This window comes from Pinus tabuliformis, chromosome 6 (assembly GCF_031772625.1).
Source record: "Pinus tabuliformis cultivar Carrire ecotype Pingquan chromosome 6, CPIR1, whole genome shotgun sequence".
NCBI classification, from domain to species: Eukaryota; Viridiplantae; Streptophyta; class Pinopsida; order Pinales; family Pinaceae; genus Pinus; species Pinus tabuliformis.
This window is the reverse complement of record NC_142292.1, coordinates 591039812-591328169: the sequence shown is the minus strand read 5'-3', so window position 1 is coordinate 591328169 and position 288358 is coordinate 591039812. Positions and strand designations below refer to the sequence as shown.

The window sequence follows — 288358 nt, the reverse complement described above, 5'->3', positions numbered from 1 at the left end:
GAAATTGAGGGTCTAAGAAAGGATTTTGAGAAAACGAAATCTTTCAATCTTAGATTTGCTAAAGGATCAAAAATCTTAAATGAAATTATCAAAGTTCAACATTATCCTCTGATAAAGACAAGTCTTGGATATACTGAAGAAGCATCTCAATCACAAAAGTCGTCAACCTCCACCAAAAGCTATCTTAATGTAACAAAGACTAGTGAGCAGTATGACAATCATCAGCGAAGGCATAAAGAAGATCACCACATAAAGCAAACTCAATTTACTCCAAGGATGAATAGAAGCCACAGCTAACCTCAAGCAAATCATACTTAATTTTCTCCAAAGATGAATATCAATAGAAACTACAATCACCAAGTCAATAGATTCGATAATCGAAGGAACTTCTTTAATGGGCAATGTTTCTCATGTCATAATTTTGGACACAATGCTGCTCAATCTGTTGCTTACAAAACCATCATGACTAGAGAAGCACGAAATCAAGGAATGTAACAGGGATCAAGAAAAATTCCTATAATAACTTTTCTCTTCTTGAAAATGAAATAGAATGCTCAATCTGTAACAACTTTGGTCATGAAGAATCTGAATGCAGGAGAAAATTTCGGCAAACATCTCAAAAGGAGCAAACTCCATTAAATCCCAAGATATGGTGAAGGAAAGAATCTCAAACAGAAATATGTGGTATAGCCTTGTATGCAGAAGGACAAGAAAATCAACATACATCGACAGTGGATGCTCAAAACACATGACAGGTGACAAAGAAAAATTTCATTCTTATAATGCCTTAGAAAAGGAAAAGAATGTCTCATTTGGAAATGACACTCCTGCTATCATAAAAGGTAAAAGCTCTGTTTTCTTGAAAGAAAAGGTTAAAGCTGGAAATGTTATGTATGTAGATGGTTTAAAGCATAACCTGTTGAGTGTTAGTCAAATGTGTGATCAAGGAAATGAAGTGGTGTTTTGATCAAACGGATGTGTTGTTCGTGAGCTTGATACAAGAGAGACCATGATCAAAGGTACAAGAACTCCAAACAACTTATACATACTCAAGGGAGGAAAACAACAGTGCTATCTAAGCAAAAATGATGAAAACTGGATGTGGCATAGAAGATTGGGACATCTAAGCTTTTATCAAATAAGAAAAGCATATAGATTCAAGGTTGTTTGTGATCTTCCAGATATCAACATCCCTGAAAATACAATATGCAAACCATGTCAAATCGGTAAGCAAACCAGAGCTCACTTCATTGAAAAAGAAGGGTCAGCTAGTAAGCCTCTTGAACTTGTCCATACTAATTTATGTGGACCATCAAGGAAAATTTCACCTCGTGGAGAAGAATACTTTATTTTGTTCATTGATGACTTTTCAGAATGTGTTGGATAGGTATTCCAAAGCATAAATATGAAGCATTTGAAAAGTTCCAAGCCTTCAAAGCTTTGGTTGAAAATGAATCAGATCGAAAAATCAAATGCCTCAAATCTGATAGAGGAGGGGAATTTACCTCAGATGAATTCTTTGACTTTTGTGAACAACATAGAATAAAAAGGAAATTCTCCACCGCAAGGACTCCTCAGCAAAATGGTGTGGCTGAAAGAATGAACAGAATAGTTCAACAAATGGCTCAAGCTATGCTAGATGAATCTGGAACTCCTACAACCTTATGGGGTGAAGCTACATTCGCTATCGTAACTATTCTCAACCAAGCAAATGTTCGAGTAAACAACACTCAAACTCCACATGAACTTTGGTATGGTAAGACTCCTGCTGTAAAATACTTTAATGTTTTTGGAAGCAAATGTTTTATCAAAAGGACTAATGAAAAACTTGGTAAGTTTGAACCCAAAGTAGATGAAATTATTCTTCTTGGTTATTCTTCCAGAAGTAAAGGATATAAATGTTATAATAAAGGACTTGGAAAAAATGTTGAAAGAATTGATGTTGTAGTTGATGAAGCATGCAAAAATCCAAAACAGATAAAAAAAGAAGATTATGACAATGAAGAAGACTATTTTCCCACGTCAAATCAAAATGATATTGAAGAAGAAACCAATGAAGCATTATAAGAAGAGATAATGGTAGAAGAAAAGACTATGTCCAGGTATGTTCAAAAAACTCATCCAGAAACTCAAATTTTAGGGGAAAAAGAGGTAGGTGTACAAACACAAAGAACTATTACAGGGACCTCAAGCTATCTAGCATTACTATCCTCCACTGAACCTCAAAATGTAAATGAAGCATGCAAAGATGAATGTTGGGTCAAGGTCGTGGATGAAGAACTTGAGCAAATTGAAAAGGATGATACTTGGGAAATAGTTCCTAGACCTCATGATAAAAACATTATAGGAACAAAATGGATATTCAAAAACAAGCTCAATGAAAATGGAGAAGTCATTAGAAGCAAGGCCAGACTTGTTTGTAAAGGGTATGCTCAACAAGAAGGTATAGATTCTGAAGAAACTTCTTCACCTGTTGCCATACTTGAAGCCATAAGGATGTTTCTTTCTCTTTCTAGCTTTTAGAAATTCAAAGTATATCAAATGGATGTAAAATCAGCCTTCCTGAATGGAGATTTAGAAGAAGAAGTTTATATTGAACAGCCAGAAGGATTCATTCTTGGAAATGATGCAAAACTTGTATGCAGACTCAAAAAGGCCCTCTATGGTCTAAAACAGGCTCCAAGGGCCTGGTATTTTCGTCTTGACAAATATCTACAACAACAAGTTTTTACAAAAGGTTCAACGGATAGCAATCTATATACAAAGATTGAAACTGATAAATTGCTAATTATTATTGCTTATGTTGATGATATCATTTTTTGTAGCAATTAAGAATCGATGAGTCAGAATTTTGCTTCAGTAATGCAGCAAGAATTTGAAATGTCCTTGCTTGGTGAACTTACCTATTTTCTTGGTGTACAAGTTCAACAAAATAAAGATGGTACTTTTCTTTCACAAACCAAATATCTCAAATAGATCTTGAAAATGTATGGAATGGAAGATTCTAAACCTATATGTACCCTGATGGTAATAGGATGTCGTCTCAACAGTAGTCCATCAACCAACTTACAAATCCATTATTGGCAGTTTACTTTATCTAACAGGTACCTAACCTGACATCATGCATGCAGTAGGAATAGTTGGAAGATTCCAAGCAAATCCAAAGGAATCACACCTTCAGACAGTCAAAAGAATTTTCAAATATCTTCAAGGAACTCAGAACTTTGGTTTATGGTATCCTAGAGATACAAATCTTACTCTTCATGCATATACAGATGCAAATTGGGCAGGAAGTGTTGATGACAAAAAAATCACTAGTGGTGGTGCATTCTATATGGGTTCTAAGTTAGTGTCTTGGTTCAGCAAGAAACAAAGTTCAAATTCTTTATCTACGGCTGAAGTAGAATATGTGGCGGCTGCATCTTGTTGCACAAAACTACTTTGGATGATGCAAACCTTGCAAGACATTCAGATCACATGTACTCCACCCATCTCCATTCTATGTCATAATACAAGTGCCATTAGTATTTCAAAGAATCCAATCATGCACTCCAAGACCAAGAACATACCCATCAAATACCATTTTCTACGTGAACAAGTGCTTGAACAAAAGGTCAAATTAGATTATGTTCCCTCCAAAGAACAGGTTGCTGATATATTCACTAAACCACTGCCCAAAGACACATTTGAATATCTCAGACAAAAGCTGGGAATACTTGCTGCATCATCCTGCTGTTAAATCCAATTCTTCAGAGAAAGGTTATTATACGCATGTTTCATCGAGTATAGTCACGTACACATGTGAGTTTCTGTGGGTCGAGAAGCATATATAGATTTTTCGGACAAGAAAAATAGTGGGGCAGGCTCTAATATGGGTGCTCTATCTGATGTTGATGATTACAGTCTATTTATATGCCCTGTTCATTAATTTTTATCTAACTGACAAAGATGCCTTGATCATTGACTTATTAACAATGCACAGGTAGCATAGGTTCAGGGGGAGCATTAGCCTTCACTCGCATTCTGCATTGTTGGCATTATGGTTGCTGAATCCAGCTATGGCTGCAGATACTTATACCTTTTTGTTCCTTATGTCATGAAAAAGTCTAGGGTGTAATATGTCTTCTCATATATTTGAATGAGTCATATTGGACAAATGATGTAATTTGTATCCCAACGTTGCATGGGAATGATGATGTAATTATATTTCTGTTATGTATAAATAATTAGTATATCCCCACTTAGTTGGGTGGATGAGTCAAATTTGGTATACCCCCACGTGGTTGGGAGATTGATGTATGCATGAGTCATTGGTGATAGGAAGGTCATACTCACTTAGTTGAGTTATAGAGTCATGTTATTCTTTTGAAAAATATTTTTGAAGACTCTATATATGCTCACAGGGAGCATGGACGATTTAGTGCATCTCAGCATGTATAAAGGGGGAGCTCAATCAGAGAATTCAGCATGTACTCAGGGGGAGCATGGACAACATAATGTATATCAAAAGAGGAGAATATCTTGGTCCACCCTTTGCCCTTGATGTCAAAGGGGGAGAGTGACTTGGTGTTGTTGTTGCATCAAGTCCAAAGGGGGTGATTGTTGGCATTATGATACAGGTGTTGTCCTTGATGGAAACTCACTCAGATGAAAGATCACAATGCAGGTCAAACAAAAAAGAATTACAAATCAGACTCCAAAGGATGAAGAAAGAGAGGTATACGCTGGTTCACCTTGTCCAAGCTGCGTATACACACAGGTTTACTGAACAAAAGGAGTGTATACATACACACGCACTTTCACAGAAGGAAAAGCGTGTATATCTTGGAAAACCAAAGTTTTTGGTCCAAGGTATTTGACCCAAGGTAATTGGTCCGAGGTATTTGGTCCAAGGTATTGGTCCTAAGTAGTTTTGGTCCATGGTATTGAGAGATTCCTAAAACTATATAAGGAGGAGAAGATCATTAGGCCGTGGGGTGCAAGGGATTTGAATATCTTATGAGGTGTTGGATCATATATGTAGGTTAATGAGCTTCTGATGGTTTGCTTGATCTTATCCAAGGATGAACCTATATGCCTAATGAAGGTTGATGGATCGATATCATAAAGGCTTAAAAGTATTACCATTATGTGGTTTGATCTTGAACAATCTATATCTCAATATGGCGCATGTTTTATTTTGTAAATGTGATGATCTGGGTATGACTGAAATCTGGAATAGTTATGATGTTTTAAGTTAGCATTTACAGATCTGTACACAGGTTTGCTTTAGTAAAAGAGTGTATACGCATTGGTTCAACATATCAAAGTGGCATATACATCATAAATTGGAATTTTCAGATCTATACGCTGGTTCCCTTTGATAAAAGTGCATATACACGTTGGTTCGACACATGGAAGTAGCGTATACCTTATGAAGTATGATGTTTAAAATTTCAGTTGTACCTGTTTGTTGTTGGAGAGTCCTAGTTTCCACTTTGTGTTCTAGTGACTGTACTCTGGTGACAGTGTTCTAAATGATAAGATTGATTGATTGTGATTTTCTTCAGTGATGATGGGTTGTCAGTGATTGATTGATTCAGTTGTGTTTGATTCAGAAAGTGATGATTGAGTTTCAGTGATTGGTTGATGCAGATGTATGTGATGGTTGTATTGCAGTTATGGTTTTCTGAGTTTCAATGTTGTTGATGGGTCTAGTATGAAAATGGGATGAAACGTGGCCTTCAGGTTGTGGCGTTGTGTTCCAGGAGTATCTAGTCTAAAAATTCATGAAACGTGGTCCTTGGTGGAAGAATGAAGTTTTTATGTAGGCTGGCACCTTCGTACTAGTAAACATATTGGTTGGTACAAGAGCTAGGGGGTTGTAGCTCCCTTCCAGAAGTAGCTGGAGAACAAGAGAAAGTTGTAGCCTTCTACAGGTGGGAGCCTACGTACTGGTATGAGTCTGCACCAGTACAAGATTGTAAATAGATTGTCTTATTATTAAAGGAAGAGAGAGATGATAGCAGCAGGTGGTTTTTACCCACAGTGTGTCTCCACCTTAAATCTTGGTGTTCATGTGTGTTGCTTATGTGTGATGCTTTATTTTTCTTTTACTACACTGTTTAATAAATCTCTAATATACTGGTTTAAGCTCAACACATGATAAACTATCTAAATTACAAGTTCTCTGCATATACGCTGGTTTCTTTAAGCACGGTCGTGTATACACGCTAGTTCACTTCATTGAAGTAGCGTATATAAATATGTTTGGGAAATAAAATTATTGATCTGATAACACTGATTCACCCCCCTCTCATTATTATTTCCAACAAATTCCAGCTAAAGCCTCAGTGCATATTATAGAAAAAGGTGCTCATGCTTTAGAACTAAGAAATCAAGCAACTTAAAGTGTAGTGGAAGTACTTTTGGCCCGATAAAGCTACATTGGAGATGGCATATTATATGCATGCTATGTATCCTTCATTGTTTGCCGATTGAGGCAAAGCAGTTTTGGTGTGGTGCTTTCGTATGTGTCTTTGGTATATGTTTTGGTACATGTTTGATCATGTTTTGGTATATTCACATATGTATATGGATTAAAATACCACCATGAGCTATGTTATAAAGTTCCAATAAGTGGTATGGGTGTCATGTTAGTATGGTTATCATGTAGTGATCATGTCATGTTGTTATGTTATCATGTTGGTTTGATTTCAATAAGGTGATGATTGTAAATATTGGATTGAGCTATTTTATAAAGCTCCATGAGTAGTGTGTTTAATTTCTAGTGGTTTTGTTGTGGTATATGAGTGATTGAACACCAAGGATGGTGTCTCCCAAGGGGGAGGGTTCTGTAACAACGTTGGTGAAAATTCCTTGTAATTAAAGTTAAAAATAATAATCATGGTTGATGGGAGACTTATCCCAAGCTAAATGTTGGTCAATATATCCTAGGGGTGTTCATTTGGTTTTTATGGCCAAGGAAATTGGCAAAGGAAATGACTAAGGCTTTGGAAAGACAAAATTACATTTTTGGTAGATTTATTTATGAAATTAATGGAAATTAGGAGAAAAGGAAGGGGAAAGGTCACATGCTGCATGTGAGGAGGAAATTGAAGATAAATAATAGAAAATGAAGAAAAGAGGGTCCTAATTAATAAAAAGGCTTCTGAGGATCGATTGGTACCTTTTTCTAGTTCAGTTTTGGAGCTCTCTCAATATTCTCTCTCTCTCTCACTATTGGCCACTTGGAGTTTTCTTGGAGCACTTTGGAATTCGATCAAGAAAGGCAGAGAAGGCAAGAGGAAGTAAAAAGCAAGCAAGGAACAACATGATCAAGAAGCTCTAGTAGGATTCTTTGTAGGTATTGATTTGCATGTGTGATTTCCTTGCTATATTGGGCATGAATGGTATCGCAGGTGGTTATTTTCTATCATGGAATGGGTTTTTCCAATTGTGACAGTGTTATCAGCCTAGTCTTGCCATTTCCACATAGCCTTGATGAGATGGGTTCTCATACTTCAATTGAGGTGGATTGTCGGATGGATTCAAAGCTGAGTGGGGTTGATCTATGAAATGATAAATACATGTCCTAGTGGTCCGTATACTACACTGTGGATCATGGTAAAGCCACTGACCTAGTAACCCCTAAGCCAGACCATGGGTTGCAATAAAACCAGGATTGTGTGCCTCGATGGGCCTAGGAATCCTTGTCTGTTAATGGTGGGACATATGCTAAATCCAAGAGGTGGATTTCTCTCTGTTAGGCCTAGTAGTCATGGGATGGTGATCTAGGTCCGGGTGTGACGAAGGACCCTTCCAAGACCTTTTACTTTCGTGATGTGTTAAATTGCATTTTTAAAAGAACATAAATGAATACATTTGCATGCTATAAAGAAGAGGAACATGACAATCTTCAACACATGCAAACATAAGCCGTTGATAACGGAGTTCGTCTAGGAGGGACTACGTCTCTGGGCCCTGGTGTCAAGATGGTGTAGGCTGCTGCATGAAGTGCTGTTAATAGTGATGACGTACACAACAGATGATGCCGTGATCATACAAGGAAAATGCCCTCATGTAGGAGTGGCACCACGAGATGTTCCACTACAGGAACTCTCAGTCAAAAGACTCCTATCAGTATGACACAAAGACTCATGCAAGATGAACATCCCGTCAACATGACATAAAAGGGATCTCAAAACAAACATGCATGGCGACACATGAGTATCCCATCAACATACAACAAAAGGATATCAAAACACAACATGATGAGTCATGACCACAAGTACATCACATAGGCAATTCCACGTCACATCAAGCAGGGATCATAAAACATGTAAGAAACAAGATCCTGCATCAACATCAATCAAGGATCTGTGTAGCATATTGCATAAAGAAGAAGTACATGAACACATCATATACCTCACAACCAGGGGTCATCTGAAGAAGCGACTGTCAAACTGTTGAAGCTGTTCGGACCATCGATCTCATGGCATCGATCGCATGAAAATCACTGCTCGCACATGAATGTGGACATCTACACTGGCACTTAGAAAAGTGGCTTGAAAATGAAATGAGAGAATGACAAATCTAAATGCACCATCAGATTTTCAGTGTTGAGTAGTGCAAAATCGACTATCCAAAATCTGAATTCTGAGAAATTGAGAATCTGGGGCTCAAGGAATCTTTTAGATTCTTCTAGGATTCCTCAAAGGACCTGCTCCATTGATGGACTAGGAATCTGCAACTCAAATGGCAAATCTGACCTCGTCATTTCGATCCCTGTGGAAAACCATGAAAAACAAGTATAAACTTGACTATATTCCGACATAGAGAAAAATTACCTCCTCGGGAAAATTTCATAGATCATGGTTCCACCTTCATCCTGAAAATGGCCAAAAAATGTAGAACTCTAATGGTGAAACGGACAACGCCATTGCGTTCGTGGTGACGAGAGGTGTTGAATCCATATAAAAATTTTCAAAATCTGACAAAGTGGAAATTTAACCTTCTTGCAAAATTCATGGTTCCTGCATTAAAAATTAATTAATTCACCTCGATTTGTGTGCCCGCTCCTGGTTCCTCCCTCTGCGCTGGTGCACTGAAATAAACTGGGTTTATGTAAATTCCTCTGGGCGGATATTCCAAGAAAATTAATTTGGCATGTTGGTAAAGTTTAGTAAATGGTTGAGGAGGGGTTGGGGAATCAAATCCCACCCCTTCCTTTTTGCATGTTATTGTTTTGAAATGAAATTTTGAGTGGGCTCGGGTCCGCATTGGGCGGCCCGCCCCTTAACCCCCACACTAATATATGTTTTGTTGATTGTTATAATGGTTGGCGCAACAAAGTTTTTGTCGTATTATATGGGGTCGCCCATTCAGGGGCCGGCCAATGGCCAGGTGGGTTCGACCCCCGCCGACTCCCTTATCTGATTTTTGGCGCCGTTGTTTGTTAGGGCGATTGGTAGAGAGTATTGGGGCTTTATGTATGGTGGAGGGTTGGAGGGTTCAGCGGGGTGATGACCGCTGACCCAAAAATTTACGGTTTAATTATGGTGTGGTTTGGGGTTAGGCCGGCGAGGTTCATGGCCTGTTGGCCTTTTAATAAAAAAAATTGTTATGATTTTTGTGGGGTGCGATTGTGGTGGCGGGGGTCATGGCCCGCCACCGATTTTTATATATATTTTTATTTTTATAAAGAGGGGGTCATTTTTTTTAACTTTTAGAAAATAAGGGTCATTGGGCGAATTAACGAGGCCACAATTTCAACCAATTCTAGGAGCTAGGTTTATGCCTCTGGGTCGGTCAAATTGTAGGACACTTAAACCTGGCCCACACCCCAACTTTAACCAAAACTTTGACTGGCTCGTTTTCCCTCATATGAGCTCGGATTGACGAACCGTTTGCACCTCCATGATCAGGACGATGAGATCTACACTCTGGTCCTGGGTCAACATCATTCTAATCACTTTGATTTTTGAGCATTCACAAGCCCTCTTTGTCCTATGTGTCTCTCTGGATCCACCTAGATCAATCATCCCCATTGAGGAGCTTTTGGTCCTCCAAAAGCATGGAAAATAATCTGCAATTTCTCTATACCTTGTCTGCATCACAATCGTCCTAAAAAGGTCTTGCTTCCATCTCCTTCACCTTTGTTCTTCGGAGTTTTAAGTGACGAGTTGACACCTGCTACCTCTGCAACCTGTAGTGCATTGTTTTGCGAATTACATGCTTGATTGTCATGACCAACTAATGACCCAAACTTCCCACACTTGCCATGAGTTTATAACACATACTCTGTGGTCAAGTTTACATCAATACGGATGCCAGACCTTAGCTATGACAGAATGCCAACCTATCGTGCTTGCTTCAACAAGTGATGGAAAACACATGATCACTAAAACACATGATTTACATACATAAGACCAAACACTATTTTTTTGACAAGTGATGGAAACATAACATCACTTTTAGATTTTAACATGCGACACCAAATAAGACCAGACATCATTGTTGCTAAACAAGTGATGGAAAACACATCATCACTTTTACATTTTAAAATGCAACAAATGATTTACAAAAGCATGACCATGAAATGTTAACATGTCTAGAAACCATTTTTCACTTATCAATGTGAATGGGTCACCTCCTTGTGGTGGTTTTTCCTATCGAACAACTGCTTCACCTGGTTCATGCACCGACGCTTTGTCTTTAAAGTGCTGCTCTGGATGGAGCCTCCAACAAGTGGCTTTTTGATGGCCACTTCTATCGCAATGACTGTAATACATCTTATTCCTCCAGATTTACTTAACCTGTTTCTTTACATGCTGTTGAGAGGGTCTTTCACGCCTCATCCTTTTGTGTGCTACCATTCTTTTCCAGCACTTACAAAATGCATGGTTATGTAATCCAAAAAAGGTGCATGTTTTTCGATGCCATGGTTTACATTCATTATTAACAACATGATCATAATCGAAATGAACATTCGAAGATCGAAAGTGGTTATACCTTCCTTTGCTGTCTCTGGTGTAAGTATGGCATTAAGAGCTTTCCTCAGCTCTTTCCCTACAATGGAAACTTCCATGGGATGATGGGGATATGTTCCCATAATTTTCTTTCCTCGATGATTTTGATGATGTCTCGAAAGCATACGACACCTTCGAGCATTCTCCTTTAGTGTATCTTGATCCTACAAATTGATGTTCGTGCACAACCTCCAAAGGTTGAGTTATGCCTTGGTTATTAACACCAATTTTTTCTTCCTCCTTGTGCCTCATCCTTGTAAGGAGCCTCATGTTTGTTCCTATAATTGGGATCTCCAAATCTCCAACAGAACTCATACTATGTGAAGACGAAACCGAAAGGAAATCAACATCTTTTACCTCCTATTTTGATTTGGAAAGAACTGATGAGGGATGCTCATCATCCGTTGTTGGTTGTTCGCTAACTATCTCGACGCATTCCCCAACTTCCTTTCTGACATACCCAAGTCCTATTCGAGACGGTAATTCCTTTACTTTGATGGGGTTGGCAATGCCTTGGCCATTGACGCCCAAGACTTTTCCTTCATACCCCATTCTCTTCAACATTTTGGAGCCAATTCCTATGGTATGATTTTCAAAAACAACGAAATCATCATCAGGAAACATACATGAATTTAGAGAACTACTTTTTACCTCGCATGGGTCACGTTGAAGCTTTTCCAAGGCCTCGTCCTTTGCTTGCAGCTGTCATAGCAAACTTTGTTTTTCCTATTTCTATTCATGTAGAAGCATCTTCAATTCATCGTTCTCTATTTGAAGATTATGTTTGTTTTGCTTCAGTTCTTTTATGGCCTCTTTTGTGGCTTGCAACTGAAGTTGCAATCGCTCATTTTCCTCTATCTCTTTCTGTAGGGTTTCATACATTATCTCTACCCTTTTGGAAATGTTGAGCATGGTCTCGTACATCACTTTTTCATCATCTATCGCTGCATGTTCCATTGTTCACGCTACAATTCACATACATGCAAAGACCGCTCTAATACCACTTGATCTAGGTCCGGGTGTGATGAAGGACCCTTCCAAGACCTTTTACTTTCGCGATGTGTTAAATTTCATTTTTAAAAGAACATAAATGAATACATCTACATGTTGTAAAGAGGAGGAACATGACAATCATCAATACATGAAAACATAAGTTGTTGATAACAAAGTTCGTCCATGAGAGACTATGTCTTCGGGCCCTGCTGTCAAGATGGTGTAGGTCGCTGCATTAAGTGTTGTCAATAGTGATGATGTACACGAGATGATCTCACGATCATACAAGGAAAATGCCCTCACGCAGGAGTGGTGCCACGAGATGTTCCACTAAAGGAACTCTCAGTCAAAAGACTCCTATCAGTATGACACAAAGACTCATGCATGATGAACATCCCGCCAACATGGCATAAAAGGAATCTCAAAAAAAACATGCATGGCGACACATGAGTATCCCATCAACATATAACAAAGTAATCTCAAAACACAACATGATGAGTCATTACCACAAGTACATCACATAGGCGATTCTGCGTCACATCAAGCAGGAATCATAATACATGTAAGAAACAAGATCCTGTATCAACATCAATCAAGGATCTATGCAGCATAATGCATAAAGAAGAAGTACATGAACACACTATATACCTCACAACCAGGGACCATCTAAAGAAGCGACTATCAAACCGCTAAAGATGTTCGGACTATCGATCTCACGGCATCGATCACATGAAAATGACTGCTCGCACATGAAAGTGGACATCTACACTGGCACTTAGAAAAGTGGCTCGAAAATGAAATGATATAATGAAACATCTGAATGCACCATCAAATTTGTGGTGTTGAGTAGTGCAAAATCGACTATCCAAACTCTGAATTCTGAGAAATTGAAATTCTAGGGCTCAAGGAATCTTTTAGATTCCCTCGAGATTCCTCAAAGATCCTGCTCCATGGGTGAACTGGGAATCTACAACTCAAATGGCGAATCTGACCTTGCCATTGTGATCCCTGTGGAAAACCGTGAAAAACAAATATAAACTTGACTATATTCTGACATGGAGAAAAATTACCTCCTCAGGAAAATTTCATGAATCATGGTTCTGCTCCCTGTTTTTGCAGCAAACATAGTTCCACCTTCATCCTGAAAATGGCCGAAAAATGCAGAACTCTGATGGAGAAACAGAAAATTCCATTTTTTTTGTGGTGACGAGAGGTGTTGAATCCATATAAAATTTGTCAAAATCTGACAAAGTAGAAATTTGACCCTCCTGCAAAATTCAAGATTCCTGCATTAAAAATTAATTAACTCACCTCGATTTGTGTGCCTACTCCTGGTTCCTCCCTCTGCCCTAGTGCACTGAAAGAAACTGGGTTTATGTAAATTCCTCTGGGTGGATATTCCAAGAAAATTAATTTGGCGTAAAGTTTAGTAAATGGTTGAAGAGGGGTTGGGGAATCAAATCCCACCCCTCCCTTTTTGCATGTTATTCTTTTGAAATGCAATTTTAAATGGGGTCGGGTCCATAATGGGCGGCTGGCCCCTTAACCATCGCACTAACATACGTTCTATTGACTGTTATAATGGTTGGCGCAACAAATTTTTTGCCGTATTATATGGGGCCGCCTATTCGGGGGCCGACCACATGGCCGGGTGGGTTCGACCCCCTCCGACTCCCTTATCCGATTTCCAGCACTGTTGTTTGTTAGCGCGATTGGTGGAGGGTATTGGGGTGTGGGCCGGGTCCACCAGAGGTGGCCCAACCACCCCCTTAATACATATCAACGGCTTTATGTATGGGGGAGGGTTGGAGGGTTCGACGGGGTGATGACCGCCAACCCAAAAATTTATGCTTTAATTATTGTTGCGGTTTGGGTTTAGTCTGGCGGGCCTGATGGAACATCAGCGTTTTAATAAAAAAAAATGTTATGATTTTTGTGGGGTGCGACAGCGGTGGCGGGGGTCATGATGGCCCGCCACCAATTTATATATATATATATATATATTTATTTATTTATTTTTATAAAGAGGGGTTCATTTTTTTTAACTTTTAGAAAATAAGGGTCATTGGGTGAATTAACGAGGCCACAATTTTGACCGATCTGAGAGCTAGTTTTATGCCTCAGGGTCGGTCAAACTGTAGGACACTTAAACCTGGCCCACAGCCCAACTTTGACGAAAACTTTGATTGGCTCGTTCTCCCTCATACGAGCTCGGATTGATGAACCATTCTCACCTCCACGATCAAGACAACGAGCTCTACGCTCTGGTCCTAGGTCGACATCATTTTGATCACTTTGATTTTCGAGCATTCACAAGCCCTCTTTGTCTTGTGTGTCTCTCTGGAGCCCCCTGGATCAAATGGGATTTACAATAAATCATAGAGAGTGGGTCTTGGTGTAGGGCCTATTGACCAATATATCAGACAATGGATTATAGTAAAGTCTGAGAGACTAGGAGGCACTCAAATTCCTCACAGTGTAGGTGGAGAATTCCAGTAGCATCCATGCTTGTTCAGTTATTTTCAGTTGGTTATGAGTCCCACATTCAGGCTTGGAATATGGTACAGGTGTGATTGGCTGAAGAAATACTTGGCTCAATCAATCTATGATCAGGTCAAACGTGGTAGTCCCATCCCTAGTTGGTTTGTACATTAATTAACGAGAAATTTATTCCCTTGGTTTTTTCATGGTTAAATGTACATGATTATATGCGGATTCTATGGCTAATGTATTCGTGGTATTTTTGTTGTTGTTATGCTAGTCATGTATATGTTTTATGATAGCAGCTACGTATAGCTCTCATCATGTTTTTACTTGTAAATGACTGAGCAATGTATCTAAGGCATAATAAATGATTATCCAACAAATGATAAAGGGAAAAATGTTTCATAGTGATTCTAAGATAAGTATGAGACCCCAATTGCTTAAATATGTTGTTTACACTTGTAGATTACATGTTCATGACATGTTTGACAAAATCCATGTCATGGCTAGCAAGGGTCTGGTTAAGTGCTTATTCAAGTATTTACATTTGCACCATTGTTTCCTTGTTATCCTTTGTTCTAAAGGTGTCATTCAATTATGGGCAGTGACCTGAGCTCTAGGCATGAAAAATTGGCTCAAATTTCGAGCACATTGGCGCAACACTAGGCTAAATAGTCCCTAGACATTGGCATGCGTTGCCATGAAAGTGTCTAGAGCCTACTAGACGCTGTTAGGTCCATATCATGGGAGCTTCTGGGGGTCAAGTGTTCTAAAACCTCAGTGGGACACAAGGGCTAGTTACCTAAGTGGTTGGGATGGTTCCTAGGAGTCTTGTAGCTGATGTGGAAGGTATGTATATTGTGTTTTCATTGATTCCACTTCCTTAAGGTCACCTAGGAAGTTGAATCTAATCATAGTAGCCTCTCGTCACATGTTTACCGCAGTTGGTCGGCTACTTAGGTAGATGTGGGAGGATGATATTACGTCTATTTAATATTTATATCCATATGCTCATACTTTCTAAATTTTGAAAGCCTAGTCCAAAACTCTTTATTTATATTAATATTGTATTTTTATGAATTTCGAGACTTGATTCTTTATAAAACTTCTTTCTTTATTCCTATGTAAGACTTCTTTCTTTACCTATTTTTTTTTAAATTCATTTTTTCATTTTTATACATTAAGGAGGTGCATGACTTCTTAGGGAAAAATTGTAAAATTATTCCTTCACCTTGATATTTAGCCAAATCCAACAACAAAGAACAATATAAAAAATCATTCTTAGCCATGCATGAAAGTAGAAATATTCAAACTCTTAATATGGAAATAAATACTCACCGTTTATTCTTAAAATAGAATTTAATTGTATTAAAAAGTTAAATGTTTTATAATAATTTAGAAAAAGTTATCATTTTTTTCTAGAGTAATATATGTCAATATCCCCTTATTAATAAAACACTATGGATATTCATTTTAATTTTTTTTTAAAACACTATGGATATTCATTTTAATTTTTTTTTAAACAAGTATCTGTTTTTTGAAAACATATCATTTATATTCAATGCCAAAACAATTTAAAATCAGCATAGTTTTAAGGAAAAAGTTTTTACTTTATTCTATAACTCAGTGTGAAGTAAGTATGTAAGTATGTTCGTCCTAAATCTAGAGTTGACACATGTCCATATTAAAATAAAAATACATATGGTTTAAATAGATCCACTTATGTGAATATCAACATTATTTATATTTCTATAGAAAAAAATGTTAAAAAAAAATATTTTAATGTTCTCTATAATAAAATATCCAATGTAGATTATCAACAAAACATTTTAATAATAATTAATATTGACCTATACTTAAAATATATGACATTCAATGATACAATTTAAACAATGAAAAATTAGGAATTGTTTTTTTGCATTTTAAAATAAATTTGTGCCTGAATAAGTTTGATCCCTCTCAACTCATTTTAGATCCATACTTAAGATAAATCTATGTTAATATTTTTTTATCAACATTTTTATAAATAATTTTTTCTTACTATAAATATTTATTAATATCAATTATTTTGAAAATTTTAAATTAAAACATTTCAATCTGGAATATTAATGAAAGATTCATGTCTTTTTATGTAATATTTAACTTAATTATTATAATCAAAATGGGATTAATAAAAAAATTTATATTTAAGTTTGTATTGAAATTAATAAATAGATAATTAATTAATAAATATTTATTAATATCAATTATTTTGAAAATTTTAAATTAAAACATTTCAATCTGAAATATTAATGAAAGATTCATGTCTTTTTATGTAATATTTAGCTTAATTATTATAATCAAAATGGGATTAATAAAAAAAATTATATTTAAGTTTGTATTGAAATTAATAAATAGATAATTAATTATTTGTTTGTGAAATGATGATTAATTAAGAAACTATTTTTCTTCTTAAATATATTAATTATACATTCATAATTTGAAATTTATAAGACAACTCATCCTTGGTTTATTTTGAAAACTTACATTATATATAAATAAATAAAATCTAAATGTTAAATCAAAATAAAGAAATTATATAAATGTAATTTTCTTTATACCTAGAGGTGCTTTAAAATCGTGCATAGGAGAGATATTGCCAAATAATGTTACATTAAAAAAATTAAAAAATATATATCGCCTAATTAATAAACATAAAAAATAATATTGAATATGTTATTCAATTAAGTTTTTTAATAAAGATATATATATATATAATCAATCACAAAGGAAATATAACATGTATAAAATTAAAAATATATATATAAAATTTGGATAGCAAATGAGGATAAAAAAGATTCAATTACTGTACACATTTTTTCAAAAAAAATTAAACTATGTTATGAAATAGAATCATTTGTCTATAAATTGTGTTTTCTTTCACATGGGCACAAAAAATGTGCCCAATTATAAAACTTACCAACACTTCATTCCACTTAGTTTTGAAAGCATTATACTAAAAAATATTGGATTAGATTTTATATGGAACATGAAAAAACATATAAGGTTATTTTCCAAAACTGAAATTGAAGAAACACAGGTCACTCTTTATGACATGTTAAATGTTGCATGAAGTCAAGATACTCACAAAACTAAAACACCCTAAATTGACATTGTAGTTAAAAGGTGTGTATGTGATGTAAATTTTATCAAAGTAAAAAGCATTTTAGCTATATAAATGAAGTAAATTACTTTGATATTTTTTTTTGGTTTGTCAAGTTGTTTGTGATCCTCCAGGCTTGAGTTTGACAGCCCAAGGGTATCTAATTAGTCAAATCCTTTACCTATGGCTTGAGGAGTTGCGAACCAGGAACATCTAAGCCATCAAAGTCACCCCAGGATCGCACTCGGCCTAGGCCACACAAACCCTTAGCTGACTAGGTTTCTTTTAGCACCCCTAGTCAGTCGTTTCTAGCACCCTTAGTGAGGTTTTGATGATCTTGAGTGGCCTTGTTGACCAGAAACATCCTCAACCAATTGTATAAATTTCCACATGAAGAAAATTGATCCCTATAGACTCATGTTAGATCAGTTTTTAAGATGAATCTATGCTGATATTTTTTTATCTTGAGGCCACCTAATTTTTGAGCCTAAAGACTTGAACCAGGTGAGCCAGGTGAGTGAGATGGCAAGCCACAATTCCAAACACTCAATCTAAAAACTAATAATTATTCACAAATAATATTAGAATCAATAAATTTTTGTATGTGATATCCTCACTCCCACACCACAATCAATGATGACTTTCGATTACTTTCTATTTGTGGATATCCTTTTTCACACCACACAAATCATCCACTCGACATCTTAATTGTTCTTAGCATAAGATTATAAGTGTATGAATATGAATTTTTTTTAAGATTAACATGCTGTAAAAGTGTGTAACGTTTACTCAAATTTAATCGAAGTTTAATTTTTAAAACACACGATTGAGTATGTGTAACACCCCGTTGTTCTTGGGACACTTTTTAAAATTACCTAATTTTACCTGGCCTTAATCCAGAACTAATATAAAGAATTGATTTAATTTAATAATGTATTACTAATATGAAATTAAAAATATATAGTTTTTATTTTTTATTTTTTTCTTATAAAGAAAAGACAGCTACAAGTTAGGGGATAAAATGAAGATAAAATATTTCATCCTCGGAGAAAGTTAGGAACAAAGAAATAGTTGTAGTAGTTACCTGCCAGGCTTCCCTCCTGGGAAAGAAATAATATGGGAAAAAGGGAGGGGCATGATAGGGTAAGGGTACCTGAGGAAAGAGAATGGAAATAGAAAATCAAGGGAAAAAAAAGTTTGGAAATTTCTCGTTGGTGCCAGAATTCAGAAAATCCTTGAGCTGGTGAGCCAGTGGGATTCAACAAAAGCAAAAGAGGCTAGACTGAAACTGGTTGGGACTAAGTAGTCTAAGGAACCAGAGAAACATACTAAACTGCTCGTGTATGAAATCATCTCAGGGAGAATACCAGGAACATTCTGGTCCTCGTAGGTTGGGAGGATTTGATTCCCCTGTGGACTTGTGGTGGAAAATTCAGTCGGGAACATATAAGTATACATTTTAAGGGAAAATGTTATTATACATATTTACTGTAATTACGAAAGGGAATGTTTTACAGTATATTTACTGTATTCAGGAAATTACTTTTTTCATAATGAAGTGTAATAAGGATGAACTACATAGGAACATATCTTGCAAATATCTTCCCTGTAGAATGCGTTAAATCCCATTTCAACTCGATTAAAATAACATATCAACTTGGGAAAATTTATATTAATACTTAAAGGGAAAGTCAAGTTAGTTCCCAGGGCCAGCTAGCCAGGTAGCACCCTCAGAATAGTATCGATATCCTTTGTGTATCTTATGAAAAGAAAGAACGAAAAACAAGTTATAAAGGACTCGGAAATATCTGAGATTAAAGTGCTGCATTAAAAACATGATAGAGAAAACTAGCCAAAACACTAGATACAAAACCAGATACAAAATCTAAAGGAGAAATTTTACATATCTATCAACCAGAATGTCAACAAATATAAACATAATGCTTAAATGAAATTATTGAGCGAACCAGTTAAGTGAAATGCATGGGATAACATTCTCATATTACTAAAGAAAAAACATGTTTAAAATAATTACACTTCTATCGACTGGGTCGATACATCTCTTAGCACATTAACAAAAAAAAGGAAAGAGACAAAAAGGAAAACCCTCTCAACTTTAAATTAACAAAACAAAATATTGAAAGGTAACAAGCCTCAAGCCATAAGTTCCATGAAACCCTCGCCATAGTAAGACGGGCAATACTTTGGTTACAAATGTATAAAACCTCCAGTAATATTGACCAGAAGAAAACCCTTAACTCCCTGTAAATTCTAGGAAGAAACTCTTGATACTTTATTGGGAATAATAGCAACAGAACTCACACTTGTACGTTGGAAAAGATATTGCAGACGGGGCCTCAAGGGAAAAACTCTTGCAAAGAGTCAAATAGGTGGGATTTCATACAACCAAGTGTAAATAAATACTCTTAATCACATAAAGTGGTAACAGACTCAAAATGACAACCAATGCTATGCCAATTACCTGAGAACGAAGCAAGGAGGCGCATAAGCCACTCTGTGAAACAGTGTTCGAGAGATGGTTTTGAAACCCCAGAAGCTCAATGAGTGGCCCTAAACATATCTTCCCTCCCCGCTGCAACTCTGCATGCATCAATTCGAATTCAACATAGACAACAAAGAATGTAAAAGCATATTACATGAAATGAAAAAAAAATGACCGAGTACTAAGAATGAGGGTAGTACCCAACAGTGTTGGATAAACGTTGTAAAATCAGATGTGGTTCTTCATGTTGTAGGCACTGAGACGAATCAACGGTGAACATTACCCCCTTCTCAAGCATAGAAGACCTAAAATTCGTCAGAGTTGCACAGCGCGCTACAGTAGTCGGCAAAATGATAGAATGAGGGTTTGGGCCGCTCTGGCGCCTAGGGTGGTTTCCCTCAACCAAATCACGACCATCCTTAGTTGTCGATGAAAGGAGGGACCATCCCTACTATCGAATGAATGAGAATCTCGAGATCACTCGATGTCTTCCATTTACCTTTGATCTGACAAATGAAGACAAGTCAAATGACCAGTGCATAAAACATTTTGGATTGTTCGACGAACCTAGGTTATAGAAACCCGCGAGTGGGTTGGGTAAAGCATATCCTTTAGTTAACTTAGTTGCTAAAAATGGAGCTACGACAATGAACATGGAATAAATATTAAAACACAACTTTGATAAAGGGCCTATGTGGTTAACACCCAAATTATATATTACATTAATCGTACACAGGGACTCGAAGTAACCCAAAAACCATATGATTATGTATGTGTGTGTTCAATATATGTCCATATTAAAATTGAAATTTTTTTATCGTAGTAAAAATTTAGCTTATCGATTAATGGGGTATGGTAAATAGATTTTTTTTATGTGGGTATGTTACAGGTGGTATCAGAGCTCAAGGTTCTACATTTAGGTCCTGATTGGATGAAAATCAAACTGTGTAGTGTGTGTACAGAGAGAGAGATAATTATGAGGAGAAGAGGTGGAACTGCTTCCATGCCAACAACAAGACCCAACACTGACCTGAATCAATACCAATAGCATGAACTAATCCTAAGTTATGGATTCATTTGGATAATGAATCTCGTAATAGGACTACCTCGATGATGGAAACCATTCAACAACTCGAATCGGAAATGGTAGCCCTTTGGATTGAAAACGAATGTTTGGTACATGAGTAAGAATGCATTATGAAGAGCTTAAGAGATAGGCAGAACCATCAGAATTCAAAATCGAGTTTTGATAATGGTAATTCAGTAGAATCTCACTGAAGGAGAGAGGACTCTATGCTAGAAGAAATCCAATCACAAGAGTAAAAAAGTAATAGGAAAATGCAAGAAAAAGAGTCTCAGGACACATCAGACAGTGATGGGCACAATAAAGAAAAGAAATGGAAAGTTGTATTACAAAGTGAATTTAAGAAGATTCAATGTCCAAGCTATGATGGTGAAACTGAGGAAGTAGTGGAATCTTGGTTAATAAATATAACCAAATATTTCCAAATCTAAGATTATGATGAAAACTTAAAAGGCTGATTAGTTGTTTACCAGTTACAAGGAAAGGCTACCTTATGGTGCAAGGAAGTAAAAGCAGTGCATGTCGTTGATGAGCAATCAATCACTTGGGAAGCATTATAGAAATATTTTAGGAACAAATATCTAATAGAACAGTTTTATGACGATAAAGCTAAAGAATTTAATGAATTAATATTGGGACGTCTAACTATGGATGAATATGTGGCCAAATTTACCTCTTTATTATGATATGTACCGTATTTATGAGAGGAGAAAGCTAAGGTGCAAATATTTGTTAGCATCTTATCGATACATATGAAAGAACGACTTGAGTTTGACTATCCTAAAACTATGGATGACATTGTGAGGAAGGTGCAAATCCATTAACAGCAGATGCAGAAAAAGGATAATGGTAAAGGTTAGATCGGTAATAAGGGACAAAGGACTGCACAGAGTAGCAGAAATAATAGGATGGGTAACTCCATAAATACTTCGAAGGGACAACAAGGAAAAAATATGGAGAAAGGTCAACAAAAGTTTCAATCTACAAATGAGACTAAACCAGTGGAATCGTCTATTAAATCTGAAGGTAATTAAGGACAGAAGCCCCCGTTACAATGTTGGGGCTGTGGAGGACCACATTATGTTAAAAATTGTCCTTACCATGGGAAAACTGAACCAGTTAACAATATACAAGAATCTTTTATAGTGGGAGAGGTGGCCAAGACCATACCAAAAATCAATGCAGCACTAGAAGATCGTCAAGCAAAATACCAACCCAACATGATTCAAGTTGGAGGTAAGTAGTTCAACCATACTGTTTCTTTTTTAGTAGATCCTGGCGCTAGTTTATGTTATGTGAGCCCTAAGATACTAGATTTATGTCAGTTACAGACTTGGAAATTCAAAAGTCCATGGCAAATACAACTAGACACAAGGGAGAAAAGGCATGTGACGATTAAAGTAGAGAATTATTAGTTGAGTTAGCTGACCAACCCAAAAGAACATATTTCAATGTTTTACCCCTAGGGTCCTATGATGTTTTAATTGGAACGAACTAGTTAGCATCCCATTGGTGTTTGGTTGGTTGCAAAGAAAAGACTCTTAGTTGCCTTAATGAAGCAAGTGTCTGATGTAAGATTCAGGGGGTGAAACAACTCGTATAGTTAAGACCAATCACTACCTCCCAGCTAGGAAAATGCTTACAAAAGGGCTACCAGATATATGCAATCCAAGTAAATTATGGTACGTCCAAGGAGAGGATGCCTAAATTAGGGGATCACCGTGTAATTCAAGAATTTGTAGATGTGTTTCCAAAATGAAATACAAGGGTTTCCACCCAAAAGAGATATAGATTTCACTATTAATTAGTTTCGAGGGCTGCCTCGGTCTCAAAAACCCCCTACCGAATGAGTGTACTCGAGCTCACTGAATTAAAAATTCAGTTACAGGAATTGTTGGATAGAAATTATATTTGTCCTAGTGCATCACCCTAGGGAGCCCCAGTGTTGTTTGCTAAAAAGAAGGATGGCACCTTGAGATTGTGCATCGACTATCGACAACTAAACAAATTAACAGTAAAAAACAAGTATCTTCTACCCAGAATTGATGATCTATTTGATCAAGTCAAGGGTGCAAAGATATTCTCGAAAATTGATTTACAATCAAGATACCATCAAATTAAAATAAAAGAAGAAGATATATGTAAGAATGCATTCAACACTCATTATGGACATTGCGAGTTTGTAGTCCTACCCTTTGGATTAACGAATTCCCCGATGACATTCATGAGCCTTATGAACAAGATCTTTCACCCATACCTTGACAAATTTGTATTAATCTTTATCGATAACATTCTGATTTATTCTAAAATCCTGAAGGAGCATCATAAGCTTTTACAAATTGTGTAACAAATCTTAAGGGAACACCAATTGCATGCAAAATACAACAATTTTGACTTCTACAAGGAACAAATCCAATACCTCGGCCATATTATAACATAGGAAGGTGTTGCGGTAGATCCAAAGTAAATGAAATCAATCATGGAGTGGCCTATCCCTAAGAATGTGTTTGACATTTGTTCATTTTTGGGTTTGGTTGGATACTATTGTCGCTTTATTGAGGGATTTTCTAAAGTGGCTCATCCCTTGACTTCCTTTCAAAAAATGGGGAAGGCATTCAAGTGGACTACAAAGTGTCAACAAAGTTTTGATCAGCTGAAACATTTGTTGACTACTGCACCCATTTTAAGGATAACAAACCTGAATAAAGAATTTTTGGTTTGTACTGATGCGTGCCAAACATGACTTGGGGGTGTATTAATGCAAGAAGGTCGAGTGGTGGCGTATGAATCGTGGAAGTTGAAGGAGCATGAACAATGTTATTCGGCCTATGACTTAGAGATCACAACAATAATTCATGCTTTAATGATTTGCCGGCACTATCTTTTGGGGGAGAAATTTTTCCTCATGACAGATCATAGTAGCCTAACTAATTTCTTCCATCAACTAAGTTTGAATGCTCGGAAGGCAAGATGGACTGCATTTTTAAGTCAATTTAACTTTGACATCAAGCATCTGAAGGGAAAGGAAAATCGGGTGGCCAGTGCTTTAAGTCGAAGATTGGATTATGTTTATGAAATTTATGTTAGTAAAATAAATTTTGATTCTACAAATCAAATTAAAGATGCTTCTCTAAAAGATCTTGAATATCATTTCCTATGGCAGCAGGCGAAAGAGGAAGACAACTCCGAAAGAAATTTGAGCTATGATGTTGAAAATCAAGTTGTTCTGAGGTATAGAAATCACATTTATGTACCCAACCAGCAAGATGTTGGAAGATTTATTCTAGATGAATACCACCGAAATCCATATACTGCACACCTAGGATATCAAAAATTGATTACAACATTAAGAAAAAATTACTTTTGGTCCGACATGAAGGCGGAAACCACCCGATATTTGGCTCAATGTTTGGAGTGCCGGCAGGTGAAGATTGAACATCAGCAGCATGGCGACCTACTTGACCCTCTTCCCATTCCTGAATGGAAGTGCGAGATTATCACCTTTTATTTTATCGCTAGGCTTCCAAGGTCAAAAAGGCAAAATGATTCTATAATGGTGGTGGTAGATAAACTGAGCAAAGTTTCTCATTTTATACCTATCCAGACTAACTATAAGGCTATACAAATTCTTGATATCTTTATGAAAGAAATTTTTAGATTACACGGGATACCCAAAATGGTAATCTCAGACAAAATGTCATATTTACTTCCACTTTCTAGAAGGCCTTATTTACTGGTCTGGCCACTCAAATACAATTCAACACTGCCTATCATCCACAAACGGATGGGTAGACAAAGTGAGTGAATCAATTATTGGAGAATATGCTTTGAATGTAGGTAATGTAGCAATGCACAAGGTGGGAAGAATCCCTACACCTGGTGGAATTTTCATATAACAACAGTTATCATGCATCATTAAAAATGAGCCTGTTCGAGGTATTATAAGGAAGGAGATGGAGAATACCAGGCAATTGGAATAGCCCAGAGGATAAATTAATGTTAGGAGCTAAGATGCTCAAAGAAATGGAATCTATGGTAAAAAGGGTTCGACACAGCCTAAAGGCATCTTGAACCAGACACAGAATTCTTGGTCAAGCCCATGCATATTCTCGATAGGATAGAAACAACATTTCAGAAATGAGTTATCCGTCAAGTTAAAGTGCAATAGCACCACTTTTGTCCGAAAGAGGTTACTTTGGAGGATGAAAAATTCATCCAAGAAGCATACCCGAGACTGTTCCGAAGGCAATAAAGCACCGGAGATGGTGTTTCTCTTGGGGGGGAGATGTAACACCCAGTTGGTCATGAGATACTATTTAAAATTACTTTATTTTACCTTGCTTTACTATAGTTAACTAATATAAATACTTGATTTAATTTAATAATGTATTCCTTATATGAATCTAAAAATATAAAGTTTTGTGAAGAAAAGTCAGCCACAAGTCACGGGGATAAAATGAAGAGAAAATATTTCATAACTAGAGAGAGTTAGGAGCAAAGAAACAGTTGGAATGACAGTTACCTGCCCAACTACCCTACCAAGAAAGAAAGACTCTTGGAAAAAAGGGAGGGGGCCAATAGGGTAAGGGTACCTGAAGCAAGAGAAAGAAAAGGAAACAGAAGACTAGGGAAAAAGAAAAAGTTTGGGAATTGCAAGTTGGTGCTAGAATTTAGAAAATACTTGAGTTGGTGAACCAGTGGGATTCAACAAAAGTAAAAGAGCCTAGACTGAAATTGGTTGGGACCAAGTAGTACAATGAACCAGAGAAGCATACTAAACTCCTCCAGTGTATGAAATTGGCTCCTGAAGAGTACCAATAACGTTCTGGTTCTTGTAGGTTGGTAGGATTTGATTCCGTTGTGGACTTGTGGTGGACAATTGAGTTGGGAAAAAATAAGTATATATTGTGAATTGTTTCCTGTTAAGAAGGAAGGTATCATTCTTTTCATTAAAATGCAAAACGCATTCCAATAGATACTGGGTTCCTTGTCTATATGTGGAAAGGAAAAAGGTTATTGTACAAATTTGTCTCTGTGAACTTAATATGCATACACAAGTTAAAACACAAGTTAAAATGAACATGTATAATTACAGGAAATATCATTTGCAAATTATTTACTGTAATTATGAAAGGAAATGTTATTTATAGTCTATTTACCGTATTCAAGAAATTACTATGTTTATAGTGAAGTGTAATAAGAATGAATTACATAGGAATAGATATTTTAAATATCTTCCCTCTAGAATGAGTTAAACAACCTTTCAAGTCGATTAAAATAACATACATACTTTGGAAAATTTATATTAATACTTAAAGGGAAAGTTGAGTTAGTTCCGTATGCCAGCTAGTTAGGTAGCACCCTGGGAATAGTCTCGAGTTCCTTTATGAAGCTTATAAAAAGAAAGAACGAAAATCAAGATATAAAGGACTCGCAAATCTTTGTGATTAAAGTATTGAATTAAAAACATGATACAAACAACTAGCCAAAACACTCGATACAAAACTACATGCAAAAACTAAAGGATAAATTTTACATATCTATAAATGAGAATGTCAACAAATATAAATAAAATGCTTAAATGAAATTATTGAGTGAACTAGTTAAGTAAAATGCATGGGATAACATTCTCGTATTACCAAAGAAAAAACTTGTTTAAAATAATTAGACTACTATCGACTGGGTCGATACATCTGTGAGCACATTAACAAAAACAAAAAAATCGAGGTAAAAAGGAAAAACCTCTGGGATTTAAAACAGCAAGACACAGTACTGAAAAGTAACAAGCCTCAAGCCATAAGTTCCATCAAACCCTCGCCGTAGCAAGACAGGGAATACTTTGGTTACAAATGTATAAAACCTCCAGGAATATTGAGCACAAGAAAACCCTTAACTCTCAGTAAATGCTAGGAAGAAACTCTTCATACTTTCCTGGGAATAATGACAACAAAACCCACACCTATACGTTGGAACAGATACCGCAAACAAGGCTGCAAGGGAACAAGTCTTGTGAAGAGTCGAGCAGCCGAGATTCCCTGCAGCTGAGTGTAAATAAATACTTGGAATCACATGAAGTGTTAACAAACTCAAAATAATAACCAGCGCTATGTCAATTACCTGAGAACGAAGCAAGAAGGCGCTTAAGCCACTCTGTGAAACGGTGTTCGAGAGATGGTTGTGAAACCCCTGAAGCCCGACAAGTTGCCTTGAACAGAGCTTCCCTCCCGAGTGTGACCTTCCATGCATACATTCGAAGTCAACATAGACAACAAAGAATGTAAAAGCAGACTACAAGAAACGAAAAAAAAAAAAAAAACAATGATCAGGTACTGAGAATGAGGGTAATACCCAGCAGTGTTGGAGAAACCTTGTAAAACCCGACGTGGTTCTTCATGTTGCAGGCACTAAGACGAATCAATGGCGACATCACCCACTTCTCAAGCACAAAAGACCTGAAATTCGTCGGAGCTGCAAAGTGGGCTACAACAACAGGCAAAATGACAGAATGAGGGTTTGGGCTACTCTAGCACCAAGAGTGGTTACCCTCAACCAAATCACAACCATCCCAGTTGTCGATGAAGGGCGGGGCCATCGCTGCCGTCAAGTGAACGAGAATCCCGAGATCACCTGATGTCGTCCATTTACCTATGATCTGATGGATGAAGATGAGTCAAATAGCGAGTGCATAGAACACTCTGGATTGTTTGACGAACTTGGGTTATAGAAACCCGTGAGTGGGTCAGATAAAACATATCCTTCAGTTAGCCTAGCCACTAACAATAGAGCTACGACAATGAACATGGAATAAATATTAAAACACAACTTTCATAAAAACCCTGTGTGGTTAACACCCAAACAATATAATACATCGTGTCCGAATATATATTGAATATATGTCCATGTTACTATTGAAATTTGTCTAGAAATTTAGCTTATGGATTAATGAGTTACAGTAAATATTTTTTTTATGTGGGTATGTTAAAGCATGCTTCTATGAAACTGCAAAATTTGATCCCTGATTACCTTTTCATTGAGGATGTTGACCCCCCTAGTCCATACGAGACCGTAGGTCAAATCCCTCGCAATTGCCTAGAAGCATAGCCCTGGTGAAAAAATATTGAAAACACTAACTATAAAAAGCATTTCGAATCGACTGCAAACCTCCATGCCTACTGTATGGTTTCAGGCCTCCATTAAACTATGACCAGTTACCTTGAAAATTGTATTTCATTAAAGGAATTAAGATTAACATAATAATATTCCGTGAACATTTTGTCGCAAAAGACAATTAGATCATTTTACGGTGCAGTAAGGGATATGCCATATAAATTATATTAATAAATAAGTTAATGAAATACTATATAAATGATTTTTAATCATGATAATGAAATAATGAAAAAGCACAAAATCACTTTGTTTAAAGTATATATGTATACGCTTAACAAATTTAGAAGTAGCTTTTCGAAATCTCAAGGATAGTTTACCAAAGCAATAAAATTAAGATTCTTTAACAAATATAAATTATATAATTAACATATTCAATTATAATAAATTCAAACTCTGTTAAACAAAAAGTAATTTAAGAAACCAAAACATATACTAGAAAAGTGTAAAACATTTAAAAAGTAGACTCAGCTATAAATCATTTTTTTTTTAAATAAACCAGTTAGACACAGCTATAACCTAAATTTTTAAAATTAAAATAAATATTTAAAAAAGAAATTAACGGAAAAGAAACCGAGGCATTTGGCTAGTCCCCCATGGATGAGGAATTGCTTTAAAACTCTTCCGAAAATTCTGGAGAAAAACAGATCGAAGTGAAGGAAAAAACCTCTTCTCAGAAAATTCTGGGCACATGTTTCATACCGAAAGGGCAAAAAAATACAGATGCATTCCTTCCTTCGATACTGATGAATCTCGAGAAGGAATATAGTAGATTAAGCTTAGGGTTTAATTGGGATATTGCATTCCTGCAATGGGTTTTGACTATTCTGGAATCTATGGAAGGAATATAGTAGATTCGGCTTATGGTTTAGTTGGGATTTTCCTTTTCTGCAATGGGTCTAGAGTTTAGTTGAGATCCTCCATTTCTGCAATGGGATTTCAAGGAATATGGTAGATTAGGTTTAGGGTTTCGTGGGGATCTTGTTTTTCGGCGATGGGCTATAAAAAGGGTTTATGTTAACAGTAAAGAAAATTTCGTAGCCTGAGAATGTTTGCTGTCTCCCTAGATTAATCGAAATGCTGATCAGTCACTTTTACTAAAATAAATAAATAAATAAAGGGTGTTATTAAATGCAACAGCAATAGAGCAAACCAGATCCTGCATTCAAGAAAAGTTGTGAATCTTATCAAGTTTCTGGTATGTTTAGATGGAATATTTCTATTCGATGCAGACACTCAACAAACCAGTGAAGAGTAGATCAGATTTGGCTCTTCTTTGGAGCAAATAGACAACAGCTAATCAATACAGATATAAATCTGCTGCTGCGAATAGCTAATAGGACATATAAATCTACGGCCGCCAATTAGCGGCTAACTCTCGAACAAACCTGCCAGTAACTGGTTTTTTCCTCCTGGGGGCATTTCTTGAAATATTTGCATTAAATCGCCAATTGGATTGTAAGAGCTCGGAGAACCAGAGCTTCTCTAGGAATCAAATGTGCCTTCCTCTTGAACGCCTTTCACGCACAGGAAGGCCCATTGGATTCCAGGGAGAATCTCTCCTTCTCCTTCCGTCAGTGTCTGAGTAGGTCAGGGCTGCCTTGCCTTCACTGATCTGAATGAAATTTGCGGTACTTTGCTAACGATATATATAGAAACTTCTGCCAAAGGGCGCTGCTCTCAGTCGTTCTGAGAGAGAAAATACCTAGAAGTGAGGTAGACCTACGACCGCAACACTTTTGAGGAAAAGATAAACGCGCCTGTCATTTATGAGAATATATGGAAAAAAAAAATTAAGGATATGTGATTTCTGAGAGCCTACGGCAGCATGGGCGGTGACTTTTGACAACAACATAAAGTGAAACGATAGAGACGTCATGAATGGGACCATTAACTTAAATGTCACCTTTAATGTTAATTCAAAATAAACCTAAGTTCTGCCACTGTTCTTCGAGGAATGGTTTTTTTTGGTCATTTAGCGATTAATAGAAGTAACTCACGAATGTTTTGTTTTGTTAAAACAATGTCATTCAGCCACTACTAACAATAACGCATGACTTATTGATGACAATACAAAATATTGTTGAATGCAAAGTAGAGTGATGCCTTCCTTGATTGGTATTACATGATGGATGATTCACCTGTGATATGTCTTGAGTTCATCGTATGTCTACACAAAGACATCACAATAGTGCTTGAATAAGTGGATGAAGGATTTTCTCTCTTGTGATGTGCAAGTATTGAGATTAACATATTTTTGGATCTTTTGGTTTACGGTGTGGTATATCGGGGCGGTGGAACACCGTTGCAGCAGCAGCGGGTGTGACAAGCTGGGTGGGTGAGGTTGAATGGTGCTGCGGTCGGGTCGTGCAGCAGGACGACTGACCAAGCAGCAAAAACAACACTTGTGTATTTTTAATAAATTTATTGAGTATTTACTCTCCACAAAATTGTAAAATTATCATGTATACTTGATAGTACATTATAAATGTGTCTCGTGCAATGTTTATGTCGTGGTTGAATGTTTACGTAATTCCACACTTAAATAAAATAAAATGATGAAAGATGAATGTGTTAGGCGTAGCCCGGGAAATGATAAAGAAACCAAGATGTTTAGGCATTTGGTCGATACTGAACGTAGCCCAATTTGGGGGAAAGAATTAGGGGCGTGATAGATGGTATCAAAGGCAAAACGACAGTAAGATGCAGAGACTTGGTATATATGCAATGTGAAGTTTTGGAAAAGAAATTTTGGATTCATAGTTTGGGGTTTCTTGACTTGGAAGTTCATGGAAGAACTATCCAAGCATTGGTGGACAAGGGTGCCACACATAACTTCATGACGACAAGATTGGTAAAAGAAGTTGGACTGCAGATTACTCCATCTAATGTGGAAGTCAAGGCGATGAATTCGAAGGCTAAGGTGTCGGGGTTGGCAGAGGAAGTGCCAATTCCAATTGGAGACTGGATGAGTCGATTAGACTTCACTGTGATGGAAATGAATGACCTTGACATGATATTGGGGCAGGATTTTCTGAAAGGCAATAAGGCAATTATTGTCCCATTTTGTGATGAGATTATGTTGATTGGAGGCTCAGAAACTTGGACTTTGCCTACTCATAAGCAAAGGAAGGAAGTTCACATGCAGCGTGTTTCTGCACTAATATGGAGAAATCTATGCGGGAGTCAGATGTGGAGACATATGCGATAGTCGTTAGGGAGGTTGATGGTGATGATGGAGTGCGAACACTTGTTCCAGCTAAGATTTCCGATGTACTGGACAAATATGAAAATATGATGCCCAATGAGCTAGCGAAAGCACTTCCACCAAGGCATGCAGTGGAGCATAACATTGAGCTAGAGCTAGGGAAGAAACCTCTGACAAAAGCTCCTTATCGATTATCAGGACTAGAGTTGGAGGAATTGAAATGAGGTTTCATAATACTTTCAAGGTCCCCATATAGAGCTCCAGTATTGTACCAGCGAAAGAAGGATACAAATGAGCTACAAACGTGTTGTGATTATTGTGCTCTTAACAAGCAAATGATAAAAAATAGGTATTCTTTTCCATTAGCTGCAAATTGCTTCAACAAGCTTGCAAAGGCCTGAGTGTTTTCCAAGCTAGACTTGAGGCATAGGTATTATCAGGTGTAGATAGCGGAAGGAGACGAGAGGAAAACTGCAATTGTGACAAGGTATGAGAGTTTTGAGTTCCTTGTTATGCCTTTCAGGTTGTGCAACACTCCTACCACATTTTTCACTTTCATGAAGAATGTACTACGTCCATATTTGGATTTGTTCATAGTAGTACACTTGGAAGATATCGTGATATACAGTGATAAAATGGAGGATCATAAGCAACACTTGGCTTCGGTGTTTGAGGCACTGAAGAAGAATCAGTTGTACTTGAAGAAGTCGAAGTATATGTTTTCCTAGACCAAAATTTCGTTCCTTGGACACACTGTAGGCCAAGGGCACATACTGATGGAGCCAAGCAGAGTGAAGGTGATAGAGGATTGGGCTGAACCAAAGAATGTCCATGATATGAGGGTGTTTTTGGGGATGACCAACTACTAGCGGAAGTTTGTAGAGGTGTACTCTAAAGTGACATCATCACTGATAGACCTTTTGAAGAAGGACAAGCGATGGAATTGGACGGAGAAGTGTCGCACAACATTTGAAGACTTGAAGAAGAGGATGGTTACAACACTGATGTTGAAGTTAACTGACTTCAAGAGACCATTTAAGGTACACACAAATGATTCACATTTTGCGATAGGAGGAGTTCTTATAGAGGATGGGCAGTCAGAAGTTGCAGGACAGGGAATGGAGGTACCCGGTTCATGAGAAGGGCATGACTGCGATCATCCACTGCTTACAGGTATGGAGTCATTATTTTATTGGGAAGCTTTCTTTTGTCAACACTGACAACATTGCAGTAAGTTATTTTGCATCACAACCAAAGTTGTCAGTGAAGCAAGCTCATTGGCAAGACTTCTTGTTAGAGTTCGACATGACTATTAACTATAGACCAAGTAGACTTAATGCAGTTGTAGTGCCCTCAACAAGAAGGGACAGTTAGCTGAACTTGAGGAGGAAGAAATCCGGGCAACACGAAGTAGGAGTCAGGTACAGATGACTGATGAGATGCATAGTAAGCTTCGGGAAAGCATTGAGACTGATAGTCAAGCACAGAGCATTGTGAAGTAGGTGAAGGAGGGAAAGCCACAGAGGTTTTTTCTATGAGATAGACTCTTCTTCTTTTAGAAATGAATTTACATTCTGAAGTCATCAGGGCTTAGGAGGCACCTTTTGAAGGAGTGCCACAACTCTCCATGGTTTGGCCACCTAGGGTAGCGTCGTTCTTTGGCATTGTTGGAGAGAGACTTCTTTTGGGAGAATATGTGGGAGGATGTAGAGGAGTATGTGCATACATGCATTATTTTTCAACATGACAAATAGGATAACCAACGGCACAGAGGATTGTTGCAGTCTTTACTGATTCCAGAGAGACCATGGATGAGTGATTCGATGGACTTCATTACTCAGTTACCACAGGTATGGGGATATAATGGAATTATGGTTGTGGTTGTCAGACCAGGCATTAACTCCTCAACCAAAAATTGATTCGTGTGTATTCCTTTAGGTAGGTCTTCATTATATATATGAGGGAGAGATTGTTCACTTCATCTCCTGATGACTGTTCATATTACTTATTTATCTATATACATTATATTCACCCAATCATGAGGATTAGGTGTCAACATTTCCCCCCTTAATCTGAAGGGATGTTGGTGAGTCCAAGCATCATTCTGAATCGTTCAAGCTTTTCTCTTCCAAACGCTTCGGTGAAGATGTTTGTAATTTGCTCATTAGTGGAACAATGACAGAGATGGATTGTTTTGGCCTCAACATGATGTCAAATCAGATGATATTTAGTATTGATGTGCTTCGTTCGATCATCGAACTTTGGGTTCTTGGCCAACTTTATTGCAGATGTATTGTCAATCATGAGTGGAGTTTATTATACTTGTTTTACCTGCAAATCTTCAAGAATTTTCCTGAGCCACACAATTTCTTTTGTTGCTTCAGTTGCTGCCACGTACTCTGCTTCTATTGTGGAATCTGCTAGAACTGATTGTTTGTGTGATCTCCAGGAGACAGTTCCTGATCCAAGACTCATAGCATTTCCTAAAGTAGATACCCCAGTTTTTTTGTCTCCATCAAAGTCTGAATCAAAGTATCCAATCAAGCTGAAGTCGTCCACCTATGTATACTTGATTCCAAAGTCTTGAGTTCCCTTCAAGTACCTTAGAACTCTTTTTGCAGCAGACCAATGTCCCTCACAAGGCTTTTGCATAAACCTGCAGAGGATTCCAACAGCAAACGAAATGTCTGGTCTGGTAGTAGTTAGGTAGTTGAGACTTCCTACAAGCTGTTTATACTTTGTTGCATCCTCAAATTCTTTTCCTTCAATAGATGTGAGCTTTAAGTTTTGTTCCATTGGAGTAGTAAGAAGATTGCATTCTGTCATGCCAAACCTGTTCAAGAGATCTCCAATGTATTTCTTTTGAGAAAGAAATATGGACTTCGGATGTTGGGTTACTTCAATGCCAAGATAGTAATGAACATAGCCCAAATCAGTCATTTCAAAACTTTTCCCCAATTCCTTCTTTATGGATGCAATGTAGCTTTCATTGTTCCCTGTCATCAAAAGATCATCTACATATACCACAAGATATAAAACTGTTTTGCCAACTTTCTTGACAAATAAAGTTGCATCATCAAGATCATAATGTTTGAAATTGAGTTTCAAAAGATGCTTAGTTAGTTTTTCATACCAGGCTCGTGGTGCTTGTTTGAGGCCATACAAGGACTTCACCAATTTGCATACTTTATGTTCATATCCTTTAACAACAAATCCTTCAAGCTAGGACATAAACACATTCTCTTTTAGATCTCCATTCAATAAAGCAGTTTTTACATCCATTTGATGGACTTTCCAACTACTCTGAGCTGCTAGGGCAAAGAGTGTCTGGATGGTAGCCCATTTTGTTGTGGGGGCAAAAGTCTCCTCATAATCGACCCCTTCCTTCTGTGCAAAACCTTTTGCCACAAGCATCGCTTTGTGCTTGTCAAGTGAGCCATCAAATTTATACTTGTTCTTGTAGACCCACTTGCAGCCAATTGGTTTGATTCCTAATGGAGGATCAACTAGCTTCCAAGTTCCGTTCTTTATGAGGGCATCATACTCCTTTTGCATCACTTCTTTCCATTAATCATGAGAAGCAGCTTCTTTGAAGGAAGTTGGTTCAAAATCTGTGGGCAATTTCAATTCACAATCATAAGAAACATCCATATCAATAGGTGAATTAGAGTCATCCACATCACCTCCATTTTCAAGCCAGTTTGAATTTCTAGTTCCTATCTTTCCAAACTCATCAGGATGAACACTTTCAAGTGTCTTTGTCAGCCACTTTGGGGGACCTTTCTCAGATGGTCCAAGCTACTCTGTTGATTGAGTTGGGACTGAATCAAGATAGAGTCTTCCAATTGTATCAATCACATCACTTAAAGCATCATCTATTGTTGGAGTTTCATGCGGGGGAGAGTGTTTCTCAGAAGAAGATTCCACATGTTGATCTAATATAGGAATCCCCCCTTCAATATGTGGAATCTGATTATCAAATTCTTGAAATGATTTTGCTTTTGGGAATCTATCCAAGCGATCAAGTTGCCAGTCAACAACATTGTCAGTTTTGCATGATTCAAGAAAAATTACATCTCTAGATACAACAAACTTTTTATTTACTTCATCATATAAACGATATGCTTTGGAGGTGTTTGATTACCCCAGGAAGATACATTTATGACTTCTAGCACCAAGTTTGTTTCTATGTACCTTTGGTATCAAGGCATAACAGGTGGAACCAAATACCTTGAGATGCTTTACTGAAGGAACATGTCCATACCACATTTCATAAGGAGTCTTGTTTCTAATAGCATTAGATGGACATCTCTTCTTTATATATGCAGCACATAGAACAACATCAACCCAAAACATTATCTTTACATTTTTGAAGAAGAGCATGGATCGTACCATATTTAAGATTGTCCTATTCATTCTTTCAGCTACACCATTCTGTTGGGGATTATAAGGCACAATTGTTTGATGTTTGATCCCATGTTGGCAAAGATAGTTTTCAAATTCATTTGATGTGTATTCTTTTCCATTATCAGTGAGAATAGACCCGATATGAGATTGTGCATCATTTTCAATCCATTTATGAAAATTCTTGAATGTTTGAAAAGCATCGGGTTTGTTCTTCAATAAATAAACCCAACACATTCTGGTGTAGTCATCAATAAATGTCATCATATATTTATTTCCATTTGCAAAAGGAAGAGGCATTGGACCACATAAATCTGAATGAATGAGTTCAAGTTTTCTAAGTGCTCTTGAATGTGAATCATGAAAAGATTGTGTGCTATGCTTTCCTAGGATGCAAGCATCACATTGCTTAAGTTTCCTAGGGATTGTAGGCGGACCAACGACACCATTTTTCTTCAACGAGTGGAGACTATCATAGTTCAAATGTCCAAATCTAGCATGCCATAATAAACTTGATGGAAGTGTACCTTCTTCATGATGAGAATTGTATGATAAATGTTGTGCATGAGCAGAGGTTCCTTGCAGCTTGAGAAGCCTTTCTTCTTCTCTTCCCCTCATGACAAGTGAATGGTCATATGCTTTTCTCACCTCAAGCTTGCCATCAAACATATGAATGGAGTGACCTTGCTAGCGGATGTGAACCAAGGACAACAAGTTTCTCTTGAGCTATGGGAGATATAGAACATGATGCAGAAGAAAGTCTGGAAGACCAGGCAGTTTAAGCCTGATTGTACCAAGCCCTGATGGCTTGTTTTTTTATTGGTCTCCAAAGTATACTGCTCCATCAACATTGTCAGTAAATTCTTCAAAAAAATATTTTCTATGAGTCATGTGGCAGGTTTCTCCTGAATCAAGCAACCAATCATTTTTCCAAGAAGCAAGTGAAGCATTAAATAAATCTTCATTTACTCCAATACTACTGTGCCACAACATAGTGAGCAGATTCAGGTGCTTTACCTTTGTCTGCATCATTAGTTTTACCTTTTTGTTGATTTCTTTTCTGCTCAATTTTGTCCCATGGTAGCTTGCATGTAGAGGCATCATGTGATCCATTTGTTTTGCAATGAATGCAGTGAAAATCTGCCTTTTCTCCTTGAGAATGTCTGCCCCCCTACCTTTGAAATATCTTCCTCTGCCTCTTTGACCACCTCTTCCTATTGAAGAATCTTGAGTAGGATGATTTTCTTTATGAGCAAGGCACATAGCCTCTTCAGAAGAATCAGCAGCTATCTTCTTTCCAAAAGCTTTCTCTCTTTCAGCAAACTTTTTCACAAGAGAGTCAAAGGTGATATCTTTGAGATTTCCATTTGCTTGCAATGAATCAAGATAATTGGAGTAAGTAGGATAAAGTGCTTTGAGAAAAGCGATAAGAGGAATATCCAATTCAACCTTAGTGGATTTGATATCATGCATAATAGACTTGACTTTAGATGCAAGAGCAAGAGGATCATTATTTTGCAGTTCAAGAGTGAAGAGTTTAATCATGAGTTGAACAACTTCAAGTGCAGAATGTGAGTCATAGCGTTCTTTCAGCTTTTGTAAGGCTTCAAAGGTAGTTGAAAATGATGAAATATGGCGAATCACCTCTTCATTTACAAATGTTTCAATTAATGCATAAGCTTTTCTATTCTTGTTTTCCCAAATGACAAGCTCTTTGTCTGAGGTAGGCTGTACTGGTTCATTGTCTTTGTCTCCGACACACACTCCTTTCCACAACTCATTGAAAATGAAGGTGTGTTTTATCATCTGGGACCATTCAAGATATTTCTCCTTGCCAGTGAGAACTATTCCCACCATGGATATGTTTGAATGAATTCTGTAAAAAATTACTTCTGCTGATAGAAAAATATTTCTGCCAATATACAATAAAATAGTACTTCTGGTGATAATTTTTTTTTTTTAATTACAATTCAAAAAGGCATTCTCTCCATATAGGGCTTTGTACTGTCTTTATCTTTAATTAAAATATAAAACATAGATCAGCTATGCATTGTCAAAATATTTTAAATGTCTTCCTCATCATTTCTTTTGCAGTGTTCTTGAATTTTTTTACATGAAAAGGCAACAAAGCTATCTGAATTTTGTCTTCACCAATCTAATATCAACGCATATACCATAAAAATTCAATACAATTCCATGTTTTAAACAGTGTTAAGAGTACACCCGGATGCGGGTGCTTCCTCCAGGTTACAATGACTTGCCGCATTGAACCGACAGCTGGCTTCATCGCTGGCAGCAGCGCATACTGCTTAGTACAGGAGGCAGTTATGTTTTATAGGCTCAAGGCAGTAGCATTTAGTATGGAGCTCTCTCGAAATTTGTTAGAGTTAAACCCAAGCATGGCAACCAGGATGGCGCATGGGCTCTGGGTACTGCAACCGAGTCATAGCATTTATGTTCCAGCGACCTTTAATACCATGACGGGTCTGCCTTGGAGCATAGTCATTTGTGTTTGGAGCGGGAGACGTCGGAAGGTTCACAGAGCTCCCTCTGTTCTGGTTCATTGGCACCTCATTTGCCTACAGTCGATTTCTGCGCCCGCTTGCAAAATGTGAAGGTGTGGCGTTCCTCGGCGAGGTAGCAACTATGGTAACAGGGGGGTCGCGCTCATCCTGCACCCCTGGTAGTCAATTCTATTTCTTCAATTCCGCCACCTCCTCTGTCACCTGAATCTGAGAGGGCTCGTCCGAATAGCTCGTTTCAGGCTTCTAGTTTTTCTTTTCAGAGTGAGGTCAACAAGACTATTATTACTGTCAATTTCACTATTTCGGTTGCTGAAGTAGAAGGTAGTCCCTCCAGCTCTGCTCCCTCTGAGAATGAACCTTCTCATGATGAAGGCATACTGCTTGGGGATTTATCCGGGCGGGTTTACCGCACGGACCGTCAGCACGATGTTCCTGACCGTCAGCATGATGCTCCTGAACAAACTCGGCATATGAATCCAGTTCAGGAAGGCGCTCAGCATCAGAGTCCGAACTCAACTCCAGCTCAGGTTATTGCTCCTCCTTGTGGTCCCTCTCACAGACACTCTGGATTCTTGCACCTGGTCACCCATCCCAACGGTGAGCCAGTCCTGGATGAAGAAGGCTATGTCACCTGGGTAGCATCCCCCAGCCCGGAAAGGGACAAAGCGCCACCGTCCCCGAATCATGCTGGTTCAGCTTAGTAATTTCTGGCCGGGTGGCCATCCTGCTCTTATTTTTTGTCTTTTTGCTCTTACAACCCTGGATAGGAAGTCAAAAGTTGATAACTGGTTCACTCTGTCTTTTAATTTTGTCAATATCAGAGATTTTTTGCTTCGGGTTGTTAATGTAGGTCTAGAAAGCCATAAGCATGCTACATCCTGTCTGCAGGACCTCTATGTATTTTTGACTGAAAGGATCTATTGCAAAATCCATGCTTTTATAGTTGAGGATTGGCTGAGGCCTCCTCTCGAATTGTAACTTCTATGTACATATTTTTACGTTTTTAATAGAATTAGCTTTTACCGAGAAAAAAAAAAAACAGTGTTAAGAGTACATTCAACAGCATTCAAAGTACATTCAACACATGGCTATTAACACATTTTACATGCCAAAAGGTCTTTAGCATATATACCAAAAACTTTCAAAGTATATGCCAACGTTATGTGAAAAAACTTCAATGTGTATGCCAAAAAAACTTCAACATATATACCATCATTCACGCAGTAGACTCAGGTGCCTTTTCCATGTCAGGCCAACGTTAAAAAAATACCAGGCCAACATTAATATAATACCAAGCCAGCGTTAAAAGCTTTCTGATACCTTGGTTTCTTGCAATAATCGGTGTGGAGTCTCACTTGAGTGTGAGCGGCTTCATTTACGAGCTCTTGAGAAATAATCGCGACTGCATAGCTAGAGGAACAACATAATTTGTTTGGAGGGAGACCATTCTGTTCCCATATCATACAATATGGAGTACATTAGTCCAAAGGGGCTACGTCTGGATGGGTGTTGACCACTGGAAATGTGACAGTTACATGCACAACTGGGAGTTGTTGATAAAGCTGATGGCTCTGCTATCTTTGAGATGGGGAACACAAAAGTTATTGCAGCTGTATACAGACCTCATGAGGTTCAGAGCAAGAATGAAATTAAGCTCTTCAAAACACTAAGCACGTTAAATTCTTGAATTCTGTTAGGCCCCTATACTACTAGTGTAACCCCTTATTGTTATTAGTATAACCCACTTATTATATTGATGTACCCATGTAGTGCCCATATTGTTACTATTGTGCCCCATAAAAGCCCACTATTGTTATTATTGTGCCCTTACATTATTATTGTTATGTCGGATCTGATTATGTTATGACCCCTTAGACTCCTATATATAGAAAGGAGGTCTTTTCATTTGTATCATCCAAGAATTGTTCATTTATGTAATGTAAAGGAGGTTGCCCCCTCGAAGAGGCTGAATTCTAAGGCGTTGATCTATCTTTTCTTGAGCTGGTTTCATAACAAATTCTTTTCCATGATTAACAGAATAGATCTAAAGAGTTCCTCAAACAAACAACCCTGTTCATTGAAAATACGAAAAAGGTTTTTTTTTTATTTGAGCAGCATAAACGCATAGTAACGAGCAGTGTTGTAATGAGCAGCATCAATGCATACCAATGTCAGACCAGTGTACAACACACAGCAGCGATAGTGGAGGGGACAGAGAGAAGTAGGTAGTGGACAGAGAGTAGTAGGTAGAGGACAGAGAGCAATAGGCAGAGGACAGAGAGCAGTAGGCAGATGGGAGTTACAACTATTTTGGGAGCTGGCTCTGATACCATGTCAAACCAGGCAGTAACTCCTCAACCAAAAATTGATTTGTGTGTATTCCTTTAGGTAGGTCTTCATTATATACATGAGGGAGAGACTGTTCACTTCATCTCTCAATGATTGTTCATATTACTTATTTATCTATTTACATTATATTCACCCAATCATGAGGATTAGGTGTCAACAGTGCTCGATCATTTTTCTAAGTATGTCGTCTTCATTCTGACAAAGATACCATGTGGAGCCAAGATGACTGTTGAGCTATTCTTCAAACATGTTGTGAAGTATTGGGGGATGCCATTGAGTATCATATTAGATCGAGTTCTATGATTTACAGGTAGATTTTGGACCACTTTGTTCAAGTTGGTTGGGACAGAGTTGCTGCAGAGTTCAAGTTACCATCCATAGATAGATCAGCAGACTGAATGAATTAATGCATTGCTAGAGGACTACTTGAGACATTATGTGATGGTTTATCAGAAGAATTGACATGAACTCTTGGATGTGGCTCAGTTTAGCTACAATATGTAGAAGAGTTCTACAACCGGGTATAGTCCATTTGAGTTGGTGAATGGACAGATGCCAATTGCTCCACACATCGTATTATCAAGAGGTTTCTTGAGGAATCCACATGTGAAGAGATTCATGATAGCATGGGAGGAGACCTTGGAGTTAGCATGTGTGCACTTGCATGATGCTGTCAGGAGAATGAAGAAATGGGCAGATAAAGATAAACGGGACACACTTTAGTGTTAGAGATATGATTTTTCTCAGGATTACTAGGGATCAGTTTTAGCCACCGAAAAGGACTGCGAGATCATTGACAAGGATGTATGAGGGGCCATTCTAGGTAAATAAGTGAGTGGGAGAAGTTGCATATGAGTTGGAGCTTCCAAACCACATGCATTTGAAACATCCTGTTTTCCATATGAGTTAGCTCAAGAGGTGTCAACTTGATGCACACCATCCAGACATGATGAAACCACCGAGGGGACCAGCCATGATTGTAGATAGACCAAACCTTGTTTTATAGAAGATTATGGATCTTCAGACTACAGGTCTTGGGAGTGACATGCGAGGGGAGTTCTTTATTAAATGGAAGAATGCATTGGAGGAGAGGAGTTAGGAGACAGAGGATTCACAATGGAGATGGAGGAAGGAGATTGAAAAGTACGAAGAGAATTTGAGAGGAGTAGCTAGATTCTTGAGGACGACAATGAGTTCTGGTGGGGGAGGATGTCATGATCGTGAATCATCATCACAATTGGGCGAGTTGGGCACGTTCAACTGATGATTTTTCGAATGAGTCGTCAGGGCGAGTTTAACCGATGAGTTGGGCAGGTGCACATATGTGACGAGTTAGGAGGGTGGCACAATACCAACAAGTCATGAGGGGCATGTTTAACCGACGAACTGGGGCTAACACCTTTAACCAATGAGTTGAAGGGCGTGCCAAGACGAAATTTGACTAAGGTTTGGAAGGCACAAGTCAACTTGGAGATGTCGGTCCTAGAAATAATGGGCTCTCGGAAGTGGCTCTGTAGATCATATAGCTTCTCTAATGATACCACAGCCTTAGGCATGAGGTTTCCCTTACTTGCATTGGTTGTATCATGTAGTGTCTTTTCGTGCTTGTCCTCATCAATCACTACATCCTTGAATACGTGAGTGTTTTCCATAAAATACAGTATCTGTTGGTCATCATAAAAAATGTGTAAGTTAGTCATATTATCCGGGATGAAAGGTTTATATAAAATTTCAATAGAAAATTTGTCCCTTAAAGGTGACATCGTAGCAGCAGTGTTTTCCAAGGCATCCGTAGTTGCATTACGCATTCTTGAAATTGAAATAATAGTAAAATCTTGGACGTGAGGGATTAGTTATCATACCTCTTTTTGATAACTCTTAAGATGAGGTGACACATAATGTATAGTGTTACATAAGTGACGCACTACGATTTCAGAGTCACCTATGACTTTTAGAATGACAACGTTGACATTGATGGCCATCTGTAAGTGCAAGACGAGTGCTTCAAGTTGTACAGTGTTGATAACTCTTAAGATGAGGTGACACACAATGTATAGTGTTACATATGTGACACACTATGATTTCAGAGTCACCTACCACTTTTAGAATGGAAACGTTGATGTTGATGGCCATCTATAAGCCCAAGATGAGTGCTTCATATTGTGTACTGTTATTCATGCACTCGAATTCCAAGTGGCTAGAGATCAATTGTTTTCTCTGCAGTGGGTCTACTAAAACGTAACTATATCTAGAGCCTTCCTGTGGCTTTGATCCATCAAAGTACATAGTCCACATATCATATGTACAAGGACTGCGAACTGCACTAGTACTACTACTACTGCTGCTACTAAATGTACAAAGTTCATTATCACCAGTTGGACATGGATAGAGATCCAACTATGTGTCGGGTAGATCTGGGGATGGCTTTGCAAGATAGCACCCCAACTGTGTCTCTAGAAAATAATTTCCAAATAATAGTTTTCCGAAAGCCATTGGCTTGTTTTGTCCATTCAAGGGACTCACCATGTGCTTCATGTATCTCTCTGATTCTACTCGGATCTAATTGTTCCTACTTGTGTATGGAATCCGTAAGTGTGACCAGTCTGTGTGAAAGTATCCTTGATGCTTGCTTGACTAGTGTCTGCTCAGTAACAATATGTATGCTTCCGGGATGTCCACAATCACAATGTTGATACATTGGTGAACTCATCTGTCAGATGATAAAAGGATGATGACATTTTTGAGTTCACTAATTCCCTAGACATGAGTTCTGTCTAGTTGAATAATCTGTGCATCTGTATTTTCCCATTTAGCAATGATCTTCTTGGCCATAGATAGTTGCACGACATTCACTGATATACCTGAATCAACAAAGTAATTGTTTACATTAAAATTGAATATTTTGAATGTTAACAAGAATGACAGGCAAAGAGTATTTGCATCCAGAGTGAGTGAAATAAGTACATATGCAAGAGCATCAGGAGACTTAGTAGATCCCTTGTCTGAAGAGGTGGCATTGCATGAAGAGGTTTTCCCAAGTGCCCATAAAAGGATGTCCCTTTGGCTCGTGATCTTTGTGAGTTCGAACATGGAAATTTTTGCACGAACTTTCTTCATATCGTTGATTAGATGCTCAGTATTTAGCGCAAAATCTAAAGTTCTCATAATGGCTCAAAACCTGAACAATCGCGTCTGTGTCGGAAAAATGTTCCTAATGCAACTCATTTCAATGAAAACCGAGTTCGTATGAGGAAGTTATTGAGTTTTGTTCGCTTTGCTAAACATGCGAAATTTGCAAAAAAAATCTCAATCACTGCACAGTCAATAGTCCGTACTTCTGACGTGGCCAGTGACTATGCAAGGTCAATGGAAGGTCAACATCTAATCACATTGCGACAAGTGTCGTGTTCTTATTGGTTCTTAAGAGGTGGCGATGTGGCACATTTATATCATTTAGAATAGGAGAAATGAGGAGGGGACAAGTGGAATGCCTAGAGGCCCCCACGTGTCCCTCCCCAAAGGTTGAGCTCGGCACCATTAAACAAAAATATTATGGAGGCATCGGGGTTCGACCCCACGACCTCCCGCCGGAGACCAAGTTGTCTACCACCCCCACTACCACATTTTTCTTACCACAATAGTTGTTCATACATATTTGAAGTGTAACAATTTTGGAATGGGTGGTTAGGAGGGCCAGCCTGCAGGCCATCCCTCCACATGTGAACACCTAATAGCTAAGGGTTATAGTTGCTAAAACCTCTAGCGGCTCTAATGCAAACACACCGCGACGGTTAAATGGTTGCATGTGAATGTGTGTAATTAGTTAAGGTTATGGTTAATTAACCCGGTGGATAATGCGATGGTAAACCATCACATGTGACGCCCAACAAAACCACTAGTGGTTTCAGAAAATAGTCAGTCTTATCAGCGATAACTATGCACTAATCCTCTACTTAATCACATTTGAAATTAATCAAACTCCAATTTTAGTTTGGTTGTTCCTATAATTTTGGCATTTTATTTAGAATTAGTGGCCCTAACTAGAGTCCTTCTAGATTTAGAGGAGGAATTTTAGGGAAAATCTAAGGCATAACTAGAGCATTTTTTGACCAAATTGAGCTCCGGAAAAGGTGTTCCTAGCTAATTTTGAAATTCTGAACAGAATCGTGCAGGTATCAAGAGCATTAGAGCTTTGTAAATAACATTGTTCCATATTGAGCTAATACAGAGGCCCAAGCCATGGAAGCTGGACCAAGGAGATGTAGCCTAGGAGGGGTCAACTCCTTCATCAAAACATTGTGTTAAATTCTCTTGTTGATGGTTTTCTATAGTTTGAATGTCTATTGTTCAATACTTGTTTTTGAATCTATTTTTTTCATGTATTTCACTTAAAACATGATAAATTTACATGTTTACAATCACAATCACCATAATAGAACCATGCACAGGAAGCAATGAACAAGCACATGTTTATAAATCTGTAATTAAAATTAGCACAACAAAGCTAACATTCAATAACAAATCAAGTTGGTATCAGAGCAAAGGTTGATTTTCTTGATTGCTTGAATTTTGTGCAATTAGGGTTTTAATGGTTGCAAAATTGTCATGCTTACAAGGTTAAGGTTACAGAGAGGAGAAGGAAAGCTATTGGTTGCAACTCCTGAGGTTACTCCCAAAAGAAGGAGAGCCACCAAGCCACAATCTCCACCACCCAAAGTTCCAATTCTAGCTGCACTTGAACTTCCTCAAGTTTTTCCTTCAACCGAGATTGAATACGTACAAGGAGTACGAGTTTCTGAGCCTGAATCCACAACGATTATGTCTAGAGGAAGAGAGACTGAAGGTCCTTCTTCAAAGAGGAAGAATACAAGAAATCTTTCTACACTTTAACTGAGATGGTTAAAGTCCTCTATGAAGAGAGGAACACTAGAATGGTTTGAGAGAGTTATAACCCTCCACATGGAGAAGGAAGCTCAGGAGACAAAAAGGATGATAAGAAGGATTCCAAGGGTAATGGAGGAAATCCACCTCCATATCCACCACATTCATCATCTTCCTCATCATCTTCATCATCCTCAACATCTTAAACATCTTCCACCTCCACCACCAAAACTTTCCATACTCATTCCCAAACCCAAAAAGGAAAAACTCCCTTACTCAAATTGGACATTAGTTTGAACTTCCCATGTACAATGGTGAACTAAATACAGAAAAGTTAGACAAATGTATTCGACAATTGGAGGTATAATGTAGAATTTAGAACCTTCAAGAAGATGACATAAAGATCGAGTTGGCTTCATTGAGGCTAGAAGGAGCAGCATTAGCCTGTTGGGAAGAAAAGACTCAAGAGGAAATGTGAATTAATGGTAAGATATCCATTTCATGGGTTGAATTTGTTTCTGCAATTAAAAGACTTTTTTACCCTTTAGCCTATATGCAAAAATCCATTATGAGTTGGAAAAATTTTAGTCAGACCGAAGGCCAAATAGTCCAAGACTATACACAGGAGTTTAGAAAGAGGCTTTGTTGTTAGGAGTAAATTTGAATTCCCAGGATACAATATTGAAATATATTTGGGTTTTACATTTCTATTTGAAACATACTATCCTTATATTCAATCCAAGAAATTTTGATGAGGTATGTGTGCAAGCCACACACCTTGAAGCAAGGGGAAAGAACATTTAGGAAGAGGGTAGTAAGAAGCCATTCAATGGTAAGGAGAAAGAGAAGGGGGGGAAATTGAATGGAAAGAATAATGAAAGCGTGAAGAAAGAAGGGAGAGAAAACCATATTCCAACATTGTTCCAAAGCTAAGCATGATGAAACCCATTGTTGGAAATTACATCCCGAACTAAGGCCTAAGAAACCAAACAATAAGGGAAAACAAAAGATGACCGCTACCACACAACATGACCTTAGTTCAAATTTTGGTGATGAGACCAAGGTTTTAGCGATGGTCACAAAAGGGAAAGAAGTTGTTGCAAGCACTAGTTCCTCAAACAGTCAAAACAACACTCGAAATGAAGAATCAATAGTAGAGTTGTTTCATGTAAGGGTGATTTCAAATCATACAAATATTGATGCATTATTTGATAGTGGGTCACAATCAAACTTAATTTCAGAAGACTTGGTTAAAAAACTAAACCTTGAAACTGTACCTCATCATAAGCCATATCGATTAGGTTGGCTAGTCAACAATGCAAACTTATAAGTTACAAGGAAGTGTTTGTTCAAGTTTGCCATTACTGAAAAGTTCATTGATGAAGTTGAGTTAGATGTAGTTCCACTTGACATCTCAGAAATCATTTTGGGTAGTCCTTATTCCTATGATAAGAAAGATGTATTTTATCACCATGAAAATAAATACTTATTGCTCAAGAATGGGGTGGAGTACATTGTGAGAGCCCATCACAAAAATATGAACATTTCTTTGGTTAATGTAGAGCAGATGAAGAGACTGGTAAATGCAAGTAAACATTTTGTGCTTATCACGATCAAGAAAAAGAATGATATTGATTATGATTATTTTGAAGGTTCTGTCAAAAAATTGAAATCTGATTTGCTTGATGTGGTAAGCAAGCATGGCGAGATGTTTTAGGAACCAAAGGGGTTACCTCCCAAGAGGGGAATTCAGAATTAGATTTAGTTGCAATAGGATGTTCCACTTCCAAACACTGGTATGTATCGCATGTCGATTATGGAGAGCATGAAAATCAAAAATCACATTCAAGAATTTCTGAACAAAGGTATCATATGCCCATCAACTTCACCATGTGGTTCACCCATTGTCTCGATGCTAAAGAAGGATGGAACTTGACACATGTGTGGATTTCCATTCACTGAACAAAATCATGGTAAATAATCATTATCCACTCTTGAAAATTGATGATTTTCTTGATCAGTTGAGGTATGAAAACTATTTAACTAAGTTAGATTTACGAAGTGGTTATCATCAAGTTAGAATAGCCGAAGAGGACATTTTGAAAACCACATTTAAAACTAAACAAGGATTCTTTGAGTGGCTTGTTATGCCTTTGGGTCTTACAAATGCTCCAACTACTTTCATGAGAGTTATGAACGATGTATTGAGAACATTTCTATCTGACTTTGTCATTGTGAACTTAGATGATATACTCATATTCAACAAATTTAGAGATGAACATGTCGGGCATGTAAAAAAAGTACTTGGTGTCTTGAGAAAAGAACAATTGTTTTTAAAGATGTCAAAGTGTGAATTTGGCAAGACTTCTTTAATGTATTTGGGACACATTGTTGGAGGAGGAGAGCTGAAGATAGACCCTTCTAAGGTTGACGTAATTCTGAATTGGCCCAAGCCCAATAAAGTTACAAAGGTAAGAAGCTTTTTCGGGGTAAAACAATATTGGAGAAGGTTTATTGCTAATTTTTCTTCCATTGCAGCTCCATTACATGAATTGACAAGTGTCAAGAAAGTCTTCCATTGGGGAGATGTACAACAAAAAGAACTTGATTCTTTGAAGAAAAAGACAATTTCAAAACTGATATTGGCACTTCTAGATCTTAGACAGCCATTTGAAATTCAAACGAATGCATGTGATTATGCCATGGGAGAAGTTCTATTGCAGCATGGTAAGCCCATTTCATCTCATTGTGAAATTTTTAATGGAGATATAACTAACTATCCCACTTATGACAGAGAAATTTGGGCATTGGTACAAAGTGTCAAAAAATGGAAACACTACTTGATGGGAAAGAAAACCATTATCCATACCGACCGTCAACCATTACATACTTACAATCACAGTCAAAGTTGTAGCAGTCATGACATTTCAGATGGATGGATTTTTTACGACAATTTCATTTGGTTATTAGGTACAAAAAGGGAATCTACAATAAGGTAGCTGATATGATCTCAAGAGCTATTTTAAATTCATCTGTTATAATCAATCATAACTCTATTTTAGATGAAAGTTACATTGAACAATATGCAAATGATAGTGACTTTCAAGATGTGTATGCAACATTGAGTGAAGGAAACCAAATTGAAGAGTTGGATTATCATGTACATAATAGTTTGTTGTATTATCTAGGCAAGTTGTGTATTCCATAGGGAGAAAGAAATAGTATCATAAGGGAGGCTCACACCTCATTGATTTTTGGACACTTTGGTGTAGTCAAGAAAATAGTGAATCTCCAAAGGTATTGGTATTGGCCACACATGTTTTATAATGTATCTCGTTTCATAAGAGGATGTTCTTTGTGTGAAACTAGTAAGCCTAGTAATAGGAAACTTGGTTTATACACTCCACTTCTGGTACCTTCACGTCCATGGGAGAGTATCTCAATGGATTTTGAAGGAGGTCTTCCATTGTCAAGGAAAGGTCATGATTACTTGCATGTACTTGTACACAGGTTCAAAAAAATGTGCATATTAACACCATGTAAAAATAAAATTACAACTCAACAAACAACTCATATTTTCTTCCAAAATAGTTGGGTTCATTTTGGTCTTCCTAATTCTATTGTAAGTGGTTGAGATTCTCGATTTGTTGGCAATTTTTGGTCAAATTTGTGGGACATGATGGACAAAAAGTTGAAGAAGAGTACAACCTTTCATCCACAAACAAAAGGATAAACTAAGGTTGTCAAAAAAACATGCATTCATCTTCTTAGAGAACATTGCAGCAAACATCTCAAGTTTTGGGATGAACAGTTGCATTACATACAACATGCATACAATAGGGCAAAGCATTCTTCCACAAACACATTGCCATTTGAGGCATGTTTTGGGTACTTTCCAAGATCACCATTGGAGTTGATCTATGAGAAAGATGTTGACATTGATGGTCATAGTGACATCGATAAGGCAAGAAAGTTCATAGAGAAAATTCAGTTGATACATCATATAGTGCAGGAACAGCTTGAGAAAATTCAAAGCAGCTACAAGGCAAGGCATGACAAAACACCAGGTTGATCGCAAATTTCAAGTTGGCGATGAAGTTTGGTTATATATTAGCAAAGAGAGACTTCAAGGGGAAGGTAAAAAGCTTAAACCAATTTGTTATGGTCATTTTAAAATTCTGGAAAAGATTGGTAACAATGCACTTAACCTTGATTTGCCTCCTTATATGCAAATATAATTTGTTGTTAATGTTGAGAATTTGAGATTATTTCAATCTCCTTTGATCGATGATTAAGCAGAGAATTTCAACTGCCATCAATAGATTATTTCTCTCCATAATATCTATATGAGCTTCAGCAAGATCTCATACTTGAGAGAAGAATCAGAACTTCGAAGAGAGGGAATGTCGAAAACCTTAGGGTGGAACTCAAGGGACAAAATCCTTCTAAAGCCAAATGGTTGCAGATCGAGAAGGTGAGGGAGTTGTACCCTCACCTGCTGAAGAATTGATAGTATCTTTTGGGGTTCAAAAGGCTTCTACTAGGGAGGAATGGTTGGGCACTTAGTATTTAGCTCAAAAATCAAAGTTCTCAGACTCACTTGCCACCTAAATGAACGCGTTTGTCTCGAAATAAAGATCCTAAAGAAACTTGTTTCACTGAAAACCGATTTCGTATGAGCAATTTATTGAGTTATGTTTTCTTTGTTAAATAGGTGAAATTTGCCAAAAAGATGGATAGTCACTGGATAGTCAATAGTCCATACTGCTGACGTGGCCAGTGACTAGGCAGGGTCAACAGACGGTCAACATCTAATCATAGTGTGACAAGTTTCATGTTCTTGGTTGTTAAAAGCTTGTGATGTGGCACATTGATATTGGTTAGAACAAGACCAATGAGGAGGGGACAAGTGGCAAGCCAAAAGGCCGCCACGTGTCCCTCCCTAAAGGTCAATCTCAGCACACTTAAACAAAAATATTATGGACGCGCCGAGGTTCAACCCCGCGACCTCCCCTCCATAGACAAAGCTCTCTACCACCTCCACTACCGCATGTTTCTTACCACCATAGTTATTCTTACATATTTGAAGTGTAACGTTTTTGGAATGGGCGATTAGGAGACCTAGCCCGTAGGCCAACCATCCACATGTGAAAACCTAACAACTAAGGGTTACGATTATCACAAAATATGAAGGCACCAGCACAAACACACCACAATGGTTAAATGGGTGCCATGTGAATGTGTGTAATTAGTTAAGGTTATGGTTAATAACCCGATGGATAATGCGACAGTAAACCACGTCATGTGACCCCCCACAAAACTGTCAGCAATTTCAAAAAACAGCAGTATTATCCGTGGTACTTATGCGCTATTGCTCCAGTTAATTGCACTTAAAGTTAATCAAACTCCAATTTTAGTTTGGCAGTTCCAAAATTTTTGGCGTTTTCTCCAAAATTAGTGGCCCTAACTGGAGTCCTTCCAGATTTAGAGGAGGAAATTTAGGGAAAAACTGTCTGCAGCATAACTGGAGCATTTTTCGACCAAATTGAGATGAAGAAAAGGTGTTCCTAGATAATTTGGACATTCTAAACACATTGGTGTAGGTATGAGGAGAAATAGAGCTTTGTAAACAAAAGTTTTTCCATATTGAGCTAATACAGAGGCCCAACCCATGGAAAATGGACCAAGGAGATGTAGCCCAGGAGGGGCGAACTCCTTCATCAAAACACTGTGTTAAATGCTCTTGTTGATGGTTTATTGTACTTTGAATGTCTGTTGTTTAGTACTTGTTTTTGAAGTTATTTTGTTCATGTCTTTCACTTAGAATGTGATAAACATTTACTTGTTTACAATCACAATCACCATAAGAGAATCATGCACAGGAATCAATGAGCAAGCACATGTTTATAAATATTTAATTGATAATTAGCACAAAAAAACTAACATTTAATAACAGATCAATCGTCTATAATGTTATAATCCATGCCAGGTAGATTGACCAAGGTGTATGGGGATAGAACTTGGTTTATTGTTTCTGGAGGGATATTTTTGTCCTTGCTACTATCGAAAACACTTTTTGTTGAGACTTATTTCCCAGACTTTCTCTAAGCATTTTTTTGGGTTGTGTTATATTCTTTCCACGTAGTTAACAGGTGGTTTGAAGGGCACCCATAACCCCACTTTATGGGGTTCGGGGCAATGCCCTGGAAAATTTCGGTTTTGGACCCTATGTTAGGTTGGGTGGACCCACCTATGGTTTTGTGCATGATTTTCGCACATGTTTTTTGGACGCGATGGTTTTTCGGTCCACGGTATTGGGCGCGATGGTTTTCGGTCCATGGTATTGGATGCTTCGGCATGTATAAATATGTATTATAACATTGAAAGGAACATAACGAAAAATCATGCTGGTAGTCCCGATTTTGGGATCCAGGGGAAAATCTTTGTGCATATGTGTTTTATGTGTTCTACTCTCGCATTATTTATTTTCTATGCCTTAGAATTCCTATGCAGGTAATTTCTATATGGGGTTGAAACCTAGATTTGTTATCGGAGCAGATTTGGCTTCAAGGGGACGCCTTTGTTGCTGAGGGGTTTCGCTCGGGCCTATGGTAGACCCTGTTCAGTGGGAGATCTGCAAGATAGATTCTGGTGGTGAAAGAAGATGGTGAGCAGTGGAAATATAGAGATCGAGAAATTTAATGGTCATAGTTTTGAGTTGTGGAAACTCAAGATGGAGGATCTGTTGGTGGATAAAGATCAGTGGATCGCAGTAGATCCGGGTACTAAACCAACAGGAGTGTCCAATGAAGAATGGAAGAAGTTGGATCGGAAGGCAAAGAGAACAATACAATTTTGTGTCTCAGATTTAGTATTGTTGAATGTATCAGGGGAAGCTACAACAAAGGGTTTGTGGGACAAGTTAGGGACTTTGTACCAATCTAAGTCTCTGGTGAATACATTGTTCTTGCAGAAAAAGATGTATAACCTAAGGATGAAAGATGGAGACTCGGTGATAGAGCATTTGAACGCATTTAATATTGTGGTAAGTTAGTTAGCATCTATTGATATTAGAATTTCAGATGAAGATAAGTGCATCAGTTTTTTTTGTTCTCTACCAGATTCATGGGATAGTCTGGTTATTGCAATAGGTAGCAATGTAACTGCCTTGCAGTTTGATGAAATAGTCTCAGCATTACTGACAGAGGAGATAAGATGGAAAAATATAGAAAGCCAAAATGATGATGCCTTGTCTATACGAGGACGGTCCTAGAACAGAAACAAAAATAAGTCATTGAGTGGGAGATCTAAATCTAGAGGGAGATCTAAATCTCAAGGAAAACCTGTAAAGGTCGTGTGATGGAAATGCGGAAAGGAAGGCCACTTTAAAAGGGACTTTAAATCTAAAGCTCCTGACAAAGGAAAGGGATTTGATGAGGCTCCTTCTGCAGAGGTGAAAACCACCTCAGATGAAGGTGGGGATGTGTACTTGGCTTCTTCAAGTACACATGTAGATCATGAGGCATGGTTGATTGACTCAGGTGCATCCTTTCACTTCACTCCCCATAGAGAGTGATTCTGTGAGTATGAGAAATATGATGGTGGTGATGTCTTCTTGGGAGATGACAGGAAGGCTAGAATCATTGTTCGTGGAAAAGTAAAGTTGAAGTTGCAAGGTGGAAGGGTTAGAACACTTTCGAGTGTTCTATATATTTTTGCATTGGCAAGAAATCTGATTTCTGTAAGCAAGCTGGATGATGCAGGTGTAAAAACATTGTTCGAGAAGGATACCTGCAAGATGGTTTGGGGAGAACTGGTATTGATGCGGGGAGTTCGGATTGGAACTCTGTACAACCTGCAAGGTAGTACTGTTATTGATGGGTGCAATAGTTTTGTGGTTCCTGAAAGTCGAGCAGAAAATCTAGTGGTCTCTCGAGAGAAGACCATGATGTGGCATCAAAGGCTTGGACATATTGGAGAAAAGGGCCTTTGGATACTTCATGGTAAAGGTATGGTAGAACGTATGAGTAATAGGTCATTGGATTTTGATTTCTGTGAAAATTGTGTATATGGGAAGTAGAATCGGGTGAGTTTCCCCTCTAGTAGTAAGAGGGCGAAACATATATTAGAACTTGTGCACGGTTATGTGTTTGGACTTGTGAAGGTTCCATCACTGGGTAAGTCTATGTACTATATCACTGGGTAAGTCTGTGTACTATGTAACATTTATAGATGACTTCTCAAGGAATACATTCATATATTTCCTTAGGAAGAAATCTGAAGCCTTTGACATGTTTAAAGAATTTAAGGCTCTCATGCAAAATCAGACAGAGAAGAAGATAAAGGTGTTGAGGATAGATAATGTTGGAGAGTTTCGTAGCAAGAAATTTGAAGAATTCTGTAAGAAGTGTGGTATAGCACGACAGAAGACTACTCCATATATGCCTCAACAAAATGGAGTTGCAGAAAGAATGAATAAGACATTGATGGAAAGGGCAAGAAGCATGCCTAGTTGTGCTGGGTTAGGACAAGAATTCTGGGTAGAGGCGGTGGATATTGCATGTTACCTAGTCAACAGGTCACCTTCATCAGTGTTGGAGGATAAGACTCCGTAAGAGGTATGGACTGGTAAGAAACCCTCTCTTTCACATCTGAGGGTATTTGGATGTGATGCATATGTACATGTTCTAAAGGAGAAAAGAACAAAGTTGGATAGTAAATATGAAAAGTGCATCTTTATTGGGTATAAGGATGGTTTAAAGGGTTATAAGCTTTGGAACCTAGTAACAAGGAAGGTTGTGTATAGTCGAGATGTGGTGTTCAGAGAGGTGAAAGATGTTATCAAACATGAAGTCCAACCAAAGGAACCTGAGAAGATAGAATTTGAGCTAAAGGAGGAAGAATCATACTCTACAGTAGAGGAGGAATCAGAAGATGAGCCACAAACTCCGGCTGTGAGAAGATCAGTTCGAGAAAGAAGGTAGCCAGAAAGGTATAGTCCATCTACTTTTTGTTCAAATTTTTCTTTGTCTATTACTGATGATGATCCCAGAAATGTGAAGGAAGCAGTGGATTTAGAGGATGGAAAACTTTGGAAAGAGGCCATGGTTTATGAAATGACATCTTTGCACAAAAATGAGGCTTGGGATCTAGTGGAGTTGCCAGCTGGAAGGAAACCCATTGGCAGCAAATGGGTGTTAAAAAAAAAAACAATTGTAGAAGGAAAAGTGGAGAAATACAAAGCTCGGTTGGTAGCAGAAGGTTATTCCCAGGTGCCAGGAAATGATTTTGGTGCTATTTTTTCTCCTGTTGCCAAGGTAACTTCTATTAGATTACTTTTATCTGTTGTTGTTGCTTTTGATTTTGAGGTATAACAGATGGATGTGAAGACAACATTTCTTCATGGGGATATGGAAGATGAGATCTACATGAAGCAACCTGAAGGCTTTGCGGTGAAGGGTAAGAAAGAACTGGTATGTAAGTTAAAGAAGTCTCTATATGGGTTAAAACAGTCACCAAGGATGTGGTATAAGAAATTTGATACATTTATACGGGGACTTTGCTTCACCAGAAGCAAAGCAGATCACTGTGTGTATTTTAAATTAATTGGTGACTGTGTTATTTATCTAGTCTTGTATGTGGATGATATGTTGTTGGTTGGAAATTACAAAGAATTTATCTAGGATTTGAAGACCCAATTGTCCTCCAAATTTGACATGAAAGATCTTGGTGCTGCAAACTATATTTTGGGCATGGAAATTAAAAGAGATCGAGCAAAGAGGAAGCTTTGGTTAAACCAGAGGAAGTATGTCGAGACAATATTGCAGAGGTTTAATATGCATGATAGTAAACCAGTGAAGGTTCCTATTCTTGTAGGTGTGAGGTTATCTGCTGAACAGTGTCCCAAGACACAAGAAGTGGAAGAGGACATGTCCCATGTTCCATATGCAAGTGCAGTCGGTAGCCTGATGTATGCAATGGTCTGTACTAGACTAGGCATTGCACATGCAGTGGGAGTATTGAGCAGGTTTATGTCAAAACCAGGGAAGGAGCACTGGACAACAATGAAGCAGGTTTTCAGGTATTTGCGTGGCACTAGTGATTATAGTTTGTGCTACCAAGGAAGACCAGGATTGGACAGAGTGTTGGATATTCATGGCTTTGTTAATGCAGACTGGGCTGGAGATCTGGAACAGAGAAGATCTACAAGTGGGTATGTGTTTAAACTATTTTGAGGTGCAGTCAGTTGGATGAATAAGAACAATCTGCAGTGGCACTATCAACTACGGAGGTAGAATACATGGCAGCCACTCATGCAAGCAAGGAAGCAATTTGGTTGTAGAGATTGTGTTCAAGTATGGGGTTAGTACAGGAAGCTGTAAGGATAGGCTGTGATAGCCAAAGTGCAGGTTTCTTGGCAAAGAACCCCGCATATAATTCAAAGACAAAGCACATTGATGTTCAGTATAGTATCACTTTGTGAGGGATATGATAGAAGACAAAAAGGTGTTGCTGGTAAAGGTGAAAATTTTGAAGAAGATTGCAGATGCATTGAAAAAATCTGTGAGCTCTGAGAAGTTCTCTTGGTGTAGAGAGACAATGGGCATTTCAGGGCTAGGAAAATGACTAAGCTCTCTTGTGGCCCCCTATGGAAAGAAAACAACAAGTGGGAGAATGTTGGGTTGTGTTATATTCTTTCCACGTAGTTAACAGGGGGTTTGGAGGGCACCCGTAACCCCACTTTATGGGGTTTGCGGCAGCGCCCCAGAAAATTTTGGTTTTGGACCCTATGTTAGGTTGGGCGGACCCACCTATGGTTTTGTGGATGATTTTTGCACATGTTTTTTGGACGCGATGGTTTTTCGGTCCATGGTATTGGACGCGATGGTTTTTGGTCCATGGTATTGGATGCTTTGGCATGTATAAATATGTATTATAACATTGAAAGGAGCATAATGAAAAATCAAGCTGGTAGTCTCGGTTTTGTGATCCAGGGGGAAATCTCTGTGTATATGTGTTTTATGTGTTCTGCTCTCACATTATTTATTTTCTGTGTTTTAGAATTTGTATGCATGTCATTTCTATATGGGGTTAAAACCTACACGTTTTGCATTAGGTTGGCCAGAGGATTGGGCTTCTTTAACATATTTTCTTTGAATTTTTGTTTCGGCACCTCAATCAGAGTGGTCAAACCATTGCTTCTTAAGTTGTATCGGTTGCTCTAGTTTTGGGTCAGACTATCACTCGAAGGCTGCTTATTGGCAGTACTCTTTTGGGATGTGAGAACACAATTATACATGTTCATTGCATGCCCAATTTTTGGAGCTTCATATTTTGCAACAACTTCTTCCTTCTCTTCCTCCTACTCCTGAGCTGGTTCCACTATCAGCACATACTTTCTGAATGATGCTCATTATTAAACTCACAATATGAATCCATGCTAATTTTTTCAATAATCAGTACAACATTGGAACTCTGTTCAGACTTTGTCAATTGATTGTTGCTGTTGTTGGAAGCTGAATTCCTTCTGAGCAGGAACTGAGGGGCCTTTCTTCTCACAATAGTTTCACTTGTCTCTTGTTTGATTTCTACCATTTCCATGGTCAGGTTCTTAATGAGACGAGTCATGCTCTCAAGATCATTCGATTCTTTCTCCTTAGCCTTGCTCATGAAGGCGTGAGACCTATTATCCATGTCATTGGAGCTTTTTGTTTATTCATCATCGATGATTACTCCAATAACACAGAAGTCCTTCTCAACAACGATAACCTATTTGTAGTTTTTTTATCAATCTTTGTCTCTTAGTTCACCTTACAAACAGCACAATATTTGCTCGCAAGACAGAAGCGTAGTAGTCTATGCTGATGGAGTCATGAGGTTTTGTGTTGTCAGAATTTTTTTTCAAGATGTGATTGAACCTCTTATTTAAATGTTTAACGTTTTCCTTCTGCTCCATATTTACATTACCCAACTCCTTTAATAACATGGCACTGATCTTGCCCTCAGCAATTTTTTCAATAAATATTTTTTTGAATCCCTTCCAATTCTGGATGGAGTTTGTAGGAAGGTTGTGATACCATACAAATTCTCTACCATCTAAGGTACATGAAAAAAGTCTTCATGCAACATCATTGTAATGTACCTCAACTATTTGTAGATGTAGATAAAATTTCTCTAAGTGATCTTCGACCCTCACTGTCTCATCAGGGTCATATTTTGTAAAGAGCTTCTCCACAATCCTCGAGATCTTGTGCGGGACACCCAGAAGTACTAGTGGGCCCTGAGTCATCCAGTCTATATTTTTCTCTGCCATGTCTTCCTCTTTGTTGTCCTCCTCTTTCTTTTTCGAATATAATGGTTCCTCTTCTTCTCCACCTATTTCGCCAAAAGTTTATCCTAAAAGTAAGTTGTTGCCTTTGTTACCTCTGTGAAATAGTGGAGACACTTCTTCCCTTTCCACAACGTCCGTTAATTCTTCAAGAGAGGTGAGGACCACTTATTCAACGAACGAGACTACTAAAGTTGTGACAATGGTCTTGTTCTTCTTTTGATAATATGGAAGCCTAATTACTCCCAGAATTAATCCAACATCTTTTCCAAACCGATAGGGGATGAGGCAGATGGCCTGAAGCTGATCGTATGAGATTTCATGTTCAAGCCTGCGCTGGGAAGAGTCACCAAATTCAGAAGTACGTGTAGGGGAGATGGAGTGGACATTACTGCCTTGACCAGAAGATGCATCAGTGGGGTCGGTGGATCTATCTGCCATAAAATACCAGTAGCCCTCCTTCTAGTGACATAAATATTGATGGTGCTCGACTCACCAACATTCAAGGGATCTATCCAATATGAAGTCCCAATAATACCTCACACCTTTTGGTGTAGGAGTCCCATATGATATAAAGTACTAGTTTCCAAATCCTTAAATAATTTCCTTGGATCTGACCATTAGCACATGAGAGTGATGTAATGGTATCTTCAAAAATCAAGGGGAGTGTTCCTGGTAAGTGTGCAGTGAAAATGTGTCGAGGTTCTTATACTACAAAGGGGGGAAAATGGGAGCCTCAAAGTGAGAGGTAATAGTACCACCAATGAAGAGACACACATGAACCGAAAGGGCATGTCCAACATCCAGCAGAATAGTCCACAACGGATGTGATACTCATTACAGCCAACAAACAAGGGAAGATCCATCTAACATCCAACAGAATAGTCCATAACGGATGCGACGATCATTATAACCAATAAAAAAGGAAATATATATCTAGTATCCTACGGAATAGTCGACAAGGATGGGACAATTATAACAACAATTACAACACATTCTCACCAAGATTAGCACTAAAATAACCAAAATAATTCATCTATCTTAGTACATGTGAAAGCAAACATGAAATACAAATTCCCACGGAATAGTTTTACAAAAATTCATAGTTCATGCAGGAAGAACGAGTTGGCATTAGAAGGCTTTGGTTATTAGGAAAAAATTCCAAGACACATATTTACGTTGTACACCACTAGCCTCGGTAGTGGGACATTTGAGCCACTCCTCACTCCTCAAAGAACTAGCTAATCTCTCTAATTATTTGTGGGAGGAGCCAAGGTGAAACTTCCTTTGCTCATATAATGATGGGGTGGATATAACCAAAGGGTGATGCTTCCCTCTTGTGACTCTTTGACTACCCTTGTGATTTTTCAAGTTCCTATTACTTTTCAACTTACATGACTCTTCATATTCATGTGTGTCCTTTGGACTTCCACTTTACAATGCATTTGATTACAATATACATGGTCCACACTAGTGATGTAGCATATGACAACTCATGACATGACTTGACATGACTCTGTTGACATGGACTGGCTTGATGATGTTGCAATGTCAAGTCACTGTTGCTACTAAGTGCTATATATGTTATTGGATATGCTTTCTCTTCTCCTCCACATAGCTTGGTGATGTGGGGTCTTCAATGATATTTGGGCTTCGAAGATGGTTGCAAACATGTCCCTTTTCTTGCTCTTGATAGGACCACTAGTGAGGTAAGCTATATGTGAGTCTTTTCGCATGCTTTCCTCCTTCTTCTCCTTCTTCATCATCTCGCCATGACTCGATAGTGTACATGTTCCTATAATTCACTTCAAAAAAAACAATAAATTACATAATTCATAGGCCCATTACTAAATTTTTTTCTTTTCAATTTTACTTTCTATTGTCAGGTTAATCAAACTTATGACCTTGGGTATGAACATGTATAACTTGTCTATAATAATATGACATTCCCTTTTTTATATATTTGACATATGTTATAGCTTTTTACACTATGCGAAGGAATTCTCGGTGTTGATGTCTCTTAGAGGCAGGCATTAGTTTCATCCCCCATTTGCTAGAAACTATAGGATCAAATCTGTCGTGGTGTAGAGATTTGAGATTTGATGCTTGGGGCCGCCTAATCCTTGAGCCTAGAGATTTGAACTTGGGTGTTTGAGATGGAAAGCCACATTTCTAGCCTGTCACAGACTCCACAGTGTAAAAAAAAAAAACCAAAAATAATAAATTACATAATTCATAGTCCCATTACCAAAAGAAATTCATTTCAATTTTACCTTATACTGTGAGGTTAATCAAACTTATGACCTTGGGTGTGAACATGTATAACTTTTTTATAATAATATGATCTTCCCTTGTTTATTTATTTGACATATCTTATAGGTTTGTAAACTATTCCAAGGCATTATCGGTGTTGATGTCTCTTAGAGGTAGGCATAAGTTGTCTCGCCCATGTGCTAGAAACTAAAGAACTTAATTAGGTTGTTGAGGGCTATTATAACTCTCTTGATATGTCATTGTACTTGCTTCATTAATTACTCACTGGTTACTTTGGAAACTTGGATTTGGAGCTACCCTTCTTTCTTCCACAAATTAATCGTATGGTCCAAAATTGAACTAAGCGGTTAAGGTAACTAACCCTCTCTCTGTCGAGTTTCTCGACTAGCCATTTTATTGTTTCACTGAGGTTTTCAGGATTCTGCAACTAGATTAATGTTTCCATCTTTTGGAGTTATCCTTCGCCAACCATCATTTACAAGTATTCATACCAAATCCCTTTATTTTTCTTCAGACTTCTCACAACATGTAATTTTATGCTGTCTCATACAAGTTTAATGGTTCTACAGGTAGTCACAGTGTTTCTCTTTCCTTCCTACTTGTTGAGATAGCGATGTGCAACCATGTGCAAAGGTAAAAGAGTTATTCCCTTAAATTGAGTGCCTCTCTTTTAACCAATAGGTCCATATAATTCCTAACAGAAGAAATTTTTTCCTTCCAGTGTATTAGCAGTGGGTACCCTCTGATTTTAGTAGGTATTAACCCTCTATGCCATTTCTCCTTTCAGATTTTTCTCTCTCCTTTGTGTAGGGCGTGACTAACTTTCAGTTCTTTTTTCTTATTGGAGGTTAAGATAATCTACCAAGAACTCTCCATTAAGTTCAACCTATTCCACATCATAAAATGTCTTTAGTTTATAATATTCTTCATCATATTATTAAATAACAAGAGAATTAATCATTAATTCTTACCTGCACATCTTCCTAGTTAATGATATGCCTATAATGATATACATATTTCTTTATTAAAGAGATGTGAAACACATTATGGACACAGGTACAATTCTTTCTAGGATTTAGAAAGGGCCACAATACCAAGGAGCTAATTTTACACACCGGCCCCATTGTAGAGCACTTTTCTTAAGTTTCACTCAGACATACACATGGTCTCCTATCTTGAACTCTTTATGGGTTCTCTTCATATCTACATATGATTTATGTCTATCTTGAGAATCTTTTGAGTTATGCCAAACCTTTTTCATGGTCTGTGCCATTTCTGCTAGCATGTCAGGTCCTAGCAATAACTTATCATCGGGCCTATTCCATTTAATTGGTGTTCAACATCTCCTTCTGTATAATACTTTGAAGGAACTCATTTTTAATCGTTCGTGATAATTAATTTTATATGTGAATTCAACAAGATGAGTGTATTGCTACCACTTAGTTGGTTTTTTCATTACATACATTCTTAACATATCTTCTAGTACATGTGTTCTTGCTCAGTCTGCCCATCTGTTTGTGGGTGATAAGCAGTTTTAAATTGAACCTATGTACGTAATATAGAGGAAAGAGTTTTACAAAATGTTGATGTGAACTTCACATCTCTATCGGAAATCATCACCTTTGACATACCACGTAATCTAAAATTTTCTCACATAAATATATCTGTAATTTGCACATATTTATATGTGGATTGAACATTGATGAAATGGGCTTCCTTACTCAGTTTATCCACCACCACCATGATTGAGTCATTTTGTTTCTTGGTTTTAGGCAAACTTGTTATAAAATATAATGTAATAACTTCCCATTTCCATTCTAGGATGGGAAGCGTATGAAGCAAACTAAATGGATGTTGGTGTTCAACTTTAACTTGCTAACATTCCAAACATTTAGCTAAATATTAAATTATTACCTTCCTCATTCTGGGCCAAAAATAGTCTTTCTTTGTGGCAGAAAATAATTTCTGATATCTAGGATGAGCAGCATAAGGTTGTTTATGGAATTCATCCTATATAATTTTCCTAATAGTCCTTTTCATATGAACATACATCCTTCCCATAAAAGTCAATAAATTATCTTTATTTAAGCTATATTTAGATTGAATTCCATATTTGTTTTCTTGTTTAGATTGCTACCATAAAAACACATACTCTAGATCTTTAACTACAACTTCCTTCATTTCATTTGAAAAATTAAAGCGTATTTGGGACACATTGTTGGAGGAGGAGAACTGAAGATAGAATCCTCTAAGGTTGAGGTCATTCCGAATTGGACCAAGCCCAATACAGATACAAAGATAAGAAGCTTTTAAGGGGCAGCACAATATTGGAGAAATTTTATTGCTAATTTTTCTTCCATTGCAGCTCCATTACATGAATTCACAAGTGTCAACAAAGTCTTCCATTGGGGAGATGTACATCAGAAGTAATTTGATGCTTTGAAGAAAAAGATTAGTTCAACATCAGTATTGTCACTTCTAGATCTTAGACAACCATTCGAAATTCAAACTTATGCAAGTTATTACACCATGGGAGCAGTTTTATTGCAACATGGTAAGCCCATTTCATTTCATTCGGAAATTTTTAATGGAGATATAACTAACTATCCCACTTATGACAAAGAAATTTATGCATTGGTACAAAGTGTCAACAAATGGAAACACTACTTGATGGGAAAGGAAACCATTATACATACTGACCATCAACCATTGCAGTACTTACAATCAAAATCAAAGTTGCAACAGTCATGACATTTCAGATGGATGGGTTTTCTACAACAATTTCATTTTGTTATCAGGTATAAAGAGGGAATCTACAATAAGGTAGCTGATATGATCTCAAGACCTATTGTAAATTCATCTATTATACTCAAGCTTAATTTTATTTTACATGAAAGTTACATTGAACAATATGCAAATGATAGTGACTTTCAAGATGTGTATGCAAGCTAGAGTCAAAGAAACCAAATTGAAGAGTTGGATTACCATGTACATAATAGTTTGTTGTATTATTTGGGCAAGTTGTGTATTCCATGGGGAGAAAGAAATAGTATCATAAGGGAAGCGCATATCTCGTTGATTGTTGGACACTTTGGTGTAGGCAAGATAATAGCGAATCTCCAAAGGTATTGGTATTGGCCACGCATGTTTGATAATGTATCACGTTTCATAAGAGGATGTTATTTGTGTGCAACTAGTAAACCTAGTAATAGGAACTTGGTTTATGCACTCCACTTTTGGTACCTTCACATCCATGAAAGAGTATCTCAATGGATTTTGTAGGAGGTCTTCCATTGTCAAGGAATGGTCATGATTACTTGCATGTAGTTGTAGACAGGTTCAACAAAATGTGCATATTAACACCATGTAAAAATAAAATTACAAATCAACAAACAACTCATCTTTTCTTCCAAAACTATTGGGTTCATTTTGGTATTCCTAATTCTATTGTAAGTGATCAAGATTCTCAATTTGTTGGGAATTTTGGTCAAATTTGTGGGACATGATGGACATAAAGTTGAAGAAGAGTACAACCTTTCATCCGCAAAGAAATGGACAAACTGAGGTTGTAAATAGAACAACCATTCATCTTCTTAGAGGATATTGGAACAACCATCCGAAGTTGTGCGATGAACAATTATAATACATACAACATGCATATAACAGGGCAAAGCATTCTTCCACAAACACATCACCATTGGAGGCATGTTTTGGGTACTTGCCAAGATCGAAATTGCATTTCGTCTTTGAGAAAGATGTCGCTATCGATGGTCATATTGACATCAATAAGGCAAGGATGTTCATAGAGAAAATTCAATTGATGCATCATATAGTGCAGGAAAAGCTTGAGAAAAGTCAAAGCAGCTACAAGGCAAGTCATGACAAACACCGAGTTGATCACAAATTTCAAGTTGGCGATGAAATTTGGTTAAATATTAACAAAGAGAGACTTCAAGGGGAAGGTAAAAAGCTTAAACCAATCTCTTGTGGTCATTTTAAAATTCTGGAAAAGATTGGTAACAATGCATTTAAGCTTGATTTGCCTCCTTATATGCAAATATACTTTGTTGTTAATGTTGAGAATATGAGATTGTTTGAGCCTCCTTTGTTCGATGATCAAGGAAAGTATTTCAACTGCCATCAATAGATGATTTCTTGCCAGAATATCTAGATGAGCTTCAGCAAGATATCATACTTGGCAAAAGAATCAGAAGTTCGAAGAGAGGGAATGTCGAATACCTTAGAGTGGGACTGAAGGGACAAAAGCCTTCTAAAGCCAACTGGTTGTAGATCGAGAAGATGAAGGAGTTGTACCCTCACCTGCTGAACAATTGATAGTATATTTTGGGGTCCAAAACTCTTCTAGTGGGGAGGAATGATCAGGCACTTAGTATTTAGCTCAAAAATCAAAGTTCTCAGAATGGCTCGAAAACTAAATGAATGCGTCTGTCTCGAAGAAAAGATCCTAAAGCAACTCATTTCACTGAAAATTGAGTTCATATGATGAAGTTATTGACTCTTGTTCACTTTGTTAAACAGGAAAAATTTGCAACAAAAATGCCCAGTCACTCCACAGTCAGCAGTCCGTATTGTTGACATGGCCAGTGACTAGGCACGGTCAACGTACAGTCAACATCTAATCACAGTGTGACATGTTTCATGTTCTTATTGGTTTTTAAGAGGTGGTGACATGGAGAATTTATATTGGTTAGAATAGGACAATTGAGGAGGGAAAAAGTGGCAAGCCCAAAGGTTGCCACATGTCCTTCCCCAAAGGTTGGGCTCAGCACAGTTCAACAAAAATATTATGGATTCATCGAGGTTCAACCCCGCAACGTCCCCTCCGCAGACCAAGCTCTCTACCACCTCCGCTACCACATGTTGCTTACCACCATAGTTCTTCATACATATTTGAAGTGTAACATTTTTGGAACGAGCAGTTAAAAGGCCCAACCCACAGGCCAGCCCTCCACATGTGAACACCTAACAACTAAGGGTTACGGTTATCACAAAATATGGAGGCACCAATGCAAACACACCATGACGGTTAAATGGGTGCCATGTGAACGTGTGTAATCGGTTAAGGTTATGGTTAATTAACTCGGTGGATAATGCAATAGTAAACCACGACATGTGACCCCTGGCAAAACCACCAGCAGTTTCAGAAAACAACCAGTCTTATTCGCGGTAATTATGTGCTAACCTCGAGTTAATTGTGCATAAATTTAATCAAACTCTAGTTTTAGTTTGGCGGTTCCGACAATTTTGGCATTTTCTCTAGAATTAGTGGCCCTAACTGGAGTCCTTCCATATATAGAGGAAGAATTTTAGGGAATAACTGTCTGAGGCATAACTGGAGCATTTTTCGACCAAATTGAGCTCAATAAAAGGTGTTCCTAGCTAAGTTGGACATTCTTAACACATTGTTGTAGGTATGAAGAGAAATAGAGCTTTGTAAACAACATTTTTTTCCATATTGAGTTAATACAGAGGCCCAAGCCATGGAAGTTGGACCAAGGAGATGTAGCCCAGTAGGGGTGAACTCCTTCATCAAAATGTTGTGTTGAATGCTCTTGTTGATGGTTTTCTGTACTTTGAATGTTTGTTGTTCAGTACTTGTTTTTGAAGATATTTTGTTCATCACTTTCACTTAAAATGTGATAAAACTTTACTTGTTTACAATCATAATCACCATAAGAGAACCATGCATAGGAAGAAATGAACAAGCACATATTTATAAATCTGTAATTGAAATTAGCACAACAAACTAACATTCAATAACATATCAATCGTCTACAATGTTATAATCCATGCCTGGTAGATTAACTGAGGTGTCTGGGGATAGAACTTGGTTTGTGGTTTCTGGAGGGATATTTTTGTCCTTGCTACTATCAAAAACACTTTTCATTGAGACTCCTTTCCTGGACTTTCTCTAACTGTTATTTGTTGAGTTAGATAGAGGATTGAGTTTCTTTAACACATTTTCTTTGAATTTTTGTTTCGGCACCTTAATCACAGTGGTCGACCCATCACTTCTTAATTTTTATTGGTTGCTCTACTTTTGGGTCGGACTATCACTTAGAGGCTTCTTATTGGCAGTACTCTTTTGGTATGTGAGAACGCAATGATACATGTTCATTGCATGCCCAATGCTTGGAGCTTCATATTATGCAACAAATTCTTCCTTCTCTTCATCGGGCTTAGCCTGCTCCTCAAGCATGAGTGACTAAACAAACTGTGCAACAATTCGTCTCCTGAGCTAGTTCCACTATCGGCACATATTTTCTGAATGATGCTAATTATGAAATGGGCAATACGAATCCGTGCCAATTTTGTCAATATTCAGGACAACATTGGAACTCTGCGCAGATTTTGTCTGTTGATTGTTGTTGCTACTAGACGCTGAATTCCTTTTGAGCAGGAACATGGGGTCCTGGCTTCTCATAGTAGTTTCGCATATCCTTTGTTTGATTTTATCCATTTCAGTGGTTAGGTTCTTAATGAGACGAGTCATGCTCTCAAGATCATTCGATTCTTTCTCCTTAGCCTTTCTCATTGAGACCTGAAACCTCTTACCCGTGTCATTGGAGTCTTTTGTTGATTCATCATAGATGATTACTCCAATAACACGCAAGTCCTTCTCAACCTAGATAACCTATTTGTAGTTTTTTTATCAATATTCTCTTTACAAACTGTACAATATTTGTTTGCAAGGGAGAAGTGTAGTAGTCTATGGTGATGAAGTCATGAGGTTTTCTATTGTCGAAAAATTTATTCAAGATATTATTGAACCTCTGATTGAAATTTTTAACCTTTTCCTTCCATTCCATCTTTAGATTACCTAAATCCTTTAATAACATGGCACAGATGTTGCCTTCAGCAAATTTTTCAAGAAATATCTTTTTGAATCCCTTCCAATTCTAGATGGAGTTTGGAGGAAGGTTGTGATACCATACAAATTCTCTACCATCCAATGTACATGGAAAATGTCTTCATGCAACATCATCGTAATGTACCTCAAGTGTTTGCAGATGTGGGTAAAAGTTGTCTAAGTGATCTTCAACATTCACTATCTTGTCAGGGTCATATTTCATAAAGAGCTTCTCTGCATGCCTCGGCATCTTGTGCAGGACACCCAAAAGTACCAATTTGCTCTGAGTCATCCAGTCCAGATTTTTCTCTGCCATGTCTTCCTCTTCATTGTCCTCCTCTTCCTTTTTTGAATATGTTGGTTCCTCTTCCTCTTCCTCTTCTTCTTCTTCTCTACTTATCTCTCCAAAAGTTGATCCTGAGAGTAAAGTGTTACCTTTGTTACCTCCTTGAAAGAGTGGAGGCACTTGTTCCTTTTCCACAACGTCTGTTAATTCTTCAAGAGATGAGAGGACCACTTCTTCAATGAGTGAGACTACTACTCCTGTGACAGTGGTCTTGTTCTTCTTTTGAGAATATGGAAGACTAGTTACTCCCGAGTTAATCCAACATCTTTTCCAAACTGAGGGGTGATGAGGCAAATGGTGAAGTTGATTGTACGATATTTCATGTTCAGGCATGGGTTGGGAAGAGTCACCAAATTCATAAGTACACGTAGGGGAGATGGAGTGGACATTACTTCCTTGCCCAGAAGATGGAATAGTGGGGTCGGTGGATCTATCTACCATAAAATACCAGTGACCCTCCTTGTAGCACCAGAAATATTGATAGTGCTCGACTCACCAACATTCAGGGGATCTACCTGATATGAAGTCCCAATAATACCTCACACCTTTTGGTGTTGGAGTACCATCTAATATAAAGGACCAGATTCCAAATCCTTAAAGAATTTCCTTGGCTCTGACTATGAACACATGAGAGTGATGTAATGGTATCTTTGAAAATCAAGGGGAGTGTGCCTCATAAGTGTGCAGTGCAAATGTGTCGAGGTTCTTCTACTACAGGGGGGGGGGGGGGGGGAAGGGAGCATCTAAGTGAGAGGTAATAGTACCACCTAGGAAGAGACAAATATGAACCAGAAGGGCCAGTCCAACATCTAGCGGAATAGTCCACAACGGATGTGACAATCATTACAACCAACAAACAAGGGAAGATCCATCTCACATCTAGTGGAATAGACCACAACGGATGCGATGATCATTATAACCAATAAAAAAGGAAATATCTATCTAGTATCCTATGGAATAGTCCACAAGGATGGGACAATGATAACAACAATTACACCACATTCTCACCAAGATTAGCACTAAAATAACTAAAATAATTCAACTATCTTAGTACACGTGAAAGAAGACATGAAATACAAATCCCCATGGAATAATGTTACAAAAATTCATAGTTCATGCATGAATAACGTGTTTGAATTAGAAGGATTTTGTTATTAAGAAAAATTTCCAAGACACATATTTACATTGTACACCACTAGCCCTAGTAGTGGGACATTTGGGCCACTCCTCACTCCTCAAAGAAATAGCTAATCTCTCTAATGCTTCGCGGGAGGAGCCAAGGTGAAACTTCCTTTGCTCATACAATGATGGGGTGGATATAACCAAAGGGTGATGCTTCCTTCTTATGACTCTTCAACTACCCTCATGACTATTCAACTTCATATGACTTTTAAACTTACATGACTCTGCGTATTCATGTGTGTCCTTTGGACTTCCACTTTCCAATACATTTGATTACAATATACATTATCCACACTAGTAATGTGGCATATGACCACTCATGACATGACTTGACATGACTCCATTGACATGGACTGGCTTGATGATGTTCCAATGTAAAGTCACTATTTCTACTGAGTGCTATATATGTTCTTGGATATGCTTTCTATTCTCCTCCACATAGCTTGGTGATGCAGGGTATTCAATGATCTTTGAGCTTCGAAGATGGTTGCAAACATGTCCCTTTGCTTACTTTTGATGGTCCACTCATGAGGTAAGCTACAAGTTAGTCTTTACGCGTGCTTCCCTCCTTCTTCTCCTTCTTCATTATCTCGCCATGACTTGATAGTGTACCTATTCTTGTAATTCACTCATGACAGGACGATATCAATATGAAAACTCCCTAGTCTAAGATGATGCATTATTATCCATGAAATGAGCCTATTCTAGCTTAGAGGGAGAGAGCTTGATCACTAAGAGTGTGGAGAGTGTAGCTCAACTTTGACTAAGGAACTTTTCTACACAATTTTCACTAAGGAAAAAAATTGTGCAGCGTCGATTGACCGTCAAAATTTCATAGTTCAATCAATTAGTGGTTTTTGTGCGATGCGACCCTCGGTGGACAAATTGCACAATTTCAAGATTCAAGGGGGAACTGGGCAGCAAAGAGGCCTAAATGGAAGAACTGCATAGTTTCAAGGGGTAGTAAGATTTGGCTGAGGGAAGAGCACTAGAGGAAGCATCTGTGTATTTTTGTAGGCCAAGGGAGGTTGGGCTCTTTGCGTAGTTTTGTACGCCAGGCAAGGTTTGGCTCTCTGCGTAGTTTTGTAGCCCAAGGGAGGTTGTGCTCTCTGTACTGTTGGCTTGTTGGGGCCTGACCTAGGTTTAGCGTTATTTAGCCAAACAAATCCCTACATTACTAGCCCTTTTCACATCAGCACATGGAGTGCGGATCAAAGTCTCACCCGAAGCAATATGGGGGGATGCTGGAACCAAGTTTCCACACCCTGAGATGGTCATGATGTCGATTTATTCCTTCTATTATTTCCTTCACACAAGTCACTTAGTTCTAGGGCTTGCCAAATTAGCCCCCTATTTTGTCCTTCACTACCTTCTTGATAGGGTATGGTTAACCTTCATGCATCCCTAACCTGTAGCTCAAGTACTTTCACACTGTTATGGTAGCGTACCATGTAGATTCCCAAACTAGCTTAAGTACATAACTTATATTATTAGACAATCATAGTTAGCACCACATAAACAGATGTTCTTACTTGCGCTCACTTAACCATTGTAGTTACATAAATTCGTGCATCATATAAGCATTATAAATGAAAAACGTACATAACATGTCAAGATGCATTAACAAGAACAAAGACACAAAATTTGTAGAATACGTCTCTTTATTAATATCTTTCAAGTGATTGCAAACTCTATCCACCCTGCGCACATAGCTGCAGGGGTTTGCGCACTTAGCTACGGACTTCCACCCTAGTCCTCTGCACACTTAGTTGCAAAGCCTCTACCTATGCTATGACCTAAAACTTAGAGTTCTTACTTCAGAGCTATTACTATCTGATTTTATTCCATTTTTCTAAAACTACTTAGAGCTTAGCTCTTTTTATACAATCCCATGGTCCACGGACCATGGGTAGATCCTTTATGGTTGAATTTTCTTTACAAAAATAAGGGTGAACAACCCTATATGACTCATGATACCTTCGCGCTCTGTGACCACAAAATGTGGAGACTTTACTATTATATTACAAAATTCAACTCAAAACATGGGCTTTTAGCCCCAAAATTGTCCTTGGGGGATCTCGTTACCAATAGGCCCCCAACACAAACATCATGACTCACCCTCAAGTCACTCGACAGGAATGAAGATCTTTGCGTGAAGAGCTTCCAGTCTGACACGTATGACTGCAACCTCAGCTGTGCACTATGTGGCCGCCTACTTCACATTTTCAACCATCTACTCGGTCACTGCACCTGAATTGTCGGCTTGAAGCTTTTGCTGCATTGCTTGCAGAGTCGCAAGCTTGCCTTCAATAGAACTTGTCACTGTGTAAGCTTCATCCAACTAGGGCTTCAGTCTTGCTATCAACACTGCTTCCTTGTGCAGCTCTGCATCCACCTATTCCTTTAGCTTCTTGGCCTCCTGTAGCTTTTGTAGTCTTTGTGTCAACGCGACAATTCACACTGTGCCCTTAACCTCATCATAGCGCTTTTGTAGCTCGTGCACTTCCGTATCTAGGCACTGGACATTGGGGGTCCTCATGCAAGCTTGTCAGGACCTCAAACGACTACTCAAAAAGTTGCATGCAGTCTGCTACTATACTATCCACTGCTGCTACTGCTTCTGTGACAACGATCACCCACTACTCCTTCACTTCCGACGAAGTTGAAGGCTGGGCCTTCAACTGTAATTCCGTGATTTGCAAGTTCAACTCCAACTGAACCCTCACCATCTCAGTACAAGTGTCGTCCACCCCTGTGGCTAGCCTGTTGATGCGCACCTCGACTGGCTCCTCCTCTAGAATGGCCAAATCTGGAACCATTCAGCATGCCTCCTCGATGACCTGCATAAAGAACTTGCTCTGATTGGTCGCCTCGATCTCAGTGGAAATAGAAGAATCTCACTGTATTTCCATCTTCTCGTTGTTGATCCATTGTTCACTGATCACCAGGTGGGTGTTATGCTCATGGACTCTCAGCTTTGCAATAACTCCATCCTAAAAGAGGTGGAGCACTTCATGCTGGAGTGCTACCAAGTTCAACCCTACTCCCTTTAGGGTGTTGATAGTGGGCCTGCCAGCCTCAATCTCTGTGGTCAATGCTCCATCAGGTAGCACTATCGCACTAGAAGCCTTCACGCGTAGCAACTCGGTAGCTTCTAAAGTGTCAATAGCAAGGCTAGTAAACACTGTGCCAGCCTAAGATGCGCGGGTCTGCAACTCCTGCAAACCTATCTAGATAGCCCCCAAGTCTCTTCTACTACTGCATAAATTGTTGCAGGGCCTCCACGTTGACATCCCACACTATGTCATCGATATCATGCAAGTTTCCCTCTATTACCATGATCGAGTCCAGTGATGTATTGGTTGCTTTTGATTTCTTCTTGGGCCCTCCATTCTCCTGTTCCCTTGGGCGCTTGATGTAGGCAGACGTCCCCTATTCGTCCGCACCGTTTTGTTTGGTCTGCTTGTCTGCCTCCTCCTCTATCTGAGGTGAAAGTGACCTCGCGGCTTTGTCAAAGCCTCACTCTGTCCCACCTATTTTCTTTGTTGTCTGCTGCAAAGACTCATGCTCTGTGTGGGCCTTATAAGCGACCTCCTTCTTCCTCTTTTCAGCCAGCTGAATCATTTTTAGCTTGGCCTCCTCCTTCTTCCTCTGCGTGGCGGACTTGATTCCTCCCACAGCCAAGTCTATTGTAGCATGCCACTCTACTGGCCATTGATCAAGTACTGCGTCAATGGTGTCATCCGTTGCTAGGTAAGGCAAGTTGTACCATTTATGCACAGGGTCCTTCCGCACCCTGATGGATACATGATTAAAATATGCTTCAAATTCTGCGTAGCCCTAGAGGTTGGTGTACACCATAGGCGACAACAATGGTTTGCAATTGATGGCCATGCAGATGTTTATCTCCATTAAGATCTAGAAGATCTTGATGTCCCTCACTCATTTTTCATCCTTGGTCGCCCATAACAAAGCGTACTTCGCTACTTCTGGGAGGTTTGGCACGACCAAAGGGAATTGACTGTCCTCTGGCAGCTCCCACGCTACTAGCACAATTGACAACAAGAGCCATGCATAGTGGAACATCTTGCTGAGTTCCTGCACTTCATGGAAGTTTGCTAGGAACTCTCCATGAAGGTAGTCTGACTAGTTGAACTGGACTCCTTCGGCACACTGGGCTACTAGCGTGACGATAGGCACCAACACCTCATCGGTGTGACACTTCCTCATCACTTTCCCTACTAAGATCTGTGTGGCTACCTTCACAACAGGGTTGCAAATGGTGGATATGGCATATCCACGTGACTTCTTCACTAATTTAAAAAAAAAAATTCAGACTCCACGAGGGCATGGTCACCACCTTTCCGCCAAGTATCATGGCCAGATTCTCTCCTGTGTAAGGCAATCACATTATCCTATTAATCAATCTATCCGTGATGGGTATTGGCTCCTCCATTCATAGACACCCATCATGACCAGCTGCTTCATGACCAATACTATCGCCAAGGTGTGGTTGTAGTGTGACACGTAAAGCAGGTTGAGCAACACTGCCTTGTCTACTCCTTTGAGGCACCTCTGCGGCTCCAATGTGGTCATTCTGGTATTTGTATCAATGAAGCGGTGCATCAACTGCTTGGTCGTCAGGTGTAGGAACTTCTTGTGGTCGGCCAAGTCCTAGTCTTCAAGTTTCAGTATTGGAATCCATGCCAAGCGTGGTCCTTTGAAAACGATCTCATTAGGTAGTAGAGGGGCTTGTAGGAGGGTCTTTCTCTCATCGATGTCTTTCGACACCTTGGTCTTGGGCTTGCACAGAGGGAGATACTCAGGAAACCGAGTAATAGGGTCTGCACCTTGCACTTCAACCTCTTCCACTTCGCCTCTCACATCATCATCATCCATTGGGATGTCTTCAATGTCTTCCACCTCTAGCTCCAAATTTATAGCATTGCCTTTCTCTTGTGCTGTGGGTTTTGGTGGGTTTCTTCTTAGCGATGCACACACCAATATGACAAGCTACTTGCCCTTTTTATCCTTGGCAGTCTCTTTGGTTGGGGTCATCTTTGGTCTCGGTGTTCTCGATTATTTAGGGACTTCGACTAGTACTTCGGTGACCTCTGGAGCAGCTACTTCTGCCTCCATCTCCATTTTCGGCACCGACTACTCTGCTTCGGTATCTATAGCTTCCATGGGGGCTGACATGATTTTCTGTAAGAACTCCTATGTCTCCTTTGGCAATGTCTCAAATACTTTACTGGCTATCAGAAGCTTGTAGTGCTCGCAATTCATGTGTGCCTGAGGGCTCAACAACTCAATTATCAAAATACCAAGTGTTTTTTTCTAGATTTCCACTTGTAATTGATAGGGCATTTTGAATTCAAATCCGACAGTTCCCCCAAAATTCAGTTCATTAATGCTGGATTGGCGGCATATTTTCAAGGATCTGAGGCATAAATTTCCTCTTAAATGTTGGCTGCCCGCTCCATTTGGCCTCATTTCTACTGTCAAATCATGAACAGTGACTTTAATTGTCACTTTCTGGCCAACCTGCATGATTTTTCCCCAGGTAGCACATCCCCCTTCGCATTGTTACAAACCTTGTGACACTTCCTTGCTTCATGCAATCCTCCAATCATGCAGCTCCCCCACCCACGTAGTGTATTTTATAGTCCCGCGCTTCCTTTCAGCTACCTAGAGTGCTAATACTATGCTACCTTCATCTAGTCACATGGTTGGTCCACCAGTGTATGGATTCAAGCGACTACCATTCACCTTTTCTAGGAAGGGTTCTCCATTCAATTTAACCAGTTCTACCTCTCCTCCATCAGTAATATCCTTAATTACATAGGGCCCTAACTAGTGCATTTTGAACTTCCCTAGAAATTTATCAAACTTGCTGTCATATAACAAAACCATGTCATTTACCTTAAATGTGCGCAGCTTAATGTGTCAATCATGCAATGATTTTTCACGCTGCTTTTGGACCTATTGGTGAAATCCAGCTAGAAATCTCTCCTTGTCAGGCTCATCTTGCTATGCAAGCCTTTCCTCCAAGGCTCCGTAATCCATCATACCTGTGCGCACCACTATGCACAGACTATGCATAATATATTCCATAGGCATTACTGCTTCAACACCATAGACAAGTCTAAAGGGAGTTTGTCCAATCAACTTCTTGCATGTCGTCTGATAAGCCCATAATACTGCAGGTATGCATAGGTCCCAATCACTTCGTTGAGTGTTGCAAACGTTGGCCAGTGCATTCTCCAGTACTTTATTGAATGCTACGACCATCCTGTTAGCGTATGAGTGATAAGGCATGCTCCTCTGATGATATACTTGAAATTCCTCCATTAGCACACTGATCGTCTCATTCAGAAAGTGTGTACCGCAATCACTCATCAAGATCTTTGGAAAGCCAAATCACATTAGTACATACTCAAAGAGGAACTTTGCAGCAGTCATGCTTGTGTAATCCTTCACAAGTAGTGCCTTCGCCCAACGAGTCAAATACTCTGTCACAATGATAATGTACCTTGCTCCCATCTTTCCTTGGGGTTTAATGGGTCCCAAAAATCTATCGCCCATTTCTCAAAGGTTTGTAAGGTCATCTATGGATTCGGAGGCATCTCATCCCTCCGTGATGGCCTGTCAGTCCTTTGACATACGTCACACATCTTGCAATATGCTTTTGAGTCCTGATGGAGGGTCCACAACCACAACCATGCATGTTGAATCTTCTACGCAGTTGCTTTTCCTGCATAATGCCCTTCCACGGAGCCACCATGAGCGTCTGCGAGGATGCTGCTTCTTTCAAACTCTGGTACATATCATCACAATATCTCATCAGACCCCATTTTGTGTAGATGCCCAGCAATGACAGAAAAATCTGTCGCACACACCCCTAATTCCTTCTTTTGCTGGACGGTGTATCCTTCCAAGGTAGTTCCTATCATTATGAAGTGTATTATATCCTCAAAATGACCATCCATGACGTGCATTGCAAATAGTTGCGTGTCAAACAATCCTTCTTCCAAATTAGTGGGTTCTTCCCCTATTTCGATGCGTGAAAGATGGTATGGTCCCATATTCAGTCGTCTAGGCTTCACAATAACTTCAAAATCATATTCCTGGAACAATAACAGCTACCTACAGATTCCCCCCCCCAACATAGGCTTATTGACCAATTATTTCAACACGGAGTGATTTGTATACATCTTAAAATGGCTTCCCAACAGGTAGTGTCTAAACTTCTGGAGCGCATACACCATTGCTAACCCTTCACGCTTAGTGATGGAATAGTTCTTCTCTGGCTTGGATAACCTTCGGCTTGCAAATGCGATAGGATGAACAAATTTTCCTCTGCCAACCTATGTCAGTACTTCTCCCAGCGCTATACATGATGCATCGACATGTACATGAAACTCCTTCTTCTAGTCTGGGAAGATTAGGATCAGTGCAATGACCATCTTCTCTTTCAATACATCCAAGATCTTCTTACAGTCCTCCTTCCAACATAAGGTGACATTCTTTTTCAACAACTTTTCTATAGGTACAGTGATCTGGGCATAGCCTTTGATAAACTTTTGTAATATCCCGTGTGTCCTAGGGTAGCGCGCAGCTGTTTCAAAATCCTCGGCGCTTCCAAGTTCAGTATCATTGTTATCTTCATGGGATCTACCATCAGTCCGTGTCTACAAACTGCATGACCCAGCAAGGTCCCAAAAGGAACACAAAACAGACACTTCTTTAGATTGAGTGTGATCTGGTATCTTCGACAAGTATCTGGCATTAAGTGTAAACTGGCGACATGGCATTTTACCAGCCCAAACATAGTCCAATCATCAAGGTATACTTCGAGGAACTTATGAATAAATTCCTTGAATACCGTAATGACTATGCACGAGAAAATCGTCGGTGCATTATTCAATCCAAATGGCATTACAATGTACTGAAAACACCCCCACTCAGTCACAAAGGTTGTCTTGCTCCTATCCTCCGGCGTGATTTTGATCTGGTGGTACCCAGAGAACGCATTAGTGAAGGAATATACTTCCTGGCCACCTACATTTTCCAACTCTTCATCAGTGAATGGAGTCGGGAAAGGATCATGTACACAAGAATCATTCAACTTTCTGAGATCCACGCATATCCTTATTTCATCCTTATGCTTCTTCGCCTATACCACCATTGGTCTTACCCACTCAGATTCTTCCACAGGCTCAATGATACCTACCATGGACATCTTGTCTATCTATAAGTAGACCTTCTCCTTATACTTCAGATTGAGACGGTAAGGTCTTTGCTTGACTAGCTTCACGTCGGGTTTCAACGTAATCTTCATAACACCTAGGTCTCTGATTATACCTTTTAGATCCGTAAACTTAGTAGGGAATAAATCTTGGTATTCATGGAGTAATTTAGTGACCTTATCCAATGGCACGTCGTCCCAGCAGTCTGCAATCTTCACGAATTTAGGTTCTGCCTTCATCCCAACGTTTACTTGTTCAGTTTTTAGCAACGCAGTTATATTAGGATTCTCAATCTATGATCCTTCAACCTCGCGGTGGCCTTCTGTTTCAGGGATACTAATCTTTCACGGATCCTTATCTTCTTCTTCAGTAGTCACTTTATAGCATTCCAATGCATGACTCAGCTAAGTAGCCCACTCAGGCTGAATCAGGTCTAAAGGATCCCGCGATATCCTAAAGATTGTTGCTTTCACCTCTTGTAGCACCTCATCAATACTGTCAAACCCGTCTTCAAAACTAAATGTCATTATGAATCATTTGTGCAGAATATCCCATTCACCTGTACCATATCAGAGCTCTGTTTCTACATACCAATTCATTGGGACGACATCCAAGGTGTGAAAGAACAAGTGCACCCATTCAGGTTGGGGCTTCTCTCCATAAGCCTGAGTCCATTTGGTCAAGTGTAGACATGGATCATCCTGCCCATCATACCTGTCTGTTATTCATACCTTCAGCTTCCCAAAGTGTGTTCTCATCATCCTCCTACATTTGCGCCAGTCATCAAAGCTTCCCTTCTGCGTACCCCACCACCTTAGGGGCATAGCGCGCAGTGCCCAGTCCAATGCCTGGAAGCCCTGCTTTTCTGGTACCTCCCTCTCAAATGCATCCAAAAATATATTTACATCATTTAGGCCATCATAAGTGGGCTGATTTCTTATCTCTGACGACACACAGCCCAGCAACTGGGTCATCATGTTACAGCTCATTGTAGTTACCTCATGTAACCGATTCTGCCAACGCTCTAATTCTTCATCACTATCCGAGGTGCAAGAACTCTCGCGATCCCATGTAATTTGTCCATCTGCTATTGGATTCACCCAATATTGGTCTTGCATTGTTATCTTATAGATACAGTCCAGATCGTCATCACTCTCATAATCACGGACTGGTTCAGTATAGTGCAATCCTTCAGCAGGATCTAGGGGTACTATTACGCAGAGCGATTTCTTCTCAAGTATCATCTTTCGCTTCTTTAGATTGATTACCCCATTCATATTAGTAACCCAATCAATGCCAAGGAGCACAGGGTAGGGGTTGCTATTATCCACAATTTCTATTACTTCAAAGTCAGCTAGCGCACTCGTACCTTCAATATCTATAGTCATCCCTTGCAGTTGCCACATGGGGATGATCTTCTACTAGTTCGCCATCCTTAGCTAAATTAGAGACCACTGTAGCATGGGTCTCCCCATTTGTTCCCAAGTCTACCTCAGTAGGACGTTCGCATCCGACCCTAGGTCCAAAATAACCTTATCCATTTCAAATTCTCCTATTTGCGTGGTCAGTCTCATCTCCCATCCTGTCTTCGTTTGATGCTTACCAATATTTCATACTATGCACGGCTCACCCGGAATGTTCCCGCCACATCTATTTATGAGCTCCTATAAGCTCTTCATAGCCTTGCTATCATGCAGTAACTTCATGCAAGTCTCCAAGAAGGTTGTAAGCATAGAAGGCTCCATCTCCTGATCAAGCTTATCCTTGCTTCCTGAGGTGGAAGCCTCAGCGAAGCTCTTCTTCGCTTCCATGAATGTTTCACGTGCGCACTCCAAATCAAGTTTAGCCCCTTTGTCAGAGCTTTGCGAACCCATGTACTCCCTTTGGGTTGTTTCCCCTTGTCATCTCTTGTTGTGATTCCACTTCGGAGCACTATATTCATGTTCGAATCCTCTTCACGGGGATCAGACCTTACCATTTGCAGGTTCTGAGTAGGCTTTGGTGGTAGCATCCCTTTGTCACGTATCCTTGCTATTAGCGTAGCATAGTCTTTCATCTCATGATCAAACAGAGTGTAATACTTGCATGATGGACGTGTTGGGTTAGTGCAATCATGGGCATAATGTCATGGTCCTCCGCAATTGTAGCAAATCAGTTGTCCTCGACTTCTACCAGATCTTCCTCTGCCTCGTCCTCATCCGCACCCCTGAAATTGTGTTCGCGCCATCCCCACACTCTAGTCAAGGGGTCGCGTTTCTACCTGAACCCTATAGGCAGGAGTTCTATCCATCATCAATTCATAACTCCTACAATTACGCTCATCATGTCCTACTGACCTACAAAATTTGTAGAACAGTTGTTGTGGTGTCTGTAAAAACTTCTGCAGCAAATGACAGTTATCTGTGGCATGTTTTCCTACTACCTCACATATAGCGCACCACAATGCAGGCCCTGCGCTTGGTCCTGCTTGAGATTTTAGCCTTAAAGGCGTCGGTCCCCTCCTGCAATGTAGTTCACAAAGACTGGGCAATGGTCTTTGTCATTCCCCTCAGTCTTGCATTTCAGGCACCATACCTCTTCGCGCACCTTTGGTCGAACTGTTCTGTCCTGCTTCAAGCTTTGCATCTGGATCTGCTGAACCCCCATATTTGGATCTTGCATGAGTGTTTCATGCAGTCTCATTGCAATCTCCAAGGCATCTTCCTGAGTTGTTATCTTCTGTTGTGACAGCACAACCCTTAAGTGTGTCAGGAGCGAAGCCACAAACCACTCGCGATGATTTCTGTCTGTTAAGTTCATGTTAGCTTCACGGATTTTACACTTCAACCTCTGATCTAGTTCCAAGGCATCTCACATGGTTGCACCACGATCTCCTTGAACCCCATAATTGATTGTGCCTTAGGTTTAGGCCTACTGAATTCTCTATTCAGTGTTGTTTGGATGTCTTCCACTCCAGCATTCGGGTTATCATTCAAGTACTTGATGTACTAGGTTAGCGTGCAATCCTGCAGAGCACTAACTAGGATTTCCTTCTTCATATGATCATCTATAATGCCTTGAGCTTTCCATAATGCTTTCACAATGAACCAGAACTGGTTCGGGTCCTCATTTCCCAAGCCTTTGAACAAAGGCAGCTTCATTAAATTTTCCATACTAAACTGCGGTGGAGGTGGAGGTGGTATGGGTGAAGTCACAAGCGATGGTGGCAAAGTCAGAGGTGGTGTGGGTGGGGGTGGCAGTCGCGGGAATCCTTGTCTTATTAACTGAATAGAACTTCATGGAGAAGCCTGCACTACTCCTTCTTCGTCACCTCATGGAGCTGAAATCAACGGACTATATTTAGGACCTTTTTTTCCTTCATTCCTATAAGTTTTTCCACTTCGTGTAGCTCAAAACATCAAGGTAGCTACATAACCCACTTTTCATACAATAACATTTTAATCCAATTATTCAAATATTTCATGTACTTACCTCGTGGTCCTTTGAAAAAGTGTTGCTCCGCCTCGTTGTAGCTGACTGAGGTATCAATCGCGAACTTAGTCACAAACCCTCCTATGACGCGATCGATCCAATGATCGAAAATGCGGGCGATCTGATCCTCAGATGCTTCCAATATCTGTACTAGCTCCGAGGTCCAAACAATAGAACTGTCAAGTTTCCACCTTCCTTGGTTATCTGCTAGCTTCACGATCCACACATATAGGTTAACCACCAAAAGAACAGAAAAATATCTCATGGATCTCTGTATATGGGTCCAATCATTGCTCTTTTGTTAGTCGCGAGTTTCTATTCTCCTGTACCGTGAATTCGTGGATCTTCCTATCCAACCAGTCCATAATCTCTTTCTTAGTTGGATTCCAATGATACGACATCACCCATCCCTTATGTAGATTCTAGTCCCGTAAACAAAACCATTTATTGGCTTGTTGGATCTTGACCCAAGTTCAGTGTTGTTTATCCAAACAAATCCCTACACTACTGACCCTTTCGGCATCAGCCCGTGAAGCACGGACCGAAGTCTCACCCGAATTAGTATAGGGGGGATGCTGGAACCAAGTTCTGCACCCTGAGATTGTCGTGATGTCGATTTATTCCTTCTATTCCTACCTTTGCGAAGGTCACTTAGTTCTAGGGCTTGCCAAACTAGCCCCCTATTTCGTCCTTTAGTACCTATGCAAAAGGGTATATTAACCTTCATGCAACCCTAACCTGCGGCTCAAGTACTTTCACGCTGCTATGGTAGCTTACCGTGCAGATTCCCAAACTAGCTTAAGTATCTAACTTATCTTAATAGACAATGATAGTTAGCACCACATAAACAGATCTTCTTACTTGCGTTCACTTAACCAACGTAGTTACATACATTCACGCATCATATAAGCATTATAAATGAAATTCATACATAACATGTCAAGATGCATTAACAGGAACAAAGACACATAATTTGAAGAATACTTGTCTTTATTGATATCTTTCAAGTGATTACAGACTCTATCCATCCTGCACACACAGCTGTAGGGGTCTGTCCACTCAGTTGCGGAGTTCCACCCTAGGCCTCTACACACACAGCTGGAGGGGTCCACGCACTCAGCTGCGGATTTACACCATAGGCCTCTGCACACTCAGCTACAGAGCCTCTACTTATGCTACAGCCTGAAACTTAGAATTCTTACTTCAGAGCTATCATTATCTCACTTTCTTCCAATTTTCTAAAACTACTTAGAGCTTAGCTCTTTCTATACAATCCCATGGTCTGCAGACCATGGGTAGATCTTTTACAACCGAATTTTTTTTACAAAAATAAGGGCGGACAACCCTTTATCACTCATGACACCTTCACGCTCCACGACCACAAAATGTGGAGACTTTACTATTTTGTTACAAAATATGACCCAAAACATGGGTTTTTAGCCCCAAAACTGTCCTTGGGGAATCTCGTTTCCAACATGCACATTGCACAGTTCCAACAAGGGAAAATATTGAGGGTTTATGGTGTGAAGTGTGTAGCTTAAGGAAGATTGGGAGGCACAACTGTAAAATTCTAAAGGTCAAGGGAGGCTGTTGGATTCTGGAATTGGGTAGAACTAAAACCCTGGAGGAAAGTGACTACACACTACGCAGTTTTAGGAAACAAGGTCATATCAATGAGGGTTGAAACTGTGCATTGTGCAACTCAGTCAAGGCCTAGTGAAACTAAGTTGCCTGGTCGGGAAGGTTTTCAGAAAATGGCTAAGTGCAGGAAGAAGATGGAGTCCTAATGGACTTGAACTATGATCACACACTTAGCATACTTTGATGAAACGACAACATAGATCATTAGAACAAAAAAACAAAGCATTTCACTCTGTGTGACTTCCTCATGAAAAGATGTGACAAGTTCAACACTTAAGATAGACTTTGGGATGATCGTGATGAAAGTTGTGCGACAGCACTCAAGACTTTATGTACGAGTGTGACAAATGTTTACATTGTTAGGATAACTACTATACACAAAGAATGACCTTTGAAACCACCATAAAAGGCTCACAAACATGCCAAAAGAGGACAGTTAGTCTTACAATCAAAAACGGCCAAAGAACTTCAACAAAGAGAATCGAAAGAGTTGAGTGTTTGCAACAATCAAAGAAAATACCAAGGAAGGCTCCAAAATTTGACTGCAAGCTAAAATTTTGGAGAGTGTTTCAGTAGCTACAACAAGTTCGCAAGAGCCCAATCATTGACCTTAAATGGATAAATGCATTTAATCTGGATATCAAAAATTTAAGAAAACAATTATACATTTTTTGAAGTTACTCAAAGAACTATTAAAAATGCATCTGTATTATGTGATCTCTGAAATTTGATTTTTAAGTTTAAGATTGTAAATGTGTATTTATTTTCATCTCCATGATTTTTAATGGAAATATATTTTAAAATTATGTAAAAGTGTGTGCCACAATTTGTCATTCTATTGCACACGTTTGACACTCTTAGTTACACTTTAGCTTGAACACATGTGGAGGCACAATAAATATGAAATGGTGATGTCTATTTAATATTCATATCCATATGTTTCATACTTTCCAAATTTTCAAAACCTTGTCCAATCTGTGCACTCTTTATTTCTACGAATTCCTGAGAACTAATCCTATCTTAGACTTCTTTCTTTATTTTTTTAAGATTCAATTTCTTTATTTTTTTGAGATTCACTTTTATAGCTTAAAGAGGAGCATGACTTCTTTGAAAATTTAATTGTATAAAAGAGTTAAATGTTTTATAGGAATTTGGGAAATATGTTTATTCAATTTTTTTAATTTAGCCAAGAGGTTTATTCTACAACCCAGGGTGAACGCAATGTGTAAATATGTCTGTCCTCAACTTAGAGTTGACATGTATCCTATTAAAATAAAAATAAACTATTCTCTAAATAATTACATTTATGTCAATATCCACTTCATTTATATTTCTACAAAAAATAAATATTAAAAATAAATATTTTAATATTGTATATAATAAAATATGCAATGTAAATTATGGATAAGATATTTAGATTAATATTGAAATATACTTAAAAATATATAGCATTCAATAATATAATTTAAAGAATGAAAAATTAAATATTAATTTTTTTTCCACTTCAAAACAAAATTGATCTCTCCCGTTTCATGTGAGCTCTGTGCTTAAAATAAATCTATACTGATATTTTTTTATGAACATTTTTATAAACAATTGTTTCACACTTTAAATTCACTTTTAAACTAAAACATTTTAATTTAAAGTATTAATGAAACATTAATTTATTTTTATGCAATGCAGGGAAGGTATTATAATTTATAATCATCGGATTAATAATTAGAGTGAAAACGAGATTAATAATTTTTTGTATTTAAATTTTTATTTAAAAAATTTAATAGATAACTAATTATCTGTTCTTGAAATGTTGATTAATTAACAAATTATTTTTTCCTTAAATATATTAATTATATACTCATACTTTGAAATTTAAAAGACAATTCATCCCTAGTTCATTTTCAAAATTTATATTATATATAAATAAATAAAATTTATATGTCAAATTAAAATTATCTATCTATAAAGAAATTGGATAAATATAATTGGTTAAACTAAAAAGATAAAAAAATAAAATATAAAGTTTGTTTAGCTATATAAATCTTCAAATAATGTATACATTTTCTTAAAAAATTCTTAAACTATATAATGAAATAAAATTATTGGTATATAAATTCGTTTGAATTCATATTGGGACAAAAAAATCAGCCAACAATAAAACTTATGAACACCTCATTCTCATTGAGCATTATATAAAAAAATACTATATTAGATTTTATTTATAATATAAAAAGACATATAAGGTTATTAATATCCAAATAATATATATATATATATATATATATAAAGTTGATATCATGGTTAAATGTTTTTGTGTGAGGTAAATTTTATTTTTTTGTTTGTTTGTCAACTTGTCATGAAAGATTACATCAATCCTGTCGAGGGGCATTTAAACCATCAAAGTCACTCTAGGATTTAAGGGAACACCAAAACTTCTAATGCAGTTTTGAACCAATGACCTTCACATTAAGGAGGGTGATTAATACTACAACCCATCACCGTCTATTCTACAACCCATCGGCAAAGTAAATTTTATTTAAATAAAATTTAATAAATATTTTGAATATATATATATATATAATTTCTAATTGATTATTTCATTACAATTTATATCTAAATCATTATTAGAAATATCAATGCATAATATGAGTGTATAATTTAATTGAGTTTAAGTTATTTAAATTTGCAGGTGTAAGAAAAGATGAAAAAAAGTGGAAAATAATTTAAATGTAAAACAAAGTTACAATATTTTTAGAAAATTACACATTTCTTTTTTGTAATTTAAAATGAGTTTGCACTTAAAGAAATTTGATCCCTTTTGGCTCATGTTAAATCTGTGCTTAAGATGAATTTATGATGATATTTTTTTTATGAACATTTTTATAAATAAATTTTGCATACTGCAAACATTTATTAATATCAATTAGTTTTAAAATTTTAAATTAAACCATTTGAATCTAGAGTATTAATGAAATATTAATGTATTTTTATGCAGTTCATTGAAGGTATTATAATTTCTAGATCTATCTTAAACTTAGATGTATCAAGCTTTGATAGGATCAAATATGTCATGGTGTAGAGAGTCAACATTTAATCCTTGGGGCTGCCTACTCCTTGAGCATGGATATTTGAGCTTAGGTGGGTGAGATGGAAAGCCATAATCCGACCCTGTAACATTCTCGATAACTTAAAAAAAACAATAAATACATAATTCATAGGCACATTACTAATTTTTTTCTTTTCAATTTTACGTTATATTGTCAGGTTAATTAAACATATGACCTTGGGTGTGAACATATATAACTTGTTTATAATAATATGACCTTCCCTTGTTTATATATTTGACATATGTTATAGGTTTGTACACTATGCCAAGACATTCTCAGTGTTGATGTCTCTTAGAGGTAGGCATTAGTTGCATCCCCCATCTGCTAGAAACTATAGGATCAAATCTGTCGTGGTGTAGAGATCTGAGATTTGATCCTTCAACCTAGCAATTTGAACTTGGGTGGGTGAGATGGAAAGCCATAATTCCACCCTGTCAGAGGCTCCACAACTTAAAAAGAGAACTAAAAACAATAAATTACATAATTCATTGTCCCATTACGAAAAAAATTCATTTCAATTTTACCTTATACTATCAGGTTAATCAAACTACTCACCTTGGGTGTGAACATGTATAACTTTTTTATAATAATATGATCTTCCCTTGTTTATATCTTTTACATATGTTATAGGTTTGTAAACTATTCCAAGGCATTATTGGTGTTGATTTCTCTTAGATGTAGGCATTAGTTGTCTCCCCCATGTGCTAGAAACTAAAGAACTTAATTAGGCTGTCGAGGGCCATTATACCTCTCTCGATCTGTCATTGTAATCGCTTCTTTAATTACTCACCAGTTACTTTGGAAACTTGTATTTGGATCTACCATTCTTCCATCCACAAATTAATCCTATGGTCCAAAATTCAACTAAGTGGTTAAGGTAACTAACCCTCTCGCTGTCGAGTTTCTCGACCAACCATTTTATTGTTTCACTGAGGGTTTCCAAGTTCTCCAACTATATTAATGCTTCTAGTTTTTGGAGTTATCCTTATCCAACTAGCATTTACAGGTATGCATACCAAATCCCTTTATTTCACTTCAGACTTCTCACATCATGTAATTTTATACCATCTCATACATATTTAATGGTTCTATAGGTAGTCACAATGTTTCTCTTTTCTTCCTACTAGTTGAGATAGGGAAGTGCAGCCATGTGAAAAGGTAAAAGATTTATTCCTTAAATCGAGTGCCTCTCTTTTAACCAATAGGTCCATATAATTTCTAATGGAAATAATATTTTGCTTCCAGTGTATTGATAGTGGGTACCCTTTGATTTTTGTAGGTATTAACCCTCTATGCCAATTCTCCTTTCATATTGTTGGGTCCCTATAATACTAGTGATTACCACATTACTATTGTAGTTATACCCCTTATTAATATTGTTGTGCCCTTATTGCCCCCATATTGTTATTACTGTGCCCCATAGAATCCCTCTATTGTTATTTTTGTGGCTTTATATTATTATTGTTAGGTCGGCTGGGTTATATTGTGAGTCCTTGGACTCCTATATATAGAAAGGAGGTTTTGTCATTTGAATCATTCAAGAATTTTTCATTTATGTAATGTAAAGGAGGTTTCCCCCTCGAAGAGGCTGAATTCTAAAGCATTGATCTATCTTTTCTATCTTTTCTTGAGCTGGTTTCATAACATTTGGTATCAGAGCTTTGGATTCTAGGGTTTCGCTGCTCGAAATAGGTCATCGTGGCATTTTCGCTACAACTTTTTTTCTGCGACGTTTCAGAAGAAAAAAAAAAAAACCCATTTGAGAAGACATCGCGCTAAATCTCAGGTCCAAATTTCAGAGCTTTTTGTGCTATATTTGTGGAGATATGATCTAAGGAAGTTGGTCTTTTTGCAGACTCCCGAATTACATTCCAAACAGGTGACCTGGGGAAAATAATCATAACCTTTTCCCTGAGCATTGGATTGAAATTTCAAAAGAAGGTGCAGAAAGAGGACGGACTGTAGTTTCTTTTATATATTTTTCAGAGCCAAAGGAAGAAACAGTCACTCGTGGCACGTCGTACAAGTTCGCTCTACTAAACTAGTCTATAATCAGGTCACTGTGGGAGATTTCGCATAACTCTTCCTTGGAGAATCCAAATTGGATCAGACTGGTGGCATTGGAAAGAGGACACAGAGGGCTACCTCAGGTTGCAATTTCAGAACTGGATGATCTGAAAGTACAGAGATACATCAAAGGCAATATCGAGCTCCTACAGAGTGCAAAAAAGGTGTGTAGATTCTTTTACATTTTTGCTTAAGAGTGGTTTGAAAATTTATTTTGAAGGAATTCAAAGGGCTAGTAGAGCATTATTATCGTAACTGATGCCCCGAGGAAAGAAAATTCAAACACCTAGTAAGGAACCTGAAAGCTCTAGCATGACTTGTGAAGAAGAACAAGAAATGTTATATGATATATCAAAATTACAAGAATAAGTGTAACAAGTGTCACTTGCACAAAAAGCAACAGAATCTAGGATGGTTTAAGGAAAGATGTAGAAGCTAAGATGGATGGTTTAAAGAAAGGTGTAGAAGCTAAGATGGATGGTTTAAATAAAGGTGTAGAAGCTAAGATGGATTGTTTAAAGAAAGGCATAGAAGCTAAGATGGATGGCATGGAAGCTAAGGTGAATGGAATGGATGCTAAAATTGATGGCATGGATGATAAGATGGAAGAATTGAAGATAAATATGAATAAGTTTCTACAAGAAATGGTCACTGGTGGTGAAAGGGTAGTAAAGGAAACTCATGATGAGAACAAAAGAAATGTTAATCATGATTCCATAGACTCTAAGTTTGGATCGAAGACTCACCATATTCCAAAAATTGATATGAGGAAGTTTGATGGCAAGGATCCTGCCACATGGATATTACAGATGGAGCAATTCTCCGATCTCAATAATGTGCAAAACAGATAAAAGGTACGTATGGAAACTTTATATTTGGAACCAAATTAGTTTGTATGGTATCAATGGCTTTGCTCTCGTAAACAATTTATCACTTGGGCAATTTTTACGGAAGAATTGATAGCACATTATGAGGATACAAAACGCAACACTTTTTTTAGCCAATTGATAAGTCTCAAACAAAAGGGTTCAATAGTGGAGCACATTGAGGAGTTCCAAAAATTGAACATAAGGGTAAAAGATATTCTAGAGGAGCATAGGATTGATGTGTTCATAGGGTCTTCAAAGGATAATATCCAACATGATTTTCGCCTCTGGGGACCTGATTCATTAGAGAAGGCATTCAGGTTAGCAAGAAAAATGGAAAGCAAAATTATGGCAACCAAGAAACATACCACTCACAACTATAAAGACGGAAGTGTTGTTGCCCCTAGTCTTCCACAACCTATAAGGTTGAAACCACAACAATTGGAAGAAAAAAGAGCAAAAGGGCTTTGTTACAGTTGTGATAGAAAATACACTAAAGGTCATGAGTGTGCTGAGAAGAAATTATTCTACATAGATTGTGAAGAGGAATAAGAAAAGGAGCAAGAAAGGTCAAAAGAAGAGGATATACTCCAGGAACAAAGCCTAGATGAAGAACAAATAAATCTGACCATATCTTGTAATGCATTGGCGAGAATTACCACTCCTCAAACCATCAAGATAGAAGGACAAATCAAGAAGAAAAAGTTAATAGTGTTGATTGATTCATGAAGCACCACAATTTTATTCATTGTAAGGTAGCAAAAGAATTGAATTGCTTCCTATATCCAGCACCAGAGTGTCAAGTGATGATTGCAAATGGAGGAGCAATAAATTGCTCTGGAAAGTGCCATAATATCAAGCTATCCATGGGAGAATATGTATTGACTAGCCCAATGCTTTCCATTCCAATGGGAGGTGCTGATGTTGTACTAGGAGTCCAATGGCTACAATCCTTGGGTACAATAGATTTTGATTTTCAAGAACTTTTCATCAAATTTTCTACAGAAGGAAAGGAAGTTGAATTAAGGGGTATTGCAGGGAAACTGGGAAAGATATTCAACTCTAATGGTATGAAAAAGCTTCTAAAAAAGGAACAAAGAGGTGTAATTGCACAATTATGCTCACTAGATGTTTCCACATCGGAATCATCTATTTCTCCATATCTCCAAAAATTCCCGGACAATCATTCCAAGGTATTTAAGATTCCCAAAGGTCTCCCACCTATGCGTGATCATGATCATGCTATTCATCTGATTCCAGGAAGTGTTCCTCCAAACATCAGGCCATACAGATATCCCTATGTCCAAAAGAGTGAAATTGAACGTATGGTTGCAGAAATGCTAGAGGCTGGTATAATTCAACCGAGTCAAAGTTCTTTCTCTACTCCAGTAGTATTGGTGCACAAGAAGAATGGATCATGGCGCATGTGTCCGAATTATAGGGAGCTCAACAAGCTCACTATTAAAGATAAGTTCCCCATTCCTATCATTGATGAATTAATGGATGAATTGCATGGATCAATTTACTTCACCAAGTTGGATCTTCGTTCAGGATATCATCAAATCAAAATGAAGACTGAAGACATTCCGAAAACAGCATTTAGAACTCATGAGGGTCATTATGAATTTTTGGTCATGCCTTTTGGCCTTACCAATGCACCTTCAACATTTCAAGGTTTGATGAATTCAATTTTCAAACCATTCCTTAGAAAATTTGTGTTAGTATTTTTTGATGATATACTAATCTACAACAAGTATTGGAAGGATCATGTTGAACATGTTGACAGGGTGCTACAACTATTGGAGGAGAAACAATTATATGCAAAAAGATCCAAATGTTTCTTTGGAGTCCAGGAGGTGGAATATCTGGGTCATACTGTATCTCATGAAGGAGTTAAGGTAGACCCTAGCAAAATTAAAGCCATTAAGGAATGGAAAATCCCCACATCCATAAAGCATCTGCGAGGATTTCTCGGGTTGACAGGGTATTATCGCAAGTTTGTAAGAATTATGGGAGAATAGCAGCACCTCTAACAACATTATTGAAGAAAGATGCATTTTCATGGACTCCAGAAGCAACAAAGGCCTTTGAACATCTTAAAGAGGCAATGTGCCAAGCACCAGTCTTAGCTACACTGAACTTCACAAAAACCTTTATTGTGGAATGTGATGCTTCAGGAAATGGAATTGGTGCTGTTCTAATGCAAGATGAAAGACCCATTACTTTTGAAAGTCATCCAATCAAGGGAAAGTTTTTAAGCAAAGCTATTTATGAGAAGGAAATGTTGGCAATACTCCATGCACTTAAGAAATGGCGACCCTACCTAATGGGAAGACACTTCAAGGTAAAAATGGATCATGATAGCCTTAAATACTTTTTAGAACAAAGATTATCCTCTGAAGAGCAACAAAAGTGGGTCACAAAGATGTTGGGTTATGACTTTGAAATCATCTACAAAAAAGGGAAGCAAAATGTGGTGGCAGATGCACTCTCAAGAAAGGATGAGGATGTGGAATCATTGTTGTGTGCCATTTCTATTATCCAACCAGATTGGATAAACGAAGCAAGGGAGGAATGGAAGAATGACGAAGAAGTGTGGGCACTTATTCAAAAGTTACAACAAGATTCCAGTACGTCTGATACATTTAGCTGGCAAAATGATTCGTTATGGTACAAAGATCGCTTATACCTCTATAAGAATTCCCAGCTAAAACAAAAGATTCTTATGGAATTGCACACTTCTCCCTTAGGAGGGCACTCAGTATTTTTAAAAACTTACCACAAGGTTAAGAAGGAATTTTTTTGGGATGGCCTTAAATCAGATATTCAAAAGTTTGTGGCGGAATGTTTGGTTTGTCAACAAAATAAAGTTGAAACAATTAAGACACCGGGTCTATTACAACCTTTATCCATTCCAGACCAACGTTGGGAGGAGGTTTCAATGGATTTTATCACAGGTTTACCCAAGTCTGAGGGAAAGAGTGTCATCATGGTGGTAGTTGAGAGACTTAGCAAGTATGCACACTTTTGTGCATTATCACATCCATTTAAAGCTAGTACAGTTTCTACTGCATTTATGGAAACAATTCAAAAGCCACATGGAAACCCAAAGATTATTGTAAGTGACAGAGATCCCATTTTCACTGGAAATTTTTGGACAGAATTATTTTCTTGTCTTGGTACTGAGTTAGCTCATAGCTCATCTTATCATCCTCAATCTGATGGGAAAACTGAGATAGTAAACAAATGTTTGGAAGGATATCTTCGTTGCTTTGTATCTGATAAACAGACACAATGGGTCAAATGGTTGCCTCTGGCTGAATGGTGGTATAACACTTCCTTCCATACAGCAACAAAAATGACCCCATTTATGGCACTTTATGGGTATCAACCACCATCCATCACATCATATTTAAGAGAAAATTCTAAGGTTCAAGCAGTGGAACATCACATCGAACATCAACAACAAGTCCTCCAACTCTTAAAGGATAACCTCGTGTTGGCACAGAATAGAATGAAACAACAGGCAGATCAACATCGCAGTGAAAGAAGTTTTGATGTAGGTGATTGGGTATTCCTACGGCTACAACCATATAAGAAAATGTCCCTCAAGCAATCTAAGAAGGATAATAAATTATCACCAAAGTATTATGGTCCGTACAAGGTGTTGCAAAAGATTGGTACTATGGCATACAAATTGGAGCTTCCTGCAGCTTCTCGATTGCACCCAGTTTTCCATGTTTCATGTTTAAAGAAGGTTATAGGCAACAAGCTCCCAGTTCAAACAATATTGCCAGAACTTGACGAGGAAGGAAAAATTATATTGAAACCGGAAGCAGTCATAGAAACAAGAACTTGACAGCTACGAATTCAATCAATTTCGAAGTATCTTATCAAGTGGAAGAACTTATCCGCTGAAGATTCCACATGGAAGGATGAGAATTTTAAACAGAAGTATCCAGAACTACTCAAGTGTTGAGGACAACACTTTTTTGAAGGACAGGGGCATGTTGGTTCCCTATAATACTAGTGATTACCCCATTACTATTGTAGTTATACCCCTTATTAATATTGTTGTGCCCCTATTGCCCCCATATTGTTATTACTGTGCCCCATAGAATCCCTCTATTGTTAATTATTGTGGCTTTATATTATTATTGTAGGTCGGCTGGGTTATATTGTGACTCCTTAGACTCTTATATATAGAAAGGAGGTTTTGTCATTTGAATCATCCAAGAATTGTTCATTTATGTAATGTAAAGGAGGTTGCCCCCTCGAAGACGCTGAATTCTAAGGCATCGATCTATCTTTTCTATCTTTTCTTGAGCTGGTTTCATAACACATATTTTTCTCTTTCCTTTGTGTAGGGTGTGACTAAGTCGCAGTTCTTTTTGCTTATTGAAGGTTAAGATATTCTACCAAGAACTCTCCATTCAGTTCAACCTGTTCCACATCATAAAATGTCTTTAGTTTATACTATTCTTCATCAAACATTATTAAATAAAAAGAGAATTAATCATTAAGTCTTTGATCCAAAATGGATCCAAAACACCCTCTAAGTCTTCAAAACCAAAAAAATATCACAAAAGGAAAACTTCACAAAAGGCGGAAAACACTATCGAGAGCGAAAAACATGAAGAAATAGTGGAAAACAGAGTTATCAGAAGTCAAAGGAATAATGCATAGGAGCCGTCGGATCTGGCCGGTCAACGGTCCAGATTTGATCGGCATATCGTAGTCGGCGGTGGGAAGTGGAGGTCATTGGAGGCGGCCATATGATAGTTGTGATAGCAATCAACACATGTCAAGGAGGACCGTCGATCAAGCATACAGATCGACGACCCAGTTTAACTCACGATATCGCATTGGCAATATACAAAGGAGCGCTTACCAATGGTCCGGGGACTTTACAATATGCGATTGTGATATAATCGCATCGCAATATCGCATCAGAGTAACACAAAGGAGCAGGGACGATAACACATATGACTGGGATAGCCGGACCCAATAATATTATAGATGAACTTAATATATTTTGAGATCCGACAAACGACATTTTTCTGTGTATTTCGCATTTTCTCCAAATAAATGAAAAACAAAGGAAATCTGAATAAAGCGATGAATCCAAACTCGAAAGGGTTTATACATGCAAATATATATATTTTGAGTTCCATAATGAGCGGGATTTCGGGTGGGCCTTAGGTGGTAAGCGGTATTGGATAGGCTTCGCCTGATCCCATCCACTAGTCAACATGTGGCTTGAAAAAACCACCTTTTCAAGCAGGTAATCTCCGTATGGCTTAGCCATCCGAAATGAATCTCAGTCGTTGGTTCAAGATCACTCAGATCAATGGTGGATATGTGATCGTGATATAAAGGTGGACCTGATGGAGTTCTAGGGTGGAATTAATGATTTTTGAAGTCCGATGAATGACAGAATGGCGGATATTTCCCATGTTTTTGTGTATTTCTTTGTGTAAATAGAGAACAACCATTTTTGGGATTTCAAAGGCACGATGGTCCCTTCCATTACAGAACAGGTGGCCACCATCCCTGAAGGCATTTAACAATAATTTCTAACACTCAGAGGGGGATTTGAGCAGACAAAGGGCAGGAGCCAAAAAGCTCAGAAGAGAAAACAAATAGACAATGCCGATTGGCTTAAAAGCCACAAAAGACAGAGACAAGCAGTGCTAAGACAAAGAAAGACAGAGACATAGAGTGAGATAAAGAGTCTGTGTACTCAGAGAGGATTGAGGGATTCAAGCAAAGCTCTTGATGTTTTGTATCTGTTGTGTTTAGATTCAATTTGAGGTCACATTTTGTAAAACTCTGCTCTTGGAGACATAATATAGAGGTCACCACTGAAGGCTGGACTAGGAGACATGGCCCAAGATTTTTGGGTCAACTCCATATTAAACTTGCTATCTTTATGTGCGTTTGTCTATTATATTTCTCTAACTACTCAATTGTCTATATTATTTGCAATCTTATCGATCTATTGCACTAAGTAATATAGGCAAATCCATGCACATGAGTCTATAATACCTTAAAATTAATCTAAGATCTTCATTTACAGATTAAGTGGTATCAGAGCATTAGGTTTGCTAAGGTTAGACAAGCTTGTGCTGGATTGTTCAATGCTAACTAGGTCAAATCTCAAACTAGGAGAAGGAGAGCTTGTTGAGACTAATCCAGAGATTGGAAGAGACTACTCTCAGAGGAAAATGGCCAGAGAAGTCCCATTGGAATCAGAATCTCAGTTCATGGACAATTTCATGACCATCAGAGCCATGGTGGAAGAAATGTATCAGGAATTTAAGAAGGATCGAGGTGAAAGCACATCAACACCTGAACAGGGAAAAGGAGTAGAGGAACCTCTTCTAGTTGCCGATTCACAAGGCAAAGGGAAATGAGAAGAGCCTCCTCCATCAACTCCTCCTTCTAGCCCTGAAAAGAAAAAGAGGAAAACATCTTTGATTAAATTAGATGTAAAGTTTGATTTACCAATCTATGATGGATAATTAAATTTAGAAAATCTATATAACTGGATTAGACAGATTTATGTGTATTTTTGGGTGTAGAACATTGATTTAGAAAGGAGAAAAATTTAGCTGGCTAGCCTTCGACTTGGAGGAACTGCACTAGTGTGGTGGGAAGGCAGGACACAAGCTGATTTGAAGAAGCATGGTAAAATTATTTCTACCTGGAATGAATTTGTTTCTGCCATTAAAAAATAGTTCTATCCTCTAGCTTATATGTAGCAAGCAATGATGAGTTGGCAAACTCTTCACCAATTAAAGGGCCAAAGTGTACAAAGCTATACCCAGGAATTTAGAAAAAGAGCTTTAACTCTAGGCATTTCTCTACACTCACTTGAAACTTTACTGAAGTGTATAGGTGGTCTACATAGCTATTTGAGGCACAACATTCTCATGTTTAACCCCACTAGCCTAGATGATGTGTTAGTTCAGGCTACACATCTAGAGGCTAGAGACAAGAATGTGAACCCAGAGATTGGGGGATCATCAAAACCCCCCGCAAGAAAAAACAAGGAAAAGAAGAAGCTGAGATGGAAAGAGAAGAAGGTGAATGTTGTGTAGAAAGACAAACCTTTATGCACTCACTACAAGAAGGATGGACATGATGATGAACACTGTTGGTCTTTGCATCTGGAGCTGAAACCCAAAAGGTTTGGTGGTAAGAAGAAGAAGACTTTTGCTACTATTTAGAAAGACATGGGGTCAGACTCAGGTGATGAAACAACAGTCACAACCACAGGTATAAAAGGTAAAAATTCTGAAGCATCTACAAGTAATTCTACACAATCTATTGATAATGAAGATAATGAGAGGAAAATACATGAGCTTTTTCATATTAGAGTTATTTCCAAGCATTAAAAGATTGATACTTTATTCGATATTGGATCACAAGTAAACTTGATTTCTAAAGCAGTTGTAAAGAAGTTGGGATTACTAACCACACCTCACAAGAAGCCATATTCATTAGGTTGGGTATGTGATAAAGCAAAGCTACAAGTGACTAGACAATGTAAACTTATGTTTGCATTTGGGTCAACATTTGTAGATGAGGTTGAGTTAGATATAGTTCCCTTGGATATATGTTGTATTGTTTTAGGAAGTCCTTACTTGTATGATAGAAAAGCCATTTTCTATAGAGCTGAAAATAAGTATCAACTCACTAAATATGGAATAGAATATATTGTAAGAGCTCATAAACTCAAAAATAACTATTCTCTCATAAACTCATGAAAATAATTGTAAATTCATGCAAGCAATTTTTACTGATGGTTGTAAATGAAAGGAACCCTGATAAAACCAATGTATTTGAAGGTTGTGATGCTAAACAGAAAGATGATTTAGTTAAAGTTGTTTCATAATATGATATCCTATTTCAAGAACCTAAAGGTCTGCCACCCAAAATGGAAATAGTACATGATATTTATTTGCAGCAAGATGCTCCATTGCCTAACATTGGAATGTAGAGGTTATCTTCTTTAGAGAATGCAGAGATCAAGAAGCTGGTAGAAGAGCTGCTCAATAAAAGGTTCATAAGACCAAGAACATTACCATGCAGATCTCCAATCATGTTGGTGAGAAAGAAAGATGATTCATGGAGGATGTGCATTGATTACTGAGCATTGAATAAAATAACAATGAAGAATCGTTATCCTCTTCCTCGCATTGATGATCTATTAGATTAGTTGAAAGAGATAGTTTACTTTTCCATGTTGGACTTGTGTACTAGCTATCATTAGGTTAGAGTAGCAAAACAAGATGCATGGAAGACTACTTTCAAAACAAAGCAAGGGCTGTATGAATGCTAGTTATGCCTTTTGGCTTAACTAATGCTCCTGCCACTTTCATGAGAGTTATGAATGATGTACTTAGGCATTTTATTGATGATTTTGTAATTGTATATTTAGATGAAATTCTGGTTTCAGTAAAACATGGGAAGAACATTTGAAGCATGTAAAGTAGACTTTAGATGTTTTGAAAAGAGAAAATCTCTATGTGAAATTGTCAAAATGTGAATTCGGCAAAACATCTTTAAATTATTTGGGTCATATTGTAGGGGTGGTGAATTGAGGATAAATCCCTCTAAGGTTGAAGTCATTGTGAACTGGCCTAAACCCAAATCTACTACAGAAGTTAGGAGCTTCCTAGGAGCAGCACAATATTGGAGAAAGTTTATTGCTAACATTTCCTTGATTGCAGCTCCCTTACATGCTTTAACAGGATTGAATAAGGTGTTTTAGTGGGGAGGAAAACAATAGAAAGCCTTCGACACCTTAAAAGAAAAAATTAGTACAACACCAGTATTAGGACTCCTAGATCTTCAACGTCCATTTGAGATTGAAAGAGATGCCAATGACTATGCCATGGGATCAGTGTTGATCCAACACAGTAAACATGTATGCTATCATTTTGAGACATTTAATTCTGCAGTAGTTAATTATCCCACATATGATAAAGAATTGTATGCATTAGTACAGAGTGTGAAAAAATGGAAACATTACCTAATGGGAAAGGAAACAATTATACATACAGATCATCAACCACTTCAATATTTGCACTCACAAACTAAATTATAGCAATCAAGACACTATAGAAGGATGGGTTTTCTACAACAATTTCATCTTGTCATCATATATAAGAAGGGTATACACAATAAGGTTGCAAATATGTTATCCAGACCAATTATAAATACATCTACTATGCTTAAGCATAACTCAGTAATGCATGAAAGCTACATCGAACAATATGCTCAAGATATAGATTTTAAAGATGTATATGCAACTTTAAGTCATGGAAAACAGATAGAAGAATTGGATTATTATGTTAAGGACCAACTCTTGTATCATTTGGAAATGTTATGAATTCCACAAACTGAAAGAGTTAACATAGTCCGAGAAGCACATACTTCTCTTATATCAAGTCATTTTGGTGTAAGTAAAATAGTTGCACAGCTACAAAGGTTCTGTTATTGGCCAAGAATGCATGAAACAATTTCTAGATATATTAAAGGGTGTACCATGTGTGTTAAAATCAAGCCCATCAATAGAAAATTAGGCTTGTACACTCCACTACCAGTTCCTTCTCGTCCCTAGGAAAGTGTTTCCATGGACTTTGTTGGGGGATTGCCAAAATCTAGAAAAGGTCATGACGATTTATATGTTATTGTGGACAGGTTTAGCAAAATGTGTATTTTAATACCTTGTAACAAGTAGATTACAGCTGAACAAATAGTGAAGTTATTCTTTCAGCATGTCTGGTTTCATTTTGGGTTACCCACTTCCATTGTATCTGATCGAGATTTCCGATTTGTTGGGAATTTTTGGTCAAGTCTATGGGAATTGATGGACACCAGACTGAAGAAGAGCACATCCTTTCATCCAAAAATAGATGGCCAAACAGAGGTGGTCAACAGGACAGTGATCTAGTTGCTCAGGGGCTATTACGGCAACCATCCCAAGCTTTGGGATGAACATTTGTGTTATGTGAAACATGCTTACAACTGTGCCAAGCACTCTTCTACACAGAGATCTCATTTTGAGACTTGTTTTGGTTTTACACCAAGGTATTCCTTGGATTTTGTCTTTGGAAAAGACATAGAAATTGATGGACACAGTGATGTGGACAAAGAAACCAAGTTCATTGAACAGATCCAAGAAATTCACTAGGATGTGCATGAATAGCTGGAAAGAAGCCAGGCCAAGGACAAGGCAAGGCATGACAAGCATCAAATTGAGCATAGCTTCCCAGTTGGTGATCAAGTTTGGCTATACGTCAGCAAAGACAAAATGCAAGGTCAAGGTAAGAAGTTGAAGCCAATAAGGTATGGGCCTTTCAAGATACTTGAGAAAATTGGTGAAAACACTTTTCGCCTTGATTTGATAGCTTACATGCACATCTATTCAGTAGTTAATACAAAAAACTTGAGAATGTTTGAACCTTCATTGATTGAAGATCCTGAAGAGAAAAGTCAGTCGCCTTCTATTGATTATTTGTTCCCTGAATATCTCAATGAGTTGTAGAAAGATATAGTTCTGGACAAGAAGGTGAGAACTACGTGCAGAAGGGATGTTGAGTACCTCAGAATTGGACTCAAAGGTTCAAAACCAAGCAATGCACAATGGATAGAAATTGGACAAGTGACGAAGATGTATCCTCACTTGATCGATGCTTAAAAACCAACTTTTGATGGTCTAAAAGCTTTTTCAATGGGAAGGAATGATCCAAAATGGATCCGAAACACCCTCTAAGTCTTCAAAACCAAAAAACTATCGTAAAAGGAAAACCTTCACCAAAGAAGGAAAACACTGCCAGGAGCAAAAAGCATGAAGAAACAGTGGAAAACAGAGTTATCGGAAGTCAAAGGAATGATGCACAGGAGCTGTCGGATTTGGCCGCTCAACAGTCCAGATCTGATCGGCATATCGCAATTGGTGGTGGGAAGCGGAGGTCATTGGAGATACCCATATGATAGTTGCGATAATGATCAGCACAAGTCAATGAGGACCGTTGATCAACCACGCAGATCGATGACCCAGGTTAACTCACGATATTGCATCGGAAATATACAAAGGAGCACTTACCAATGGCCTGGGGACTTTGCGATATGTGATTGCAATGTAATCGCATCGCAATATCGCATCAGAGTAACACAAAGGAGTGGGGCTGATAACACATATGACTGTGATAGCCAGACCATATAAGATTATAGATGAAACTTAATATATTTTGAGATCCGGAAAACGACATTTTTGTGTGTATTTCGCATTTTCTCCAAATAAATGAAAAACAAAGGAAATGCAAATAAAGCGATGAATCCAGACCCGAAAGGGTTTATACATGTAGATATATATATTTTGAGTTCCATAAAGAGTGGGATCACGGGCGGGCCTTAGGCGGTCAGTGGTATTGGATGGGCTCAGCTCGATCCCATCCACTGGCTGACATGTGGCTTGAGAAAACCGCCTTTTTTGGCGGGTAATCTCTGTACACCTTACCATCGGAAATGAGTCTCAGTTGTTGGATCAACATCGCTCAGATCAATGGTGGATATGCGATCATGATATAAAGGCAGACTTGATGGAGTTGTAGGGTGGAATTAATGATTTTTGAAGTCCGATGAACAACAGAATGGCATATTTTTCCTGTGTTTTTGTGTATTTCTTTGTGTAAATAGAGAACGAACATTTTTGGGATTTCAAAGGTTCGATGGTCCCTTTCATTCCAAAACAGGTGGCCACCATCCCTGAAGGTGTTTAGCAATGATTGCTAATTCTCAGAGGGGGATTTGAGTGGACAGAGGCTGGGAGCCAGAGAGCCGAGAAGAGGAAATGAACAGACAGCGTCAATTGGCTTAAAATCACAGAAGACAAAAGACAGAGACAAGTAGTGCTAATAGAGAGAGAAGACAGAGACAGAGAGTGAGAGAAAGAGTCTGTGTACTCAGAGAGGATTGGGAGATTCAAGAAAAACTCCTGTTGTTTTGTATCTATCGTGTTGAGACTTAATTTGAGCTCACATTTTGTAAAATTTTTCTCTTAAAGACATAATAGAGAGGTCACCACTGAAGGTTGGACCAGGAGACATAGCCCAAGAGTTTTGGGTGAACTCCATATTAAACTTGCTATCTTTATGTGTGTTTGTCTATTATGTTTCTCTAACTGCTCAATAGTCTATATTACTCGCAATCTTATTGATCCGTTGCACTAAATAATATAGGAAAATCCATGCACATGAGTCTGTAATACCTTAAAAGTAATCTAAGATCTTCATTTACAGATCAGTCTTACCTACAGATCTTGCTAGTTAATGACATGCATGGAATCATATACATATTTATTTATTAAAGAGATGTGAAACACATTATGGAAACACATATAAATAGGTAATGCATGTTCATATGTAACATGTACAACTCTTTCCAGGATTTAGAAAGGGCTGCAATATCGAGGAGCTAGTTTTGCACACCGCCCCATTGTGGAGTGCTTTTCTTAGGTTTCACTCGGACATACACATGGTATCCTCTTGAACTCTTTATGGGTTCCCCTCGTATCTACATATGTTTTTTGTCTATCTTGGGCATCTTTTAAGTTCTGCTAAACCCTTTTCACGGTTTGCTCCATTTCTACTAGCATGTCAGGTCCTAGCAGTAACTTATCATCAGGGCTATTCCATTTACTTAGTGTTCAACATCTCCTTCCGTATAATACTTCGAAGGAACTCATTTTTAATGGTTCGTGATAATTAATTTTATATGTGAATTCGACAAGATGAGTGTATTCTTACAACTTGGTTGTTGCATTACATACATTCTGAACATATCTTCTAGTACTTGTTATTGTAACAACCTCTGGGGTAAATGTGCATATAAAAAAACGTAATAGGAACAAAAATACAATAAACATATCAACCATCAAAATACATATATACATCAATACATTTTCACATGAAAATCAAGGGATTTTTGTTTCATTAATAAATGCAATGAACCAACTGAGAGATGGGACTACCACATTCCACCTGACCATAGATTGGCTGACCCAAGTCTCTCTTTAGCGAGTCACTCCCGTGCCATATTTCAAGAATGAATGTGGGATCTGATAGAACACATCAATCAAAACTCATCTAGGGCTTCCAAAGGCCACCCACCTCAACCCATCAAAAAGTGATTCCATCTCATGGTCAGACATCACCAAAAACCATCAACAGATTGGTCTCCATCCAAGCCTTCCAGGGCTTCCACAACGTTTTTCCAACCAAGGATTCCAGAACTAGTAACTCAACCCAACTTATGCAGGGCTTCCAGAGCGTTTGTCCAACTAAGGATTCCAGGACTAGTAACTCAACCTGCCAAGGGATTCCAGAGTGCTTGTCCAACTAGGGCTTCTAGGACTAGTAACTCAACCCAAACTATTATAGGGCTTCTAGAGCGTTTGTTCAACCAGGGCTTCTAAGGATAGTAACTCAACCCAAGCTATGGAAAAATGAGAACCAACCAAAAAAAAGCAATGAAAGTAAACCCACAATCACCATGGCTATCCAAGAAATGGCAAGGCTAGGCAATCCACTATCAATCCCGACCATCCTCCATGTTAATGACAAATCATAACCAAGAAACCACATGTATATGCCATGCATGCCAAAACTATTGAAGAAATCATACATGCAACTTGGTACCTGCAAGAAAATATGATGTAGCTATTGATGATGATGCCTTCTTACTCTTTCCTACTCTTCCTTTACCTTCTTGCTCCAAGAATCCAAGTATGCCACACCCTCCAAGAGTCCTCCAAGAAAAATATAACTAACCAAGAGTACAAGAGAGAGAGAGAGAGAATAATGAGAGAGCTCCAAAACTAAACTGAGCAAGTATTTCCCACTGATCCACATAAGCCTTTTTATTAATGAGGCCTCTATTTTCTTCATTTTCCATTATTTTCCTTCAATTTCCTCCTCACATGCAAAATGTGACCTTTCACCCTCCTTTTCTCCTAATTTCCATTATTTTCATAAATAAATGTGCCAAAATACATTTTTACCTCTTTAATGCCTTAGCCATTTCCTTTGCCAATTTCCTTAGCCATAAACAACCAAATGAACACCCCCTAGGATGTCTTGCCCAACATTCAGCTTGTATTATGTGTCCCAATCATCCGTGGTTATTGTTTTTAACATTTATTACATGGAATTTTCACCAGGGATGTTACAGAACCCTCCCCCTTAGGGGAACACTGCCCTCAGTGTTCAATCACACATATATCTTAGTAGCCTGCTGAAAGAAGACATAATGCTCATGGAGCTTTATAACCCATCGCAATTCGATATTTACAATGAAATATCTACTCAAGACATAACATCAAAACGACATGACAACATACCACATAGTGGAGCTTTATAACACAGCTCATCATTGTATTTACAATGATCATTATGCTTAATAAAACTCATATGACATCATAACATCATGATAACATAACCACATGATAGCATAATAGCATTACGCCCATACCGCATAGTGGAGATTTATAACATAGGTCTATACAGTATTTACATCCATACACGGGTATACATATAACAACATCATCAAAATAAATATGCCAAATCATATACCAAACAGATATCAATCATACACTAATCATCATATAGCATATATCAAAACATCATAAGGCATATACCAAAACATCATATAGGATGTATCAACCAACATAAAGCACATATCAAATCATCATAAAGCATATACTAAACCAACATAAATCAAATAGTAAACCATCGTAAAGAAACTACCAAACCACCATAAGCAACCACCAAACCACCATATCAAGCTGCTAATTCTTGTAGTTGATTTCAACTACCCAACCAGGCATGTTCATGATTCCTGTACCACACACATAGCTTCCATCAATTTTTGAAATAAATTAAAATAAATTCACATCATACCGCATTGGTAGCTCGTCAATAAGGTACACTTGGAATCCTGTTTGCTTCCTGTCACAAGAAGTCAAACTAGCATCTTTGACCAAATCAACATGTATAAAAATATCACATCAGGTTAGCTCAAAATACAACCATCATAAATCAAAATCATAAATCACATGTAACCATCATAAACTAGAATCATAGATCACATATAATCATCATTACCCATAGTCATAAATCACATGCATAATAAAATTGAAATAAAATGATGATACTTATCCTTTCCTCAATCCTTAGCTTCTACCTTTGTCTTTGTTCCACACGCACTCTAGATCGGTTGCTACACTCAACAAACACCCAGTGCCTTCTCATCAACTATGTGCATAGACGCATAGTGTACATCACACACATGCAACCACACGACATACAACACCATGCAATACATGCATCTACACTTGAGATACAACACGTATACCTACACCTAGTGTACAACAAAGTGCATCATCTATACCCAATGTACAATACCACCCAATACATGTACCTACACAAAGTACAACACAACGAGTACACACATGGCAATACCATGACTGCATGATGCAAATACATAATACAGCATGTCCATAAATCAACATCAACAACATGCACAGAATACCACACGTACACCAGTAACATATGTACAACATGTACATAGTACCAACTGCACAACATGTTCACAACATCACATGTACACGACGCCACTTGTACAATGTGTACACAACGCCACATGTACACTACACCACTATACAACATGTACACAATACCACATGTACACAGTACCACATGCACGATGTGTACACAACACCATATGTACATAGCGTCACATGCACGACATGTGCACAACACCGAATGCTCATAGTACCCATGTACAACATTTCCACAGCACCACATGATCACAACACCACTTGTACAATCATGCACACGACACCATATGTACACTATGCACACAATGCCAAGTGTACATAGCACTGCATATCCAACATGTAGATAACATCATCCGTACAAAACACTAAATATCAAACATGCACAAAGCACCATATGCACACACACCACATATACATCATGAAGACAATACAATATGTATACAACAACCCATATACAATATTCACACAACCCTATTTGTACCATCCTATACGTAACGTTGCATAAATAACATGCGGACATGCTATGTATACACAACACCATAAGTGCTCACATCATAGATGCAACATGTACAACATATACAATGTATGCTCAACAATAGTACCACACATCCAAAACCACACTGTCCTTACCAAGAAACCTTGCTTCCCATGTCTCATCCCTACTTATCCTAGCATGCCATAGACAACACTTCTTTCACTTTGTTGATGTATTCTTCAACATTACCTGTCATAACATAAACATAGGCATTATAAAATCATATAAATTCATATTCACATGACACTGACCTCCTATATTTTTCATGACTACTCTTCCCAATTGATTCCTTGTAAGACCAAGAACCTCCTCATGTCATTCTCCTATATAAGCAATCATTCCTCCACAAGAATGATCCTTGACAACCCTGTCAGACAATAGCATAGATACATGGATACATACATAAGTATATAAATGTTAGCATAAAGCAATCATGATCTTGTCAAACAACGACATACATATATACATATATGTATACACATATAAACTTCAACATAATCATGATCATAAAATAATTACTAGATAACATAAGGTCTACGTTAAGAGAACTTTCCTTATTCATGCACTACATGCACGATATTGAGAACAATAATTCCCAACATAGCCAAGATCTATGACACCATAAATCCATTTACTCTACCTTTTCTAGTTACCTTTCTCATGAATGTACTACCACTGTCCATTTACGATAATGGACCCAACTAGTCCAAATGACTGTCATAGCCTTACCTTTCGCTGCGCTTACTCATGCACTAAGCTTCATCTGAATCTTACATTACCTTTCGGGTACCAGACAACTCTCATCGAGCTCTATCAACTTTCCTCTTTCCCAACCAATTTCCCTGACTCAAAATGTAAAAGGAAAGAATGAAAACCACAACAAGAAGAAAACCATGAAAATAAATAACAACACGACTCCGCAAACAAAGTGGCATAGCTGTTACAGACATTTTTGGGCACTGCAACCCCAAGCATAAATGTCCATTAACCAAGGGCTCCTAAGTCCCTAAAGGTGTTGTTCCAACCCCTAAAAGAACAAGGTCAACTAATTACAACATCTCCCAGAAGTTATCCATGAAAAACTACTCAGAACTGGTCAAAACTGGACCATTTCACCTGCTCCATAAGAAAAGTGCATTGCATCCCACCAAAATACACATAGTAGGTGTGTTTCATGTAAAAAGGCCCTTCTATGGGGTGCGATGGGCAAGAAAGGACAAATGGCAGGGTCAATCCGCAAGGTGGAGAAGCATGGAATCTTCCAGCAACTTCTCTTGTGACACTTGCCTCTCTGAATTCGACCAGGGATGAGTAGGAGATCATCAATCTCCAAGTGGAATCAAGAACTATCAGAGGGAAGAAACTAATCAAATCTCAAGCTGACTCACCTCCATTGCAAACATCAATATATGGATCCCTCATCCCAGAGATCCAGAGGCTTGAATTTTGTATCTTGAAAGGAAGTGTTGTTGGTTTCTTGGTGCAATATCATAGTGTTGGGTGATCTAAGCTTTTCATAAGGTGAAGAAGGGCTTACTTGCTGAGAGGATGATGTTGGGTCAGAACAATTGGTTGTAATTCTCTTGGCTCTTTCTTGATTATCAATAAAGCTATTCAAGTTTTCCTCCATACATTTGTGTGATTGATGTTTTATGCATTTGTGTGGTTAATATACATCTGATCCTATATTGCTTATGATAATAGATCTATGTTCTCGTATAGTTTTATGCTGCTTTGATTCTACAGGTACTCTGTGAAGCTAGGTACACAAGAAAGCAAGTAGCAAAGGACTATCAGAAGGGAGAGGAATCGAGCAAGTAACGAAGTGCAAGACAGAGGTTGGTCTCCTTTATTCTTCTCTCATCTATCTCTCATAAAGGAAAACGAAAGTAGTTTTAGTTTGTTTGTTTCTAAGGTAGCTACTAGCCTTAGTGGGATTAGCAGCTTTGCATAGACACTATTCTCGGTAACAAAATGGTGACTCCGCTGGGGAACGAGTAGATTGTTTGTTCGTCTACATTTGTTTACTTTATAAACTTACAGACAGAGCCTGAAGTCAAGCCAGCTAGCCTTCGAACTGCATTTTCTATGCAAGTGCAAAGTAGATCAACGCTGCTTCAGTCAATCTCCAGGTTTTGTTTATGAATTAAACAATTGATTTACAAGCTTTCTAATTGCCCTCGTGGTGGCTCTAGTAACCTCCTTAGATTCACCCCTGTGATTGATTTACTGATTACCACTTTCTTGGCCTAAATCCCTGAACTGAACTACAAACTGTGACCCGGAATCCAATCAAAGTCTCATCCCTGGTCCAACGCACTGTTTGTTCTGTGAACATCAAATGCAGCACACTTCCCAAGTGTAGTAGGTGCGTTGCATTTCAGTTTCATTGTGTTACAGGTGCGCTGATCAGACAAGGCCTTGTTCCTAAATTTTGGTTTCTGTGTTCACTCTTTTCAGCTCTATTCAGGAGTTTTGCTGCCTGTAGTCAATACACCTCTGTTTGAAACCCCTTTCCTTGTTGTTATTCCACCTCCATTGTGCAAAGAACTGTAAATGTTTTTATGTGTTTTTGAGTCATTTTCAGTTCTCCTTTACAAAGAAGTAGCGTAATTGTACTGTCGTTTCTTGATTTGAAAGTGTTTCAACTGTCGTTTTCAGTCATAGAAGAGAATCTGATTGCTCTTGATAGTCGATTACACTGTTACTCTTGTATTTGATCTGAATTAGTAGCTTTTCCTAGTGTCGAAAACAAGTTTTCAATTCCAAATTGCAAAGTGTTGTCATTGTCCTCATTTTGTTTTGAAAAGAAACTTGTTAGTAATTGTCGCTTTGGAAAATAATTCAGATTTTTGCTTAGCTTTCTTTTTATCATTCACACATTAAGAAGGCTGAGACAAATACATGCATGTGCATTTGCATTTATACTATTTTTTGGTTTGATTTAGGACAGTGCACATAGTGTGTGCTTCATGCTCTTTGTTGAAAGAACGCCATCTCTCTTTCCTTAGTAGCTAGGATTTTCATTGCAGAAAGAAGATTAAACGACTGTTTATCATCTTAGATTGCATTTTAGGAATTGTATATCTACATCACGCAGTGAACCTGAAAGGCAAATTTCTTAAGCAAGATCAACTATAAAATAAATTTAATGAATCTAAAAACGCTTTGGAACCTAACGCACAACATCTAGAAGTCTAGGCTAGAGATGTATTCCGGCGTTGTAAAGCCTGGTAACTGTTGTTTTCACTGTTGGTTGGGTGATTCCTCCACTTGGAGACGATAAGTGCCAGTACGGACTTGTGCTCCCACGTACCGTCGAGTATATTTTGGGAGACCACAATAGGATTTATCCTTTATCCATAGGAAGCCGTGTCTGCCACCCTATCGATCGCAATGCACTGAACACAACATTCGGGAAGATTGACTGTCGTACCGTAAAAGATATTCTGCAGTTTTGCGATTGATTTGGTAATCCCTCTGTCTAGATTTCTAGAGCAGTCCCTTTCATTCCTTTTTAGACTCCTTAACGGAAAAGGTCCATCTGAGCACTTGTCACTTCAGGCTCATTAAAAATTGAAGGCGACTAGAGTCATCTTTTGTTTTTTCTTGACTCTTGAAAATTGAAAAAACAAGTTGTGTCAAAGCGTCTAAAATTGATTTTAAACGGAATAATCGTCACCTTTCCTACGTTGATCTTAAGTTGAGAAAAATGGAGTCCACCAACCAAGGAGTTCCCCTTGGAGGAAATCCTAGTCACTTCTCCTCTTGGGGAGATGTTGGTGCACCCCATATGGCCACATTGTCTCTTCCAGGATTGACAATTGGCTTGCCCATATGGCTCTTCTTGACTTTTGTCGTTCAGAACACCGTAATTCCCGAGCAATCAAGTCAGCAACTAAACGATATTAGAGTTACCCCCCAACCCTCTACTTTGTCCAATTCTTCCTCTCCTCCTTCCTCTTCGCTTGATGAAGCTGGTAAAGCCCAAAATCAAGTAACTGAGAAGAAGAAGGAGAAGAAGAAGAAAGAGAAGAAGAAGAAGGAGCCAAAGGTGAAAAGGGGCAACCAAGCATCGTCTAGCGAAAATACACACACTGCACCGACCAGGCCTAAACCGCCATGTGTCATTTGCAAAGGAGACCACTATCATTGAGATTGTACCCACATCCCTTGGATCTTAAGGGACTGGTCTACTCATTTGTACAATCCGGTGTCATCAACCTCTGACGATCATGTTGAGCATACACCATCAACTAGTGAAAGTGAAGCCCCTAGACAAAAAGGAAAGTATAAATTTCCTTGTAAATTGTGTGAAGGCGATCATGCCGTCCACCATTTTCCTTTCTTAGATGAGGCTAAAAGAGTTTTGGACGACCATCCGGTTTCAACGTTACGGCTCCCTCCTGGATATAAGAAACTCTTGCCGAGTCTGTCACTAGTTGAAAATGTGGCTGACACACCCTTGTGGTCTGCCGAAGCATCTATCATTGAAGAAAAACCATCTGAATCCATACCAGATGGAAGTCAAAAGGTCGAGGCGGCAGTTGACCTGGTCTTGCCTTCAGAGGATCCATCTTCAGATGATACAATCTTCGAAGAGAACAAGAATGACACCATTCAGATTCTCTTCGTAAACACAGACTCTGATGAACATGGGGGCTGTCTACCTGTTCCTTTACCAAAGGAAGGAAGTTCATAAGAGTCATACCCGACGGTCTATTCGGTCCCACCTCCAAGCAACCTGGTTGTTTCCTTTGACTGGAATCTACTAGGCAGACCCCATTTACTGGCTAGTTTACCATTCCAAATCATTGCTCAAATATATAGAATGGTTATGGCCGGCACCATCATACATGAGGGGGCTTCTGTGAGTATCCTTTCATCAACTCCTTGGAAAGCACTTGGTTCGCCATCGCTTTTGCCTGAGATGAGAAATCTAATAGGCTTTGACAAAGGAACCAGTCGACCGTTAGGGATCCTTCCCGATGTGCCGTTAACGTTGAGAAGGAAAATTGTTCACATGAATGTAATGGTAGTCCAAGGACCCCTGGATTATAATCTACTCCTTGGACGAGACTATATTTATTGCATGTGAGCGATTGTCTCCTCACTCTTTAGAGTAATGTGTTTTCTGCACGAAGGAAGAGTGGTGAAGCTCGTAGACCAACTTTCATTCCCCGGATCACACATAGAAAATAGTCATATACCAACCCTGAGTGGTCTTTTTACGCAAAGAATGTCTCATCAATCCCCAGTCCATCCTCCTGATGAGCGCGAGTGATTCGGAGGGCATGACTGAAACCTAGGGGGCATGCACCCTGGCCTGTTTCGATAGGAAAACTTCAGGTATAGGGTAGGTTTCCGCGAAGGATATCTGACTAGTCTGACACTCCTGTCCATTTACGAAAAGGGGATTAGACTAGAATAAGATTCCCTCGTCAAAGTTATGTGAGTGGAGGCGTCTGCGCCACTCACCTTTGTCTATTTCGGTAGACATCGCCGAAGAAGTGTTTTGTTTGTGGCACAAATAGAAAAATCTTTGGTAACTTGAAAAAGGTAGGCCTTTCCCGATAAAACAAATGTTTTGTCTGCAAATTGAGGGGCAACCGGAAAAGGTAGGCCTTTCCCGATAAAACAAATGTCTTGTCTGCAAATTGAGGGGTAACCTTGAAACTCTATTTCACTATACCTGGGGGCATGCAAACCTTTTGGCATGCAAGTGAAGAGCGACCATTTATTTTTTAAATTTATAGGCCCTCTAACCCTTAAAACTTGTGAGATTGGTCGTTTCCTAACTTGCATAAAGAAAGGATGTGGGGCAAAGCTTTGAAATAATGTCGTTTTTATATATGAGACATCCTTATTATGCGACTGGATTAATCGAGCAGTTTTAACACGGAATTCAAGCTCGTTAAAAAATAAACATAAGCAATGAGCAAGTGTTTCCCCCAGCATTTAAGCTCATTAAAAAATGAACCAATTTCCAGTAAATAACCATCGTGAATGTATTACTTCAGCCTTTGAAGCCTTGGTCATGTTCTCATCATCACCTCCACTCTGTATTGGCCTATCATTCACCTCCACTTGATTGTTTACCCCTTTTGAGGAACAGCTGCGAAGAGTGATCTTGTTAGCCATCCTTGTGACACTGCCGTGATTGGAAAATTCCAAGCCTTACCTAGAATCAGCTGCTACCCGAATCTATCACTCGTTCCTCAAAAAACGAGTCTCCTTTAAGCTCTTTTCAACTGACTCATAAAAAATGAAAAGATTGCCGAGCCATTGGCCTCTCCAGCTCGTTAAAGTGATCGGAAGAGCTATCCCTCCTTTAGATTTTAATCTTTTTTGACCTGAGGGATTATTACACAAAAAGATTGAGCGCTTGTCTTGTTCGGCTCGTTAAAATTACCGAAAATTCATCCCTTTCGTATTATTTTATACTTTTTCGGACTTAAGGGATTAGATGATGAAAAAGGATTTTGGAGTTTCCTTTACGTTCCTTTTCAGACTCTCTAAAATTGAAAATGACCGAGTTATCTTTGTCATTAAACTCGTTAAAACCTAATAGCGACAAACTTGTCCATAACAGACAAGAATGAGTTTCACTATCGCTAGGGTCGTTGAAACATAGAAATGGGTTTGCCCGAAGGGAAAATTATAGAACAAGCATATGTTATCCTCCTCAAGCTTGACAAAAATAAAGAGGTACTAGTCAGCAATGACTGGGGAAAAATTGGGAAGAAAACTTGAAGAAACTTTGTTGGTAGCAAGTCACTCTTGAACATGACACTTTCACTCCACATCCGAGTCGGGTTGGGTTGTTCCATTCACTGGTCACATAACCATGGTTCCATCACACCATCCACATTTGGGGTTAATGCTACCAATCCATCATGTCAATTTTGTCGATATGTTCAAGAGAAGTCGCTCAGAGAATTCACCTGTGTCTCACCCACTATAATACATTTTTGCTCCATTCTTTCATGACTGCCACCCTCAACCATATATCACCAAATTGTTTTCACCTCCATTAAAATCATTTGCTCCGTTCTGTGTCATTGATGTGGGATTCACTAAGGCCCTCCTATGACAGATCGATTCTTGTCGACATCAGCTCATTATCCAAGAAGTCGATCTAGGAACCACCCTTTCAGTACTTTGAAGCTTGCATGCCTCAATGGCAAGTTTCTCACTTTCGGCAACAGGTTTACATCAATGGCCTTCGACCGAAAGATTTTACATGGTGTTCGACGCGAAGTCCCTTATTCACACCACGTGAATTATACTGCAGTACCTTGAGGATCATTATCATTATCGGTGATTCCTCTCACGCCTGTTAACAACTTACATCATTGGTTGGTAATCAGGCGATGTCTTTCCATGTTCGACTCCAGAACATCTCTCACATGGATCGACTTGTAATTTGAGTGAAGATCGAACGAGATTGAAGACCCCGGATCTAGTTTCATCCATCCGGGCTGCGATATATATTCAGGAAAATAAAGACATCAAATGTACATCATTGTTGCACAGATAATCATCCAATCTAAGGGATGATGGCTCTACCAGAATCATCAGTCTACACTCAGACGATTGTCTGTCCTATGTATAGGAAAATGAATTTATAAAGTTGAGCATGGGAATGCCCGCCTCAGCTAGATCATGAAAATAAAATGAAGATAATGTATTGTATTTTATCTTATTACAGGTCGCCTCCCAGCTCGAAAAAACTTCGGATCCTCATGATAAAGCATTTCACCCTACATCAAAAGATTAACGACCTCATGCTTTAGGGGGCAACTGTTATAGACATTTTTGGGCATTGCAACCCAAAGCATAAATTTCCATAAACCAAGGGCTCCTAAGTCCCTAAAGGTGTTGTTCCAACCCCTAAAATAACAAGGTCAACTAATTACAGTATCTCCCAGAAGTTCTCCATGAAAAACTACTCAGAACTGGTCAAAACTGGACCATTTCACCTGCTCCATAGGGAAAGTGCGTTGCATCCCGCCTAAATACACACAGTAGGTGCATTTCATGTCAAAAAGCCCTTCTATGGGGTGCGATGGGCAAGAAGGGACAAATGGCAGGGTTAATCCGCAAGGTGGAGAAGCATGGAATCTTCCAGAAACTTCTCCTGTGAAACTTGCCTCTCTGAATTCGACCAGGGATGAGTAAGAGATCATCAATCTCCAAGTGGAATCAAGAACTATCAGAGGGAAGACACTAATCAAATCTCAAGCTGACTCACCTCCCTTGCAGACATCTATATATGGATACCTCATCCTAGAGATCCAGAGGCTGGAATTTTGTATCTTGTAAGGAAGTGTTGTTGGTTTCTTTGTGCAATATCATAGTGTTGGGTGATCTAAGCTTTTCATGAGTTGAAGAAGGGCTTACTTGCTGAGAGGATGATGCTGGGTCAGAACAATTGGTTGTAATTCTCTTGGCTCTTTCTTGATTATCAATAAATATATTCAAGTTTTCCTCCATACATTTGTGTGATTGATGTTTTATGCATTTGTGTGGTTAATATACATCTGATCCTATATTGCTTATGATAATAGATCTATGTTCTCGTATAGTGTTATGCTGCTTTGATTCTATAGGTACTCTGTGAAGCGGGGTACACAAGAAAGCAAGTAGCAAAGGACTATCAGAAGGGAGAGGAATCGAGCAAGGAACCAAGCGCAAGACAGAGGTTGGTCTCCTTTATTCTTCTCTCATCTATCTCTCATAAAGGAAAATGAAAGTAGTTTTAGTTTGTTTGTTTCTAAGGTAGCTACTAGCCTTAGTGGGATTAGTAGGTCTACATAGACACTATTCCCGGTAACAATAGCTATGCACTAGACACAAAAAAATCCACAAAACAATTCATAAAAGACCAAAATCACAAGGCTAACAACAAACACCATGACTCAATCCCCATGGTTGCCAGGGAAAGCTCAACGTGAGTCTTCTTCGAGATTTCATGGAAACCTCTCTTGCCATTCAACTTCCTGCATCATTATCGAATTAGTCACCGGAGATTCCACAGTAAGAACATTTTTCTGCCAATGTTTCAAATCCCAATCGGGATCCATCATCAGGACAACCACTTCCTGCATCATGTTCACACATGTCAACCACATGTTCCAAATGTCAAGACAATGATATTTATCAATTTGAAATCAACTTTTACAAATAATCATGTCATAATCCATAGTGATTAGACATAATGCTACAACTATCAACTACATTCAAGTACATATCAATTGTCTCAACACATACATGTTAGTACAATCATCTTAAAACAAAATCATTTGAACACATACTCATATTAATAAATTCATCAATCATTGAACCACTTGGAAACATACCATGTTAAATAAAATCAACTAGGCACCAAAAACTCAAACAATAAATAGACGTCATAATCAAATGACCAAGCATCAAACATATGACATAAGAAAACCCATACCTTAATGTATGTTTGGGGAGGCTATCTTGTCTACACCATAAAGCTAGGTTAGCATGATACAACTTCACAACATATCAACTCAAACATAAATCATGATATCCCTAACAGTGGCTAACTAACATGTTCACGTCATAAGCTCATAAGTATTTGTCATTCATGCATAAAAAGAACATATGTATGATCAATCTAGATTAGTATGACACCGTATCAAAATATGTCTATTCATACCTAAATATGGCAACCATAACCATCTGCATAGGTCAAATCAGGTTAACAATAATATAACATCAATATCTTCAATGCAATGAACATAATTATCACATATATGACCAATCCAAATTATAATATCAATATCTCAATGAAATTACCCTAATCATCAAGTTAATAGCATATAACAAAAATAAGTTATATATCATACTCATCAACAACATAAAACTGAATCATCAAGCTAACTGTCATATAACAATTAACAAGTTAACCTATAACATACTCATCAGCAACATATAGCATAATCATCATGTTATCTAATATAAAACAACAATAGCAATGCATACAACTACAAGTTACTATCATTCTTGACTATCTGACACATGTGCATATAACTACACTAATCAACCAACATCTATCATGAATGTAACCATAACATCAAAAGACATGTACATAAACCTAATGCATATAAAATCCTTAACTTACATACCTGCATGTCAAACATACAATACCTATATGATGATCTGCTCTTACCCCAAAGTCCAATGTTGCAACCTCATTATAATGATCTGCATCTCCTACTCTATCTCAGCCAACACATTAGCATCATAACATCCAATAGCACCATGATGACCTAAATTGCATACAATAACTTCACAAGGCATGTTTTACCTACTATACATGCATAATCATAACCAAGACCATACATGCATAACAACTGCATATACACACATAAAAAATGAGTACCAAACCATATACGTGTCATTCTAGACAGAATCTAGTCATCAATGCATGACCATATCAAATACACAAACCATGAACTCATGCATGACAAAAACCATTGCTCCATTGTACATATTGCCACATGCAACCAACAATATACATATGAAATACCAAACCAAATACTAATACACATAACCACATGTAATCGAACATAATCAATCAGTTCTTGTAATCAACCTACAAGACTGATGCATGTAATCAAAATTTTCAAAAAGTGTAACCTAACATATAAGGATGTAAGTAGGTATCATGAAATCAACATGTAAGAGACATATAATTCATACGCAGTCAGTCACATGTTCCAAAAATCAAGACATCGTGTCTATTAATTTGAAGTCAGCATTCACCAATACTAACAACCTATAAGCATACCCCCTTACTATCCATGGTCCACACTAAGGTAGAAGGAGGAAGCTACTATAATGGCCCGATCTCAAATGTCCAATTACGGAAATGGGATCTCCAAAGCTCTATTAAATTTTAACACACTTGAAAAGAAATTGATTTTTATTTCTCCTACATTTGTATGATATTAAGTTAAAACATTTCACTTATTCCACTTGTAACATAATAACTAAAAACATGCCACTTTTCCATTTCTTTACATGCAACTTTTCAAATTCCTTGCATGCAACCTTTCAAATTCCCTACATGCAACTCTTCAAATTCTTTGCATGCAAATAGGCATAGATCAATTACATCCATATTATCATACTACAATACTATTACATTTAAAAATAACATTTTCTTCAAACAATTACCATACTTTTACATTTTCTTCAAACAACTATTATACTACTACATTTGCATGTAAGCATTTCTTCAAACACTTTACATGCAAACTAATATAGCAAAGTATTTGCATAAAAGTAAGCATATATCACTACAGAAATACTATTACACATCAATCCTATCCCCAACCACAAACAACATACTCATTGGGACATTTTATCAAACAATTTGTATGCAATTAATCATTGAACCATTTAAGCATTTAATCAAACACTTTGCATGCAAACTAATATAGCAAATAATTAAATGCATATATCCTAAACTATAGTAGTACAAGTTATGGAAACTAAACCATATGATTAGTGGTATTTTCCCTCACTATGGTTCAAGTTTCAACTACTGAGATTTTATAGATGAAAAATTATAACAAAAATATCAACACAATCCTATTTGGTGCACCATTCTAGGAGTATCCAGAAATCTCAACTTACACTAGTTATATCTCCTAAAATATACTGCATAAATGTCTGAAATTTGTATCACAATATAAGTGGGATTTCCCCTCCTCGTGGAAAAGATTTCAGCTCCCAAGAGTGCCCAGAATAAAAGTTATAACAAGAATGTCAGCGTGACTTATTTGAGACCTAATTTCAAGAGCATTCAGAAGGCTCGACTCTGTCTGCCCATATCTCCTAAAATATTCTGGCCCAATATCTTAAATTTCTACCACATCATCATTGATATTTCCCCTCAATGTGGACGATTTTTCAGCTTTTGAAAGACTCCAGCAAAAATGTTATTGTAGAAATGCCAATATGACTTCTTTAAAGGTGCATTGAAGAAGGTCATCTTCCTTAGATCATAATTCCTAAAGTATTGCGAACCAATATCTGAAAATTTCAGCACATTATTAGTGGGATTTACCTTCAATATGGAGAAATTTTTGACTTCTAATATTCCGCGGAAGAAAACTTATAACAGATATGACAAAAAGGTCTAAAATTTAACCTTTGTTCTTCATTTTACCTATGACAGAGCCCATCTAATCCAAGTGTTTGAACCATGCTCTGATACCACTCTGTAACAACCTCTGGGGTAAATGTGCATATAAAAAAAAATAATAGGAACAAAAATACAATAAACATATCAGCCGTCAAAATCCATATATACATCAGTACATTTGCACATGAAAATCAAGGGAATGAATATTTTTTGTCATTAATAAATGCAATGAACCAACCGGAGATGGGAATACCACATTCCACCCGACCATAGATTGACTGAGCTAAGTCTCTCTTCAGCCAATCACCCCCGTTCCATATTCCAAGCATGAATGTGGGATCTCAAAGAACACATCAATCAAAACTCATCTAGGGCTTCCAGAGGCCACCCACCTCAACCCATCAATTAGTGATTCCACCTCATGGTCCGACATCACCAAAAACCATCATCAGATTGGTCTCCATCCAAGGCTTCCAAGGCTTCCAGTGCATTTGTCCAACCAAGGCCTCCAGAACTAGTATCTCAACCCACAACTTATACAGGGCTTCCAGAGTGTTTGTCCATCAAAGGCTTCTAGGGCTAGTAACTCAACCCGCCAATGGATTCCAGAGTTTTTGTCTAACCAGGGATTCAGGACTAGTACCTCAGCCCAAGTTGTTACAGGCCTTCTAGAGCGTTTTTTCAACCAGGGCTTCCAGGACTAGTAACTCAACCCAAGCTATGGAAAAATGAGAACCAACCAAAGCAAAGCAATGAAAGTAAACCCACAATCACCATGACTATCTAACAAATGGCAAGGCTAGGCAATACACTGTCAATCCTGGTCATCCTCCATGCCAATGACAAATCATAACCAAGAAACCACATGCATGTGCCATGCATGCCAAAACTAGTGAAGAAATCATACATGCAACTCGGTACCTATAAGAAAATATGATGTAGTTGCTGATTTTGATGCCTTCTTGTGCTTTCCTATTCTTCCTTTGCCTTCTCGCTCCAAGAATCCAAGTATGCCACACCATCCAAAAGTCCTCCAAGAAAACTCTAAGTAACCAAAAGTACGAGAGAGAGAGAGAGAGAGAGAGAGAGAGAATAATGAGAGAGCTCCAAAACTGAACTGATCAAGTCTTGCCCACTGATCCTCATAAACCTTTTTATTAATGAGACCTATATTTTCTTCATTTTCCATTATTTTCCTTCAATTTCCTCCTTACATGAAAAATGTGACATTTCACCTTACTTTTCTCCTAATTTCCATTATTTTCATAAATAAATGTGCCAAAATACCTTTTTTCCTCTTTAATGCCTTAACCAATCTCCTTAGCCATAAACAACCAAATGAACACCCCCTAGGATGTCCTGCCCAACATTCAACTTGGAATGCGTGTCCCAGTCATCCGTCATTATTGTTTTTAACATTTATTACGTGGAATTTTCACCAAGGCCATTATAGTTATCCTATTTAATCTGCCCATCTATCTATGGGTGATATGCGGTACTAAATTGAACCTAGTTACCTAATATAGAGGAAAGAGTTTTACAAAATGTTGATGTGAACTTCACATCTCTATCGGAAATCATCACCTTCGACATACCATGTCATCTAAAATTTTCTCACATAAATATATTTGTAATTTGCACATATTTATATGTAGATTTAACATTAATGAAAAGGGTTTCCCTACTCAGTTTATCCACCACCACCAAGATTGAGTCATTTTGTTTCTTGATTTTAAGCAAACCTGTTATAAAATCTAATGTAATAACTTCCTATTTCCATTCCAAGATGGGAAGCGTATGAAGCAAACTAGATGGATGTTAGTGTTCAACTTTAACTTGTTAACAATCCAAACATTTGGCTAAATATTAAATGATTTCCTTCCTCATTCTGGGCCAAAAATAGTCTTTCTTTTTGGTAGAAAATAATTTCTGATATCTAAGATGAGTAGCATAAGGTTGTTTATGGAATTCATCCAATATAATTTTCCTAATAGTCTTTTCTTATGAACATACATCCTTCCCATAAAAGTCAATAAATTATCTTTATTTAAGCTATAATCAGATTGAATTCCAGATTTATTTTATTGTTTAGCTTGCTACCATAAAAACACATTCTCTGGATCTTTAACTACAACTTCCTTCATCTGATTTGAAGAATTACATTCCACCTAACTATAGGAGATTTCATATACATAATGTAATTTCCTACTTAATGTATCAACCACATGGTTTCCCTTTCCTTTTAAATGCCTAATGTCAAAATAAAATTTACTTAGAAAAAGTGTCCATCTGGCTTTTCGTGCATTGAGTTTAAGCTGTTTAAAGAAACTAGTTAAGTTGTTTTGATCAGTCCTCCGTAGAGTCCTTTTAACTAACAAATGATGTCTCAATACCTTTAAGGAGTGTACCACTGCAGTTAATTCTAGCTCATAAGCAAAGTATCTATGCTCATGCTCTTTCAATTTTTGATACTCATAGGCAATTATCTTGCCTTCTTGCATCAATAGTCCCCCCACACCTTCTTAGCATGCGTCTATGTAGATGAAAAAGTCTTTGTTAGGGTCTGAAATTTTTAACATTGGGGTTGTGGTCAATAAATCCTTTAATTTTTCAAAATTACGCTGATAGCTTGTTGTCCACTTGAAATTTTTTACTTTATTTTTCAAAACTTATAGGATACAAAATTATAGAAAATATCTCAACAAAATGATGATAATATCTTTCTAATCCAATGAAAGATCGAATATCACTAACATTACTAGGAACATGCCATTCAATGATGTTTTTGATTTTCTCTAGGTCAATAGTTATTCCCTCTGCAAAAATGATATGTCCTAAGTATGGGATTTGGTCCTTATAAAAATCACACTTATTATATTTGGCATACAATTGATGGTCTCTAAAGGTTTGCAGGGCTATGTGTAGATGCTTCTTATGTTCTTTCAAATTTCTTGAATAAACAAGTATGTCATCAATAAAAATTAGGAAAATTTTTAGAGGTAAGGGTATAAAATACCATTCATAATACTCATAAACGTTGTTGAGGAGTTGGTAAGCCCAAATGGAAATAACACAAAATCATAATGATCATAATGAGTTCTAAAGGGTTTTTTTGGAATGTCTTCTTCCCTTATCCTAACCTGATAACAACTTGATTGTAGATGAATTTTAGAAAATATTATAGCACCTCTTACTTTATCAAATAAATCATCCATCCTTAACAAGGGGTATCTGTTCTTAATGGTCATCTTGTTCAGTTGTTTTTATTCAATAGAGAGTCTCACAGTACCATCCTTTTTCTTAACAAATAACATGAGGGCTCTCCAAGGTGATACAATTGGACAAATGTACCCTTATTAACTAACTCCGGTAGTTGCATATTTAGTTAACTTAATTCAGGGATACTCATTCGATAGGGGGCTTTTTCACACACGATAAGCTCCTCAAATCATCTCTATAGTGAAATCAATGTCTCATTTTGGAGGTAGCCCTGGAATTTCTTCTAGAAACACATATGTAAAATATTGAACTCCTAGAGTATCTTCTAAGGTGGACATTTTATCCTTAGATTTGTTATACCCTTATTACAGAGCATAAATTTGGCATCCCTTCCTAATACACTTTCCTAGATGAGAAGCTGTGATCATTCGCAACTTCAAGGGTCTCTCTATTCCTTGAATTTCTTATCTGACACCCTCCTCTATGATATAACTAATGGTTTTATCCTTGTAGTTCAACAAAGACCAATGTCCCTCTAACCAATCCATACCAATTAAGATATCATAAGACCCTATCGGTTACACATTCAAGCTTACAACAGTTTGTTGGTCAGCTATCTCAATGGGACAATTTTCTACCTTAGCTAATACACCTCTTTTTTTCCCAATGGCCAACTGTACCAGCTAAGGATTTTTAAAATTATAGGTTTTTAAATGACCCATTTCTGTTAGCTTGGGGCTAACATAACCTAGGCTTGCCATTGGATCAATCAAAATAGATACATCATGGTTAAATAATTTTCTTTCAAACTCGATCATAGCTGTTTGGTATTCTGCTTGATGATATTCCAGGGAAACATTGATTTTAGGCATGTTCATAGCCACATTTTCACATGAAAATGATCATTTGCACATGAAAATCAAGGGAATGAATATTTTTTTTCATTAATAAATGCAATGAACCAACCGGAGATGGGACTACCACATTCCACCTGACCATAGATTGACTGAGCCAAGTCTCTCTTCAGCCAATCACCCCCGTGCCATATTCCAAGCATGAATGTGGGATCTCAAAGAACACATCAATCAAAACTCATCTAGGGCTTCTAGAGGCCACTCACCTCAACCCATCAATTAGTGATTCGACCTCATGGTCCGACATCATCAAAAACCATCTTCAGATTGGTCTCCATCGAAGCCTTCCAAGGCTTCCAGAGCATTTGTCCAACCAAGGCTTCCAGAACTAGTATCTCAACCCACAACTTATATAGGGCTTCCAGAGCATTTGTCCATCCAAGGCTTCCAGGGCTAGTAACTCAACCCGCCAATGGATTCCAGAGTGTTTGTCTAAGCAAGTCTTCAGGACTAGTAACTCAACCCAAGTTGTTACAAGCCTTCTAGAGCGTTTGTTCAACTAGGGCTTCCAGGACTAGTAACTCAACCCAAGCTATGGAAAAATGAGAACCAACCAAAGAAAAGAAATGAAAGTAAACCCACAATCACCATGGCTATCTAAGAAATGGCAAGGCTAGTCAATCCACTATCAATCCCGGCCATCCTCCATGCCAATGACAAATCATAACCAAGAAACCAGATGCATGTGCCATGCATGCCAAAACTAGTGAAGAAATCATACATGCAACTTGGCACCTGTAAGAAAATATGATGTAGTTGTTGATGTTGATGCCTTCTTGTGCTTTCCTATTCTTCCTTTGCCTTCTTGCTCCAAGAATCCAAGTATGCCACACCCTCCAAGAGTCCTCCAAGAAAACTCTAAGTAACCAAAACTACGAGAGATAGAGAGAGAGAGAGAGAATAATGAGAGAGCTCCAAAACTGAACTGATCAAGTCTTGCCCACTGATCCTCATAAACCTTTTTATTAATGAGACCTATATTTTCTTCATTTTCCATTATTTTCCTTCAATTTCCTCCTTAGATGCAAAATGTGACATTTCACCTTACTTTTCTCCTAATTTCCATTATTTTCATAAATAAATGTGCCAAAATACCTTTTTGCCTCTTTAATGCCTTAACCAATCTCCTTAGCCATAAACAACCAAATGAACACCCCCTAGGATGTCCTGCCCAACATTCAACTTGGAATGCGTGTCCCAGTCATCTTTCATTATTGTTTTTAAGATTTATTACGTGGAATTTTCACCAGGGCCATTATAGTTATCCTGTTCAATCTGCCCATCTATCTATGGGTGATAAGCAGTACTAAATTGAACCTAGGTACCTAATATAGAGGAAAGAGTTTTACAAAATGTTGATGTGAACTTCACATATCTATCGGAAATCATCACCTTTGACATACCATGTAATCTAAAATTTTCTCACATAAATATATTTGTAATTTGCACATATTTATATGTAGATTGAAAATTAATGAAATGGGTTTCCCTACTTAGTTTATCCACCACCACCAAGATTGAGTCATTTTGTTTCTTGATTTTAAGCAAACCTGTTATAAAATCTAATGTAATAACTTCCTATTTCCATTCCAGGATGGGAAGCGTATGAAGCAAACTAGATGGATGTTAGTGTTCAACTTTAACTTGCTAACAATCCAAACATTTGGCTAAATATTAAATGATTTCCTTCCTCATTCTGGGCCAAAAATAGTCTTTCTTTTTGGTAGAAAATAATTTCTGATATCTAAGATGAGTAGCATAAGGTCGTTTATGGAATTCATGCAGTATAATTTTCCTAATAGTCTTTTCTTATGAACATAAATCCTTCCCATAAAAGTCAATAAATTATCTTTATTTAAGCTATAATCAGATTGAATTCTAGATTTATTTTCTTGTTTAGCTTGCTACCATAAAAACACATACTCTCGATCTTTAACTACAACTTCCTTCATCTGATTTGGAAAATTACATTCCACCTGACTATAGGAGATTTCATATACATAATGTAATTTCCTACTTAATGCATCAACCACATGGTTTCCCTTTCCTTTTAAATGCCTAATGTCAAAATCAAATTTACTTAGAAAAAGTGTCCATTTGGCTTTTCGTGCATTGAGTTTAGGCTGTTTAAAGAAACTAGTTAAGTTGTTGTGATCAGTCATCTGTAGAGTCCTTTTAACTAACAAATAATGTCTCAATACCTTTAAGGAGTGTATTGCTGCAGTTGATTCTAGCTCATAAGCAAAGTATCTATGCTCATGCTCTTTCAATTTTTGATACTCATAGGCAATTATCTTGCCTTCTTGCATCAATAGTCCCCCCACACCTTCTTAGCATGCGTCTATGTAGATGAAAATCTCTTTGTTAGGGTCTGAAATTTTTAACATTGGGGTTGTGGTCAATAAATCCTTTAATTTTTCAAAATTACGCTGATAGCTTGTCGTCCACTTGAAATTTTTTACTTTATTTTTCAAAACTTATAGGATACAAAATTATAGAAAATATCTCAACAAAATGATGATAATATCTTTCTAATCCAATGAAAGATCGAATATCATTAACATTACTAGGAACATGCCATTCAATGATGTTTTTGATTTTCTCTAGGTCAACAGTTATTCCCTCTGCAAAAATGATATGTCCTAAGTATTGGATTTGGTCCTTATAAAAGTCACACTTATTATATTTAGCATACAATTGGTGGTCTCTAAAGGTTTGCAGGGCTATGTGTAGATGCTTCTTATGTTCTTTCAAATTTCTTGAATAAACAAGTATGTCATCAATAAAAATTAGGAAAATTTTTAGAGGTAAGGGTAGAAAATACCATTCATAATACTCATAAACGTTGTTGAGGAGTTGGTAAGCCCAAATGGAAATAACACAAAATCATAATGATCATAACGAGTTCTAAAGGGTTTTTTTGGAATGTCTTCTTCCCTTATCCTAACCTGATAACAACTTGATTGTAGATGAATTTTAGAAAATATTATAGCACCTCTTACTTTATCAAATAAATCATCCATCCTTAATAAGGGGTATCTGTTCTTAATGGTCCTCTTGTTCAATTGTCTTTATTCAATAGAGAGTCTCACAGTACCATCCTTTTTCTTAACAAATAACACGAGGGCTCTCCAAGGTGATAGAATTGGACAAATGTACCCTTATTAACTAACTATCATAGTTGCATATTTAGTTAACTTAATTCAGGGATACTCAGTCGATAGGGGGCTTTTTCACACACGATAAGCTCCTCAAATCATCTCTATAGTGAAATCAATGTCTCATTTTGGAGGTAGCCCTGGAATTTCTTCTAGAAACACATATGTAAAATATTGAACTCCTAGAGTATCTTCTAAGGTGGACATTTTATCCTTAGAGTTGTTATACCCTTATTACAGAGCATAAATCTGGCATCCCTTCCTAATACATTTTCCTAAATGAGAAGTTGTGATCATTCGCAACTTCAAGGGTCTCTCTATTCCTTGAATTTCTTATCTGACACCCTCCTCTATGATATAACTAATGGTTTTATCCTTGTAGTTCAACAAAGACCAATGTCCCTCTAACCAATCCATACCAATTAAGATATCATAAGACCCTATGGGTTACACATTCAAGCTTACAACAGTTTGTTGGTCAGCTATCTCAATGGGACAATTTTCTACCTTAGCTAATACACCTCTTTTTTTCCCAATGGCCAACTGTACCAGCTAAGGATTTTTAAAATTATAGGTTTCTAAATGACCCATTTCTGTTAGCTTGGGGCTAACATAACCTAGGCTTGCCATTGGATCAATCAAAATAGATACATCATGGTTAAATAATTTTCTTTCAAACTTGATCATAGTTGTTTGGTATTCTGCTTGATGATATTCCAGGGAAACATTGATTTTAGGCATGTTCATAGCCACATTTTCAACGGTAGAGGCCTCTTGAATATTGGTAGTCTACTCTGCTCTGGTGCGATGGGGACAATTTTGGTAATAATGGGGTTAACCACAACCCCAACATTGCAATGGGGGTCATTGTGATTGACTAGATTTTAGTTTACTTGACACTTCTACTTTCTCGGGCTTACTTTATAATCTGAATTTCTATTGATTTTGCCAGGAAATTTGTTTTGCTGGTTTTTGTGTGGATTTCTGGGGTTTCCATTTTTTTGCATTTTTAGTGCTCTAGGAATTTTTGGTTCCCTTGTTACTTAACTATCCCTTACTTCCTTCTCCCTTTTGATTAATTTGCTCATAGCAGATTCATGCCTTTCAAATGGTGTCATCGATAGCCTTGGGACTATTAAATTCTGAACATTCCTTCATAAATGCTTGTGAATTACTTATAAAACATTTCACCTTGGCCTTTTCGTCATCTATATAAGGCACACATCTTAGTAGGAATGTAAATTTAGTCATGAATTCATCCATAGAATGGTGTCCTAGTGGTAGGTCGTGGAAGTTTTTCGCCTTGTCATCATAGAAGCGCTCAGTGAAATACTTCTCCTTGAAATATTTCTAGAAATATTTGCAAGTCACTCCTTTCTCATCAACTGCATGGACAACCTTGACCTCTTCCAACCATGGGGTGGATTTTCCCTAAAGCTGGTAGATGGATAATATTTCCTTTAAACTATCATCATACTCATAAATATGGAAATATTTACTCATATTAATTCGCCAAGCTTCAAAATCTTCCTCTAATTCTCTGTTAAATGTCAGCGGTTTACTTTTCTTGAACTCAAATTGCAATTTTTTTCTTCTGCTTATTTTTCCTTTGGTTCAAGGAATTACGAGATTCCTCCTCAATTTCTCATTTATCACCTTCTATTCTCTAATTATGGCTCCATGTCGGCATGTCTTCATGTCTCTGCCTTTTTACCTCGTTCCTATCTTCTTCACTAGGGTTTGGTATGGAGTTCTTATGGTTTTCCCAATCATAGAGGATTTTCAGGGTTCGTTCTTGGTATCGCATCAATCTCTCATTATTATCATGTAAATGAGTCATCCCAACTTTTAGTTGCTGCACTATGTCCAACACCATAACAGTAGGATTTTGGTGATCTCTCCAATTCGACCCACATTTCCGTATTCACTCCTGATATTGGTGCAGGTCCAAATTCTACAAATGGTATTAATAGTGGCATACATACATCTCCTCTCCTCATTGTGCCTTTTTTGTGAACAAACATATATATCTATTATTTAGTTTCCAAATAAGCCACAATATTGAAACTGGGCTCTGATACCACTTGTCACATGCTCCACAACATAAAAAAAAAACAATAAATTACATAATCCATAGTCCCATTACCAAATTTGTTTCTCTTCAATTTTACGTTATATTGTCACGTTAATGAAACTTATCACCTTGGATGTGAACATGTATAACTTGTTTATAATAATATGAACTTCCCTTGATTATATCTTTGGAATATGTTATAGGTTTGTAAACTATGCCAAGGCATTCTCGGTGTTGATGTCTCTTACAGGTAGGCATTAGTTACATCCTCCATGTGTTAGAACTAAATAATTTAATTAGGTTTTTGAGAGTTATTAGAAGTCTCTTGATCTGTCACAGTACTGGATTCATTAATTACTCATTGGCTACTATGGACACCTAGCTTTGGATCTCCCCTTTGTCCTTCCACATCTTGATCTTATAGTTCATAATTCAACCAAGTGGTTAAAGTAACTAACCCTCTCTCCATTGAGCTACTTGACTGGTAATTTTGCTGTTTCAATGAGGGTTTAAAGGTTCTCCATCTGGATTAGCATTGCTAAGGTTTCGAGTTATCCTTCTCCAACATACATTTATGGGTATGCACACCAAATCAGTTTATTTCGCTTGAGACTTCTCACATCATGTAATTTCCTACCATCTCATACAAGTTCAGTGGTTCTACAGGAAGCAACAGGGTTTCTCTTTCTTCCTACTAGTTGAGATAAGGAACGACGACCACGTGCATAGGTACAAGATATCTTCTCCTAAATCGAGTGCCTCTCTTTTAACGAATAGGTCCATATAATTTATAAAGGAAGTAATGTTCTTGTTTTAGCATATTGGTGGGAGGTACCCTCTAATTTTAGCAAGTATTAACCCTCTACGTCGATTTTCCTTTCAAATTTTTCTCTTTCCTTTGTGTAGGGTGTGACTAACTTGTCGTTCTTTTGGCTTATTGCAAGATAAGGTTATTCTAGCTTAATTGTTCTTTAAAGTTTCTTCTTTGATGAGTGCATTTGAACTTACATAAATTTTCCATTCCTCTAGGTTCTACTTATAACCTTTACTGCTTCGGCATAGGATTTGAAGAAAATATGTGTACATTTTTTGCCACGATTTCATAGGTTATGGGTGTTATCTTGTATTAGGATTCCTTACTTCTATATGGTTTGAGAGAATAATTTGTTTGGCTTCACCTAGGCCAAGGGTTTTATACCATATTTATTGTTGTATTTTATATAAAATGGCCATGGCACCTCTGTAAAATTTAATAGGAATTACACAATACTTCTAGTAATTTAGCATATAGCGTTCTTGTGAATTATGGTCTCATTTTCGACAATAAGGGATTTATAATAACTTATTATAATTTTGCATATCTGCTTCTTGGTCGCATGTGATTATTATTCCCCTATTAGATACTCTTTTGAAAAGACTTCTCAGAAGGCTCTTGCTTGGTTGTCTCATGTTTATTTGTTATAGTTAACATGTACATGGTTTCTATTAAATCTCGTTCTTGTTACGAATAATAAAATATTTGTTTCTTCTATGTATCTTACTTTTATGCACGTTCTTTCTGTTTTTAAATTACGGATTCTACAATTGCATGATTTTCCTATAGGTTGTTTCATTATAATTTTTAGCATTGTCACCTATTAAATGATGATGTTCAACACAAAGTTCTTTTCCTTTTGCATTTTTGTATAATATTTATGGTTCCCAACAAGAAGTGGGACTCGAGGTCCTCGAGACCTACTTCTTGACCATGTGGTACAGACGCGTACCGATTTTAAGGTTCTTAACTACTCGAATGAGTTTAACAATTTACCTATTCTTGTTACTACTAGATACCTTTCTGACTATAACTTATTGGCTTCTTGTTTTTATTGGATCTTGACATGTTTTTGATGTTAAAACAATCTTCCTTAGAAGTCTTTTGGATTAATCACATCATTAGGATTTGGTCAATGTTTCGAACCAACCAATGTGGTTCATCTTCAAGACTAATATCATGAAGATGAACCACATTGGTTGGTTCGAAACGTCGACTGAATCCTAATGATATGATTAATCCAAAAGACTTCTATCTTCAATATGGATCACAAAAGACTCAAATATAACAATCCTCCTTGGTATTCAAGATATAAAAAGAATAGAAAGTTAGCAAATATATATTAGAAAATCAAAAGGCACTCTATTTTCTTTAAAACACAATTTCTAATCATGAAATTTGTCTTGATAGAAAACCTCTGTAGTAATCTTCTACTTCCTACAGTTAACCATATTCATCCCATAAAAGAAAAATCTTTAACTTGCAACATTTATTAAACTTAAATGAGTTCTTAAAATTTAGATGCACTTATCTACAAGCGGCTCACCCAGTGAGGGAATTAATCTGGAAAGAGGACTCGATCACCCTGCCATTGATATTTGACAATTACGTCCAAGTCTCCCCATAAGCCTCCTTAATTCCTAGAGTAGTTAAGATATAGTAATCGGTTCTTGGGCCTTAAGTATTCTAGTCTAGCCAAGAGCTTCAAGACTTCAAGGCTTCCGTTGACTCTTGTCCAGCTAAAAAATACCCATACCATCATCCTACTTTACCTTGGTAGTGTCCTCCTCAAAGTTTCTTCTCTCCTTTCACTCAAGCCTCTTGATTTTTATATTGCCTCTCTTCGCTTCCCTTCTCAACTTGAAATGTGTTAATCTCTAAGGAAGAGGGAAGAAGTAACTATCTCAACTACTTTGAAATTAAAAATTTTACTTTTGGAGTCTTTTCCACTTAATTCATGGATTTGGTACACATTTTTTTAAAAAATAAAATATATTAAACTTTAAACATCTTAATTCCTTAACTTGCTACACTTTTTTTTATGAAATAAAATAAAGTTAACTTTAAACATCTAAAGTTCCTTACTTAAACTTTCACTAATCATAATAAAAATAAATAACAAATACTTACACACAACTAGAAAGTGTTGCACAACTACTCGAGCTAAAAATGATTTACTAACACTAATAATGTTAAAATCAATGGCTTTTTGTAGGTCATATCCTCTCTCCCACAACACAATCAATGACTTTTTTTTTAATGTGGATATCCTCTTTTACACAACACAAATCATCCACTAGCCAGATTAATATTGTTAGTGACCATATGTGTTCAAATATAACGTTAAAACCAAATGTAAAATGATACATCACCACGATGATTAAATTAAAGTGAAGACTACAACCTATCAAATTATAAGATAAGATCATAAGTGTATGAATATGATTTTTTTTTTTTAAGATTAAGATGTTGTAAAAGTGTGTAACCTTTGTTTTTAAACGCATAGGATTACGTTTACTGAAATGTAATTGACCATATGTGTTCAAATATAAGGTTAAAACCAAATGTAAAATGATACATCACCACGATGATTAAATTAAAGTGAACACTACAACCTATCAAATTATAAGATAAGATCATAAGTGTATGAATATGATTTTTTTTTTTAAGATTAAGATGTTGTAAAAGTGTGTAACCTTTGTTTTTAAACGCATAGGATTACGTTTACTGAAATGTAATTCAAATTTTATTTTAAACAATAGGGGCTACGACGTAGCAAGTCCCTGCCTCTGGTTGAAATTTGCTGTATGATCCTAGAATTGTACCCTCGAGGTGGAATTTTGTAGGTTGGATGCGTTGAGTTTCGGTATTGCATGTGCAAAGTTTGAAATAAGTCAGCCACTAGATTTGTACCCTCGATGTGGAATTCTACAAATTGGATGTGTTGAGTTTCGGTGATGCATGTACAAAGTTTGAAATAGGTCAGCCAGAATGTCTACTACGCTGAGAAAAGGATTAAGTCACATGATAGGACTTTATATATATTAGCATGGCACAGGTAGTGAAACATTGTGCCGAGTCATTCATTCTATTAATCATGTGATTACTAGTCAAGTCCAATTTTTCACCTGGGTTAAACTAGTTGTATACCTGGGTTAAACTAGTTATATACGAGCCTAACATCGTTAACTATAAGTAAATATGAAACAAGGATCATAAATAAAGCAGCGATGGTGGAGGAGACATGGAGTTTATTGTGTGGATGCATATTCTGGCTCCTACGTGCAAGTAGAATCGGAAGGCACTATGGCGGAGATTTCTATGGATGTTGATCGCGCGGAGAACAAAACGATTTTAGATACCAGGTTTGAAAACATACCTGGCCACATCAAAGGCCATGGTATATTTATTCTTAACAGATTTGTTTTAGAATTGTTGTTTCTGACCCACTCCTTTGTTGTAGCCCTCATTTAGAATAGAGGATATCTCGTTTCACTGAGTGAACGGACCTGCTGCAATACACCGCAGGCACATTCTGGACAACAAATGTGAAACAACTCAATTAGGAGGGATTGTCGGAGCTGGAGCTATTCTTGCTTTCTCGTTCGTCACATAATATATGTCTTTAGTGCTTGCAGACTGCTACGAATCCCCGGATCCAGTCACTGGAAATTGTGCCATTGCATAGTTTAGTGACTCAGAAATTGAATGGCCCACCACTATTTTTAAAAGGCAGCATGACAGTTGTGCATGAACGTTATATTGTGTCATGGGCAGGAAGTCTCACAGCATTGTTGCTTACCACCACGTAGCCCAATGTGTAAAGAATCCTCTAACGCTCATTTCGAAACATATTATTGCAACGCCACATTAGAGTTTATTTTATCACTAACCATCCATGTTTCATTTACTTCAAACACGTAGCTTTTATGTTTTCAAATGTATGCTGAGTAAATGTATCATTTACAAGATGTTTCATGCCTACGCTAACTCCATGATAAAAAACAAAATGGGAGGGTCCTAATTCATGGTGCCAGAATTTCATTTCTCCTGAGATCTACCCTTGTTTGAACCAGAACTGTAAGCTCGTGAAGGGCAAGCCAGTTTATGAAGCCAGTAACAGCCAGAACTGAAAGCAGAATGTAATAGCTCGACCTTAAGTTGGAATCGCTCGACTTAAAAGGAGAGGAGGAGCAGAACAAGGGACACCGGAACTGAAAGCTCGGGCTCGGGAAGTCAATCAGACTGTAGAAGGAACTTGTCCAGCTTGTGAAGCCAACTATAAAGAAAGCCGTCTGAGGGATTTTCCTTCTTACAGGTGGATAGTATTCATGTATTTCATTGTTTAATGAAAACCAAAGCTAAACAACAGAAACCCTAGCTTGGTTCAAAACCAGGACCAAGCATCTGCAATCTGAGAAGGGCGGGGTAGTCTGATAAGGGCCGAGGCAGTGGTTGCAGGCAATCAGTAAGTTCAATAGTTCAAAATTCACATAATAGGCCAGTTTATTTGTGGAGGGAAAAGGAACTTTTGCAGCAGCTGGGAGACTGCAGTGAACAACATTCGGTTCGACAGAAGCAAGCTTGGAAGGTGCGAACGAAAGCGGCTGCCCAGTTCTGGCATAACGGAATCGCTTGACTTAAAAGGAGAGGAGGAGCAGAACAAGGGACACCGGAACTGAAAGCTCGGGCTCGGGAAGTCAATCAGACTATAGAAGGAACTTGTCCAGCTTGTGAAGCCAACTATAAAGAAAGCAATATGAGGGATTTTCCTTCTTACAGGTGGATAGTATTCATGTATTTCATTGTTTACTGAAAACCAAAGCTAAACAACAGAAACCCTAGCTTGGTTTAGAACCAGGACCAAGCATCTGCAATCTGAGAAGGGCGGGGCGGTCTGATAAGGGCCGAGGCAGTGGTTGCAGGCAATCAGTAAGTTCAATAGTTCAAAATTCACATAATAGGCCAGTTTATTTGTGGAATGCAAAGGAACTTTTGCAGCGGCTGGGAGACTGCAGTGAACAACATTCGGTTCGATAGAAGCAAGCTTGGAAGGTGCTTGGAAGGTGCGAAGGAAAGCGGCTGCCTAGTTCTGGCATAACAGGTTCGACCAGTTTGGGTTTTTTTCTTTCTTCACAAAGTCTGTTTACTTGCATAATATCACTGAGAACTATAAGTCCATTGAACCTGTCCAGTGAGATGTGACACTGCAACAAAAATAACATACAGGAATGGGAAAACCTGCTGTAAGGTAGTCGAACGTGTTGGGTGGCTCCTCCAGAAATGGTCGTTGATCGAACCAGGCGACAAAGCGGGCGGGTTGGATTGTCCTTCCCTTTGAGATCTTACGGTAGTCGAGATGCGAGGTCGTTCCGCTACCCCGCCAAGGAAGGTCGATGTGAGAGTAGCTCCGCTGATCGAATTGAGAGAAGATGCAGACGGAGGACCAGGAATGAAATGTTAACTGGTATCACATACGGGAAGGAATGAAATGTTAACTCATATCACAGACACGAGGGCAGTACATGCAGTGGCCATGTGTCGCCATGTGCTATCTGGTCTAGCCACCATCACACTGTAACCTGCCTGGGCCAATCGCCATGTACTGTAGCCAAATGCATTCAGCAACCTGCGCATGTTTATATGTTTAGCTGACTTAACATTTAATGTCCTCTAATAATGCTAACATTAGTTTAGGTTTTACAATTTACAAGTTTGAAAATATAGGACTAATAAATATAACCTATTGTTTTAGGTTCGGTTTAGCTTTGGTCCTCGGAAAAAGGCCAAATAACACAATAAATTAATATGTCTCTAAAAAGTTTGTTTATAAGTAATGAACCCGCCATAAAAACAGCTGAATTAATGCTATCTCCCTTCGTTTCGATTACTATAGTCCATGCCTACTGCAGGGACTAAAAAACACTCATTGAGTATGCTTTTATGAAACCGCCAAATTTGATCCCTGATTACATCTTCATTGAAGATGTTGACCCGCCAAGTCCAGACTAAGCCAAAGCCCTCGCAAATACCGAGAAACATAGCCCTGCTGAAAAAATATTGAAAAACACAAAATATCAAAAACATTTCGAATAGACAGCAAACCTCCATGCCTACTGTATGGTATCAACACTAGGGCCTCCATTAAACTATGACCAGTTACCTTGAAAATATATATTCCATTAAAGTAATTAAGGTTAAGACAATAATCCCAGTGAAATTTCTGTCGTAGAAGACAATTAGATTATTTTACACTGCAGTACGCGATATGCCATACCAATTACTAGTGACAAATTAATTAATAAAATAATGAGAAAACTTAAAATCACTTTAGTTAAAGTAAGTATATATTGTTATATATGATTAATAATAGGAGTGGCTTAATTATTTTATATAATTTTTTATTATATTAAATATAACTATTTCATAAGTCTTAAAAAAAATAATTACATACATATACCCACTGCAACTAAATTATATAATTAAAAAGATAATTTAATAAACAAAACCATATACTTGGAAAAACATAAAAAGTTAAGAAGTTTTCTGAGCCATAAGTCTAAGTTTTATAAACATAAAGCAGTTAGACAAGGTTTAGAAAAATTTTAGTCAATACAAACCGAGGCATTTGGTAGTCCCCCATGGATGAGGAATTGCTTTAAAACTCTTCAGAAAATTCTGGAGAAAAATATATTGAAGGAAAAAACCTCTTCTCAGAAAATTCCGGGCAAATGATTCATACTGCAAGGGGAAAAAAAATACGGATGTTTTCCTTCCTTTCATACTGATGAATGTCTAGAAAGAATATAGTAGATTAAGCTTAGGTTTAATTGGGATCTTGCATTCCTGAAATGGGTTTTCACTACTCTAGAATCTTTGGAAGGAATATAGTAGATTATGTTTAGGGTTTAGTTGGGATCTTCCATTTCTGCAATGGTTTTGGGTTTAGAGTTTAGTTGGCATATTTCATTTCTGCAATGGGTTTTCAAGGAATATGTTAGATTCAGTTTAGGTTTTCGTGGGGATCTTGTTTTTTGACAATGGGCTAGAAAAGGGGTTAATGTTAACAGTACAGAAAATCCAGCAACCTGAGAATGTCGCTGGCCTCGCTAGATTAACCAGGACACTAATCGGTCACCTTTACTAAAATAAATATATAACTGGTGCTATTAAATCCAGCAGCAATAGAGCAAACCAAATCCTACCTTCAAGAAAAGCTGTGAATCTGATCAATTTTCTGGAAAGTTAGAAAGTAATATTTCTGTTCTGATGCCCACACTCAACAAACCAGTGAAGAGTACGTCAGATTTTGCTATTCTTTGGAGCAAATAGGCAATAACTAATCAATACAGATATAAATCTACCACCGCCATTAGCTAATGGGTACAAATATAAATCTATCGTAACCAGTTAGCAGCTAATTCTGGAACAAACCTGCCAGTAACTGATCTTTTCTCCTGATGGCATTTCTTGAAAGACTGCCATTGAAATCGCCAATTGGATTGTAAGATCTCGGAGAACCAGAGCTTCTCTAGGAATCAAATGTGCCTTCCTCTTGAACGCCTTTCACGCACAGGAAGGCCCATTGGATTCCCGGGAGAAGCTCTCCTTCTCCTTCTGTTAGAATCTGAGTAGGCCAGGGTTGCCTTGCCTTCACTGATCTGAATGAAATTTGCGCTACTTTGTTAACAATATATATAGAAACTTCTGCCGAAGGGCGCTGCTCTGAGTCGTTCTGAGAGAGAAAATACCTAGAAGTTAAGTAGACCTAAAGACAAACGTGCCTGTCATTTATGAGAACATATGGAGAAAAAAATGAAAGATATGTGATTTCTGAGAACCTACGGCAGCATGGGCGGTGACTTTTGACAACAACATACAGTGGAACGATAACGTGATGAGTGGGACGATTAACTTAAATCTCACCTTTAATGTTAATTCAAAATAAACCAAGTTCCTCCATTGTTCTTCGAGGAATGCTTTTTTGGTTTAAAAAATGTCATTCAGCCATTAACAGTAGTAACTCAGGAATGTTTTGTTTTGTTAAAAGATTGTGATTCAGCCACTGATAACAGTAACTCGTGACTTATTCATAATACAAAATGTCGGTGAATGCACAGTAAAGTGGCAACATATTCATGGCATGAGTCATGCCTGACAAAGTAGATCGAAAGGAATCCAACTCATGGTTATCTGACCCCACACTCCAAAATATGCACATGTATTGCAGAGTTATTAAATATATACACCAATTTGGGCATTTGGTAAAACATATTCATGGCATGAGTCATGCCTGATAAAGTAGATCGAAAGGAATCCAACTTATGGTTATCTGAGCCCACACTCAAAAATATGTACGTATATTGCAGAGTTATTAAATATATACACCAATGGGCATTTGGAAAGAAGAAATGTTGTGGTGCACTTGTGATTATTTTTACTTCATCATTATGACTTTGTTTGGAGATTTTAACTTTGCATCGCTTTGGCATTGACATCTATGTTTACATGGACGACTTTTAGTTTTTAACAAGTTTTTATTTTCTCTTAGGCTTGGGTGTATAACAACTAATATTTGTGAAATCATAGTTTTATTACTCGGTAGTATATATTCATTATTAGATTTTGTATTTGGTTTGGGTAGCATATAATGCTCTAATGAATTAATGGAACTACAGCGTTACAACTATTGATAGCTTTAGATGTATGAAATGTTTGAATCTATATAACAGAGAGTTTCTTGGTAAATTTTTTATTTTTCACGATAAATAAACTACCTCAAATAAATTGTTTTTTTTTTTTTTTTTTTTTTTTTTTTTACCACATGGTGAATCTGTAACTGCCTGGCCTAATCTAGGAGAGACCCAGGATCAAACTTCATTGCTGCCACTATAACACCAAGAGCATAACCAATCACCTGCATATACCTCAAATAAATTGTTATTCATCATATCACAAATGGAATAGATATCGGTTAAGAGGCTATCGACATCCACTTCCCCTTTATATTAACATAAAAAATCTCATTTTAATACCTTATACCTTAATATGATTCATAACCATAACAACACATAACTCTTAGCTTTATTAGTTACCAAAAGCTATAGTTCAAACTCTTCTTTCCATCTATTCCAAAACAAAGTTGAAGACATGAGTAACATTTCATTGGTTGCTTTTAAAATCATATTATAGTTCCTTTTAACTCACACAAGAAATCTAATATTTGATATGATAACAATAGTAACGTGCCAGCCAAAAAATATAAAAAGGTTTAACTGTAAAAAACTAATTGCAAAGTTGAAAGAGACAGCCCCAACGAACCAAGCTTTAAAAAGATTCAACTATGACCTATAGTAATGCATAACAAGCTAGATAAATCCCAAGGTAGAATGAGGTAAGACAATTATACAACTCATAAGGATGCATGCAAGAAGAAGTTGCTTGTAGCGTGGGGATGATAAGAGAGCGCTAACTCCCCCATTTTTTTTCTCAACTATTGTATAAGAAGGCAAGTGGGGTAAGGTGGCATGTTATTCATAATTCTCGCACATCTTGAAAAGGAGAGATTCTCATTATAATTAGTTGACCCCTCGAACCCTCCTCCGACTTAAAACCCTCTTTTTTAGAAAAAAGCTTCACAACGGCATTGTGAGGTTGCAAGTTGTGACGCGCTAATATGCAGAAGAGTAGGATTTATACAAGTTCCTTTTTTATCAAAATGACTATTTCGTAAAAAAAGCTTATGACTGTACATGTGTAATAAAGATTTGATAGTAGAGTATCATGGAATAACTAGCAAGTCCTAATCACGTTGCTCTTTCTCCTTAAAAATAATTAGATTTTAAAAAATATTAATATTTTTAGATTTTAAAAATAGATTAATAATTTTATTAATAATTTAAAAGTTTCAATATACTCCAAATAAACATCATTTGTTTTTCTATTTCAAGATAATAAACTCATACCAACTATGATATCAATTTAATTGAAAATCAAGTCACCAAATTTTAAAAATAGCTAAAATTTTCAAGTGACAAAGTTAAATTAAATTTCATTTTATTTATTAAAAAATACTACACACTCATATGTTCATTCAATTTTCCTAGATGAGGTGATGAGCATAGCTAAATGTCATAAGGAAGAGGGGTAAGCCCACTGCCATCACTTCATTAAACAAAGGAGGCATGAGTGGTTGTCCCACACTCCACCTATCTCACATACTCATTCATCATGAAGGGCATCAATCACTCTATGGTATACTCATTGTGGAGGATAGGTAGTTTAACGAAGGCTGTAAAATTTCCCAAAAAAATCATTATGATCAACGAGGAAATCTACAATATGGTTTCCACTCTTATTTTATGGCAAATTTTCACCTCTCATACTACTTTATTGATTTTATTTTCTATTTCCTCCATCTCTTGGGGTCAGGACCAGGTCCCCTTGCCTAGCCTCCCCATGCTCAATACTCAACCCTAGTTAGATAGCATAGAAGGAACGACGGTTCTCAAGGACTCTAAATTGGTGTCACCAAACTTGACAGACCGAAAAATTTGTAGAAAGAAGAAAATTTGAAGCAAGATCTTGTGCATGTGTTGTTGGGTTTGAACCTTCGTAGCAAGCACGAAGGTTTCATCCTATCTTTTTTTTTAGACATTAGCATATCAAAGGTCTCCTAGGAAAAGTATTACTAAAGTGTAATGAAGTCAGCCAGTGGAGAAATCTCACTCCAACTCAATGTTATCCAAGCTAAGCATTGGGATATGTCACTTGAGCTCCAAGATATGGCTATTTGGTTAGCCCAAAATTAGGCCATACGTTCCCGTCGTAAGCGACAAGCATCACTAGGCGCTCCAACAACTCCAATTTATGCCTCTACTTCTACATAAGCCTCACTATGGCTCATAATTTTGTAAGCAAAGTTTCTGTTCTGGATAATTTTTTGTTTCTTTTCTATATGATATATAAGATATAGATAACACTACAACAATTTTGATAATATTAGAGATTTGTACTACATAAGTAAAATAGATTTTAGCAACATTACTAGGAAATGACTCAATTATTATTAGTTATATGTTATTTTGTGGGCTAAAAAGTACTTCTTTATAAATGGTTTAGCTTCAAGTGAGCAAAAACACTAGCTATGATTATTCATAAATGCATATTTCTAATTAATTAATAAAATTTTGAAATTCACAATAAATCTATATTCAATTTAACCAAATAATTTCTATTTATTTTTTATAATTAATTAATAAAATTTTGAAATTTAATATATATATATATATATATATATATATATTCAACTTAACAAGATAATTTCAATCTATTTTTATTACTCTAATGTTGATTTTTTCCCGCGTTCTAGAAACATAAAAAAACATTTATATAAAAAATAAATAAAAGCCTTCAATTATCAGCAAGATAGAAGTAAACCTTCTAGTATATTGTTTGTAGTGTACGGATCACATGAAGACAACCCCAATGTGTGAAAACATAAAAAAATGCCAAAGAAATACATGTAAAAATGCATAGAAAAAAATTAGTGATATTGACAAAGTTTGGAATTGAACATACATATGAGTTTTAGTATGGGAATGAGTATTTATTTATTTATTATTTTGATATAATACTTTTATATATATATATATATATATATATAAATAATATTTTGGAATTGCACATATAGATGAGTTTTAGTATGGGAATGAGTATTTATTTATTAATTATTTGGATATTAATATTTATTTAAAATATATATATATATATATAAATTAATATAATATTTAAGAATGGTAATAAAAATTTAAGTAAATAGTTTAATATTAAATTATAGTTAATATTTTTATTTTATTTGATATAAACATCAATTAAAATAATGAATGTATATAATAAAGTTATTAAAATAACAATAATGTATAAAATTATTTTAGATTGTTGATGATTATGAATGATTATGAATGAGAGGGAAATAATTGTTGTTTTTAATTTTATTAAATATTTTGATAATTAATATTAAATTAATTAATTAGTTGAACTATTTGCAAATTTATATGAATTTGAATCTGAGTAAATTATATTTCCTAGGATGAGTTCTTATTTGGGAATGTAAGTAGGATATGTTGAAAATAACAACAAGAAATGATAAAATAGAATCCAGAATATTCCAATTTTAATTTGTTCTTGAATTAAAATTGTGAATTAAAATCGAATTTAGTCTCACCAGCTGCTTGGAAATAATTAATTAATTCATTATGGATTAATTAGTTGGAGAAATTCAAGTTAGAAGTCTTTCTGAAGTCATGCAACGATTATCCCTTAAATTAAGGAGATTGTCCCTTAATTAAGGAGATAAGATTGAGTTATATTTGAGTTGTAATTAGTTAGCTCAGTTTACCGAGTTAATTCCAGTTAAATTAGTTCCAAACTGTTTGAGGAACTAATTGTGAGTTATCAGTCAGTTGATGCATACATGACTTCAACTAGTGTACTCCAGATAACTAAAGATTCCCTCATTAGAAACTCATGCATGTCTATTCCGAGAAAGACCCAATTGAGCTAAAAGACAAGGACAGTGTACTATCAGTTGCATGTGTTTTCCTATAAAGGAAACTCATGCATGCAGTCAAGGTAAGGTTCCTTGAGGATTGCATAGCTCTGATAGTGTGCTAGAGCAGTGTTACACTGGGTGAAGGAGATCATCTTGGAGGTAACTGCGTAAGGAAATAGGAGCTTGGAGGGCAGAGGAGAAGGCTTGTGAGAAGCTTTGTTTGCATGTGAGCATCTAGGAGGATTATACTGAGTGTTGGCTAGCTGTGAGAGCTAAGCCTTTGTATACTCTTGATGTCTTTCCACCTTGTCTGATAATACAGATAGTGGGGTTTTCAGCTAAGGCTTTCCCCTGAGTATTTTTTATGTTTCATGTGCATTGATTCTTCTTCTTCTCATTATATGTGTTCAGCTCGATTCTTGCTCTATGTTTAAGCTTTCACAAGTTTCATAGTAGAAGTAGATTATAGTATTTTGCTCTGGTATATTGGATTATCGAGTTAATCTACAGTCAGATTTTCTACATAGATCTCAAAGGTAGATTTGTAGAGAATTTGCAGAATTTCTACATGGTATCGAAGCTAGCTGATCTATAGAGAAATTTCTACATGGTATCAGAGCTACGTTTATCAGAGTTGTGAATAGTATACAAAGAAGAGAATTTGAAGTTTTAAGTTCGAGGTTGCAGGTGGTATCCGAATTCATATCATACTTCAATTGAGATGGGACATTATGTGACTAATTGCTCATTGAATAAGTTTAAGAAGGGATCATCTGTAGGATCGGAAGGTGAGGCATTAGCCTCTTAGTTAAAATGGAATTTACCCTCATTGCATGCATGGTGTCATGGATGATGGGTTGTGTCTGGTATATTGACAATGCAGCCTCATTCCACATGACTGACGATAAAATTTTATTCATTGCCTTGGAGGAGAAAGACCTCAAGATGCGCATAGAGATGGGTGACGATGAAAGGTATAATGTTTCAGGAGTGGGGATGGTTGCTTTTCAGAGGGAGCATAGACCTCCTATCACCTTGACAGATGTGAAGTATGTGTCTGGACTGAAGAAGAACTTGGTACCGGTCGCAATGTTGGAAGACAAAGGCTACGATGTTGTCTTTAGTAAGGGAAAGGTTTTCCTTAGACACATCACCACGAGACAGGTGAAACATATCAGATCACAAGTTAAGAACCTATATGATGTTGAGGTTCAAGATGCATGCAAATCCTTGAGGAGCAGGGCAAATGTTAGAGACTTGGTGGTTGAGAGGGAGAGTAAATTACCTCTCAACTTGTAGTCCGAGAAGAAGTCTCAGATAATTGTGGAGGAGCCACAATTGGAGAAGTGGGCAGAGGGATCACATGTAGCCATACCTCCAGGTGTGAGGTGGGGCAATGTGAAGTGATAGTCTCATGAAGGTTGAAATTGGGTAGGGTCCATTGCGAGGTTTTATCTTATGGATCGTACGTTGCTACAGGAGCCCAAAGTACATAGTAGCAGGAGGAATCAATGGGATTGATGCAGTCAGAGATCAAAGTGACAAAGGCTAGAGAAGTCAGATACTAAAGAGCGCAAAGAAGGATTGACAACAGTGCAGAATGGCAGAGTCAACAGAAGTGCAAAGTTTTCAGTTGACACAGGAAATAACAGTCAGAGACCTTGATGACAGATGCATCATATTGATTTAGGTTGGATTTTATTTTTTTGTTTCTGGAGTTGCTGGAGAAACAACACTAGAGAGAAGTGTTACATGCATAACATTCTAAAGGTTCACGATCAAGATCAGGTTGAATTCCTTTCTTTTTGAGAGGGAGTGTTGAAAATAGCAACAAGAAATGATAAAAATAGAATCTAGAATATTCCAATTTTAATTTGTCCTTGAATTACAATTGTGAACTAAAATTGAATTTAGTCTCACTAGCTGCTTCGAAATAATTAATTAATTCTATGGATTAATTAGTTGGATAAATTCAAGTTAGAACTCTTTCTGAATTCATCCAACAGTTATCCCTTAAATTAAGGATATTATCCCTTAATTAAGGAGATAAGATTGATTTATATTTGAGTTGTAATTAGTTAGCTGAGTTTACTAAGTTAAGTCCAGTTAAATTAGTTCCAAATTATTTGAGGAGATAATTGTGAGTTATCAGGGAGTTGATGCATGCATGCACTCAACCAATGTACTCCAGATAACTGAATATTCTGTCACCAGAAACTCATGCATGTCTATTCTGAGAAATGCCCAATTGAGCTAAAAGACAAGGACAATGTACTATCAATTGCATGTGCTTTCCTATAAAGGAAACTCATGCATGTAGTCAAGGCAAGGTTCCTTGAGGATTGCGTAGCTCTGATAGCGTGTTAGAGCAGTGTGTGGGAGCAGTGTTACACTCGGTGAAGGAGATCATCTGAGAGGTAACTGCGCAAGGAAATAGGAGCTTGGAGAGTAGAGGAGAAGGCTTCTGAGAAGCTTTGTTTGCCTGTGAGCATCCAGGAGGATTGTACTGAGTGTTCGCTAGCTGTGAGAGCTAAGGCTTTGTATAATATTGATGTATTTCCACCTTGTATGATAATACAGATAGTGGGGCTTTTATCTGAGGTTTTGCAAGTTTGATAGTAGAAGTATATTATAGTATTTTGCTTTGGTATATTGCATTATCGAGTTAATCTACAGTTAGATTTTCTACATAGATCTCAGAGGTAGATTTGTAGAGAATTTGTAGAATTTCTATAGGATGTTTAAAATAGTGATAAATGTATATGCTAATTTAAATTTGTTAAAAAAAAGAAATTTTATATCGAGAAGAATTTAGCCTTAGCAAATAGGATTTTTATATATGGGAGCTTGGTTCTTTGTTAGTTAAAATGTTATTAGGTGGTTTCATAAAATGGCATCTTTGAGAATTATGACTATTTGGAGCATGTGATTGTATGTCAAATTCGAATTTGTGAAGAGTGTCAAGTGGTAATGATTTCCCTAAAGGTTGTTTAGGAATTTGATTAATTTATAGAATATGAGGTTTGATAGACGTTGAGAGTTTGATCCAGATGAAAAGTGTTTTTTTAAAACATAGAGAATTTGGAATTTTTTTTGAAAATAATATAATCTATATTTAAACGAGAAACTTATAAATTTCATAAACTTCACCCATTACTAAGTCATCAAATAAATAAGTCAGTTATGTTTAATGAAGAAATAGAGTTGTAGAAACTCCATCCTTTATAAAGTTAGATAATAGAGGAGTTGTTTTTTTCAAATGAAGAGGTGGAGGTATAAAAAACTATCAAATATGAAAATGAATAGTAAAGGAATTGATTGCATCTTGTGAAGTGATGAATATATGGAAATTTCACAATGTATAAAATATTTTATAAGGCAGTTGATTTCATAAAAGACATAGGGATGCAGGTATAAAAATTTTGTTAAGTATGAATATTTCGAGAAAATTACCTAATTTTGTCTTATTGTAGTTTAGTGAAGCAATAATGGTGTAAAAAATTTCTGAGTATGAATATCGCTAGTAGAAGAAGTCCATTCCATTTAGTGAATATACAAATAGTAAAATATACAAGAAAACACCCATTAGTAGATGTTTTTATGGAGGTTTATAGAGACAAATTCTCAAAAAACAACCACAAAACCTCCTCTAATATTTGCAATGCTATTTATATAGAATACTTATAACTAGAAATTCTTTATGATTAGAGGACTTTGTAGATTATTTATTTTAGTGTTTTCTAGATTCAGGAACATATATATGCTAGATACATGGGAGCTTCACTGAATGAACCTTTGACATATCGCGTGTGTTTGGGGCATACTAAACAATACCCTTAATTTGACCAAATATTGAAAAATACCTCTAAAATCACATTATTCTGCCCGCTACAAATACTAACCCAATGGACCTTCCCAATTTAAAAAATCTCTACTTTCACTAGATATTGTAGGTATGGTATATATCTCCAAATATGAATGCACATGGGATGGTATTACCTCAATAGTACATGGGCAACATATGGTAGTCCTCCTCCCTTTTGTCACCATTGTTGAGGGCCACGTATTTACTAGAAATGTCAATGACACCCAAATGCATCCAAATATAGGATTTTCCTTAAGTCTCCATTATGAAAATTCCATATTCCTATATTTATAGATGCATATGATATTTCCAAACAATTTTGATCCATTCGGATTTGTACTTTAATTTTTCTACTATAGTCAATAGGTTGTTCCACTAGATATCCAGATCCATATACTTCTAAAAGTCCTTTTGTGAGAAATTCTCCATATTTATATGTCTTCATTATGAGGAGTTTTTGCACTCCATGACACCTCCACAAGATTTCCACTTGGGCTCTACTTTAATTGTTAGGCCCCTATAATACTAGTGATTCCCAATTATTATTGTCATTGTATCCCTTATTTTTATTATTATGCCACTATTGTCCCCATATTGTTATTATTATGCCCCATAGAAATCCACTATTGTTATTTTTGTGCCCTTATGTTATTACTGTTATGTCAGCTTGATTATATTGTGACCCCTTATACTCCTATATATAGAAGGGAGGTTTAGTCATTTGTATCATCCGAGAATTCCTCATTTGTATAATGTAAAGGAGGTTTCCCCCTCGAAGAGGCTGAATTCTAAGGCGTTGATCTATCTTTTCTATCTTTTTGTGAGCTGTTTCCTAACATTTGGTATCAGAGCTTTGGATTCTAGGGTTTCGTTGCTCCAAACAGGCCATCGTGGAATTTTCGCTATAACTTTTTTTCTGCAATGTTTCAGAAGCTACAAAGAAAACCCATTTGAGCCGAAATCGTTCTAAACTTTGGTTCCAAATTTCAGATCTTGTCTTGCTATATTTGCAAAGATATGATTTGAGGAAGTTAGGGTTTTTGTAGACTTCTGAATTACGTTCCAAACAGGTGACCTGGGGAAAATCGTCATAACTTTTGTTTTGAGCATCAGATTGAAATTTCGTCAGAAGTTTCAGAAATATGACATCTTTTCTAGTTTTTTGTGTCTCAGTTTTAGGTACTAAGGTTGAAACAGTGACACCTGGAATGTTGTACAAGTTTTCTCTACTGAACTAGTCTATAATCAGGTCACCGTGGGAGATTTTGCATAAATATTCCTTAGAGAATCCGATATTGATCAGACTTGTGGGGTTATAAAGAGGACTCAAAGGGCTACTTTGAGATCCGGAGTTATAGAGATACAATATATTCAATATCGAGCTCTTACAAAGTGAATAAAAAGGTGTGTATTTTTTTTCCAATTTTTCATAAGATTGGTTTGAAAAACTAGCTTAATGGAATTCAAAGGGAATAGTGAATAATTATTATCATTAATTAATACCCCAAAGAAAGAAAATGGAAACACCTAGTAAGCAACCTGAAAGCTCTAGCATGGCTCGTGAAGAAGAGGAAGAAATGCAACATGATATATCAAATTTACAAGACCAAGTACAACAAATTTCACTCTCACTAAAGGTAAATGAAGCCAAGATGAATGACATGGAAGCTAATATGAATGGCATGCAAGTTAATATGGAAGTCATGGAAGCTGAGATGAATGGCATGGACGCTAAGATGAATGGCATGGATGATAAGATGGAAGAATTGACGATAAATTTGAATATGTTGCTACAAGAAATGGTCACTAATGGTGAAAGGCTAGTAAAGGAAACTCATGGTGAGAACAAAAGAAATGTTAATCATGATTTCATTGACTCTAATGTTGGATTGAAGACCCACCATGTTTAAAAAATCAATATCAGGAAGTTTGATAGCAAGGATCCCAGAATATGGATACTCCAAATGGAGCAATTTTTCAATCTCCATAATGTGCAAAACACACAAAAGGTATGTATTGCAACTTTATATTTGGAACCAAATCAGATTGTATGTTATCGATGGCGCTGCTCTCATAAAAAAATTGTCACTTGGTCAATTTTTGCAGAAGAAATGATAGCACATTATGAGGATACAAAAAGCAACACCTTTTTTAGCTAATTGATAAATCTCAAACAAAAGGGTTCAATGATGGAGCACATTGAGGACTTCCAAAAATTGAGCATAAGGGTAAAAGATATTCCAGAGGAGCATAGGATTGATGTGCTCATAGGGACTTTAAAGGATAACATCGAACATGAGGTTTGCCTTTGGGAACCTGATTCATTGAAGAAGGCATTTACGTTAGCCAGAAAAATGGAAAGAAAAATTATGGCAACTAGGAAGCCTACCACTCACAACTATAAAGATGGATGTGTTGTTGCCCCTAGCCTTCCATAGCCTATAAGGTTGACACCACAAAAATTGGAAGAAAAAAGAGAAAAGGGGCTTTGTTACAGTTGTGATAGCAAATACACTAAAGGTAATAAGTGTGCCGAGAAGAAATTATTCCACATAGATTGTGAAGAGGACAGAGAAAAGGAACAAGAGATGTCAAAATAAGAGGATATACTTCAGGAACAAACCCTAGACAAAGAAAAAATGAATCTAACCATATCTTGTAATGCATTGGCTCGAATGACCACTTCTCAAACTATCAAGATAGAAGGACATATCAAGAAGAGAAAGGTAACAATGTTGATTGATTGGGGAAGTACCCATAATTTTATTCATTGTAAGATAGCAAAGGAATTGAATTGCTTCCTATATCCAGCACCAGAGTGTCAAGTGACGGTTGCAAGTGGAGGAACCATAAATTTCTCTGGAAGGTGCCATAATATCAAGATATCCATGGGATAATATGTATTGAATAGCCCAATGATTTCCATTGCAATGGGTGGTGCTGATGTTGTATTAGGAGTCCAATGGCTACAATCCTTCAGTACAATAGCTTTTAATTTTCAAGAACTTTTCATGAAATTTTGTGTGGAAGGAAAGGAAGTTAAATTAAGGGGTATTGCAGGGAAACTGAGAAAGATAATCAACTCTAATGGTATGACAAATCTTCTAAAGAAGTAACAATGAGGTGTAATTGTACAATTATGTTAGCTAGAGGTTCCCACATCAAAGTCATCTATTTCTCTAGATCTCCAAAAGTCTTGGATAATCATTCCAAGGTATTTGAGACTCCCAAAGGTCTCCCACCTATTCATGATCATGATCATGCTATTCATTTGATTCCAGGAAGTGTTCCTCCAAACATTGGGCCATACAAATATCCCTATGCCCAGAAGAGTGGATTTGAATGTATGGTTGCAGAAATGCTAGAGGCTGGTATATTTCAACCTAGTCAATGTTCTTTCTCTGCTCCAGTAGTATTGGTGCACAAGAAGGACGAATCATGGTGCATGTGTCCGAATTATAGGGAGCTTGAAAAGCTCAATATTAAAGATAAATTTCCCATTCTTGTCATTGATGAATTATTGGATGAATTGCATGGATCAATTTACTTCACCAAGTTGGATCTTCATTTAGGATATCATCAAATTAGAATGAAGACTGAAGACATTCTGAAAACAACATTTAGAACTCATGAGGGTAATTAGGAATTTTTGGTCATGCCTTTTGGCCTTACCAATGCACCTTCTACATTTCAAGGTTTGATGAATTCCATTTTCAAAACGTTCCGTAGAAAATTTGTGTTAGTATTTTTTGATGATATACTAATCTACAACAAGTCTTGGAAGTATCATGTTGAACATGTTGATAGGGTGCTCAAACTATTGGAGGAGAAACAATTATATAAAAAAAGCTCCAAATGTTTCTTTGGAGTACAAGAGGTGGAATATCCGGGCCATATTGTATCTCATGAAGGTGTTAAGGTAGACCCTAGAAAAATTAAAGCCATTAAGGAAGGGAAAATCCCCACATCCATAAAGCATCTACGAGGATTTCTCAGGTTGACAGGTCACAAGTTTGTTAAGAATTATGGGAGAATAGCAGCACCTCTAACAACATTATTGAACAAAGATGCATTTTCATGGACTCTGGAAGCGACAAAGGCCTTCGAACATCTTAAAGAGGCAATGTACCAAGCACCGATCTTATCTACGTCGGACTTCACGAAAACCTTTACTGTGGAATGTGATTCTTCACGAAATGGAATTGGTGTTGTTTTAATGCAAGATGAAAGACCCATTACTTTCAAAAGTCGTCCAATCAAGGGAAAGTATTTACATAAATCTATTTACGAGAAGGAAACATTGGCAATACTACATGCACTTAAGAAATGGCGACCCTACCTAATGGGAAGACACTTCAAGGTAAAAACGGATCATGATAGTCTTAAATAATTTTTAGAACAAAGATTATCCTTTGAAGAGCAAAAAAAATGGGTCACAAAGATGTTAGCTTATGACATTGAAATCATCTACAAAAAAGGGAAGCAAAATGTTGTGGAAGATGCACTCTCAAGAAAGGATGAGGATGTCGAAGCATTGTTGTGTGCCATTTCTATTATCTAGCTAGATTGGATAAACAAAGTAAGGGAGGAATGGAATAATGACAAAGAAGTGTGGGCACTCATTCGAAAGTTACAACAAGATCCCAATACATCTAATACATTTAACTGGAAAAATGATTTGTTATGGTACAAAGATATCTTATACCTATGTAAGAATTCCCAACTCAAACAAAAAATTCTTATGGAATTACACACTTCTCCCTTAGGAGGGCACTCGGGATTTTTAAAAACTTACCGCAAGGTTAAGAAGGAATTTTTTTGGGATGGCCTTAAATCAGATATTCAAAAGTTTGTGGTGGAATGTTTGGGTTTCCAACAAAATAAAGTTGAAACAATTAAGACCCTAGGTCTATTACAACTTTTACCCATTCCAAGCCAACATTGGGAGGAGGTTTCAGTGGATTTTATCACAGGTTTACCCAAGTATGAAGGAAAGAGTGTCATCATGGTGGTAGTTGACAAACTTACCAAGTATGCACACTTTTTTTCATTTTCACATCCATTTAAAGCCAATACGGTTTCTAGTGCATTTATGGAAACAATTCAAAAGCTACATGGGAACCCAAATATTATTGTAAGCGGCAGAGATCCCATTTTCACTGGAATTTTTTGGACAACATTATTTTCTTGTCTCAGTTCAGTTAGCTCATAGCTCATCTTATCATCCTCAATCTTATGGGCAAACTGAGATAGTAAACGAATGTTTGGAAGGATATCTTCATTGCTTTGTATCTAATAAATAGACATAATGGGTCAAATGGTTGCCTTTGGCTGAATGGTGGTATAACACTTCCTTCCATACTGCAGCAAAAATGATCCCATTTATGGAGATTTACTGATATCATCCACCATCCATCACATCATATTTCAGAGAAAATTCTAAGGTTCAAGAAGTGGAACATCACATCAAGCATCAACAATAAGTTCTCCAACTCTTAAAGGATAACCTCACATTGGCAGAGAATAGAATGAAACAACAAGCAGATCAGCATCGCACCGAAAGAAGTTTTGATGTCAGTGAGTGGGTATTCCTATGGCTACAACCATATAAACAAATGTCCCTCAAGCAAGCTAAGAAGAATAATAAATTATCACCAATGTATTATGGTCCGTACAAGGTGTTGCGAAAGATTGGTACTATGGCATACAAATTGGAGCTTCTTGGAGCTTCCCAAGTACACCCAATTTTCTATGTTTCATGTTTAAATAAGGTTGTAGGTGACAAGCTCCCAGTTCAAAGAATATTTCCAGAACATGACAAGGAAGGAGAAATCATATTGGAACCGGAAGTAGTGACAGAAGCAAGAACTCGACAACTACGAAATCGATGAATTTCCTAGTATATCATCAAGTGGAAGAACTTATCCCCTAAAGATTCCACATGGGAGGATGAGAATTTTATACAGAAGCATCCAGAACTACTCAAGCATTGAGGACAACGATTTTCGGAAGGAGAGGGGAATGTTAGGCCCCTATAATACTAGTGATTCCCCCATTATTATTGTCATCGTATCCCTTATTGTTATTATTGTGCCCCTATATTGTTATTAGTAAGCCCCATAGAAAACCACTATTTTTATTTTTGTGCCCATATGTTATTACTGTTATATCGACTTTATTATATTGTGACCCCTTAGACTCCTATATATAGAAGGGAGGTTTAGTCATTTGTATCATCCAAGAATTGTTCATTTGTGTAATGTAAAGGAGGTTTCCCCCTCGAAGAGGCTGAATTCTAAGGCGTTGATCTATCTTTTCTATCTTGTTGATCTATCTTTTCTATGTTTTTGTGAGTTGCTTTCCTAACATTAATTCTACTACAAATCTAATCCATATCACCTCATGACACAATATAATAGTTAACACGAAAAATTTTCCCATCTATGAGGAGATTTGATTATTAATTTTTCTATATTCATCAAGATCCATTTGGATTTGGAAAAACCAAAAAAATCCCATTGTTTTATTCTCCAGATTTCTAGATCTCTATCTTCCTCATGAACTACCATAGTACATATCACATTGACCATTACATCAACTCTTCCATATCAAATTGTTGGAATATTCAGGAATATTGAGAGGGCGAGGTGAATTAGTATTAACAAATTTTGACTTCAAAATATTGTAAACGTATCCACAGATATAAATAAAGAAAACACATAAATATATAAAATATATATAGTTTTATACATAATCCCAAAGGACGAGAAAACTATGGAACGAGTTTCTTAATATATATAAAAACTACATTAAATTTTATCAGCACCAACTCTCTTGTGTATCAACACCAACTAAATGGAAGCACCAACTCCCTAGTTTATCATCACCAACTAAAAAGAAACACCAAATCTCAGGTTTATTAACACCAACTAAAAGGAACCATTGACACCTTGGTTTATCAACACCAACTGAAGAGAACCACCAACTCTGTGGTTTATGAGCATCGAAGCTTTTACAAGTGTCAATATTAGATAAAGAAGGTATGTCCTAGTTGCAGCCGCTCCTTTGTCCTTCACAAAAGCACTCGGTTTCCTAAACATGACCTTCTTATCAGCAAAACTTCCCTTTGTTAGAAATACCAAGAGGGGGGTGAACCAATGTCTCACTTTTTATTACAATTTAAGTATCATAAGAATTAACCAATCATATAATATGAAGAGTACACATGAAATATATGAAAAGTTTATTTATATTACAAGGGAATCTACAACTTCTAGTTTAACGGCTATAACTAGAAGCTCCACAACTTCAATATATTTACCAGCCACTACGGGAAAGAGCTACAACCCCTACTTTACCAACATCCACTGCAAAGAGGTGACAACCTTCTGAAGGAAGCTACAATTTCCTTTCCTAGCAACACCCTACCACCCTTAATAATAAAATACATAACAAGAACCTTGGGCTCTCATCTTAGGGATAGTGACTGATATACAATAATATATAATCACTGTTATCTCTTCTTAAACATATTCAACTTCACATCTGCTCCAATAAGTATACCATTGTAATTTTAACCTCTAATGCAACAAAATAGATTCTAATTCATACCTTCAATCAACTACTTCAGATATTCCTTATAACAGACCTCAAATTGTGCTTTTGGTACCTCTGATCTCCCTTAAAAAGAATTCTATATAAAATACTGCTGATCTACCTCAAAGAGTAAATCATATATATTTCAATATTTCTAATCGATGACATGAGGGTTTCCTCCAAACTTATACAATAATGCCTTCAATATATGCTCCACACTTCTACAAGAATAAATTCAATATATGCTCTAAACATCGACAATAATAACTTCAATATCTTCTCAAAAATTCTACAAGAATAAGTTCAATATTTATGCAAAACTTCTATAACAAAAAATTCAAGATATGCTCCAAACTTCTACAAGAATAACTTCAATATTTGCTCCAAAATTATACAAGAATAACTTCAAGATATGCTCTCAAATTCTACAAGAATGATTCCTAAAAATAATTCAAAAACTGTGCCAAAATCCTATAAAAATGTTCCAAAATTCATTCCATAGAAAGATTCCCAATCCAACCTATCCTCACTTCTAGTTCATCAGATATGAACCCCAAAAGCACTTGTTGTCTTTGCTTATTTCAACAGATAAAAATTTTCCTTGAGAGAATTGTTAAAATGCCTCATCCTCGTACCTATAAATAGATCATTTAGGGTCTACAATGGGTCAAGTTTTCCATTCGCTGGACTAGCCTATGCACTTAGCAGAATGTATAGTGAATATTCAAAAAATAATTGTCCTCAAACGTGAGAAGTTAGAGGGCTTTCCATATACCATTTGAAGGGTGTTTGAATAATCCTTCCAACCATGTATGTTATACTTCCATTTGAGCTAGGTTAATGGAGTAAAAGTTTATTTCAATATAGGGTATCCAAATGCAGCACCAAAAATCCAAATATTGTTTCTCTTCAACTATGAGGAGTTAGAGGGACTGCCATATACCATTTGAAAGTTCTTAATGAGGTATCTTTGATTATATAGTCCTTCCTAGAATTTGTTTTTGATTTGATCACATTTTCCTTGATTTAATTTTGATTTTCTTTGCATTTGAGGGCTTAAACCCTTTTTCTCCTTAGGGCTTCTTGAAATATTATTATTTGCTTTGATCATCCCAAAGAAAAGGAATCATCCCTAATATTAGGGACTTAAAATCAATGAAAACATTACTCAAAAATGACACATTCACCCTTTTACATCGATGACAAATTTCATCCAACAATATCTCCCTTTGTCATTGATGTCAATACTCAAGCTCCCCATGCTCCCCCTGTCTTAATGCTTCACTTACTTCATCTCCATTTTCCACAACATTTTATCTCCCCCTTTGATATCAATGGTGAAGGGTGAATTATTTATTTTGGGTTTCTTCCCTTGAATATGTGGCACTCAACACTACTTTTGTCTTCTTATATTTACCTTTTATGTTGTGCTTTAAGCTCCTTTCCTTGCCTGCAATTTTGTTTTTCTATACTTCATCTATAAAGTATATATTTTGTTTTCTGCTTGTGGTTTTTGGAACCAATCTCCATGATTCTTATTCTTTTATTTCACACTTCCAAGAGTCAAATAAGATACTATACTGTTGATCACACAATTTTACAACGCTGAGAAGATTTTTCTTCAAATCCTTAACTAAAAAAACAATTTGTTCTTTGATGTGTTCACTTCCAAGACTTACTACAGCTTCCCCAAGTATCTTTAGAGAAGATTTATCTCCAAATGAAACACTATAACTTATTTCTTTTAGTTTGAAAAATTCATTTTGACCTCCAGTCATATGTCTTAAGCATCCATTGACGATGTACCATTCATCTTCTTTATCTTCAACGATTAATGCTACTATATTTGAATTTTCCTTCTTTCTCTTCTCTCATCTTATAGTTGGATTCTATGTCTGCATGATTGGATCATTCTCTTTCACAAACCTGCAACTCTATGGCTTGTGACTAAGTGAATCCATGTAGATGGGTTACACTTTTGGGCCAAATGTGGTGATGAAATTTCCAAGTTTCACTTTTTTATAGAATTGAAGCCCTCAAAATTCATATAAGCTTTGTGAATTTTGATATGGAGTTAAAAAAGAAAAATTGTGGAGAATTTTTTTCTTCTTCTTACTGAATTTTTTTTCAAAAAATATTAATGTCATATAATCTATCAAATTTCCATTAAATTAAATGTTTGTTTGTGCAACTTTTTTCACATATTAACTAGTATGCATTTGTTCGTGTGAAATTATATATATATATATATAGATATATATATATGAGCATGATCTACTAAGAGAGCTCTAATAAATGCATATCGAAAGTTTATTTTTTATTTTTTATTTTTTTAAGTTGGCGAATTAATGTTTGAGTTGAAATTTTCAAACACATTTTTGTGCATGATTGTTTTATACTATTTAAATAAATTAAAAAACTAAAAATACCCCTTAGAATAGGACTCACAAATGAAGTGATTGCAATCTTTTGAAATTTTTTGATTTGGCCCCTTCGAAATTGTTCAAAATGTTTTTATGAATAAGGTTGAAAATAAATTAGATGAAAAATATCATATGAATTTGAAAATGTCAAACTCATATGCCATTGGATAGAGGATTCCTTCAGTAATCACAGATGATTAACTCCTCCACCTAAGGAGAAATATTTTATTAAGTCAACCATGCTGCCAAATGGTGTTGGAAAGAAATTAGTAGAAGCGGAGCTAAAACTCTATTTTTTAGGCCCTCCACAACTTGATCGAGCACCTAAAAATATCTATCAAGTCATTTATGTGAAATTTTAAATAGTATGATCGAGTGTTTATTAAACCCTTAATCGAATTACTAGAGGGTTAGGAAATCAATGTCTCGATCAAGGAATATAGCTCAACTAGATTATGACGATCAAGATCCAACAAATCTGTAATATGATGTTAATGTTAAAATATAACATTTTTTAATAATGTTAATATATATATATATATATATATATATATATATATATAGATAGATAGATAGATATATAGATAGATATATATAAAGTTAAACAATAGAGAATATATTGGTCAAATCTCAACTAATAGGTAGTCAAAAGAAAATTTGTTGCTTTGCCTTGGAAGGGACTAATAATAAAATGAGAATATATATCCTCATCCTCTCAAATTGGATAGGTGTAAGCTAGATGTTTCGATACATGAGCTAAGTGGGAACATGCCTGATGTGTACACTAATCGCAAAAGCTCACGTACACTTCAATTCTCTCATAGCCTATAGACCGTGTAAGCCCCATGTGGCAAGGAATAAGGCCAATGAACAATCAAAATGATGGCCATGCATGGGTTTCTGGCAAGGAATTAGGCCAATGACCAATCAAAATGAGGACCATGCGTGGGTTTGGTAATAATGTGGGAGACACTTGAAACCTCGATAATGATTTGAATGCTAATGCGGAGGCACAAGAAGGTTGAGAATGCAAGGTGTTGAGCCATACTCCTGTTATGATGTTCTAATGGAAAACTAAGGTTTGAAACCCACAATTTTCTCGGAATTTGATAAGGAACACAATATTGGTGTGTGTCAATGCATTCCTATGCCACATAGGTGCTACATATGATTACCTCTAAAGTGCACGAGGGAGTGGATCAATGTGGAAATGTGGGAAAAAAACTGCATTTGTGTTGAAAATGTGGAATCGAGTCTTTGGTGCTCTATTGTTAGCCGACCGAACTTTTGCTCCGATATGATTGAGCATATTCGACATGGGGTCATGGTGGAATGAGCATAGGGTATTTGAGTCTATGAGAAAACATTACCCATTCCTTACTAAATGCACAAAAATTGTGTGATCAATCTTGATCAAGTCACCACCATCAGATATAGTGCAATGTGCATGGAGGATGTTGGTGGGTATATTTTGTTTGGTGGGATTATTGTGTGGATGCCTAATTTTGATCACATCCTCAAAAGGATAATCCCACATGAAACATAGTCCATTTAGGGGTTTGTTTTCTTAATGTAATATATATATATATATCTATATATATATATATATATATATAGTTGAATTAAGTAGTAATTAATGTAAGTAAATTTTAGGTATCATTTGTAAAAGCAAGAGTTAAATTTAAGCTTTAGGAGGTTCTAGAGATGATGGATTATTTAGAGTAAGGTGGCTCTAGAGCTCACATGGCATCAACACTAGGTGATACATGATCCCATGGTCACACATCATATGTCATGTGTCACCTATATAATGTGTTGATGTGGAAAAATTAAGGAAATCTTTAAAGGGCTACATCTTAGTGCTCACCACTTGGTTTTGGATGAACTTTATATCATCAAAATGCTTATGACATGTAGAAGATAATGATGATCTTAGAATTACAGTTTGAGTCGAGTTATGAAAGTGGAAAACGTCTTTCAACAACTCCCACGTCCTTAAGGTGACCTAAGGGATTGGTTTTGTTATAAATTGGGAAGAGTAACCCTTGAGTTATTACCTACATTTGTAAGTATATCCAACCTTGTTTGAAGATGTTTTTCATTTCCAACCAGTTATGCATTCATTTCCTCCATCATCTAGGTGGCTCCAGAAAAACTCAAAAAACAAATAGGGTTTAGGAAAGACTTAAAAACAAAAAAAAATTGGATTGCATTTAAACTAGGTCTAGATCCAAGAGCTCATCACAATCTTTGCAATGGCACAAACGACACCTCAATCCAAAATTGTATCTGAAATTTATGGTTGGTCAAAGTTTTGGTCAACTTGGCCTATCGGCTACACTTAGGAATGTACCAAATCAATTTGGAGGCTCACCAAATATGGAGGTATGCAAATTTTGGTAGCCACTAAGAAGGCAAAAAATTGACACTTTGCGATGATGGTTTTCAATGGCTGAAATTGGTAAAATTGTCTCCTACATAAAAAAACTAGTTACCCCCAAAAAATTGGCAATCGACTTATTTGTTTTATTAAAAAAAAATTATTTAAAAAACGTGGTAGGTGGACCTGCCCAATCCCTGAAACATACACACACACACATATTAAGCAGTGGGTGTGTCAACCATTGGCAGACCCTCCCAACCAATAACCCACCATATCTAATAGGGTTAATAGGGATCAAACCTGCCGGACTAGTTTGGCCATCCCGCCGCACTCACCTCAACCAGAAAAAATAAATGACGTCGAACCCAAAATTTATGCCACCGCCATCTGATTTCCAACAAAGTCACTATTGTTTTAAAAATATTTTTTATATATATGGTTTCCAGTCGTTGGAACCACCAAATTCCCACACCAAATTCATCCACCCAACCAACAGAACCAATGAATTGTGTTGGGAGATCCACCTATAATTTTATAAAAGAAAATACCATTTTACCATTTGCACCAATGGAGGAGAGACGAGCACACACAAAACTGATCTAAACTTATGCAAGAAAGCATCAAAATACAGATATATGTAGAAGCACAAAGATCTAGGGGAAATAAAAATTCATTTCATTAGTATCAAAGAACTAAAATATGCTTACATAAAGAAATGGAAATAAACTAGCACAGGCTACATGTCTCCGAACTATGGTACAATTAGGCTTAAAGGCCTATTTATTATTAAGAAACAATGGAAAACCATAAACATCCAAAGACCTAACCATAGTAGATGAAGCACCAAAATGGTGGGCCCCGTTTAGGTAAATTGGTACATCAACTTCCTGGGATCATAACTTTGGCATACGATCTCCATTTGGCTATCATAATACCTCTTTTCGAATATCTCTAAAATATCGATAAGGAGGCTAGAAAAAACCATTGCCTTGGTTTGGGACTTTTCCAGACTCTCCAATTTTTTTAAAAATTTCTTTTCGTCCCTCAAAACGGCTCCAGAAATTTAGGACCTGATAAAATGCCAAAAATATTAAGTTGTTCTACAATTAAGGAAACTGAAAAGAAACAATGCTAGAAGTCCAAGTGGAATAGGTGGGTGGTCCCCAATATCTACTTGAATCAATCCTCCGTAGTTAGGAATCAATGTTCCCCATTGCATTGAGTGCCTCCATGATATGGGGAAACTTCTGTTGAACTTGGTCCATGGTGAGCCAATTTTCCTTGGTGTAGGAGTTGGCTAACTTTGACAACCTGATACAGTTGGATCTTATGCTAGGAGTTTTTCTTAATCTATGTGTCCATGACCAGATTATTTGTGGCTTGTTCCTTGCATTTTGGGTTTAGCTATGTTGGTGTGAGTTGTTCTACAATTTTTTATGTGTCAAGTAATGGTGGAAAGTATGGTCGAAGGTAGTCCACATTGAAAACTAGGTACAAAACAAGGAATGGCGGAATGTTTATATTGAAATAATTGTCCCTATAGCCTTAGTGATGGTGTAAGGCCCATATAGGAGCGGGCGAAGCTTGTCGTGGGGCCAAATGAGATGCTCTTTCTGAAAATGTAACCAAACTTTTTCGCCCACCTAGAGCTTGTGTGGCACTCGACGTTGGTCATGACTCTTCTTGTACTTAACATTAGATTTGTCCACTATGTCATGGACCTACTAGTGGATGTGTTGAATGCTCTCACTAAAGCTTCTAGCTCTGTCAACTTCAGACTGGAAATGAGTTGAATCTCCCTAAGTAGTTGCAAATGATATGGCCACATCAATGAGACATAGTGGTTGGAATCCCAACCCCACCTGAAAGGGTTTGTGGCCAGTTGAGCTATGGAGAGCTCTGCTGTAGTTATGTTAGACATAGGGGAGGCTTCCATCCCATGTGTGTGAATGATTTGAGTTGTACATATGAAGAATGTGTACGATCATCTTATTGACGACCTCTATTTGGCCATTAGTTTGGGGATGAAAAGTTGTGGACTTACTGAGCTTGGTATCCAATGGCGACAAGAGACTTGAAGAAACTTTACTCACAAACCTATTGTTCTAATCTAAGATAATGGACTGTGGGATACCAAAATGTACCCACACTCATTTAACGAAGATCTCAATAGTGGATTTTGTTGCGATAGTCATCTTGTAGGCCGCGAGAATGGCCATCTTAGAGAATCTATCGACGAGAACAAAAATGCAGTCATTCCCATGCATAGTAGAAGGAAGGCCCAACATGTAATCCATGGAGATGGATTCCCAAGGTTGATTATAATTAGGTAGAGGAGTATATAGGCCTTGCTTCTTGATGGTCAGTTTTGCAATGGTGCATACAATGGAGGATTTGATTTACTTCCCAACATCCTATAAAAGGTGAATCGACCAATAAAAAAACTTTTGCAACACTACCAATATTTTCTCTACATTGAAATTTCCAACGAACCGACTATAGTGTTCCTCCCAAATCATCTTGGCACACTCGCTTGAAGGAACATATAGGTTTCCTAGTTGGCATAGTAGTGCATCCTGGAGGTGAAAATTTGGAACTTTTTTGCCTTCCATGAGCATCTGGTATGCGTTACCAAATTCTGGATCACTCTTGTAAAGATGCAGCCACCCCATGGTCTTGTGCCCACAAGAGTTGAGCACAGTGTTTAGTGCGATAACCAATGGTTGGCTTGGGCACTCTACAACATTTTTGGTTCTACCCTTCTTGTACTTAATGTTCAAATGGAATTGTTGTAAGTATGTTGACCATTTCTGATGGTGATCATTCTGTAACTTCCCTTGTTTCTATATGACCTGTAGGGGTCAGTGGTCTGTGTGGATGATCATTTCCTTCCCCATAATGTAATGCTTCCATTATTGGCATACTTTCATAATGGAATACATCTCTTTTTCATAGGTGGGACAGTTTCAGACTGTGTCTGAAAGTGTCTCACTATGATATGCCACTAGATGCCTCTGCTGAGTAAGAATTGCACCAATAACATAGTTGTAGGCATCCATATAGATCTAAAATGGTTGTTGTATGTCTGGTAATGCGAGCATTGGCGTAGAGAATAGGTGATGCTTCAACTCGGAAAATGCCTTATGTTGGGATTCAAACCAAAAGAAAATTTCTTTCACTCCTCCCTTGGTGACTTGACTCAAAGGCCAAGTGATATGAGAGAAACCCAACACGAAGCTATTGTAGAAGTTGGCAAGACCCATAAATATCCAGAGCTTTGTTAGAGTGGTTAGGGTTACCCAATACTGAATGAATTGTATCTTGGCTTGGTACAAGTTCACACCTTGCTAATTAATGGTGTGGCCTAGATATTGAACCTATGTCGTACCAGAAATGAATTTCTCCAAATTGGCACAGAACTTGTGTTGTCACAGGGTTTGGAGGACATGTTAAATATGGTGGAGGTTTTCTTCCCAACTCTAGTTGAATATGAGAATGTCATCCAAATAACCCACCAAGAATAAGGTGAAGGGTCACAATATGTCTTCCCTCAGCCTCATGAAGGTTGTGGGTGTATTAGTTAACCTGAAAGGCATGACCAGCCATTCGAAAAGGCCCTCCTTGGATTTGAAGGTAGTCTTCCATAGACCAGAGGGTTTTATCAATACCTAGTCATAACCAAACTTCAATTCAATCTTGTTGAAATATTTGGCCACCTTGAGTTGGTCCATCGGGCCATCAATTTGTGGGATTGGATACCTATTCTGAACAGCGAGCTTTCTCAACACATGATAGTCAATATAAAGTCTCAATGTCTCATTGTTCTTCTGTACCAACATGATAGGGCTCCCACAAGGTGATGAACTTGGCCTGATGTACAGTTTCTGCAACATCTCCTCAATCTGCCTCTTGATTTCATCGTTCTCCAGAACAAAATCAATAGATCGGCCCATTGGGTAGCAGCATGCCCGGGGTTAGATCGATGAAGTTCTTGATCTGATAGTGTAGACGTACCCTTGTGGGTGAGGTGAATAAGTCCCTATACTCCTATCAAATATTTCCCATTTTCTACTATCGTGAAGGAGTCTTGTGTGGAGGTTGCAGCAACAATATTCTTTACCCTGAAGGAAAATCATAAGGAAAGCAAATTTCCAAGTTTGGAAGTCATATTACTGCATTGCTTCACGGTGATTAAAGAAACAACGTAGGGGGTGCTACCACTGGTATCATCTACAACTTATTGCCCAAAGTAATAATAATAGTGTGAGGTTAAGACTCATACACATGATATTGGTTCTACAAGCATGGTTGCCCTAATAAAACATCACAAACTATAAGAGGAAAAACATCACACAATACCTCATTTGTGAAGGGCTTGATGTTGTAGGGAATGTAGCACCGTAGGGGGTGCTACCACTAGTATCATCTACAACTTATTGCCCAAAATAATAATAATAGTGTGAGGTCTAGACTCATACACATGATATTGGTTCTACAAGCATGGTTGACCTAATAAAACATCACAAACTATAAGAGTAAAAACATCACACAATACCTCATTTGCGAAGGGCTTGATGTTGTAGGGAATGTAGCACTATTGGATGACATGTAGATCTCACCCTTGGTGAAGCCACCTGATGGTGTTTGACTATGTGTGTGGTGTGGTTGGTAGGCCCAAATGCTTCATGAGATATGTTGAAATGAAGTTCTTTTGTCTCTTTCTTTCAAAAATGAACTATAGTGGGGAACCTTTCACCCACATCTGTGAGTGGAAGAGTCTCTCGCCCTCTCTAGATAATTGGGCTCATCCTTCTAAATCTTGGCGGTGACAATGGTGGCACTACGATTTGCATTGATAATTTTCTTCCCTTTATAATTACCCTTGTCAGTTTCTGACTCATAGTCATAACATGCATCTCATTCAAAAGCATTCAACTTGAACACCAGTGACTGCTTGGCTCGACACTCACTTGTGTTGTGACTGGGGTTCTTATGGAACTTACACCATTTCCCTGTATCCTTCTTTTTCTTCGTGGTGTTGTTCTTTGCTTATGGTTTTGGCAAGTTGTCCTACATCGCGTTGCCTTAGCTTTTTCCTTTGTTCTATGGTTTTGGGGTGCCTTTCCCTTGCATCGGATTCACAGATCCAAACTATCGCTTCTTCTGTATAAATCTCCACTCAATCTTGATAGCATATCAGTAGGCGACACTAATTGAGGAGATGTCGAGGAACTCCATCTCGTCCTTGATGTACTTGTGTAGACAATCGTGGTAATTGAGTACCAAATGGCACTCAAAATCATAGATATTGACACATCTTCGTCCCTCCATTGCTGCAACGTGATCAACTTTATATATTTATCCTCATAGTTCCTGACAGGGTAACGTTGTTCCTTGATGGTGTGTCAGAAAGAATTCTAAGTCGGTGAGGCTGAAAATAGTGAGGATTACCTCTCGTCCTTTCATTCACAGTAGGTTTACCACCAGTCCTTGACATGAGATGTAGCTATGAGGAGTGAAAATGTAATTTTCCCGATTGGAAAAGCCATGAACTGAAAAATATCCTTCCAACAGATTTAACCATCTATCTACGCCATTTCATCTATCTATCCTTCGAATATGGGAATGTCAAAGTTAACTTGTATATTAAAAGGAGTGGCACCTCTAGAGTGGCTATTTGATGAAGGTGTGTAACCTGTGGTTAGCTGCCAAATAATCTGGGCCAAGTTATCCATCATTGCGCTCCTTTATCACTCGAGGAATTTATCGAGGAATATTTTGAAAATATATCTGTTACCGGGAAAAGTGTCTATTTAGAACTGATCTATCCCACTAAGGTGTGACAGCTGCCTTAGAAACAAACAGAGAAAAACTACTTTTGTATTTCCTTTATGAACTATAAATAGAGAGGAATAGAAAGAACCAACCTGTGTCTTGCGCTAATCCTTTGATCCAATCCCTCTCTTCTTTTACAGCTTCCAGCTACCTGCTCCCTTACTTGCCCAACTTCACCAAGTACCTGTAAGATCACAGAAGAAGAACACTATACAAAGACATGGATTTATATTCATAAACAACTTAGGATCAGATTTAAGTTAACCATACAAATGTAACAAGCATCAATGATACAAAAGCATGGAGGAGAAACTTAAATAGTTTTTATTGGTAAACAAGAAGATCCAGGAGGAGTTACAACTGATGATTCCTGACCCAGCATCAACCTCCCAGCAAAGAAGCCCCTCTTCACCTCCAACAAAGCATAAATCACCCAATACTCTGATGTTTGTCTCAAAACCAACAGCAATTCCTTACAATGTGCAAAATTCCAGCCTCTGGATCTCTGGGATGAGAGATCCATATATAGATATGTGTAAGGAGGATGAGTCAGCTTGTGATTTGATTAGTGTCTTCTCTCTGTTAGTTCTTGCTTCCACTTGGAGACTGAAGGCCTCTTACTCATCCTTGGTCGAATTCAGTGAGGCAAGTGTCATAGGAGAAGATTCTGGAAGCTTCCATTGTCTCTCCACCTCGCGGAATGACACTGCCATTTGTCATTTCTCGCCCAACGCACCCTCATAGTGCATTTAGGTGTGTTGCAACGCACCTAGCCAGTGGAGCAGCTGAAATGATCCTGTTTTGACTTATTCTGAGCAGTTTCTGGCGGAGAACTTCTGGGAGAAGCTGTAATTTGTTGACCTTGTTCCTTTACGGGTTAGAACAACACTTTTAGGGACTTAGGAGCCCTTGGTTTATGGACATTTCATGCTTGGAGTCGTAAGGCACAAAAATGTCTATAACAGTTGCCCCCTAAAGTATGAGGCCGTTAACCTTTTGGTGTCGGGTGAAATGCTTTATTATGAGGATCCAAAGTTCTTTCAATGTTGGGAGGAGACCTGTAATAAGATACAATACAATACATTATCTTCATACTGTTTTCATGATCTAGCTGAGGCGGGCATTCCCATTCTCAACTTTATAAATTCATTTTCATGTACATAGGTGTTGTTTAGAAAAGTATCTATTCAGAACGCCCCTATCCCACTCTAAGGTGTGACAGTGCCTTAGCAACAAACAAGGAAAACTACTTGCGTATTCTTCTTTATGAAATGTAAACGAAGAGGAAGGATAAACTAACCTGTGTCTTGCGCTAGTTTGTTGATCCAATCGCTCTCCTCTCTGATAGCTTCCAGCTACCTGCTCCCTTACTGGCCCAGCTTCACCAAATTCCTGCAAGATCACAGAAGAGAGAAACTACACGAAGATATAGATTTACATTCATAAAAAGCTTAGGATCAGATTAAGCTAAACATGCAAATATAACAAAACATCACTGATACACAAGCATGTAGAAGAAAATCAAATAGTTTTATTAATGCAATAAGAAGATCCAGGAGGAGATACAACCAAGTGAGTCCCGATCCAGCATCTACCTCCCAGCAAAGGAATCCCTTCCTCACCTCCAACAAAGCATAAATCACCCAATGCACTAATCTCAATCTCAAAACCAACAACAATTCTCTACAAAGTACAAAATTCCAGCCTCTGGATCTCTGGGATGAGGGATCCATATATAGATGTAAGCAGAGAGGATGAGTCAGCTTATGTTTTGACTTGTGGCTTCTCTCTGTCAGTTCTTGCTTCCACTTGGAGACTGAGAGCCTCTTACTCATCACTGGTCGAATTCAGTGAGGCAAGTGTCATTGGAGAAGATTCTGGAAGCTTCCATTGTCTCTCCACCTCGTTGAATGACTCTGCCACTTGTCATTTCCCGCTCAACGCACCTGGGTAGTGCATTCAAGTGCCTTGCAATGCACCTAGCCAGTGTATTTGGGTGCTTTGCAACGCAATCAGCTAATGGAGCATCTGAATTGATCCTGATTTGACTAGTTTTGAGCAGTTTCTGGTGGAGAACTTCTGGGAGAAGCTGTCATGGGTTGACCTTGTTCCTCTAGGGGTAGGAAAAAAACATTTTAGGGACTTTGGATCCCTTGGTTTATTGACATTTCATGCTTATAGCTGTAAGGCACAAAAATGTCTATAACAGTTGCCCCCTAAAGTATGAGGCCGTTTATCGGGTGAAATGCTTTATTAGGAGGATCCGAAGTTCTTTCAATGCTGGGAGGAGACCTGTAATAAGATACAATACAATACACTATTTTCATACTGTTTTCATGATCTAGCTGAGGCGGGCATTCCCATGCTCAGCTTTATAAATTTATTTTTATGTACACAGGACAGACAATCGTCTGATGGTAGACTGATGATTTTGATGAAGTCATCATCCTTTTGGTAGGATGATCATCTATGCTGCAATGCAGTACATGTCAATGTCTTTATTTTTCCTGAATATATATCGCAGCCCGGATGGATGAAACTAGATCCGGGGTCTTCAATCTCGTCTGATCTTCACTCGAAGTACAAGTCGATCCATGTGAGAAATGTTTTGAAGTCGAACATGGAAAGACATCGCTTGATTACCAGTCGATGATGTAAACTGTTAACAAGCGCGAGAGGAATCACCGATAAGGATGATGACCCTCAAGGTACTGTAGTACAATTCACGTCGTGTGAATAAAGGACTTGGCATCGAACACCACGCAAAATCTTTCGGACGAAGGTCATTGATGTAAACCTGTCGCCGGAAGTGAGAAACTTGCCATTGAGGCATGCAAGCTTCAAAGTACTGAATGGGGTGTTCCTAGACCAAATTCTTGGATAATGAGTTGATGTTGACAAGAAGTGATCCGTCACAGGAGGGCCTTAACGAATCCCACATTAATGACACGGAACAGAGCAAATGATTTTGATGGAGGTGAAAATGATCTGATGATACACGGTTCAGGGTGGTTGTCATGAAAGAATGGAGTATAATGTATGGTAGTGGGCGGGACACAGGTGGCTTCTCTGGATGACTTCTCTTGAACATGTCGGCGACACTGTTGTGATGGATTGGTAGCATTAACCCCAAATGTGGATGGTATGATGTGACCATGGCGATGTGACCGGTGAATGAAACAACCCAACCCGACTCGGACATGGAGTGGAAGTGTCATGTTCAAGAGCGACTTGCTACCAATAAAGATTCTTTGAGTTTTCTTCCCAATTTTTCCCCATTCATTGCTGACCAGTACCTCTTTATTTTTGTCAAGCTTGAGGAGGATAACATATGGTTGTTCTATGATTTGCCCTTCGGGCAAACCCATCGCTATGTTTTAACGAGCCTAGCGATAGTGAAACTCGTTCTCATCTAAAGACAAGTTTGTCGCTATTAATCTTTTTAACGAGTCTAATGACAAAGATAACTCGGTCCTTTTCATTTTTAGAGAGTTTGAAAAGGTACGTAAAGGTAACTCCAAAATTCCTTTTTCGTCATCTAATCCCTTAAGTCCGAAAAAGTATAAAACAATACAGAAGGGATGAATTTTCGATAGTTTTAACGAGCCGAACAAAACAAGCGCTCGATCTTTTTGTGCAATAATCCCTCAGGTCCAAAAAGATTAAAATCTAGAGGAGGGATAGCACTTCTAGTCGCTTTAACGAGTTGGAAGGCCAAAACTCGGCAATCTTTTCATATTTTACGAGTCAAATGAAAAGAGCTTAAAGAAGACTCATCTTTTGAGGAACAAGTGATAAAATGGGTAGCAACTAATTCCAGGTAAGGGTTGGAATTTTCCAAGCACGGCAGTGTCACAAGGATGGCTAGTGAAATCACTCTTCGCAGTTGTTCCTCAAAATGGGTAAACAATCATATGGAGGTGAATGATCGGCCAATGGAAAAGTGGAGGTGACGGTGCAAACACGACCAAGGCTTTAATGGCTGATAATGTTACATTCACGGTGGTTATTTACCGGAGGATAGTTCATTGTTTAACGAGCTTAAACACAGATTGAAACACTTGCTCGGTCTTATGTTTATTTTTTAACGAGCATGAACTATGTGCTAAAACTGCTCGATAATCTAGTCATATGATAAGAATGTCTCATATAAGATGCCATTTTTTATGGAGCTTGCGCCTTACAAAGCTTTGCCCCGCATCCTTTCGTTATGCAAGTTCGGAAACGACTAATCCTACGAGTTTAAAGGGTTAGCCTACAGGTTTAAAGGGAGGACCTAAAAATTTAAAAAATAAATAGCCGCCCCTTGCTTGCACTCCAAAAGGTTTGCATGCCCCCAGGTATAAAATACGATTTCAAGGTTACCTCTCAATTTGCAGACAAAAAATTTGTTCTATCAGGAAAGGCCTACCTCTTTCAAGTTATTCAAAGGCTGTTTTATTCGCGGTGCAAACAAAACACTTCTTCGACAATGTCTACCGAGATAAACAAAGGTAAGCGGCGCCGACCCAGCTTACATAACTTTGACAAAAGAACCTTATTCTAGAATAACCGCTCTTCCAATCACGGACGGGGTACAGACTAGTCATATTCTCCCGCGGAAACCTACCCTATACCCGAAGTTTTCCTGCCGAAGCAGACCAGGACGCATGCGCCCTGGGTTCCAGTCATATCCCTCCGAATTACTCGCGCTCATCGGGAGGACGGACCATAGGTTGAGACATTTCTTGTGTGAAGAGACCATTTAGGGATGGTATATGACTATTTGCGATGCGTGATCCAGGAAATGAAAGCTGGTCCACGAGCTTGACCACTCTTCCTTCGTGCGGAAAACACATCACTCTAAAGAGTGAGGAGACGATGGCTCCCATGCAATAAATATAGTCTCTTCCAGGGAGTAGGTTATAATCCAAGGGTCCTTGAACAACCATCACGTTCATTTGAACGGTCTTCCCTTTCAATGTTATGGGTACATTGGGGAGGATCCCTAAAGGTCGACTGGTTCCTTTATCAAAGCCTGTCAGATTTCTCATCTCAGGCAAAAGCGATGGCGAACCAAGCGCTTTCCAAGCAGTAGAGGAAAGGATACTCACAGAAGCCCCTTCATCTATGATGGTACTAGCCATGACCATTCTATATATTTGGACGATAATTCTGAATGGTATGCTTGCTGGTAAACGGGGTCTGCCTAGTTGATTCCAGTCGAAGGAGACAACTAGGTTGCTTGGAGGTGGGACTGAGTAGACGGCCGGGTACAGCTCTGACGAACTTCCTTCCTGCGATAAAGGAATGGGTAGTTGCCCCCGTGTTCGTCGGAGTCTGTGTTGATGAAGAGAATTTGGACGGTGTCATCCTTGTTCTCTTCAGTGACTGTGTCATTCGAAGATAAATCCTCTGAAGGCAAGACCGGGTCAACTGCCGCCTCGACCTTTTGACTTTCGTCGAGTATGGATTCAGCTGGTTCATCTTCAATGACCGGCGATTCAGCTGACCACTTGAGCGGGCCAGCTGGATTTTCAACTAACGAAGGACTCGACAAGAGTTTTTTATATCCAGGAGGGAGTCGTAACGGTGAAACCGGACGATCATCCAAAACTCTTTTAGCTTCGTCTAAGAAGGGACAATGGTGGATGGCGTGATCGCCTTTGCACAGTTTACAGAGAGATCTAGCTCTCCCTTTTTGTCCTGGGACTTCACTTTCGTTAGTTGACGGTGTGCTTTCAACATGGCTATCAGAGGTTGATGCAACCGGATTGTGCAAACGGGGAGACCAGTCCCTTAGTATCCGAGGGATGCAAGGACAATCTCTGTGAAAGTGGTCTCCCTTGCAAATGACACATGGCGATTTAGGCCTGGTCAGTGCAGTGTGTGGATTTTCGTTAGACGACACTCGTTTGCCCCCATTCGCTTTTGGCTCCTTCTTCTTTTTCTCTTTCTTCTTCTTTTCCTTCTTCTCCTTAGGAACTTGACTTTTGGCTTTTCCAGCCCCATCAAGCGAAGAGGAAGTAGGAGAGGAAGAATTAGAGGAAGTAGAAGGTTGGTGGGTAACTCTGGACCGGTTTAACTGCTGATTTGATTGTTCAAGAATAGTGGTGTTCTGAACGACATTGGTTGAGAAGAGCCAGACTGGCAAGCCAATTGTCAGTCCTAGAAGCGACAATGCAGCCATATGGGGTGCACTAACATCTCCCCAAGAGGAGAAGGGACTACGATTTCCACCAAGGGGAATTCCTTGGTGGGTAGACTCCATTTTCTCAACCTAAGATCAACGTAGGAAAAGGGTATGAATATTCTGTTTAAAATAAATTTTACGACGCTTGGACACAACTTGCTTTTTCAATTTTAAAGAGTCAAGGAAAAACAAAAGATGACTCTAGTCTCCTTCGACTTTTAATGAGCCTGAAGTGACAAGTGCTCAGATGGACCTTTTCCGTTAAGGAGTCTGAAAAGGAATGAAAGGGACTACTCTGGAGATCTAGGTAGAGGGTGTGCCAAACCAATCACAAAACTGCAGAATACGTTTTACGGTACGACAGTCAACCTTCCCGAATGCTGTGTTCGGTGCATTGCGATCAGTAGGGCGGTCGACACAGCTTCCTATGGATAAAAGGTTTTAAGCCTATAGGGGTCTCCCAATATATACTTGACGGTACGTGGGAGCACAATCCGTACTGGCACTTATCGTCTCATAGTGGAGGAATCACCCAACCATCAGTGAGGACAACAGTTACCAGGCTTTACAACGGCGGAACACGTCTCTAGCCTAGACCTCTATGTTGTGCGTTAATTTCCAATGTGTTGTTAGATTCATTCAATTTATTTTAAGTTGATCTTTCTTAGAAGTTTGCCTTTTTGGATCACCACGAGATGTAGATGTAATTCCTAGATGCAATCTAAAGATGATAAGCAAGCATTTATCTCTTTTCAACAATGAAAATCCTAGCTACAAGGGGAAAAGAGAGACACAATATTTTCTCAAAGAGCAAAGAGCACACTGTAAATGCACTTTTCCTAAATCAAATCATACAAACTATCAATATGCAAATGCACAAATGCATGTATTTGTTTTCACTTTCTTAATATTGATGCCTAAAAAGAAAGTTGATGTACAAATTTGAATTTGTTTTCAAGTGAAAAACACAAACAAGATTCTTTTTCGAAATCAAAAAGGTAGAGAAGATTACGACACTTTATGATTTTGAAGTAAACGTCGTTTCGACACTAGAAAGAGACAAATTCAAACCAAAGCAAAAGTAAAAAGTATAATCAACTGTCAATAGTAAAGGAACTTTCTCCTAAGATCAAAATCGACACTTACGACAGATCTAAATCTAAGGAAGACAGTATGACTATTCTACTTTTCAATGGAAAAATGTAAATGATGTAACAAATACACAAAGAACACCTACAGTCTTTTTGTACAAAGGAGGCAGAATTAAGGCAGAGAAAAGGGGTTTTCAGATAGGTACACACACTGATAACAGGCTGCAAAAATCAGAGATAAAACTAAACAAAATGAAGCAAAGAACCTCAGCTGCAGAGGGCAAGGGCTGATCAGCGCACCTGTTGCATAGAGAAACTGAATTTCAACGCAGGTAGCCCTCTCGGGACCTGTGTTGAAATGCAGAACCTCTTCACAGAGCCTGCGCTGGGGTAGAAACGAGACTTCTATCCGGGTTCTTGGTCACGGTTTGCAGTTTAATCTATGGATTTTGGCCGAGTAAAAGCAATTAGTAAGGTACAACTAGAGGGATGATTTAAAGGAGGACTAAGAGCTATCACAAAGGGCAATTAGAGCATTTGTGGATCAGTTGTTCAAATCATAAACAAATCCAGTGTGTGGATTGAAGTAGCAGCTACTTTGCATTTGATAATGGCAAATGCAGTTCGATTGCTACTTCTGTGTTTATGAAGCAAACAACAAAAGAAACACAAACAAACTAACTAGACACGCTCCCCAGTGGAGTCGCCATTTTGTTGTTGAGAAAAGTATCTATTCAGAACACCCCTATCCCACTCTAAGGTGTGACAGTGCCTTAGCAACAAACAAGGAAAACTACTTGTGTATTCTTCTTTATGAAATGTAAACGAAGAGGAAGGATAAACTAACCTGTGTCTTGCACTAGTTTGTTGATCCAATCGCTCTCCTCTCCGACAGCTTCCAGCTACCTGCTCCCTTATCGGCCCAGCTTCACCAAATTCCTGCAAGATCATAGAAGAGAGAAACTACACGAAGATATAGATTTACATTCATAAAAAGCTTAGGATCAGATTAAGCTAAACATGCAAATATAACAAAACATCACTGATACAAAAGCATGCAGAAGAAACTCAAATAGTTTTATTAATGCAATAAGAAGATCCAAGAGGAGATACAACCAAGTGAGTCCCGATCCAACATCTACCTCCCAGCAAAGGAATCCCTTCCTCACCTCCAACAAAGCATAAATCACCCAATGCACTAATCTTAATCTCAAAACCAACAACAATTCTCTGCAAAGTACAAAATTCCAGCCTCTGGATCTCTGAGATGAGGGATCCATATATAGATGTAAGCAGAGAGGATGAGTCAGCTTATGTTTTGACTTGTGGCTTCTCTCTGTCAGTTCTTGCTTCCACTTGGAGACTGAGAGCCTCTTACTCATCACTGGTCGAATTCAGTGAGGCAAGTGTCATTGGAGAAGATTCTGGAAGCTTCCATTGTCTCTCCACCTCGTTGAATGACTCTGCCACTTGTCATTTCCCGCTCAACGCACCTGGGTAGTGCATTCAAGTGCGTTGCAACGCACCTAGCCAGTGTATTTGGATGCTTTGCAACGCAGTCAGCTAGTGGAGCATCTGAATTGATCCTGATTTGACTAGTTTTGAGCAGTTTCTGGTGGAGAACTTCTGGGAGAAGCTGTCATGGGTTGACCTTGTTCCTCTAGGGGTAGGAACAACACTTTTTAGGGACTTTGGATCCCTTGGTTTATGGACATTTCATGCTTATAGCTGTAAGGCACAAAAATGTCTATAACAATAGGACAGACAATCGTCTAAGTGTAGACTGATGATTCTAATAGAGCCATCATCCTTTTGGTAGGATGATTATCTGTGCTGCAATGCTTGTACATTTAATGTCTTTATTTCCCTGAATATATATCGCAGCCCGGATGGATGAAACTAGATCCGGGGTCTTCAATCTCGTCCGATCTTCACTCGAAGTACAAGTCGATCCATGTGAGAAATGTCCTGAAGTCGAACATGGAAAGACATCGCTTGATTACCAGTCAATGAGGTAAACTGTTAACAAGCACGAGAGGAATCACCGATAATGATAATGATCCTCAAGGTACTGCAGTACAATTCACGTGGTGTGAATAAAGGACTTGGCATCGAACACCACGCAAAATCTTTCGGTCGAAGGTCATTGATGTAAACCTGTCGCCGGAAGTGAGAAACTTGCCATTGAGGCATGCAAGCTTCAAAGTACTGAATGGGGTGTTCCTAGACCAAATTCTTGGATAATGAGTTGATGTTGAAAAGAAGTGATCCGTCACAGGAGGGCCTTAATGAATCCCACATCAATGACACGGAACAGAGCAAATGATTTTGATGGAGGTGAAAATGATCTGATGATACACGGTTCAGGGTGGCGGTCATGAAATAATGGAGTATACTGTATGGTAGTGGGCGGGACACAGGTGGCTTCTCTGGATGACTTCTCTTGAACATGTCGGCGACACTGTTGTGATGGATTGGTAGCATTAACCCCAAATGTGGATGGTATGATGTGACCATGGCGATGTGACCGGTGAATGAAACAACCCAACCCGACTCGGACACGGAGTGGAAGTGTCATGTTCAAGAGCGACTTGCTACCAATAAAGATTCTTTGAGTTTTCTTCCCAATTTTTCCCCAGTCATTGCTGACCAGTACCTCTTTATTTTTGTCAAGCTTGAGGAGGATAACATATGCTTGTTCTATAATTTTCCCTTCGGGCAAACCCATCGCTATGTTTTAACGAGCCTAGCGATAGTGAAACTCGTTCTCATCTAAAGACAAGTTTGTCACTATTAATCTTTTTAACGAGTTTAACGACAAAGATAACTCGGTCCTTTTCATTTTTAGAGAGTCTGAAAAGGTACGTAAAGGTAACTCCAAAATTCCTTTTTCGTCATCTAATCCCTTAAGTCCGAAAAAGTATAAAACAATACAGAAGGGATGAATTTTCGATAGTTTTAACGAGCCGAACAAAACAAGCGCTCGATCTTTTTATGCAATAATCCCTCAGGTCTAAAAAGATTAAAATCTAGAGGAGGGGTAGCACTTCCTGTCCCTTTAACGAGCTGGAAGGCCAAGGTCTCGGCAATCTTTTCATATTTTACGAGTCAGTTGAAACGAGCTTAAAGAAGACTCGTATTTTGAGGAACGAGTGATAAAACGGGTAGCAGCTGATTCCAGGTAAGGTTTGGAATTTTCCAATCACGGCACTGTCACAAGGATGGCTAGTGAAATCACTCTTCACAGCTGTTCCTCAAAATGGGTAAACAATCAAGTGGAGGTGAATGATCGGCCAATGAAAAAGTGGAGGTGACGGTGCAAACACGACCAAGGCTTTAATGGCTGAAGTACTATATTCACGGTGGTTATTTACCGGGGAATAGTTCATTTTTTAACGAGCTTAAACGCGAGTGGAAACATTTGCTCGATGCAGGTTTATTTTTTAACGAGCTTGAACCTTGCGGTAACACTGCTCGATGCAGGTTTATTTTTTAACGAGCTTGAAGCTTGCGGTAACACTGCTCGATTAATCCAGTTGTATGATAAGAATGTCTCATATAAAAACGAAAACTTTTAGAGTTTTGGCCCACATCCTTTCTTTATGCAAGTTAGGAAACGACTAATCCAAAAAATAGATAAATAATCGCTCTTTGCTTGCACTCCAAAATGTTTGCATGCCCCCAGGTATAAAACAGAGTTTCAAGGTTACCTCTACTTCTCTCCGCCAAAACATTTGTTTTACCGAGAGAGGCCTACCTCTTACAGGTTACCCAAAGATTGTTCTATTCACAACGCAAACAAAACACTTCTTTGGCAATGTCTACTGAAATAAACAAAGGTGAACGGATAGTATAATGTGACCATCCCTGACATAACTTTGACAAGAGGATCTTGTTCCAGTCCAACTTCCTCTTCCACTCACGGACGGGAGTACAGAGGTCATATTCTCTCGCGGAAACCTACCTTATACCCGAAGTTTTCCTGCCGAAGCAGACCAGGATGCATGCCCCCTGGGTTTTAGTCATATCCCTCTGAATTACTCGCGCTCATCAGAAGGACGGACTGGAGATTGAGACATTTCTTGCATGAAAAGACCATTCAGGGATGGTATATGACTATTTGCTCTGTATGATTCGGGAAATGAAAGCTGGTCCACGAGCTTGACCACTCTTCCTTCGTGCGGAAAACAAATTACTCTAAAGAGTGAGGAGACAATTGCTCCCATTCAATAAATATAGTCTCGTCCAAGGAGTAGATTGTAATCCAGGGGTCCTTGAACTACCATTACATTCATGCAAACTGTTTTCCTTCTTAATGTTATGGGCACATCGGGAAGGATCCCTAAAGGTCGATTGGTTCCTTTATCAAAGCCTGTCAGATTTCTCATCTCAAGCAAAAGCGATGGTGAACCAAGCGCTTTCCAAGCAGTTGAGGAAAGGATACTCACAGAAGCCCCCTCATCTATGATGGTGCCAGCCATAACCATTCTATATATTTGAACGATAATTCAGAATGGTACACTAGCTGGTAAACGGGGTCTGCCTAGTTGATTCCAGTCGAAGGAGACAACTAGGTTGCTTGGAGGTGGGACCGAATAGACGGTCGGGTACGGCTCTGACGAACTTTCTTCCTGTGGTAAAGGAACGGGTAAATTGCCCCCATGTTCGTCGGAGTCTGTGTTTATGAAGAGAATTTGGACGGTGTCATCCTTGTTCTCTTCAGTGACTGTATCATCTGAAGATAAAACCTCTGAAGGCAAGACCGGGTCAACTGCCGCCTCGACCTTTTGACTTTCATCTGGTATGGATCCAGATGGTTTATCTTCAATGATATGTGCTTCAGCCGACAACCTGGGCGGGCCAGCCGGATTTTCAACTAGTGACGGACTCGGCAAGAGTTTTTTATATCAAGGAGGAAGTCGTAACGGTGAAACTGGACAATCATCCAAAACACTTTTAGCTTCATCTAAGAAGGGACAACGGTGGATGGCATGATCGCCTCCGCACAATTTATAAGGAAATCTACATTTCCCTTTTTGTCCTGGGGCTTCACTTTCACTAGTTGATGGTGTGCTTTCAACATGATCATCAGAGGTTGACGACACCGGGTTGTGCAAACGAGGAGACCAGTCCCTTAATATCTAAGGGATCCAAGGACAATCTCTGTGAAAGTGGTCTCCTTTGCAAATGACACATGGCGATTTAGGCCTGGTCAGTGCAGTGTGTGGATTTTCGTTAGACGACACTCGTTTTCCCCCATTCACCTTTGGCTCCTTCTTCTTCTTCTCTTTCTTCTTCTTTTCCTTCTTCTCCTTAGGAACTTGACTTTTGGCTTTACCAACCCCATCAAGCGAAGAGGAAGGAGGAGAGGAAGAATTAGAGGAAGTAGAAGGTTGGTGGGCAATTCTGGACTCGTCTAATTGCTGATTTGATTGTTCAGGAATAGTGGTGTTCTGAACGACAGAGGTTGAGAAGAGCCATACAGGCAAACCAATTGTCAGCCCTGGAAGCGACAATGTGGCCATATGGGGCGCACCAACATCTCCCCAAGAGGAGAAGGTACTAGGATTTCACCAAGGGGAATTCCTTGGTTGGTAGACTCCATTTTCTCAACCCAAGATCAACGTAGGAAAGGGGTATGAATATTCCGTTTAAAATAAATTTGATACGCTTTGACACAACTTGTTTTTTCAGTTTTTAAGAGTCGAGAAAAAACAAAAGATGACTCTAGTCTCCTTTGATTTTTAATGAGCCTGAAGTGACAAGTGCTCAGATGGAACTCTTCCGTTAAGGAGTCTGAAAAGGAACGAAAGGGACTGCTCTAGAGATCTAGGTAGAGGGAGTACCAAACCAATCGCAAAACTGCATAATACTTTTTACGGTACGGCAGTCAATCTTCCCGAATGCTGTGTTCAGTGCATTGCGATCGGTAGGGCGGCAGACACGGCTTCCTATGGATAAATGATTTAAGCCTATAGGGGTCTCCCAAAATATACTCGACGGTACGTGGGAGCATAAGTCTGTACTAGAACTTATCATCTCAAAGTGGAGGAATCACCCAACCATCAGTGAGGAAAACAGTTACCAGGCTTTACGACGCCGGAATACATCTCTAGCCTAGACCTCTAAATGTTGTGCGTTAAGTTCCAAAGCGTTGTTAGATTCATTGAATTTATTTTAAGTTGATCTTGCTTATGAAGTTTGCCTTTTGGTTTTACCACGAGATGTAGATGTAATTCCTAAAATGCAATCTAAAGATGATAAACAAACTTTTATCTCTTTTGTGCAATGAAAATCCTAGCTAATAGAGGAAAAGAAAGACACAATCTTTTCACAAAGAGAAAAGAGCACACTGTAAATGCACTTTCCTAAATCAAGCCAAACAGACTGTCTATATGCAAATGCACATGCATGTATTTGTTTTCGACTTTCTTAGTATTGATGCTAAAAAGAAAGTTGATGTACAAATCTGAATTTATTTTCAAGCGACAAATATAAACAAGCTCTTTTTCGAAATCAAAAACAGAGATGATTACGACACCTAGCGATTTTGAAATGAACACTTGTTCTTGACACTAGAAAATCACAAATTCAAACCAAAGGCAATAGTAAAAGTATAATCGACCATCAACAACAATCAAACTTTCTCCTATGATCGAAATCGACACTTGCGACAGATCTAAATCAAAGGACGACAGTACGACTATTCTACTTTTGCAATGGAAAACTGTAAACGACTCAACAAACACACAAAAACATCTACAGTTCTTTTGTACAAAGGAGGCGGAATAACAGCAAGGAAAAGGGGTTTTAAACAGACATATACTGATCACAGGCAGCAAAATTCAGAGACAGAACTGGAAAGAATGAAGCACAAGAACCTCAGCTGCACAGGGCTAGTCTGATCAGCGCACCTGTAACACAGAGAAACTGCATTGCAGCGCAGGTTTCCCTTTCGGGAAGTGCGTTGAAATGCAGGATCTCTTCACAGTACCTGCGCTGGGCCAGAAACGAGAATCTATCCGGGTTCTGGGTCACAGTTTGCAGTTCATTCTTTGGTTTTTGGCCGAGTAAAAGCAATCAGTAATGCACAATCAGGGGTAGATCTAAGGAGGGTCTAAGAGCTATCACAAGGGCAATCAGATAGTTTGTGAATCAGCTGTTCAAATCATAAACAAATCCAGTGAATGGATTGAAGCAGCAGATGTCTACTTTGCATTTGTTATGGCAAATGCAGTTCGAATGCTACTTATAAGTTTATGAAACAAACAACAAAGAGATACATAAACAAACTAATTAGACATTCTCCCTAGTGGAGTCGCCATTTTGTTACCGGGAAAAGTGTCTATTTGGAACTGCTCTATCCCACTAAGGTGTGACAGCTGCCTTAGAAACAAACAGAGAAAAACTACTTTTGTATTTCCTTTATGAACTATAAATAGAGAGGAATAGAAAGAACCAACCTGTGTCTTGCGCTAATCCTTTGATCCAATCCCTCTCTTCTTTGACAGTTTCCAGCTACCTGCTCCCTTACTTACCCAGCTTCACCAAGTACTTGTAAGATCACAGAAGAAGAACACTATACAAAGACATGGATCTATATTCATAAACAACTTACGATCAGATTTAAGTTAACCATACAAATGTAACAAGCATCAATGATACAAAAGCATGGAGGAGAAACTTAAATAGTTTTTATTGATAAACAAGAATATCCAGGAGGAGTTACAACCGATGATTCCTGACCCAGCATCAACCTCCCAGCAAAGAAGCCCCTCTTCACCTCCAACAAAGCATAAATCACCCAATACTCTGATGTTTGTCTCGAAACCAACAACAATTCCTTACAATGTGCAAAATTCCAACCTCTGGATCTCTAGGATGAGGGATCCATATATAGATATGTGTAAGGAGGATGAGTCAGCTTGTGATTTGATTAGTGTCTTCTCTCTATCAGTTCTTGCTTCCACTTGGAGACTGAAGGCCTCTTACTCATCCTTGGTCGAATTCAGTGAGGCAAGTGTCATAGGAGAAGATTCTGGAAGCTTCCAATGTCTCTCCACCTCGCGGAATGACACTGCCATTTGTCATTTCTCACCCAATGAACCCTCATAGTGCATTTATGTGCGTTGCAACGCACCTAGCCAGTGTATTTAGGTGCTATGCAACGCACCTAGCCAGTGGAGCAACTGAAATGATCCTGTTTTGACTTATTCTGAGCAGTTTCTGGCGGAGAACTTCTGGGAGAAGCTGTAATTTTTTGACCTTGTTCCTTTAGGGGTTAGAACAACACTTTTAGGGAATTAGGAGCCCTTGGTTTATGGACATTTCATGCTTGGATTCATAATGCACAAAAATGTCTATAACAATATCCTACCCCCTTGTCCTTCTTTTCTTCTGCCATGGGAGGCTTTCAGGGTTGGCGAGCTTGGTCTTGCGAAGGTTCAACCAGGTCAATTCCTAACTCTTTATACCTTAACCTCCTTCGGGAAATGCAAAGAAAAATAGAGAAAGACAAGACCGCTCTGATACCACTGATCTAGACTTATGCACGAATGAAACAAAATATGGATATACAAATAAACACAGAGATTCAGTAGAACTAAAACTTCATTTTATTAACATCAAATAACTGAAATATGATTACATATAGAAATTTAAATAAACATGCTCGGTTGATGGTATCTTATCTCTGAGAAGAGATGTGGCAGCTACATGCCTTTGAAATGTGTTACAATGAGGCCCAAAGGCCTATTTACTATTGAGAAACAATTGAAAACCCTAAAAATCAAAAGGCCTAACCCTAGGAAATGAAGCGCCAAAACCATGGGCCATGTTTGGGTAAATTGGTACATAAAATTACCAAGGCCATAAATTTGGCATACAATCTCCATTTGGCTACCATAATACCTCATTTGGAAGAAATAAATGAGGAGGCTAAAAAAGATCAATAGATTAGTTTGGTACCCTTATAGTGTCTCCATTTTCCATAAAAACGTCTTTTAGTCCCTCAAAACAGCTTCGGATGTTTAGGACCTGAAAAACTCCCAAAAATGGTAAGTTGTGCTACAATTAAGGAAACTGAAAAAAGTGATAGTGGGGATCCAAGTGGAATATGTACTTGGCCCCCAATATCCACCTAGATCAACACTCACCCCTTAAGAGAAAATGGTCCCCATTGTGTTGAGTTCCTCCATGAGATGGGGAAACTTCTCCTAGATTTGGTCCCCAGTGAGCCACTTTCCTTGGTGTAGGAGTTGGTTAGCTTTGACAAATCGATACAGTTGGATATTCTTCTAGCGAGTGTTCCTAATATGTGTGTATATGATCCGATCACTTGTGGATTTTTCCGTGAAGTATGGGTTTAACTATGTTGGTGTGAGTTGTTTTGAAATGTCTAATGTGTTTAGTAATGGTGGAAAGTATCGTTGAGGGAAATCCAAATTAAACACTGGGTGCAGGCCAAGGAATGGTGCAATGCTAAACTCAAAAGAATTGTCCCCTACAACCTTAGTGTTGGTGTAAGGCCCATATCAAAGCAGGAAAAGCTTGTCGTGGGGCCTAATGAGGTGCTCTTTCTGCAAATGTAGCCAAACATTGTCGCTCACCTCAAACTTGTGTGGCACCTGATCTTGATCATGACATTGCTTGTACTTAGTATTAGCTTTGTCCAATATGTCATGGACCTGCTGGTGGATGTGTTGAATGCACTTAATGAAGTTTTTAGCCTTGTCAACTTTTGACTGGACATGATCCAAACTTTCATGAGTAGTTGCAAATGATATGGCCAAATCAATGGGATACAATGGTTGGAATCCCAATCCCACCTCAAAGGTGTTGTGGCTAGTTGAGCTATGGAGAGTTTTGTTGTAGTTGTGTTGGACATATGGGAGACTTTTATCACATGTGCATGCATGCTTCCAGTCGTATATATGCAGAATGTGTATGATCATCCTATTGAAGGCCTCTATTTGGCCATATGTTTAGGGATGGAAAGTCACGGATTTAATGAAATAGGTATCCAAAATTGACCACATACTTGACCAAAATGTGCTCAGGAACCTACTGTGCCAATCTAATATAATGGATTTTGGCATCCCAGAATGTACCCACACTCATTCAAAGAAGTGATCAGTAGTGGCTTCTAAATTCATACTCTTCTTGTGGGCTGCCAGAATGGCCATCTTAGAGAATCTATCAATGACCATGAAAATGAAGTCATTTCGATGATTAGTAGAAGTAAGGCCTAACATGTAATCCCTGGAAATGGATTCCCAAGGTCAACTGTCAATGACCACAAAAATGCAGTCGTTGCCATGCTTAGTAGAAGGAAGGGCTCACATGTAATCCATGGAGATGGATTCCAAAGGTTGACTAAGAGTAGGAAAAGGAGTATATAGGCCTTAATTCTTGATGTTCGGTTTGGAAATGGCATAATAAGTCAAGGATATAATGTATTTCCTAACATCTTGTCAAAGGTTCGACCAATAAAAAGACTTTTATAACACAACCACTGTTTTCTCTACCCCAAAATATCCAGCAATCTGACTGTAGTGTGCCTCCAAAATCATCTTGGCACGCTCACATGAAGGAACACATAGGTGTCCTAGATGGCATAACAATGCATCCCAGAGGTAAAAATTTTGAACTTTCTTACCTTCCAAGAGTGTCTAGTATGTGTTGTCAAATTCGGGATTTCTCTTTTAAAGATGCAGCCACCGTGTAGTCTTGTGCCCATAAGGGTCGATCACAGTGATCAGCTTCAAGAATGGTAGTCGACTACGGTAGTATTCAACATTTTTGGTTTTTTCATTCTTGTGCTTAACGTTCAAATGGAAATGTTTCAGGTATGTGGACCATTTTTTATGGCGATCATTTTGCAACTTCCCTTGTGTTTGTATGAAATGCAGGGGTTGGTGGTCTGTGTGGATGACCATTTCCTTCCCCATAATGTAATGCTTCCATTGCCAGCATGCTTGCACTATGAAATACGTCTCTTTTTTATAGGTGGGATACTTTGTTGGGTCCCTATAATAATAGTGATTACCCCATTACTATTGTAGTTATACCCCTTATTTATATTTTTGTGCCCCCATTGCCCCCATATTGTTATTAATGTGCCCATATAATCCCTCTATTGTTATTTTTGTGGCTTTATATTATTATTGTTAGGTCGGCTGGATTATATTGTGACTCCTTAGACTCCTATATATAGAAAGGAGGTTTTGTCATTTGAATCATCCAAGAATTTTTCATTTATGTAATGTAAAGGAGGTTCCCCCCTCGAAGAGGCTGAATTCTAAGGCGTTGATCTATCTTTTCTATCGTTTCTTGAGCTGGTTTCATAACATTTGGTATCAGAGCTTTGGATTCTAGGCTTTCGCTGCTCCAAACAGGTTATCGTAGAATTTTCGCTATAACTTTGTTTCTGTGACATTTCAGAAGCCGAAAAAAAAACCCATTTGAGAATAAATCGTGCTGAACCTTGGGTCCGCATTTCAGAGCTTTTAGCGTGATATTTTCGGAGATATGATCTGAGGAAGTTGGTCCTTTTTCAGACTCCTGAATTACACTCAAAACATGTGACCTGGGGAAAATCGTCATAACTTTCTTTTTGAACATCGGATTGAAATTTCATAAGAAGTTACAGAAAGAGGACGGACTTTAGTTTTCTTTTATATATTTTTCAGAGTCAAAGGTTGAAACAGTGACACGTGGCACTTCATACAAGTTCACTCTACTGAACTAGTCTATAATCATGTCACTGCGGGAGATTGTGCATAACTCTTTCTTGGAGAATCCAATTTGGATCAGACTAGTGGCATTGGAAAGAGGACATAGAAGGCTACTACAGGTCACAATTTTAGAACTGGATGATTCGAAATTACAGAGATACATCAAATTCAATATCAGGCTTCTACAAAGTAAAAAAAAGGTGTGTAGTTTTTTTTTTAATTTTTGCATAAGCTTGGTTTGAAGGAATTCAAAGGGCATGGTAAAGCATTATTATCAGTAACTGATGCCCCGAGGAAAGAAAATGCAAACACCTAGTAAGGAACCTGAAATCTCTAGCATGACTCATGAAGAAGAGGAAGAAATGCTACATGATAAATCAAAATTACAAGAACAAGTGCAACAAATGTCACGCTCACAAAGGCTAACAGATGCTAAGATAAATGGTGTGGAATCTAAGATAAATGGCGTGGAATCTAAGATAAATGGCATGGAAGCTAAGACGGACGATCTGAAGACAGATTTGAGGACAAATTTGAAGACAGACATGGCAGATTTGAAGACAGATTTGACAAATTTTCTACAAGAAATACTTACTAATGGTGAAAAGGTTGTAAAGGAAACTCATGATGTGAACAAAAGAAATGTTAATCATGATTCCATAGACTCTAATGTTGGATCGAAGACCCACCATATTCCAAAAATCGATATGAGGAAGTTTGATGGAAAGGATCCCGCCACATGGATATTACAGATGGAGCAGTTCTTCGATCTCAATAATGTGCAAAACACACAAAAGGTACGTATGGAAACTTTATATTTGGAACCAAATCAGTTTGTATGGTATCAATGGCTTTGCTCTCGTAAACAATTTATCACTTGGGCAATTTTTATGGAAGAATTGATAGCACATTATGAGGATACAAAAAGCAACACTTTTTTTAGCCAATTGATAAGTCTCAAACAAAAGGTTTCAATAATGGAGCACATTGAGGAGTTCCAAAAATTGAACATAAGGGTAAAAGATATTCCAGAGGAGCATAGGATTGATGTGTTCATAGGGTCTTTAAAGGATAATATCCAACATGATGTTCGACTTTGGGAACCTGATTCATTAGGGAAGGCATTCAGGTTAGCAAGAAAAATGGAAAGCAAAATTATGGCAACGAGGAAGCATACCACTCACAACTATAAAGACGGAAGTGCAGTTGCCCCTAGTCTTCCACAACCTATAAGGTTGACACCACAACAATTGGAAGAAAAAAGAGAAAAAGGGCTTTGTTATAGTTGTGATAGCAAATAAACTAAAAGTCATAAGTGTGTTGAGAAGAAATTATTCTACATAGATTGTGAAGAGGAAGAAGAAAAGGAGCAAGAAAGTTCAAAAGAACAAGATATGCTCCAGGAACAAATCCTAGATGAAGAACAAATAAATCCGACCATATCTTGTAATGCATTGGCGGGAATTACCACTCCTCAAACCATCAAGATAGAAGGACAAATCAAGAAGAAAAAGGTAATAGTGTTGATTGATTCAGGAAGCACTCACAATTTTATTCATTGTAGGGTAGCAAAAGAATTGAATTGCTTCCTATATCCACCACCAGAGTGTCAAGTGATGATTGCAAATGGAGGAACAATAAATTGCTCTGGAAAGTGCCATAATATCAAGCTATCAATGGGAGAATATGTATTGACTAGCCCAATGCTTTCCATTCCAATGGGAGGTGTTGATGTTGTACTAGGAGTCCAATGGATACAATCCTTGGGTACAATAGCTTTTAATTTTCAAGAACTTTTCATCAAATTTTCTGCGGAAGGAAAGGAAGTTGAATTAAGGGGTATTGCAGGGAAACCAGGAAAGATGTTCAACTCTAATGGTATGACAAAGCTTCTAAAAAAGGAGCAAAGGGGTGTAATTGCACAATTATGTTCGCTAGATGTTTCCACATTAGAATCATCTATTTCTCCAGATCTCCAAAAAGTCCTAGACAATCATTCCAAGGTATTTGAGACTCCCTAAGGTCTCCCACCTATGCGTGATCATGATCATGCTATTCATCTGATTCCAGGAAGTGTTCCTCCAAACATCAGGCTGTACAGATATCCCTATGTCCAAAAAAGTGAAATTGAACGTATGGCTGCAGAAATGTTAGAGGCTGGTATAATTCAACCGAGTCAAAGTTCCTTCTCTGCTCCAGTAGTATTGGTGCACAAGAAGGATGGATCATGGCGCATGTGTCCGGATTACAGGGAACTCAACAAGCTCACTATTAAAGATAAGTTCCCCATTCCTGTCATTGATGAATTACTGGATGAATTGCATGGATCAATTTACTTCACCAAGTTGGATCTTCGTTCAGGATATCATCAAATCAGAATGAAGATTGAAGACATTCCGAAAACGGCATTTAGAACTCATGAGGGTCATTATGAATTTTTGGTCATGCCTTTTGGCCTTACCAATGCACCTTCAACATTTCAAGGTTTGATGAATTCAATTTTCAAACCATTCCTTAGAAAATTTGTGTTAGTATTTTTTGATGATATACTTATCTACAACAAGTCTTGGAAGGACCATGTTGAACATGTTGACAGGGTGCTACAACTATTTGAGGAGAAACAATTATATGCCAAAAGATCCAAATGTTTCTTTGGAGTCCAGGAGGTGGAATATTTGGGTAATATTGTATCTCATGAATGAGTTAAGGTAGACCCTAGCAAAATTAAAGCCATTAAGGAATGGAAAATCCCCACATCCATAAAGCATTTGCGTGGATTTCTTGGGTTGACAGGGTATTATCGCAAATTTGTTAAGAATTATGCGAGAATAGCAGCACCTCTAATGACATTATTGAAGAAAGATGCATTTTCATGGACTCCGGAAGCAACAAAGGCCTTTGAACATCTTAAAGAGGCAATGTGCCAAGCACCGGTCTTAGCTACACCGGACTTCACAAAAACCTTTATTGTGGAATGTGATGCTTCAGGAAATGGAATTGGTGCTGTTCTAATGCAAGATGAAAGACCCATTGCTTTTGAAAGTCGTCCAATCAAGGGAAAGTTTCTAAGCAAAGCTATTTATGAGAAGGAAATGTTGGCAATACTCCATGCACTTAAGAAATGGCGACCCTACCTAATGGGAAGACACTTCAAGGTAAAAACGGATCATGATAGCCTTAAATACTTTTTAGAACAAAGATTATCCTCTGAAGAGCAACAAAAGTGGGTCACAAAGATGTTGGGTTATGACTTTGAAATCATCTACAAAAAAGGGAAGAAAAATGTGGTGGCAGATGCACTCTCAAGGAAAGATGAGGATGTGGAAGCATTGTTGTGCGCTATTTCTATCATCCAACTAGATTGGATAAATGAAGCAAGGGAGGAATGGAAGAATGACGAAGAAGTGTGGGCACCTATTTGAAAGCTACAACAAGATTCAAGTACGTCTGATACATTTAGCTGGAAAAATGATTCGTTATGGTACAAAGATCGCTTATACCTCTGTAAGAATTCCCAACTAAAACAAAAGATTCTTATGGAATTGCACACTTCTCCCTTAGGAGGGCACTCAGGATTTTTAAAAACTTACCACAAGGTTAAGAAGGAATTTTTTTGGGATGGCCTTAAATCAGATATTCAAAAGTTTGTGGCAGAATGTTTGGTTTGCCAACAAAATAAAGTTGAAACAATTAAGACACCGGGTCTATTACAACCTTTATCCATTCCAAGCCAACGTTGGGAGGAGGTATCAATGGATTTTATCACAGGTTTACCCAAGTCTGAGGGAAAGAGTTTCATCATGGTGGTAGTTGACAGACTTACCAAGTATGCACACTTTTGTGCATTATCACATTCATTTAAAGCCAGTACAGTTTCTACTGCATTTATGGAAACAATTCAAAAGCTACATGGAAACCCAAAGATTATTGTAAGTGACAGAGATCCCATTTTCACTAGAAATTTTTGGACAGAATTATTTTCTTGTCTTGGTACTCAGTTAGCTCATATCTCATCTTATCATCCTAAATCTGATGGGCAAACTCAGATAGTAAACAAATATTTGGAAGGATATCTTCGTTGCTTTGTATCTGATAAACAGACACAATGGGTCAAATGGTTGCCTCTGGCTGAATGGTGGTATAACACTTCCTTTCATACAGCAACAAAAATGACCCCATTTATGGCACTTTATGGGTATCAACCACCATCCATCACATCATATTTAAGAGAAAATTCTAAGGTTCAGGCAGTGGAACATCACATCAAACATCAACAACAAGTCCTCCAACTCTTAAAGGATAACCTCGTGTTGGCACAGAATAGAATGAAACAACAGGCAGATCAACATCGCAGTGAAAGAAGTTTTGATGTAGGTGATTGGGTATTCCTACGGCTACAACCATATAAGCAAATGTCCCTTAAGCAAGCTAAGAAGGATAATAAATTATCACCAAAGTATTATGGTTCGTACAAGGTGTTGCAAAAGATTGGTACTATGGCATACAAATTGGAGCTTCCTGCAGCTTCTCGATTGCACCCAGTTTTCCATGTTTCATGCTTAAAGAAGGTTATAGGTGGCAAGCTCCCAGTTCAAACAATATTGCCAGAACTTGACGAGGAAGGAAAAATTATATTGGAACAGGAAGCAGTTATAGAAACAAGAACTCGACAGCTATGAAATCGATCAATTTCAGAGTACCTTATCAAGTGGAAGAACTTATCCGCTGAAGATTCCACATGGGAGGATGAGAATTTTATGCAGAAGTATCCAGAACTACTCAAGCGTTGAGGACAACACTTTTTTGAAGGAGAGGGGCATGTTGGGTCCCTATAATACTAGTGATTACCCCATTACTATTGTAGTTATACCCGTTATTTATATTGTTGTGCCCCCATTGCCCCCATATTGTTATTAATGTGCCCATATAATCCCTCTATTGTTATTTTTGTGGCTTTATATTATTATTGTTAGGTCGGCTAGATTATATTGTGACTCCTTAGACTCCGATTTATAGAAAGGAGGTTTTTTCATTTGAATCATCCAAGAATTGTTCATTTATGTAATGTAAAGGAGGTTGCCCCCTCGAAGAGATTGAATTCTAAGGCGTTGATCTATCTTTTCTATCTTTTCTTGAGCTGGTTTCATAACATATTTACATACTATTTTCAAAAGTGTCTCACTATGATATGCCACTGGATGCCCCTGTTAAGTAAGAAATACACCGATATGATAGTCAAAGGAATCTATATCGATCTCAAATATTTGTTGCAGGTATGGTAATGTGAGCACTGGTGCATAATAGAGGTGATGCTTCAACTCAGAAAACAACTCTTGTTGGCATTTTGAAAAAAAAACTTTTCTTTCACTCCTCCCCTGGTGACTCAACTCAAATGTGAAGTGATATGAGAGAATCCCAACACAAACCTGCGGTAGAAGTTGGAAAGGCCAAGAAAGCATTCAAAGCTCTGTTAGAGTGGTTGGGGATGGCCAATCCAAAATGACTTGTATCTTTGTTGGTTCTACCTTCACACCCCACTCATCAATGATGTAGCCTATATATTGAACCTGGGTCTTACCAAAAGTGCATTTCTCCAAATTGGCACACAACTTGTGGTTCCGCAATGTTCGAAAGACCTGTGGAATATGGTGGAGGTTTTCATACCAAATATAGCTGAAGATCAGAATGGCATCCAAATACACCACCACAAATGCATTATTGAAGGGTCACAAGATGTCTTCCATCATCCTCATGAATTTTGTGGGGGAATTCGCCAAACCAAAAGGCATGACCAGCTATTCAAGAAGGCCCTCCTTGGATTTGAAGGCAATCTTCCACACATCAGAGGGTTTGATCAGTACCTAGTGATAACTGTACTTCAAGTCAATATAGCTAAGATATTTGTCCCCCTTGAACTAGTCCAAAAGTTTATCAATCCATGGGATTGGATACTATTTTGGATAGTGATCTTGTTCAACGGCTAATAATCAATACAAAGTGTCCATATCTTGTCTTTCTCCTTTACCAACATGGTTAGGATACCACAAGGTGATGAAGATGGCCTGATGTTCCCTTTCTACAAAAACTCCTGAATCTGCCCCTTGATTTCATATTTCTCTAGAACAGAGGGTCGATAGATCGATCCATTGGGTAATAGTGCGCCCGAGGATAGATCGATGGAGTGCTTGACCTAATAGTGTAGAGGAACCCCTATGGGTGAGGTGAAGATGTCCTTGCACTACTCTACAAATTTTTTATTTGTTGTTTCCATGTGCAGGAGCCATGTTTGGAGGCTATGGTCATAATATTATTCTCCCCCCAAGGGAAAATCATAAGGAAAATTTTTTCCCAGTTTTGGAAATGAAGTTACTGCATTTCTTCACAGTGATCAAAGAAACGACAATAGGCAATGCTACATCCAGTATCCTCTACAACTTATTTCCCGAATTAATAATAACAGTGTGAGGCCTAGACTCATGCATAACAAGCTGCTTCCACAATTATGGTTGGTTGAATAAAACATCAAAAAATTCAAGAGGATAAACATCACATAATACCTCATCTGTGAAGGGCTCGAAGTTGTAGGCATGGTGGCATTGTTGGATGACGTAGAGATCTCTCCGTTGGTGATGCCACCTGATGCTATATGGTTGCTAGTCTGGTGTGGTCAATAGATCTAAAACTTCTTCACCTCCATTAAAATGAGTTTCTTTTGGCTACTATTGTCAACAATGAACTATAGCAGGGAACCCTTCACCCACATCTGTGAGTAGAAGAGTCGCTCCTCCTCCTCTAGATCTTCAGTCTCATCCTTCTAGATCTTGTTGGTGGTAATAATGGCACTAGGATCCACATTAATAATCAAACTCCCTTTGTCATTCCCCTTCTCAGTTTCTAAATCAGAGTCAGAACTTGTATATGATTCAGAAGCCTTTAGCTCAACCATTAATCACTGTTGGATCGAGACTCCCTTGTGTTGTGAGTGGGGCTCTTATGGAACTGTTGATGGTGCTGGACCCACCAACATGTCAAGGGGATCTCCCTGGTAAGAAGTCCCCATTAGACCTCAAACAGTTTGGTGTAGGAGTCCCAGTAGTGGGTTGTAAGGTAATGCCTTGACCATGATGTCACATAGAGGCAAGTAAGATAACTTTGTCAGTAGCAAGCGTGTGACCACCGCAGTGATTCAATGAAGGTGAATGAGAGGTTCTAACACATGGGGGTGAGATAAGTGCACCCCTTGGAAACCTGTAGCAGTACTTAGCTAAGAAGAGAACACATGAGCAAAGATGCATCACAAGCTGGAAAATAGATAAGTTGGCAACCAAAGTCATGGTTAAACCAGCAAGACATCACCAACAAGATTCATATAATCACATACAAAGTAGTTCGTAAAAAACTACGTAAGTTAAACAATATACATTGCTAAGCAACCAAACTAATCCAACTGCAATAACAACATATGCATGAAAATGTGTTTTCTCTTATTATATAAAGAAGTGTAAGTCCCAATGATACCATACATCCATGTAAATCTGCTAGCCCCAATAGTGGAACATTACAGCCACATCCGCCTACTCCTACAAAGTGATGAACTAGCTACGTGTAGTGGAGAAGCCAAGGCGCATTACAATATTGTCCAAGCTATTTCCTAGATAGTCTTATCAGAAGCTTGTCTAACCAAAAGTCTACATAGTGAGTTATGAGGGACTATTTATAGCAAAGGGTGGGGTGACCCTTGACATTCTCCTTTGTGACAGTTCATTTACCCTCATGACTCTTCATCTACTCTACCACTGTTACATCCAACTATTGACACTTGACTTACAGTTGACATGACGTTACATTACAATGCACATGTACTCATGTGAGACAACATGGCTTGAGCAAGCCATGCAAGACACCACTGGCACTTGGATTATTATGAAGAGACCAACTCTTTGGCATGCTTGTGATGGCGAAGGTGGTGATCTGATGCCAGGATTGGTTGTTCATGATGGTGTGCATGCACCTTATGGTGACATCCTACTGAAGCAAACTCTTACCTCCATTACAACTGGTGCATTGGTTTAGATCCTTCATCCAACTCATCTACTAACATGCACATGGTCTTCTTAGGTGCGGCTAAAACAACATCACATTGATGCATAGTGTCTGTGTTGATCTTCAAGTGTGTGTTGGTGGTCATGCACATCAACTTGACAAAGTACATGTTCAGCTCTAGTTGGACTTACTTCTTGTCTTTGCCTTGGTGACTGTGCTGAATGGGTTGGATTGGATGCGTGTACACAATGACATGCATGCTGTTGAATCCCTTGCATGCAATAAAAAAAACTGCTCACCATGTCTGCTCCATGCCAACTGCTGGGATGGATCTTTAACTTGTAAGGGCACAATTTCTTCTGTGAGTGCATGATGCGCCCATTGTTGTTCTTGTTTCTGCTGCAACTCATTCATCTGTCTGTGCAACTTCATGTTCTTCCTCGAGTTGCTGCTTTAGCACATGCAACTCCTTTGTTCCATTATCTCTCTTCTTGTGATCTTCTTGTTGTGTCGTCACTTCATAGCCTGAGTCTCCAAAGTTTCTTTTATCATCAGTGGATATACTTGATCTTGAAACTTTGTTCTACCTCTATGTTATCAAAAAACTTCCTCTTGCATTCATTGTCTTTGTTGTGTCCACTGCATTCACTATATTCACTGCATTCTTTACGTTCTCTGCATTTGTTGCATTTGACATGCTTCCTTCAGCTACTGTACATGATGTTGCTCGCTATGATATCTTGATGTTCTTGTCTACGAAAAGCTTGATATCTTCGTGAGTAGGAAATCTCATCAACATTTGATCAATTGCATCTCCAGGTGTGCTCTGAATAGTGTCTTTGACTCTGCCTTCTTGGAAACTGTTGTACCTACACTACTGAGAGGTAGATAAACACCTGTAATATCGGGAGACATGGCAAGCAATCTGTTAGTTGAAAACCAAAATGAAATTAAGAATTGACTTTCAACATACCTTTATGACTGATCATGAGGGTTGTGCAATTTCGGCTGGGAGGTCGGGAGACTAACTCCCAAGACTGTGAAAGGCATAGTGTGGGAAGCTAGGAGACTGGCTGACTATTAGAACTACGCAATGCATAGCCCAGTTTGGCTCCTCACTGTTGGAATTTCTCAATGCACAATCTCATCTGGCAATGTTTGCAAGCTCAATGACTGCATTGTGCAATTGTTTGGGCCATCAGCCACTATCCCTCTTAAATGCCCAAAACAGTCCTGGAGGGCAGTGCCTGGGAAAAAATGCACGTTTCTGGAGAGGAAGGTAGGTCCTTCCTTCCTTGGATTGTTCAATGTTGTCTCAGTGAAGGTAAAGTTCGGGCCAAGGTTGCCCATACTCGTCGACAGGCAACTGAACATGAATGTGAGTGTGAATACATGGTGATACTAAATTCAAACATGAATGAATGATCGTGCATGCAAATGGTGAATGATAGATTCAGAAACGGAACAACATGCATGTGGGTGAGGCGAGTCGCTGAATCAACGACCGCTCGTGAAAAATAGTTTCATGCATGTGACAGTAGTGAGATGTCAACGAAAATTGAAATAGTGCTAGGACAAGCTAGTATACATGTAAATGACGACAAGCGTTCAAAGAAATCAAGAAAACAATACTCATACGAGAGAAATCACAAAAAGTGACATAAATGCAACACAAGTCATGGAAAGTGAGCTTATCCCAAGACAACTAAGTTGAAAGAGTTGGCCACTCCTATATGTGCCGTGGGATGATAAAGTTGCAAGGTTGGTGTGAGTAATGATCTCTAGAGCGTCCGGTTGATGAGTTTTGATAACATCGATGTTGTGACACACATGGCACAAATCTAGGGAAATAGACACTTGGTGGGAGGTTTCCGAAATGATGCTTGCATGTAATCTCCAACTGCTAAACATAGATTTCTAAAACAAGGGATGCCTTTGCCTGATGTCTTGGGAGAAGTAGTCCATGCATGCAAGTCAGTTTTGCTTGGCCCTGGTAGGAACTGGTCAACTCAGCTGCACATGCAAGAGGCTATTTGACTACTTGAAGGAAATGTGCATTTCTCGCTAGGAGCTGGGTTGAATACCATGAAGATTTGGGCAATTTATGGGCACAGTAGTTGACTGTTGCCTAGATTTTCGCAAATATTGTGGTGAGCAACCCTGCTGGGGAAAATTGTGCAATTTTCTCTATGAGGGTTGATTGGCAGAATTGCGCAATTCTAGAGCCTAGTAAGCTGCCAGTCAATATTGCGCAAATTCTGGAGGGAAGGCTAGTTTCCCTCCAAAATTGCGCAACTTCTTGAGAGAGCTCCTCAGCCTGTAGCTAGACTAAGTCTAGGTGATCATCCTATGAGTGGAATGGATCAAGCTATGATCAACATGCTGCTTTTGTGCAACAAAACACTAAAGCCTATGAACTTGATGAAGCAAGGCAAGGTGTTGTGAGATGTTGGAAGGGAGGCTCCAAAATGAAGCTAAGGAAAAATTTTGGAGGGTGGTTGTAGCTGCTACAATAGGAACTCACACCATTTCCCTGTTTCCTTCTTTGTCTTCATGGTGTTGTTATTTTCTTGCGGCTTTGGTAGGTTCTTCTTGATCGCCCTGCCTTGGATTTGTCCTTTGTTCTATGGTTTGTGGGTGCCTTTCCCTTTCTTTAGATTCGCAGATCCAAAGTCTCACTTCTTTTGTTTAAATTTTTTCTTGATATTAACAACATATTGATAGGCGCCACCAAGCGAGGAGATTTCCACGAACTCCGTCTTGTCCTGGATGTACTTGTGTAGACAGCTACAGTACCTTAGTACCGAATGTCACTCAAAATCCTTGATACCCAACTTCATAAGAAGGGCATAGAAATAAATTGTGACTTCTGGCACATCGTGTTCCCTTCCCTGCCACAGCATGGTCCACTTTATGTATTTATATTCATAGCTTCCAATAGGGTAATATTGTTCCTTGTTCGTGGCTCAAAAATAATTCCAAGTGGGTGAGGCTCAAAATAATGAGGATTTTTTCTCGTTCTTTTGTTCATAGTAGGTTTCCCACCAATCCTTTACATGTGGGGTGACTTTGAGGACTACAAAAGTAATATTTTCCCAATTGGAAAAGTCATTTACTGAAAAATATCCTTCCAACAGATTTAAGCATTTGTCTATGACAACTGCATCGATATGTCCTTCAAATATGGGAATGCCAAAGTTAACCGGTACCTTAAAATGAGTGGCACCTCGAAGTGGTTTCTAGATGAAGATACGTCATCAGTGGGTAGTTGCTGAAGGATCTGGGCCATGTTATCCATCATCGCATTCCTTTTTCGCTCAAGGGATTCCTTGAGAAATATTTTGAGAGGATCTCCTACCCCCTTGTCTTTCTTTTCTTCTGCCATGGGTGGTCATCAGGGTGTGTGAGGCTGGTCTTGCAAAGTTTCGACCAATTCGAGCAGAAACTCCTTATACCCTGACCACATTAGGGAATTGCTAAGAAAAATAGAGAAAGAGAAAACAATTATGATACCAATGATCTAGACTTATGTAGGAGCACAACAAAATACTGATATACACATAAACATAGAGATGCAGCATAAATAAAAATTCATTTCATTACTATGAAAGAAATGAAATATGCTTATATACAGAAATGGAAATAAACTAGCTCGGGCGATGGTAGCTTATCTCTAAGAAGATAAGTGGCAACTTGATTCCTATGAAATATTTACAATCAGGCTCAAAGGCCTATTTATTATTGAGATATGGTGGAAAACCATAAACATCCAAAGACCTAACCATAGGTGATGAAGCACTAAAACTATGGGCCCTGTTTGGGTAAATTGGTACATCAAATTCCCAGAGTCATAACTTTGGCATATGATCTCCATTAGGCTATGATGATACGTCCTTTCGAAGACCTCAAAGAGGTTGGTGAAAAAAACTAGTTCATTAGATTGGGTCTTTTTCGGTCTCTACAGTTTCCCTAGATGTGTATTTTAGTCCCTCTAAACGGATCTTGAAGTTTAGGACTCGAAAAACTACTAAAAAGAAACAAAGGTGGAGGTCCAAGTGGAATATGCGAGTGGCCCGCAATATCCACCTAAATCAGTCATCTACCCTTAGTAAGAAATGGTCTCCATTGCATTGAGTGCCTCCATGAGATGGGGAAACTTCTACTGAAATTGGTCCTTGGTTAGCCACTTTCCTTGGTGCAAGAAGTGGCAAGCTTTGACAACCCGATACAGTTGGATCTTCTACTGGTGAATGTTCTTGATCTACATGGCCATGATCCGATCAACTTTTTCTTGTTCCATGCAGTCTAGGTTTAACTCTATTGGTGTGAGTTCTTCTACAATGTTTGATGTGTCCAGTAATGGTGGAAAGTATGGTCGAAGGTGGTCCACATTGACACTTGATGCATGCCAAGGAATGGTGGAATGTTGAGCTTGAAATCATTTTCCCTATAGTCTTAGTGATGGCGTAAGTCTCATATCGAAGCGGGAAAATCTTTCCATGGGGTCCAACGAGGAATTCCTTCTGCAATGCAACCAAACTTTGTCACCCACCTCGAACTTGTGTAGCGCCCAATGCTGATCATGACATTTCTTGTAATCAGATTTAAATTTTTCCAGTATGTCAAAGACCTACTAGCGGATGTGCTGAATGCAATTAATCAAGTTGTTAACCTTGTCAACTTCAGACTAGACATAATCAGAATCTTCCTGAGTAGTTGCAAATGGTATGGCAACATCATTGCAACATAGTGGTTGGAATCCAAACTACACTTAAAAGGGGTTGTGTCTAGTTGATCCAAGGAGCGCTCTATTGTAGCTTTGTTGGACATAGGGGAGACTTTCATCCCCTGTGCGTGGATGCTTCTAGTTGTACATATGTAGAATGTGTACGATCATCCTATTGACGACCTCTCCTTGGCCATAAGTTTTGGGGTGGAAGGTCATGGACTTAGTGTGCCTAGTATCTAACATTGATGAGAGACTTCACTAAAGAGTACTCAACAACCTCGTCTCCATATCTAAGATAATGGACTATGGGATCCCAAAATGTACCCACATATATTCAAAGAAGAGCTTAGTAGTGGCTTCTTCTATGATACTCTTCGTATAGGATGCCTCAATGGCCATCTTAGAGAATTTGTTGGCGACCACGAAAACAAACTCATTTCTATGCTTAGTAGAAGGAAGGCCCAACAGAAAATCCATGGATATGGATTCCCAAGGTTTACTAGGAGTAGGTAGAGGAGTATATTGATGGGCCTCTAAATTAGGCATAATTAAAGGCCCATGCCTCTGAATTAAACATAAATTAAGAACCATCTGACTATCCTTCAACACACTAAACCTCTCTTTTTGCATTAGATAATGTATTTTTAACTTTAATATATTCATTGGGAAGGTTTATGAATAATTGCATGTTTGTGCTTAATATTATTTATTTTTGTGGAATCTTATGAGAATATTGGGAAAATTATGAAGATTTGGAGGAGGAGATAATTTAAGGTCTTTCTCCCTAATACAGAATGATCAATATTAAACAATAAATCAAAAATATATTATGGAATTATGGTACAGATTGTGGAACTCCAATGATTGAGAAAATCTAGGAATGTGCCCTGTCATTTAATGCAGATTCTGTTGGGTGTGGAGCATGATTATTCAGAGGTCTTTGTTTCAACCATATGTATACCCCAGGAAGTTTGTACACCCCTCCACGCGGGGGGCTGCGAGGGCCACTTGTTCCCCCCCACAGGGGTCCAGGGGGGCCGATCCCCCCTGGCTGGGGGGTCCGGGGGCCAGCAGTCCCTGGCGGGGATTTCGGGGGTAGCACCCCTGAAGCTCAAAATTTCTAGTCAATCTGGGCCGTTCATTAGGTGGATGATCTGATGGTAGAACTTATGTTTAGTTTAGGGTTTTTTGCCCTAGAAGGCAACCCCTCTCTTTGTATGAGGGCATTGTATTTGAGGCTGTGTAATAGATGTGTATTCTCCGAGCGAGAAATAGAGAGGTGAGACTGTGAGAGAAAAACAGAGGATATTACAATGGATCTTCTGTAATTTGTGTCTCTTCATTTTGCTAGATAATAGAAAGGAAGGACTGGTTGTTCGGGGTGGATGTAGCCCAAACTAGGTGAACCATGTATATCTGTGTCTCTCTTGTTCTATGTGTTTTCTGTGTTTATATTTCTGCAATATTTTATGTGTTCCATTGCTCTGTAATATATAATTTTCTAACAACTTGTATCAGAGCCGAAGGTCTATTTGGCTGATAAAATCGCAGGAAAGAAGGGTTCCTCGTTTGAGTGGGAGCAATGGCGGAAGATGGTAAGTTTAGGGTCGAGAAATTTAACAGCCAAAACTTCTTGTTGTGGGAGATGTAGATGGAAGATTATCTGTATCAAAAAGATCTGTACCTACCGTTGGGTGGAGAAACAAAGATGCCGATGGGTATGACAGATGAAGAATGGAACCTTCTCGATAGAAAGGCACTTGGAATAGTACGGTTGTGCCTCGCAGCATCGGTCGCCTTCAACATTTCGAAGGAAACAACGAGAGAGGGTTTAATTAAGGCATTAGAGAAACTATATGAAAAACCCTCAGCCTCAAGCAAGGTATTTCTTATGAAACGATTATTTAATATGAAGATGTCAGAAGGTGGATCTGTTGTAGACCATTTAAATGATTTTAGTACTGTTACAAGTCAGTTATGTTCTGTAGGGGTAAACTTTGGTGATGAAGTTAGAGATCTGTTATTCTTATGCTCATTACTAGAAGGTTGGAATGGTTTAGTAATGGCCATTAGTAACTCTACTTCTGGATCTATTACTTTAAAGTTTGATGATGTTGTCGGTGTTATCCTTAGAGAGGAAATGCGATGGAAAATCTCCAGTTAGACATCGGGTAATGCTTTGAGTGCAGAGTCTAGGGGAAGACAAATGGAAAGAGGAAAGAGCTCAGGATATCGCAGTAAATCAAGGAAAGTAAGATCCAAGTCCAGATCGGGGATAGTGTGCTGGAAATGTGGAAAGAAAGGACACCTAAAGAAAGACTGTAGATCTCGGAAGGGAAAAGAAGGAGATGCACAACAAGAAAAAAATCATCAAGCAAATGTGACAAGTGAGGTGTTACAATATGCTTTGGTTCTTTCTTTCGAAAATATTACTGATTCCTGGGTGGTAGATTCAGGGGCCTCATTCCATGCCACACCTGATAAGAAATACTTTCATGACTATGTTCAAGGAGATTTTGGACAAGTTCATTTGGGTGATGATAAACCCTATAAAATTGTTGGAATGGGTAAGGTTCTTGTAAAATAGCAGAATGGAAACCAATGGCTACTTAATGAGGTAAGGGATGTTCTAGATCTAAAGAAAAATCTGATTTCAACAGGGCAGTCAGGTGGTGAAGGTTGTGTGACAACTTTCATAGATAAATCTTGGAAGGTCACCAAAGGAGCCCTAGTAATAGCAAAAGGCGAAAAGGTTGGTACATTGTATTTATGCAATGGTATTTCTAACTCTGTTAATGCTTTAACTTCCAAAGGAGTAGATGCAACATTATGGGATCATAGGCTCAGCCACATGAGTGAAAAGGGGATGAAGATTCTTCACTTAAGGAATTTGTTGCCGGGTTTGAAGAATGTTGATTTGGAATTCTGTGAGAATTGCATTTATGGAAAACAAAAGGGAGTCAGATTTCTCAGAGTTGGGAAATAAAAGAAGAGCAAACAATTAGAGCTTGTGCGTACAGATGTATGGGGACCTACTCAGGTATCATCTCTTAGTGGCTCTCATTATTATGTTACTTTTATTGATGATGAAACTAGAAAAACTTGGATTTATTGTATTAAGAATAAATCTGATGTATTTGATATTTCAGGAAATGGAAAGATTTGGTTGAGATTGAGAGAGGAAACAAATTGAAGTGTCTCAGATCAGACAATGGAGGTGAATATTGTAGCAAAGAGTTTGATAGGTACTATTCAGATCATGGAATTCACAAAGAGAATATAGTTCCAAGAAAACCACAAGAAAATGGTGTGTCAGAAGGGATGAACAGAACAATCATGGAGCATGCAAGGTGCATGAGATTGCATGCAGGATTGCCTTTACAGTTTTGGGCAGATGTTGTAGATACTGCTGTTTATCTAATAAACAGAGGGCCTTCAAGTTCCTTGGATGGTGGTGTTCCAGAGGAAGCATGGATAGGTAAAAAGGTAACTACTCATTTTTAAAGCCTTTTGGTTGTGAGGCCTTTGTCCATATTGGTAAAGAAAATAGAACAAAGCTTGAGGCAAAGTCAAAGAAATGTGCCTTTATTGGATATGGTGTTAATTATTTTGGTTATCGCTGATATGATTACGAAAATCACAAAATCATTAGGAGCAGATATGTAATATTCAATGAAAAGGTCTTGTATAAGAATCAGTTGCAGGAAAAGAAACAGGAAAAAGAAAACAAGGAACACGCAGTTCTTGATGAAATCATTGAAAATGTAAAGGTGCTTGAAAATAATAATAATCAACAACCACAACAACAACAACCACCACAACAGCAACAGGCACCCCAAACACCTGAAAGTGGTGTTAGAAGATCTACCAGGATAAGTAGACCCCCTGAAAGATACTCTCCTTCATTATATTATTTATTGTTGACTGATTCTGGTGAACTTGAATGTTATGAAGAGGCAATGCAGGTTGAAAGCAGGAAGAAGTGGGAGATAGCCATGGAAGAAGAGATGGACTCCTTAATGCATAACTAGACTTGGGACTTGGTCAGGTTGCCTGCAGGAAAAACTACATTGAAGAATAAATGGGTTTACAAGCAAAAGGAACAAGATGGAGGAAAATAGAGGTACAAAGCTAGACTTGTGGTGAAGGGGTTTGCATAGAAGAAAGGTATTGATTTTGATGAAATATTTTCTCTTGTTGTTAAAATGACTTCAATTAGAACTATTTTAAGTCTAGTAGCAGTTGAAGATTTGCATCTTGAGCAATTAGATGTAAAGACAGCCTTTCCCCATGGGGATTTGGAGGAAGAGATATATATGCAACAACTACAAGGATATGAGGTGAAAGGGAAGGAGAAACTAGTGTGCAGGTTGAAGAAGAACTTGTATGGCTTAAAACAAGCTCCAAGGCAGTGGTATCTAAAATTTGACGACTTTATGTCTGAACAAGGTTATACTAGATGTCACTCTGATCATTGTGTTTATTTGAAAAAGAAAAATGATGGCAGCTATATTATATTTTTATTGTATGTAGATGAGATGCTTGTTGTAGGGTCTAACATGTAGGAAATAAATGTGCTCAAAAGAAAATTGGCAAATTCATTTGCAATGAAGGATTGGGGAGCTACAAAACAAATCCTTGGTGTGAGAATCACTAGAGACAGGAAAAATCGCAAATTAACATTATCTCAGAATGAGTACGTACAAAAGTTGTTGAAAGCATTTAATATGCACAATGAAAAACCAGTTAGTACACCTTTTGCTAGCCATTTCAAAATTAGTAAGGAAATGTGCCCAAAGACTCAAGAAGACATGGATTATATGTCTAAAGTTCCATATGCATTAGCAATTTGAAGCTTAATGTATGCAGTGGTCTGCATAAGGCTTGATATTGCACATGCAGTGGGAGATGTAAGCAGGTACATGAACAATCCAGGGAAGGAACATTGGATGGCAGTGAAATGGATTCTCAGATATTTGAAAGGTACCACAAATCAAGCATTATGCTTTGGTGGTTCAAACATTTCTCTACAGGGATATGTTGATGCAGATATGGCAGGTGACAGAGATAACAGGAGGAGCACTACAGGATATGTATTTACTGTAGGTGGAACAATAGTCAGTGGGGTTTCAAAAATATAAAGTGTTGTTTCAATTTCAACAACAGAAGCAGAGTATGTTACTGCTATAGAGGCTAGTAAAGAAATGATTTGGTTACAAAGGTTTATGGGTGAATTAGGTAAGGAGAATGATATGGGCACATTATACAATGATAGCCAAAGTGCCATTCATCTTGAAAATAAATTTTCATTTCATTCCAAGACTAAACACATACAGCTCAAGTACCATTTCATACGATCAGTGTTGGAAGATGGAGATTTGAAGCTGGAAAAGATACACACTAGCCAGAATCCTGCAGATATGCTAACAAAAGTTGTAACCAGGGAGAAACTGAGAATACGCTTAGTTTCAATTGGTCTTCAAGGATGACGATGAAGATGAGAAACAGTCAAGTCCAAAGAGGAGTCATTGTCCAGCAAATGATGCAGCGATGGAGTTGCTACAATCATTCTCCAAGTGGGAGATTTTTGGGTGTGGAGCATGATTGTTCAAAGGTCTTTGTTTCAGCCAGATGTATACCCTAGGAAGCTTGTACACCCCTCCACGTGGGGGGGTGTAGGTGGGACTTGTCCCTCCCCTGGGGGTTTGGGGGGCCGATCCCCCCTAGCTGGGGGGTCCGAGGGCCAGTGGTCCCCTGGCGTGGGTTTCCGGGGTAGTGCCCCCGAAGCTAAAAACAGATGTAAAATTGCCTTGAAAATGTATAGTAATTTCTAGTCAATCTGGGCCGTTCAACGCCTCTCTTTATATGAGGGCATTGTATTTGAGGCTGTGTAATAGATGTGTATTCTCCGAGCGAGAAACAGAGTGGTGAGATTGTGAGAGAAAAACAGAGGATATTACAATGGATCTGTTGTAGGTTGTGTCTCTTCATTTTGCTGGATAATAGAAAGGAAGGACTGGCTGTTCAGGGTGGACATAGCCCAAACTAGGTGAACCACGTATATTTGTGTCTCTCTTGTTCTATGCTTTTTCTGTGTTTATAATTCTGCAATATTTTATGTGTTCCATTGCTCCGTAATATATAATTTTCTAACAGATTCCTAGTGGAAACCAGATGGACTAATCAAGGGATTTTGCTGGGGAAAGATTCCTCCTTTCATGGGGAATTATTCCTAATCATTTTGCATCAATATCAAGTTGAATTTACCTCTAAGGGTAGATTCTCATTAGTGTTCTTGTGGAGAGAACTCATATTTCTACAGTTCCATTATATTTTCTTACAGGGATGTCATTGTATTGATGAAAATAATGAAGATTGGTGTAATGTTGAGCTTCTAAATCTTGTTATCCTCCATAGGTCTTGAATTTTACTTGGGCTTGGCCATCCCAAGATCCTCAGAGTCCTTTTGTATCATTTTATTTCCTTCTTTTCACTTCTTATTCACATGCATCTCTTGTTTTTATTTCTTTCTATTTCTGCATTTAGTATTAATGATTTCTTGTTGTACGCTTGGGTTAAATGGTTGATGCAAGTTCTTTTGTAGGATCATAAGCATCATTTCATTCTTGGAAATTATTCGGAAAGTCATAGTAATCATTGACCTACTTGGATTAGCTTTCTTATTCCCAAATCTATATTACTGGAACTCCTTTGTGGCAAATAACAATACATTTCTGCTATTTTTTAGAGCATGCTAATGAGATTCAATCGAGTTGTTTCCACCTGCAATAGATAAAAAAAATAGTATAGTTCATAAAAAATATCACCCCATTTCATTTTCAATTTATTAGGTTAGGCATTTTATAGATTTACTAGCTCACCAGTTCTCGAATTTCTAGATTTTTGACTAGTAATTTTTTGTTATTTTTTACCATGGGTTAACAAAGGTGTTTTTGAGTGATTCCACTTGGAATGGGGACCTAAGACATCCTAGTCAATAAAAAAATTTGCACCATCAAATTTGGATTTGATTTTCTTGGTCATTCGATGAATTATAATTTCTTATAGTAAATTTGTAACATCCTGTAGGAGAACTAGGGGATCCTGTAGGAGAACTAGTACATCCTATAGGAAATCCTGTAGCAGTCTGTTTTGAACCCGAATTGAGAAAAATCATCACTAAGGATAGGATTAGGCCCCTACTTGACCTCCAAGCCAGCAAAATCATGTATCCCTCTTCCTCCACTCCTGTCTCCCCTACCAAATATCAAGGAAACATTAACATTTGCATTTATAAAGAAAAAAGATAAAAACAATGAGTCCTTTTATATTTACATATGCACATAGTAGTTAGTACTCTCTTGATCATATTTCATGCTTATATTAGTTAAAACATAAAATGTGACAAGTAGGGTTGAAATAGGGTTATTTTTCAAGAAAAGCGTGTTAATAAGTAAATAGAGAATTTCAAGTTACTTTACAAGCATTTTTAAATTCAATCTTTCATTCCTGCAAATAGGAAACATTTATTTTCTCTCATGACAATAAAGGAAGGACACATTATATGCTGCACATATAGTGCCGATACCTCTTAAGTTTGTAAAAAATGCTGGTTGATAATTAAAGTCATTAGCCTTGGGAGTTGCATCATTCTTGTTGCAATACCCAGGCTCATCACTTTTTGGCACCGTTGTCAGTGAGGTGTCAAAGTATGCATTTATTTCTTCCCTAGTTGATTCATTTCTTTTACTTTTCGAAAAAAAACAAAAAATATTTTCATTAGGCATATTTCATTTAAAAGTGCATTGCATTAGTGTTTTCATTCAATCGTAAAAATAAAAAATTCTCCAACATCAACCCACCCCCCCATTTGATCACATGGTGCAGTAAGAGAGACATCACCATTTACTCTTGCAGGTAGAAGAATAAGATGGCAAAGATTGTATAATAAATGGATGGAGATTATGACAATAAGGAAGATCCTCTCAAATATCCCATTCAAGATATTGATGGTAGTGTGCACATGAAGAACATCCCTCCATCTTTTCTTCCAAAATTTCACGGTCTAAGGTTAGAGGATCCAAAAATCTTTCTCTTTGAATTTGAAATTGTTTGTAGATCTTATGGTTACTTATTAAAAACTCAAAAACTGGGATTGTTTCCAGCAACATTGAAGGATAGAACTCTTAAATGATTCATGAGTTTAGGGACTAATTCAATAAGATCATGGAATGATATGCAAAAGATATTTCTAGAAAAATATAAAGATAATGATCCTAAGGAAAATATATTTAGAATGAATCAAAGATAAGATGAGAGTATAGAAGATCTAATGGAAAGGTTCATGTATAATGTTAAGAGGGAAAAACTACATCATTTAGGATTTGACACACTAAAAGCCCTCTTACTTAGAACAATTAGGGATGAGTGGATTAATCTCCTTGATCTCATGAGTAAAGGTAATGTATACCAATTATCATTTGAAGGAATTTGTGAAACATGCAAACACATATCAAGAAAAAGGGTAAGAGTAAGTCAATCAACATCAAGATCGGTAAGTCAAGCTAAACTTGGAAATTTATTTGATAACTTTAAAATGCAAATTCTTAGCAATCTAAGTGAACAAGTAAAAATTTAAGAATAAAAAATGAGTAAAAGGAAGATTTTAATATTCATGTTGTCCATGCAAAATCAAATGATGTTAAATGTTGCTCCTCGTTACCAAGGTTGAAAGAATTTCACCAAGAGGACAATGGAGCAAGTCAATTGCCAGTGTAGCTATGTTATGTAGCTCCAAGAAGACCATGGAAGCCTTGTAAACATAGTATGATGCAAGAGCCTAATTCACAATTTCAAGGTTATGCATACCCACCTCAAAGTAATTGGAACACAACCTTTCCTTGGAAACATTGGCCATCTCAACCCCAAAACCAATCTTGTCAACAAGTTTGGCAAGGAACTTATGGGAGCCAACCACAATATTCTCAGTATTTTCCTTAATATCCTCCATACGCAACTCCATGTTATCCCTACCATTCATCTCCACCACAATCACAATCCAAACCACATCCATCTCAAATATCCAATCCCTCTCAACTACCCATAGCACCATTTCCAAATCCACACATTGAAGTAGCTCAACACACTTACAATGCTAAGGTAAAACACTTCCAAACATATCCTCTTGAGCTCAATGGTATTCACCATAGCTCGAGAAGAGTATTGCAAAAAAGTGAATATCTTGATATCATTGAAGGACCACATCCGGGAGAAGAAGATTCAAATGGGAATACCAAAGAATCATGGGCTGCACATGATGAAGAGCATACATCAAAATTAGAGATTGATAAAGTTCCCTCATGGTTAGTACCATCAAATCCTCCATGTATTCAAGAGAAAAATCAACAAAAAGAGGAAGATTTGAAGGTCATGGTAGAAGGAGACATGAAAAATGATCTAGATAATCAATCAAACCAAGGGCATGAAAGTTATATTGAGGTTTGGTTCCAAAGAATCACTAAGTTGCAGCAACACTCTCTCTTCTTTAGTTGTGCTTGATATCATCAAAGTCAATGCATTTGATCACTCAAATCCAGGTACATATCAAAGCATAAATTTCAAGCCTCCACGTCATTTTGTCTGTCATCTTGATGAGCACATGGCTCCATTGGAAGTATTCTTATGCTTGAAAGTGATTTTGTTTTTCAAGTAAGGTAGGGTAAAAGAAAAAATATGAAAAATAAGAGAGAAAAAAAATCTAAGGTGAAAACCTCCTTGGGGCATGATCCGGATTTAAATAGGAACACAAAAAATTACAGATATAACCATAAATACAGAGATGCAATAGAAATAGTACCTCATTTCATTAATGTAAAATACTAAAATTTGCTTACAAACAGAAATGGAAATAATCTAGCTAGGGCGATGGTAGCTTATTTTTGAGAAGCGATGTGGTGGCTACATGCCTTTCAACTATCTTACAATGAGGCTCGAAGGCCTATTTATTGTTGAGAAACAATGGAAAACCCTAAACATCCAAAAACCTAACTCTAGTAGATGAAGCGCCAAACTGTGGGCCTCGTTTTGGGTAAATTGGTACATCAACTTCCTGGGGTCGTAACTTTGGCATAGGATCTCCATTTGACGTGCACAATACCTTGTTAAAAATATCTATTTGAGGACTACAACTTTTGGAAGAGAAAAATTGGTTCGTGGACCCATGTTGCTCCCAGTTTTCCCAAAAAACATCGTTTAGGGCCTCAAAACGTCTTCAGAAGTTCAGGACTGGAAAAACTGCTAAAAATAGTCAATTGTGCTACAATTAAGGAAACAGAAAAACTGAAAGAGATAGTTGTGGTGGTCTAAGTGGGATAGGTGGGTGGCCACCAACATCCACCTGGATCATTCCTCCCCCCTTAGGAAGCAATGGTGCCCATTGCGTTGAGTTCCTCCATGAGATGAGGAAACTTTTGTTGAACTTGGTCCCTGGTGAGTTGTTGTGCAATGTTTGATGTGTCTAGTAATAGTGAGAAGCTTGGTCGAGGGCGGTCGACATTGAACACTTGGTGCAAGTGAAGGAATGGGGGAATTTTGTGCTCTAAAGCATTATTTCCCATAGCCTTAGTACTGGTCTAAGGACCATATCGGAGTGGTCTGAGCTTCTGATGTGCTCTTGTAAGGCGTTCTATCTACAAATGCAACCAGACTTTGTTGCCCACATGAAACTTGTGTGGTACCTGATGCTAATCATGTCGTTGTTGGTACTTGGAATTTTCCCGAATGGAGTGGCAATAGATTGGCCCATTGGGTAGGGGTGCTCCGGAAGTCAGATCAGATGAATGCTTGACCTAACAGTGCAACGGTACCCCTGTGGGTGAGGAGAAGATATTTCTATCTTCTTTCATGATTGTAATCCTTTGTTGTCCTTTGAATTCGTTGTGTTGTTCTTTTCTTGCGGCTTCAACGGGTTTTCTTGGGTCACCTCGCCTTGGCTTTATCCTTTATTCTTCAGATTCACAGATCCAAAGTCTTGCTTCTTTTGTTTAAGCTTCTATTCGATCTTGATAGTGTATCAGTATGTCGTGTCGAGCTAGGAGATGTTCAGTAACTCCATCTCGTCCTAGATGTACCTGTGTAGACAACCATGATATTTGACTACCAAATGAAACTTAGAATCCTTGATAGCCAATTTTGAGTGAAGGGTATGAAAAATATTTGTGAACTCCGGCACATCTTGGTTCCTTCCCTACCGCAGTGTGGTCCACTTGATGTATTTGTCCTCATAGCTCTTGACAGGGTAGTACTACTCCTTGATGGCATCCTAGAATGAATTCCAAGTGAGTGCAACTAAAAACAGTGAGGCCGTACTTTCATCCTTTTGCTCGCAATAGGTTTCCCACCAGTCTTTGACGTGGGGGGCTGCTTTGAGAAGAGCGAAAGTAATCTTTTCTTGACTGGAAAAATCATGAACAGAAAAATAACCTTCTAGTAGATTTAACCATTTATCTATGACATCTACATCTATGTGACCCTCGAATATAGGGATTTCAAAGTTAACTTGTACCTTAAAGGGTGTGGTGTTTCTAGAGTAGCTGTTGGAAGCAGATGCGTCGCCCCTGGGTAATCATTGAAGGATTTGGGCAAACTTTTCCATCGTCACGTTCCTTTGTCACTCGAGGGCCTCTTCGAGCAAGATTTTGATAGGATCTCCTGCCCCCTTGTCTTTATTTTCATCTTCCATGGGAGGTTGTCGAGATTTTTGAGGCTGGTCTTGCAAAGTTTTTACCAGTTAAAGCCCTAACTCCTTATATCCCAACCTCATTGGGAACATGCAAAGAAAAACAGAGAAAGAGCAGACCGCTCTGATACCACTGATATAGATTTAAACGGGAACACAACAAATTACAGATATAACCATAAATATAGAGATGTAACAGAAATAATACTTCATTTCATTAATGTAGAATACTGAAATATGCTTACAAATAGAAATGGAAATAAACTAGCTAGGGAAATGGTAGCTTATCTCTGAGAAGAGATGTGGTGGCTACATGTCTATGAACTATCTTATAGTGAGGCTCGAAGGACTATTTATTGTTGAGAAACAATGGAAAACTCTGAACATCCAAAAACCTAACCCTAGGAGATGAAGCGCAAAACTATGGGCCTCGTTTTGGGTAAATTGGTACATCAACTTCCCGGGGTCGTAACTTTGGCACATGATCTCATTTTGAAGTGTACAATACCTCGTTAGATAGATCTATCCAAGGACTACAACTTTGGGTAGAGTGACATTAATACATAGAGCCATGTTGCCCCGGTTTTCTCCAAAAATGTCGTTTAGGACCTCAAAATAGCTCCGAAGTTCAGGACCCGAAAGACTAGTAAAAGTAGTAAATTGTGCTACAATTAAGGAAACAAAAAAATTGAAAGAGACAGTTGTGGGGGTCCATGTGGGATAGGTGGGTGGCCACTGACATCCACCTGGATCAAGGTGCCTCAGATTGGCTCATTGATTGAAAACCTCGATGAGGTGGTCAATGGCTTGGGAAAAACGAAAAAAGAGAAAAAAGAAAAGGTCCTAGGTGAAAATCTCCTATGAGGCGCCAAGCCAGACCGACTAGTTGAAAACCTCCTTGAGGCAGCTAGTAGGCCTAAAAGAAAAAAAATGGAAAAAATAAAAAAATCCTTGCTCCATGTACCTCTTTGATGAATGTAGGTGCTCTCCAACTTCTACAAGGAATAAAAACAAGTTGCCACCAAAAAAAGAAAAAATAGGTCAAACCTAGTGAAAAGAAGTCAAATTTTGACTTTCTCCTCCTTTGCTCACTTTCTCCAACAAGTCCAAGGCCATGCCAATCTATCAACCTCATCTATTTCCCCCATCCACCCATCATTCTCAAGCTTTTCCCATTCAGCTTTCTTGTTACCCTAAAAAACTACAGGAAGGATCTATTTTACTACAAGAAACAAAATACATATAGCATAATTTTAGTTTTTCCATAACATGAAAACCATGCATCAATTTAAACATTTGTTTCATGGGGATATGCATATGGATGATGGTAACATGCCCAAGAAATTTCAACAAATTCTAGTGCACGGTATTTCCACGAAATCGACCTCCATCACCTTCAGCCATTTTTAGTTTTTCTCGAGATCCATGCATCCATGGAAATTTTTTTTTATTTTTTATGGGGGGGTGCATAATGATGATGGAAACATGCTTAGGAAGTTTCAATTCAATCCATTCTGCCATTTGGGAGATATGGACAAAATAAGTCTACAACAAGAGGTTATCCTAAATTACTGCAGGAATTTCCTGTAGTACTACAGAAGTTCTAAAAATATACAAGAAGGCCGAGAAGAAGCTACAAGAAGAAATATGATGGAGAAATGGGTCAGATATTCTCTAGGAATATTTATATAGGTCCCTCAACACTTTCAAATCAACATCAAGTTAGCATCAACATGCATGTCTCTACATAACCATTAGGTAGGTACAGGTATGCAATATTCTTGACCTCTTTCTTGAGGATATTATAGTTAGAAATTTGTTGTCAATGCATGAGAGATGATGTTTTATAAGATAAGGATGGGTCATTAGTCTCAGTTTCCTTCAACTAGTTAATTGCAGCTCACTCCATCACTCATGCAATGTTGAAAAGTCAAATTATGAAGGGTGATGATTTCAAGGAATGAGGACAACAATTAAAAGAAGAAATGTTTGCAAAGACCAAATCACTACATCACTGCAAGCCCTCCATCCACTTCATATTCACTATCTATCTATCATGCATCCATCCCATTTCATAATTTCAAGAACAAACCCTATCTCACCCTGAAAATTTCTTGAAAAATCAAATAGAGCATCCTCTCCATTTTCACAAACCTACATCATTTCTCATCACTCCCATATAGTTAGAAGACTTTGAAGCAAGAAGGGATGACTACTACAGGAAGGCATAATGATGCTACAAGAAGGAAGAAAGAAATAAATTGTGCTAAAACCAAAAATTATAGTGCCTAAGAGAGACCTAATCAAAACAGAGAAATCCAAGGTCATTAGGCAACCATCTAGGCCACAAGAGAGAATAAGAACACAACAAAAGGAAATGAGGCATCCACCATCAAAAAAGAACTCAAATTGCATTGATGAAAAGAAACCTTCCAACAGGTCCCTAATCACTTTCTAGCTTTTGTGCAAGGTCTAAAATATGTTATAGAAATGAGAGAAATACATGGGAGTCAAGTTGAGGGCCTGTCCTATGCTCAGAATCATTTATGCTAAAAAGGGTTTCATGTAGTTTATCCAAAATTTCTTGTAGGTTTCCTCTAGTTTTGATAGGAAACACTACAAGGTTTCCTAGTTCTCATCTAAATACATTTTGAAGGTTTTAGAGGTTTCCAAATGGGTCAACAAGGTAGTAGAAGGTTGATAAGGATGTGGAAGACCTTGCCAGACTGAAAAATATTCAAGAACCGTCTTGAATAAGGGGGAGAAGGCAGGCTAATGGTCTCAAGGGACAAGGATTTTTCTTTTCAAAAATATATTTTTTGGCTTGTCCTTGCAGAACATACAATCAATATTCTTAATGCACAAGAGAGAGGCCACTAGGGGCATGAATGAGGCATAATGAGGTCACTAAGTTACTTAGAGGATGAGCAAGACTTTCAGCAGGGAGGTATGATGGGCCTCTAAATTAGAGATACATTAAGGCCCATGCCTCTAAACTAAACATAAATTAAGGCCTATGACCATCCTTCAACACATTAAACCTCTCTTTTTTGCATTAGATAATGTATTTTTAATTTTAATATATTCATTAGGAAGGTTTATGAATAATTGCATATTTTTGCCTAATATTATTTATTTTTGTGGAATATTATGAGAATATTGGGTAGATTATGAAGATTTGGAGGAGGAGATAATTTAGAGACTTTCTCCCTACTACAGGAGGATCACTATTATATAATAAATAAACAAGATATTATGGAATTATGGCACATATTGTGGAACTCCAATGATTGAGAAAATCTAGGAATGGCTTCCCTCCCATTTAATGCAGATTCCTAGAATTGGGAACTAGATCCACTAATCAAGGGATTCTGGTGGGGAAAGCTTCCTCCATACATGGGGAATGATTCCTAATCATTTTTTATAAATACCAAGTTGAATTTTCTTCCAAGGGGAGATTTTCATTAGTGTTCTTGTGGAGAGAAATCATATTTCTATAGTTCCATTGTATTTTCTTGCATGGATGTAATTGTATTGATGAAAATAATGAAGATTGGTGTCATGTTCAGCTTAAAATCTTGTTATCATCCATAGTTCTTTGATTTTCCTTGGGCTTGGCCATTCCATAATCCTTACAGCCCTTTTGTATAATTTTATTTCCTTCTTTTCACTTTTTATACACATGCATCTCTTGTTTTTATTTATTTCTATTTCTACATTTAGTATTAATGATTTATTGTTGTAGGATTGGGTTAAATGGTTGATGTAAGTTCTTTTATAGGATCATAAGAATCATTTCATCCTTGGAAAAGATTTGGAAGGTCATAGTAATCATTGAGCTACTTGGATTAGCTTTCTTATTCCCAAATCTAGATTTCTGGAACTCCTTTGTGGCAAAGAACAATAAATTTCTGCTATTTCTAATAACATGCTAATGAGCTTCAATCAAGTTGGTTCCACTTGCATTAGAACAAAAAAAACTTTAATTCATAAAAAAAATTACCCCATTGCATTTTCACTTATTAGGTTAGGAATTTTATAGATTTACTAGCTCACTAGTTCTCGAATTTCTAGATTTTTGACTAGTAATTTTTTTGCTATTTTTTTAGCATAGGTTAACAAAGGTATTTTTGAGTGATTCCACTTGGAATGGGGACCTAAGACATCCTAGTCAATCAAAAATTTTGTCCCATCCCATTTGGATTTGATTATCTTGGTCATTCCATGAATTATAATTTCGTATAGTAAATTTGCAACATCGTGTAGGAGAACTAGGGGATCCTATATGAGAACTAGGGGATCTTGTAGGAGAACTAGTACATCACGTAGGAAATCTTGTATCGGCATGTTTTGAGCCCGAATTGAAGAAAAACATCATTAAAGCTAGGATTAGGACCCTACTTGACTTCCAAGCCATCAAAATCATGTATCCCTCTTCCTCCACTCCTGTCTCCCCTATCAAAGATCAAGGAAAGATTAGCATTTGCATTTATAAAGCAAAAAGATTAAAAATTACACATGCACACATCAGTTAGTACTCTCTAGATCAGGTTTGATGCTTATATTATTTAAAAAATCGCATGTGACAAATAGGGTTCTTTTGCAAGAAAAGTGTGTTAATAAGTAGATAGAGGATTTCATGTTACTTTACAAGCATTTTAAATTCAGTCTTTCGCTCCTGAAAATAGGCAACATTTCTTTTCTCTCATGATAGCAAAGGAAGGACACATTGTATGTTTTTGCATCCATTTATGATACCTCTTAAGTTTGTACGAACCCTGATTTGATAATTAAAGTCAATAGTCTTGGGAGTTGCAACATTCTTGTTGCAATACCGAGGCTCATCATATACAGGCCTTGCTTCTTAATGGTAAGCTTGGAAATGGTGGAGGAAGTGTAAGATCTGATATACTTTCCAAAATCTTATCAAAGTTTTGACCAATAAAAATAATTCCACAACACTTCTACTCTTTGTCTCTACCCGTAAATGTCTAGCGGCACGACTATAGAGTGTTTCTAGAATCTTGGCATGCTTGCTTGGAGGAACATACAGGTACCCCAGGTGGCATAACAATGCATCTTGGAGGTGAAATTTCAGAATTTTCTTGCCTTCCACAAGCATCTAGTATGTGTTTCCAAATTCTAGATCGCTCTTGAAAAGATGTGTGTTGGGCCTCAGTTTTGTCTCATTTTTCACTCAAAATCTCTCATGCTACTATTTGATTAAATGATTATTGTTGAAAGTATATTTTACTTCTCTTTTTTTAACAGGATTAAAATACCATTAATGGATGTTTAATAAAGGTTTGTATGTTGCAGGTTAAAGTTGATTTATTCATGTTTTGAACCTACACTTACCTGCTTGCACCAGTGCAGTTAGCATGCCCGCACTAGTGCAAGTTTTACAGCGTGCGTCCACCAATTTGGGGCTTTCATAAATTGACACATTTATGGAAGAATATGAAAGAGGTTTATGATAAAAATGTCATTTGAACACTTTCACATAAGCCAAGACATACATATTTATATTTAGAGAATAATTAATGCTACAGCCCTGCATTTGTAGCAATTTCCAGACTGCCTATTTACACCTCCATTTCTGCATTGATCATAGTGAATCTCATAAGTCTGAAACATGGGTTTTTCTCCCAGCATAGGAAATTGAGTAAGCCTTGGGCCATTTTCCAAAATTCATAATGGTTAAGGAGATACGAAGGGGGTTTCGGAGGAAGTTTGTTAAAAATACCAACTTTTCCAGAATTCTAAAAAATGCCTAGATTTGGGAAATTCGTGGTAAATCTACATTATTTCAATAGGCAAATGGTTATACTAATATTCTATTAATCATAATTATTTGGGATTCAATCCCCATGATGTTTGCCAAGGATTGGCTTGATTTATGCCAAGTTTGGAATGTAAAAAGATTATAAAGGAAGAGTTATGGCTCCAAGCCTAGCTAATGAATTAGTCAATCAATTAAGTGAAGGGTAGAAGCACACACAGGTAGGCACAACACAGAAGGGATGAGAAGTTGTTCCAATGTAGTAGAACATGGATTTTAGTGTGGAATGGTTCTCCTACTTGCTAGGATTAGCCGATTTCTACATTATGTAAAACATTGCTTCTTTAGTAATTAATTGAAGCATGTTCTATTCATTTATCTGTCTATTTATTTTCTACATTTAATGATCTATATTCCTATGTAAATCAGCACACTTAAAGAGGGTGCAAGCTGGCTGGGTTGGCTGCCAGACCAGCTCGACACCACTCTACATATTTTAGCTAGAAAGCATTTAATTTATTTCTTTACTGTGTGAAGTTTATTTAATTGCTTTCAGTCTCTTTCCTTATTTAAGTTGATGATTTAACCTGTTGCAACATTTTATTTACAGTTTTAAAATTAATTTTCCTTTTGCTACAAATTATTCTTGTACTTAAATTTTTTATTTTTATTTTGCTTGCACGAAAGATATTTCTTTATAAACATCGCATCTTCCAAATTGACTAATTGGCTTATGCTAAGAATCCTCTGCTCTAGTCGGTAATTCATGGGTTTGTGTTTTGATTGGGTTCACCTTCTGCATTTAATAATTATGAAATGATGAAATCATCTAATCATTAAATCATGCATCATTAAAGCAGAAATCACATATAAGTTTATCTAGAAGTTGTGATTCTTATAACGCAAAGCCAACATGTATAAAAGCAAAATTGCACTATGTTAAATGCTTAATTAATATTATGGTTTCCTTTAACTTCTGGATTGTTCCTACACATAATTAGTGCAAGCATATTTTCTTCTTGCACCAGTGCAAGAAGAATGTTACACACAAATAGTGCAAGCAGATTGTTACACAGAATTAGTGCAAGCAGAATTGTTTCAGAGGGAGCATGCTTCTCCCCTCACTCTTTCTAATGTTATGTATGTACCAGGGCTGAAAAAGAATCTTGTTTCTATTGCTATGCTTGAGGATAAAGACTATGATGTAGTCTTTACTTTGGGAAAGGTTTTCCTAAGGCATATCGGCACTGGACAGACCAAACAGATAGGGATTCGAATTAAGAATCTCTATAATTTACAAGTAGAAGACTGTGCTGCATTGAGTTCCAAAGAAGAGGTGGTGCATGGCCAAGATATTGGTGAGTTATGGCATAGGAGACTGGACCACTTGCATCATGGGGCCTTGAAGATCATGCAGCAAATTTCTACCGGATTACCCAAGTGCAAGCTGGAGCAAACAAGCTCACGCAAAGGTTGCACTTTGGGTAAGTATGCAAAAGCTTCCTTTCATGATCGGGATAGTAAAGTAGGAGTAGTTCTAGAGTGAGTTCATTTAGACATATGTGGGACCTTCTCTATAGCCTCCACTGCAAAGCATAGATACTATGTTATTTTTGTTGATGATTTTTCTCATAGATGTTGGATCTACTTCATGCAAAAGAAGGATCAAACCTTCTTGAATTTTTGTGAGTTCAAAGATTTGGCAAAGAAAGAATTAGGGAAGAAAGTAAAGGCCTTGCGAAATGATAATGGTGGAGAGTATGTTTCCCAACAGTTTAAGGACTTCTGTGCTTCAGAAGGAATTAAACGGGAACTCACGGCACCTCATAACCCACAACAAAATGGGGTGGCCGAAAGGAAGAATAGATTTATTATGGGAGCAACTCGAGCGATGTTGCATGACCAAGGCCTACCACTTCATCTGTGGGCTAAGACATGCAATACAACAATGTATCTTCAGAATAGAAGTCCTCATCATATTTTGGGGATGAAGACACCTATGGAGGCTTTTTCGAGGAAACGACCAGATGTGAGTCACTTCCGCATCTTTGGATCACTAGTCTTCTGTCATGTGACCAAAGATGCTCGGAAGAAGCTAGACCCAACAGTTGAGTTGGGAATACTTATGGGGTACACGGATACACCTCACAACTATCAAGTGTTTCTGCCTGCCAGTCAGAGGATTGTAGTGTGCAGGGATCTGAAGTTTGATGAGAAGCAAGCCATGCGAGTGTCACTTGAGAGGGAGCTCAAGTTGCATGGTGATGATGAGGAACTATTAGTTCCTAAGGAGGAGGAGCCTCCTGATGATGCATATTAGCTGCATACCGAGATTCTAGTTGTGGAGATCACCACTGCCGGAGATTCTTATAGAGATGGGCGGAAACGCTCATGGAAAGCTGACAGATTGATGTAGGATGCAAGAGAGAATTTGGGGCAGCCATCCTCTCAGCGCAGACAGAGGTGATATCCAGATAGATACACTGGATACATGGCCCTAGTTGGGGAGTGTGTAGCGACCAAGCATTCTTCTTTTGAGGAGGCAGTGCAACAGCTAGTTTAGGTGGACGCGATGGTAGAGGAGTATGATTCTATCATGCAGAATAGTGTATGGGATGTTGTTCCTAGACTGGGGGACAAGTCAGTGGTTACTTCCCGATGGATTTACAAGGTAAAGCAGGCAGCTGATGGTAGTATTGAGAAACACAAGGCAAGGTTTGTTGCCTGTGGTTTCTCACAGGTTGAGGGAATTGACTATGATGAGACCTTTGATTCTATTGCAAGGTACTCATTGATCAGATTGATTCTTGCACTATTAGCACAGATGGGTTGGAAGATCCATCAGATGGATGTGAAGACATCTTTCCTCAATGGGGAGATTGAGGAAGAGGTATACATAGAGCAGCCTGAGGGATTTGAGACCTTCGATCCTGAGTCACATGTGTGCTGGCTCAAGCGAGCATTATATGGGCTGAAGCAAGCACCCTGTGCTTGGTATACTAGGATTGACAACTGTTTCACCGATTTGGGCCTCACCAAGAGTGAAGCGGATGCGAACATCTACCACATCATGGTAGAAGGTAAGCTATTGATTATTGTACTTTATGTCGATGATCTAATTTTGACAGGTGATGATCAGTTGATCAAGTCTTGCAAGGAGGACCTTGCAAGAGAGTTTGAGATAAACGACATGGGCCTCATGCACTACTTTCTAGGCATGGAGGTGTGGCAGAGATATGGGGAAGTATGTGTCTGAAGGAAAGTATGCCAATGAGATACTCAGGTGCTTCCACATGGAGATGTGCAAGCCCATGGAGACTCCTCTAGCGGGTAACTGGAGGAAGGAGGATGCAACTTCAGGTGTGGTAGTAGCTGCTACAGTTTATCAGCAGCTTGTGGGTTCACTCATGTATCTGGTGAACACATGACCGGATTTGTGCATTGCGGTGAACCAATTGAGTCAAGCTATGGTTCAACCAACCAAGTTATTTTTGAAGGCAACAAAGCATGTGCTAAGATATCTCAGAGGCACTACACAGTATGGATTATGGTACAGGCGGACAAAGGGAATGAAGCTCCAAGGCTTCACGGATGCAGATTGCACAGGTAGTCCATCAGATAGGAAGAGCACTTCTGGAGGAATCTTCAACCTTGTGTCAGCTACAGTTTCTTGGTATAGCAGGAAACAGAGATCAGTTGCACTTAGCACAATGGAGGCTGAACACATGGCTGTGAGTTAGGATGCATGTGAGGCCATTTGGATGTGGAAGATTCTAATGGGATTATTTGGTCAGATGATGGATTCTACCGTGATATATTGTGATAATCAGAGTTGCATTAAACTCTCTAAGAATCCAGTGTTTCATGACAGGTCCAAGCATATAGATATCCACTATCATCATCTATAGGATTGTGTGGTCAAGAGGATCATGATGTTGCTGTACATTTCGACCGAGGAATAGGATGTAGATATTTTGACAAAGGCATTATCAAAGGGAAAGCTTGAGTTCCATAGAGACAGGATTGAGGTTGCTGATAATCCATTTCTTGTTGAGAGGGAGTGTTGAAAAGTGTGCAACAAGAAATGCTAAATTTAGAAAGTGCTAAAAATAGAACTGCTAAAAATAACACTTCTAAAAATAATAGTTTGGCCAATGAGCATTTTGGCCACCTTGGGTGAGAGGTGAAACTGCTAAAAATAGAATCTTCTAAAAATAGCATTTCTCGGTCCCTTCCTATTTTTAGCAGTCCCTGGTCTAATTATAGGAAGTAAAATTGAATTTGGTCTTACCAGCAGTTTAAAATATTAATTAATTAATCTCGATGATTTAATTACTTATGGAAAATTAAACTTGAAGTCTTTGTGAGAACATGCAATTAGTTGTCCCACTGATTGAGGAATTTATCCTTCATTCTATTCACTGATTAAGGAATTAAGTATGAGTTCTATCATGAGAGAATCATTTGACTTAGTTTAACTTAGTCAAGTCCAGTTAGATTAATTTAAAGTTTTTAAATTAATGAGATATAGTTTGTTAATGCTTGCATGCATGTGAAAACTATTCTTTCAGATAACTAAGTATTTTCTCATAGATAACTGATGCATGGCAGTTCAGGCAGAGACCCATTTGAGATCTGATGAGGGACAATGTACTATCATATGCTTGGATATTTCTAGTAAGTATTTCTTGCATGCAGGAGTAACTAATGTCCTCAAGGATTGCGTAGTTGGACTTGAGGTTGACAGCAGGCATGATCTGGGGCCAATTCACATATGTTTTGTAATTGGAACCCAATCAAAATTACACAAGGAAATAGGGGATTGGAGGACTTGTGGCCTATATATTGAGGCCTAGGTAGTCTATGATCTTCATATTTTCATTACAGAGAGTACGGGAAAGCTCTTGAGCTGATTCTTTTTGTAAACAGAAGAGGATTTCCACTTGATTGATAATATAGTGTTGGGGGTTTGATGCTGGTGCTTTCCCCAATGATATATCTTGTGTTATGGTTGATTATTTATCTTGATTAGTTATATGTGTTTATGCTTGATGTTGGTCATGAAATTGATTATGCTTCCACTTAATGTTTTGTAGAACTATATCAAGTATTATGCTTTAGTACATTGCATATATTAGTTTGATCTACATGTGAAATTTCTACATAGCCTTTCGAAAAGTCCCTCCTCAGATTTGAGGATAATCTTCCACAAATTTGAGGGTTCAATCAATACCTCGTGATAACAAAACTTCAATTCAATCCTACTAAAATATTTGACTGCCTTGAGCTGGTCAAAAATGTCATAAATCCATGGGATTAGATAACTATTCCAGGTAGTTATCTTTTTCAGTGTCTAATAGTCAATACAAAATCTCTAGGTCTCATCCTTCTTTTGTACCAACACGTTCGACCTCCCATAGGGTGACGAAATTATCCTGATGTGATCTTCCTATAAAAACTCTTGAATATGCCTCTTGATTGCATCGTTCTCCAAAATAGAGAATTGATTGATCGATCCATTGGATAGTAGTGCACCCAGGGTAAGGTTGATGGAGTGCTTGACCTGACATTGTAGCAGTACCCCCATGTGTGAGGTGAAGATGTCCCTATACTCCTCTACAACCTTCTATATTTGCTGCTTTTGTGTGGAGCACTGTTTGGAGTCCATGACCACAATATTCTTCTTTCCCTGAGGGTGAATCATAAGGAAAACAATTTTTTTGGTATGGGAAATGATCATACTACATTTCTTCGTACTTATCAAAGGAACAACGATAGGTCGTGCTACCTCCAGTATCATGTACAACTTATTTCCCAAAGTAATATTAATAGTGCAAGGCCTTGACTCATACACAACATGGTGCTTCTATGAGTATGGTTTTCTTAATAAAACATCACAAACTTCAAGAGGAGAAGAATAAAACAATACTTCATATGTGAAGGGCTTGATGTTCTAGGGAAGGCGACACTATTGGCTTACACGGATATCTTACCCTTGTTGAAGACACCCACTAGTGTATAGTTGTGGGTGTGGTTTGGTTAGTAGGCCCAACCCCTTCGTGACCTCTACTGAAATGAGGTTCTTTTAGCTCCTGATGTCAAAAATGAACTGTAGTAGAGAACCCTTCACCCACATCTATGAGTGGAAGGGTTCTCCCCTTCTCTAGATCTCCGGGCTCATCGTTATGGATAATGGTGGTTGCAATGGTGGCACTAGGCTCCGTATCGATAATATTCTTCCATTTATAATTCCCCTTGTCTATTTTTGACTCAAAGTCAGAAAATGCATCTAATTCAGAAGCCTTCAGCTCGCCCACTAGTGACTGCCTGGCTTGACACTCACTTTTGTTGTGAGTGGGGCTCTTATCGAACTCACATCATCTCCTTTGTCCTTATTTGTCTTTTTGGTGTTGTTCTTTTCTTGCGACTTCAGAAGGTTTTCTTTGGTTGCCCTACCTTGGATTTTTTCTTTGTTATGTAATTTGAAGCACCTTTCCCTTACTTTAGATTGGTAGATCCAAAGTCTCACTTTTTCTTTTTAAAATCTTGCTCGATCTTGACAATGTATCGATAAGGGACACCAAACGAGGAGATGTCCAATAACTCCATCTCATCCTATATGTACTTGTGTAAACAACCACGGTACTTAAGTACCAAATGCTACTCAGAATCTTTGATGCCCAGTTTTGTGCGAAGGGTATGGAAAACATTTGTGAAGTCTGGCACATCTTAGTCCCTTCCTTGTCATATCATGGTCCACTTTATGTATGTATATTCATAGCCCCTAACAAGGTAATATTATTCCTTGATGGCGTCTCAAAAATAATTCCAAGTGGGTGTGGCTGAAAACAATTAGGATTCCCTCTCATCATTTTGTTCATAGCAGTTTTCCCACTAATCCTTAACATGCAAGGAAACTTTGAGGAGTTGAAAAAGTAAGATTTTCCCCATTGGAAAAGTCATGAACTGAAAAATATACTTCTAATAGATTTAACCATCTATCTACAACATCTCCATCTATCTGTCCTTCGAACATGGGAATGTCAAAGTTAACTTGTACCTTAAAATGAGTGGCACCTCTAGAGTGGCTACTGGATGAGGATGCGTCACCCATGGGTAGCTGCGGAGGATCTAGTAAAAGTTATCCATCATTCCTTTATCGCTCGAGTGCTTCGTCGAGCAATATTTTGAAAGGATATCTTGCCCTCTTTTCATTCTTTTCTTCTACCATGGGAGGTTGTGAGGGTTTGGAAGGTTGCACTTACAAAGGTTCAACTAGTTCGAGCCCTAACTTCTTATACCCTGACCTCATTAGGGACATGCAAAGAAGAATGGAGAAATATAAAACCACTCTAAGATCACTAATCTGGACTTATGCAAGAACATAAAAAAATATAGATATACACATAAACACAAAGATGTAGCATAAATAAAACTTCATTTCATTAATATCAAAGCAGTGAAATATGCTTACATACAGAAATGGAAATTAAATAGCTCGAGTGATGGTAACATATCTTTGAGAAGGGATATCATGGCTACATGCCTCTGAGTTGTGTTACAAGGAGGCTTAAAGCCTTATTTATTATCAAGAAACAATTAGAAACCCTAAAAATCTAAAGACCTGACCCTAGGAGATGAAGTGCCAAAATTATCGGCCATGTTTGGGTAAACTGGTACATCATCCTCCTAGGGTCTTACCTTTGGCATATGATATTCATTTGGCTCTCGTAATACCCTATTTCAAAGATATCAAAGAGGATATAAAAAAAACAAGCAATTTGTTCTGCAATTTTTTTTCTCTCTGTTTTCCCGAAAAATGTCTTTTAGTCCCTCAACAAGGCTTCGGATGTTTAGGACCCAAAAAACTGCCAAAAATAATATTTTTTCTACAATTAAGGAAACTGAAAAGAAACAACGATGGGGGTCCAAGTGGAATAGGTTGTTAGCCCCCACTATTCACCTAGATCAGACGTCCCTCCTTAGGATGTAATAGTCGCCATTGCATTGAGTGCCTCCATGAGATGGGGAACTTCTGTTGAACTTGGTCTATGGAGAGCCATTTGCATTGGTGCAGGAGTTGGCCATCTTTGATGACCCAATATAGTTGGATCTTCTGCTAGTTAGTTTTCATGATCTGCATGTCCATGATCCGATAAGGTTTGGCTTGTTCCATGTAGTCATGGTTTAACTTTGTTGGTGTAAGTTTTTTTGCAATGTTTGATGTGTTTAGTAATGGTGGAATGTATGGTCGAAGGTAGTCCACATTGAATTGTATAAAGTTGGGTGTAGGCCAAGGAACTGTATAATGTTGAACTCAAAATAATTATCCCCTATAGTCTTAGTGATGGTGTAAGGCCCATATCAGATCCGGAAAAACTTGTTGTGGGGCCCTACGAGACACTCCTTCTGCAAATGTAACAAAACTTTGTTGCCCACATGGAACTTGTGTGGCACTCGATGTTGATCATGATGCTACTTGTACTTAGAATTAGCTTTATCCAATATGTCATGGACCTATTAGCTAATGTGTTGAATGCACATAATGAAGCTATTAGCCCTATTTGCTTCACACCAGACATGAGCCGGATCTGCTTGAGTAGATTCAAATGGTATGATCACATCAATGGGACATAGTTGTTGGAATCCCATCCTCAACCGAAAGGGGTTGTGGCCAATTGACCTATGGAGAGATATGTTGTAGTTGTGCTAGACATAGGGGAGGATTTGAACCCATGTGCATGGATGCTTCAAGTTGTACATAAGAAAAATGTGTATGATCATCCTATTGATGACCTCTAATTTGCCATCAATTTGGGGGTGGGAAGTCATGAACTTAGTGAGCTTGGTCTCCAGAATGAACTAGGGACTTGAAAAACATGTAATCAAGAACCTTCTATCGTCATTTGAGATAATGGATTGTGGGATCCCACAATGTATGCACACTCATTCAAACAAGACCTTAGCTAAGGATTCTACTATGATACTCTTCTTCCAGGCTACCATAATGGAAATATAAGAGAATATGTCGACGACCACGAAAACACAGTCATTTCCATGCTTAGTATAAGGAAGTCCTGACATGTTACAATCCATGGAGATGGATTCCCAAGGCCGACTAGGAGCAGGTAGAGAAGTATATAGGCCTTGCTTCTTGATGGTCGATTTGGCGATGACACAGGTAGTGCAAAATCTGATGTACTTACCTCGATCCTGCCAAAGGTTATGGCAATAAAAATACTTATCTAGCACTGCCACTATTTTGTCTACTCCAAAAGATCTAGCAAACCGATTGTAGTGTGCCTCTGAAATCATCCTGGCATGATCACTTGAAAGAACAAAGAAGTGTCCTAGATTGCATAACAGTGCATCCTGGAGGTGAAAATTTGGAACTTTCTTGCCTTCCAAGGGCATCTCTTATGTGTTGCAAAATCTTTGATCACTCTTGTAAACATGCTACCACCCCACAGTCTCGTGCCCATAATAGTTGAGCACAATGGTTAATGCCATGACTGGTGGTTGGTTGAGGAAGTCTGCAACATTTTTGGTGCTACCCTTCTCGTACTTAATGCTCAAATGGAACTATTGCAGTTATGTGGACCATTTGTGATGGCGATCATTATGCAAACTTCCTTGTGTCTGTATGAATTGCGGGGGTCGGTGGTCTTTTCGAATGACCGTTTCCTTCCCTAGAATGTAATGCTTCCATTTTCAGCAAGCCTACCCAATGAATAAATCTCTTTGTCATAAGTGGGATAGTTTAGTTTTTGTCTCAAAGTGTCTCACTATGATATCCCATTGTATGCCCCTATTGAGTAAGCACTTCACCAATAGCATAGTCGAAGGCATCTGTTTGGATATCAAATTGCTACTACAAGCCTAGTAATGTGAGCACTGGTGCAGATTAGAGGTGATGCTTCAAGTCGAAAAATTCCTTCTGTTGGGATTAAGACCAAAAGAAATTTTATTTTTCTCTTCCCTTGGTGACTTAACTCAAAGGCGAAGTGATATGAGAGAACCCCAACATGAACCTGCAGTAGAAGTTGGCAAGGCCCAGAAAGCCACAGAGCTTTGTTAGAGTGGTTGGGGCTGGAAAATCCTGAATGACTTATATCTTGGCTGGGTCCACATGCACACCTTTCACATCAATGACGTAGCCTAGATATTGAACATGAGTCCTACCAAAAGTTCATCTCTCCAAATAGGCACACAACTTGTGCTGCTGTAGGGTTTGGATGGCATGTCGAATATGGTGGAGGTATTCTTCCCAACTCTGGGTCAAGATCAAAATATCATCCAAATACACCACCACAAATGAGTTGGTGAAGGGTCGCAAGATTTCATCCATTAGCCTCATGAATGTTGCATGGGTATTCGACAACCCGAAAGGCATGACCAACCATTTGAAAATGCCCTCCTTGGATTCAAAGGCAGTCTTCCACAAATTGTGGGATTTGACATGATCGAGCTCCCACAAGGTGATGAACTCGGATTCATGTTCCCTTTATGCAAAAACTCCTGAGTCTTCCTCTCAATTTCATCATTCCCTAGAACAAAGCATCGATAGATTGGTCCATTAGGTAGCAATGTGCCAAGGGTCAGATTGATGGAGTGCTTGACCTGATAGTGTAGAGCTACCCTTATGGGTGAGGTGAAGATGTCCCTGTACTCCTTTACAACCTTGTCTATTTGTTGTCGCTGTGCGAAGCAGTCTTGTTTGGAGGTTGTGGCCACAATATTCTTCTTTCCCTAAGGGCGAATCATAAGGAAAACAAAATTCCTGGTCTGGGAAATGATCTTACTGCATTGCTTCACAGTGATCAAAGAAATGGTGGTAGGCGGTGCTACCTCCGGTATAGTATACAACTTATTGCCCAAATTAATAATAACAGTGCAAGGCCTAGACTCATAGACAACATTCCGCTTCCACAAGTATGGTCGGCCTAATAAAACATCACAAAATTCAAGAGGAGCAACATCACACAATACCTCATCCATGCAGGGCTTGATTTTGTAGGGAAGGTGACACTGCTGGCTAACAAAGAGATCTTTCTGTTGGTGAAGACACTCGATGGTGTACAACTATGGGTGTGATGTAGTCGGTAGGCCCAACCACTTCACGATATCTACTAAAATGAGGTTCCTTTGGCTTCCATTGTTGACAATGAACTACAGCAGAGGACCTTTCACCCACATCTATACAACTGGTGAAGGATCCCCCTCCTCTGGATCTTTAGGCTCATCCTTATAGATCTTAGTGGTGGAAATAGTGGCACTAGGATTTACATTGATAATCTTCTTCCGTTTGTCATTCCCCTTTTCAGTTTCTAATTCAAAGTCAGATCATACATCTGATTCAGAATCCTTCCGCTCAACTACCAATGCCTGCTTGGCTCGACACTCACTTGTGTTGTGAGTGGGGGTATTATGAAACTCACACCATTTCCCTCTGTCCTTCTTTATCTTCACGGTGTTGTTATTTTCTTTCATCTTCGCTAGGTTGTCTTGGGTCACCACGCCTTATCTCGCTCCTTTGTTCCATGGTTTGGGTGCACCTTTCCCTTGCTTTGGATTCATAGATCCAATGGCACACTTCTTTTGTTTAAATTTCTTCTGGATCTTGATAGCATGTCGATAGGCGATGCCAAGTGACGAGATTTCCAGGAACTCAATCTCATCCTAGATGTACTTCTGTAGACAACCACGATGCTTTATTACCAAATGCGAGTCAGAATCCTTGATACCCAACTTCATGTGAAGGGTATGGAAAAAAATAAAAAATTACATCACATCTTGGTCCCTCCTTACTGCAACGTGTTCCACTTTATGTATTTATCTTCATAGCTCCCAACAGGGTAATATTATTCCTTCATGGTATCTCAAAAATAATTCCAAGTGGGTGGGGCTAGAAATAGTGAGGAATCCCTCTCATCCGTTTGTTCATAGTACGTTTACCATCAGTCATTTCCATTTGGGGTAGCCTTGAATAGTTCAAAATTAATATTTTCCCGATTGGAAAATTATTGAACTGAAAAAATATTCTTCCAACTAATTTAACCATCTATCTATGGTGTCTGCATCTAAATTTCCTTCGAATATGTGAATCTCAAATTTAACTTGTACCTTAAAAGGAGTGGTTCCTCCAGAGTTGCTATTGTATGAGGATGTCTTGCTTGTGGGTAGTCGCTAAAGGATTTGGGACAATTTATCCATCATTGCTTGAAGGCTTCCTCGAGCAATATTTGAAAGGATCTCCTTCCCCCTAATCTTTCTTTTCTTCCACCATGGGCAGTTTTCGAGATTTGTGAGGCTGGTCTTGCGAAAGTTCAACCAAATCGAGCCTTAACTCGTTATACCCTAACCTTGTTGAGGAAATGCAAAGAAAAACAAATAAATATAACACCCCTCTAATACCACTATTCTACACTTATGCACGAATGCAAAAAAATAGAGATATACATATAAACACAAAGATGATGCAAAAATCAAACTTCATTTCATTAATATCAAAGAACTAAAATATGCTTACATATAGAAATGGAAATAAACTAGCTTAGGAGATGGTAGATTATCTCTAAGAAGAGATGTGGTAGCTACATGCCTCTTAACTGTGTTACAATGAAGATAGCCTATTTAATATTGAGAAACATGGAAAACCCTAAACATCCAAATACCTAACCCTATGAGATGAAGTGCCAAAACTATGGGCCTCGTTTTGGTAAATCGTCACATCAATGTCATGAGGTCGTAACATTGGCATACAATCTCCATTTGACTATCATCATACCTCATTTAAAATATTTCAAAAAGGAGGTTGAAAACAAATTGGTAAATTGTTTTTGGAATTTTTCATTCCTCCATTTTCCCTAAGAACATCTTTTAGTCCCTCAAAACAACTTTGGAAGTTTAGGACCTGAAAAAATGCGAAAAATAGTAACTTGCGCTACAATTAAGGAGACTAAAAAGAAACAATGATGGGGGTTCAAGTGGAATAGGTGAGCGACCTCGAATATCCACCTGGATTAATCTCCCCCCCCCCCCAAGGAAGAAATGGTCCTCATTGTGTTAAGTGTATCCATGAGATGGGGAAACTTCCACTGAACTTGGTCCCTGATGAGCCACCTGCCTTGGTGTAGGAGTTTGCTAGCTTTGGCAACCTGATATAGTTGGATCTTCTGCTGGTGAGTGTTCTTGATTTGTGTGTCGATGATCAGATCAGACATGGCTTGTTCCACGCATTCTAGGTTTAACTATGTTGGTGTGAGTGGTTATACAACGTAGGATATGTCCAATAATGGTGTAATGTATGATAAAAGGTGGTCCACATTGAATACAGCATGTAGGCCAACAAATGGTGGAATTCTAGGCTCGAAAGCATTTTACCCTACAACCTTAGTGATGGTGTAAGGCCGATATCAGAGTGGGTTAAGCTTGCGGTGGGGCCTAGTGAGGCACTCCTTCTGCAAATGTAACCAAAATTTTTTCGCTGACCTAGAAATTTTGTGGCACACAAAGTTGATCATGATGTTTCTTGTACTTCGCAATAGCTCTATCCTATATGTCATGGACCTACTGATGGATGTGCTGAATGTGCTTAATGAAGATGCTAGCCCTATCAGCTTTAGCCTTGACATGATTTGAATCTTCCTGAGTAGCTGGAAATCGTATGGCCACATCAATCAAACATAGTGGTTGGAATCCCAACCCCACATAAAAGGGGTTCTGGCCAGTTGAGCTATCGAGAGCTGTGTTGTAGGTGTGATAGAGATAGGGGATATTTTCATCCCATGTGCATGGATGCTTAGATTTGTACATATGTAGAACGTGTATGATAATCCTATGGATGACCTCTATTAGGCCATCAGTTTGGGGTTGGAAAAACCGTGGACTTAGTGAGCTTGGTATCTACCATCGACCAAAGCCTTGACCATAATGTATTCACGAACCTGCTATCTGAATATGAGATAATAGACCGTGGGATCCCAAAATATACCCACACTCGTTCAAAGAGGAGCTTAGCAGTGGTTTATGTTCATATAAAATTTTAGGGGTGAATCTTAGCCCATGGGAAAATTTAAGGGGTTTTGAATTTGAGAGGGGAATTTTTTTTTTATATAAAACCCATTTTCTATAGTTCGCCCAAAAAATATTTCAAAATTGAATAAATACTATATTTTAGCCACAAATATTATGAAAAATAAGAGAGATAAAAGTGGATTTTGCCTCCGTAAATTTCATTTCAACCTCGTTGCTCCCAATCGCCCCTGATTTAGAACAACCACATTTCAATCTCCCAATTCACCTTGAAAATATGTTTGGAGGTGTGATTTCTCCTAGTTTCTCTCGATTTCTAGCAATGACGCCATGTTTGTAGGTGGGATTGCTCCAAATTGCCTTGATTTCTAGCTACTGCATTTCAAGCTCCTGATTCACCTTGAAAATATGTTTGCAGTTGTGATTTCTTCCAATCACTCTCAATTTCCAGCAATGGCATTGGTGAGGGGCTATCTCTACCATCAGTGTTTAAGAAAAGCGACAAAATATTTGTTGTCATTGAATAGGATATAGAAACACTGATCCTAAGAATGAATAAGACGACATACTTTAGCCCATAAGTGAAAATAATAGAGTCACTGACAGAGACACAACAAGCTAAGCTAGGCATCGGAAAAAAAAGACAACAAGTTAGTGTTAGGTTCATTAGAGAGAAGAGAACAAAGTTGTTCACTTTTGGTTGTGCAAGAATTTGCTTAGCTAGAAACCATAGGAAGGAAGGAACTTGATTACTGTCCCTATTATTTTCTTCTAACCACATATAGTCTACAAGCTCAATACTAGGGGAATTACCATATTTCATTTCAAGCTCTTGATTCACCTTGAAAATATGTTTTCAGGTGGGATTTCTCTCAATTGCCCTCGTTTTCCAACATCAGCACTGGTGAGGGGCTATCTCTACCATCGATGTTAAGAAAAAAATAGAATGGAAAAAACTAGGGGCATTACCAACACAGTCAATGGAAAAAAATAAGGGTATTACCAACACAGTGAATGTGGGCGTAGCAATACAATCAGATTGGGATAACTGAGAGTTTTCCTCTTCCTTGGCTCTCAATGTTCATCGTCTTTTAAAACTTCTATTATGTTTTGGTATGTGGCCTTTTATTGTTATCTCACTTTTTTGGCTCTGAAAATTTGTGGTATTTTTTGTTTTGCATCTGGCTTAGAATGGATATGGATTTCATATCAATTTCTATTATCATCTCACTTTTTTAGATCTGAAAATTTGGGTTTTTTTTTGTTCTACATCTGGATTAGAATGGATTTGGGTTTCATATGTTTAGTATTAAATGTAGTAATAAATTTTATCTACGAAGAAAATTATGCAATGGATCTGTAGAAATCACGTATATTCTAAATACGAAAACCTATATTTTCTTGAAAGGAAATACTTTTAGACAATCCCATCTTTGTCTTAGTTTATATATGACACATTTCTATGATGATCTACAATATGGCCTTCGAGCTCTTAGTTTCAAGAACTAACACATACCCATCTAGACCTCCCTTTTATGCCCCTCAAGTTCTTGGAGTTCTTGATGACAAATCTCTTGAATTTCAATATATGATATATTGCTCATTTTGTGAACTCAGATGTGCATTATGTAGCTGAAAAGTGTGTAACCTCGATATGTATATCACATGTTGGTTTATATGGGTCTGTATTAGTGTTCGTATTCAATTCATAGAATTCATCATCTAGATTCACTAAATCATTTCACATACAAACACATAATGTGTTGATATATCCCTTGCCTTATCCTGGAATGTTGAGTAATTATATATAGGTCAGTGATCGCTGCAACATTGGAAAGAGCTTGATTTTCAATGGATGTGAACAATTAATATCGTAAAGAAAAACATACCCACGAAAACAAAGAACTTTAATCTTTCTAAAAATAATTTTATGAACATGCAAATTCTCCTGGAATTTTCTCTGTAGGAAATCTTAAACAATAGAAAACACATGGGGAAAATCCCAATTTTGTTCAATGTCACAAAATTTCAGGCGATGGTAGCAACCTTTTTCACATTTGGAGGATCCTAGAACTCACCAATTGTTGATCCATACCATGTAATCTTTGAATCAATGGCTAATGGATTCATAAGCACCCTATGCCTTGTTGCAGCAAGAGAATAAGAACGGAAATGGCCACACAATGAAATCACCAATAACATTCTTTATAATAAATGCCTTAGGGAAAACTTGGTGGAACATTACCCAACACTGATAATTGTAAGAGTTTCATATAGATAGTCTCTCCTTTGTTTTTCCATAACAAAGTTTTCATATAAATAGGCTCTCCTTCATTTTTCCAACACCCAGTTATCATAATAAAAGGCTCATTTGGAATTGAGAACTCTGAAGGGGCTAGGACAACACCATGAATTGAAATGGAGAGATACATGTATGCATTCATGCCAAGCTATTTTCATAACATATTCAGATGGGTTTTCATTCCTTTTTACCCAGGGTCCCATGCAGTTCGAGAAATTACTTCAATTCATGATATAATGTCCTTTATTTTAGCATTTTGCATTTGGATAAAATTATTCATATTTCCATTGACATCTATTTTACAAAGAAAAAGGCTGTGAGGATACCACCACAAGAAAAAAATGTAAGGAAAAAGGCCTATATAGTTAATAAAGGCCATTCAGGGTCTCCAAAACTAAAGTTCATAAAGCCCAAATCAGAAAGAAAACATATAAACAATCATGTCATGAGGAAAGACTCAGTGGATAGACCATGATGTTGCAAGAATTAAACCCATTCGTGGAGGAGAGCCTTAATCCTTGGAAGGAAGCCCCAAACCTTCAGTTTTGGGCATAAGATCAGCTATCTATCATTGTCATGTGTTGGTTAATCATGATGGCTAGAGGAATAGTAAAAAAATTGTAAAATTGACATACCACTTTGGGGCTCTTGTTGGGGGTCAATGCCTTTTCTTCTCTTGACATTTTCTTGCAACTTGACTTACTTTATGTTGATATTATTTCTTGAAGGATGGGAGTGTGTAAAGCGGGCAAGATAATATCCTTCAAGTGGCACGTTATTCATTGTGCATTGTCTAGTAGCCCATTAGCTCATGTAAGTGGATTATTTCCATCTCCCCCTCCACATTTTCACTTGGATATGTGGATTCATATGTACACAAATGAGTGATCCCTCTTACAAAGTACATTGGAATCATGCTAAGAACTAGTTGATACACATATATTTCTCCACTTGTGGGATTATGATCAACTATCCATCATTATCATGTGTGGGTTAATCATGATGGCCAGAGGAATAGTCAGAAATTTGACAAAGTGAAAAACCACTTTGGGGCTGTTGTTGGGGGTCAATTCCTTTGCTTCTCTTAACATTCTCTTGCAAAGCAACTTATTTTATGTTGATTTCGTTTCTTGAAGGTTGAGAGTGTGTAGAGTAGGCAAGATAATATCTTTGAGGTGGCACTTTATTCATTATGCATTGTCTAGTAGCCCATTAGCTCACGTGGGTGGATTATTTCCATCTCCCACTCCACATTTGCACTTGCATATGAAAATTCAAATGTACATAAATGAAAGACTCGATTTGCAAAGTACATTGGCACCACTCTAAGAACTAGTTGATACACATATTCCTTCAGTTGTGGGCTTAGGATAAGTTATCCATCATTGTCATGTGTGGGTAAATCATGATGGCCAGAGGAATAGTTAGAAAATTTTCAAAGTGACAGACCACTTTGGGGCCCTTGTTGGGGGTCAATGCCTTTTCTTCTATTGACATTATCTTGCAACTCGACTTACCTTATGTTGATGTCATTGAAGGTTGAGAGTGTGTAGAGTGGGAAAGATAATATCATTGAGGTGGCACTTTATTCATTATGCATTGTCTAGTAGCACATTAGCTTATGTGGGTGGATTATTTCCATCTCCCCCCCCACCCCACATTTTCACTTTTATGCATACTCAAATGTACACAAATGAGAGACCTCTCTTCCAAAGTACATTGGTATCACGCTAAAAACTCGTTGAAACTTGATACACATATTTTTCTTATGTTCCATACATGATATAAGATACCAATTCTAATCTAGTATTGTGTTGTGTGAAAATATATGGTCCAGGGGGGAGAATATCCCAATAGGGAAATATTCTAAGGAATATTAGATGAGAGCAAGGAGGGACAAAGCTTAAAATGAACATATTTTCAAAACTAGAACAAGTGCTTCAAGGTTTCATTATTGCCACATAGTTGACTTTCAAGGTTTAGAATTACTAGGTGTTCAAGGATTTCCCTATGACTAAGTCATCATGTGTTAAAGACCAATCGAAGTAGGGATTTTTGGGTTGTAACTGCATATTTGAGATGGATTTAATACCAATTGAAGTAGGGATTTTTGGGTTGTAAGTGCCAGTTTTAGATGGATTTCAAATATTAAAGACAAATCTTCTCCTTAGATTTGATTCTCTAGATGTTTCCCTTTTTCTTAGGTCAATGCCAATTCCAAAGCCATTTGTAACCATCAACTCAATTGTTGTTCAGAAAACATTTTCTTTGGTTCCATCTCCAATCTTTCCACCAAGTTAGTGACTGTAGAAGGTCAAGCATAAGAAAAAGGTGTTTTAAGATTGAGCTCTGAACTTTTTCTAGCATAATTCTATTTGTAAGACTAAGATTGAATTTTTCTATAAGGTTTTCCAATCCTTCCAATCTCTAATTTTTTTGTCATAAAAGTCACCAGGACCCAAATGCCTTTCTTGTGTAGTCTCTTGGTTGAGAACCAAGAGATGTTCGCAAGCATATTTCCTTGTTGAAGAACTACTTGGAAACATTATACAATGATCCTTGAAATAAATCATGGCTTCAAGGAAGTCACTTTTCCACACCAATTTGACCTCCCAAGCTTCTTGAGTGCTTTTGGCTACAAAGGTCTCATCAGTTGGCTAGATGTTGGGGTGGTCAATAGCTTGTGAATGTTTATAAATTTATATTACTCCATATTTTGTAGCAGAGTAAAGCCCTTGAGGTGATTTCTTCCTGAGTAGTCTCTTTCAGGGCTCCTTCCCTTCCACTACTCCAATGGACCATTTAGTATAAAAATCCTAGACTGTCATTCGGGTGGCTGGAGCACCCAATCCTCGTTTATCCTTAGGGGTGTAATAGTGGTTGTAGCCAACTATATGAACACCCTCATCTCTACTAGAGCTAGTGTAGAAATAATTTTTTGAAAATATTTTCTAGATTGGCATAAGTTTGGGGAGAAGGGAGTTAATGTGATGAATAATAAATGTGGGTAGAAACCGACTTTTGGATACAAATTTGAATTTTCCTATGAGGAATAGAGGATTGTAGATCTATTTATTGATATTGCTTCTTATATTTCATCTTCAAAGGGTTCAAAGGAAAAAGGAAATACAAAGGAATTTAACACTTGGCTAGATCCTAACGTATCAATTATGAGCATCATTTTGACTATGTCGGTAGCATTGGATTTTCCCATTTATAACTTCCACCTACAAGCCTCACATAAGATTTGCAAGAAATCCATGGTGTTGTCTAAATTTTGATTGTCTTCAATGATGATTATTAAATTTTGTTTGTGATGTGACTATTCTTTCATTTATTTCCATATACAACATAGAGAAGAAAACTTTGATGAGGTGATGTGCTATTCTACTATGAAGAATATAGCCAATGGATTCAGTAGACATTATATAGAGGTTTACAGTGAGTGGGAAACCTTACCTTATTAACTAGAAGATCCGTATCTTATTAGACTTGGTATGCTTGATAAAAGGACAAGCTATAACATGTGCAAAGAAATTTTCTACCACTTTAACTAAATACAAGCCAAATCCAAATTCTCTAAGCATGGTGAAGATTAATGTCTATTCCACTTTGTTGTAGGCTTTTATAAAATCTATTTAATGAATAGGGCCTTGAGGAATTTTCTTGGTTTTCCCTAGAAGTGACGAATTTGAATTTTTCTTGGTTTTATATATAGTATTAGATTTGTTCTCAAGCTTTCAGTGAATGACAAGGGTGAATTTTATCCTACACCCAATAGTTTATCGATACGTAATTTTGATTTCAAAAGATCTTTTAAATAAATGGAATGATTTCATTTGTGTGTTCAATAACTAGAATATTCTAATGGAACTATGAATTTGTGGTTTACCTATATAGGTGCCATGGATAGGGATTAGTGGTGTGAAATCAATTGTCCTCAAGAAAAGGCTTTAGTTTTACTCTTTTCTGCAAACAAATACTTTCTTCCAACATTTTTGAGTTCCATGAAAAATTTGAAAGTCTTAATAGTATTCAATTATGGCTTCAAGAGACACATATTATTCAATTATGGGTTAAAGAGATCCACACTGAGTGATCTATCGACCTTATCTTCATACAGTTTAAGACTATTCACTTGGAGAGGCTGCATGTGCTCCCATTTCAAGAACATAGTAAAGTCTTGTAAAACTTAGAGAAGCTATATTTAAGCTTTTACTGAAGGGGTTGGAAAAATGTCTGGGTTCAATAACACCTAGTTGAGCATTAAGCTTCCAATAATGCTAGATTTTAACCTAGATCACTTCTGTGATTTGGAGGAGATGCCCCCTTGTATTTGTGACATGTTTTCAGTTGTGAATTGTACTATTACTAACTGTCATTTCCTTAGAAAGTTACCTAATGACTTGGGGAACCTCAACTCTTTAAGAATGTTAAGGAAGGAAAGAAAGTACATTCTACTATGTTCTATTATGATTTTCAAGTTTTTATTGGATATCCATAACGTTTCAGGTAGGAAAGTACATTTTGTTAATGAAAAGTTTTCTCGACAGAAAGGCCCATTTTCAAATTCTAATGCTTAAAAAAAAAATTGTATAGTTGTAATGTTTCTGAAAGGTGAGAATATTTGTTGAATTTAAGTATCATGATACCATATTCCAACTTATTTTTTAATAACCCATTAGGCATTGTAACTTGGAATAAATCCATGTCTTTAATAAGACCCTCTTCCAAATTAGAATGTAGTTTCATTTTTGCAATAACCACATACAATGTCTTGATTTTTTTGTCGATAAAATAGAGGTTGTGCAACAATTTTTTTCCATACAAGGACTTGACTTATTGATTATGTATCAATTATGGCTCTTGATGTAACAATGCGTTGCTTTTGTTGCTTAGAAAATAGAGGTTATGCTTTAATGTTTCACACATTTTCTTACAATCTTTCCATAAGTATTGATTTGTAATCTCAGTCATTGAGGGATGAAAGTAATGACTAAGGTAATATTTCATGGTTTGAAGTTCCCCCCTTACTAACTATTTAAATATATCACCTCAATTTAACTGCTAGTCAAAGAAATTGTATTTGATTTGTAAACAATTCATTGCTTGATTTATAGATTTTGAATTTTTCCCTTTTTCATTTCTGTCTCAGATTTGGTATGATATCTCTTTCAATATTTGGGTTCCCTAGTTTCCACACCATAGCTACGAAGTTCATATGCTCTCAGTAAATATTCTTGAAACATTACAACTTTTCCGGTAAGTGTGCTTTGAAACATTGTGGTTGCTTTTCCATGGTGTTAATGCAAATAAGCACTACAACTAGTGCAATTATTTAAATTATGTGTCGAAATATAGGTGGTCTTGTAATGATGGAGTGATCGTTTTCTAGGTAATAAGGCCATATGCATTTGTATCCCTTATGTTGTCCTGAGATATTTAAATTTAGAATAGGAATTGAGGTCTCTTTTCCACTGCAGATTGCAGTCAATTTCTTGAACATGATATATAGTAGATTATCTTTTACTAATCAACTATGGATGTGATCCCTTGCAAGAAAGGAAATTCAAAGTGACTTTGATTTCACACTAAATTGTGAAAAAATCCACACAGGAAAGGAGATTCAAAGTGACACTGATTTCACACTGATTTGTCAAAATGGCGACAAGAGAAAATGCATCTTTGTATTCGACAATGCTCTTAATTTCGTATGTACATGCACAAACAGATTAGTAGAAATATTGAAGGGTTGTCTAAGTAATATTTTCCATTCCACTACATTCTTTATATCTTGTAAATAAATAACTTGGAACAATTCATTACAATACTTGTTATTCTTTATTAATCAGTGGTTAAGATTTTGATATTGAGCTAGCTAAGATTTTTCTTCCTTTTGTGAAATTGTGTGTTCTATAATGTTTATTTTCCATTCACTATGTATAGCATATAAAGTGTGTCTAATGGAGTAGGAACATTGGAAAGTCTTGTGATCCTTGAACTATGTTACAAGACAGAAACCCAACAGAGCAGGGTGGGTGCATCCCCGCGAAGGGGTCCCAAAGAAAAAAGTTGGTATTGGCTAGTGCCTTGAGCTAGAAAATTTCCTTTACTCTTGTATTAATAGTGAATTTGGAGAGGATTCTAATATTATATTTTTAAGATTTATATCAGTTAAGATTGATGGATAAAATTCATGAGAAGTGAGCCAGGATGTCCTTCCAAGGTGGTTGTTGGTTAGTGGAAGCTATCATGGCCATTATGTCAAGCCAGGTAGTCACACTCCCCTGATCGTGAGCACAGTTGTGATCAAGCTGGAAGACTTCATAGTCTATCTTGATTGTTTAGCGGTGATAGTTAGTGGGCTCATTCACATAAGCTTATATTTCACTAATCCTTTTTATAGAGTTGTCAAGTTCAATTTCCAAAGGTTTTAACACTATAGAGTTAAGCTCTAAGATATTTATGATTCATAGTGTTAAGTATAACAACTATGAAACTTGAATGAAGGCAAGCATAGTAGAGGTATCAGACTCTATTATAAGCTTACCTGCATATAATCCTAACTATATATAATCTGACTCCAATAGGTTATGAGTGGAGGCAGATCAACATAGACACTTGAAGAAATCCACATGGTTATATGCATACAAATGCTTCTCAATGACTATTTCCTGGGATTTTACATTGTATTTCCTATTCCTTGATTTACCAAGTTTAAATGATTGATCTGAATCATATCCTATAAAATCTTTGTTGAATTATTCATTATTTTCTCCGTCTTTGTTATTTTCTCTATCATGTTTGAGCAGGCACCAGAAAATGGTACTTGGAATTACACCTTCATACATGTTAATCATACAGTTAGCATGAAGTATCTAAACTAACCACTGGAATATGCGCTACTAGCATTGAGATGGGTAGCTTTGTTGGCTCCACATTTGCATCCTGAATAGGGCTCCCACCTTCAATGGAATTATTAGAAGAGGGAATGAGGTTTCCCTATATTTGGAATCTCAAGACAGTATGGTTCAGAGTAAGAGGATGTTAATGCCTAGAAAGGAGGACAGTTTTCCAGCAAAATGGAAGTTGCTCAAGGATCAAGCGTTTGATGCTCAAATTGTTTCCCTTCACACAGGTGGGTGATTTTGGCAGTTTGAAGTGTATATTATGTACTGGGAATTGTTGCTTCTTGTTTCTAGTTCTAAATAGTATGTTTAATCAATAGTCTATGTTAGTCCCCTATGCCAGTCAACCCATAGTAGATCAGTAAACTGTCATACCTGTTTCAACCTATCCACATGCCACATTCCAACACAGGAAGAAGGTATAGGATGGTATGTTACTGAGGTGAGTCAGTGAGTAAGGGCCATTCCCAATAGCCAATACTTGATGCCAAGAGTTGATCCCGAGGAGGTGTCGATTCCCTATTACCTATACCTGATTCCCTATACCCCAGATAAACTCATTACCCACCAGACCTGGAGGTTGACATAGGGAGCGACCTAATCACAGGGGCTACTCATATGGGCTATCGGTTAGTGAAAACAACCTCAGTCAACATTCTTCACTAATGAAATTGCTACTTTGGGGGTCACAAAGCAAATTCTATGTTGAAAAGGTCCATTAATTCTAAGGATGTAAATTCAGGGGACAAACAAGGCTTACAGATAAGTCGAGGGTCAAGAGTGTGCTATGAATTATGGAAATGTAACTCAACTGTAAAGCATGGTGGTATAGCTCTGTGGACTATTGGATTATATCAATTCAATAAGCTTGTTGATTAAGGTATGATAGTGCTCATATTCCTTCTGCACTTTTCTTTATATAATTTTTTGTATACTTTTTAATAGAATATTGTAGCACTTGCGGAGTTTTCTCAATCCAACTAAGGTTTTGCTAACTCTGAGTTTGGTGACATAATCAGTGCCAGTGGTAGAATGAGGGGAGGTTTTGATGGTATAGGGGTCAAAACACTGGTGCTAATCCTTTCTATATCACATATTATCTCTAATGAATGGTCACTCTTATTACATGCTATGAGCTCAACGTATTATCTCTAATGAATGGTCACTCTTATTACATGCTATGAGCTCAGTGTATTATAGGAAAAGGCATATCTATCTCACTTCATAGTTCATGGTAAAGTTATCTATAGATATCACAATAACTAACTCTCTAGACCAATCCCTCATTAGAGTTTGAATTATATAAGGATTTAATAGGATAGTTGGAAATATGGTTATTATTTCTATTTCGATGCAAAAGTTTAGAGGCCCAACTTGCTTCTAAAGCTAGGAATTTGATTAGTAGGGTAGATGACATATATTAATATTTTACCTTACCCCTTATGCTACATGTTAGACCATCCAGACATACCTTTATTTACTTAGCCTTCACCAAACAAAATTATTTATGGATGGAGTACTGTCCCTTAATGATCACTTGTTTCATTGAGGAGAAAGTAGCTTCCATTTTATCACTGTTCAGAGGTGCAATTGTGCACTTTCGCAACTGTTCCAATTTACAGATTTTGATTTTTTCCTTTTTAATTTTTTCCTCGGATTTGGTATGATATTTATTTCAATATTTGGGTTCCTTATTTACCCCATCATTTCTATTAGGTTCAAATGTTGTGTTAAAATAATATTGGAATGCTATATGAGGTTCAGATGTTGTCAGCAAATAATCTTGGAATGCTACAATTTTCCTGTAAGTGTGCTTTGAAACACTGGTGTTGCTTTTCCATGTTTTTATTGAAAATAAACACTCCAACTAGTGCCATTATTTAGATTATGTATTGACATCCAAGTGGTCTTGTAATGATGGAGTCATTTCTTTCCAGGTACTAAGGAAATCTAAATGTTTCTTCCTTCTGTGTAGTTGTGTGTTCTATATTGTTTCTTTTTCATTCACTATGTCTAGCATATAAAGTGTGTCTAAGGTAGTAGGTAGATGGGTAAGTCTGGTGATCCTTCAACTATTTTCCATGGAGGAAACCTAATGGAGTAGGGTGGGTGCATCCCTAGAAATAGGTCACATATACCAAAGTTGATCCTGGCTAGTGCCTTGAGCTAGAAAAATTCCTTTACCTTTTTGTTAATAGTGCATTTAGAGAGGAAGATGGTCTTGGCTAGTGCCTTGAGCTAGAAAATTTCCTTTACCCTTGTATTAACAGTGCATCTGGAGAGGATTCTATATATTTTTAGAATTTTTGGTAGGGACTTGTTGCTCTACAACATTTCTTGTTCTTTAAAAAACTGAAAATGATTTTTTTTTTTAAGATGCCTAAATAAAAAGTTAATTTTAATCTTCTAAATTGGAGCTTATGAAGTTCTTATAGTACACTAACTTTGTTCAATTCTGAAACTATAAATTACACTACAACTTCGCATTAATTTTAATTATTATAGTACTTTTGGTAGTCTCAATAGTTTGAAGAGACCTCCCATGACTATGATTTAATGGCTTAGCCAAGAATCATTGCTATTTGAAACAATGCTAGGAATCCTTTTAGTGTTCATGTTGGTTTTTTTGTGCTTGTAATTAATTAGCTAACCATAGCCTTATTATTAATTGATGGAAGACCATACTCTAAGAGAATATTTGGGTATGGAATATTGTTTTATAATTTAAGATTTTATTAATTATAAAAAACTTCTAGATTTGATTGATTTTATCTAAATTCATTTAAAATCATGACAACTTCCAACGTTATAATGATATAAGATCAATGGATGAAAGGCCAACCTCTAAAATAATATTTGGATATGGAATATTGTTTTATATTTAAGATTTTATTAATTATAAAAAACGTCTAGATTTGATTGATTTTCTCCAAATTTATTTGAAAATGTGACAAATTCCAATGTTATAATGATATAATATTAATATCATAACAAGCATATTAAAGAGGATATTCTTTTTTTCCCAAAACCATAGATTTATTTTCCCACAATTGTTCTCAAGGCCAAATTAGAGATTTCAATCTCCATTAATCATTCTTTCCATATTATAGCTCAAATTGAGCTTGTCATATAGGTGAAGTTCAATATATTTGTACAAAAGAGTTCCTCCTTGGTTTTATTGCTATACACAAACTTAGGGTAGAGGATGTGCATAGATTTGTTGATCATATTGTCAATTCACTAACATTACAAAACTAGCTTAAAAAATATTTAAGAATTCTTAGTTGTTTTTCAAAATTGGAGGGGATCCTTTCTAAATGAATAATCACATATGCATAAAGAACAATGATGATTATTCTACTGAAGGTAGCTCCAACACAACTCGATTTCTCTAAATACACTTCTAACTCGTTAATATTGAGGAAAAATAGAGTAAGGCATAAATGACATCCTTGATTAACCTCTAGATTACAATAGGTTTCTATTAATAAAAAATCACTATTCTTGAAATTAGAATACAACCTTATTACAAAAAATTCTAATCCAAAAATAAACTTTAGATCTTCCATTATCTTTCATATGTTAGGCACAATGTCAAAAGTTTTCATAAAGTCAACAAAACAAAACAAAAAATCATTTTATTTTTTCCACATGCTTCTATGAAAATTGTAAGAGTAATCAAGTAGTTTAAAGTTAGATGATAAATTTAAACACTTACTTGACCTTTATCATATTCGTGGCTTTCCAACCAAAGTATTATTATCAACAATAATTTCATACGCCTTGACTAAAAGAGATATAGTCATGTGTTCTGATAATTAGATGGAGTTTTATAGTGACTTTTTAATAAAAAAATAACCCTATCTATTCTATACCATGATCCATGCATGTCCTTTACATAACATACATAATGCCAAAAAAAGGAGGCATTTAACATCTCAACGTGCACAACAACAACATAAATCTTGTATATATGAAAACCATTTCCCTTTCCACACACCTAATGTGACATATCCAGTGTTTCAAGGAATGTTACCCTCTTGTTCAACTTGCCAAACCTCCTAGTCTGAATATTCATAAAATATTCTTATAAGAACTAAAGAGTAAGGTCCATAAAAAAGTCATGAACTATATGAACCGGGGTAACATTAGGACAATATGCAAACATGGATTGCGTTATGGTGGAAAATTGAACCTAGAATTATTTCAGTGCAATTGTAAGAATATTATGAGCTTGATGGACAATAAGTTTCTTCAATGCCTTCACGTAAGCATCACATTTGCAATCATAGTAAGTTAATAATCATTACCACTTTTCAATGAATAAAAGCATTTGCATAGATTTCTTAGTTCCATAATCACAGTTGTAGGGGATAATATGATGCTATATCAATTTATAAATTGTTTTTCATATAAAAAACCTCAATCATAGAATAAGGTGAAGTTTTACAAGATGGTCTAATTTGTAAAACTAAGACTTGTGAACTAAGTCATGTATCATGTGTGTCTAGTGACAAAATAAATTGCACAAATTTCACTACATCTCAAACCTCTTGCAGTGATATATTAAGCGTCAATGAAAACATCCAACATCCAAGTGCTCCAGTTTAAGCCCTACGAAACGGAAAGGGCCATGGATGGTTTATGGAAATAAACTATGTTATTGACTAGTTAAACATAACATTCTAAATAAAGTCCCACAATTTCCCTTTCCTGCTTTCCCTAGAACTGAGATTTTTTTGCTTGTGGCCTTTCATTGTCATAGGCCATTTCCTCGTAGCTCCAGATTCAAAGACAATTTTTCTATGGCTAACATGATGTAGTATATTTTCCCAATTTATCTCTCCATTTCCATTGGCAATGAACATAATTTCCCTAATTATTTTGTTGCCTGGTCTTGCCTGTCTAATCTATTAGCTACTTCATTGATGATAACAAACATATCGACATTCTCTTCGTCCATTTGCCTCGATCCTTTAGGAAAATCAATAGTCTTGGTACTAAGCTCATAAACTATCAATGAAAAAAGTGTGGGGCCATTATAGGGATCACCTTGCATTGGGATTTAGAGGTGGACATGATTTTTTAGGTTTCTTCCCTATAATAGTTATTGTTTTTCTTAATGAATGACAATATTTTTGTCCTGGTTATGGTCCTCAAATGGATAAAGTTCTTTTAAGTTTGTTTTTTTCCCATTGTTTTGTAACTATTATGGACTTCTTATTTCTCATTTCTTTCATGGCTCAAGGTTACCCTGTTTATATGTCTGAAAATATTTTTACATTTCTTCTGAACACATTAAACCCAACTATCTTGTTCCACGCTGACATGCTTTTAATTTTGTTGAACATTTAAGTGAACTATAGCATATTGGGCCCTTTATCAATCTCGATGCTAAGGTTCAAATTTTTCCCTTTATGTTGACTTAAATTACTGGCACTCTAGGCAGTGTAATAGATAGGATGTTGTTCGCTAATATGTGAATATCATACATGGCATTAGTCTTGGGCCAGGGCAAGGCTGAGTTTAATGAGTGTCACAATACTTTATCTGCAATTTTAAATTTCCCAATGACCTTAAACATCCTGAGAAAACTAAATGACGAATTATAGGAAACAAAATGCCCAAGTTAAACATAGAGATTAGGGCTTGGGACAATGTTTGCTTCCTCCCTCTTAGCATGCAATATTTATTTAGAATAGTAATGAGCTATTGGAGTTTGAGATAGTTTATTCCCCTTGTTGTGTTGATTGAATTTCTATCACTATTTGAAGGAACTCATTTGAAACATTTTATATACATCGATGGCAGGGAAAATTTTAAGAAGCCCCCCAAAATTTATATGTATAATAAATGGGTGAATCTCCATGGTATATAGGAAAAATGGAAGGCGATTTTATCAATAATATAATATGTATATATAACTTTTTGGCGAATCTCTCACCAGGCATGGAGAATATTTTACTCAATTATAAAATCTTGTAAGATCTTGGTGAGTATTTCACTAAATAATAAAACTTTGTAAAGTCCTAGTGAATCTTAGCATTATGAACTCTTAGAGAATTTTTTGAGAAAGTATAAAACCATATATGACAAAAGCCACATGGTGGCAATATCACTATTTTTTTTTCACATTTCCATGACATGGAGCTTCTTTATAAAATTATAAAAAAGCCAACCAAGTTCCTTATAATATGCAGGAAAGCTTATAACAGAGTCCAATACCTCTACAAAGCTTGTCTTCATTCAAGTGTCATAGCTGCTATAGTTAACACTGTGAATCAAAACTCTCTCAGAACTCAACTCTATAGTGTAATTAAAACCTTTGGAAATTGAATCTGACAACTCTATAAAAAGGATTAGTGAAATAGAAGCTTTTGTGAATGAGCCCACTAACTATCACTGCTAAACAATCAATCTAGACTATGAAGTCTTCCATCTTGATCACAGTCGTGCTCACGATCAAGGGAGTGCGACCTCCTGGCCTGAAATAATGGCCATCATAGCTTCCAATAATCAACAACCACCTTGCAAGGACATCCTATCTCATGTCTCATGAATTTTATTCATCAATCTTAACTGATATAAATCTTATAAAGATAATATTAGAATGCTCTCCAAATTCACTGTTAATAGAAGGGTAAAGGAAATTTTCTAGCTCAAGGCACTAGCTAATACCAACTTTGGTATTTGTGACCCCTTTGTGGGGATGCACCTACCCTGCCCCGTTGGGTTTTTGCCTTGTAACATAGTTCAAGGATCACAAGACTTTCTAATCTTCCTACTCCATTAGACACACTTTATATGCTATACATATTGAATGGAAAAGAAGCATTATAGAACACACAATTTCGTAGAAGGAAGAAAAATCTTAGCCAGTTCAATATCAAAATCTTAACCACTGATTAATAAAGAATAACAAGTAGTGTAATGAATTGTTCTGAGTTATTTATTTACAAGCTGTAAAGAATGTGGTGGAATGGAAAATATTACTTAGGGAACCCTTCAATATTTTCTACTAATATGTCTGTGCATGTACATATGAAATTAAGAGCATTGTTGAATACAAAGTTTCCTTTTCTCTTGCCTCCATTTTGACAAATCAGTGTGAAATTAGTGTCACTTTGAATCTCCTTTCCTGTGTGGATGTTTTGACAAATCAATGTGAAATCAAAGTCACTTTGAATTTCCTTTCCTGCGAGGGATCACATCCACTATTGATTAGTAAAAGATAATCTACTATATGTTATGTTCAAGAAACTGACTGCAATCTACAGTGGAAACGAGACCTCAATTCTTATTTTGAATTTGAATATCTCAGGACAACATAAGAGATAAAAATGCATATGGCCTTAGTAGCTAGAAAACAATCACTCCATCATTACAAGACCACCTAGATTTCATCACTTAATCTAAATAATGGCACTAGTTGCAGTGCTTATTTGCATTAACACCATGGAAAAGCAACAATAATGTTTCAAAGCACACTTATTGGAAAAGTTGTAACGTTCCGAGAATATTTAATGATAACATCTGAACCTCGTAGCTATGGTGGGGAAACTAGGGAAACCAAATCTTGGAAGATATCTCATACCAAATTTGAGAAAAAAATAAAAAAGGGAAAAAATCAAAATCTATAAATCAAGCAATGAATTGTTTGCAAATCAAATACAATTCCTTTAACTAACAATTAAATTGTGGTGATATATTTAAATATTTAGTAAGAGGGGAACTTCAAACTCTAGAATATTACCTTTTTCATTACTGTCATCCCTCAGTGACTGAGATTACAAATCAATACTTATGGAAAGATTGTAGGAAATTCTGTTAAATAGTAAAGCATAACCTCTATTTTCAAGCAACAAAATCAAGACATTATTACATCAAGAGCCATAATTGATACATAATCAATGAATCAAGTCCCTGTATGGCACATGCTTGTTTCAAAACCTCTATTTTATCAATAACAAAATCAAGACATTGTATGTGCTTATTGCCAAAAGGAAACTGTGTTCTAATTTGGAAGAGGATCTTATCAAAAGACATGGATTTATTCAAAGGTACAAAGCCTAATGGGTTACTGAAAAATAAGTTCGAATATTGGATCATGATACTTAAATTGAAAAAATATGTTTTCCTTTTAGAAACATTACAATTATACAATGGTTTTTTAAAGCATTAGAATTTGAAATTGGGCCTTTCGATCAAGACAAATTTTCATTAACAGAATGTACTTTCCTACCTGAAACGTTGTAGATATCCAAGAAAAACTTGAAAAGCATAAGAGAACTTAGCATAATGTACTTTCTTTCCTTCCTTAACATTCTTAAAGAGTTGAGGTTCACCAAGTCATCAGGTAACTTTCGAAGGAAATGACAGTTAGTAATAGTCCAATTCACAACTGAAGACGTGTCACAAATATGATGGGGCATCTCCTCCAAATCAAAAAAAATGTCCAGGTTAAAAGCTAGCATTATTGGAAGCTTAATGCTCGACTGGGTGTTATTGAACCCAGACATTTTTCCAATCTTCACTAAAAGCTTAAACATAGCTTATCTAAGTTCTACATGACTTTACTATACCCTTGAAGTGGGGGCACATGTAGCCTCTCCAAGTGAATAGTCTTAAACTAAGTGAAGATAAGGCCAATAGATCATTCAATGTGGATATCTTTAACCCATAATTGAATACTATGTCTCTCTTGAACCCACAATTGAATACTATTAGGACTTTCGAAATTTTCATGGAACTCAAAATGTTGAAAGAAAGTATTTCCTTCCAGAAAAGAGAAACCTAAAGCCTCTGCTTGAGGATAATTGATGTCACACCACTAATACTTCTCCATGGAATATGTATAGGTAAACCACAAATGCAGAATTCCATTAGAATATCGTGTTTATTGAATACACAAATGAAATCATTGCATTTCTTTAAAATATCTTTTGAAATCAAAATTACCGAAATTACATATCGATAACCTAGTGGGTGTAGGATAAAATTCACCTGTGTCATTCACAGAAACCATGAGAAAAAAACTAATACTATATATAAAACCAAGAAAAATTCAAATTCATCACTTCTAGGGACCTCGTAACCACCCTGCCAATACACAAGTATGTTCCTGTTTGTAGTTAGAAAAATTACCCAAATTACAATCTGTTTACTCCAGCCTATGTTGGAAAGTTATAGAAGGATGACTAGTGCAACCAATCCATTCCTTTTAGCCCTAGATTTGTTTCAGTTTAAAACAAAAGTATACAGATATACTTGTCCAATGTCTGTGCTTTAACCATTCACCTTAAGATGTTTTTACAATATAATTTCCTAAGCCTATTTAATATCTTCATTATCATAAAAACCAACCTATATCCATCTTAACTCCACATCTACCACTCTTAGGGGGATGAAATATATTTATCCCTCTGAGCACTTGGTAGACCCAGAATTAAGATGGATCTAAGATGATAGAATTTCCCCTTTAAATAGTCTATGCTCACATGAATACCATGGTATTACCATTGGTCAATACCATGGGTTATCATAAACCTGGAGCTTAAAAATTACTATTAGTAATTTATAAAAATTAATAAAACTAATAGTTGATTTTTATTTTATTTTTTATTTTAACCAAGCTAAAATGTTTAACATACATTAAATTACAACATCTATTTTTACTCTTGATCCACGAAGCCCCGAGAGGGATCAAATATTTTTTCACTCTATGCTAGTTTGCATATCACGATATTTGATACCTCTCGGGGGGTTAGTAGATCCAGAGTAAAGATGGATCTATGCTGGTTTAATTCCCCCATTTAAATAGGCTACATTCCAGGTGAATACCATGGGTCAATAACATGTGCCATTTTGGTGAATACCATGGGTCAATACCATGTGCCATTTTTATTTTTATTAATACTAAAATTAGGGTTAATAATGTTTTTTTGCACGGTATTAATGATAATCAAGCCCATGGTATTTGTCCCATAGTATTTTTCCCATAGGTTTCACCTAAATATAACGCATTTTTGAGTGTTCTTAAATATAAGTTGACTTATGGAGTAAATATAAAAAAAATGTTTTATTTGTTTACCATACCTCTCGTTTATTTATATTTTTATTAATTTACCATACCTCTTTTACAAATATGGTATTTGGCCCATAGAATTCACTTAAATAAAACCTCTTTTTTGAGCCTTCATAAATAGAATGACGGTTATGGATTAAATATAAAAAGAGGTTTTATTTATTTACCATACGTCTAGTTTATTTATACTTTTATTTATTTACCATACCTTTTGAGTAAGTATAAAAAGACATTTTATTTATTTACCATACCTCCACTTTACTTATATTTTTATTTATTTACACCCTTGCATGTATATAAGGTGACTTATGGAGTAAATATAAAATTTTATTTATTTACCATACCTCTCATTTATTTATATTTTTATTAATTTACCATACCTCTTTTATAAATATGGTATTTGGCCCATAGGATTCACTTAAATAAAACCTATTCTTGAAAATTAGGGCGAATGGAAGGCTGTAACTCCTAATTTCAAGGGCTAAATTTACCTTTTTTACCCTCTCCCTTAAAATAAGGTGGGCTATTTGAGGTGATTTGTAAAAATGTACTATGATACAAAATATTCGCCCACTAAAAATTTAAAACCCCTTAATTTCGCCAAAGGGCGAACATTCGCCCCTAAAATTTTCCATGATCGATGGTAAACTTTAGTTTTCAAAATATTATTGCTTCACTTTATCAACCTCAAAAGAATAACAATGAAGCTCGCCATTTTAACCATCAATGGGAAATTTATGGCAATGACTGGGATTCTTTGAATGCTAATTAGTTGAGTTTTCATGGGGTGTTCAAATTCCCTCTCTCAACCTTTCAAATTCAGAATTGGCCAAATGGGTGATTGATTGAGCTATTTGCATTCCTTTCAGGAATTCCATCATTCTACATGGAAAATTCTCTCATCGAATTATTTGTAGTGAATGTAGAATATGGAGTGAGATTAGGATTCATGTTTACAAGTGATCACATCTTTTTTCGTTTATGGCTAGTGTCCTCCTTTAAGTAGTTTGAGTTTCTTCCATGATCATAGGCAACCTTTGCTTAAACTTGTGCGAAAGTTAATGTATTAATTCATACACTACCCTATTTACATTAATGAATAAAATTTTCACTTTAAAAGTACAGGGCGTTTTAACACTAAGGTTGAACTCATTACACCAAGAGCTATAAAGACAAAATAATTGATGCTATAAACTTAGAACTCCATGAATGTGCAAGAAATTTGAAACAGTTCTGGTTCACTTCATGAAAATTTATTTCTCTTGTTTCATATTTTATTAATATTTGATGCATTTAGATCAATTTCTTTCTGCTAAGGATAAAACTGGTAACAGAGTTTGTTTATCTTAGAGTTGCAGAGACAAAATGGCTTGTCAACAAGATGGATGTCACTTTTCTTCTCCGAGAAGATACATTTGTCTTATTTGAATATAGGATAAAACTGTAAAACAAAGCTTGTTTATTTTAGAGGTGTAGAGACAAAATGACCTGCCAGCAACATGGACATTACTTATCTTCTCCTCCGAGGAGATATATTTGTCTAATTTGAATAAAGGTGTCTCTACTAATATTACATTTAGGAAAATGTAATGTTATTATGTGGTTGTGTGCTCAATTCTATTACATTATATTACATGAACACAACAATAGTTTTTTTTTTCCTTTTTCGCATTCATAATCAATAGAATTAAAGTTTTCCTCCTCATATTTTTAGTTTTGAATAAATAGTGTGAGTTTTTAAAACTTAAAAAAATTATAATAACAATTATTAATTCAAAATTATGGTCAATAAATTTTTTATAAATTCAAATTTTTATAAAAAAGTTCCATGTCGTGGCAATGTGAAAAAAAAATAGTGATATTGCCACCATGTGGCCCTTGTCATATATGGTTTTATACTTTTTCAAAAAATTCTCTAAGAGTTCACAATGTTAAGATTCACCTGGACTTTACAAATTTTTATTATTCAGTGAAAGATTCGCCAAGATCTTACAAGATTTTATAATTCAATAAAAGATTGGCTATGCTTTTAGAAGACAATATAATCTCATGAGAGGTTCGCCAAAGAAATGATATATACATATTATATTATTGATACAATCGTGTTACATTTTTCCTATATACCATGGGGATTCACCCATTTATTATACATATAAATTTAGGGGCGGTTCTTAAACTTTTCCGTGCTTCTGTTGTATACTCTTCTTGCAGGCTGCCATAATGGCCATCTTAGAGAATCTATTGACGACCACAAAAACACAGTCATTTCCATGCTTGGTAGAAGGAAGTATCGACATGTAATCCATGGAAATGGATTCCCAAGGTCAACTAGGACTAGAGAGAGGAGAATATAGGCCTTTATTCTTGATGGTTGGTTTGGAAATGGTGCATGTAGTGCAGGATCTGATGTACTTCCCAACATCCTGTCGAAGGTTCAGCCAATAAAAATAATTCTACAACACTGCTACTCTTTTCTCTACCCTGAAATGTCTAGTGACCAATCTGTAGTGTGCCTCCCAAATAATATTGGCATGCTCACTTGAAGGAACATGAAGGTGTCCCAGTAGGCATAATAGTGAATCCTCAAGGTGCAAATGTGAAACTTTTCTTCCTTCCAAGAGCATCTAGTATGTGGCCACCCCATAGTCTCACTCCCACAAGAGTCGAGCGCAGTGGTTAGTGCCATGACTAGTGCTCGTATGAGGCAGTTTGCAACAATGTTAGTGGTTCCCTTCTCATACATAATGTTTAAATAGTACTGTTGCAGGTATGTGGACCATTTTTGATGGCGATCGTTCTGCAACTTCCCATGTTTATGTATGAACTACAGGGGTTGGTGGTGTATGTGGATCATCGTTTCCATCCCCATAATGTAATGGTTCCATTGTTGGCAATCCTACACAATCAAATACATCCCTTTATCATAGGTGGGATACTTTGAGACTGTGTCCGAATGTGTCTCACTATGATAAGCCATTGGATGCCCCTGCTGAGTAGGAACTCCAACAATAGCATAGTAAAAGGCATCTGTCTCAATCTCAAATGGTTGCTACAGGTGTGTTAATGTTAGCACTCGTGCAGAGTAGAGGTGATGCTTCATCTCAGAAAATTCTTTAAGCCAGGATTTATACTAAAATAAATTTTATTTCGCTCCTCCCTTGGTGACTTGACTCAAAGGCCAAGTGATATGAGAGAACCCCAACACAAAACTATGGAAGAAGTTGGTAATACCTAGAAATTTACGGAGCTCTGTTAGAGTGGTTGGGGCTAGCCAATCTCGAATGAGTTGTACCTTGGTTGCATACACATGCACACCACACTAATCAATGATGTATCCCACATATTGAACCTAGGTCATAACAAAAGTGCATTTCTCCAAATTGGCACACAACTTGTGTTGCTGGAGGGTTTGGAAGGGCTGTCAAATATGGTGGGGGTGTTCTTCCCAACTTTGGTTGAAGATCAGGATGTCATACAAATGCACCACCCAAAATGAGTTAGTGAAGGGTTGCAAGACGTTGATCATCAACCTTAGGAAGGTTGCAGGAAAATTCATCAACCCGAAAGGCATGACCATCCATTCAAAAAGGCCCTCCTTGGATTTGGAGGCAGAATTCCACAAATCGGAGGGTTCTATCGGTACCTGGTGCTAATTGGACTTCAAGTCAAACTTGTTGAAATATTTTCCCCCTTGAGATGGTCTAGAAGGTCATCCATCCATTGGATTGGATACATATTCTAGAAATTTGTCTTGTTTAGTGCTCAATAGTCAATACAAAGTCTCCACGTCTCATCCTTCTTTTGTACCAACATGATCAGGCTTCCACACGATGATGAACTTAGCCTAATGTTCCATTTTTGCAATAGCTCTTGAATTTTCCTTTGTATTTCATCGTTCTCAAGAATAGAGCATCATTACGTCGGTCCATTGTGTAATGGCATGCCCAGGGTGAGATCGATGGAGTTCTTGACTTGACATTGTAGAGGTACCCTTGAGCGTGAGGTGAAGATTCCCTTAGAGCTAAATTTTCAGAGTGTTTAAAATGTGCCAAGTTTATACTCAAATGAATGAGAATGTCACCACGATTCTGATGGTGTGGATGGTTTTATGATCCGAGCAGTGTATTTTCCAGGGACAAACTGTTGTGGGTGGAACCTTAATGCAAGAATCTGCATGGTATCTGAAGATTCCCTACAGGTTTGAAATTGACAGTTCCAGATCCAGACTGACTTTATACTCAATTTTATCATTTTTTCACTAAAAACATGATGATGTGATCACATTCTTAATCTGAGCTGCTAAATTCCAATCAACCCACAAGAAGGAACCTTTGGGGAATCTTTGATACTTGGGGGCTCCAAATTTTGACCGAAGTAGAAAGGGGTGGAGTTTACAATCATTTTTCATGATTTTTCACCAGTAATCCAATGGTGCAATCCTTTTCTTCAGATTAAGTAGCCATTTTCTTCATTGGCTACATAGGAGGGAGCATTTCACATGAGTGTGTGTGTGTGTGTGTGTGTGTATATATACACACACACTCATGTGAAATGATCCCTCCTATGTAGCCAATGAAGAAAATGGCTACTTACTTGAATTCTTATCACACTTTCCTTGAGATCAATATTTTTGGTGTAGGAATGCTGCAAAATCTAAGTTCATTGATGATTGTGACAAATTGGTGTGAGGATCTTAAAAATCATGAAATATTACATGTTCTTGATGATCAACAAAAGGAAAGGACTTGTTTTAAAAAATAATTCCTAATTTTTCTTCTTCATTAGACTCCTCATTTTTTGAACCTTGAGTCACTTTACTGTGTTTTCTATCTTCTCATCTACGAGGAAAAACTTTGAATTTTGTTGAGGGAGTAAAAATGGAGCAACTATGTATAATGGTGGTGTCAAGAGTAAACCTTTCATGTGCCTCAACAAAAGTATGATCTTTATCCTCAAAATATTTTATGTTTGTTACTTCAAGAGGTAGATTTTCCTGGATAAAGTCTTCATTTGTAAAAGGCTATAAAACAACCCCTTCTTTTTCACTTCTTTTCTTTTTAATCTCATTATCTTGGGATGCATTCTCATGCTATTGAGATTAAGAATTTTGAAAACGATTTATAATATGCTTTTCTTCAACCATTGACCTAGAAGATGAATAAGTCAATTGACTGTCTATTTCCTTTTCTTGATCATTTAAAATTTACTGAATATGTTCATCAAACTTGTGAGGAAAAACATGTTGTATTACTTCATCAATCTGAGGAGAATGAACATGAATATCTACATCAAATTCCCTATCAGTTTCATCTTCAGCTAAGGAAGAAATTATTACCTACTAGGAATCCATCTGAATATCATGGAAACTATCCTGTACTTTTTCCTTCTAAAATTGCAAAGGGTTCTCTTGAAATGCCTCTATAATCTCATCATCCATAAACTGATCATCTCCATAAAAAAATTTAAAATGCTGAATCAAATTCTCAAAATGATCACAACAATTTTGAACTAGCAAAGGAGATGGCTAAGATCCTTTCTAATTTTCAAAAAATACTGTATGAAAATGCTTTAAAGAACATAAAATAGTAGCTAGTAATTCTTCATACCATGACCTTGGCTTTCCTTCAAGAGTAGCCATTAACATCTTCATGAGAAAATCTTCAGGAAATTGAACCCTCAACTGGCGTACATGCATGTGAAATTTAACCAGATGTAGAGCAGGATCATCTATGTCCTCATATTTGAATCTTGGTAGATAATTTTTCCAATGTACACAAGGCATGTGATTTGGGAAGCCTAAAATATCATTTCGATTCATGGGAGCATAGATTTTTGATAGAGAATTCATCTTGAAAATGTGGAGACAACAATGGCACTTGAAAATATGGGTTCTTCTTGATTGGAGTCGCCAAGTGAATGCTACATCTTTTTGATGTCCAACTATTGTTCACCATCAACGATCAGATTTGATCTTTGTTGTTCACACCCAAGGAGAAAGCAACATTTCAATCCCTGACAGTGACACCAGTATGTTATCACCCTATAGTTACCTCTAGGCTGAAAAAAGGATCACATGGGTAACCACAAACCACTTGTAGAATTGGAACCTACCCCTTCTAACTCCAGAGACGGCTCTCTCTATAGGATTTTTCAGTCAATTATATAATTGAGGGTTTCATATTTTAGGCTAGTTCTTAAGGACAAACAGAAATGAATTTGTTTTAAAGTTTTGATGGTAGGCGTGAGATGAAATCTCTTGGGCATGGAGTCACTCTCAAGTAATGCTTTCAGTGAATAAATGTGATAATGAAGATCTCTTGCAACAAGAGCAAGATAGGAAGTCTCATAGTGTTTAAAGAAAAATTCATTGTAGGAGGGAGAGCAAAGGGATAGTGAACATAACAACACCTAAAGCAAATCACCAAGGGTGAATTTCATATGTTTACTAAGGAATAGGCATTAAAATGCTTAGTGAGGCATGACAAAGCACCTTATCATTAAATTATGAAATCAAATTTTCCTTTAATAAATATGAAGTAAGACTTTCATGAATGGAAATATGAGAAAGTAATCACCAAAATAAGAAATAACATCACAATAAAGGACTGACACTTGAATTCTTGCAACAAGTAACTTCATCCTTCTTTCATTCACTGAAATTTTATAAAATGTACAAAACACAAGTATTTTTTCTCACACTATGACGAACCCCTTTTTCATATTCTTACATCATTAAATACAAAGAGGAATTTGAAATAACCACACAAAGTGGCAAAATTCACTCAAAAGGAGTAAATCAAGCTTGATACAATGTACTTGTAGGAAAAGCAGAAACCTACCATATAGAAGCTATCATAATTTTGGAAACATCACTTTTTTAAAGCTTACAAAAAATTATAAACAACAGTTCAAAGTTTCGATCACTAACATATTTCTAGAAGGTCCTGAAATACCAAATGAAAAAATAAGCCAGACTAATATAGTTGTGCAACAAGGTGAAATAGGCATCCAAACTTGACATAGTTTCATATCATTCTCGACAAAACCGAGTTAATGGGTATGCCTGAAATGGTGTTGTGATTGTGTAAAACCCATGAAATATCCCCTTTAGCCTTTATCGAACTCCCAACCAACTTCTCACCATTTGTGCAACACTTGCGCAACATGATTCAAATTCTAAATTTGTTTGACATTTCCCGCTCTGAAAAACATTATAGTGCCCAACCATCAATCACATTCATCCTTATAACACCTAGCATACTTCCAACCTACCAAAATTCGAATTTACAAATCGAATTTCAAAATATTTCAGAATTTTGTCAACAAGAAATTATGGAAAATGGGTCTCCAAGTGACATCTATTGTTCCAAAAGTGTGATACACGTGCACAAAATGAGAGATTTTTTCTTTCTTTGGCCCATTATCAACAAAGACCTCTTGTATTTTTAAAAAATTCACTTTCATATGTTAGAAAAGTGCACCAAAAAACAATGACTGAAACAGGAGGAAAATGTAGAATTTTATTTTTTGAGTAATATGCGTCCAAGATCATTTCATATATCCACAACCATAACACATCTATAGAAACTGAAGGCTTTTTTTTTCCATATTTAGCTAGTTACTCGAAAACCCTATTTGAGTTTTTCAAAATTCTTTTCCATTTGGTCATAAACTGCTTTTGAAAACTATGGCTAAAAGAGACAGTTTTGCAACAAATTCATAGTAGAGGGTAGCAGAACTCCATGGATGATATGGTTACAGATGATTTCGTGCAAGGATGAGTGTGTTTATGTGCTTGAGATGACCTGGTGATGATGTAGCACCCTTTGATTTCTTCCCTCCATGCTTGCAGACCTCCAAAATGGTTGTTCTCAATTTGCGCAATGACCTCTTTCTTCTGAGTTTCAAACAATAGTATTCAGTTCACAACTTCTTTGGGCACAGGTTGCAATGAAGTGGGAATGAGCACATCTTAAAAAACAAATTGAATTTATGCCTCCATATGCCTTGTTTCATGAAGGTTAAATTTGAGTAAAGGGGGTTATTGTAACATGAATTATGAATTATGATCAATTATGAATTTAGGGGGTGTAATGGCATGATGATGAGATGTTAATTGAGGGGTGACATGATGATAAAATGTGAATGAAGGGAGTATATGATGGTAAATGGTGCATGGAAGGAGTACATAAATGTTAATTATAAATTGTGAATGGTGACATCGGGATATGATAGACCCCACTAATAGACCCATAAAATTTTAACTAAGCGAACCTGATTGTCATGGTTTTGAGTTGTGATAAACAAGACCCCCATGAAAATACCCCTTGAACCCTCAATGAATTTTCTATTCACATGAATACAGGTTTCGAAATATGACCTCATGAAAAAATCCCTTTATGACATGAAAAACTTATAGTGACCTTAGAAAATGACCCTTTATACTGTGGCATTAGTGATTGATAAGCTAAAGTGACATACAAATCCCAAAAATTAATAAAAAGAGACAAAGGCACTTTCATCCCTAAACCATAGTACCCTAACAAATGTAATGAATAAGACAATGAATAAGACAACCTAGTTATTTAGCTACATATATATGGATTAACACGTAAAAAAGACATAGCTAATGATAAACTGAGCCCAAGTAAAGCAAGCCTTAATACCTTAAATACTATTATAAGTGTTGATTACGCTCAACAACCTTATGGTTAAAAACCCAATGTAATCTCATAACTACATAACTTCTTAGCGGTTTTACGAAGTATTCTACTAAGCTATTTATGGCTAACCTAAGTTATATAATACCAAGTATATAGGTAAGTTGATTCTTATAAACTTATAGTCGAATGCATTATCGATATGAGAATACAACTGACCCAACTTCCATTAGGTGTTATGCAATCGTAGATATTTCATGTTCATGGCTAATGTTAGAGGGGGTATACACTCTCGAATCCATATGGCTGGAATTATACACGTATATATACGTGATTAATTTTAAATCGATTCTCAATTATGACTACGCAAGTTGCGATTCTCTAGGACGCAATCAAAAGAACGAATTTGTCCATCCAACAAGCGTAATAACTTGGTCCAAATAAATTTGACTAGTCGGGCAAGGGCACCAATAGCAGTTTATTCTGGACCGTCTTCGAACAAAATTAATTTTCGTTGATGAGTCGGAATCATAGACTTCCCGATTGCAAACTTGTTCTAATATGAGATCCCTGCGAGAAGGTAAACAACGCCACGCTCGTATATTCACAGCTTGAATCATACAGAATGTGTATGTGGAAAACCAATCGCACGGAACTGTATTCCAAGTGCGGAAGTTTGGTAGATGCGCAATGGGTTGTTCATAAATCCATCAGTAAAAATAAAATTAAGTGGGATATTGTTGTTGCGGCTTATGTTAGGCATTGCAAATTCAAGGAAGCCATTAGATTTTATTATGAGATGAAGGAGTTAGGCATCCAGCCAGACGATTTCACCTTCCCTCGCATTCTATGGCCATGTGCTGGCTTGATAGGTCTACAACAAGATGAGCTTCCTCATAATTACTTGAAGGTTGGAGCCAGATGTTCTGTGAGCAATGCTGTTATTGATTAAGAAAATTGGGTTCCACCACCACAACATAAGGTAGAAGGGGAAATCCACAAGAATAAATGCAACACTAGCGTTTGAATGTTTTAATTCGAAGTGTTACCAGTTGAAATCAAATATATTTTAAGAGTTGAAAGTTCGGTGATGGCACTAGCCATCTATTACGATGATCATACAAAACTATGTGATAAAAGATGCAACATATATCTTTTGGAGAAAAATGGCAGCTACTAAAGTTATGGAATCGACGTGTTCTAAAAATAAGCATAGTTATTTCGCAAGGCAAGTTTTAAAGATGAGAAAATGACATAGATCATATCACCGTCATATGTCTACCACAAACCCAATCAGTATACGTAAAAAGCATAACTGTCATACATACCACAAACATAGTTCGTATATGAACCATTAAGAAATTATTACCAATTATCCATTGTAACTAAATTATAAATAGTATCGCATTATTACATAATAATTAGATAGCAATTGAATAATAATAAATCAATATTATATAATGATCATGTAGATAATTGAAATAATATTAAACTATCAAATGAATTTAATTATATATCTTTTTATTATTAAATAAATATATTGTTAATAATAATTATTTAGTATTATAATAGTAATAAAGCATTTAAAATATATATAATGACCATTATAATTAAAATATTCCCTGAGTAATATTATTAATATATCGAATTTTAAATTAATTTATTTAAATAATAATTGAATAATATTAAATCATTGAATATATATTATATAATGACCATTATAATTAAAATATGAATATTATCCTTAAATTAACAAATAAACTCCTTCATTTACCTATTTTAACTATTTCTTGAAATGTCAAACTAGCCGTTATCTTATAGCCGTTGGAGTCTCTGCACACTCTATTTAATCGAGCTAACCCTGATTTGATCTTCAACTTGTCTGACGATGAACCACACTGGTTGGTTCGAAACGCGTCGACAAAAGATTGGTTATGTGATTTTGCCGAAGATTATCTTAACAATGTTATGGATCACAGAAGTCTAAATTCCTTAATAGTTCTTATATGTAAAACTTAGAACTGTAATATATATCACAAAAACAATGTGCATATGTAAAGTGTGGGACGCTCATATGAACATCACTGAATAGGCATCGAATTTTATATATACAGGTGGGAATACTTGTCTCGTTGCTATCGGGCAATTCAAGGAGGTAGTTTCACTCTCCTCCCAACCGTAAATCAACTACATTATAATTCTCATGTAATTGATGACTCCCTAGCAAGATCCAAGGTCTGAGCATCCAGAGAAGAAGCACGGGTGAATTGGAGAGAAAAACGTTCCCTACCTGTCAAGCAAGTTCTAGATTCCCATCCTTTGCAACATGGTCTAATCAGTATCCACAACCAGAAGAAAGAACCCTAGGGTCATTCTACTTTACTATGCATCAAATACTACACACGTTCATCTCCATAAAATCTAGAGCAAGTATCATTTCAGGCCCATTCTATTGCAACAATAGCTTATGGATGCAAACTTAGGTAGAGAAGCCACAGTACTGTGTGCTTTGTCTTCCTTCAGAATGACAAATAGTGGCTCGAGACTGCACGTAGTCCCATCTGCACTCTCTACGAAAGAAGGAGAAGCTATGCAGACTAGGGTTACCTAACGTTTACTTTCAGGTCAAAATTCCTGCAAGCTCCTCAAATATTCATTGTCTTGCATCTCAATCAAGTTAATGATTCCACGGATCGGTGTGAGGGAGGAGAAGTTGGGAGAGTGGGTCTGAGTGATTCTGATGGACGCTTGGCCACTAGGCTTTACGGTGCCCTCTGTGAGGGTTGAGTTGTTTATTATCATATATTGCTGGTTATTTTTCTGGTATTAGTCTCCTCGTTAGATGGTCATTTTATGAGATCCATATATATTGCTGGGTTGGTTATGGTCGGCTTCTCCCGGGGAAGGTCATGTGGACGAAGCTATTATTCGTTAGTTGTTTCTCATGTGGCCGTTTAACGACATAGACTAGATGTGACACAGACACAAACTGAGAACTTGCTGCTACCAAAAGGTATGTTTTTTTCCTATCTGAGGATACAAAAAATTGTTGTGGTATGATTTATATGGTCACTAGTTAAATATTGGTTAGAAGCGTTATTGTCTGTGGTTGCCATGCCTTTGGTACTTTCATTCGGAAGGTAACAAGGGTTATATGTGTTTTAGTCGGAGCTTCTTAAGATATCTGATGCACCTGGTCTGCGCTTGTCATATTCATTACTTTGGTTTTTGGTTTTTGACTTGTTTTGGGAATGTTCCTTCGACTCTTTGTGTGGGTAATGTGGTCAGATTTGATTCACATACTGGTGCTATTTGCTATCTCCATTTATATATTATTCTGTATATTCACTACCCATTTCTCATCGACTTATAGGCGTTCTCATGCAACCGAACATTGAGTCCTTTGTTTGCCATTGTATACCTACCTCTCTCGCAGGTTTTTCTGGTCCGGTTTCAAGTGGGTATCTGCCCTGCCCACAACTCAACAATCCTTTTCATATCTCTTAGCCATGTAGACAATTTAGATTTTGTGTGGGAATATATGGTGGACTTGTAGGGGTTGTTTTTGCCTTTGCTGATGTGATGGAGTTTAGCATTTGCTAACTATAGGTTGATTGTTTTGGGTTCTCTGGTACATTTCTCCCATTGATGGGTAGTAGCACTCAACTTTGGTTGCAGTGTGTTTTCCTACTAATTTTTATGGTTCTTTCTTGGTATATTGTATTTCAGGGCGGTAGGTGGCCTTTTCTTATCACAATCAATACACATGCCATATAACTCCTGCCATATCTCGGATCTGCCTTTTATATTATGTGGGTTATCTTTGTTTTCTACCTTTCCTGATTTGGATTTATTATTGTCTGACATTCCCCTTATTACCATTCTTGGGAGTTGGTTTTGCTAGCATTCCCATTAGGGGGATTATTCCCTTTCTGAGCCTATCTCTTGATGTTAGTGTAATCTGCCAGGTTGTACTAGGATGAGTCATCTACTTTAATTTTCTCAGCGTGCAGTCCTAACTACTGTACCTACCATTTGTCTTTTATATTCACTTCGCAGACTTGGCTACCTGACGTGGTTGTACGATTTGGGGGGTGTATTTATTGTGGGGTCTTTGTTCTGGGTGGTATGGACATATTGGACTCTGACACGTCGGCACAGGAGGCGTTCATAAAATTCACTATGGAGGTCGAGTCACACAGGTATAACGGTCATGGTGGTGGTCACTGCGGTGGCACGCAATCACTTAATGGCTGGCACAACATTTTAGGTGATGTGTCTGTGCCAGGTGGTGATCATGCTTCCTTCGATCTGCGGGGTGGTGATCATGCATGACATGAACGACGATCTGGTCACCGGGTTCACTCTATCAGAACTACGTCTCTGCCACCTGCATTGGTTTTTGAGTTTGAGAACATGAGTGACCATATTACCAGGCTGCAAAAACAAGCTCTTGTGGGGCGTTGGCATTTTTTTGATAAAAGTGACCCTGATATGAGAACTTGGATTGAGCAGAAGTGGAAGAGCATGTTGAGCTATATGCTGATGGTTGTGAGGCTGCTTTGGGTATGGTACAGTTTCCATTTCCTATGTCAAGAAGACCTGTAGAAGATTACTTCTATCCCATGGATTGACAGATGCATTTTCATTGAACTTCATTCCTGGTTTATTGAGTTCAATTCCCTCAATAACACCCCGCATAATAAATTAATTTGGGTGAAGTTGCTAGGGTTGCCTATCAAGCTTTGGACGTGTCCATCTCTACCAGTGCAATGCTCTAACACTCTCTGTAAGTGTCATGCTCCCACTCAGACCTGTTCCTGTAAACCAATGGAAGCTGTGCACTCTTTCTCCATTCCTCGTTCAAACATTACCTCTACATTTTAGTTGTGCATTAATTCCAAGTCCATACTCCTGGTGCATTTTCTGTGATTTTATTTGAAGTCCCGAGAAATTAATTGAAGCAGTTCCTGTGAAAGTCATTGAAGCAAAGCATTAAATCTCTGGTCATGTCACTAGAATATATTAATCGCTGGTCGTGCTATTTGACAGCGTTAGAATGGAGCTCTTTGTGAGAAAGGGAGCGTCATTGACTCGAAATGGAGTGTTGAGTTTTTGAAGAGCAGTATTTGTTTCAAACCTCTACATTGAATGGTTCTAATTACATCTGCATTGGTAGAAAATATCTATGGGTGCATTGGGTATATGTATTCATCTCTCTGCATTGAATTTATAATGGATATGGATTGCATTGAATTTATGATGGATATGGATTAGCATTGATGTTTTGAGTATTGCTGGTTCAAAACCTTTATTAATGCTATGACATGGTTGTTGCTGCGTTAAATTTTATTGGCTGCTGTTGCGTTAAACTTTATTGAATGACCAAAACAAGTTGAATTTTCTTTGTGTGGCTTAAAACCATGTAGAAAGTGTTTGCAAAAGTGGTATATTATTGTTTTGTTGACAACTGTAAGTGCATTTTGTTGCTTCGGAAGCACGGATAAATAATTATTCTCGTTGGAAGTCTGCATATGTAATTCTCCACGTTCAATCTGCAGCTAGAACTCAAAATGTATTGGAGTTAATTCTGGTGCATCCCTTGGTGCGTTGACATTTTAAGGATGGAAAGCACTCAGAGATATGTTGGTGAAACAAGTTGTTAATAGAACATAAGAAGTCAATTGCATAGATTGTGCCTGGCAGAGACAAGGAATTGATCTACAGTTGAAACGATTTCTTTATACTTGAGAGCAGCACGGTGGCAGAAGATTCCAATCCTTCAACATCAAGCATTATTGGTGAAGTTTTCCACCCCCATCTACGTCTGGCGATGAAATTATAAACATTCTCGCTACTGGAAGCATTGAAACAATAGCCTGCAACGTACCCTCTCTGGGTTTAGTGTTGACTATGTATGCAACATTGAATTGAAGACCTTGAGCTCTCTCCCATTGTCTATGCATCATGATCATCGAATTCTTCCAAGGAAACCTCCAACATAAGTTGTGATATGCTCAATCTCTTGAACTTCCAGTAATAAACCACTTGAATTTGGTGACAAGGCATTTGCATGTTCATGAGGCTTTACCATTTGAGAGCAACCTATTTTCAAGTAGCACATCATTGATGATATCACAAAGTAAGGTAGCAAGCTGTGTGGACTTTCCTTCGGAGAATTAAAATCAGCTTCAACGTTTGTTGGGTTTAACATATAGGTCAATACTTTTGCTACGAATAGGAGGGTGTAGCCAAGAGCTCTAAGGTGAGACTAGTGAGCGATGAATTTTTGAAGACTTGTTGTTAGAGGCAGAGTATCGAAAGTTGATAGTGGAAGTGCCAACTGAAAACTACTATACAGACCCTCTCCTGCAAAGGGTTTTACGTCGACTTGATTATGAAGAATCATTTATGTAGTTAGTCTGTTCAGTCAACTTACTATATACAGGGCAAGTATTTTTAGTGAAGACAAGCTCATTTCATAAGCTTGGATCTCAAGATTTTATAAGCTCGCATCTCAACATTGGTTATTATATTGTTGAAGTCAAACGACAAAGTTCAAGTTTCTACCTACAACCATATTGTGCACAGGCCAAATTTTCAGATTTGATACTCTGGAAAGCTTCTCTAACTAGTATAATATTGATGCTCTTCTAAGTTTCCACAAGTTTAGTAAGTATTTGAGAGTGAGATTGTTACTCCTATTAGTGATCCTGGAACCCAGGAATTAATGATCTTGGTGCACAACTTTCATAAGCATTAGGCACGGTTTATATCCTTTAAATTTGCAACAATTTCGCATTATTTAGGAGTTCAGTGGAAATTGTTTCAGGCCAAGACTATCCTTTATGGATTGAATTGGTGTATTTTCTTAAAGGTTGTTCATATCAAAGATTGTTATTGAATTAGATTGAAGTTGTTGCCAGGACAAGTTCTCTTGGATTCAAGGCTGGTATAGGAACATATCTTTTTGAGGCTAGAATTTCTTTGTGCCTTGTTGGAAGTTATATTCTCAGGTGAACCGGAGAACATTCATTTTTGTATGAGGAGTCTATTTTCCGGGTATCGCCATTCTTTGTGCATTGAATCTATTGCAAGCTGCCAAGTTTTATTTGAAGTTGTTGCCATAAAGTTTATATAAAAGAGCAATTGGTGTCCATCTTTTCCTCATTGTTTTCCGAGATTGACTTGCTAAACAATGGCGCCAATTAGTGCAATCTTAGAGTTATTGGACAATCTAATACTCTCTATTATGGATAATATAGTCAAAATGAGCAAGGATTTTCTCATGGATATTCATTGTTGTTTACAAGATGTACATGAAAAGATTGATTTTTTGCAGCTTGAATCACATCTACAACAAGAGGAGTTACAGAAGTATAGTTATGATTCTGAAATTGTCTCCGTTCAGGACAATTCTTTGTTTGAGATGCACTCCCATCAAAAACCAAAATTGATCAGATCATTCAGCCTCTTTCAGGAGCAGTTGCAGATAAGAAATTTAGTTTGCACTTCCCAAGTCGGTCATCAGACCTTGGGAAGAGCTTGTCCATAACAAGCACAAAACAGGTCTTGGATATGGCACAGACATGTCCTTTCACATTCAGACTACTCAAAGCCCATTCATTTTTAGAGTGCTAGATTACTTCATGACAGTTCACCTCCAGCTTCTGCCCCTCTTCCACAGCAACAAATTGTGAAATGCCAACACTATGACCAAGTTGGCCATCTAAAAGATCATTATTTTGATCTTCATCCATGTAAGCACTATCATAAAACCAGTCATTCTTCAAACAGGTGAGAAACAAACCTCCTGCAAGAAAAAAGATTCATCTTGGATGGATCACTTCTTGGCAATGGGCATCAACAACCAAGAAGATATTCCAATCATATGTCAGAACTTGTTCGAGAGTATTGAACAGTCTTGCATTTGAGTTTTCTCCATCATCTCACCTTGTATCTGATAGGGGGAAATGATGGTCATCTACAAGCTTCAAAGACACATCAAGTGAGCCTGAGCCACAACTTGGCACACTAGATTCAGAGTTGTAGCCAGAGACAAATATGCCTTTGAGAATACCTTCAATCGATGATACCTCTTCAAATACTTGGGGACACTTCCTCTAGCAGAAGACTTCAACTTCTTGCCAATTTCGGAAGAGTTCGAGGAATTACGTTAAGTATTCCAGAGTTTTTGGTAATCCTTAAACCATCACAGGTTGAGATCTCCCTTTTCAGGTTGATTTTCTCCCTTTCATGCGGGGTGAGACCTCCCTTTCATGGTTGAAGGTTTCCCTCTTCCAGGAGCACTTCCTCTAGCAGAAGAACTGAGCTTCATGCCAGACTTGGAAGAGTTCTAGGAACTACACTAAGCATTCCAGTGTTGGTGGTCATCCTTAAACCACTGCCCTTCATACCAACATTTCAGAGAGCACATTCAACCTAGTGCTGCCATGCACTTTTGCACATTTTGTATTACATCTCTCTTCTTGAACTCATACATAACCCTTCGGATTAACGAGGGAATGTTGGACACCTAATCCTCTATGGGTTGGCGTAGAATGTGAACAACCGTGACAGTCCAAGAGACCTTGGGATGTGGAACCCAACGGTCACAAAAATGTATTATAAACATATATCATTTTCAAATAATAGATGTACTCTCTTGCTTATCTCTAATATCAGGGTGGGGGGGTGTTTCCTGGATCATATAGGATTGCACTAGGGGGAGACTAACCTCACTCAGAGGTTGAAATACTGGGGTGTTCCTTTCCGCTATTCTTTATGCCATCATAAGAGTCATATTGTGGCAAATTGCCCCCAGCACAGGGGTGGCCAGAATTATGGGCAGAACTATATGAGGGTGCCGAACAAGTTTCAACAGGATGCTACATTTTATCGGGGACAAGATACTCGTTGACAGTCATGTACATATCATGGAACTCATACTCTACAATATTCTGTTCATGGGTCTTCACGTGAAGGTATTTCCCCTGTCAAAATTCTATCATCACCTTTCTCATTTGAGAAATCTAATCCACATGCAACTCGTTGTCCTGCTCCACCCATCCATCCAATATCCCCGGTTTTTCTTCTCCTGTTCATGTCACTCCCAAGTTATATCCGACACACGATGTTCCATCCACTTCATTTTTAACTATATCCCATCTCCCCCATGTGTCCCGAAATCACAAAGCCCCTGACTTAGTAGTAGCCCCCCTAACACATCGCAGAACTCACCTAACAACTCTATGGGTAGTGACTTGGAATCATTAATAAATAGGAAAGCCATTAATATTCGGTCTCTTACTATCCATAAGCCTCTCAACATTACTTCTCCCCATATCAGCACCACCTCGGTAGGGAACATTACTATCCGACGTATAGGGAATCGTGGAAGCTGCCATTTTAGGGGTCGTGCCAAACATAATTCTTCCCATTCCCCTATTGATAATTTTCTTGTCGACATTCCTATTGCTGATATCCCATCAACTCGGGCCCTTGGAGCACAAATTCCCACATGGGATGCACCATGATTGCTATACTATCATTTAACATCTGAGGTTGGGGAACCCCCTCAAAGTTCTTAGCTCTTAAGAAATGATTTCTCTTTATACATCCCTGTGTAATTTTATTACAAGAATCCATGCATTCAGTTTCTAATTTTGTTGTATATTTCCGTAAAATGTTTCTGCATTGGTACATTACTACTACGATTGCAGCTAGACAATTTGGTGGACTTGTGGTTTTATGGGATCCACTCTGGGTTCGGGCTACTGCTTTTTCTTGCTCTGCTAGAATCTTGATAGAGGCATATTTCTGTGGGCAACCGAACCGTATTCATAATCTAAACCTATATGTCTCATATAGGAACAAGATTGTATTCTGGCAGGCACTATTCGATTATGGTATTATGAACCTCACTTCTCTGATTGTCATGGGGGATTTTAACTGTACTGTTGGACTGGATGAAGTATGGGGGCAGACTAGAAAAGTGGATTCAATTGCGGGTATGATCCGTGAGGCAATTATTGAACATAACTTCATTGATATTTTCCCATCAATGGTTGTCCCGACCTGGGATAATGGTAGAAAGGGGGAGGCATACATTGCGAAAAGGCTGGACCGCTTCATACTACATGAGACTTTGATGGATCGTCTAGGTAATGTATATTTGGATGTCATAAGTAATTTTCTCTATGATCATCGACCTATTGTTTTGCATTGGAGGGTGGGGATTCATAGGTATGGTATGCCATTTAAATTCAACCATACTTGGCTTGATGATCAGGAGTTTAATGATTTTGTTCACATGATATGGGCCCGGTCCCTCACATCAGGGCTTTCCCCTATGGAACACATTTTGGCTAAGCTGGATGTACTCAGATGGAATGTAAAAATATGGCAAAGGCAAAAGGCCCTGGCTCAACAGAAGGATCTTAAGGATATTCAATGTGAACTGGATTCCTTACTACCTCGGATGTCCTCGCATTCACTTCATGAGGATATTAGGTCTCGTATATATGCACTGGAAATAAAAAAAGGATATCCTTTCTGCTATTGAAGCCTCTTGGCGTTTGAAGAGTCGGGCAATTTGGATAAAGGAAGGAGACAATAATACTAAATTTTTACATCGATATGCGAACCATCGGCGCAATATTAACTCTATTTGGGAAATATATGATGTGGAGGGAAGGTGCTTTCAAATGCAGGAAGACATTAGTGGTGTTGTTGTTGCACATTTTCAAAATGCATATGAACGTAAAGGAGCAGCTAATGGGGGTGATTTGTTATGGGTTGTTGAACTTTATCCAACTATGTTTTAAGCCGAGGACAATGAAAACTTTTTTAAAGAGGTCATTGAAGAAGAAATCCTGGAGGTATTAAAATCCTTTAAATGAGACAAAAGTCTGGGTCCGGATGGGTGGTCGGTCGAGATCTTTATCCACTTCTTTGAAATATTTAAAAACGATCTCTTGAAGATGGTGGAGGAGTCAAGAATCAGGGGTGATATTCACTCACGCATAAATTCAACCTACATCACTCTTATTCCTAAAAAATCTCCATCTTCGACATTTGGTGATTTCAGAACCATATCGCTATGTAATCTTATCTATAAGATCATCTCCAAAATCATAGCTATCTGATTGAGGAGCACTTTGTAAAAGTTTATAACTCTAGAACAATTTGGGTTTTTACCGGATAGGAAAATACATGATGATGTCGCCATTGCATAGGAGTGTATGCATTCTATTCACACTAAGCACATAAATGCCGGTATCATGAAAGTGGATTTGCAAAAAGAGTATGACTGTGTTGATTGGGGTTACTTGAGAATGGTCCTATTCAAAATTGGTTTGCAACCCAGATGTGTTAATTGGGTCATGGCTTGTGTCTTGAATATAAACTATGCAGTAATTATAAATGGACTTCCTAATCATTTTTCTCGACTGGATGAGGATTTTCTTGTCTTTGAGGTTCTGCGAGTTTCATTATTGTTCAGATTATCTTGCGGATACATCGCATAAGAATTCTTTTTCATCAATGTTTCGAACCAGCAATGGTGGTTCATCTTCAAGATGTGAGAGAATATTGAAAGACTAGTCATATTTTTCCACTTATATATATAGATATGCTTAGCCGACAGATATAATTAATTTAATTATTCTTTTTCCTTTTAGGTTTATGGTTATATTAATTATATTTGTTTTAATTATCTAATTATATAACTATTTTAATTTAATTTTGATTAATAGGGTTGCTCATTATCTCCCCTATTATTCATATTAGCTATGGATGGATTGAGTTTACAAATAAAAAGAGGTGGAGGAAGAACAGATTCAGGCACTGGTAATGGGTATAAATATCAAAATCTCTCATGGTTTTTTTGTAGATGATGTGCTTGTTATGGCAATGTTAAATCACTTTACTTAGTTGCATCTTTTCCATATATTTAACAAATTTTCTATTGCAACTGGATTGAGTATGAATCTACACAAATATATTGTATATCATGATTCTAGCGATATGGAGGTCATTGAATATATCAAGAATCTATTTGGCATTGAAGCGGAATAAATGTTGCTTAGTATACAATATCCTGGATACTGCATAAAACCAAACTGCTACAAATAGTCTGATTGGTAATGGTTGGTTGATCGATTTTTCAAACGGGTCACTAGATGGGAATTCTGTTGTCTATCTCTGGGCCGCTGTGTGATTCTCATGCAGGCTATACTTGATCAATGTGGGTTCTTCTAGCCACACTTATATCAGATCCCAAAGGCAATTAGAAAAAAAATTAATCATATAATCGCCAAGTTTATATGGATTGGAAGCAATGATCACCAAAAAATCCACTTAACTGAAATGTCACATATTGCTTGTCTAATACATAAGGGGGGATGGGGTATTATGAACTTAAATAGTTTTAGATTCTCACTGCAGGCAAAATCACTCTGGTGTGTCATTTTCGGCTGTGGTATATGGAGTAAGGTGATCAAACATAAGTATATGAAAAATCAGGAATTTCTATTTTGGTTTCGTAATCATAGAATTGGTTTAGAGTATGGATCGGCCATCTAGAACAATATGAAAAAGGTGTATTATTTCTTCATTCAACGACTAGTGTGGAGTATGGGACCGAGACATTCCATAATAATTGCGGTGGATAAGATTCTAGGTGCCAGTAGGGATTGCTATTTTTCTGATAATCTACTGAGTTTTCTATATGAACATGGTATTTTTTTATTGAACCAATTGATCAACACATGGAGAGATAGATATCCCATATGGAAAACTTCAAATGAACTAGGGATGGTTGAAAATTTGGCCACGGAATGGAATCATGTTTGTGATGCCTATGAAGTTCTAGGAATATTCAGGGAGGATCATTGTGATAAAATGGTATGGGTGAGGAAAATGAAGGATGGAAACATAACTGTGGCTGATGTAAATACTATAATATGTGGTGGCGACGACAACAATATGGAGGACCTGACTCTTACTTCCCTCTTGAGTAACCATATTCCTATTAAATTCATCTGCTTTGCATGGTTAATATACCATAACAAGAATCTTACATCAAAGAATTTACAAAAGCGTCAATGGCACGGGCCAAGTATACTTGTAATTCGTAAAAAGGCGGTGGAGAACAACGAACATATGTTCCTCAAATGTCAAAAGGTGATCCAGGTATGGAGTAAATTAGCTAATCATTTTGGTTTCCCATATAACCAATATCAAAACATTACATATTATATGGGGTGGTGGTGTAAACAAAAACCTACCTAGCGTGCCATACCACTTTTACTTTTCTGGTCTATTTGAAAATCGAGAAATAAGTATATTTTTGAGAATAGGACAGAGGATTTTGGTATGATTCATGAAAAAATTATCTCTTTATATGCTCTATATCCTATACATGAATGTATTCCAAAAGAAATAAAAAAAGGAGCAATTGTTCTTACATGGAATTCTCATCTACTTATTTCGATGGCGTGACGCAAAATAACATATGTGGTTGTGGATTTTGGATAGTTATAACAATGGATATACAATACAAGGAACATTGAAATGCTGGCCTAGGAACAAACAATAAGGCTGAGGTTATGGATTTTTGGGGGATGTTGTGGCTTATAAAATTTCTCAATATCCCGAAGATTCATATTTATGGGGATTCAAAGATAATTTTGGATCATGTCAAAGGAAAGACTCAGATCAAACAACCAGAACTGCATGGTTGGTTAAGGAGAATACAAGGCCTCTGGACACAACTAGGGCAACCCTCAATCTATCATATTGGCAGAGAACATAACCAGAATGCAGATGATCTCTCTAAAAACATACTATATGGAAACATGGGAGAAATTCATACGGATATAATCATGGAAGGTAAGAGGATTTGCACAATGGAATACACATTTCTCAGATAACCTTTGCATATGGTTTATAATCTTTTTTGTATAATAGTTTTTGTTTTTTGTATGCTACAGGGATTGATATCGAATGAAAATAAGTTGAAATTCTATTTTTTCTTTCATTTCCCAGATGGATGCACAAAATTTTATAAGAATACTTTGTAATGGGTTCATATGGTTACATCAATAACTATTTGAGAAAGTTAGTTGATTTGAATTATCTTTTTCATACCTTCTATTTCCCCACATGCATCAATCATCAGGGTTGTTCTCTACAATGATTGTATATGTTTTTATATGTGGATCTAGCTAATATTTCACACAGGAAAACTGGGTTATCTTCCTGTTAAACATGCTGATATTATGTATATGGACTAGCTAATATATATATATATATATATATATATATATATATAAATATATATATATATATATAATATATATATATATATATAATATATATATATATATATATATATATATATATATATATATATATATAGCTTTTTTCATGCTGAAAAAAAAAATAAAAAAAATCCTTAATCATTAAACAACATGAGTGTGATGGTCATGACGCAAGAATAATGTGCATTTGTACGGAATCTAGCGCGATTAACCATATTAGTAAAAGTCATCTTGTGTGCTCCCTCTGCTCCAATATTTAAACCAATTCCTAATTGTCTCTTTACACTACCATGTCGGTTAAGATACCTCTTCCCTTCATGAGAAGATAGGCAGTTGTTGGGAATGGTATCCCCCAAGGATATTTTTTGTGCTAAAAGCCCCCGTTTTGGTGAATTTTGTAATAAACTTGTAAAGACTCTACATTTTGTGGTCATGGAGAGCGAAGGTGTCAGGTGTCATAAAGGGTTGTTCGCCCTTAGTTTTGTAAATTAGAGTTGTCTGTAAAAGATCTACCCATGGTCCGTAGACCATGGGATTGTATAAAAAGAGCTAAGCTCTAAGTAGTTTTGGGGAGTCATGGGTTGAAATCTTATCTAGTCATATCTTTGAATTAAGAAGTCTAAGTTTTAGGTCATACTGTAGGTAGAGGCTCTGTAGCTGATTGCACAGAGGCCTAGGGTGGAAGTCCGCAGTTGAGTGCACGGAGCCCTGTAGCTATGTGCGCAGGGTGGATAGAGTCTGTAATCACTTGAAGTTATCAATAAAGAGAAGTATTCTATAAATTTTGTTTCTTAGTTCCGATTAATGCATCTTGTCATTTTATGTATGAATTTCCTTTATAATTATTATATGATGTGTGAATGAATGCAATTACATTTGGTAACTGAATGCAAGTAAGAACATATGTTTATGCGTTGCTAATTGTAATTATGTATTAAGATAAGTAATATTCTTAAGGTAACTTGACAATCTATGCAATACGCTCCCTTAGCAGTGCGAAAGTATCTGAATCGAAGGTTAGGCCTGCGCAAAGGTCAATTGTACCCTTTCGCGGAGGTATCGAAGGGAGGAATAAGGGGTTAGGAAGTCAAAGCCGTAGAACTAAGTGACCTATGTGAATGCAAGAATAGAAGGACATCATGACCATCTCAAGGTGTGAAACTTGGTTCCAACATCCTCCCATACTGTTTCGAGTGAGACTTCGGTCCGCGCTTTGTGGACTCATGCCGAAAGGGATAGTAGTGTAGGGATTTGTTTGGATGATTAATGCAGAACTTGGCTTAGGCCCCCTCAAGCCATCAAATGGTTACATTGCTGAGACCAGAATCTACATAAGAGATGTGTGATGTCGTATCACTCGAATCCAACTAAGAAAGAGATTGGAGACTGGTTGGATAGGAAGGTCCATGAATTCATGGCACAGGAGAACATAAGTCGTCGACTGACAAAGGAACAGTGGTTGGACAGGTACCTATATATAGAAATACACGAAATCTTTTTTTTTTTCCTTTTCGGTTGAGCTATACAAGTGGATTGTGAAGCTAGTAGATAGCCAAGGAAGGTGGAAGCTTGACGGTCCTATTGTTTGGACCCCGAAGCTAGTAAAGAAATTAGAAGCATCAGAGGATAAGCTCACCCACAGTGTCGATCATTGGCTCAATCACATAATAGGAGGATTTGTAACTGAATTTGCAGTTGACACCTTAGTCATCTACAATGAAGCGGAGTGGCACTTTTTCAAAGCACTGCAAGGTAAGTACTTAAAATCTTTGAATACATGGATCAAAATGTTATTGTGCAAAAAGGGGTTATGCAACTACCTTGATATTTGAAGCTACGCGAAGCAGAAAACTTACAGAAATGAAGGAAAAAAGGGTGCTGAATATAACCCATTGATTTCACCTCCATGAGGTGATGAAGAGGGGATAGCACAGGCTTCTCTGTGAAGTGCTATTCAATTGATAATACAAGGATTCCCGCGACTGCCACCTCCACCCACACTGCCTGCAACTTCACCACCATCACCTGTGACTTCACCTGTACCACCTCTACCTCCACCGTAGTTCAGTATGGAAAATTCAGTGAAGCTGCCTTCATTCAAAGGCTTGGGAAATGAGGACTCGGACTAGTTCTGGTTTGTTGTGAAAGCCGCGTGGGAAGATTAGGGTGTTACGAATGAGCACATGAAGAAGGCGACATTAGTTAGTGCTCTGTAGGATTGCACGCTAACCTGGTGTATCAAGCTCTCTAATGATAATGTGAATGATGGAGTGGAAGACATCCAGATAGCACTAAATAGGGAATTTTGTAGGCCTAAATATGAAGCATGATCTATTTTGGGGTTCAAATAAATCACGATGCATCCAGGCGAGACACCTTGGGAATTCGATCAGAGATTGAAGTGTAAAATCTGTGAATCTAACATGAACCTAATAGACGGACAACATCGTGAATGGTTTATGGCTTCGCTCCTGCCACACCTAAGGGTTGCACTATCACAACAGAAGATAACAACTCAGACAGAGGCCTTGGAGATTGCAATGAGACTGCATGAAACACCGATGCAAGATCCAAATCTGGGGGTTCAGAAGATCCATGTGCAGTTGAACAATATTTGCCTTGAGATGCAAAGCCTGAAGTAGGATAGAATAGTTCAACCAGAGGTGTGCGAAGAGGTATGGTTCCTGAAATTCAAGGGTCAGGGGTATGACAAAGACCACTGCCCAGTCTTTTCAAACTACCTAGAAGGAGGAGGGCCAATGCCTTTAAGGCCAGAAGCCCAGGCGGGACCAAGCACGGGGCTTGCATTATGGTGTGCTATATGTTATGTAGCAGGAAAACATGCCACAAGTAAGTGTCATTTGTTGCAAAAATTTGTATAGACACCGCAACAACTGTTCTACAACTTCTGTAGGTCAGTAGGGCATGATGAACATAATTGCAGGAGCTATGAACTAATGATGGATATAGCTCTCACCTATAGGGTTGAGGAAAAAACACATCCCCTTGACCAGAATGCTAGGATGGTGTGAACAGGCTTTTAGGGGCGTCGATGAGGCCGAGGCAGAGGAGGACCTAGCAGAGGCTGGGGACAATTCATCTACTACAATTGCAGGGGACTAGGACGTTATACCCACGATTGTACTAACCCAACATGTCTGTCATGCAAGTATTACACTCTATTTTATCATGAAATGGAACACTATCCTACGCTGATAACAAGGATACGTGACAAAGGGGCGCTACAACCTCATCCGACTCAGAATCTATAGATGGTGAGGTCTAAGCTACACAAAGAGGATCCAAACGTGAATATAGTACTCTGAAGTGGAATCACAGCAGCAGATGATAAGGGGAATAGCCCGAGGACAGTTCATGGCTCACAAAGCTCCGGCAAAGGAGGTTGTGTTCAATTTGGAGCGCACACATGAAACATTCATGGAAGCAATGAAGAGCTTCGCTGAGGCCTCCACCTCAGGAAGCAAGGATAAGCCTAAACAGGAGATGGACCCTTCTATGCTTACAACCTTCCTGGAGACATATATGAAGTTACTATGCAATAGCAAGGCTATGAAGGGGTTTCAAGAACTTATAAACAGATGTTCCAGAAACACCCCGAGTGAGCTGCACGTAGTACAAAAGATAGGTAAGCATAAAACAAGGACGGACGGGAAATGAGGCTGACCGCGCAAATAGGAGAGTATGAGATGGATCAAGTTATCTTGGACCTAGGTTCAGACGTGAACATCCTACCAAAATAGACTTGGGAGCAGATGGGGAGACCTGTGCTACAATGGTATCTGATTTAGCTAAGGATGGTGAATCAACAGGAGATCATCCCCATGGAGCGGCTACAAGGGGTGACTATAGATATTGAGGGTACGAGCGCACTGGTTGACTTTGAAGTAATATAAATTGTGAATGAGAGAAACCCCTACCCTACGCTCCTGGGAATTGATTGGGCTACTGATGTGAATGGGGTAATCAATCTTAAGAAGCGAAATATTATATTTGAGAAGAAATCGCTCCACATAATAGTACCCCTAGATCTTGCCGAGGGATCGTGCTATGAACCAGTCCGTGATTATGAGATCGATGACGATCTCGATTGTATCTATAATATAATAGCACGAGACCAGGATTGGGTGAATCCAACAGTGGATGGAAAAATTACATGGGATCACGAGAGTTCCTGCACCTCAAACTTTGATGAAGAATTAGAGCGTTGAAAAAATCCGTTACATGAAGTAACTACACTGGGTTGTAACATGATGACCTGGTCGCTGCACTATGTGTCGTCGAGGTAAGAATCTGCCTACTTATGATGGCTTGAATGATGTAGATACCATATTGGATGCATTTGAAAGGGAGGTACCAGAAAAGCAACACTTCTAGTCTTTGGACTGGGCACTATGCGCTACGCCCACAAGGTGGTGGGGTATGCGCAAGGGAAGCTTTGATGATTGGCACGAATGTAGGAGAATGATGAGAACATGCTTTGGGAAGCCGAATATGTGAATGACAGATAGGTATAATGGGTAGGATTATCCACATGCACGCACTTGGCCAAATGGGCTCGGCTTATGGAGAGAAGCCACAACCTAAAAGGGTGTACTTGTTTTGTCACACCATGGATGTCGTCTCGACGAACTGGCATGTAGAAATAGAGCTCCACCATGGTACACGTGAATGGGATATTCTGCGTGAGGGATTCACAATGAAATTTAGCTTTGAAGACATGTTTGATTGTATTGACGAAGTGCTACAAGAGATGAAAGCAGTAATTTTTAGGATACTAGAGAATCCTTTAGACCTGATTCAACTTGAGTGGGCTACTCAACTAAGTCATGCACTAGAATGCTATAACATAATCGCTAAAGAAGAAGATGAAGATCCACGAAAGATTAACATCCCTGAAATAGAAGGCCACCACGAGTTTGAAGGACTAGAGATTGAGAATCCTGACATAACCGCGTCGTTGAAAACAAAACAAGTAAATAATGGTATGGAGGCAGAGACCAAACTCACGAAGATTGGAGATTACTGGGATGATGCGATGCTGGATAAGGTCACTGAGTTGCTCCGCGAATGCTAGGATTTATTCCCTACCAAGTTTACTGATCCAAAAGGGATAATCGGAGAGCTAGGTGTTACGAAGATCACGTTGAAGCCCGACGTGAAGTCGGTTAAGAAAATTCCTTACCGTCTTAGTCTGAAATATAAGGAGAATGTCTTCTTAGAGCTAGATAAGATTCTCGTGGTAGGCATCATTGAGCCTATGGAAGAATCTGACTGGGTAAGCCGGATGGTGGTACATGAGAAGAAGCAAAGGATGAAATAAGGATATGTGTGGATCTTAGAAAGTTGAATGACGCTTGTGTACATGATCCTTTTTCAACTCCACTCACTGATGAAGTGTTGGATAATGTACATGGCCAGGAAGCATATTCCTTCACTGATGGGTTCTCAATGTACCACCAAATCAAAATCGCGTTGGAGGATAGGAGCAGGACAACCTTCACAACTGACTCAACTTTTTTTCAGTATACTATAATGCCATTTGGATTGAAGAATATGCCTATGATTTTCTCATGCATAGTCATTGCTGTGTTCAAGGAATTTATTCATAAGTTCCTGGAAGTATACTTTGATGACTGGACTATGTTTGGGCTGGTGAAATGCCATGTCGCCAGTTTACGTCTGATGCTAGATACTTGTCAAAGATACCAAATCACACTCAATCTGAAGAAGTGCCTATTTTGTGTTCCTTTTGGGACCCTGCTAGGTCATGTGGTTTGCAGACAGGGACTAATGGTGGATCCCGTTAATATTGTCGTGATACTGAACTTGGAAGTGCCAAGGATTGTGAAGCAGTTGCGTGCTACCCTAGGGCATACAAGATATTACAGAAAGTTCATTAAATGCTATGCCCGGATCACTCCACCTATGGAGAAGTTGTTGAAAAAGGATGTCACATTCTGCTGGAATGAGGACTTTAAGAAGAGCCTAGATGTATTGAAAGAAAAGATGGTCACTGCACCGATTTTAGTCTTCCTTGATTGGAAGAAGGAGTTTCATGTACATGTTGATGCATCATGTATAGCATTGGGAGCAGTACCGACATAGGCTGGTGGAGAAGGATTGGACCATCCTATAGCTTTCACAAGCAGAATGTTATCTAAGACAAACAAGAACTATTCCACCAACTAGTGTGAAGGGTTAGCTATGGTGTATGCGCTCAAAAATTTTAGGCACTACTTGCTGGGAGGAAACTTTGACATGTATATAGACCACTTCACGCTGAAATACTTGGTCAATAAGCATGTGTTGGGGGGGATAATCTACAGATGGTTTTTATGGTTCCAAGAATATGATTTTGAAGTTATTGTGAAGCCTGGATGATTGAAAGTGGGATCAGACCATCTGTCGCACATCGAAACATGGGAAGAGCCCACTAATTTGGAGGAAGGATTGTCTGATGCACAACTATTTCCAAGTGTGAGTCACAGATGGTCATTTTGAGGATGTCATGCACTTCCTAATGACAGGAACTGCTCGGGAGGGATATACTATCTAGCAGAAGGAGGAGTTAGTGGTGCACGCGATAGATTTTTCTGTCATTGCTGGGCATCTTTACAAAATGGGATATAATGAGATATTGCAACAATATGTACCTGAGTCTAAAAGAAGCAACATCCTTGCGGACTCTCATGGAGGCACCACGAGAGGACATTATGCAGGGAGAGCGACCGCGCATAGTATTCTACACGTAGGGTTGTGGTGGCCAACCCTCCATCAGGAATCAAAAGCATATTACAAGGCGTGCGATGTTTGTCAAAGGACTAGCACGCCATTGTGGAGGGATGAGATTTCTTTGAATCCACAAATGACGTTGCAACCCTTTCAGAAATGGGTGATATATTTTGTTGGAGCCATTTAGCCCGAAGGAAAGATGGGAGTGAGGTACATTATCACCACAATGGAGTATTTGACTCGTTGGGCAGAGGCACAGCCTATGAAGGATTGCATAGGCATAACTGCTACAAAGTTCCTCTTTGAGAATGTACTGATGTGATTTCGCTGTCCAAATATTTTGATGAGTGGTCACGGTACGCACTTTCTGAGTGAGACGATCAATGCGCTAACAAAGGAATTTCAAGTATATCATCAGAAGAGCATGCCTTATAACCCATAGGCTAATGGGACGGTGGAAGCATTCAATAAAGTGCTAGAGAACACTCTGACCAAGGCTTGCAATGCTCAGTGAAGTGATTGTAACCTACGCATACTTGCAGTACTATGGGCTCATCGACGACATGCAAGAAGTTGACTCGACAAACTCCCTTTAGGCTTTTCTATGGTGTTGAAGCAGTAATTCCTATGGAATATATTGTGCCTAGTATGTGCATAGTGACACTCATAGGTATGATTGATCGCGGAGCCCTGGAGGAATGGCTCACACAGCTAGATGTGCTTGAGGAAGAGAGATCTCTGGTTGGATTTCACCAACAAGTCCAAAATCAGCACGAAAAATCGTGGCATGATCGGCACATTAAGTTGCTCACCTTTAAGGTAAATGACCCAGTTTTTTTATATGACAACAAGTTTGATAAATTTCTAGGGAAATTCAGAATGCACTGGTTAGGGCCCTATGTCATTAAGGAGATTACCATTGGAGGATCGGTACAGCTGGTCAAGTTGAATGGAGATCCCTTCCCAGGAAAGGTATATGACGGTCGGTTGAAGCCATACACCAGTGGTCTAGCCATGTGACTAGATGAGTGTAGCATATTCTTAGCACTCCAGGCAACTGAAAGGAGTCGCAGGACTATAAACTATGCTGCTCGGGTTGGGGAGCTGTGAGATTAGAGGATTGTGCGAAGCAAGGAAGTGACACAGGGTTCGCAATAGTGCGGAGGGAGTTGCGCTACCCAAGGAGAATTCATGCAAGTCGGCTGGAAAGTGATCGTTAAAGTCACTGTTCATGATTTGACTGTAGAAATGTGGCCAAATGGAGTATGTGACCGACATTTAAGACGACATTTATGGCTCATATCTTTGAAAATCTACAACCAATCCTACATTAATGGATCGAATTTGGGGGGAACGGTTGGATTTGAATTCAAAATGCCCTATAAATTACAAGTGATTGTCGAGTGAAAAACACTTGGAATTTTGAGAATTGAGTTTTTGAGCTCTCAGGCACTCATGAACTGAGAATTCTTTGAGGCTTTGAAAGAGACTCCAACATTTGCAAACTTACGGGAGACGTCATGAGCACTGTTGGAAAGCATTATGTGGGTACCCGTAGAAACTATAAATACTGAAGAAGTAGCAGAGGAGTCAACACCAGAAATGGAGATAGAGGTAAAAGTAGTTTCTCCAGAAGTGGCTGAAGTCTTATCAGAAGTCCCTAAATCGCTGAGGACACCGAGACCAAAGCCGAACCCAACTAAGGAGACCACCAAGGATAAAAATGGCAATTAGCCTGCCCTATCGGTGCGTGCATCATCGAGGAGAAACCCAACAAAACCCATTGCACATGAGAAAGGAAAGGCCATAAATTTGGACTTAGAGGAGGAAGATATTGAAGACATCGCGATGGACGATTAGGATGTGGGAGATGAAGTGGAGGAGGTTGAAGCCCAGGGTACGGACCGTATTACTCAATTGCCTGAGTATGTCCCTCCGCACAAGCCTAAGACCAAGGTGCCGAAAGACATCGATGAAAGCAAGACCATCTTACAAACCCCTCTGCTGCTAGATGATATTGTTTTCAATGGACTGCACTTGGTGCGGGTGCCGCTTGTTGGGCCGCTAGTTTGTCATTATTATTATCACTCTTTAACGCCTGTTTCATCCATTTCTACCATTATTTATCATGTCATTTATCATACTTTATCATATAATTCCATTTTATAATTATTTATGCTCTTATGGATAAATATTATTTCTTCTCCTTTATTTTTAATAAATTAATTATTATTATGCATGATTTTACCAATGATGGTTTAATGAATTTGTTGAAACATCACTCATCATTTTAGCCTCCAAGACCTTTTCTAGATTGCAAATTTTATCTCCAGTTCATTATTAAATATTCAAACTCAGAAATTCGTTGGAATAAGAAGTGACAGTTTTGCATTGAACATTTTGGGAAAATGAAGAAGAATCTGGAAAATACGAAACATGGGTTTTGTCCAGAACGGACCGAGTTAGTTTTTCAAAGAGTAGTTTTCCCAAATTCGGTTTGTGTTAAGAGAAATAGAAGGTTCTCCGAAGATGATTTTCTCAGATCTGCTCTTGCGGCCATTTTCCAAATTATTTTAGTTGCAATACCAAATTCGACCCATTCATGTTGAATGTTGATGGAGAGATATTTCAGATATGATCTTGTTGATCAATTTGTTTGGAACAATTCAATTTTTTAATGGGAATCATTTTGTAATCATCTATGTTGTAACTTATCTTTGCTCTCTATGTATATAAATGAAAAGAAAGATCAAAGAGAGGAGGATGATAATGGGGGACAATAGGATAGGATAGGAGGAGGAGATATAATGGAGAGATCTAACTTCTCACCTTTTACTTCAATTGTAGTTTTAATATATAGAGCGTTATTCTGAAGAAGGAGATCATATTGTAATGACAAGTGACTTTGATGATTAATACATAACTTGCATTGTTATTCATTCGGATATTCTGAAGTAGCTAAGTAGTATCCACAGGTGGCTAGGGCCTGGTCTCTGGTGGATCTTAATGTTGTTCCTTATTTTATACTTTTCCATTTCCTTCTAGTTTATTCTATTTTGTATCTTTGCAGCTCCTACGATTTTATTCTATTTTATATCTTTGCAGTTGGTTTAGTTTCCTTAATTCTTATTTCATATACTCATTTCAGTAATTCGCAACTCTGTCAATTGATTTCTTTTATGCATACCGTGGATTGAATTAGTTATCAGTTAAGGAATTGTTTCTCATTAATTAAGACAGAGTGTGATTAGTATAGATCCAATTGAAAGAGCTTAGTTACTGCTACAGTGCTCTCACTCGATCTTATTCCCATTCGAATTTCTTGATTAATGTAGATCTAACTGAAAGAGCTCAATTACTGCTATAGTGCTCTCAGTTGATGTTATGCCCATTTGAATTGCTTGCTTAAGATTGGATTATGGTTTTGCTTCAGATTAAGTCTTGACGCTTAGATGTATTATTTCCTTTAAAAGTTACAGCTTGAGATTTATGATTTCATCTGTTTACTCTTGTATTAAAGTTAATAGATTATCTCAAATCATTACTCTCTAGATTTATAGCTTGCACATATTGTGTACACTCTTGAAACAGAAAGACTTACCCAGGTTGATAATTAGTGTGAGGCAATTAGGAGTTTTAAAGGACACCTTTTAGCACCCAACATTTTGGCACTGTTGCTGAGGAGAGTGTTGCCATTTCACAGAGAGTGATGTATGTTTGATATTTGCTGCTAGGAAATAATTGGCTATTAAAAACGGAAGGTAAGAACCTATGTAATGAGCAGGTAAGCTTCTTGCTCCTCCGCCCGCTTTTCAGCACAATTGCATAGAAGTTGAAATAGGCGTTTGATGTTTGTCTGCTGTGAAAGAATTGGGTATTAAAAATGGAAGTTAAAAACTTGGGTAATGAGCAAGTAAAGTGCTTGCTCCTCCGCCCGATTTTCAGCAGAATTGCGTAGGAATTGAAGTAGGAATTTTAGAGGTAAAATTAAAAAAAAAACTCATAATTCCACTCGAGTGGTGATGTAAGCACCACCTATTTCACTAAAAAATTGACAGGAACAATTGAAGGAGGATCCTCAAAGAAACACTTGAAAAACATCTTCTGTTATGGTAAGAAATGGCTCATATGCAACTTTTCAATTCCCTATCGGAGATCTATGAGGAGTGATACAAATGCACATAATTCCCCCATCTTCTCTACCAAATTTTCATGGTTTGACAAACAAAGACCCAGATATGTTTTTATTTGAGTTTGAAGTACTTTGTAGAAGATACGATTATTGTACTAATGATCAAAGGTTGAAAGTGATTCATCTTACTCTAAAAGGAGAAACTCTATGATGGTTCATGATCCTTGGTGGGAACTGCATCCCAACATGGTAGGACATGAAGACTGTATTCTTGAAGAAGTACCAAGACTATTACAAGGCCGATGAATATATTTTCAATACGATACAAGGGGCAGATGAAAGTTTGGAGGACTATGTGGAGCGATTTCGATACAACATTCAAAAATCAAAGCATAAGTATCTGGAAAAGGAGATCTTAAAAATGCTCCTTCTTAAAGGAATCAAAGATGAATTTTTAGAACTCTTAAATTTGATACGAAAAGGTGATGTTTTTCAGTTATCATATGATGATGTTTGTGAATTGTGCATAAGGTATTCAAGAGGAATCTCCAAGGCTGGTAAGAATTCTAGAGAAGTTTCTTCTTTCTTTTCCAAATCTACTACAAGAATAGGAGACATAAGAGGTGAAATCAATGTTTTATTTTTTTAAATATGATTTTATTAGCTCTCTAAATTCAGCATTGCATGTTTTGCAGGTTGAGAAAAGTTAGGCATAATTTGATGAAGTCTTTTTCCCTCATTACCAAAAGGAGCATCCCATAGATATTAACTCTTCCTTATCTAGGATGGAAGTAGCATATCAAAGAGATGGGGAAGTTACAACAAGGTCAAAACTTTGGAAATTGTGGCCTACATGTATGGTGCAAAATACTTCCTCTCCTTCTTCTTACTTGCATAATCCATTATGGAATACTCATGTGTTAGGAAAACCATGTCAATCTCAATATAACCACCACCAATCTTGTCTACAAGTTTGGTATAGTTCATCTTATGATTGCATGACTACTCTCCCTCATCTTGTACTACAAATACATCCTCCATATTCTCCACCAGCTCTTCCATAATATTTTGCTTGCCTATCAAAATAATCCACTCAACCCAATCAACTACATCATCAAAATGCTCAATTCCCTACACAATTACCTGCTCAACTCATTCCACACCCTCATCATAATAAACCAATGCAACATGCTTACACTGTTGAACTCCAAAATTTACCTACCCATCCCACCCATTCTATCCCACATGCACCATTACAGAAAACTTATATTAAGATTAGGTATGCTTCAAATCCAAAAATTGTAGAAGTTATGAAAGAAAATGAGGTTTCTTCTAGCCTGCATCAACAAGCCGTTTTAAAAACTCAAGAACTTCATGACATGATGACTATGGGAAATAAAGAGAGTAAAGGATATATTTAACATTTGTTTCACTCCATCATTTGTTTGTAGCATTACTCCATATTTCAACAATTTTTGGCTCCATCTTTTCAAGAGAGGTTGGCTTCTCATACCCTACTATTTATTAACATGCATTTTTCAGATTTGGGTATGTACATACTGGAGGCTTTATTTCGAAGATGGATCCACTGGAAGTACTCGTGTACATAAGAATATTCATATTTCAAAGAAGAGTAGGTTAGTGTAGAAAATAAATAAATAAGGACATAAATAAATACATTTTTATTATTATATAAAAAATAGTTGTTTTTGTTGCAACACGCTGTGGAAATCAACATCGATGATAAATGTTTTAATTAATTTGTGTATGTAGATTAATTATAATGGAAATAAAAGTTCTACAGAAACTCATATTCATTTTTATCACGATTTGAAAAAATTCTTGAATATCATATTTTTTTGGCTTGTGGGCTTGATGAAATTTTCGAAAACACAGTCGAGATAGTCATGTTTTGAGGGACCAAAAGGGAATACTTTTAAAAATTGTTTCTATCCTAAGTATCTCTTGATGTCTACTTTCCAACCCAATTTGAATCACTCAATCTGGGTTTGAAATGAAAAGGTTATAACCAAAACATTGACAGGGTGTCTAGCAGGTAGCTCAAGAACAGAGTTGGGATAGTCAATATTTGGAGGCATAAATGACTATATTTCGAAAAAAAATTTCTACAATATATTCCCATATAAATATAGTCTACAAAGCAATTTGAATCACTCATTTTTGATATTGTATGAGAATGTTATGACAAAAATATTGATTGTCTATCGTAAATTAGCACTGTTAAAACTCTGTTTTTCTAGTGGTTCACTTGTGTATTTCACCCATCAATTGTTTTTTTTCAAAACTTGTTTCGATTGGAGATACATAAATGAATATAATTTCATTTCAAATTTGAATAAGCTCAATCCATCATCAAAAGAGAAATTTGTGCTGAAGATATCCATTGTTGGTCTAAAATGGGTAATCGAAAATGACTCCATTATGCAGGTTGTTCTAAGTAAAATTGGCATATCATATCATTGAATTTTTAAAATTTGTTTATATTGATAATATATATTTGAATTAGCTCTCATTTTTCTTTTTAATCACTCAAATTGGACGAAAAACAAAGGAGTTATGATTAAAACACTGCAGGTTAGCATGATTGGCCATTGCTCTCCCGCAGGTAATAAATTAATTTTACTTTGTTATTTTTTTTCTTTGGATTTGTTTTAGAAAGTAACTACTTGTTAGTTTTTTTTCATAATTCTTGGATTAGGGGAGCCCAATCACCTCTCTTTCTCTATGATTTATTCTTTTATTGCAGGTAGACTCTCGTTTTTTGCAGGTCTTAGGAGAATAAAAAATGCCAATTTATGAATGAACAATTCTTGAAAGAAATTTTAATGAAATAAGAGAATCTCTTCGAATTCATTACCTAACAAATTCATAATAGAAGAAATGGAAAATTGATTTCCATTTGAAGATTCATGTCACCACTGCCAAACCATTTTTCCAAGAGATCATTTTTTTCCATTGACAAATTGATATTCCCTTAGGAAATAACATCATAGCTGTTGTAACTTTATTTATTTATATATTTATTTTTTTAAAATAAAGTGTTGTTTCTTTTCTGATTTCTCTTATGTTTTGTGTTTCAGGTTTACTTCCTTCAAATTGTAGTTTCCGCTCCATTGGCAGTTGAACAATGAAGACCCCACCATGCAAGTTTTAGTTGCAGAAGGCAATCCTTCGACTGCTTCATTATTGTAAAAGTTATTTCTTTTTGTAAAAACTATAAACATGATTGATGATTTTATTTTCTGCGTTTTTTGGTTTTTGATGTTCCCACTTTAGAACAACACTTTTGGTTTTAGAAGTTCGCACTTCAGAACAACAATTTTGGTTCTTGTTTTTCCCACTTCAGAATAACACTTGGTTTTTGTTGTTCCCATTCAGAACAACACTTTTTATTTTTGTTGTTCCAACTTTGGAGCATCACTTTTGGTTTTTTTTGTTCCCACTTCGGAACAACACTTTTGGTTTTTGTTGTTCCCACTTTGGAACAACACTTTTAGTTTTTGTTGTTCCCACTTTGGAACAACTCTTTTGGTTTTTGATGTTCCCACTTTGGAACAACACTTTTGGCTTTTGTTGTTCCCACTTCGGAATAACTTTCTTGTTTTTTCTATTCCCACTTTGGAACACCAGTTTTTGCTTTTGCTGTTCTGGGAATAACACTTTTGGTTTTTTTTTCTTCCCACTTCGAAACATCAATTTTGGTTTTTGTTGTTCCCACTTCACAACAACACTTTTGGTTTTTGATATTCCCACTTCGGAACATCACTTTTGGTTTTTGTTGTTCCCACTTTAGAACAACACTTCTAGTTTTTGTTGTTCCCACTTCGGAACAAAACTTTTGGTTTTTGCTGTTCCCACTTCAGAAAACACTTTGTTTTTGTTGTTTCCACTTCAGAACAACACTTTTTGGTTTTTGTTGTTCTCTCTTAAGAATAGAACTTTTGGTTTTTGCTGTTTCCACTTCGAAACAACACTTTTTGTTTTTGTTGTTCCCACTTCGGAACAACACTTTTCAGTTTTTTTGTTCCCACTTCGGAATAGCACTTTTGGTTTTTGCTATTCCCACTTCGGAACATCACTTTTGGTTTTTGTTGTTCCCACTTCAGAACAACACTTTTGGTTTTTGTTATTCCTACTTCTGAACAACACTTTTGGTTTCTGTTGTTCCCACTTCAGAACAACACTTTCCATTTTTGCTATTCTCACTTTGGAACAACACTTTTGGTTTTTGTTGTTACCACTTCGAAACAACATTTTTTGTTTTTTCTATTCTCACTTCGAAACATGACTTTTTGTTTTTGTTGTTCCCACTTCAGAACAACACTTTTAGTTTTTATTGTTCCCACTTTGGAACATCACTTTTCGTTTTTGTTTTTCCCACTTCGGAACAACACTTTTCTGTGTTTTTGTTGTTCCCTTTTGGGACAACAGTTTTTTGCATTTTTGTTTTTCTCTTTTGGGAACAGTAATTTTGTGTGTTTTTGTTGTTCCCTTTTGGGAAGAACACTTTTCTACGTTGTTGGTGTGTTTTTGTTGTTCCCTTTTGGGAACAACATTTTTCTGCATTTTTGCTATTCCAACTTTGGAACAACACCTTTTTCTCTTAGCGTGTCTTGTTGTTCCCACTTTTGAACAACTGTTGTTCCATCTTTGAAACAACATTTTTGCTTCTTCTAAAGTTTTATGTTTTGTGAATAGCACTTCCTTCCTTTTGTGGGATTATTCCTTGCTACTCTAAGTCCCATTTTTCTGATTCTCTTTCATGGCATGAAGTACAATACTTTTATGAGGACAAGAATTATGGAGTCTATTGAGACAGGTGAATACCCTTAACGTTATGATCTTTAACATGACAACTTCTCGATCAGAGATCATTTTCAAGAAAAGGGACAATTATTTATATACTACTTTAATGCATCATTTTCTACTGTACATGCTACTGATTGATCATCTTAATACCATGCTGGTTCCACCATTCCTCGTTATAATCTTCTCTATCTGTAATAAGTGAGATTATGGGTATATTTTTTTCTATTGACATGTTCAACTTCTTCCACCATCCCTACTCTTAAGAAGTACTGAGCCTCGCTCTATTTATCATAAAAATGTGTAATAACAACAAAACTTTGCCTACAGACAAAGGATAGGGGGTCTCATTAAGAGCCAGCCTACCATGTTCATAAGGATGTAGCAAAGTGACATTCCCACTATGGCCATCACACCAGAGTTATGATCCATTGGATAGCCAAAATATCCTTGGAGTAGGAGGTCTCATCACGATACGACATGATCACTTGTGCTACATCCGAGTGAATGGTAGTGTGGTTATCTGGTTACCATGCCAGCACATTGATCTCTTCTGTAGAACAACAATGGAACTCTCCATTTATAAATTGAGGATCTTGTCTCATATGGGTTAAAAGGCAACCCTGCTGAGACTATGGATGTCTGCTAGCAGTACAGGCTCTGCTTATGGTATTGAATCTATATCTTATCGTCAATTATTACTATAATACTCTATTCTTGTTCTCTATTTTTATTGGAGAAGTTATTTACTTAATCTTCCCCTGTTTTGAACCTTTACGCATGAGAAATTATTTTCCGATCAATCGAATCATTCTTGGCTAGAATACCGTCACCAAAGCATCTTTTTGGCATATTGCTATTCTTTTTCTTTTTCGCATAACTTATCATCAATACAAAGCATCCTATCTCTTATTCATAACTATTTTTACACACTCTGCTCTCATTATAACCACACCTCTTTTCGTGCAATCATTGATATGTGTACTTTGCTTCATTTACTATCGTACTATTCATTCCCTTTCCTTGCCATCGAAACACCACTTTTCCTATGCTTTATGGTCATGAACGTCGTTTTTCAATTGGAGGGGGAAGGTATGCATTATGGGATAACATGCAATATAATTACTGCACTCTACCATAACTTGTTAATTTGAGAAAATATTAGTGCTGCATTTATATAAAAAAAATTTCTGATTGAAATTTTTTCATATGGTTTATCTATTGTTGTTCCAAACCAAAACTGTGGATTCAAGAAATTTGCATGAAAAATAGTGAATTGTTTATAGGAGAACAACAAGTGTGGGGGGAAACCCTATTCTAGTAATACCACACTATTGCAACTAACAGAAGAGGCTTGAGAAACTTATGAACGCGAACAATTGTTCAGACATGATGTGCTATCCTGGATTCCACCTTTTACATCACTTTGAGCATCAACTTAGCTTACATCGGCTTCAAAAAATTGGAGTCCATACATGTCATTGTATTTTTTTTTTTGGAGGTAAAACTTGAGGTAAAATAACATTATTTTATGATTTGTTACAAATTTAGGACAATTTCATGCAAAATCCATTAAGCCTTATTTACCATCATTCATTCCACATCTTTACCACTTCCCATTTTTCAGAGACAAAATATTTCAGTTTGGGGGAGTGTTCCTTTCATTTATTTATTTATTATGACCATGCCATTAATATTCTTTATCATCTATTGATATTCTTATTCATTCTCAACACCTTGCTTATTCCATGTTGTTTTACAACAAGCATAGATTTCAATAGATTGTAGCAACCAACTCAATGTGTTTTCTAGCATTGGATGAGGGCATGCTAACTCTCTAGTTTGGGGGAGGAATTGCTAGACATGATGAATTTTTTCTACTTTCTTTCTCATTTAAGGCATACAGTTTCATTTTTATACAGTGCAGAAATTGATTGGCGTATATCTTTAAAAATATGAACAAAATTCTTGTGATTTTTGGATAACAAAGAGGTATCATTAAAATACAGAAACCCAGAAAATTTCAAGTTAAATTAGTTTGTCAAATTTCAGATATCATGCATTTTCACCTACAACCATTTTGCTTATATCTCATGATCCCTGCATCAAAACAATCTGATTTTTGGATTAGAAAAGTATTAATATAATAGAAATCTACTTGCAAAATTTCAACGAAATCGTGTTTGTAGCTTTTGAGAAAATGGTTAATGAAGTTTCATGTTACTTATATGATATTTTGCTGCAACTTCATATACATATAGTTGAACGTCAATGTCAAAATTGTTATGCCTTCATCAACATTGGTAAAATTGAATATTCATTATTTGAGGAAGAAGTCATTTGTTCTATCCATTTCATGAGTTGGGATGAACAATTTGTGTATTATTGCTTGGTTAATACGAAGGCTTTGGGTTGCATGAGGACATGCAATATATTAAGTTTGGGGGTATGTTCGGCAGCTAGATTGTCATTATTATTATCACTCTTTAACACCTATTTCATCTATTTCTACCATTCTCTATCACGTCATTTATCATACTTTATCATATAATTCCATTTTATAATTATTTATGCTCTTATGGATAGATATGATTTTTTGTCTTTTATTTTTAATAAATTAATGATTATTATGCATGATTTTACCAATGAATTTGTTGAAACATCACTCACCATTTTAGCCTCTAAGATCTTTCCCAGATTGCAAATTTGATCTCCAGCACATTATTAAATATTCCAACTTAGAAATTTGCATGAATAAGAAGTGACAGTTTTGCATTGAACCTTTCGGGCAAATGAAAAAGAATCTGGAAAATCCGAAACATAGGTTTTGTCCAAAACAGACTGAATTAGTTTTAAGTTGAGAAGTTTTTCGAAATTCTGTTTGTATTAAGAGAAATAGAAGGTTCTCCAAAGATGATTTTCTCAGATTTACTGTTGTGTCCGTTTTCAAAATTATTTTAGTTGCAATACCAAATTCGACCTGTTCTTGTTGAATGTTGATGGAGAGATATTTCAGATATGATCTTGTTGATCAATTTGTTTGGAACAATCTAATTTTCTAATGGGAATCATTTTGTAATCATCTCTATTGTAACTTCTTTTTGCTCTCTGTGTATTTAAATGAAAATAGAGATGAAAGAAAGGAGGATGATAATGGGGGATAATAGGATAGGATAGGATGAGGAGATATAATGGAGAGATTTAACTTCTTGCCTTTTACTTCAATTATAATTTTAATATAAAGAGCATTATTCTGAGGAAGGAAATCGTATTGTAATGACAAGTGACTTTGATGATTAATACGGAACTTGCGTTGCTGTTCATTCAGATATTCTGAAGTAGCTAAGCAGTATTCGCTCATGGCTACGGTGCAGTCTCTGGTGGATCTTACTATTGTTCCCTGTTTTATACTTTTCCATTTCCTGTGAGTTTATTCTGTTTTGTATCTTTGTAGTTCCTGCGAGTTTATTCTGTTTTATATCTTTGTAGTTGGTTTACTTTCCTTAATTCTGATTTCGTATACTCATTTCAATAATTTGCAACTCTGTTAATTGATTTCATTTATGCATATAGTGGATTGAATTAGTTATCAGTTAAGGAATCGTTTCTCGTTAATTAAGCAGAGTGTGATTAGTATAGATCCAGCTGAAAGAGCTCAGTTACTACTACAGTGCTACTGGTTGATGTTATTCCCATTCGAATTGTTTGATTAATGTAGATCTAGCTGAAAGAGCTCAGTTACTACTACAGTGCTCTCGGTTGATGTTATTCCCATTTGAATTGCTTGCTTAAGATTGGATTATGGTTTTGCTTGAGATTAAGTCCTGATGCTTAGATGTATTATTTCCTTTAAAAGTTATAGCTTGAGATTTATGATTGCATCCGTTTACTCTTGTATTGAATTTAATAGATTATCTTAAATCATTACTCTCTAGATTTATAGACTTACCCAGGTTGATCATTAATGTGAGGAAATTAGGATTTTTAAAAGACACCTTTTAGCACCCAACACCACTGCTGAAACATAAGGACTACGACTTGGCTGATCACAAAAAGTTCCCACGCCTCGCGATCGCGTAGTTGATGCATGACATCATTAATACGAATACTGGATGGACGACATTGGAGCTATGGAGGTGGATCAGAGGAGTGGACAAGGTAGGGTTTCTCAACCTGCTTTGGGTGCCACACTACAACCGCATGTCGATGATAGTACTGGTCATCAAGTAGCTACTATGCTTGGTGCAAGATGGGTGTTTGTGGCTGGAGGAGCCAATACCCATCATGGATAGACTGATTCACAGGATAATGCAATTTCCATATACAGGAGAGAATGTAGCCAAATATTTGGTGAAAAAGGTGGATAGCAGGCCTTGTAGATTCTATGAAAGAAAAGTTTAAACTAGTGAAAAAGCCACACAAATACGCTATATCTAGCATCTGCAACCCTGCTGTGAAGGTAGCCATACAGATCTTAGCAGGGAAGGTGGTGAGGAAGTGTCACGCCGATGAGGTGTCAACGCCTGTCATCGCACTAGCAGCCCAATGCGCAGAAGGATTATAGTTCAAATGGTCGCACTACCTTCGTAGTGAGTTCCTGGTGAGATGTTGTGAAGCATAGTAGCTTAGCAAGACATTTCACTACACGTGGATCTTGTTTTCAATTGTGCTGGTAGTGTGGGAGCTACCAGAGCACAATGAGTTCCCTTCGGTTGCACCAGACCTCCGAGAAGTAGCGAAGTACGCTTCACTGTGGGTGACCAAGGATGCACAGTGAGTCAAGGACAACAAGGTCTTTTGGATCTTGATGGAGATTAAAATCCCCATGGCTGTCAATTGTAAACCGTAGTTGTCACCTATGGTGTACACCAACCTGTAGGGATACGTAGAATTTAAGGCTGACTTTCGTCATGTATCTAGCAGGGCGTGGAAGGACCCTACATAGAAATGGTATTACTTGTCTTATCTAGCAACGGATGATGACATTGACGCGGTGCTTGATCAATGGCTAGGAGAGTGGCACTCTACAACAGACTTCATGGTGGGAGGAAGGAGGAGGCCAAGTTAAAGATGACCCAGCTGGCCGAAAGGAGAAATAAGGAGGCCACTGATAAGGCCTAAGTGGAGCACAAGGCTGCGCAGCAGACAAGAAAGCAGATAGGTAGGACAAAGTGGGACTCTGACAAAGGCACGAGGTCACCTTCACCTAAGACAGAGGAGCAAACAGAAAAGCACCACGTGGATGCTTAGGAGACATCCACCCACATCAAGCGCCCAAGGGAGCTAGAGAAAGGAGGGTCCAAGAAGAAATCAAAAGCTACCAAGACATCACTGGACCCTATCATGCTAACAGAGGGTGATTTGCATGATATCGGTGACACAATGAGGGATGTCACCATGGAGGCCCTGCAACAATTTGAGCAGCAACAACAGATCATCTTGGGGGCTATCCAGACAGGGTTGCAGGAGTTGCAGACCCACGCGTCACAGGCTGGCACGGTGTCTACCAACCTGGCTATCGACACTTCAGAGGCTACCAATATGCTATGCACGAAGGCCTCCAATGCAATAGTGCTACCTAATGGAGCACTGACCATGGAGAACGAAGCTTACAGACCCACTATCTGTGCCCTAATGGGAGTAGGGTTGAACTTGACAACTCTCCCGCGTGAAGAGCTCCACCTCTTGTAGGATGGAGTGATTGTAGAGATGA

At 37.6% G+C, this 288358-nt stretch overlaps 1 long non-coding RNA gene across 1 annotated transcript; it reads right to left on the bottom strand.

Moving 5' to 3' along the window:
• Nucleotides 1-19946: 19946 nt before the first annotated feature.
• LOC149259949 (uncharacterized) lies at nt 19947-30123 on the bottom strand. Its single transcript, XR_016257939.1, has 5 exons — nt 29768-30123; nt 27564-28318; nt 27333-27450; nt 20332-20637; nt 19947-20229 (listed from the first exon to the last, which is right to left on the bottom strand). It is a non-coding gene; the product is annotated as an uncharacterized LOC149259949 (long non-coding RNA).
• Nucleotides 30124-288358: the final 258235 nt, after the last annotated feature.